General features: G+C 41.8%; 2 protein-coding genes across 2 annotated transcripts in view; one reads left to right on the forward strand and one right to left on the reverse strand.

The window, feature by feature from the left end:
- The first annotated feature begins 6,778 nt into the window (after nucleotides 1-6,778).
- On the forward strand, nucleotides 6,779-160,040 carry gfra4a (GDNF family receptor alpha 4a). Its single transcript, XM_079573325.1, has 8 exons — nucleotides 6,779-7,524; nucleotides 130,224-130,511; nucleotides 132,830-132,910; nucleotides 141,687-142,026; nucleotides 146,610-146,719; nucleotides 147,886-148,020; nucleotides 155,592-155,746; nucleotides 158,723-160,040. Exons 1-8 carry the CDS (start codon nucleotides 7,482-7,484, stop codon nucleotides 158,870-158,872), a joined length of 1,302 nt encoding a protein of 433 aa, XP_079429451.1. The 5' UTR covers nucleotides 6,779-7,481; the 3' UTR covers nucleotides 158,873-160,040.
- A 13,209-nt stretch (nucleotides 160,041-173,249) lies between these two features.
- The window catches only part of atrn (attractin), a 141,499-nt gene continuing 26,390 nt past the window's right edge, over nucleotides 173,250-288,358 (reverse strand). The window contains exons 6-29 of the mRNA XM_079573306.1: nucleotides 288,037-288,205; nucleotides 286,209-286,299; nucleotides 283,650-283,899; nucleotides 282,907-283,090; nucleotides 282,335-282,489; nucleotides 277,878-277,962; nucleotides 272,559-272,773; nucleotides 271,003-271,124; nucleotides 269,882-270,020; nucleotides 269,294-269,475; nucleotides 265,325-265,544; nucleotides 264,912-265,097; nucleotides 262,546-262,791; nucleotides 262,034-262,171; nucleotides 259,627-259,720; nucleotides 259,051-259,103; nucleotides 257,206-257,300; nucleotides 253,908-253,986; nucleotides 253,664-253,821; nucleotides 242,777-242,838; nucleotides 228,084-228,162; nucleotides 194,875-194,982; nucleotides 177,059-177,173; nucleotides 173,250-173,960 (exon numbers count right to left, since the gene is read on the reverse strand). Coding sequence (XP_079429432.1) covers nucleotides 173,836-173,960; nucleotides 177,059-177,173; nucleotides 194,875-194,982; nucleotides 228,084-228,162; nucleotides 242,777-242,838; nucleotides 253,664-253,821; nucleotides 253,908-253,986; nucleotides 257,206-257,300; nucleotides 259,051-259,103; nucleotides 259,627-259,720; nucleotides 262,034-262,171; nucleotides 262,546-262,791; nucleotides 264,912-265,097; nucleotides 265,325-265,544; nucleotides 269,294-269,475; nucleotides 269,882-270,020; nucleotides 271,003-271,124; nucleotides 272,559-272,773; nucleotides 277,878-277,962; nucleotides 282,335-282,489; nucleotides 282,907-283,090; nucleotides 283,650-283,899; nucleotides 286,209-286,299; nucleotides 288,037-288,205 — 3,350 coding nt within the window. The 3' untranslated portion in view covers nucleotides 173,250-173,835. The remainder of the gene's footprint in view (nucleotides 173,961-177,058; nucleotides 177,174-194,874; nucleotides 194,983-228,083; nucleotides 228,163-242,776; nucleotides 242,839-253,663; nucleotides 253,822-253,907; nucleotides 253,987-257,205; nucleotides 257,301-259,050; nucleotides 259,104-259,626; nucleotides 259,721-262,033; nucleotides 262,172-262,545; nucleotides 262,792-264,911; nucleotides 265,098-265,324; nucleotides 265,545-269,293; nucleotides 269,476-269,881; nucleotides 270,021-271,002; nucleotides 271,125-272,558; nucleotides 272,774-277,877; nucleotides 277,963-282,334; nucleotides 282,490-282,906; nucleotides 283,091-283,649; nucleotides 283,900-286,208; nucleotides 286,300-288,036; nucleotides 288,206-288,358) is intronic.

Raw genomic sequence — 288,358 nt, forward strand, 5'->3', positions numbered from 1 at the left:
CAGACTCGGAGGAGATGAGGTGAACGTGTCCTTTCTCCCACTCAGAATTTTCATTGCTTTGTTGAGCTCTGACTACGCTCACAACAGTTGGTGTTGCCATTTTGCAACAAGTTCACACGTTGAATAATACTTGACTTCCTATGGACAGAAGCAGTGATAAGGGCTTTGTCACTCTTTCTAACATAAAATAATTCAGTTTTGACAGGTATAACTGCCGTCTAAATCTCTCGAAGACTTACTTGGACCGTCACGATTCCCAAATGCCTTCAAGATATAGATACAGACGGCATCTCAGGGTTTTTAAGCCATTCCGCGGGTGAAAAAAACGGTCCGCGTTTTTTTGCCTTGCTGTCATCAATGTCAAATTGTCTATTTCTATCTTATTGTTGATGAAAATCACTATTTCGAAGGCAAATCCAAGGCTCTGTAAGCTGCTTTTTCAATAACTGAGGGAGGTAGGGGCGGTTTCTCATCATCGCAGGAGCACATGGGCTCTGTTCACTAGTAATCAATATTGAAAATTCCAGCTGCGCCGTATGTCCGCGGGTTTTCCGCGGTTTTCAGATATTTTTGGGCGGGTTTGGCTGCCCAGACCTGGCAAGGAGGCGTTTACGATTTAGAGTGTGATGTCATAATGTCAGGTGGAGGGCAGGGCCCTATGAGAGAAATACAGTTTTTGTAAGAAATCTTTAAAATGAAAATTGACAAATGTTTTTCCTCATCAGTATTTGATCATTATTGGATTCACAAACCTGTGATATTATTTTTATGTCTGAAAGTCCTTTCTATTGGACAACATCACACTCATGTTTTCTCATATTGTCACCACTCTTTGATGTTTTTCGGAGAAAATAATTGGACATTAGTTCATATGTGCTGACAGGAGAAAATGAACTTTGTGCCAGCTTTTGTTTCATTTCCTCCAGTAATGACTGAGATATGAGCCAAAAAACAAAGACATAAATATATGCATTTTGTCAGTTACTGCAGTTACCATAGTTACCGTCAGTTGTCCTCCACCTCAACTTTAATCTATAGGCTCTTTAGATTGTTGTGATGTCACGTGAACGCTACCTATTCCTTCGTTATGGCTCTGTCCAGAGCAATCTTTATCTTGGTGTGATAGTTGGTCCTGGAGTCGCTCGGGGATGGCTCCAGACCTGTAGAAACATCTGGACTGAAGGTCCTGACCAAAAACTGTGCGTTGGTGCACTTTAGCTTGGCTTCTAGGGCCTTGCGGAGCTCGGTCTCCTCTGAGTACATGCTCTTATATCTCTCCAGCTTCCTCTGCAGATCTGCCTCTCTTTTCTCTGCGTCCGTTTTCGGTGTAATCAATTTCTCCGCGTCCTGCGTAGCTGCATTCAACAGCTTGAGAGTTGAGTCCATCTCTTTCTCCAGCATTTCACGTGCTTTCTTCTCATTCTCCAAGCAGTTTGTCATGTGGCCCACTTCAGACTTAAGCGCCTCATTCTGCTGTCTCCAGTTAAAGGTGGTTTTGATGAGGGCATTACTGTTGGCCTTAGCTTCTCTCTAGATATATCTGAGTTGTTTTTTCAGAGCCTCGTTCTCTAAACGGTGGCCTTCAAGCTTGCTGTGGGACTGGAGGTGCTCCTGCTCTGCTCTCAGACTTCACATCTGTTCTTGTGGTGTGGATGTCAGCTGCAAGAGCTTGATGTTCTCCATCTCCTGATGCCTGTGGAACAGCTTGTCATGGAGCGCTCGTGTACTGTGCTCCTGAGGCAGCCGCTTGTGCAGTGCGCTGTGGTCCTTCTTCAACTGTATCTCCACCTAACGTTTCCAAGAAGTGAATTCCATCTGGTGATGGTGCTGTGCCGTTTTGAAGCAATGTTCCTCTTCAGGCTCGGAAGAGTCCCAGTCAGAGCCTTCGTTAATCTCCCCTGGGGACAGCTGAGGCCTAGAGTTTAACCTCAGTGGTGTTTTGTGGATTGGAACCAAAGTTTTAACATCTTCTGAAATTCTTTCTCATCGATAATTTCTTTTCTTTCAGACTTGGAGGAGATGAGGTGAACGTGTCCTTTCTCCCACTCAGAATTTTCATTGCTTTGTTGAGCTCTGACTACGCTCACAACAGTTGGTGTTGCCATTTTGCAACAAGTTCACACGTTGAATAATACTTGACTTCCTATGGACAGAAGCAGTGATAAAGGCTTTGTCACTCTTTCTAACGTAAAATAATTCAGTTTTGACCGTCACGATTCCCAAATGCCTTCAAGATATAGATACAGACGGCATCTCAGGGTTTTAAAGCCATTCCGCGGGTGAAAAAAACGGTCCGCGTTTTTTTGCCTTGCTGTCATCAATGTCAAATTGTCTATTTCTATCTTATTTTTGATGAAAATCACTATTTCGAAGGCAAATCCAAGGCTCTGTAAGCTGCTTTTTCAATAAGTGAGGGAGGTTTCTCATCATCGCAGAAGCACACAGGCTCTGTTAACTAGTAATCAATATTGAAAATTCCAGCTGCACCGTATGTGTTTTCAGATATTTTTGGGCGGGTTTGGCTGCCCAGACTTGGCAACCCTGCGGCATCTCGTCATAGAAGGGCCTCAAAACACATTTTGCACGTTAAGGAGACAAATCAGTTGTATTCCTATCTTATAATTATTATAGTGTTGCTTTAGAATGAACCATGAGGAGTTGTTGAGTCCAACACTACTCTACCCCGCTCCGTGGCAATATGAATACATACCGCTCGGCTCTGAGCTCGGCGTGCGGTGTGAAAGAGGCCTAGTGTCTGATGTAGGGGCCCAGTATTAAAAAAAAAAAAAAACGTTTAATGTTTGTTTGCGCATGGATAACGTCGGTAATTAGTTTGTGGCTTATGCTATGACTCACATTAATGCTGCAAGTAGCGCACTGTAGCCTGTAAGTAGCTTGTCTCGGGGCTCTTGTAGTTAATACAGTGGCTAACTATCCTTTTCGCACTGTAGCTAACTAGCCTCGGTGCACATGTTGCTAACACTGCAGTTAACTAGCCTCGGCGCACATGTTGCTAACACTGTAGCGAACTAGCCTCAGTGCACATGTTGTTAATGGTGTAAGTAGGTCATCTCAGGGCTCTTGTTGCTAATATCGTAGTTGGTTAGCCTCTGCGCACATGTTGTTAATGCTGTCAGTAGGTCGTCTCAGGGCTCTTGTTGCTAATATCGTAGTTGGTTAGCCTCTGCGCACATGTTGTTAATGCTGTCAGTAGGTCGTCTCAGGGCTCTTGTTGCTAATATTGTAGTTAGTTAGCCTCTGCGCACATGTTGTTAATGCTGTCAGTAGGTCATCTCAGGGCTCTTGTTGCTAATATCGTAGTTGGTTAGCCTCTGCGCACATGTTGTTAATGCTGTCAGTAGGTCGTCTCAGGGCTCTTGTTGCTAATATTGTAGCCTCTGCGCACATGGTAATGCTGTACGTAGCTAGTCTCAGGGCTCTTGTTGCTAATATCGTAGTTGGGTAGCCTCTGCTGTTGTAGATTTTGTTTAACATCAAAGAATGAGATACAATCTATATTCACTGAAGACCATCCTGGCTTAGTTTACCACTCCAAGGACATTCATACAGAACACATTGCAGCTTTAAAGGACAATCCAATGTTGGTTTTCACTTTTGGTGTTAACAAGTCATGCATGCTCAATACACTACAGTTTTTCCATAGCAGTGAAAACTATGCAGTGGATATTATACACGATCTCCTTGAAGGTGTTGTGCAGTACGAATTAAAACTGTTATTTCAATATTTAATCAGCAAAAAAAATCTTAACATTGGAAATATTGTCACAAAGAATTCAAAGGTTCAACTATGGATACAATGAGAGGAAAAATAGGCCAAGCAGTCTAAAAATGGATGAAGGAAGTAATGATCTTGGAATAAATGCCATTCAGGCATGGTGTCTAGTGAGATTTGGTGGAGTCTTCTGCTGTTATTGATTCAGATTGTGAACATTGTTTTTTCTCCAGTATTGACTCATGGTTTGACATTTTATTTGAAACACTTGATAGATGAACACCATCAGTTGTTTAAGTCATTGTTTCCACACAAAAGATTGATACCAAAACATCATTTTATGACACATTATCCTTGGTGCATTCGCAAAAAAGGTCCACTGCTTCACGTGTGGTGTATGAGTTTTGAAGCTAAACATAACTTTTTTAAAAGAGCTCTAAAAAACTTTAAAGGGGGGTATTATGCTTTTTTCAATCACATAGCACCAGTCACACTACAATGATGACAAAACCTTCTGTTGGTCTGTAAATGCAGTGCAGAATATGCAGAATAACTGCCTTGTATAAAATTGCTCTCTCAAAATGGCTGTAGCGAATGTCTTGAAATAGGCCTCTGTCTCTTTAAGAACCTCTGACCCTTTCCGACACGCCCCCTCCACACGCTGTCTGTGGCATCAGTGGGGAGGGGGTTCTGCTGAAGAGCAGTGGTTGGTTACTCGGCTGGGGACGAAAGGTCGGAGGCGTCTCCAGGAGGTGGGGGCGTTCCTAGGCGGACTCAGGCAAACCTATCCCTAAAATGGCTGCCATCAGAGTTTTTACAGATTACTCAAAAATATGTGAATGTGCCAAGGCAACACTTCAGGCATGTTTTTAATGAGGGAATGACATAATAACATGATGTAAAGCTTGAAAAAGTCGATTTTGCATAATACCCCCTCTTTAAGAATGTCACAAAATCATTAGTCAAACTACATCAAAAACAATTGGCTTACCATTGGGAAAATGTCAACTTTGAAAGATTTTTGGACCTCTAAAATCTTTTGAAATTAGCATGATTGAAGGAGGCGAAGCTTTGAGTTCTCTTTTAAATGTTGATGAGGTGTTAACCACAAACTGGGTGAAATACTATGGAACTGAATATCAGATTGGTTTGGTTGTTTGCACTGACATGGTTTTAGATACTCCGACGTTTAAAAAGATTAACTCCATAATTGTGAATAATGGTCAGGCATTTCTCATGACTTGTCAAGTACATGTTCAACACTTGAATGCATACTGTGTTGAGGATACAGAGGACTCCTTTTCTGTTATCGCTCTGGGAGAATTGTATTATTACAAACCTTTTGATATGCAATTTTCAAATGCACTAGATGACAATACATACCTCGTGCCCCATTGTCACACTGTTAGAATTGTCACACTGCTGTTGTATGGTGTGCCTGTTTAAAAATACAGTTTCACTTGAAATAAAGTGTTTGTTCCATTTTTTTCTGTTTAATGGGAGCATAAATTGGAATGGCATCAACTAACTTACTTGAATTGTAAAAGGAATACACTTGCATAGTGTAATATAAAGAGCACTGAACACTACTGAAACTTCATAAAACATGTCTATATAGTGTCGTTAGATTTGCACTGTACACCACTATAAAATCATCAACCCCTGAATATTGTAAAATTCTACAATCTATAGTGTTATCATGTCACTTTTCTAGTGTTAAGTGTTCAACATCTTCAAAAGTGTAGTTTTAACAATATCTGGTGTGGAGCCAGTTGTCATATATGACAACATATGTGTGTGAGTGTTAAAATGAACAATATGAGAGTTGAATTAACACTTGTGAATTTGTGTACCATTCTATCGTGACAGCTCATTTTTCCTCTTCTGCCTGGACACTTCAGCTTCCTAAAATTCCTTAACCTTAACAGTGGATCTCAAACTGTAGTAAGTGGTGGTGCTTCAGGTTTGCTTTGTGTAACCGAATGGAAAGGCGCTAGCAAGCAGCCATAACTTTGTGTAAACATCTTACTAGCAGGCAACACAGGTTTTCATCAGGCTCAATTATGACAGAGACATGGCATTTACATGTTACTTGATTTATTAATATATATATACATATTTCTCTTTCTGCAATGCACCTATCTTGAAGTGCTCCTCGCAGCTCTTCCGGTTCCTGACTGGTGGATGACGTCAGGGGTGACAGGTCATAGAGGCTTTTTGTAGGTGAGCCCGGGACTAGCGACCCCATACTGCTATACTGAGTTCTTGCTATATTGTTTACTTTCGCAAATATTGGTGAGTCTACAAACACACATGAGAATCCATCTTGAACCGCTCCCGCCTTCACCCGGAAATCCAAAAACCCAAAATCGGTTCTGGCGAAAAAGACGTGCGCCCTCTGCCCGAACGATTCAAGCCGGCGCGATCCTAGATAGATGTCTGTGAAAATATTTTGCCGCTGTATTATCAATCTGGCTCTTGCCGGGTTAACTTCAGGTGGTACACAGGTTCATCTGCAATTTTAGACAAACTTAGAATTGAAGTTAGAGATAGACATGTATGCTTTAGTAATGCATATGTAAGTTGGGTGTGTTATAGGTTTACACACAAGATCAAGATTTAGATCATTTAGGCTCTTTTACGACCCAGTTTAGTCTTGCATTTAATCTTGATCCAAGCCTGGTGCTTGGGAGGTCAAATATGTGTCATTCTATATTTTACTTGGTGGGAAAAGTTTATGAACAACTGTTGTATTGTAACTGTTGTGTTTATAACGTATTGTGAAATTTGTTGATGGTTGAGATATGGCACAGATAAAAATGGTCTGTGTTGTGCGTCTCTAGAAGTCTTTGGTGAACATTTCTGCCATTTCCTCTCCAGTATTTTTCGGTGAACCATTAAAAGAAACATGACACACGCAGCTCATGTCGATAGTGGAAGTCTTGTAGGTGAAGTGTTGCCCGAAAGTGCAGCCTGATCCAGTTCTCCCACTGAGCACAGACTCTGACTCAACCTGGATCTTTTTTCACTTTCGCGCTTTCGTCTCTAAAATCCCTCGCTGATATCAATCACCCTCTCAAACAACTTCTGTGCTGCAGTTTCCTTCATATCTTAGTACGGAAGAAACCCACTTTTGAGAGCGCAGTGGACACGGTGCACCCGTGCGCTCAAGCGGCACTATGCACCATTTTTACGCAGCTTTTATTGTTTCCATTTTATAGCGGTATGAAATAGGCTATCGATTCGACTTGTCCTATTCCAACTTTGGAGCGAGATTGGATTTCTGTAACGAGCCTGGGCTGCGGCTTGCTTGCTCGCGCGCGCACAGGGGTCGGAGTGCGCTCGTGTGATTCATCCGCAGTTGCAGACGCGGCGCGCAGGTGGAGGCGAGGAAGAGGAGAGGAAGCCGCGCGCACGGACGGACCGGAGTGTGGATGCTCAATACGCGCAACACTGACTCCGCGCGAGGACACCGGGGCTGATTTTGTCCCGCGCTCGTTTTTTCCAGGCTCGACCCAGAGTCCGGTTTCATCCGCGCCACCCAGAAACTTTTACCCCCTTCCAAAAAAAAAAAAAAAAAAAAATGATGCCGTGCTACGTTGTGGATTGGAGTGACCAGTCAGCACTTGAGAAATAGCTGCGATTCTTTGCATTTACAAGCGAGAGGACATTTGGTATTCCCTCTCATCAGCGCTATCACTGTCACATCTCACCGGATTCTTCTGCGTAACCCGAGCTGATTATAACAATGGACCTCTTCGGACTGTACTTTCTGCAGCTGGCTCTGATCGGTGAGTTCACGCGCACTTTTATTCTTGCGTAAATCACTGCGCTTTGGTTGTGAGAGCTGCATTTTTGTTAGTTCACTTAGACCGGTCTTCGTGTATAGTCGCTCTGCCTTGACAGTGAAAGATGCAGATTGGGAAGAGGTTTCGCGCTGCCCCGCTGGTGTCACGGTGATGGGGCTGTAGAGGAGTTTTTCCAGCCCCCGGTGTGAGAAACCTCTGAAGCTCTATACGGGACTCCTCCGAGCTGCTCCATCTGGAACAGCACGCATATCCCCCCCAAAAAAATCCCCCCCCCCCCCTCCCGAAACCAAAATGTGCAAGTGCTTATGAAGTAACCTGTGTATGCGCGCGTGGACTGGGAGGCTTTGCCATTTAACGCGCGTGGTCGAGAACGTGCGCACTTGCTTGATGCAGGTGATGGTCGCAGACGTGTGCGAGCAGGACAAGGTGCAGAGAGCGTGTGCGTGGCGTGCACGTGTCTCATCTGCGGTAAATAGAGCTGGGCAGGTGTGCAGCCCCGAACTCCGAATACACTGGATTTAAATAGGAAAAAAATCGGAAAGGGGAAGGAGACGGTGCGCACCTCTTCTCGGACAGTGCCACACATATGGAACTGTGTTTTTTTGTTTTTTTTCCCCCCAGATTGTCTTGTGTGTGTTTATAATGGACAAACATCAGACCCATTGATCACATGGCAGACTAGTTCAAATGGTTTATCCCTGGTTAAAGGCAGATATTTCTGGATTTATAAATATGTGTGTCTGTGTGTTTCCTGCTCTGGATGCATGTGCCCACATTGTTTCCAGAAGAAAAAAAAAGGGTGAAGCTGTGACAATATCATAATGAATGCCTTTGTAAAAAGCTGCGTTTACAACACTACATCCTTTCCCTCTTTTCTTTGAGATGCCTTTTGGATTTGTTCAGTGTTGTTTTTTTTGTTTTTTTTATGTCTGATTCATTAGAGGCTCACTTGCAGACCATCATCGGTTCCTTTTCTTGTCTGACACACAGACTTGCTGAAGCTGGTTGAGGCTGAACAATAGCCACTGGTGCAAATGACCGGACTCCAAAACCTGTCATGTTGTATCATTGTCACCATTTGTATTAGATACTCATTTTCGGAGAGCTGTGCAATTTCCTTCTCCCCCTTTGCCATTATTGTCCCTGTATCTATTTTGACATGCCACGTCCTTGCATGAAGCGTCTGCTGTGATATTTGTAATAAAAACGGATGAATGTCTTGACGAGCGTGTTCAAATCAGCAAGTCATTCGTAATTCCTTTTCAGTCTTCATTTCATGCTTGTTTCAACTTGCACACTGCACATATAGCCACATCCCGCATATCAACCTTGCTTTCACCCGTATACATATTCCTTTTTGAACAAATACCTTCAGACACATGAACTTGTACTGTGTTATGGATGTTGTATGACTAAGGATAAATGCACAGGAAGCAGGCGCAGTGTGGGAAGCGTTGGGGGGATTTGTGTTGCGCGGGAGATTTATCGCTGCCTCCACAATGACACTCCACATTTGAGACCACCATTTCCCCTGCGCTGCTGCTGCTGCTGCTGTGATTTCCGACATTTGCAGTGGAAAAAAGGTGACAGTCTGGTGCTTTGAAAAATCTGGCAGCCTTTTTTCTTTCTTTTTTTTCCCTTTCTTTCTTTTTTCAGAGTTTCTGACTTTTTTGGGGTCTGCGTTTGATCCGAACCAGAATATTTTCAAGAAGGGAACAGATGAGTTATTGATTGGGATAAAAGAAGAGACTTTGGGCTGGGCTGAACAAAAGGCAGGCTTGCTTTGTGTGATTGCTTTTGAAGTTACCATTTCTGATGAAAACAAAAATGATAGCAATTTTGTTTTGATGTTGTGCCTGTTCATTTGGGGATGCACAAGGCGAGTGGTTTGACATTTGGATTTTCCTGTGTAAACATGTGTGCACGTGAACACCAACATGCCAGTGTATGGGCTGCCTCCTGATGAGCGGTTTATTCTACAAATAGGTGCATGAGCAATAGCCAAAAACGGCAAGAAAGGATAAAAGAAATGAAACTTTCTTTTTCAAGATGGAGCGAGTCAGACACAGCCAAATGAGTGTGACGTGACGAGAATCCGAATGAGCTACTGACAGATAGAGACCTACATTGGTGGGATAGCAAGGCAGATCTGTCGGGGAAATGGGGCCTGCATACAATGGGAGAGGAGAAGGAGAGGCCTACGGTTTTGCTGCTGCGGTAGAGACTGGAGATCTAGCTCACACGAGGTGATGACACAACTTTCTTTTGGCTTAAAATTCCCTATTCACCGTTCCCAGCTCGGGCCCTCAGGGGACTGGGAGAGAAGGGCTTGTTTGTACATACTTACTTTCAAAATTACGAGTGGATTTCATTTCTATTTTATCTTCCAAGCCTCCTGATCACCGAAGGCTGGCAGAATATCAAGCTTGGCAGTTACAGCAGATGCAAAACTGTCAGGTGTAGCACATGCCAACTTGGAAACGACGGCGTTCTCTCAAAACGGCCGCATATTGACAAACTAAAAAGGGATCTCGCTTCAAAACATAACATCCTCCCTACTGTACGTATTCACAGTCCACCATATTGCTAAGGCGAATTTGTCTGTGGGAGATTTTTTTTTTGCGTGTGCAGAGGGCTGTCAATTGGGCGCCGGCGGCTTGGCATTTGAGTGAAAGCCTGATGCAAAGCGCGCGAGTCGGAGATGCGAAGGGATATTCTCACCTTGTCAACCCGCGATGTGTCAACGGAGGAGTCGCACACCATCGGCGCGTATGTAGCGTGCTGTGCGCGCGGCGGCGTGGAGGTCCACGGAGAGGGGGGTGGTGAGATCAAAGGAGCCGCAAAAAGCCTGAAGGTTAGACACGCAAAGTAGGGAAGGGAGTCATCGATTCAGACCCATGGGAGAGAGGAGGGAGGAGGTGATTTAAATGGCAGAAAATGGGCGCTAAACTGCTGTCAGAAATGTTCACAGCTTGGGTTATGAGGAGTTGGAACAGATATTGTATTGGACGGGCAGCTTCCATCCGTGGTTATGAATCATTGTGGTTTTTTGAATAAGAATACCAATGTTCTTACACATTTGATTTGACCCAAACCATTGGAAAAAGGTAACTTATAGTTTGCCTGTAGAAAGTAATAGACTCAGTCATAGTCATAGTCATAGTCATAGACTCATTAGACTCAAACAGACAAAAGCAGCGATTAGGAAGATTTATTGACATGTATTTGTTTTGGCGATCAGACCCTGGCGGAAGACATCGATGTATGGATGAACAGCTTGGAGTTAGGGATGTCTTCCCCGGAGCCTGGACACTGGTGGTGGTATAGGAGACCCGTGAAGGATGCAGCAGGGGGAAGCCATGGGAAGAAGAAGTGGAGATGGGGCGGAGGTGGGTCGCAGCACAGCTGGGAAGCGAATGACCCATGATGGCTGGGGCTTAAAAGCAAGATCGAATGCGATGATTGGCTGCTACGGAGGTGCAGCTCTTACGCTGATGGCTGAGGTGGAGGTGTGGCCCTCTCGGAAGCGATTATTGGAGGTATGTGATGCTGAAATGAGTCTACCAGGTTGAGTTATTGCCTTGGCTTCATTCAGTTTGTCCAATAGTTCATGCCTGAATTAATGTTTTATGCACGTCCGAGATGTCTGCAAATTCTCTGTAGACATGCCGTGTTCGTGTTGGTGCATTTCGAGTGAAGGCAGCCGTCAACACTGAGGTATCCTCCCGCGAATTTGAAGAAATGTTGTTTTTCCTCATTTGTCATTGGCCAAGTACAGCACTTAAGGCACTCGGGTCTTTACTAAAACATCAACTCTTTAAAAACACTCGCGCTAATGGGACCCACTTTTGTTCCGTCCAATTAGGAGCACTTGAATGTGTGACAAATAGCATTTACATCTAGAAATGGCTCCATCTCTTTCTTGTTTGGGAAGAGTCCTTGAGCTCACCCGGCGGCGCTCTCCACTGACTTCAACCTGCACTTGACAACAGGCCCCCGAAACTACAAGAGAATCTGCGCCTGTTTGGATGAATGCAAAAGTCTTCATCTTGAGCAGAACAGTTCAAAGTGTCATTTATCTAGAGAGGCGCTAAATAGCGAGCGTGTGGGCCCCAAATGTGATGTCAATTCTGCTGATCTACTTTTTTTTTAAATAAATGTTACAGTGAACCAACATGTCATAACGATTGTCCTCTATTGAAGCAGGATGCGTAAAGAGCGTTTACGCCACATTAGCCCGGTGTGTATTTTCTGTATAGCAGGTCAAACTCTTAAACAATATAAAGCTTCACCACAGATGTGAATTAGCATGAGTGTTGCGATGCTTCACTGATCATGTGCCCTCGCCGCTGTGAACATTTCGCAATCATTAGTGTAATTAGTTGACCAGGTTTATCTGCATATTATCATCTTCAAGCAACAAACAGATAATCCACAAAGGCTAGTACCACAACAAGACCTGGCTCAAAGCTCCAAATGTATCTTTTATATTTTTGCTCCAGCTCTAATTGGATAGACTTTAGAAATGGTTACAGTAAAGGTTTTTGCTTTTAGAGAAAGGTATCCTACTTTTCTCAGTATGAGGCAGTTTGGTAAATGTTGTTTTCTCAGGTAGTAATCACTGATGTTGGGTGTGAGTGTTGTTGCGGATATGGGAAAACAGCGGGGTCTAACAGTAATGCAAACCAGTAAAACGATATGCATCGAGGCGGGGAGCCCCATATAACCGCACACAAAGGAGATAAGTTGAAAGAAAAAACAAAACAAAACGGGCGGCTACTGCTGGTGTTATTATGTTGAGAATGATTAAATAAATCCTGAAATGCATCTTGGAAAAATGGCCTACTCTATAGGACAAGTAAGATTTGCACAAGGCTGAGCAACTATCTAAATCTACAACAAGAAGAAAAAACAAGATGTGCTTTATTTTTCACCAAAATCTATAAAAAAAAAACAATCCAAAGTATTTGACTATTAATACAGCACCACTGCGAGAGCTTTTGCTTTTCTTTTGATGGCCCCCATTAGCCATAAACTGGTGATAATCTCCTCCACCTGAAAGGTCACAATGTAACACTTGCTAAAATGGAAATTAAAAAATTGCTAATTTATCCAAGTCCCAAAACCCCCAAGTTAAAAGTCAGTTCCAAGATTTCTAGTCTTTAACCGCGAGCCTCCATTTCATGTTTTGAACACTTTGGAGCAAAGTTATTCAGAAGTAATTGCCCAGATTGAATAATACAGCCGGATAAAGGAGAGGGCTCATTACCATTCACCACCAACTAATTATTTACATATTAACTTCCAGCCTTGCACACGGGCCAGTATTATCTGCTAACAATGAAACCATAAAAGTTCAAATTTCAAACTGTTACAAAAAGGGGTGAAAAAACAGACTCTGGGCGAAATAAATCTTAGGGGTTTTTCCTTCCTCCTATATTATATTGAAGTGATTTCATTTGGTATACTTTCCAATGCATCTTTCTCTAATTTTTCAAAGGGCAACATGGTCAACTTTAACGTATACACAATAGACCACACACAAACTAACCTCAGATTAGCCCCTTGAGTCTTGTTGAGGAGCTGTGTTTTAGACCTTTTTACTGGGCTCAAACTTTACTACAGCGGAGGGACTTTTAAACCCACTCTGCACTAACTTCCCAAAATGGGTCCAATTAAAAACCTCCCAAACAGCTCTCTCTCTCTCTCTCTGGTTCAAACCTAACCACCACTCCCGTCCAGCTCATTGCTGTTTTATATAATCTTGCTCATTTGCATGTTTTCTAACCTTGAACACTGACAGCTAATATTATGGCTTTTTGCTTGTACATGGCCGATTTTATGCATTTATTCTGACAAATCCGAAATCACCCCACGGTACGCCCCCCCTCTTCTTCCTCCGTCCTACACTGACGCATGTATAATTTATATTCACCATGCAGCGCTCCCAAAGCTGGTACAGTCATCGCACTCTTGATTTCTCTTAAAGCCAGTGCCGCTATTGACTGAGTGGAGCAGCAGCAGAGGGGAAAAAAGGGAGAAAAAAAGGAAAGGGAAATATCAGGAACATTTACGGGGCAAACATATCTGGGGCAGAAACATGCTGTGAATAAGGAAAGTATAGCGAGGGGATTTTTCTAGGAAGACTTTAGCGACGTTATGGTGTTCGGACAGTCGGTCAAATGGAGACATATGGGTATTGCATTGAGTAATTAAGCCTTAGTGTAAATTCAACCCGGGAGACTAATTTCAGAATCGCCTACCTCCAGCCAATGATCGCGTCTGTGTGGGTCACGCCTCCACCTCAGCCTATCAGCGTAGAGCCAAACCTTTGTAGCAGCCAATCATCGCCCTCGGTTCTCCTTCCCAGCTGTGCTGCGACCCGCCTCCGCCTCTTCCGTCTACGGCTCTCCCGGCTGCATCCTTTACGGGTCGGGCACTGTCCCGACCAAATAAACCAATAAATAAATAATCTCCCATACCACCACCGGTGTCCACGCTCCGGTGGAAGACATGTCTAACTCTAACCTGCCCGTTCATACTAACTTTAATATATCAATGTCTACTGCCTGGGTCTGATTGCCAAAAATATATAGTCAGGTCCATAAATATTGGGACATCAACTCAATTCCTATATTTTTGGCTCTATAAACCACCACAATGGATTTCAAATGAATTAACAAAGATGTGCTTAAGCTGCAGACTTTCAGCTTTAATTTGAGGCTATTTACATCCAAATTGTTGCTATGTGTGCCTGCCACTTTTTACCTGACTGTACATGTGTCAATAAATCTTTCTAATCGCTGATTTTGTCTGCTTGAGTCTATCCAGGTTGAATTGTGAGTATTGGAGAGCGTGGAGGAGGCTACTTAGACAGTGTTTTGAGATCTTTCCATCTTTAAGCCTGAACTTGACTTGGTGTAGACGGGGCCTAAAGGTCTCGGGTTCAAACCCAGCTTGTACCTTCCTGAAAAACACATTTGGAGAGGGTAAAGAAAGTAGTGGCACTTCATTTCTGTGTCACCAAACAGCATTTGTTTGTCAGCCCTCTCCAGTCCAGTCAGAGGCGGTTTATGCACACTTGCCTCTCCCTCAAATCCTATATAGCAGCAGCTTGACTATCAGCACAAGACATCTCCTCCCTCTGACACTCACTCCATCTTGTGAGATTGATTTATTGATTCCATTCGTCAACTGCCACTCAGCGCAGATAATATTCTGGCATGAGGAAAGTTATTTTTGAAGGAAAGTGCATTTTCTATAGCGTTATGACTAAACAACAATATCGGTATTTGAGTCAGAGCTGTACCCTGATGGAAAAGTGTCTATGTGTTGTTCTGGCAATATTGAAGTTTTCCTTTTCTTTTTTTTGCTGACGAAGCCTTTTGGATGAGAGGCAAAAAGTTCGACACTTCAACTACATAGCACAGAAGATGACTGATCCTTTTTTTTTTTAGATACAGTATATAAGTTTGAAGCCCGTACAACATAATGCAGTAAAAATAACTGTTAAAAGGCAAGTAATGTTTGTTCAACTCTCTTCCACCTAATGTAAACAGAGCACATAGAGCACATTTGAAGAAGGACCTTTGACTGGTCCTTCTTCTGCTGTGTCCATAACTTCACCTTTTTTTTTATCTTGGGATGTAAGCGTCTGATGCAACTTGTTTGTGCTCCGCTCTATAATTCTTCAGTTTATTCTGCAATTCGTCAGTATTATTGATCCAGTGTCTTACATAAAGGCTTTTTGAGTTCATTTCTCAAGGACGTTTCGACCAAGTTGGATCAAAGCCGCCATCTCCACAATAGCAGGAACAGACAAGTACAGTGCAATCAAACCAAGCACCAATCAGGAAAAACAATTATCTTTTCATTGAAGCAGGTCTAGATTGCTGTAATTTTGTCACAGCAGGAACAACTGGCAAGAACAGTAACTGTCCATGTGACAAGGGCAAATTCTGCTATCCACACAAATACATAGATCTCGTCTGTCTATCTATTTTCCTTCTTCGTGTGGGCTTATATTGTCTTATACCTTCTCTGAGGACAAGCGATCAGTCACTGGCAAATGGTTCATCCGTGACTCGCTGACATTTGTGCTCATTCTTTTGACTTTTTTTGGTTTATGTCGTGGCGTTATCTTCGCCCGGCTGAGTGATGGTGTATGGAAACTGGGCAGATGGAAGCAATTACGGGCCTTTTGCTGGTGAAAGAAAAAACTACACTTTTAGATGAAGATAAACAGTCTTCAGCAGAACGGCAAATGTTCTGACTTTTCCGTGGGTTAAAACCTCTGTGACGAGAAAAAAACGTGTCATTTGCACTGGCTTTTGTCGAGTTTGAGATTATGCCACCAAGACAATTACCCTAGCTTTGCCTGCTGAAAAGGATACGACATTTAGCGGCAATGTATTCCTAAGCCAGACGTTTTAACACTGTGATAAAAAGAGCTCACAAAATGGCCCGCGTGATGTGATTGTTAGAAAAGCTTTAAAGGCCACAAATAATGAGAGGGAAAAGTTTAATCAATGAAGGGGAACGGGCACAAAAAAAAGAATGACAACGCGCTGTGGCACAAGAGACATACAGTAAGTCAAGTGTTTGCAGCACTACGTGGGATCAGATATGGGTTTAACAAGCCTATATCTTGCAAAATTGACTTTTTCTTTTTTATAATGTCATATCCTCAGTGGAGTGGTGTTTTCTTTGAGTTATCTTGCATATTCATCTCCCTCTCATGCACTCAAAATGCCATTTCACACCCTGAGACATATGTCAAACTGAGAAATCTACGAAGCTTCTAACACCTTCTCCGAACTCGAGCTCATCCACGGTCAGACCCTTTTCCCCTGCGCAGATGAGCATGTTTGCGGGTTATCTATCATTGTTTTTAGCTTCATTTTGAACTGTTGCCCCCTTTCACCGCAGCGGGCTTGAGCTCACTCGGATTTCAGCGGCGTAAAACTGAAATGCAGTCACGGTAAATGCCCGGGCGAAAGGTGTCCAAGAGACGGTTCAAAAGCCTGAATAACATTGCGGGACCTTCTCGGGGAGCCATTATCCATGATGCTGGCTATTATTTCACCATTTTTTCCCCGAGTGGTTTGAGCCTGACAGTGATATGGATTTGACAGAGATGAGGTGACGCAATATCTTGGGGAGAGTGCAAGGACGAGTGCGCAAGTGTTGTGGATGATGCGGAAAGTCACCGTTACTGATTATGTGAGATTGCAATGACGGGAGAGCAGAGAGAGGAACTTGGGGCTACAGACATTCATGTATTTTGTGAAGTAGTGACATAGGCTTACAAAAGCATCTACTGGGCAAAATGTATGGATACGCCTAATCTTTTAGTGTAGCTTTATGTTGGTTGATCATTGACTATGTCTATTTTGCAGATATAAATGGAAGGCAGGGCGATGGCAGGGCAGTCCAAAGAAAAGGCCACTGACACCACACTTGAACGCTTCAACTTGAACACGCCTCTTCGGATGGAAGCTGTTCTGGCATTTTCATTATTGAACCTGTTGTAATAGGTTCCCCCAAACTCTCCAGTGATGTTATGGAAGATAATTGTAAAGACAAATTGGGGCCGCAGTCATCCATCTCTGCCAACGGCATGTAGGTCAGGTCACATTAAGAGGCCCCCGCACTCGCCTTCTCCTCACTTCCCAAGAACTCCCCTCAAATGAGAGCAGGGCCCCAAATCCCAGTCTGGACCGCGAGCCAAATCAAGCTGACGTTGGACTGTCATACTGCGGCGGCTGTGGCTCCTGGCCCAAGGATCTGGGGAGCTAATTGGTTCCTAATCAGAGATGCTCTTTTTGCCTTGGACGGGGAACTGGGGGGGAAAGCAGAGTTTTTGGCTGCGTGAAGCGTCCACCAGCCGGGTCCGGTGGGAGACGCCGGTGGCGGCAGCGGAGGAGATTTGGAAGGAGATAAGAATGGGCCAAATAGCAGCAGGCGGGCCCCCTCAGCCTGTTCAGATAACGCTGATGAAAGCCGATGAGAGGGTCTTGTAATGTGCGTTGGGCTGCACACAATCAGCGGTTTATGGCATGTATCATGACATGACACGGACAGATGGAGACACGGCCCTGCAGGGAATGAACAATGGCCGAGAATTGGAAAATGCGATTTGGATCTCATCAATTTTGAGTAATCTTTGCCCTGTAGCCAACTCAATCTTGATAGTTTATTCTTTTTGGTTTTTCAGGATTGGAAGTATACATATTTTGGTTGTTTACAGTATCTGTTATCTTTACTTTGCATAATAGAGAGTGAACCTCTGAAACAGTTAACTTTAAAGCGAAATTCTGGTATCAGCAGAAAGAAGGAGAACCATTTTACTTTTGAACTTTCATTTCTGCAACATCAGCGATAACTCTTTCTCCTGTTTTGGCTGTAACGTTTTGTAAACTGTCAATACAGCCACCTCCTCCAGGCTTCAGTAGACCCCATGTGACTATCAGTGACTCTCTTTTAAGCTTTGAATAGGAGCGGGCCACCCCTTCCCTATCTGCGCTCGCCGGATCATCTCTCTAAGCTAATCCTGCCTTACAGTCTTTTCGTCCCATCCATCTAAATAAGGCATCTTTTTTCAGGTTTATTTCAAAGGGGATTGCTGGCTGTTGTGATTGACATGTAGCTCACAGTGTAATAAGGAATTAGCAGCTTTCACCCCCCCCTTTCCCAGCTTGTCTATGTACACATTTAACCACAGGGAACACATATCTGGGGCGCAACATCTCCCTTGTGAGCGCAGGGATGCATAAGTAGGTTTGTACTTTTGTGTTGGTTTACAGGCCAAGGGAAGGACTGAGCAAATGCTATTTTTTATCCCCACTATTTTTACACTGCGGATACTGTATTTTCAATTGTAGGCACTTTACTTTTGCACTAATGTAGCATATTCACAGCAGGTCTGGACTTCTTCCTGTTGTAGATGCCATTTTTAACTATTCAAAAGTTGGAGCAGCGATGCTTTGAAAAGTTTAGTTTGGCAGCTGTCCTAAATTTACATAGGGAGTACAATATTGTCATAAACCAGTGGTAACAGCATTATGCAATAACAGTTCAAAATGTAATAAAATTTTCACTGAAGTGTCGACTGGTTCAGATGCGTGGATGATACCTGGGTCAAAATAAAAAAGAAGGTAGTGGCACCTTTTACAGATCACGTCAATGCTGTGGACCCCAGCATTAAATTTACTCGGGCGCTAAGGAGAACCAGCTTTACTTTTTAGAGTGTAGTGTGATCATAGGGGAAAACAGACAACTCCAGACAGGTTTTCAGAAAGGCCACTCACACAGACCGACACTTCAACTACAGAGTACAGAAGAAGGCTGGAGAACCTTTACTTCACTAAAGAGGGACAACTCCTGTATGACTCCTACTGCTTTACTATCTGCTAACTGTGACGCCTGTGATGCATTTTCCCCAATAATGTTAAAGCAAAATCAAGTAACTCATGCCCCTAAAGGCCATAAGTGCCACTGCAGGTGCCACTGCAGGTGTATCATGTTGTGTTTTTTTTACTCATTAATTGTCCATGAGAGTAAATACTACGCTGACAGAAAAGACAGAGGGAGAGAGGGATATTGTACATCCAAGTACACAATGGAGATATTTTTTTCACTCTAACTTGGCTGTAAATACTGTGTAAGTGGCGCTAGCCCGCAGTTAGGTTTGCCCGTTACCCTGCTGCTTTGTGATTCCATTAGTGTGTATTGGTGGTTTTGACCCGGAGGCAGGAAAGTATCACTTGTATTGCCCCGATTTATTAAGGTAAACAAGTTACTTCGTTCAGTGGCAGTGAATCGCAAATAAACTTACTGGGGATTCTACTGAAGCAGTTTCATAAGGACTGTCCAACTGAAGATGGCTTTGGAGGACTTGTAGGTTTTGTGTATACAGCCAAAGTGCATAAATGTCCAGGCTTTTTTTTTTTTACTGGAACCTGGAAGTATGTAGCAAGAAATGATTTGTAATGAAGGCTATTTGAAAGCTGAAATTATCAGAATGGGACTTTAAAACACCACCTTTTGACATCAGTGTGTGGGGGCCAAGCGTTATAAATTCTTAAGATTGCTGACAATGAGATACCAAAACATAATAATTATTGTGATTGCATAACATCACTTTTGAATGAAATAAATAAATAAAATGAAATGAAAAAATGAAATGAACCCCCGATCTTGTTCACTTTAATAAATCCTTTCTGTAGTCCCTCTGGGGGTAATACAAGTGTTAATGGGATGATTGAGGGGTCTTTCTGGCCAGAGACACCTCCCCCTGGTGTCTCTGGCCAGAAAACCACACTTGCAACTTCGCTGCCCACGGGTCCGATGCCCCAATACACACTAATGGAATCACGACGAGGAAGCTAACAGGCTAACGGGCAAAGCTAACTGCGGGCTACCACCACTTAAACAGTATTTACAGCCAGGTCTGTGTGAAAAAAGTTATCTCCATTGTGTAATTGGATGTACAATATTCCTCTCTCCCTTTGTCTTTTCTGTCATCGTAGTATTTACTCTCACGGACAATTAATGAGTAAAAAACCCGCAACATGCTACAACACCTGCAGCAGCCCTTATGGCCTCTAGGGGCATGAGTTACTTAGTCCTGCTTTAAGGGAACAGCATTTATCATGGCGGAATGTTAAAAAATGATGGGCTCTTCCCGAGTAAATCAAATATTCCCAGAAACTTAGCAGACACAACATTAGCCTCCTCTTTCCAAAGACTTGCTATGACCGGCATGAGACTTCTTAGGTAACATCAAAATGCATGTAAATAGAATCTGGTGAAAAGAACAAAGTGCTCTAATTAAATCCCCCTCTATGTGAATTCAATTTCCACATCTCTCTGTGCGTCCTGTCAGTGACGGAGAGAGCTGCCACGGCTTTGTCTTGGTCTCAGCAAATTCCAATTAGGCCCGCTGCTGTATGCTGACGCGCCAGTCAATCACCGCGGCGGCCCTGTGTTTTAAATGTGATGACAGTGGCGGTGCGCGGACGGCTGGCCCCATTTCACGCCTCTTATTTGGAACAATGGAGGCTTTAGCAGAGATATTGATTTTTTCTTTATGCGCTCATTGTGAAGGGCAGCCAGCTCATTTAGAAATGGGCACGCTAGCACATATCGCTCCTCAGTTGTTTTCCTGGACAATATTGAAAACACTCACACCGCGCTCTTTGTGCTTTGGCCGCTTTGTCTCGCCACTTAACATCGACGCTAGAGGAATGTCAATCTCTTAAGCTTCATAGTATCTTGGTTATTACGTGGAAAGAATGTGATTGTTCGATGATGCGAGAAAAAACAGATATGAACATGCACCAGGATGAGAATGAAATCAGCAGACGATGTTGATTCACATTCAGTCGTTGTTGACTCAATGCTAGCTAATAACCATCGACAATGCTTTCTTTTAGCCAGATTAATGCTTAACTAGCACATTTATATAACCAAGGAAACACTCATTTGATCTCCCTCTGAAGTAATACCTTTGTGGTATCACAAAAAAAAAATCTCGTCTAATGATCTAATCTTCTAATGATACACCTTTTAAAAGAACAGGCCACCATGTTTCCATATTGAGATAATGTTCTTACCTTAGCTTAGACGAGTTGATGCGTAACTGTCTGGTCTTTGTGCGTGCGCTCAGTCACGCAAATGTTGCTTTTAGCCTCTCCCAGCAAAGGTATAGCTTCAAACTGGGGTGAAGCTAGAAGTTGTTCCACGTTTTCCTACCTATGCTGGGAGAGGCTAAATGCTAACAACATTTGTGTGACTGAGCGCACGGACGAATACCAGACAGGTATTATATATCTCAGTATGTTAAAACAGTGGCCTATTCCTTTAAGGTTTGGTCGGTCCTGAGGCAGCACTTTAGAAAGTCAGGGAGTCCCAGCACCTATAAAGGGTTAAAAAAAAGTACTGGTTATGCTCAAAGAAAGTATTTTGCGGAATTGAATGATTGGAAATTATATAGTCCGGTTTTCATTTTGACACACTCAGGTACTCCGGCCTAAAGATTCATATAACCATAGGCCTGAGGACACAATAATGCTGAAGGAGTGGGAATTGAGCTGTCAAACTTTAGGTTTCATTCTTACTGAGCCATCAAAGCCCTCAGCGGGCGACAGTGAGACGACTTTCACTCACCCGGCCTCGTGTTTGACTCCTGTTACAGTAGCTGTGTAAATAGTGTTACCGTTGCCTGTTGATGCAGCCAGTGTCGGGTTCGCTGCCTGCCATCACCTCTGTTTACCTCCACAAGTCCTCATTTACTTTGAGGGGACCCCCTGATGTGGAATGGAAGATCTAAACCAGTCTGCGCTCTGCCTGGAGCATAAGCATCAAACAGCGGCGCAGAGGGAGAGATGAGACTTTGTGGGGAGGAGACCAGGCCCATGTTGGAAGTCTCTCCCCGGAACGATCGGACCTGCCTTCTCCTCTGCAGCGCAATAGTCGCTCGGCATTAGGTCTCTGATCTGAGGTCAGCCAGCATCAGGAAGCTGACCTTTCCTAGATTTCAATTATTTGATAATCCACTGCGCTGCATGTTTGCCTCACTGCAGCTAAGGAAAGCACATAGTCTAAAAGTTAGTTTAGATACGATCGTGTTTTTTCCCCATGTTGATTATAAGTGTCTCATTAGGAATTATGGAAATCTTGTGTCTTTGTGTGTGTGGGTTAATTAGGGAAATTTGTATTGTTAAACAAACAAGTATCCAAACAAACTGTCCTGTGGGGTTAGAAGTCCTAAACCATTTAACAATATTTTAAATTGGAAAATGATTCAACAAAGAAAACTCATAGTATTAGAAGTGGTATACCGGTAAGCAATGGTGATTGAAAAGTATAGAAGATCTTTTATTCTTTTAAGGGCTGATTTTAGAGAGCAATTTTACGAAACACAAGAAGGTGTATTTTTAGCACCTCTGTCATTTATTATAGCTTTGAGAAAGACAGCAATTTAGCTCTTCCTTTATCAAAAGCATCAGTTACGTTCGTACTTTCCCTTTGATGGCCCTGCTGCTGTGGGGATGGATTATGGCTTGATAACCTCTTAGGTCAAAGCCACCAATAAGAGCAGATCCTATCAGTGTAAGGTAATGGACGCAGTCATCCTCAAAGAGAAAATAAGCTACTAACGCTCGCTCACTCTATCCTTCGAGACAAGGAGATAAAGAGAGAGCAGCCATCTTTCTTCTTCCGTGAGCCTGTCCGCAGGAGCAGACCAAATAGAGCAGGGCTACAATTTGCACGAGACGACTAATCCCGATAAGCAGCTGCGGCAAAGCTGAGAGTGGACCCTGAGTCAGGAGGTTGAGTGGACCCACTCCCATCAATAATATTTCAACTGTTATAACTGTCATAATGTCTCTTGAAGATGCCGGCTTGTGCTCAGTTTGATGTACAAGAAAGTTATCTTAAAATATGAGCATTCGGAGAGTGTAAACCCGCCAAAAACCCTGCCCCGATCCCGTAAAGGCAAAGCTACTTTTTAATCTGAAGAAGTTGTATACAGTGGGAGGGAAAAGTATGTGAACGCTTTGGAATTTCTCACATTTCTGGTCACTAAATGTGGTCTGATCTTCATCAAAATCATAAGAATGAACAAACAGTGTCTGCATAAACTAATACCACCCAAACATTTACATTTTATCATATTTTTATTGGCCATAACATGTAAACAGTCACAATACAGCGTGGAAAAAGCAAGTGAACCCCAGAAATCTCGCTGAACTGCTGCAGTTTTGTGAAGAGGAATGGTCTAAGTAATAATTGTTGCATTAGCCTCAGGTTTTCATAAACTTGTGAATAAATTCTTCTATTGATGATAGCACGTTGTAAAGGCCCTGAGGCAGCAAAACAGCAACCAAAACATTTTCTTTTTCCTGTACCGTACTTCACAGTGAGCATAGTGTAAAGATGATGATGTGCTGTCATTTTTTCCTCCTCACATGACGTTGTGTGTTCCTCCCCAACTATTCAACTTTGGTTTGCGAAATAGCACTCTGATGCTCCACAGCACTACTGGACAAATATTCAGTGGACTGTTGGACCCAAAGTTGAATAGTTTCACAACAGCATGGAATCCCTTGTATTAAATAGCTTTTCTGTAGTTGCAGATTAGACGCTCACAAGGATCAGGATTAATCTTAGACCATTCCTCTTTACTTTTTCCATGCTGTCCTGTGAACGTTTACATGTAATGGCCAACAAAAATATGATAAAATGTAAATGTTTGGGTGGTATTAGTTTAATCAGACACTGTTTAAACATTCTTATGATTTTGATGAAGATCAAACACATTTGGTGACCAATTTAGGCAGAAATGCGAGAAATTTCAGCGCGTTCACATATTTTTTCCTCCCACTGTACATGTGTCACATCCTTTTCCGCATTATCAGTGTCTCACACAAATCAATAAACATTTTGAGATAATGTGGTGGACAGGGACTGGCAGCATGTTGAAAAGTATACGCTGGATGTCTATTTATCTAAAACTCGATCTAATGTCTATTTGCAGTTGGAGTTTTAATTCCAAAGAGCTAATGGCTAATGGAAAATACATTTGAACTAAAGACAGGCCTTTTATATTTTTAGGCTCATTCAAATCTTGAGCATCTTTAGCCTTTCATATTTTATAATATGAAAGGCTAATAGTTTGTTTTTCCATTCCGCGAGACAGTGCTAATCCCTCATAGGAAAATAACTGGAGAGGATATTGACCGTTCCTTTTTTTTTTTCTCTTTTTCGTTACACCACATCAAAACTTCGGTACAGTCTTGTGTTCACCCCTATTTATGGAAATACAACAATTCCCAGAATGCACTGTAATACTCCCGGCCATACCCCGAGCCAAGAAAGTGCCACGTCCCAGGCCGTGATAGATGAAGGGGGCGGCGAAGGTTTTATTGGGGGCCATGGCTGCGTCTTGTCGGGAACCGTGTGAATGAATGCGATCCTTGGCATCTGCGGGCACCCGTAACTCCCCCAGCACCATTTTTATTATTACGTATTCTCTGTACAGCAATAATGGTGGTTACATTTCATCCAACATCAATTTGCAATGTTGGCTGTTATACGGTGAATTATGCAACCGTTGGATCGAGGACACAGGCAGGAGCCGCTCGTAACTCATCCACTGCCAACTTCAAGTGCCTCACCAAGACAGGAACATATGGAGGAATCTGAAGAGATACACGGATTGGCAAACATTTTGAGATAAATACATCATATTGGAAGAAAAAAAAAAAAAGGAGGAAGAAAGTAGACATATTGCGCCTCTCCAAAACATAAGTTGGCATTCTGACTCGGGCCGCAATCAAAGCAAAATTGAAATTTGAATGATCGTGATTAGTACGTCGCAGTGGTGTTTCAGCAGACGTGTGATAAAAAAGAGACTATGTGTAGCATCTGTGTCTGCTCGTCTACTATGAGTTGGGCACCTATAGGGTGTCAGCCATATTTGGGACAAGTCATGTGACACCTATCACTCGCACAACGATTGGTGTTTGATACAAAGTGGCGTGGGTGCGTCCCATAGGTCCCATTACAAGACCCCAATTATAACGTGGCATTACCCGGTATGGAATAAAAGTTAATGTATATATTAGTTAACCTCTTATCCCACCCTGAACCAAGCACATTATCTCCAGTTTGGCTTTACCCAAATCTATCTTGAAAAAAGTGTCAAAATAGCGACAAGAATTAGACGAAAACTAAGATAAAAAAGCAACAAAAACGCAAAAAAAAAAGTGACAAAAGAGCGGTTAAACTGAAATAAATGAAGCCTCAAAAGAGCGATTGAAAAGCAACAAAACAGTAGCGGAAAAAGTGACAAAAATGCAGCTTAGGCGGGTTGATACGTACCTGTCTGGTCTTTGTGCTTGTCTGTGGAAGAGCGTGGTAGCTTCCAGCTTCACCCCCGTTTGGAGCTAATATATGTACGGAATGGACCACAGCTAATTTAAAAAGTGAAAATCAAAAAGTTTTCGTTTTTTTGTTTAGAAAATGGTAGTATTAGAGGCCTCTGTATTTACTGGTTCTGATACAGGCCCTCGTGTGTTCAGTACTTTTACATGTTCCATCCGTGATTGTTTTGTTATCCATCCATTTTATTTTTTTGTGAAGTTGTTTTCTGGCTGAACTCCAGTTGCAAAAGGCTTTTTACCCAGAGCTGTGATGTATTATTTCCTAAGAGCTAATTTTGATAGACGGCCTGACAGAGCAGCTTGGCGTGATACGGATTGAATAGCAAATACTACTCCGTCTATAACTTGATGTGACATTTTTAAGAAGATCAAAACTGTATTATTCGGGCTAATTCTGTGATTGTAGACGTACTGTATGATAGTATTTACACTGCTGCCAAAAAGTCAAATCCCTATACAGTCACAAGCAGATGAGACATTTTTCTTTCTCCATTTTCATATTGAAGATTCAATTTGGTGTTTTATTGTTATTGCAAACAAGTCGATAATGGATGCAATTTGGAGGGTCTGACGAACAAGCAAGCAAGCAACAACAAAATGAGGATCTGGAAAGCAATTATTGGAAGTTCTGAGCAAGAGTTGGAACAAAAACTGAAGAGAATGGACTTGTACGAAAAAGAGCAGACAAATGAAATAAATTTGGACATGAGTCTATTGTCAGCCCTTCACTCATCACTGTGTCTTATCAATGCTACTGATATTCCTCCTCCCAATCCGGTGGCCCTGAGTCACATCAGCCCGCTCCTGTCCCTTGGTCTTTAGGATCCATTTGAGAAGATCCTGCATGTTCAGATACGCTCCACTTGACCTCTCCCATTTAGTCTCACCCCCCTGCCTCCTCTCCCCCCCTCTGTCTCCGTCTCCTCTCCCCTCTTCGGAGATGTGAGAGGCCTGCCTGTCGTCCCGTCTGCTCGCCGGTTGGAAGCCTTGTTACCGCGCCCGCTGATCCGTGCCCATAAGCCTGTGCAAAGGTGGAGAAGCATTAGCGGAGCGAGGGCTTTACACAGCTGTCCGCTCCGTGGCAAGCGGCCCGACATCTCCTTCAAACCGCGGACACAATCATTACCGCCACTTCAGCCGCTGCTACTGCGGCTAACACTGTGTCTGAATGGGTTACACTTCACTTCGGGAACAACTGACTTCCTGCCTTACGAAAAAGCGCTCGGTTTTTCTTGGAGACTTTGAAAAAAATGCTTTGTCGTCTCCCATGATGGCAGTAGATGATTTTACACTGAAGCGGAAGTGTATAGATGATGCAAACCTAATAGCATTGTCTGTGCTGGTTTGCATGTTTATGTAGCACTGGTCAGTTCTCGTGGTGTAGCAACTGGAGTGTTACACAGTGTGGTTTGGTTTTAAGTATGGCACACATGTTGACATTCATTGTTCATTCATTGACGATGTTCCGCTATCTGGCTGGATAAAAGTGCATGAGTAAGCTACATTTGTGATGTTAATGGACCAAGCCTCAAAGCAGATACAGTATATAAAGCTCATAGTTATAGACTGTGTTTGTAAAGGACACAACGCCTTTCAGGGCCTGCAATTGATTTTTATTTCTTCCGGCGCTTGGCTTGTAAGTGTTTGTCTATCTCTGTGCGTAACCTTTAACAGAAGCATTGTGTTTTTTTTACATGATGTGTAAAAAAAGAATGGGTATTAACATAAAAAATATGTTCAGTTGGGCACGCTGAAGGGTTTTCACTGAACTTACGACCACATTTGATTCCGTATCCGCCTCAGTGAGTGCAGAGTGGCCTTTTGACAGCTCCTATAATAGGATTTGTTGTAGAAAATAACTTAATTAATCTTGTCTTCTTTGCTTCACTACACTCAAAAAAATGATTCATTGGACTAACTCAATTTAATTGTGGGCAGAAGTTCCATCCAAAAAATATATTTCAACTCAACCTAAACTAAGTTTTTCTGTATATGTTAATATTGTTTAGTTTGTCCAGAACTATATTTCTTCATTTGGCTGACTAAAAGGAAAGGCTTTCAAGTAAAAAAAATAAAATGGGTTTGGGCAATACATTTTTAACAATTAATAGCTCAACTTAAAGGTTTTTATGTAAAGAAATATAAATGAGTTTGGTGAAGCCATTTTTAATAATTATATCTAAAGCTACTGTTATATTCTAAATGTATTATTATAATTTGTGGTTGTTCAACTCAAAAGTTTTCATTCTAAATAAAACATACAAATTTGATCCAGACAACAATATTTGTTGTAAAAGATTTATTTCTTTTAACAAGATAAAACTTTACTCTGAACAGTTTCTAAAAGTTGTTTTTCTTCCATAAAGTCAATTTTACACTTACACACTAGAAATATGATTTGCTAATCTAATACGAATTATCACCTTTTTCAGAATACAGTTTTAACAGTCAGCGTTAAATGGAGCGAGAATCCCATGAGGATGGCATTTTTATCAGGATAGCTCAGAACTAGTATGAATGCCCAAGTCACACTGTCAACCTCGGAGTTGTTATATATTTGACTGATAAATAACAACGTTGCTCATGTTCAAACCTATTAACAAGTTGGCTTGTTGCACAATGTGGCTATGCTGGTTCCTCTGAGCTGAGGTTGTGGGCGCTAGTATGACCCGTTAGAAACATCGTGTTTCCTAAAGATTCTGTGGTAGACAGTGAGTTCCTGGTAGATGATCACATACTGCAGGTTACCAAGTTGCTGTGTGAGACGTCTATGTTTATAAGGATCAGTGAGTTTGTCTTGAAGCTAAAGGCTAGCATTAATTTCATGCATTATACAATTTGAAATAGTATATAGCATGTTAGCCTTTAGCTTCAAGACAAACTATCAATCCTTTATGATCACAGGCGTCTCCTCTGAACTTGTTCCATCATGATTTGAGCACACAGTAAATGATCATCAACCGGGAACTCACTGCCCACAACATAATCTTCAGAAAATATGATTATTATTCCAGGAAAAGAATACAGACAGGAAGTACTGGCGCTCAGAGGAACTAGCATAGCCATACCATGCAACAAGCCTGCAGACCTCTAGTCACATGTTGGGATCCTGAAAAAAAAAGTCCCATTCTTTTCTTTTTTTTTGCTCTTCCAAAAATACTATCACAGAGTGGATTAGCCGGCGCTGTGCTTTTAGACTCTTAAACATTGGAATTTTTGAAAAAATTAAAGCAAAAATGAGAATCAGATGTTTTCTTTCTGGACCCCAGCATGTGACCAGAAGTGGGTGGGAATGTTGAGCTCTATAATCACTGTAAAATCCATTAGTAACAGGTAATGTTTTGAATGGTTATTAATGAATCACAATATCTTTTTCAAACAAAATATGTCGCCATCAACATGGGATCTTGTGTATAAAATCTTCTTAGCTTATATTCAAAATTTCCACAAATTGTAAACTCTCCCTTAAATGTTCACTGCTCTTGAACAAGTATAAAATGAGCATAATTAACAAAATATTTTAAAACAAATCATACAACAGATGGTTTGTGCATTTGAGATTTTGGAAGTAATTCACATCAACTCTAAATCAATCTAAGTACTCAGATTTTCAATCAAACTGATGGTATGTGTCATCAAAGAACGTCTAAACAAAGTATTAACAAAACACAAAGAGTGGACCTCCATTACTGGAACATCTTCATTTTGAGTTGCTGAATTTTGCTGTTCAGCCTGTGTCCATCCATGTGCATGATAACTGTCTGAACAAACTCAAATGTGTGTTTGAGATTGCCTGGGTAGCTTAGGGCATAGATCAGTCCAAAAAAGATGATGAATGCCAAGATGACACTTCCGGCCCGACTGATGACCTTGACACCTTCAACGATGATCCAGCCATCATCAGCAAACCCATGTTGGGCCCTTCTGAAGACAAAGATGCCCATCATGGTGGTCTCCACATCGTTTTCAGCGTCCTCCACCTCATCAATCTGAAATAAAACAAAAATATACATATTTACATCTCTCTCACCATAATTGATTGACTACAATCCGCTCTGCTCCCCAGCTCTGGAACTCTCTCCCCTCCGACCTCCGTACCATAGACACTCTTCAAATCCAAACTCGAAACTCACCTGCTCATCCATCAATCATGGAAACATTGGGTGGAGCAGCATGGTGTTGCTCTGCATGTGCAGAACTATTGTGTTATTGATTGGCGCGGTGGCTTATGGGATGGCACATAGCTCCTAATCACCAGTTAGTTAGGACCAGAGGTCCCTATGCTAAAGTAGCTATGATAGTTAGCATTGAGGCTCCTTTCCCTAACTCCTTCCTCACTGACAGACCAATTCAGAAGCTAGAGAGAGATATATAGAGATACAGATAGAGAGATATAGAGAGCATAGCGATAGAGAGCATAGCGATAGAGAGAGAGAGAGCAACGCGATAGAGAGAGATAGAGCATAGAGATAGATAGAGAGCATAGCGATAGGGAGATAGAGATAGATAGAGAGCATAGCGATAGAGAGATAGCGATACAGAGAGAGATAGAGAGCATAGCGATAGGGAGATAGAGATAGATAGAGAGCATAGCGATAGGGAGATAGAGATACAGAGAGAGATAGAGAGCATAGCGATAGGGAGATAGAGATAGATAGAGAGCATAGCGATAGGGAGATAGAGATACAGAGAGAGATAGAGAGCATAGCGATAGGGAGATAGATAGAGAGCATAGCGATAGGGAGATAGCGATACAGAGAGAGATAGAGAGCATAGCGATAGGGAGATAGAGATAGATAGAGAGCATAGCGATAGAGAGATAGAAATAGATAGAGAGCATAGCGATAGGGAGATAGAGATAGATAGAGAGCATAGCGATAGAGAGATAGAAATAGATAGAGAGCATAGCGATAGGGAGATAGAGATAGATAGAGAGCATAGCGATAGAGAGATAGCGATACAGAGAGAGATAGAGAGCATAGCGATAGGGAGATAGAGATAGATAGAGAGCATAGCGATAGAGAGATAGCGATACAGAGAGATAGAGAGCATAGCGATAGGGAGATAGAGATAGATAGAGAGCATAGCGATAGGGAGATAGAAATAGATAGAGAGCATAGCGATAGGGAGATAGAGATAGATAGAGAGCATAGCGATAGGGAGATAGAAATAGATAGAGAGCATAGCGATAGGGAGATAGAGATAGATAGAGAGCATAGCGATAGAGAGCATAGCGATAGGGAGATAGAGATAGATAGAGAGCATAGCGATAGAGAGCATAGCGATAGAGAGATAGCGATACAGATATTTCTACTACTGCCTATAGTTTACCTTCGAATGGTTAAAATAGCATGATATAGTCCCTTTAAATACATCGGTTATCACTTACCTCCTTAATTTGTTCTAGAAGTCGGCAGATTTTCAGACCTTTGGCTCCTCCCTTGGGCTTAAATATGCTGATGAGCTGCTTTGTCGTGATCCGTACAAATTCGTCATTTACCTTGAAAAAAGAGAGAAAGAAAAAAAAAGGAAATATTCAGTAATCACAGAAATGACGAAGGCACAAATGTAATAACACATTTGTAAAATGTGGAATTACCACACGTAACTAGTGACGGGAAACCATCCTTCAAACCATGAAAATGTTTAATCACATTGATTTTAACCCTTTTTTTTGTAAACAAATCTCAATTACTGGCTTGTTTCCTACAGAATTACACAGTGCATTTTGGCTATTATAGTCAAGCAATTAAACAGGTTCAGCACTTAAAAAAAAAAAAAACCTGGTTGAGTCATGGTTCAGCTGTCAGTTCTGCATTAGTTACTTTTTCATAGTATACTCATGTACTCACTCCATTTGGTGGAAACAATCCTTGGTTTTTGTTCCACAATCTCCAGGCGTCTATGCGAGAAGGTCTTCTCCATTTTTGCCTTGATGACACCTTCATGGTGATGGACCTGTACACGGCAGGAGATCTGCAAAACAAAAACCTTCTTTTAGCTCATGCAGCACATACAGAAAAAAGAAAATTAAATGTAGTTAACAGACATGCATAGTAAAAAAGGTGACACTTCACCTTAATTAACTCAACAATCCACTTTTTTGTAGTGCATATGATGGACGACTATATTAAGTAAACACGTTTCATTTTGTTTTAGAACTGTAGTTTTATTGACTATTTATAGGAATATAGGAATATAGCATACACTTCAGAATAAAATGGTATCAGTTTTTTATGGCTACAGTAGGCTACTAAAAGTTTACAAATGGTTTGGCATATAGTTGCAAGTCTTTCTAGACACGTTCAGTTTTGGTAAACTTGCCAACGTTAACATCTCTGATCAGCAGAAACATATCTGTGAGCCCCCAATGACCACACGGTCCACCTGAGGAGGTCAGCCCTCTCCTCGCTGACCACACGGTCCACCTGAGGAGGTCAGCCCTCTTCTCGCTGACCACAACCGCGCATCAAACGAGCGCAGAGCGCGCACAGAACCACGGGCACTTGCCCTGTCAATTTAGCCATAGGATTTAGCCTCACAGTAAATGTAGCTATCCGTTAGCTTTGCAGGTTTTAGCTTGTAGATCCTCTAATGTTTCACGCGGCTATTGTCAAATATGAAAACTACAGTCATCGCAAAACATGGATTAGTTTTGTGCAGAGTAGCGCACTGTGTGGGCGTAATTTTGTTGTACTGCTACATTAGCCGCTACCGTTAGCTACTAAGTGAAAAGCAGTAAAAGTGCCCATACAGCGGTATAACCTTCACCTCAGCCTCAGCGCGATGTCTCGTGCGGTTCATCGCCCTCAGTGGTGCGTCTGTTGGACTGGGGTTAGCGAGTAGACGAGCCTACAGTCAGCCGGCGGATGCGGGCGGCTGTCGCGCTGCCCAGGTGAAGTGAGCGAGCGCACGCGGGGCAGCGGGGCTCACGCAGCCTGGAGCTGGAGGCTCCTCCGGCTGCAGCCACGGGGAAATGGCATATTTGGCTCAACAGCACCAGTGAACTTTAACAAGCCTCAGCCAGTGTATAGTGGCGTTGCACGCCTTTCCCCTTATTTATTTTCTTATGACAAATCTTCACGATTCACGTGAATGGTATTTTCCAATTTCAAAAGGCGAATTTCTTTGACTGTGACTCACGTTACTGCGCGAGCTGCAGGCGAGAAACTTGAGTTTGAGCAAAGGCTGGCTAATGATTTTAGCTGAACACTAAAACAATGAGCAGCTAAAGCGTCGGTCCAAACGTGTGCCCTGATATACATCTTCAAGACGGACCTCGTCTTGCTTACATCCAAAATCTGGAATGATTAGCTTGACTTGCTTGTTTGAAAAGTTTAGTTTGTATCATGCAGCCTGAGGTAAATTATCAACAGAAAGCGTCTTACCGCGAGACATATTACTCTTGTATAACGACCTATATGAGTTTTCATAATGCTAAATACATTTGCATATTCGTTCATTAAAAAAAAGAAAACTTACCATTTGGACATCTAGCCTTGCCTGCCAACCGAGTCCAACGACGCACATGGTCAAAATGGCCGGTGATCTCCTGGAAGTGAAAATTCAAATCCCGCCCTCCTCGCCCAATCTTTTTTAAATGTGTTGGGGCATGTCCAAAGACTCACATATGAATGTATTTTAGGTTAGAATTATTTAATCTATTTAGGTTTTCATGAAAAGTATTTTATGTTTGTTAGGCAAACTATGTGTGAATGTGTTTAGCCTGATTGATAATGAACAACGTTTTGGTTACACGGATTAACACTATTTGGTTATTAACAAAATCATATGTTTTCTTTAAGCAAATTAATGATTAATGTGTTTGCATCTAAGAGGGGCTCATTTAATGAAAATATTTTAGGTTACATTGAATACACTTTTTCGGATGCTGCCAAAATAAATGTATATTCTTCAGGCAAATGAAATATAAATGTGTCACCTCAAAGATCGGTTGAACAAACAAGAACAATTTACTTTACAGTGAATAGTTCTTTTTAGGTTTGGGTTATACTTAATATAGTATTATCCAGTGAATTAATGTTTAATGTGTTCATTTTAAGAGTGGCCTGAGTCCGTTTTTTGAGTGTATCGTTCCTCTCACAGAGGAGAGTTTATAGTTGGGTTTCACCTTGTAATCTCACCTTCTCCCACAGACTGCTGACCATTTCTCACTTTATACCCTTCTCTTCACTCAGATGTTTCCTAAAATAACAACACTAATATCACTCAGGTCATGACCTCAACCCCGTATTTATTTTCTTATTTGACATTTTGACACAGGAACTAAAACCACCTCTCCCTCCGTGTTGCTGTAATTACTTTACTGTACTGAAATATCCAGATTGTTTTGTGATATTTTTCTTTACAAAATAAAACACCAAATATTCGATAAGATTCAAAGCACTATCTTTTTCATTCATTCAATTATGTAGCAAAGCAACTTTAAAAACGTAGCAGAATATGGACCAAACTGAGGCTAAAATGGAACTAAATAAGGAAAATCACGACTGAAACTGACCTCCACAAGCTACTATATGTATTGCATTAATTTGCGTTCAATCCCCTCCATTATTTTATGCGATTAGGACTTCTTGCTCCATTACGCAACAATTTCAGCAACACATCACGCGCAGCCCGAAATGCCACACGTTTGTGAAGGCTCTGATTCACTTAATGCCACACGCACTTCTATTTGTTAAAATATAATACTTACTTTTACTGTATGTTGCGTAACCATACACTGTTGTCTCCAAGAAAAAAATAAATGGCTGCTTTCAATGATGCCACTCTGAACCATAAATAGCTGACATTTCACTGCTTACGCACTTGGCTGTGTATGTACGAGTGAATAGGGTACATGATGGATGAGAGCCCATGGTACTCTCTGAATGAGATGTTTCAGGTCATAAACATGTTTTTTGCTCATTTAAAGGCTCATTAGATCTCCCTCCACACGGGCTGTCCTGACACATGTGTACTGTGCTCCCCCATTAGTAATTATTAATGTTGCGGGCTTGTGAAGTTCTCCCAGCGCGTCTCATGTATCTTCATCTCCTCCAGCGGATACAGTTTTAATGTTTTGTTGAGTAAATATCACCAACATAGCTGATTCCATAAGGAGTAATTACAGCCACCGCTGGGCACACAACGCGAGTGCAGGCAGATGAACCAGGAAGTTTTAGAGACGGTCTCACTTAATCATGTTTTCTATATTCAGAGGTTTAAGACACGGCATTTACGTTAACATTTTATCAGTGGCATAGGCGCTCAGAGTACCCCCATTCATTGTCAGGACTGCACATGATGAGGCTGTGTTTAAGTGATGCTTCTAACACATGAAACAGTCTTGTGTCTCGAGAGAAAGAGACAGCCTATGATCGGCCGTAAATGCAAACAAAACAAATGCACATGTCCACCCCTACTCCCTGACGACCTCTCTCCCGTGCCACTTCCTGGCCGCAGAGTCTGGTTGGAGGAAAAAGGTTCTTGTAGTGCATGTCTCAAAGTGCGCTCCAACTATGTGCAAAATGTTACGCTATAGTGTGCCTTTCGGGCCCACGATCCCCCCAGCATGTCCCTGGTCTTCCCGGGGGCTTCCTCAGGGGGTGGGACATGCCTGGAACACCTCCTGCTGAGGGAGGCGACCAGGACGCATCCGAAACAGATGCCTGAGTCACCTCAGCTGGCTCCTCTCGACGTGAAGGAGCAGCGGCTCTACTCTGTGCTCCTCCCAGGTGACTGAACTCACCCGATCTCAAAGGCCATCCTGCGGAGGAAACTCATTTTGGCCTCCTGTATCCACGATCTTGTCCTTTCGTGCATTACCCAAATCTCATGACCACAGGTGAGGGTGGGAACGTAGATGGATCGGTAAATCAAGAGCTTTGACCCTTGACTCAGCTCCCTCTTCACCACTACAGTCCGATACTGCACCGATCCGTCTGTGAATCTCACGCTCCACATGTCCCTCAGAATCCCGCGATGCTTGAACTCCACTTGATTTTAGGAAGTGATAAACAGTTTAGTGGGCTTATCTTTTCTTTTTTTATTGCTGTTTTAAGCTTGTGACGTCTCAGAATTGCTCATTTCCTTTCTAATTGTGCATCCCTGCACGGTGTGGGTGGATCTGCCTCATCCTATAAGTGTCAACTCACTGTTACCAAGGTTACGTTGCATCTATGCGCTGCCTGTCATCTTCAATCACAGCTTCGATCTTTAGTTTCTTGAAAACATTTGCAGAAATCTTTTAATGAGAGGTGAACATTTGAAGCAATAAAGCAACTGTGAACTTTGGTGCCTCACTAGCAAATGAAATAAATGTTACAGTTTTTCTTATTTCCTGTCCATCAGTGCTTCTCAAAGTCAGCTCTAAGTCGTATTGTCAATTTCACCAAGTGTTGTTGTACGCACAGAGTTTTGATTTGGCTCGCAGTGTAGCCATCTGTTGCAACTCCCTGTCCCACTCTGTCCAGGTTTGGGGCATAAAGAGCACACTAGATCCCTTGCGGCTCAGTTGCGAGGCAAACAAGCATCTTTCACATAGTCCTACTCTGTGTTCTTATGAGCTGCGCCCCATGAGAAAGGGAGAATCACAGAGAAGTGCTTTCTGTAATGAGCTGAGCCTTGGATCAGGTCTGAGCCAAAGAGCACAACAGCTGACCGCAGGGACGCTGAGGCGGGGTGGAGTTAAGGCGGTGTGGGGAGGGTCTGAAGAGGCCGGGTACCAGGAGACAGAGCTGAAACATTGATAAAGGAAAGATCCACCTCTTCAAGGTGAGGCTGAGCTGTGTGGAAGAGGAGGGACTGCTCTCCCTCCCCCCCTCATCTCCTGATCCATGTCTCCACTCCCCTCGCCTCGCCTCTCTCTTCACTCGGCTGCCCGGGGATGGAGGAGGAGATGATTCTCGGTGTAGTGAAGGCAGGAACTCTCAGGTTTAGCTGAAGTCTGTTTGCTTTCCCTGCTGGACTCCCTCTGTTAACGGTCTAACGCTTCCCCCGCTGCACTTTCTCAAACATTTAGCTCTCCATGGAAAATTCCCCGTGCCTATTCCTACAGCTGCCTTCTTTCCTCTGCTGCACCTGCTATACTTCAGTGCTGTGTGTAGATTCTTCAACATCTACTTACTGTATTTACACATTACTTTGACTGCTGCTACTACTACTACTACTACTACTATCCTTACTAATGCTGCTACAACAACAACTTCCACATCAGTTATAATCTACCAATACTTCAACTTCATCCAGATGAGTGTGATTGACAGGCATCGTCCGTCTGTCCTAAAACAAACACAGCGCGAGTATGAAGACATCATAAAGAACCTCAAAAATCATACAGAGGACGGACCACCGCAGAATCAACAGGCCAAACATTAAACTCTAGTTAGAGGTGAGAGAAGTGATATTGTTTGCTCTGAATGATTGATAACACAGGATTGAGAGGTTTTAAATTGGTATCTGTGATTGGTGTGTAAAAAAAATATATATATATATAGAATTTATAGTCAAGTCATTTTCCAAACGGTCCTGCTTTTGAATAGAAAGTCGAAGGCCAGACTGTGTGTAGACTATAGTGACCTATAGTGACTAATGCTGTAGCAATATCACCACATTTTGCCCTTACACCACTACTGTGTGATCTTCTCTAACCAAATATCTCCCCATGAAATATTGTATTTTCTAAATGGCTAATCCCCCTGTCTTGTCTTCGTTCACTTTTTTTGTTTCAAAGCCACAGCCCAGTTTAGGCTTTTTACACATTTTTAGATCTCCACGTGTAACGGTTTCATCAGAATCCACGACAATAACGCTGCTGGGCATTCATCTCCATTTTCTTTAATAGTACAGTCCGCGCTTTGATCATTCACATCTCTCTATCCGCTCTTGCTTCACGGCGGCAGATTCCTGCTTGGATTCACGTGAGGTTTTGATCCCGCCCATCAAAGTCTCTCTGACACTTTAAAAGGCTCTATCCCCAATGCTCCCCTCTGCAGCGGCGGGCTGTATCGTTAGCAAGAAGTGCTAATTGATTTGCCTCAATGAGTCAAGCGAGACCCCTGCAGCCCCACATAAAGTAACGCAATGTCGAATCACAAGGATGTGATGGATATCATCAAGTGTAACTGTATATTCACTGGCAGCAGAAGGATAAGGATTACGGTTTGGTTCAGACAGAGAAGGTGATGCTTTTTCCTTTCATTAATGGTCAGTGTCAAAAGAGCCAAGAAAGAAACAGCCTTCCACCATGTGCTGACAAGTTTGTTTTTTCAAAGCAGCTCTGGACACAAAAGTGAATGTGTCTTTACCCTCATGGCTTGAAGGTCAATCAGTGTAATCATGCTGAAATTATCCTTGACATCAAGGGCCATTGTTAGTGGTTTTCACTGTGGGTTAGTTTGAGAGTGGACTGTCCAATAGACCGTTTGATGTGCTTTTTCCACAAGGCACATTTCATACAAGACATAAGTGAGGTGTCCCTATAAAATCTGTTGTCTTAAACGTTTCTACCCTCGTCATGACAGCCATTGTACAAACATTCCTCATCTGTGTCATGCGTAATGTCACAACTTGATAATTTTCTAATGTGACCAAGAATAGCAACAATGAAAAATACAAAAATCCAACCTTCACATATTAGACCCTATTATTCTGATCAAGTTCACATTTCACTTGACAGCACTCTGTGGTTTTACATACCCTCAGGAGCGATCCGACCAACCATCCCTATCACTAGAAGCTCATTATAGGCAGAGGAGGCCGGCTGCTCGGTTAAAACAGGAATACATGTTCGTTAAAGGTAATTGGCAGCGCAGCATTTGCATTCTGTTCCATTGTGCTCCACCTCCACATCACTGGCCCCATTTACGGCAATTAAATCATCCATCAGCGAGGACACTGAACTGGAGCCCTATTCTTAAAATCACGTCTGGTTTACAACACCAAGGGCACGGGCTACAGACATCAAAGAAAATGAACCATGTATAGACGGTAATAAGCAGCATAAGCCTTTTTAGCCTCAAGCCCTGACGTTTGCGATGTCACTTTGTCACTTTGTCACTGTGTCACTGTACATGTGTGACGTGCTTTTCCAACCACTCTCTGCTTTCATGTTTTCAGGACCACATACACTATAATGTTTGTGTGTCAGCTGGGATGTTTGTTTTTAGACAGACATGTGTCATGGAGTGCTAATGGGTTTAAGTGAAGCTAACACTTACAGTAGGTCCACACAGTGCGGCAAAGTGGATCAGCCTTCAGTTTGCAAGACAGTGCAGTAGCATCTATAAATGTTGTTTTGGTAAAACCACTTGATTAATGTTGCCATTGGTCTTTTAAAGCTAGGCCTGTCTTGGTGGAGATAGCATTTGTACTCCAGGCTTTGTGTGCTCAGTGGATCTCCTAAACAGCGTGCTTCTCTTCATCAGGGCTGCACAATCAATCGAGCATTTTAAATACATATTAGAGATCCATTTTTACGCCTTAGCTTTTGGTGCACATGCAGGGCAAAGTATAGTGTGCTTGAACCCCCTCTCTAGCAATCTAGCACTATTATTATTTAAGGGGAGACACTACAGGCAAAACTCAATTTTTTCAGTTTTCAGGTTTTGGGCCAAATTGGTCTCTGAACATATAAGCTTTCACCCGGAAACAGAAAATATACCTAATCTTCACAATAACATGTTTAAATATTGCGCTGATTCAACGTTTCCCCATAGACTTATATGGGAGAATGCAATTTCAAGGGCCTTTTTCTCAAAACATTTTTTTTCTGTCATTGTGGCGACACTAAGTCCACGTCAGTAGGACCTAAAGACTTCAAATTTTCCAGCCTTGGACTGAGCAATATTTGGAAGATTTTTTCAGAGGGATTTTCTATTATTTAATCCCTAGCCCCATTTATTGAGTTTTGAATGTCAAAAAATAAGGCGAAAATTACATTTTTACTAATTTTTCCAACAAGAAATCCAAAATCCCCTCTGAAAAAGTCTTGGCAACTCATTCATCAATAAAATGAAACCATAAATTTGAATGTAGCTCTATCCATTATTCAGATTTCGTCGCCAAAAAGATGGGAAATTTGGGGCATTTTAGGCATAAAACACCTTGTTCTTATATGAAAAGATAAAATGACAGAAAACTTGCCATGTATTTTTTTCTCACATTTATGCCAGTGATCTACAGCAACAGTTTCAAATTGATATCTGTAAATATACATGTTTTCCCTATTCACCTGCAGTGTCTCGCCTTAAAAAAAAAAAAACTTTAAAAAGCCAAAAGTCCAAAGTCGAGCTAAGAAGGTAGATTGGAATTATTTCTCCAAAATTATTCATGGTGAAGTACAAAGACTTTCACTCTCTTTCACTCTCCTTTGATTAGAAATTTAAAACAAACAGTTGGCACCAAACCGCTGTTGGTTCAGACCTCTCCACACTGTGTTGATCAGCAGCGGGACACAGTTCACAGTGTTCCTGCTCAATCGCTCTTTCCTTTGTGACGTCTCCTCTGCCATTATGTTGTTATTTTCTAAAAATCAAAACACACACACACACACCTACACACACACACACACACACACACACACACACACACCCACACACACACACACACACACACACACACACCGCTGTTTGTAGTGATGGCATGATGCACATATTCAGATGCGAGGACAATGCTTCCTTTGATACAAACATGCATTTTCCTTTCATTTCATCTGAGAGCACAAAGGTCCTCCAGCTGCCGTCTTGTTGATTATGATGTTTTTCTATTGGCAGAGTCGGTCTGTGAGGCGCAAAATGTCACGGTGGGCCTGGAAATTTCACCGTACACCTCCACAGACTCACTCACCGAGCAAGGAGAGGAACTGCGAGGAAGAAAAAAAACACCTTTGTATTTGGCTGTATTTTTAGAATGCAGAAGAAATTTTACTATTAAAAGATGTGATGAGCAGCTTGTACAGTACGAGACGATGAAGACAACAAATCAACATCAAGACAGTGTTAGATAAAACATTGAAACTAAATCATGTTTACTTTGTGTTTCTCAAGGATGGTGGTACTCAGGGTCTTCTGCAGCTGTAGTCTTGTTTAATATAGAGAGAATTTTATTTCAATCAATCAGTCAGTCAATGGTTTTGTACAGCCCAATATCACAACAGGAGTTGCCTCACAGGGCTGCACCGAACATGAGGGGAATAAAACAGAACAGTAAATTTGACAATGTAAAGTTCAGGCGAATTAAGTGTCAAACACATGTCCAAATAAGTGTTGGCAGCCGGTGGCGACGAGAGGCGTGGGTATCCCCTGTCCTTAGACTCTCCAGCACGGCGAGGAAAAAGTCAAAAACCCAGTGGGAAAAACAAGAAACCTTGGGGAGAACCACAGAAGGAGAGATCCCCTCCCATGGACGGACAGGCTATAGGCCCAGGGCCAATGGGAGTCACTGAGCAGACGGGCCAAGATCGCAGACCGTCCAGTCCTTGGTGTCATATTCCAGTAGGCAGGGTTCCTCCGTTCAGCCGGGGGCCTCTGTTCGATCTGGACAGGCACTCCCGAGGGGGAGTGGGACAGGAGACCATGTGAATAGCAATGAACAGACTACAGATAAAAGAAATATTGTATCATAATAGACAAAGGTCTGCAGTAAGAAGAAGAGGATAGAGGATTATTTATGTGTTTCTTTTGGGGTGATTGATGAGAAAAGGTTGAGAGCTGTTGGTCTGTTTGACATTAGGCCAGGCTAAACCTGTTAAACCGATGTTTTAGAAACTAAATGAGTACGCGAATCACTCATTTGGTGAAGACCCTTAAAAATATCTTTGTTCATTATCATTATCGTCATTATTATTATTACACTTGCCTTAAAACTAAAATGGCTCATTTTTAAGCCCTCAAATGAATTTTTCACAGCCCAAACAAACGTTGGCTGTAGATGGAGTAAACAAACAGGCGGAAGTTACTGTGTGTCTTGAATGAATCACTGTTATTACAGAAAACGCAGTGTACGCCTGTGATTTGCAGCCTGTCTGTAATTCTTGTTCAAATGCTTATAAATTTAGTTTTTCAATTACCGTCTGAGTGTCAGAATGATTTAGCCTAATGATAATCAGTCGGCTTTGATTGCAGAAGCTGAATACTCCTCATTTAGCAGCAAACATGTCTGTGCTCACTACACATGATTATGTGGATAAAATACTTTGGGAGAATTAGCAGCAACTCTAATTCACTTTGCAAAAAGGGAAATTAATTGCTACAGACAACATATCAACACTTCTATGCAGTAGAGCTCTGAATAAAATGCTACTCACACCATAATGCAAGACCACAATGCAAGGCAGGTAAAAATGTGTTCAATATTTATGGGAGTTGACTCAAAGTTTGGACAGTCTTGGTGTGAAGGCCCATCTCTCTTCCTCCATAAAATACCTTTTTTTTTTTGTAAACTAACGAGATGACATGGAATGTGCGGTGACAGTTTTGTTACTTGATTCCTCGGCTGGTGTTGATGATTCTAACACCGATTCTAATACCATCTTACTGTCTAACCTTCTTATCCCATTGGAGCAGCAAGACCCCCTAAAAAATTGCTGGTCATGTGACTGTCAGATTGCCGGAGAGCGAATACATATTGAAATTTTGATAGAATTATATATTAAGTTACTTTTCAATATTTTTTGATTCACATTCAGAACATTTTAAACCTTTTCGATTCCAAGGCAAGTTACAGAAGCAACCGAGCACGAGACCATACTCTGTCGTGGCATTTCTTTGTGATTTCTAACGCTTACTCACTGTCCAACTCACGAATTACTGTGGACAAAAGCGACCAAATGTCATTTTCAAAAACTGATTTCCTCACGGGACAGCGCCGGTCTGAGTCATCCATCAGGGGTGGGGAGAGTTGTTCTGAGAGCTTACCGTCGACAATGCATATCACAATCTGGATGTACACAGACACACAGCGCACATTAATGCTTCTTCTGTACAGTGTTGCCATAAACAAATGATTTTTTTTATCATGGCTACATTGGGGGTGTTCATGTGAAGGTGCTTTTGAATGCACAATAACTTTAATCAAAAAAACATTGAACTGCTTTTCTAAATGTCTCCAGTCAAGTGCAGTGCTGTTGACTGTGCTCCGTCATTGCTGTGTATCAGAAAAACAAGGTCTACCCAAGGCCGTGCTGTCGCCTCGCGGCTGCTGTCCTCCAGCACAGTCTAAAACCTTGAGAAGAATCTCTGAGAAAACTGCTTTGGGCTGTTGCATGTATACAGATAGCTGAGACCGAGATGAGCTTATTAGATTTCAGATTGTTTTGTGTCAATCAAAAACCGTTTAAAGCAGAGCTAAATAACTTAACTTAAATTATTTTCGCAGTCCCTCAGGGGGTAATACAAGTGTTGATGGGATGATTGGGGGGTCTTTCATCTCCCCCTGGTGTCTCTGGCCAGAAAACCACAATTGCAACTTTACCTGCTACGACCCGGAGGCCCCAATACACACGAATGGAATCACGAAGAAGAAGCTAACAGGCTAATGGGCAAAGCTAACTGTGGGCTAGCACCACTTAAACAGTATTTACAGCCAAGTTTGAGTGCAAAAAAATTATCTCAATCGTGTAATTGGATGTGCAATATGCCTCTCTCCCTTTGTCTTTTCTGTCAGAGTAGTATTTACTCTCACGGACAATTAATGAGTAAAAAAAAACGTAACATTCTACGACACCTGCAGTGGCGCTTGTGGCCTCTAGGGGCATGAGTTACTTAGTACTTGTTTAAGTCACATTTGTTTTCCCAAAACGTATTATAAGGGCATGTTCACCTTATTTCCGTGCTGAGTTGAGTTGTTTTATATTTCAAAATAGGTATTGGCCATTGACGTGTGTGTCTCAGCTCCGTGCCATCTCTTCTCCCACCTTCACACACCTCTGCACCACCCGGGCCGAGTCATTTCCCTGCTTTCTCTCTGACCTCCATGTGTCCCACCCGTTCTTCTTCCCAAATCCCTTTTTCCTCTGTAGGAAACGCAGGGTTTATCGAACTGAATCGGACTGAGCTTTCTCTCATCCCCGTCAATGCTGCGCTGGCTTGTTTGCCCAAGTGAAATAAGGGTTTTGGTCAGTGGAGGTTTTGGGCCTGTATTTCTGGATGTTCATCATTACTTTGACCGGTCGCTGAAAGGCAGCGCAGATGAGAGGAGAGCATGCTGATTTATGGGTAATTTGGCCGTGCCGTCTTCTGTTCCGCCGGAGTTTGCGCTGCATTATTAAATATATTTAAATGGGTCGTTATCATTTCGACTCTGGTGCACAGCCGAGATTCCCCCCGGCTTTTCGCGGTGGTTCAGTCTGCATCAGTAAGGACACACGTCTGGTATGATGGGACAGGAATACAAATGTGGTCTAGTATGGGACTTGGACAGTTTTCTAAATTACTGACTAGTCACAAATTAAACACAAACCATTATGGTAGCCCTGCCTCTCCAGTTAAAGGCGATACTGTGGATGTACTGATAGCATCATTAAATATGGAAGGATAGAAGCTACAGATGAATGATTTGGTGAAAAGTGCAAACAGGCATTTACATTTACACTTCTTACTTCAACTTGTGTCATCCACCCACCCCTATAGAAAGTACAATATGAATTATAGAGTCTGACCAAGCTATAAATCTTACATGAGACAGCGGAATCCAGATGGAAGTCGCTTAACAGAACAGACAGGAGCAGAGAGGAGGAACAGAGGGAGGTCTGAGGGCAGAGGTCTTCTGCAGAGCATCCTGCTCCCACACAAGACACATGAATGATTGAACATGCTTCTGACACATGACACACACAAAAAAGGACATCACGTAGGATTTCTAAAGGTTTGGCCCTAAGATTTCGCAACATACAAAAAAATATGCCTTGTGTCGATGCAGGCTGGCCATACTCACACAAAAGATATAGTACGAGTGTTTTGTTTTGGTAGATAACCTGATTAAATGAAACTGTTTTCTCTTGACACATCATAAAGAAAGACGGGGATGAATTAGTAGTAAACTTAAATATTAATAGACTGCAACTTTTGGCTTTGGCTTTTGGATACGACACAAAACTTACTATAAAAACTTACCTCCACACTTGACTTTGCGACACACGTAACCCACTCGGGACGGCCTTATCTTGTACTTGTATTGCACTTGTTCAGTTTTGGCTCTGAAGTTTTATCTCAGTGGTCAGTATCATCACAGGCCAGCCGCCCCCTCTGACCCTCCTGTCATCCCGCTGCAGCCTCCAGCGCCACAGCGCGATCGATACACTCTCGCAACATTGTACTTTGTCACCATTTGTGTCCACATCACAGTAGTACCGAGGCTACTGTCTGATGCAATGTCGCCTCAAGTTTCAAATATGAGAACTCTGATAGTGTATGCACAATGTAGTATTGTTTTTTGGCTTTGCAGGTGCAGCCACTCGTCCCATTCGAAAGCTTAATGATTCTACACAGACCATTTTCTATCCGTTATTCGTTTCAGTGCAAGTTCAGCCTCTTTACTCTCATAATGGATTGTTGCGCCAACGAAGCAGAACATTATGACCACTAATACATTACTGTGTACTGAACAAACCCACATTTACTCGTGACAGTATTTTGCTGGTGTGAAAGGAGGGCAGTCACGTAGATTTGTGCTAGAGATTGCTTTTGGACAACACTGAGAAGGCCATAGGGTCGGAGCGTTTCTAAAATAACAGTCATGTCTAGTGTTTTCCAGTCTCACAGTCGATATCACTTGTTGAAGTACAAACAGAACTAAAGAAGTTTGGCATGGGTCAGCAGTTAGTGCTCTCCTCTTACGGCAGGGGTCTCTAAACTCTTTTCATCAAGGGCCGCAAATTGTGTGTGTAGCGTGGAGCTTCCACGGATCGATGTTCAGTGCTGTTAAACCTTGAACTGGGTGCATTTAAAGTTAAACCATTCGTCACACCTTTATTTAAGCTTGGAACCATCATGCCAGCTCTGTCTCACCATAAAAGGTTAATTTATGAGGTTTTAATCATGAAAAATAAATGATGAAACTTGCAGCAAAAGGTCCCATCTCTGGTGACTGCCTTGTTAATGAGAAGCCTGAGGGCCACCAATAATTGGGCAGAGGGCCCGCATTTTGCCTCCGGACCGCACTTTGGGCACCACTGTCTCACGTCTAGAAGGTCCCGGGTTCGATTACTGGAGGGGTGTGGCCTTTCTGTGTTGGAGTTTCTTTCCCTTTTACCACTACAACTGCTTAGTAGGGTAAAAACCCCAGCTAGGTAATCCCAGTCAATATCCTGGCTCAAGATCTGGACATGGCTCCCCTGGCGCTGCACTGCTTTCACACACTAATCCTGACAGGTTGCCTCCAGTACAAATTTTCCTACGGGGACAAAAAAAAAGTCTCCAAATCCAAAAAGTTTCAGAGTACTTATTGCAGTCTTTTGAGTACAGTATATCGCTGAGGGGATGCTTCGATCTTCCACTCAATGGTGATTAAAGAAAATTGAACTGAAATCGCGCTGATGGTTTTGTTTAAACCACAATAAATGAATAATAAACGTAAATTTGTGCGATCAAGATTTATTTATGTGCACAGCGCTCGTGCATAATCACACTCTTCATTATTGCATCATTTACATATCCGAATGTCAATAGCATATTAGCATCTTTTTCATGAGCTCTGCACAATTAATGAGATTGCCACAAGGCTTTAAATTGAAGAATGTATTTATCAGCTTGTTTTGCCGTCAGCTCTTCATCACCAGGTCTATTCAAATGACATGGCCCAGAATTTCTGTCTCTGTGAGCAGTGAGCCGCTGGATTGGATAATGGCTGGAGTGAGTCAGCTTGTAAGTGGACCTGGCGCAAACCTGGCAAGAGGAGAGGTCAGAAAATTGTGCTTTAGGAGTGATTGTAGGTGGACAACAAAAATTACAAATGGTAAATGCCGCCCTCAGACACCAATCACTTAGTTGACACAAGCAAGTGAGATAAAGCCCGAGGACACAACAACAAGTAACACACACAGTATTATACAAATTCATCCACAGTGCCAATGCCTTTATTTCTCTAACCTGGCTTTTTCGCCCCGCCTGGCACCTGTCCACTCGCGCAATCTTGTGGAGAGCGTGAACTAAAGGTGCCTCCACACCTAACCCTTCTATCAAACTCTGCACTGTTGCTGCTAAGCACGAAGAATCTTTGCTTGTACTTTGGTGACAGCATAGTTTCACCAGCCTTCCATTTCTCTGACACTTGAGGCAAATCTCGCCTCTCTCCTCCCTTCTCCCCCTCCTGATATTAATTCAATATGTGTGGGTTTGGAGTGTGCAGTACCTGTCTGTCCAGCGATCATGTCCTGATAAAATTGTAAAATGTTTTTTTAAAGCGTATATAAGTTTATTGAAGCGTATAAATCCTCTGATACAAATGCCTGGGCTCGGGAAAGGCATTTTAAACCACCGGTGCTGGTTGACATGAAGATTTCCTCATTTATGTTTTTATGATGTAGTAGAGGCGATTTTGTTGCTCCAAATTCAGATGAGCTATAAGTTGTTCTTGAATGTGTGTGTTTGCCTCCTCTTGCCGCTCTGAACAGCTGACGCTCTGACGTGGATTTTCTAAGCGGATAAAAAGGGGAGCTATGCTGTATTGCGCAATAATACCAGGAGTAGTTCGGCGTCCGCACAGTAAGGTGAAGCTATTAATGCACAGATGTCGAAGTACTCCTGGTATTATTACACCTTACAATATAGTTCCCCTTTTTTTTTCCGCTTAGAAAATCCACACTGTGTAACTATACTTTATCATGTAACACTTCATGTAACCATATTTAAATAGGGAAAACGTGGAAGAGCTTGGTAGCTTCTATCTTCACTTTGTTTGGAGCTATAGAGGAGAGGAGGAGAGGCCGTGTTGTGTTTACGTGACTGAGGGCACGCATGAAATGAACTTGTCTAAGCTCATGTAAGAACCTTTGTCAGTATGTAAAAACGGTGGCCCATTCCTTTAAGATTAGGCACCGGCCCACTATCCTTAAGGGTAGTGGCTCGGGCAGGGTCAGGGTTAAGCTGATTGATATATGTATGACGTTTCACTCTGATAACTTATGATTGGTTGACCAAATCACCTACAAAAAATATGTTTAAATCGCACCCAGGGAACATAGCACCCGGGGAACATAGGTGCGAACCCAAAGTGTGAAGGCACCTTAATGCAGAGGTATGTTGCATGTCACATGGTACCTCTCTGTTGCTGAAAGATGCACAAAACGGGATTATTGATTTTTTTCTTTCTTATTTCAGTACGTCAGTCATTATTTGATTACAGGGGGGAAAAAACTTGTGTGATCATATGAATGTCTCTCCACTTGTAAACAGTAATCCAGGCTACTTTCTGCACTCTGGTGAAATGCCTATAGGCCTGAAACAGCCCTGCTGTGAACGTCTGTTATTAATCCTTTTCTTCCCTGGCAGCTCTGAGGCCCACAGGGAAACGTCTCGACTCTCCTTGATTACTGTGCACACCACTGAGCCAGACTCCGCCCACCATCCATGCCGACTGTCAGACTTTGCATTGGAGGCGCACGACGTAAAGGGCAGTATTTAGTGATGACATTTACCTTTGACAAGAAGGCAGTTGGTACTTACGAGTACAAGAGCAGTTTCTTTCATCACCGGATTTAAAATGCAATCCACGTGAAATGCAAAGACATCAGTTTCGGCAACACCGACACCGACACCCAGAAAGTGGATGTGTATAACTTGAGCTGACACAAATCATGTTAACAGTTAACCATCAGGCGACAATAATTTGACCAGATTGAACCTGTTTATCAACTTGCTCGCGGGCAACTATTTTTACTAAACCTTGATTACTCCCCTCTTACTGTTCCCCCCGCTTAAGGCCCAAAGTTACACTCTCAGACTGAAGATTATAATGATGAAACGCATGTGAACTCCTCGGTACATGGGTCTCGGTAACTGGATTATCCCCATCACCCAAACAAATTGAGAGAAATAAATTTGTCGACACATTTTTGGCCACCCAGCTCCCTCGCTCACGTCTCACATTAGCGCTGGAGTGTGGCGTTTGATAAATGTTCCCCTTAAGTCTATTATCCGTGGAATTCTCGGGTGGCACCGAAAGCCGCTTTGAAGTTTTCCTCGGGCTCCTCGTGCCTTCCTGCTTATTCTTCATTCTCAAAACACGCTCAACACTCTGCTCCCCTCAAACACTCTTATGGGGAATTCATTTGTAAACCGCCACATCTGCATTCTGTGGCCTGTTTCCCTCTGCTGTAGAAGGAAACTCTGCAGTGGCTCGTGTGTACTCGCAGTATTGTTCAGCAGCGAGCGCTACATTTACAAGCTCTTAAAAAATATAGATGTACAGTATTAGTCCAAATGACAGTTTTTGTTTTTTAGCTTAAAGGGGCTAGACGCAAGTTAGCCATTTTATACTCACTACTGCCACCTCAGGTCATATCTGTAACTGCACCTTCTATATTAAGCTCGTGCATGACGGCAATTCGGACCCGAAGTAACACCGCTTTTAGTGACAGTGCAGGATTTTAGAGGCAGTTGTGGTGAACAGGTCTGAGCTCATTCAACACAATAGGACATTGTTGGAACATGTGGGGGGAGGAAAATACTTAATTTTAACATTTTTAAACTCCGTATAGTCCCTTTAAAAGTGGTAATCTTTCCTCCCTTTGACTAGTTTGAGCAAGTGAGGAGATTTTAGCCATACTCATTTACAGCGCATTTCAACATTTTGGCTTTACCCAACTCTAAAAGCTTCTTGAAAAATTGTCAAAATAGCAACAAAAATTAGGCAAAAACAAGGATGTTAACGCAACAAAAAATGCCACTCCACATTATCTAATAACTGTTCAAAATGTAACATCATCATTCTTTATTAAGACTCTAGGTCCATAGTATAAAAAGACATATATATATAGACAAGACTCACATAAACAACACATACAAGATTATAAAAGACAGCTATGTTTCCATAAAGGAGACTGGTACCGTGCAGCACAAGACCTGGGCTTCACCAGAGCCACCACCAAAGAGTTCACAGAGTCGTTGAGGCGACAAATTAATTTAAAATACAAAGTTCTCATTAGTGCCTGAAAGCTGTTGACACGAGCCCGGCAGAACAGCAGACTGGCACTACTGGACCTATAGGCTTTTTTTAGTAGCATCCTAAAAGCATCATTATATGCGACTTTGAGCTTCTGTAACGTGGCTTTTTTATATTTACACCACAGAGGAGCTGTGTGCAGAGGTGTGCGGAAACTTCTGAACAGATTGATTCTCACACTGTCAGAGCACATGTGAAATTTCCTGACAAGAATATTTGCTTGGGCATAAATTATACGACACTGCCGATTAATATCATCATCGTCTCAAAGGCGGTCTGTAATAAAGCGACCCAAGTCTTTTGTCCTGTTGCACACAGTAAGACTTTGCCCAGATAAGTAGAAATGTGGGAAACAGAGGTCCTTCTCTCCTTTAGTCCGGCATATCAGTACAGCGCTCTTTTTCGCATTGTATATGATGTCATGTTTGAGTCCATATTCCGAGCAAACATTCAGCAGTTGTTGAAAGCCAGCACTAGTGGGAGACACAATACAATAATAACATTTTAAATTCATTGTGTGAGGTCAGTGACAGGTCAGAAATGGTTAAGTTTAGGAAAGTGGTTTGAGGCGTGTTTATAATTGAGTGTAAACTTATTCATTGACTGAACGATAAAGGTGTCACTATTTAGCTGCTTATAAATGAGTAACAAATGATGAGGAAAGCTTTGGCAATGTTTTGGAAATGATCAAATTAGTATGTACTAATACTTTAATAGTGCACAGTCATCATAAAGTGTTACCACACATTTTCTGGCATTATATAATTGTTTATTGCAAAGAAAAAAAAAATGCGAACAAGTTTTTATTGAGTTGTGCATGTTATCAGGTTTACATACCAATTCCATATGCAGCACACATTTTTTCTATATTTTCCCCTCACCCTTTGTGATAATGGATCTTTTAGTATGAGCTGTTGCACAATACATTTTCATGTATAATTTAAGGAAATAAAAACACAGTAAGACAACACCACACATAGATACTACACGCTCACACACTCACTCACCCCCCCTTTGTCCCACCCCTACTGTCCAGGCATGGTTAAAAAAAAAAAGGAAAAGAAAAAAGAATTAATCAAACACTGGTAGACAAGACTGATAGACAGGAGACAGGTCAGACATATTTGCTAATTTCCTCCGTCAGTGACATCTACAGAAATAGCTGTGGATACATATTTACGTTTATTGCAAAATTTGAAAATAATTACAAAATGTGGCACATTATTACAAAACGCAGTTGAAATCAATTGTTAGTTAATAATGCAATGTTGTTACAAAATGCAGCTCTACAACGTGCTGCGGATCATATGTTGATGTCAGGAGAGAAAAAGAACCGAAAGTTGGCACAGAAAGAATTTTAGTTTTTTGATACCACCGCCGACCAGAGCTTTTCAGTCAGTACCAAGTCGGTACTGTTTATTGGTGCCCATCTCTTCAAAAGAACGATAAAAAAGTGACAAAAACAGGACGAAATAAACTACAAAAACATGACAAAAACACCTTTTCGTCACTTTTCTGTTGCTCTTTTTTGGCTTTATTGTTGCTGCATTCTCGTCACGTTTTGCTCACTTTTTGGTTGCATTTCATCCTCGTTTTCATCTAATTTTCGACACTTTTTTCAAGAAGCTTTTGGATTTGGGTAAAGCCGAACTGGAGAAGATGTGCTGGGTTCAGGTGGAGGTTGAGAAGGCTGTGCGTCACAATAACCTGACATCATTTAAGTGTGTGTGTCCAGATTTAGCTCGTCATTACCCTTTGTTATTTCCATCTTATTACCATACTATTACTGTGCTGTAAAGTAAAGTGCGACCAAAGCTGAAACACACTTTGGAAGATCTAAATGATTGTTTTTGTGCTGGCAGATCTGTATGTATGGAAACCAGTCCCAGTGTAACCTGGTGCTTAAACGTGGTTTCACTATGGAAACGCCTCACACATAAATGAAAATCACTACGCATCATTTTGTACGCTATATGTCCTCCGTTTTGTCCTTGTTATCCTATTATGTAAATCCTATTACAGCTGTATGGATTATGTACTGAGCAGACTTCTTTTCTATACATGATTTGTTGTATTGTGTTTAGTGGTGGACTCACTCAGCAAACAAAATGCTTATCCAACGCGTACATGTTCCCATATTGTAAATCACAAATAAGCACACTTTGTGATCCAGGGATTAGCCTTGATTGGAACTTACAAATGAAAAAAAAAGTGCTCTCCCATTTAAGGCTTGACTTTGACAATGCGATACAAACAGATGGATATTTCATGAAGGATAAAGCGGTTCCGTCAGCAGGCCTGGAGGAAGTGGAGATGGAGCCGATAGTTGGTGGAAGATCATTTCTGGTGTTTCCAGTCTTCCCAGTGTTAAGAGGCACATGCAGGTTTCCCAGACGCACGGACGAAAGCGCAGACAATGATCTGAGGGAGGTTTTGGAGCACATCGCAGCACGAGGAAACGCTTTAAACTTTAATACCACCCCCCTCCGAACACGTGCAGGAAGTGGGACGTTGCGCCGCTCAGAAAACATATTTGTCAATTTTGAATAATTAAAGCGGCGCTCTTGCTCGGAGAAGCTTTTGTTTTCTTGTATCTGACTCGGAGGCTGTGTGAAGCGCGCTGCATTAGGCAATCTCTCCCTCAGTGCTTTCGGGGAGAGGCCACCCATGCGTGCTGATGTCTTTATGCAGAGCTAGGCCTATGTGTGTGAGGGAGGGGGGGGGGGGGGGGGGGGGGGGACAGAGTATTTTAGGAGCAGAATCCATGTTTGGCTGGTCTTAGAATGTAAACACACACAGTTTGGTTGATTGTCCCAAGTTCCAAAGCGGTGGCTTCCCCAGAGCATGTTCAGCTATTGTGGAGAGTTCTTGGTTTGCCTGAACCTTATTTCACCTACACAAATCAAGTCAGGGGAAGTTTATTACATTATTCTCGCCCTGATGATGTGATGCAGAGACGCCATTTTGGAAGGCACCCAAACAAAGCATCTGGAGGGGTCACAGCGTGCGCTTTCAGGTCAGACCTGCCACTAAGTGCTTGTTTAGAGGACAATTTGATCTATTTAAAGTGACAAACAACCAGGAGTCGTGTCAAAAGAACAGTGTAACGTCGCTCTTTTTAATGGATTTCTTCTCAGCTCTTTATGTTTGAGTCACAATTCACAAACACTTTCGATCAGCAATGACAATTTCCACATGGTTGAATTGAGAAAGTGGATCCTGTGGATGATTTTACGTGACGTTTGAAGGTCATGTATAACCATTTTAAAGAAAAGTTAGTCTTTTCCACACTGATCTGACTGGGCGTTACTGTATGAACATAAAGTGGTTTCTATATGTGTCTAAGTGTGAATTGCAGTTAACGCCCTTCCTCCTACAAGACTCCCCGCAGTGTCGCCGTCCAATTTACCCTCCTGCTGCCATCACTGCGTCTATAAAAATATGTATATTGTTTTAAACTGGCCATCACGACCTAGCTTAACTTTTATTGCTATAAAAGCAGTGCAGGTGGAGCAAGCCCATAATCTATTCTGCACTCTGAAATAACGGGGGAGTCACCAAGGCACTGTGTTCTCTCCAAAGTGCCACTTGCTGGGCACATCTCCTGCACAGAGCAGTCCTTAGTATGAGCGGGAAAAGGACACAATCTGCATCTGATCTGAACAGGAATATCAGATCGTTTCTTTTGTTCTGTTGTAACTCCTAAACATGTAAAAAAAAAAAAAAAAAGAAGTGTGTTTCTGTGGCTTGTTATGATGATGAATTATAGCAGATTGTTGCAGTGTTATCGCTCAATCACACTTAAAGTTTCTCACTGATGAAACCAAAAAAAAAAATCCTCCATTGAACTTTATTTGCAAGTTGTTGAATAATATCTTTTCTTCCGAGTTCATACAGCAGGAGAAAATCAATGCGTTTGAAAATGTCAGTATTTGAATATCTGTAAACACAATATTTTCATCTAGTAATTTCTCAGCGAAGGAACTAATGCCATCCGCCCACAGGAGAGAGCATGGGAAAAGGTCTCAATTTATGTAACACTATTCCACCTACGATGACACTCACAGAGCTTTACGTCAAGGAACCACTCTCTCATTCGTACACCGATGTACACGGACGGTGGATGCAAGGTGGGTGAAGTGTCTTGCCCAAGAACACCACGCCATGAAACTTCGCACGAACAAGAACATATACCATCTACAGTACAATCTCTGTAACGGTCTAAAGGAAAAGTTAACCACCGTCCTCTAAGGGCTGCACTTCTGTTGTAGAAGCAAAAATGACTCCAATTCATTTTCTCGCTGTACAGTAAACATCTGTCGCTAATAGGCCTACACAATACTCTTAATGATTGTAGCTGCTATCTTATTGATGCAATATCCCTAGAAGGTACAATCCCAAAATCTGGTCTTTAACCCTTTATAGAGCACTCATTGAAATACTTTTGAATAAATCATTTCAACTTAAGAGTGTTATTGGGGGACATAACACAAGTTTAGTTCTGTTATAGCATTTTTTAAATTTTATTTCAAGATCATGCAGAAAATCAATCTGAGCGAAGTGACCATATTTGTTTCCTTGCCCTAAAGTGCGCAAAAAAAAAAAAAAAGGTGTAATATATATAAAGTATACAAAAAGTACTTGCAGATATCAAGAGGTGCTGGTACTCAGGAGACGTTGTGTTTTGTGATATTGATGTTGAATGATCACACCTTTGTAATGTGATTGTGCTTTACGTGCAGTGGGAGGAGTCAGTCACCTCTAGTGTTTGACCAAAAAGTTGGCTAAAATAAACTTTGGCAACATAAAAAACATATAGTCCTTGGGTTTATTGATTCTTTTGTCAAGAAAATACTGTAAGTATGACTAATAGGTGCGACGGGCGTGTCCAAATATGGACAAAACGGATTCACATTAGGTTTAAGTGATCAAATATGGTGCCTGCCTTTTTCATGCTGTCATTTCACTACGTCCTCCAAAAACCAACACATATCTCATCACTTAGCACAATTACTCACCAATAAAATGTGTGAGTTTCATCAACTCACCATGGTTAGTTTTCAATTCATGTAAAAAAAAACTAACCATGAATTTAGCCAGACTTGGGGTTCTTTTAGACTTCAGAGAAAACAGGAAGTTGAGAGCGCGACAGGTCTCTGCTCATTGGTCAAATGCCACAGTAGTGGGATCTGTGATGTTTGATGATCTCCTCTGATTGGCTGAGTGAGGACCACATGCTTCTTTACCTTAGTGATGTGCAGCAGTTAAAAAATGTGCAAAAAAAAAAAAAGGTTAAATTTCAGCTTTGATTGTCCTCTTTTGATACAAATTGCTCATCATTTTTGTCTTAATTTAACATAATCTGTTGAAATACGATATTAAAACGTTTTAAGACAGGCATGTGAAGGAGGTATAGCGCGAGAGCTAGGAACAATCTGGGTGGCAGCTGACTTTGCGCTCAACTAAAGCTGACTTGGGGGTTAAAAGTGTGTAGCGTGTGCTTCCCTCCATGATAAAGCGGTGACAGGCGTATTGGACATTGTGTCGACAGATGCAGCACACACAGGTGAACTTGAAGAAACCCCGAGAAGTCACACAGAGGACATGTCAGAGATTTTACAGCCCATGATTTTATTCAATGTGGCGTTTGCCCGGTTGCCTGTGCTGAATATGCCTATAATTCTCCATCAAAAACATGACAGGCCATCAAAAGTGGAACCTCAGGGGACCTCGGAGCGTCGGCGCTGTGAATATAGATGTAATAAATATCCCCCCCCGGTCTCAGAAGTGCGCGCTCGCGGGAGGCTTTTGAAGAAAACTACTCAGATCAGTCAGCAAAGAGTGCAAAATGCAGACATAATGCACGTCTTTGGGATTACTCGGAACGCATGGATGGACAACATGGACGTTTTTGATCATTTGTGTTCAGGGGACGGCAAAGGAGAAGCTAACAGAGTCAAATCAAATAGAACAAATTTTTTTTTTTAAAAAGGTCTCCTGGCATCACGATGTTTGTGTCCAAGCTTTTCTCAGTTGGACTAACCCAGATTGTTTCAAGTTTACACCGATGATTTACCCGTGAGGAGGGGAGCTAATTTTCAGGTGGATCAAGTGGACTGTACTGGATGGGTTTTCTGGCAATCTTTCCTTCCCCGTCATATGTTTGTAAATGTTTAATGCACTTTGAGCTGTGCATATCTGACTAGGCTTCAAAATCGAGCAAACAAACCCAAACAGACATGCAGATAAAGACTCAGATATTCATGCCTCAATAAGACAGGGCCAATATTTAAGATCTCTGCTCACCGCGCCTTCACTCAGACATCTCGACAGCTCTCGCGCCTCGGGGCTGAAGGGGGGAACTAACACAACAAACACAAGGTAAAAGAGCTTGATGGAGACAGACAGAGAGACAGGACAAGGACAGAAAGACGGAAACCCTGAGAGCGAAGGAGCCGGACTGACAAACTGCGAGAGTGACAGGGCTCAGTGGTAAATACTAAGAAACGGAAAAATGAAGAACAAAAAAGTAAAAAATAAAAAAAACAGTTCTGTGAGGCAAACAGCAAACATGATGGCCGCCTCATGCCTCTACACCTGCAGAGCTCCCTCGGTAGATTGAATATTTATCGTATCCGTCTTTGGATTGGGTTCAGACTGAGAGCAGAGCGGTGGTGAGATGGTCAGAGTCTGAGCTTTGAAAGAAAGAGACAATACGATAAGGGCTCCAGCGCGTGCAAATGTATAATGTGATATGATCCACATTTCACGCTATTAAACTTTCACCGTATACCAGAGGTGGGAGGAAGTCACTAAATGCAAGTCTCGAGTCAAGTCCAAGTCGTGAAGGTCCAAGTCCCAATAAAGTCCAAGTCAGGTCAAGTCTTGCTTTAGCCGGAAAGTCACCTCAAGTTGCAGTGCAAGTGTTCAGACTAACTTTCACTGTTGGACAATTCATTCTTCTTTTCAAAATGTGTTTATCATCATATCTAGCCTGGCTAACACCAGACTAAAATCACAAGTGATTCGAAATATTTCGAGCGCACACAACAGCCTGGCGTTAGCCAGGTTAATCTCTAACTGCTTTCTCAAGATTTAGTGATGTTGAAAATTTAGCGTCAAATTTTGTATTTGTATCAAACTTTTATTTGGATTTAAAGTTATTATATTAAATTATTATTCAATTGCCACAAAATTTAAAACATATATATATATTGAATGCTTCAGTCAATGCACAAAATTACAGAGACTACAGGGACTAGATCAGGGGTCTCCAACAGGCTCGTGAGATGGTGCAATTCGGCCCCTGAATATGTCAAAAATAAAAAGTAAGTCTCTAGCCCATTCCTGTGTGGAGTTATGAATTTTTAAAGAAATAACCAGAATGCTCAATCAGCCACTAAGGGTCAGCTTAAATAAAGAAATTACAGTTTTGTTCTAATAGTAGGACAGAAGGTTTAGTTTACCTGCTTTACTAGTTTCGATCACTACTGAATGCCAGGGTCATCCGCGCCAAAAGTATCAAGTACCACTGCTGGATCAGAGAAGCCATCGAGATCAGGAAGCGTGCACCAACATCTATGAACCAGGACGACGGAGCATACAGCTTATCTTGCACCTGGGATGCCGTCCTGGAGAAGGCGGCAGTCAGTAGGGGGCATGAGCTCTCCCTACTGACTGGAAAATCCATGTAAGCTGCCTGCGACACGTCACCTCCACCACCAGGTGACGCTTCTGAGGAAGATCAAAGGAAGTGATCGAAACTAGTAAAGCAGGTAAATTAAATTACTAAAAGAACAAAACTGTAATAGGCTTAACCTAAGAAGACAGTATGAACCTTTTACAAAGACTTTAAAGAAAGAAAGGAAAGAATTCCACACGTGTTCAGCTCTGAAAAAATGAAGCAGTCGTTTAAACATGAGTTGCTTTTCCATGCAATCTGAAAGATGTATCTGGAATAATATTTTTTATTTTTGTTAGTTTCTAGTTTTCTGTCAGTGGTTCCCCCTGTAATGCCCCAGCCCCTGTATACTCGGATTCGCCCCTGCTCAAAGTAGATTTTGCACAGCCTTCAGTCCTGCTGGCTCTGTGCGGCTGCGGAAAATAGCTTCTAAATGCTGTAACTTTTGTATTATGCTGTTTTAGTCAAAATGCTGTTTTTGACGAACCGGCCGCAAGATTTTTGTCAATTAATCCAGCTCTCACTGCCTTGTACGAGGCTGCCTGTCTGCACCGTAACTTCAGCCCATGGTTTCTAACTTTTCCTGTCCTTAATAAACGCCTATAAAGTCTGTTATCTTCACCTCTTCACTCACTGTAGAAACTTTTAATGCACCCAAAGAAACACACATTTCTTCCTGCCTTTTCACGCTGTATTGATTAGAAGCGCTGTGTCGGGAAACCGAACAAGCTTGTGGCTAATTACCATAATGTAAACATAGACGCGCTGGTTGTCCGCAATGAATCCTGTTGTCTTTCAACAGACAATACATGAATAATGAATATAATGTTGCAGCAAGTCATTGAAAGTCATTGGCCTCAAGTCCAAGTTAGTAATGCTCAAGTCAGAAACAGGCAAGTCTAAGTCAAGTCTTTTTGGAGCATTGGTCAAGTAAGTCTCATATACCCAGCCTACATGAATACAGAAAAACAACAAGTGCATAGAACCCTCATGCCGCCCTTATGTTAAACATAAGCAATATTAAAATAGTCAGATTTAGGCTCAGATTACATTTGTTTAGATTAACTTTTGGGAGCCTGTAGTAAATGTGGATGTCTAAAGCTAAAACCGGCTCTGCATTGTATAAATCATGAATTCTTCTTTTATGCCTTTGGAAATACATTCTTTGAAATAACGTTTAAATAACGTTTGGGTTCAGGTCCAAACCTAAAAAGCCGGAATTGGGGATATTCCACACACAGTTCACTTTGCCATTAAAATCAATGGTTCTGGTTGGCCAAGCTGTACTACAAAGGGACTTTTTCCACTATAACTTAACTTTGCCTGGGAGCAATGCAATTAAAACAGTAAATCACGCCGAGGCGAGGAAACAGAGGGAAGATGTATTTTTATAATTGCAAAGGGACATCTGCTGCTCGTATTTTGCTTTGCTATTGCTGCGCGTACAAAACCAGACGTGAGTTATCTTTCTGTTCCATACAGTGGACAGTCTACATCGCTGCTACTGCATCGAGAGAAGAAAATGTAAAGGTTTCGGGGAGTACGTTTAACCAGAACTAGTTTCTTTCTCTCATCAAGCACATTAGATCGACTGTTTTATCTGTTGAGGCAAACGTTAGGCCAAAAGAGCAGAATAAGAGGTGCCTTTGTGTGTTTTAAACCTCGTCAGCCCGAGCCCCGGTAACGAAGGCCGGTCAGCACTTGGCCCGCGGGCAAAACATTTCAGCCTGTACACAGCTGCGGGTCACTGTGGCAGACGCAGTGCCTTCCTGTCAGCTAGTCTAACAGCCGTCCTGCTGCTTGCTGACGAGTGTGGCAGTCAGAGTACGTGAGCAAGTAAAAACAAGGCCACGGCGCTTTACTTAACACAAATCTGAAATATTCATAATGAGACAGGTGTCAGACGCGGCTTTCAGTCTCACACTTGATGTATGTTTGTTGATAGCAGTGTCTGGATCTCGGGCTGGAGACATACTGTATGGCATGTTGCATCAGGACTACGCGGATGGAGTGACTGAGTAAAACTTGCTGCAGTTGTTGGCACAAGGAGTCTTTTGGAGAGTTACATCCAACTCAAAACATGTACTGCGTTATAAAAGGAAGAAGGTAACAGGCAATACATTTTCAATGAAAGAATGGGCCTCCGTTAAACATTTCTAGATTGTTTCACTGTGGTTTATAAACAGTGTTGGGGAGAAGTCTTTGAAATCGTATTTAGTTCCAGAATACTGAATATTTGCCTAAAAAAATATTTTGTAACGTATTCCATTACTTTGTCCAGTCAGAGTACTGTATGCTGCATACATAGTATACTTTCACATTGATTTGCAATATATCTATGCACAAATGTGGTGTATAGGCCTATATGATGAAAAAGGCAAGGCACGTTTATTTGTAAAGCATAATTCATAAACAAGGCAATTCAAAGTGCTTCACAGTTACATAAAATTACAAGAAAACAGATCAAATCAACATAAAAATGAATCAATGACAATAAAAGGCTAAAATACATTAGCATTTATATTTATGTATAAATACAGTTTGTACTTATAACGGCTGTTATGAATTTACTTGCCCAAGCAAAAAAAGCACTTTGCAATAGAACACTTTACCTCTCGATATCATGCAATATGAAGCTAAAGTAACAGTATTCACATGAAAGAGTAACTGTACCTGAACACAGTTACTCAAAGCAGTATTTCGAATACATATAGTAAATACATGTATTGCTACCCAACACTTATATCACATGTGTAATGTTAGTGCTTGGGTAAAGTGTCTCAATGCTTTAGACATTTTATTTCTTAAATGTTGCAGTTTTCTTTTGATTATTAAAAGATTCACTACAAAAAGTAAATATTAAGCATTAGCTTCAATGACTTGAATTGAAGAAATCTTTTTTTGAGCGGTTTTCACTAGTTAAGAATTTTTCCTAATCAGACCAAGAATACTTTGCTTGTTTGATGACAGTTCTGACTGATCCCACGATAATCTTGCTTGAAAGAAGAAAGTAAAACTGCCAATGGGATAAGACCAATTTTCTTACCTCACTGGCAAAGAAAATGAACTGAAAAAAGGATGAAATGTGTTGAAATGAGTCCGAAAACAACTCAGAACAAGGTGAATAATCTAGGTCAAAAACCCAACTAAAAACGACTAGAATTTGGATTATTATGCTCAAATTGAGATATTTAAACTAATCTAGTTTATTACTTTTTGCAGTCATTCCCTAAGACGCTCGTGCCGTCTTATGTGTTTACACATAGAGATAGTGAGCATGACATCGAAAGCCGTCGAAACTTTGCCTCTTTTGTCTCTTCGTGCTTGGATAAGTGTCTCATTGGTTCCACATTTCTTTCATATCACACCTTTCATTTTGCAGGGGGCTTAGGGGATCAAGATGCAACATTTCACAGCCATGCTTTTTATTGACATTTTAGCACCTGCTTTCTTTGATAACGTCCTTTGCCAAACATCAAAATCAAATGTTCACCAAGCGGTCCGCTGGAGTTTCAAATCAAATCGTACTCCGCTCAGGTGTGAACGCTTCGCCGCCCCCTTCAAAGGCTTTGCAAAGTAAGAAAACAGAAGTTTGTTTGCACTGCCAACTCCAGATGTGCACGTCTCCTTATGGGACTTGGCTCATCTCATGAAATATTGCTACAGTAAAGCGAAGGTGATATTTTTTCCAGTCATTTCTAACTGGAAGAAGAAGTAAAGCAATTAATGATCATCTGCAATTATAGACGTTATACATGTTAATGAGAGATCATTTTAGTACCGCATTCAAGACACAGTTTACAGCCAGTTTAGAGATAGAGAAAAATTGGGTTACGGCACTTTTTTTAAGCTTCCAACACAAGAACGCTGCTGTCCTGCATTTCTCATGTAACGATTTCTTGCCACAATCTGATCTAGACAAAGGTGTTTAGTGATCCATTTCTTGGTTGCGCAGATAAGCCAACGCTGCGGCTAACATCTCTGTAGCTCATCTGTACCCGAGAACCGTTTTTCACCTCTCGCTTCTTTCCCCGCGCGCAGTCCTCCGGGGCAGGCCCATGCTGCAGTGGTCAGCCAAATCAGCCCAATTAGAGGCGCTCACTGCGGGCTCAGGTAGTCTTCTGGGGAGGCCAATCCCTCTTAAACCCTCTCCATTCTTCTCTTCATGCTAATCTCCCACTGAGGTGAGCACATCCAGGACTGCCTTACTCCGTGGCTTTTTGCCGGCCGGTACCCGCAGGCTAAAGCTCCACTGGTTAGTGATCTGCAAGACTGGGCCAGCTCCCGTGTACTCGCATTATCCATCATTCTGTCAGCGCTTTTAATTCAGCGCATTGCACACGGCTGTAAGAGGACTTGACCTGAATAAGTTGTTGTTTGTATTGTGATGTAAAGGTCAGTGTGTTCGCTAATGGTGCATTGAGGGATTGCTGCAGCTGTAGCCCCGGCTGTCTGGAAGGGTCAGAGGTGAGAGCTGGCCCTGGCACTTTTCCCCTTTTCCAGCAGAGAGGGACCAGCAGTGCGTCAAACTGCAGCCGCTCAAGCACGCGCAGATGTAGCCTTAAAGTGCATATGACAGGTTTTAATGCATTTGAAAATATGACTTATTGAGAGGAATAACATGTATTGTAAGTATATAATTCTAATTTTATTTCACTGAAGCAGCAATTGACTCATAACAACGCCTTCCTGTTTCAATCCAGCACACCAAAATAAAGGCACCATCTTATTCATTAGTTCAGCAGTTCATTAGTTCAACTTTCTTTCTGCCAAACTATTAACAGACAAAACACTTCAAACGTGTCTATTTCATTATATTCTTGTCATGTTGCAAGTACCTGCTGAACTAATCAATGAGACGAGCTGCTGTGCTTTTATTTTGGCGCGCTGGATCGAAACAGGAAGTCACTTCTTGGGCGGCGTTGTTATGATCTGAAGTTATGCACATAGTCAGTTTAATGAAGACGTGTCATTATTTGTATTTAAAAAATATTAAGCGACTGGTTGGCACGGCAACCGTTTGAAATTGTTTGCCTTCATCTACGTCACTTCCTGTCAGTGTCCAATAAGGAAGTGAAACTATAAACATCACAAAAATGGTCAGACTGAAGAAAGCTGAATCAAATTTTCAGCAAAATCTTAAATATAATAATGTTGTCGATGTTTTAGCAAGAATTGTGCTTATTGTGTCATATGCCCTTTAAGTTAATCCACCTGAAATCCCTCAAACTGGAACATTTTCATGTGCAATACTTAAACATGTAACTGTAACATTTGGGACTTATTTAACTGCCAAAAAAGCAACTACAGACTTTTTCATGTTAGCCCATAGGTTATAATTTCACACATCATATCACTATAACAAATCATGAAGAAATATTGAATATGATATGATTGATACTGAGGCTTAGATAATGGACACTCAGGTTCCCAAACTAATCATTGTGTAAGTCTGTGCTTTTCTATGGGTTGGTATCATATACAGTACATGACATCCAGCGACTGCAGCGCTGGTTTGTGATAGCACAGCCAAAACAAGCTGCTTGCTAATAGCATTTACCGCTAACACGAGTTGTCTTTGGTCAGCATTTGTCATCGTCTAATTAGAGTTGCTGACGACCTCTGCTTTCATTATGTGCTGCCGCTAAACCCGTTGTTAAAGTTATTGAAGCTGAATCACTGACAGCACACACAGCGGTCAAGTTAACCATTTCATTAGCAGAACCTTTGTACATGATAATACTGAGGCTCACTTTATGTTACCCCTTCGTAAATGGCACGGCGATATATAAATGTTTCATTCAAACTCTCCACTGTGTCCCAATGCTTTTACCTCTCCAGTGACTTGATAGAGGACAGTCCCCTGATTACCTGGAAATGGAGTCAGTGTTACTTTTTGACTTCACTGGGGGAAAAAATCCATCTTATCCTAGATAAACTGCTTGAAATGTGCTTGAATTAAGACAATGCTGATTTTGAGTAGGATTCAGACAGTCATGAAAAAAACATTGCCAATGGAACGAGCATCAATGCGCTTAGAATATGAAACATTTACTTGAAATGAGACAAAAAAGTCAAGACAAGATGAATCATTCTTGTTCCATTGGCGATAATAAAGTCCAAACCTACTCAAAATCAGAACAAGTTCCGATAATTGAAGCACTTACAAGAGCATTTTTTCCAGGTCTCATAAGTGCCTAAAATGTACCAACCAGACCAAACTTAAATAGCAGATTTCTGTAAGTTCTACCAGAAGAAGCTTAAGTACCACAGTTTGAGTTGATAAATCCTACAAAGTACATATGGCCTGGAAGAGCTTTACATGCCAGTAGCGCCCCCTATATGATCCGACACTTAAATCACGTCTGTAAATGACCACAACATACATCCATCACTCATCTTGAACCCCCTATTATTAATATATGAGTACAACGCTGTACCGAACAGTGTGTGCATAGTACAATATGCAGTATGTATGAATACAGACACGCTGTACATGAGATCGTCAGTATGCCGTATGCGTGAGAACTGTCTTGCCATGAATATTTTATCGGCGAGCATGCGTGTGTAAGTAAAGAGTCCAAGGATTTGTGTGTTCTTGTGTGTAATCTCGGCCCGATGAGGCGATCTGAAGGGAGCGGTGTTACAACGGAGTAGCTTAGTTCGGTGGGATAACAAGGCCAGTGCTGCAGGCGGTGCACTATTGGGAAAGCTCAGGGAAAGTGGCACCTCAGCGGAATATCAAGACCGCACTCACTGTCCCGTTATAGGATGGTGACGGACATCAGTCTGACGGGCCGACAAAGTGAGAGCGGAGAGGCTTAGAGTAACGGAGTCTGGTATCAGGGAGCTACAAATGGCTGTCACTCTCTTGGGCTGGAGTAATACGGGGAAAGTCAAAGAAACTCACGAGTGTCTAGGCGCAGGTTTTCCAAAAGAACATGAAATAAAACAGGAAATGTCCGACTGAAGTGCCACCGCCATTATCCTTCGCTGGGCGTTACACACAGCAACATCTTTTGGTCATTTTGTGCCGTCGTCTATTATTCCCTGCTGGTATTTGTGTTGATTTCACTCGCACGTTGCCGATGGGGACGCACAAACTTCCCAGTGAGCCTTTGACTGACAGCGTTGCAGAAAAACACAGTATGGCCTCCCCAAGTTTCTGCCTCAGAGATAAACACGTAGATTTAAAACATCTGCTTCTCAATTAGAGCCGACAGCCCCAGTGACTACTATGTAATACGCCAACCAACAGCTGGTGTCTGGCACAGCAGCCCAAAATAATATGCAGGAAATAGGCTATAGCACAGAGATAGTTAGGGGTATTTATGTGGTGAGATAGGGTTGTGACAGAGCACATTATGTTAATGAGAATGTGGCCATACCTTGAGAGTAGCTTTTTGGCTGTGTTGGAGATAAAGTAATATTCAAGGGACCGGAGCTTCCATTAACAATTTCTCCCATTGTCAAAGAGTGTCGGAGGAAAGAAGCTTCTCACTTCTCGTGCATTTGAAAATAGTGTCTTTTCACCCGGCGACAAAACAATGACATACTAACAACAACTGATCGAGCGGTATGGATTTTTGGGGTCTGATATCGATATGAACGGGGTTGGCATGGTCGATTGCTGATATACAGGCAGATATTTAACTAACTTAATTTGATGTGTTTATATTTTATATCTCTCAAACATATGGTTAAACATTTATTAATATAGTAATGGTTTCAATCATAGAATTATATATAAATATGTCAAATAGAGGTCGACTGAAAACGTTTTTTTTCTCAGGCAGATACAGATTAATGGGGATTTTGATTGGTCAATACTGATATTTTTGGAAAATGTCCCGTCTATGATCCTCTGTATGATGATTCTAAACGTGATATTATATTATCGCTTTATATTCATACAGTAGGTACTTAAGAGGGAGCTTGTTTGAAAGACAAAAATCACTAGATTCCAAAACAAAAAAAAGGTTAGTCTCACCCCTTATGGTTCAGAAAGTACATGTAACATAAAATATATAAAATAGGTGCACAAACTTGTGACCGATTTTCACCGTGATGTGTCTGTGCTACCCTGAGGCCTAAGAAGTTATGGAAGGCCTCATTTTAAAGCTCTGACTGAGCTCTTTCCCAAACAAAAAGCGAATTTTGAAAAATACTGTACCTCATATTGGCCCGATATGAGGTAGGTCGGGTCCTACTAACACCTCGCAGCACACACACCTGGGGTCGGCAAGATCACTCGGTTGTGGGTCAATTATTGTCCTGATCAAAATATGGGGGGACACGCCTCCTCACAGTTTCCCCATAGACCAAAGGGGGGGTCCGGATGTCCTGGTATGTCAGGTATGTCTCTGAATGTGCAATAATATTACCTAAGAAACAAGAAAAAAGTAAAGTATGGAATTCTAAAACCTGCATACTGCTTGTACCCTTGCAAAAAAGAGTTCTGCTGGCGGCCATATTAATACGAAGGGTGAATCAAAGTTAAATTAAATATTAATCGTTTTTACTGGTAGTGTCTGGGATTAAGTAACAATATCTATTTAAAAACCTCGGTGCATCGATTCAAATTAAAAGATTGCTTTAGTATATATTTATATATGTTAGATAATGAATTATCTATCTCTTTGCTTAGAGAGAAACCTCAGACTCTTCTCACCATTAAATTAGTTTCATCAGGACACAGTGTTCACTAACTTTGTGTTTTTGTTCAATTCATCCGTCTTGCTCGAATGCATTTGTGGTTATTTTAACAAATCTAAGACAATTAACACGCTTTGGAGCCAGCTGTGTGATCCATGCGTGTTTGTTCTTCTTTTTTTTTTTTTTATCTCGGCGCGGCACTGCAGACCAGCGGGGATTAGCAACTCCCAGGCTTATTTAAAGGGTGTGATTACATTTTGAAGGGCGAAAATCGCATTAGGAGAAGTGAGTCAGGGAGACAGACTCTGGTCCCTGTCCCGCTGCTGTGCCCCGGCGTCCCTCTGTATCCACACATGTACACTGTCTTTTTTTTTTTTACTAACCGCATGTTAACAAATCTATGACACTTTGAATGCAGAGCAGCTCAGAGCACTTGCACAATACTGCGTGCTCCCTTTAAAGTGGCAAACCTTGTGCCAGTGTTTGAATATATCAGCACGTCCTCCCTGAGTCACAGTGGGATTTCTCAGTCAGAGGATTTGCGGTATCTCTGAGAGTGAAAAGCATGTTTTCTCTGCATCCGCCTGAGCTCACCTGCAGTGTACATGCTCCCTCTCTCTCATCCATCCCTGTTAGCTGCTCCTCTGATGGCCTGCCCGCTGTAATCAGCCCCCCTCAAAGGCAAACCACTCTCTTTTATCTGAATCAGACCGCTGCCCCCCGCCCCCCCATCGATACCGTCTCAGGACCTCCTCTGTCCCAGGCCTTGCTCCGTCTCGCAGTAACCAGGCTAAATTTAGAGCCTCCACCTCTGTGCCCAACAGCTTGTCTCGACTTTTCCCTTGTTCGACTGCTTTCCTTTGTGATATACCTCTCAAAGCGACATGGCATTTCAGCATCTGTGAAGCAAGTCCACATCAATTGCAGGCGTCTGGCCTCCCCGAAAAAGTGTGGAATTGTGTGTTAACATTAAAAGGAAAGGGGGCCAAAAACGGCAACACAGACGGCACTGAAACAAGTGTGTCTTTAAGTTTGCACTGTGCTGTATTGATTGGTTGATCTCTGAGTTCTGACTTTGAATGTCACCAGCACTTCTGTTGAGCCACATTACACATAAGGACACAAGCTCTCATCACAGCCTTAAGACAAGAATAACAAGAAAGAAGTCTCCCTTAGAACTTTACTTTGAGCTGGTTAAACATATTGATCTCAGAAAGAAACTAGGCCATCATTCTATTTTCTATTGGCAGAGTTATTTATACAAAAATCTTTTTATGCTCTCGTTTCCAAAATCGGCATAATGTTTGGAGGTCAATTAGGACTAGAGCAATAGCTCTAACCTGAGCAATGTGATTCTATTGATTTAAATCCCTTGTGCATTTGTCGCTGGGAAAAATCTTTGTTTTGTTTACGTGTTCCTGGGCTGACTGGGCAGGTCTCGCTGCCCAAATCAAGTACTGTATTTTCCGGACTATAAGTCGCTCCAGAGTATAAGTCGCACCAGCCTTTGCAACTATGGGCATGGAGGCAAAACTGCACCGTTGACAAGCGATCCCATTGTTCAAGCTCTCATTTGCAAACTCGTTTCTCTAGTTGTGGCCATCTAGCTTTTAGCTCGCGATTAGCTTTTTTTGTTTTCTTCATTGCAGTAAGAGCAACCTCCTCCTTTCGCCAGTCCCTCACAAGTTTCTCACTCATTCCAAACTTTCTTTCTGCTGTTCGATGACCGTTTTCTAAATCTTCAGTAGTACAGGAGTAGCAGATACTGGTACACAAGCCTAGAGTGTCCTCTAGCAGCTGTCAGTGTAAAAATCAAAATCAAATGGAAATATGTATTTTGATATATAAGTTGTACCTGAGTTTAAGTCGCACCCAAAGCCAAACCAGAAAAAAGTGTGTCTTATAGTCCGGAAAATAATGGTATATCATCACAAAATTGGACACTTTTCAAAGTTATAGGTGCCCTGTCTGCCAAGCTATAAGGCTTTTGTTTTTACAGTGGGATCTATGGAAAAAGATTCTTCTTGGCTCAAGGGGATTTTCAACTGCTGTAGCGCTCATGGGGCTACTAAATCAAATTGGTTACAGGGGGCAGTGCTCTCTGTACTATCTTTTATTTCATACATGAGTGACTGAAGTCAATTGTAAGCAGCAATAGTGCTATAGCAATAGCCACAGTGGCGCTTTCTTTCCTTTGGTTTTGATCTCTGTGTCTGTGTGACAAGGACAGCTGCGAGAACGTGTGCAGATAATTGGGACCTTTTTCAGGTGATTACCATTCGTGGTGCATTTGGATCAAAGTGTGGACATTTAGGGGCACCTTGAGACAGATAATAATAATGTCAAGCATTGTAACGTGTGCAGATAAAACACTCAAATTGTTAACTATACATGCAGGTTTATTCTCTCCCTGCTCTCTGCAAAGTGGAAGAAAACAAAGAAGCAGCGCATATAAGCAATGCAAAAAGTTCAATACACCTTTGTTTGGGAAAATATCTCCACTCAGGACCTTTTGACATTTGTGGTGCTAAAGATGAGGAGCCTGACACAGCATTATAGGTTTGTTCTTTAAGACTCGATTAAGATACATATTTTTCTGTACCCCCTACTAATGACTGTGTTTGTAAACTCGTAAAGCTCCATTGTAATGCCTGACCATGTTGAAAGACACAGCTCCCCATCTGCGGCCACATATGCCAGTGTGAACAGCGCACCCGGTCCCACTCTTTGTGTCCGCGTCCATTCTGCTGCCGCTGCTCATCCGCTCGCGTCCAGGGAGCAGGACACCGCTCTGAATATAAATCTTCCCACGTCTATAACTTTGTGCATCTCCTGCCTTTTGAATGGACCGCTGGCAGAACAAGGCGAGAGGTTATAGCATTATTCTCAGGAGCAAATAAAACAGCAGGAGAGGCGAGAGACACACAAACACACTTAACCCTGATCCGCTGCTCATGCTGCGTCTGTATAGTTCTGCCCGTATAAGCCACAGGAGCATACTAAGAACGGCAACCCCTTGGGCAGAGCTGTGTGCTGGGCGTAGCAGCAGAGAGAAGGGCTGAGCAGAGATTTGATGCAACATTCTCCTTGTTTTGGAAATAGATGAAGAATGGATGATCTTTAGTTTTACTGCTGTTTTAAAAAAAGGCTTCTTTGTTATTTTACTATGGTACATTACATGGTATAGTCTTAATAGCATATTAAAGACATTCTACTCTGACCTTTGAATATGATACGAGCCCTTTATGTGTCTATCAATGGGGTGTCGGTGACTCTGTTGATTGAGCATTTTCCTTAATGCTAGACGGTTGTTAGTGGTTTGACACTTCACCAGAAGCGTCACAGGAATAATAATGGCTGACACTTGTATTGCGGTTTTCTAGCCTGTGTTTCTCAAAGCACCACTCTGCAGTCATTATTCCTTCACGCCATATACTCGTTGGTGGTAAACTGCTATTGTAGCTATAGCCGCCCCGGGGTAGACTGACGGAAGCGATCACCACTGCGCCACGGTGTCGCCCATAATCTAATTATTTTCTTGCAGTAGAGGAAACGTCAACTCTGAGAAGTGCTTCAACTCAAATGAACAATCGGGATGTGCAGGAGGGTCTGTTAGAGCTGCCGCATAAATGCATTTGAGAGATTTTACTCAACTACCTACTGGCGTTGTCACGATACTGGAATTTCAAACTCGATTTCTACACTGAAAATAAAACTCGATTCTTGATAGCGATTTTGATGCCACAGTAAAAAAGCAAAAACATCATATTTGCTGTAGGAAACTCTTGTCTCTTTCCTTCTACATTGTATTGCCTACATTGCAGAATACTCAACATTATATTCGTTTATTCAGATTTACCATCTTTTTGAGACATTAAGTAATAAAGGGTCCAATTTGATCTTTCTCAATCTCTGTATTTGGCAATTTAACCTACAATATAAAGTGTTTAAAGACTGGATTTGGCCCTGGCCCATGACCATCAGGTTAAACACTGTCTGCTTCTGCCTTCATGAACAGTAACAGTCACTGCTGTCACATTTAGGAGCAGAACAGTGCATTATCATAATGTTCAAACTGACCTTTAAAATTCCTCTAAATATATTCATGAGTTAAGTACAGATAGGTAGCATGTAGCTATACAGTTGACATTGGTAAAACTTCATTTTGTTGAGATTTATTAGGAGATTAAACGGCTTAAAAGCCAATGTTAACTGATGTGACATGTAAACCAATGGATGCCGCTAAGCTAACATTAGCCACAATCGCAAATTCTACAGTTTCTATAAAAAACGCCTGCTCCTTTCAACCTGGTACTGCCCCAGTAATGACATTCTGCACTTCAACAATTGATGCATTTAGTTAAAGTATTTTATTCAGGGTACTTTTTAACTCTAATTTAAGTTTTGTTCGTAGCGCAGCAGGTTCCTTCCTGTGCTCTGGGAGCGAGCAGGAGGAGGAAGGGCGGCTCTGTGCTCTCTCAAATTAATATCTAGCTACGATACCACTTTTAGTATTGATTTAGTATCGAGGAATCTATATTTCTACGTACAAATTTCACGGCTTTGCAAAAGGGTTAAATCATGTATATATTTGATCATGTCCTGTTGCTCCTTGAACCATCTGAATCTCATTCTTAAAGCCACACTGCAAAACGAAACCGATGCAAAACTCACGACATGAACCTAATATGCCTGTCAATGGGGATGTGCTCTTATTGATTTATAAGCCAGTTCACAGTCTCCAAAAACCTATAAAAGACAAAGGTGATTTCAAGTAACGACCTCCATGGCAATACTAGCCTTATGAAATTAGATAAATATAGGCCGGTCTGTAACCTGAAACCGTCTATTGCTGGTACACTTTGCACTTGAGTGGAAAACAATTGGCAGGAGAGAGATGTGAGTTCGCCCGGCGCCTGCAGCCCCATGCAGCGTCATTGATTGGTCTGTTGTTTTGTCAGGGGTCTAAACTCGTGTCAGGACCTCTGCTCAGTCTTTATTGCACATGTCCGGATGCTATGTCAATGTGTTTTGGGGGGTTCAGCAGAGGTCTTCCCCCACTAGAGACATCTGTCAAAAAGTGCCAAGTTTGATCTATTGCTCTGAAGTCCTATGTGGAAAGAGGACTCCACTATGCCTTGTAACTATAGCTTTCTCTGCAGCATCTCCTCTCATACTTTCTGTCTCCTATGTCGTCTTCCACCACAAGCTTTCCATCCATGAGGTATTGGCGATCCTGTATATGTTTGTATAGTATTCCCTCATCCATACAGTGTGCTGTAAACCCGTCACGATGCAGTTGTCTCCTGTCCGTCAGCGCTGACAGTCTCCTCTGTGTGTGAATGATGTCTTCAACGCTGGTGTCCACTCTTATGCTTGGACGTATCACTCACGCTCCTGATTTATCGACTGCAGCCTCGGATCTGCTCTCATCAGCACCGGGCCGTTTCCCATAAGGCCGTTCCGCTCCGGTGTCCTGACCCTGAGACCTGCTCCGGAGCCCCGGGGTCCTGTGACGGCTCTGCATATGTCGCTGAGTCTGTGGTCTGAGACTGTGAAAGCTGGGCTGAGTCACCTCAGCAGCACTTGAAACAACAGCTCCACCGCCAATGAGAGAGATTATCGAGTTGCATTCTTCAATAAGGTGTAAAGAATTCCCTCCAGTGCTAATGTCCATCATACAATTGACTTCTCTGCATCTACCACCTACACATTTGTACACCAGAGCTTTTACAGAATGGATAAACTGTAGGATGATACCCCAGAAGGAGTTTTTTTTTATCACTAAGGGCTAACATGCAACGCTCTGACACACAGGCCAGGGAATAAAAGATGTTATTGAAGTGCATTCATCCTGCGGAGTCATTTATGGCGTCTGTGAGCCTCAGGCAGGTAAGATTTAGATTTAAAGGCCCTGTGACAGATTTGTTTGTTTTTTTTCGAAGTGGATTGCCGTTTATATTACCAGTATATTCTAAAGCAGACATTTGTGAGCTATGCATCTAATAAAGCTTAATTATTGATTGTGAATGAACAAATAAACTCATCCCAGGGAAGAAATGGGATGTTAGGAATCACTTATATGCTTACTTACTGTAAACAATGACCATCACAAACGCACATCTCCAGTCAGTCCGCACGGCTTTACAACTTCATTCAACTCGACAGCCCTGTGTTCTGTGCACACACTCGACTTGTGCCCATCACAAGCTGCTGTCTCCTCATCTGACCCGTCCGACTGTAAAGAAACACCAAATGCTGAGTGAATACCATCTGAATTGCAAAGAAGAGGCGAGCTCTTAATACCTATAGTGACAGCGACACCGACTGGGAACGGCTCGGGATACTGAAACATTTATGTTCGTAATTACAACCTCATTTTGCAATTTAAATTAGCCCCCCCACACCAATCACGCTGACATTAGGCCGCCATATTGTCCTTGTTTTGGGCCCCCGTCTGGGAGCTGTTGCTGCTGTTCGATACCACACAGTCTAATACAGCACTCTGAGCCCATACCTTGCGAGGAAGTTATTGATTTGTAGCAAACTACCTGAACAAATTGAAATAGACTTAGCGCCGGCTGCTCTATAGCGCTAATTCCACCTTTCGCTCATGTGACTCGGTGGGACTGTTGTGTGCTTTTTGAAACCAAGTGTTCATGTTCAGACTGTAATAGAAGTCAGGTGGGGTTGAAAGAAGTGAGGTGTGATAAAGAAGTGTGAAGAAGATTCTGGAGGCTAAACGAAAGTTGAAGAAACAGGTTTGGTTAAAAATAAATGTGGTTATTTGTTTTGATAAGGTTGGTGTTCAGGATTCATTCCGAGGGTATTGGTTGCAAAGTTAAATCACTTCGCCAATAGCATAGAAGGTGTGCTTAAAGGTTGCATTCATGTGTCATCACAATATTTAGCATTATCAGCATTAAGTTTCATATTGAGAGTGAGGGAAAAGTCTTCTCTATCTGTACAAATGAAATATGTATTTTTTCTACTGGAGTGTATTTACTTTAAACCTCAAAAGGTTTAAAGTATTTGTTGAGACTGATAAACATTCAAACTAGATTTGATTATTGGGGTCTTTTATATGTTTTGTTTATTCTGTCATAGTTACTAAAAATGTTTGTACAATAAACTGTACCCACGTTAACCCATAACCCCCGCCTGAACCCAGTGCTTTTTCTCATAGATATAATAAATAATAGACTCCGTCTCCGAACTCCTCCCCGTTTACCATAATAACTACGTTCGAGTGGGAAATCATGGTGGATTTACAGACTCCTCCTACTCTGCTGTGACGGAGCATGTTCCTAAAAAGGGCTTAAGGGCGGGATCTTCACTGTAGACTCGGCCCTCGCGTGATGTGCAGTTCGGTCGTAACCGCGCCGTTAGCTCTAATGCTAACGGCATACAATCAAAGTCCAAAAGTCCCTCAATAGTATATTAGATTTCTAACATGTACCTTACGAAAACCAGCCCGGTTTCTTTAATTGTAACTAACCCAGCGAGCAATATCTAGCTGTAGAAAGTTCCCAAAAAATAGTAACCAGGCTTTACAGTTGCTTAAACCGTGTGTAAAGCGCAATGCTATCTAATGCTATCTAAGAAACTCTGACTCACTACCAACCTTCAAATCAGTGCTCAAAACCCACCTGTTCAAACTAGCTTTTTCCTAAACCCCCTTTTTGTTTCCTTTTATCCCCCATGTAAAGCGTCTTTGAGTGTCCAAAAAAGCGCTATACAAGTTTGATGTATTATTATTATTATTATTATTATTAATGGAAAACTAGCTTGTTTTGCCGCCCAGATATGAATGTACTGCAGCAATGGCGGACAATGTCGGTCCTAAGCGTCGCGGTCGTAAAGCAGTGCAACCAGCGGCCATTGGTTCGGCTTTACCCAAATCTAAAAGCTTCTCAACTTGAGAGCAAGCCCTACAAAAGTGATCATCACTTTTTTGTCACGTTGTCGCCACATTTTTAGTTGTTTTTAGTCACATTTTTTAAGCGTTTCTTACATGTTTTCGTCTCTTTTTCGTCACATTTCTGTCACTTTTTGTGGCTTTTTTGTTGCTTTTTCATTGCTTTTTTTCCATTGCTTTTTTGTTGTGTTTTTCCTCACTTTTTTGTCACATTTTTGTTGCTTTCCCGGCATGTTTTTATTGTGTTCTTGTTGCTAGTTTGTCACATTTATTTATGTATTTATGTTTTTTTCATCCTTGCTTTGTCGCTGTTTGATGCTTTTTTGTGTTGTTGAAGCTTTTAGATTTGAGTAAATCCAAACAGGAAATGTGCTCGCTTCAGGTGGTTCAAGAGGTTAAACAGACACTGACTGATGCTTAGAACAAACTAATGATTCACCCAGTTTTGGACGGAAAGGAGTGTAATGCATGGCGTCCATGTTGCAATTCATCTTTGTTTGCACGAGGCGTCCTCCCCTCGCATCGACATGTGATGAGTGTGAGCTGACCTGCCTAATGCTCCGTCCTCCTCAGCTCTGAGGTTTATGATGATACATGTAAGTGAGCTTTTCTTATTCCACATCATTACTCCAGTCTCACTAGTGTCACTGAAAATGTATTGCCCAGTAAAGCAGGCGGCTTCGTAAGAACGTTGGATATTTGCATGGAGTGGGACTTTTAGACCCATTTGTGAAGGTCTTGTACTAAGCAATTTGAAAGAAGAAAAAAAGTCACGGATGAATGACAGAGATGGATAGTGGGGGTGTAGCTCCAATTGGAGTATCTACGGTGAGGTGGTATGGGCTGTGGGAGAAGTGTGGTGGAAGAAAATGGTTTCATGGCTAAGTTGTTTTGTGGTAGCTTGAAGCCTTGATGATTTCTAAATCAATACTGTGGCAAGGTCAAAATACTCTCTCTTTTCCTCTTTTGCACGCTACATCACTCCCTAGTAGGCGCTGCAGGAGCCGAAGTGTCATGGCCGCCTCCCTCGTGTGTGGATGACAGTTGTGTGATGGTCCGACTCCGGCTCCTGTCAGCAGCCGCAGTAGCCCCCTGTCCGCCCGGGCCTCGCGCTTCTGTCACCCTCCATCATGTCCTGCGGGCTGATGCGACGCAGCAGCCTTTTCCTTATACCACAGAAAGACTGGTGACCGGCTGCTGGGACGTTTTACCCGGGCGACAGGACATGTGTGTGGTGATGTGGTGACGTGTGGGCAAACAGTGGGACATAAATGACCCAGTTTTCAGACATGCATGAACAGCAAGATAGAAGGTCACTTTGTCACCTCTGCTGTGCACATAGTAAATGTGAGAGTCTGGTGTAGGCGCGGTGATGACGTCAGCTAAAGTGTGCGCTAAAGTGTGTGCTAACGTGTGTGCTAACGTGTGTGCTAAAATGTGTGCTAAAATGTTCACTAAAGTGTGTGCTAACGTGTGTGCTAAATGTGCGCTAAAATGTTCACTAAAGTGTGTCCTAAAATGTGAGCTAAAGTGTGCACTAAATTGTGCGCCAAAGTATGCACTAAAATGTGCGCTAAAATGTGAGGCTAAAGTGTGTGCTAAAACATGTGCTAAATTGTGCAAAAACGTGCACTAAAGTGTGTGCTAAATTGTGCACTAAATTGTGCGCTAAAGTGGGCCAAAATCCTGGGTCAGCACTTGAATTTACACTGTCTGAATTTTGTTTACGATCACATGCAAAAAAATAACAAATCTTATGCTTGAAATCTTGGACAAAATATTGTCATTAACAGATTAACATTGTGAACGTTAACTGCGGTACTTTCTATTTTAAAATCTTCATTGGTTTATTATATCATGTAATTTACACGTTTTCATAGAATACTCAAGCTTTAAAATATATTTCTTAGATATAAAACAAAATCTTGATTATTTACTTTGAAAATGTGTGTATTCACTGTATCAAGCTTTGTCTGAGGAAAATATAACAGAAGTGTGTTTATTCTGAGTGCTTACCTTGTCTTTTTTTGCACATTGAGACAGTTCTTTTAAAGCTGAACATTGCAAACTTTAATAATAAGCATTTTGAGAAAATATGTTCAATACAAATCCATGAAATTATCAACCACCGTATTGTGTCAAACTGAATGACTGTACAGTATCAAAAATACATTACTATGGTTATTTGAAGACCTGTAAAGGAATAAAAATCCTATGTAAATCTCCGACACATGAAAAACTACATTGTCATTCTCTCTGTCTGTTCTCTATTGAAAACAGTGACAGATCATTCTTCTAAAAAGACTTACATTACATTACATGAGTGTCCAGAGTCCTCCTGTTACTTCTGCTATACCTGTTAAAAGACCATAAGGAATGAATGAATGATTTCCATAGTGCCTTTCACAGACAGTCACGAGGTCACAGAAATGGCCATGACGTCAAGCGTGTCTTCAAAGTCCCCTGTGGAGTTTAGGCCATTCATTTAGGGCCATTACAGTCAACTAACCACTCTTTCAGTTGTTGGCCAGTAAAAGAATTGCGTGACTCAAGCCACGCTTACAACAACTAAATTACAGCCTGTCAATACACAACACTTTCTTCTTTTTTTTTCCAACTTTTTTCATAAAGGAAAATGCCCTGAATGTCTGCTCATAATTATAGGTTGTAAACACAGCAAACAACTTTAGGGCTCATTGTTAATGTACAAATAAATGAGAGAGCAAATCCACTTGAATTATTCATTGTAGAGTCAGACCAAATTAGCAACAAATATGCACAGAATTAAGTATGAGGGTGACTGTTGATATTTCTTTATTTGTATCAACTAAAAAGAAAAACTTAATACCTTAAACTAAGTACAGTTTCCTCTTTATATTGATGAAGGTCTGTCATGCCTTTTTAGACATTTTTAGATAACTAGGGACCATTCTATTTTAGTATTTGTGATACAGGCCGGATTCGCCCCCGGGCCTGACATTGCCTTCCCCTGGTTTATAGGCTTTATTAGCATTGTTTACAGTTCACACACAATAACCAAATTGTTTTTGTGAATTACAAATGCAGTTCCATCTGTGCTGCTCTTTCTGAGAGACAGAAAGGAAGGCGTTGAGTCTGCATCATCATAGGAGCGCTGTGGTTTTCAGACGCTTTGGGTTTGGCTGCTGAAGAGCCTGCTTTGAGTGCTAATTGGCAACTTAGCAGAGTGAAATGAGCATGTATCTCACAGTACATCTTGTGCACACACATACTCCTGTATGTGTTTAGAAGGAATTTATCAACGGCCTATTTTTGCATAGTCATTGTTTGCCAAACCTGCGGTGTTACGTGCAGTCTGCCAATTGTGAACTGGAGAGGAAGTCTGTGTGATGTGGCGAGAATGGGAGAAATACACAGGTTTTATTAATGACAGACTCACTGAGTGGAAAACATTGGTTTTATCGTTGGTTTTATCACCTGTAACTAACATAAGAACTTTTCATGTCAATAAGTTTGTTTGATTTTTATCCATGAATGATATACTGAAAGATTGCTGCACCTATTCTAATGGGGCAACACAAGCTTGTCCCAAAAAAGGTGATGATTTCTCTGCTTTTAGGTTGGTAAACTTTCAAACTATTTCCAAAGTAGGACAAATAAAAACCTTTAAATTGTTTATTTTGCTCAAGTTTAAAGTCATTTCCGGGACAAACATCATTTTGTCATCTGATTTCATGTTGTGTTCTCTGCAAGAGTGAAACTAAAGCGGCCTCAGTTGGATCGTATAATCATATTCAGATTGTATTCTCAACCAATTAATTGTGAGTCCTGTACACCTCGCTTCTATTATCCCATTGACCGCTCTATTCACTCACTCAACCTTATTGATATGTACACGGAAGCATTGACCTGCCCCCCTCCTCGGCGCCTCACCCTGTCGAGCGCTCAGACCGCTAACGCTTAAAATCGAAATCAATGTTGGACTTAATCATTCAAACTCCGTCTAATTTGTTTGTCACTATTGATTGGCCACGACCGAACCGCTGCCTTCTGCCCCTCAGTAGCCCGGTCTCCTCTCGTCAGTGAGCCCTCGTGGGAGTAACCGTGCAGGACGGGGCAGTGGGGTGCCGTGGGCGTTCTGACAGCTAATATTACGATCTAACAAATGCTTTGACCTTGGGGACATGAAGGCAACGATAGAAATATGATGATGTAATTCTAGTGAATGCTCATAAAAGGAGTGTTATGTAAATGAAGATGGATTCATCCACAGGTTATTTAGGTACAAATGACAAAATACGAGAGGGTGTGGCCAAGCCGAGGGGCAAGAAAACCATTTTCACTCTTTTTAGCCGTTTTCTGGCAGACTATAGACATATTTATCACACACAACTAAAGTCAAGCCACGCTATAACACATGGAAATCTGATCATATTTGGAGATGGTGTGGCAAGTTGAATTTAGGAACTGGAAATCTGTCAAAGAGAGGAATTGGCCTCGGCTGTTCTCACCTCTCTCGGACTGACAATAGGGCTCATTTACATCTCATTTGGCCATGCCGCTGTCGTGTCATGTGTGTGGGGTTTCAGTCCTCAGGCCTTGAGTTCACTCACACTCACGCACATAAACTGATCCACAGTGTATTAAACTGACTTTTTAGCGTGGCATTGCTTCACTAAAGGATGTGTCAAAGCAGCGGTGCCTCCTCCCCAAACAACAAAAGGAAACAGGAGACGAGCGAATTCTAACGTGGAAACAAGCGGATGTTTTGTTGACAGAGCGAGACATCAGAGATCAACTCAAACGCAAAATCCACCGTAATAAAAACATAAAAAACGTACTGTTTGGTGCTTGTGCGGGACGCTGAAGCTGTGTGGCCAACGTGCTGTCTGGAGAGCAAAGCAACGTCTCTGTCCCGCTGTCGCTGCTTTGCTCTCAAGGCTCTTCATGAGGAAGCGGCGCCACATGTCCCTGGTTCTAGTGACTGGGCAAATAATGTAGCATGAAGCTAACGTTAGCTTTCCGTTTTTTTTAACCTCTTAACCCCCACTTGAACCAAGCACATTTTCTCTAGTTTGGCATTACCCAAATCTAAAAGCTTAAAGAAAAGCGTCAAAATGGCAACAAAAACGAGGCAAAAACACAACATAAAAGTGATGAAAAAGCAACAAAAAAGCCACAAAAATGTGATGAAAACACAACAAAAAACATGACAATAAAGCAACAAGAAAGTGACACAAAAAGTGACAATAAAAATGCGAGAGAAAAACGCAAAAAAAAGCAATCAAAATGTAACAAAAAACATGAAAAAGAGACAATAACACGGCGACAATGTGACAACAAAGTTACAAACACTTTAGCATCACCACTGCTCTTCTCCATGTCTCTGTATCTTAGTATAAAAATATATTCATCATTCAGCATTTGTTAAAGTAATTGTGTAGAAATAAGAGAAAGTCATTATTTTTTTTCCTTTCTTTGTTTTTCCCCCTCTGGCAGCTTTGAACATGACCATATATGGGCAATTCCAAAGATGCCGTATCTGTATCTATTGTGGGACAGGTTGTAACTATGCCTTGGCCTCAAAGATCGGCTGCGACTGTGGTTTTCAGGGGATATTGAGTGGCCACATAACTGGAATGTTTGGATTGATGCCAGCCCTCAGATTTCTTATGGTCGTGGTATATATGTACATCTAAGGCATTATTAAGACTGCTAAACAGACTTTTCATGTGGACGATCCAGGTTTTGATTCCTTAATTATAGGTCTTTGTTGCAAATAGTTTTCATTTTGGCAAGATATTGCTTTCTGCGCAAAGCTTTTACTCTTCCCCCTTATGCTGCCTTTTGGATCTCTTACTAATTCCTTATGAGAAAGCGTTGAATGGCTGGCCGAGCTTCTACTTTTGCTCTTTACAGTTTTCATTACCCAGTTATAGCACTAACATTAGCCACAAAACTTTCATCTTGGACTGAGAATATGCCCCAGTAGATTATGCCAATTTATCTACCAGCATTAAAACCAAGCGGCAATCACACACACAGTTATAGTCCATTGTGGAAGTTACATCAAAGTTATTTCTCTGAGCATGTAATGTTATTTTGGACAATCCCATTACATAGAAAGCAGCTTACTTTCCCTAAGCCCCCTTTCTTAGTCGCGTTTTAGTACCAGGGCAAGCGTCTCGACAGACAGCGGGTGAAATAAATATGTTACAATGAGTTCTGCATTTTATTGACATGGCAGAGTCTTTCATCTGGAGTGGTTCCCATGTGAAAAAGCCTGTGTCAGCTATTGGGGGACCTCAGGCAGTAATTATAGTTCACATAAAGCCATGGAGTGAAACAACTCTTCTTTTCTTTTTTTTTTTTTAATACCCGGCGTAGTATGAAAGAGCTGCCCAGAGGAACAAGCGCTCGATTCGTATATGCCACACTCAGAGAAAAGATGTGTTCACTCAAACTCGGAGTCATCACTTATTAGTCCCTTTGAAACGAATTACAGAGAGAGGTTTTGCTAGAAAATACAGGTGGAAAGGTTTGTGTAATAAGTTTGATGCAGTGTCGGCCTTTTTGTTGTTTAAGAGACTACTTCATTATTTTGCGTTGGCGTGTTGGATGTGGCAGAAGACTTAGCCCAGAAAACACAGGCAGTACAAAGTAACATGTTTACCTTAAAAAAAAATCATTTTCGTAGTCTCTCTGGGGGTACTACAAGTGTTAATGGAATGATTGGGGGGGTCTTTCATCTCCCCCTGGTGTCTCTGGCCAGAAAACCACAATTGCAACTTCGCTGCCTACAGGTCAGAGGCCTCAATACACACTAATTAAATCACGAAGAAGAAGCTAACAGGCTAAGGGGCAAAGCTAACTACGTGCTAGCACCACTTAAACAGTATTTACAGCCATGTTTAAGTGACAACAAAATTCTCCATTGTGTAATTGGATGTACAATATCCCTCTCTCCCTTTTTCTTTTTTGTCAGCGTAGTATTTACTCTCACGGACAATTAATGAGTAAAAAAACGCAACATGCTACGACACCTGCAGTGGCGCTTATGACCTCTAGGGGCATGAGTTACTTAGTACTGCTTTAAGCTGGATACATCTTGCATGAAATACGATGTAGATTTAAATTTTAATGTCTGTAGTTACAAATTAAAACACATTTAAGCTTCATATAAATAAAAGCAAGTCATACAAAAGCCACAAGACTCTGCTTTGAGACTGGCACAGTTGGAAATTAAATGAAAAAACACAGTAAACATCTGATTACTCCACACAATAGTCCAATATGGATCACTCCTTCACTTTTTGAATAAAGCAACTACATTACTTTGACTTTCATGCACTACTATAATATATGCATGTGCACCTGTTACTGTTTCACACTACAGCAGTCGCATTGTTTATGGCGCTGCGCTTTCATGTGAGGAACAGTTAAAGGGAACACTGCCGCAGCCCATTTGTTTCTCTGACACAGCTGCCTGCAGAGAACTGAGCTTATGGTGTCAAATCAGAAACATATTGTCCCCAAACGTGATGAAAAATTCATGTTTCTTAAGCTCCTTTGATATATCTGTCTGTGCAATGCTTTGGCAGAGAGAGAAATGGCCTGTTCCCCCCACCACAGTGACTCACTGTGACACTTTGGTTAAGAACGTCATTATTCTCCAGGTTTTTATGCATCAGACTTTATTCCACAGCGGACAACTTCTATGTCTGGACACATAAAGCACTGGTTTTCAAATAATACTTCCAGTAACAGCGAATGTTTGGTTATCCAAGTACTGTATAGCTTTAATTGGATGAGGAAGGAGAGCTTAAGCCTTTGGGCACACACAGATTGCAGTAGGTCTTGGTGCCCAACAGCATAAAGCATCAGTCTCCTGGTCTGAACATTTTTACAACATTTCACAATGCAATGCACATTTAAGACTTCATTTCTCCGCGCCCAAATCCCCAAAGGCAGGATTGGGTGTGTTTGGATCCATAGTGCTCCTGCGACTGAACAGTAAACAGTACTACTGTATTACACACTTTTCAAAGGAGATAGGACATGTCTTTTTCCATTGAAAGATGCAATTTCTGCTTCCTTTTCTTCGTGGGAACAGTCTGTGAAACTAGCTGCTCTCATCAACTCTATACACTCCAGTACAGATGGGATATTGGCACATAAACTCCTGTGTGAGCTCCCAAACTGGCACTGGCTTCACTATGGGTTTTTTTTCAGACCGGTACTCTTTTGAAACAAGTTTGAGGGATGGTGAAAAAATCTGAAATCATTATTGGCGTCATTTGAAAGAAAAACCAAGGTGACTTAAACGTATTGCTTGTTCAAAAAGCCGTGTAATATTTCTTAAGATTTCTTATTATTTCATAAGCGCTGGAGAAGGACTTTACACGAATTTGACTTTATGTAATTCATCAAACATTATTATTTTTGCATGGCAGTCAAGGCGGTTCAGTGTTTATGCAATAGACCTTAAGTCAAGACTCTCACTGAGTAAAACGGGGTATTTGGTCGATATAATCAAAGGAACATTGTGGATGAAAGGCTCAGATATCTTTAATACTCTTTCACTTTGCAAACAAGGTGAAAAATCAGTGTTCACAGTGTTCACTCCACGTTCAGCTTTGGTATATTCCTGGATCAGTCCTAGTTAAGTCTTGGCTCGGCCCCGGTTTATTTTCTGAATTATAGAGCTTGTCCTTGTGTGCACCATCAGAATCGCCAAAAAAACATGTCCTGGATTTGCAGAGCCCAGAGCAGCAGGTGGGCCATTCAACATTATAGGTCAGCCCCAATGTAAAACAGCCATAATGTGCAGCTAATGAGGTGGAGCCTGCAGCCACCGTTGGGCTCTCAAGTTGTCCTTTATAACCCACCAGCTGGCCTTTATGTCAGGACGGCTAATATACTGAGCTAACAGAAAGGTATCATGTTAGATAATTGGAGAATGCTGCTGAATATTATTGTTGGCATTCTATACAACTGCATAACAATCCCATATCTGCAGGGAGTCAGAGTGCAGTGGCTCGGCTTCTTCTGTTGGATTGTCGAAAGTCATCATTTATAGCCGAGTGTGCTTTTACTGTAACCTGGGTTTGACTAGATTATCCTGAGAACAGGTCAGGTCAGTGATAGAGTGATACAGATAAGCACTCGTTGGTTCTCATGTCGATCTATCCGAAGGAAACTATAACTTGTCTTGACCATGATACATTGAACTAACTTTGCAGTGTGTATCAACATGTGCTTTGGTTTGGACGTCATTTTGTTTGGTGCTTTATGTACTACTGTGGCGTCTGAGGCTTCCATGAACTCTGCCTCAGATGTGTGTGTGGACTGAATCATTTGATGTGAATGTTCTATTGTCTTTTTCTGTGTGTCCCTGCCCTGGCTTGTCCAAGACAAATTTATCTGCAAGGAGGCAATAAAAATCTAATCTATTCTAATCTAATCAATCGGTTCCCCTTGTAAGCCCGGACTCCCCTGAAAAAAGAGTTTCTGAATGTCAGAGGGACTTTCCTGGCTAACCTAGCGTTGGTTCTGTGGATGGCAAACATTAAAAGGGTGACAAATTGGAGAAACAGCGCAGGGAGGCATATTTGATTGAAGTTGTGGAGTTTTGTCAATGTGACGGAGCTGCAGTTGTTGTCTTTGGGCCAAATCGATGGCTTGTACCTGTCAAAAGGAGATGAGAGAAAAGTGACCTCCCTGGGACTTTCTCCAATCACTCACTTGAGACAAGAGGACAGGGAGGCAGGACACACAGCTCAAAAGGTGATGGACAGATCAAATACAAGATTGATGCCTTCACAGGTGGAATCGGTCATACACAGACAACATTCCTATTTATTATTTATTCACTGTGTGGCTTTGTGTAACCCTGTGTCACACTGACCTATACCTTGTGGCAAACATGTGGCATTTACAAAGAATTGAAAAAGTGAGTGAAAATCTCATTAAAACGTTGAATGTCATTTACTCTATTTAAAAGATGTATTTCGTGGAATTATGACAAAGAATAGTTTTGGCTATTAAAAGATAAGAAGCCAGATTCTAAATGTTAAGTAGTGCTTCATTTTACCAGCTGCATTTGTTAGGGCTGGAAAGGGCACGAACCGTGAGAAATTAGTTTCAAGTAATTTTTTTCCAGCAAATCGAAACAAGACCAAAATAAGGCCAAAATGTAACTTCCATCCATCTTCTACTTAAAATAGAACTAAACAAGGAAAATTACAAGAAATTACACTGCCCGACCACAAACAAAAAGGTTGCTGCAACACTGTTTTTTTGTTTTGTTTTTTTTTTTTACATCGCAGAGGTTTATTGAAACAATGCCACAGCTAATGCATTCATTTTTAAAACCAACATCGTGTATTGATGATGGGAGAGTGTGACCACAAAAATTTGTGACAGTGGAGCAGATGGCAGGGCGGGTCGTCTCATGATCAGAAGGTCGGGGTTTCGAATCCCGGCTCTTGCAGGTGCACACTGTCATTGTGTCCTTGGGCAAGACACTTCGCCCACCTTGCCTCCAGTGTCTGCATATTGGTGAATGAATGGGCTGAGGTCCGGACTCTTTGGCGCGATTACTCCTCATCTTGGAATAAGCCCGTGCCATCAGGGAAGAAGAAATCCATTGATGGAATATTGGTTGGGCAGTGTAAAATATTCCATATTTATGAGCTCCATGCAATATTGGTTTTGGTTTAATGCTGATATGTCGATTTCAGTCACATAGATTATTTATTGTTTGCAAGACTGATATTACATTACCTTATATTGTGATATGATAGTTTTCCTGATATTTTGCCTTAGTTCTCATTCATGTTTTTTGCTTATATTTAATGAGCACACAGGAGAAGTGTCCAAGGCCACAATAAACTGGCGTCAAACCAACCTTTGGGTTTTTGTTTTAATGTTTAACACTGAGCCACTGATATTATGCTCTTCTCATTTACTTTACAAGTTGAAACCCTCCTTCCTTGCATAACTCTAATCGTGTTTTACCTCGTACACATGCTAAATACCCAATACTAGTTCTCTAATTGCCATTTGCCAGCAAGATTGCACTGCCCTGATCAGCCGTAATCTCCACAGACCAAGTGAATCGAACGGTGCATCTCTTGGTAATGGCACGCCTCAGTGCTCGCATGCCTTTCCATTTAAATGTAGAACTGGAGAGGGGACTCTGGTGGTAATTTGAACTGATGGTGAGAAGTGTTCAAACATGGCTAATGCAGGCTAAGCTCAATTTAAGCTAGCATCACACAGTCCCTGACCAGTTGGAGATTTACCAGGAGACGTAGGTGGAGGCGGGGGCGGTATTGGAGGCCATAGATCTGTTTGTTTGGGGATTAGACCAGGATTAGGGCACTAATTCCTTTCCTTTTCGTGTGCATAATTGAAAAATGTTTTTGCACTGCTCAAAGTGAGATGGGTAAGAAAGTCGGGGTAGGGAAAAAGAGAGCGGAGCAACTTTTAACAATGGGTTTGAACCAAAGTCTGGGATTGGGCTTTGTGCTGCAGAAGCCTGTCGCTCCATCTGTGCAACTGAGGGATGAGCAGTGAACCAACCCACTGTGCACCAGTGGCTTTTGCTAAAGAAATGGCTAACCATGGCTTCTGGTGCATTATACCCTTTTCATTTCAAGACAGATTTTAATTGTGTTTGGGCAAAAAGGTTTCAACGATAAATATTATTTTGGTACTTGGATATGAAAACAGTTACAAACAATAAAATGCCCCCTCTACTTTGAATTATGTAGTCATTATTAAAGCCAAGAGATGAGAGATTTGGCCTTTTAATATTACAGACAAACTGGCACTTTCTTTTCCTTGTTACTCTTTTGCTACTTCTACCAAAATAGAAAAGTATTAAATGAGATAGAGATGAGATATGAACCCAGAAATACATGCAACTCTTTACAGGCAACTTTATACCGCACATTTTGTACACAAGGCAACTCAATGCGCGTTACAAAAGCAGATACTTTGAAATTACAATCAGGTTAAGTTAAGGCAAAGCACATACCTGTACATAAAAACTTCAAGACATGGGAAATACAGAGTACACAAGGTCACGTGCAAAGGAAGGACGACCGGCCATTGATCGGGGTGTAGGACTGAGGAAACGTGTTGAGGCAGACGCAGAACGACGGGGGCGTGGTTAGGGAGGGGGTTTGTGTGTGCAGTTGTACAATCCTGAAAGTCAGTGTTATGCAAAAATATGACCCAGAGAGCTCAGTTTGTATCTGGTTTAGCTCCGTGGCTTGGCCTTGAAGGGAAAGTGCAGCTGCTTCAAATCTCTCTCTCAGGAGGAAGAGAATTATTCCAGTAATAGTTCATAAATTTATAATTAATTACTTGGTCTCAGCATTAGTTAACTTCTCCAGAGCAGGTTCCCTTTACAGTTCATCCCTTTTCTTCCCAAAATACAGTCCAACTATTAACTTCGTAATGTTCATTGTGTCTACTTGTGTTCTAGTATCACTTTTTAGGTTTGTTTTGCCAGACACTAAGGTTAGAGATGTTAAGTCTGTCGGACCTGTTGGGACCGTCAGACTGGTCACGCCTCGGAAGTAAGAACAGCTGATAAGTGACACGTCACCGCACGCCGGTGATACTTCTGATGACGGCCTGCAGATGGCAGCTGAAACATGTAAAGGTAAAAGATCTTTAACATCTCTAACCTTAGTGTCTGGCAAAACAAACCTAAAAAGTGATACAGTCCAACTATTGTCCGTCTCCACAGCGAGCTGCCAGGTCGAATACAACAGTCCATCGTTGTTGTGCTTTACTCAATCATCAGTCAATGCCATGTCAAATGATGGCAATTTAATTACACTGACAAGGTTTAACAGTACTTTTAAAGCTATTACAGTTTCATGGGGATGTAGCATTGGCACAAAAACGAAATACGGCTTTCAGACAATGTTGTGTCAGTGTTCAGCTGGGATAAAAGGAAAGTGTTGTGTCAGTAAATGGGCATCAAGATCAACTCCACTTCAGTACTTAAGAAAACAAAACAAAGGAATGCAGCACTTTTCTTTATCACCTGTTCACTCTGGGTTGAAAATATTAGTATAAATGTTCTATCTTTCCCAATTTTGCATTACCAGCACTCAAAATTGAGACATCTAAACCTTACAAAATACCGAGTCCACTTTGAGATGTGTCTGAAATCCCGCTATAATGTGCTCTGTATCCCGTCGCTCCTTGGCAGCGTCTGACACTGACAGATGACGGTGCAGGGCCGAAGATGAAACGTCCCTACAGCTCCTTCTATAAATCACCTCTGATAGTGCTGTGAGGCTGCCTGACACCTGCGCAGAACGGGGATTTTTTATTTGTCAAAAGCCGCATGTAAAGCTCCGCGCTATATGGCATTGAATGTAATACGCCGCCATAAATCTGGGCCCACTGTCCGGACCCGAGCGAGGACTGATGGCTTCATTCACCATTTCTCTCCGCGAGGTGGGCCCGGCGTCAAATGCATCCAGGGATTACTTCCGTCTTTTATCCGCGCTTTGGAGAATTGATGCGCCGTTGCTTTGATGAGACCAATCAAACTTGTCACTTCTGCTTCGGCTGCCGACGCGCCCTGATCCAGATCTCTGACAGGATTCAGCGCTCTGGCACTCGGCACAAAGTGTTTCTCATCTAAAGGCCACACGCACCTGTGCTTAGCCTGAAAGGTATCGATTCTACAAGTGACAATTATACTTTTTCAAATAGATTGTGAGTGTTGAAATGAAATACAGTTGCATTCGTTAAACATTTTCATACTTTGACGGTGTTAGACAGGGAAATGGTCATGAAAGAAAGTCATGTGAGAAACATCATTGTGGAAAACTCATTGTTAGTCAAAACCAATTCTCTCTCTTGGCAATGTATTCTACAGTTTAAACAAGAAACATCAAGCACTGCCTCTGTACAAGCTCTGAATCATGCAGGAGTTTTCCATCATAGAAAAGTTGTCAAAAAGTATAGTCTCATACATACTCGTATGTTTGGGGTTTTTAAGGAATTCTAAAATCCTGCTTTCTGATTTCTTTTGTTGTTGTTGTTGTTGTGGCATTATGCTGTGCACCATTGAGAATTTGGTTTTACCGGAAAGAAAGCCTGCCAGACGGGACCAGCTGATACTGGTCATGGAGGCTACTGTATGAGTGGAGTCCGATGAGATAAGCTGGCCCTTTTTTAATGCCATACCTTGGAGTTTTGTTCTGAGAGGAGAGGTGCCTGTGACATTCCAACTACACTGTCTTCAATAAGATATTGAAGGCTTCTGCCCACTTCACTCATTATTATTTCCTGTTGACCTTCTGTTGAGGTTGGTTTAAACATTTTAAATAAGGCAGTTCTGTCATTACGTACAGTTGTGCTCAAAAGTTTACATACACTGGACGATTATTTTTTTGTGTGTGATTATTTTTCAAAGAATATAAGTGAAGAAACAAAGTGTTTTACAGCAAGCAATACTGCCAATATGACAGATCACAGACATATAATACATTATAAATACAGTTCAGTTATAGTCATAAGTACAATGTTAACTTGACACCTTTCTGCATCAACACCAATATACCTCTTCAATTGTTCTTTAAAAACAGATTAGTGAGTGCCTGGACCTTATATTCTTATGCACATTTACCTTCTTGTTTATACTTTGGCATCTATTATTAATTATTAGAAAATGCTTCTGGCTGCAAGTTGATAAGTAACTTTACTTTAATGAATAAAGCCTTAGCTTTAAGAGCCTCAGATAACCTTTTTGCTCCTATTACCAGACACAGAGATAAATACCATAAAGGGTTGCTATGATTCGACGGCACAGTCAACCAGATAATCCCCTTGAAGCGTCCCTTTTTTGGAGAAGTATCTGGCTATCAGTGGTTCAGTTGTTAAGGAGTGCACTGAAGCTCAAAACTTTGTCTCGTTATAAAAGGATCAAAACATTTAGCATTGATTCGGGCTTAAACGGATTTGCAAAAGATCTTCTGACGCCACACAAGTATGGATTTGATCAGGTTCCAAAACGCGAGAGGGCGGAGATAAGGGCAATTTGGTCTCCCCTAAAGTTAATTATGAGTCGGACTGTTAATGCTGCACGGCTATTCACTCGGACCTAATTAATTACATGCATTGGTCCAGTGAACTGCGGCCGTTTCATTGAAATGCAGATGTGCAGAAAGTCAGTTTGTCTGGAAAGGTGCGGCGTGCGATTAGATAAGAGCCACAGATGACCTTTTTGGAGAAACACCTTCATTTATATTCATCCTCTAAGGCCACAAGGCTCCCAAGTCTCGCCCGGGACCTCGTGTTCCTATGAATGTGCGGAACGCTGCAATTGGCCAACAGGCACTTAGCCAGGCTTAATTTAAAGCCAGGGTTGTTCAATTAGGATTTATCACTTGCTCTGAGTTAAATGTGATAGTTTGCATTTTAAAACAGGGGAACTTAGAATGGGGGAAACTTGTTGAAAGGAAAGTGCGGCCCTGTTTGAGTCATGGTGCGTCTCCATGTTTTATGCATGCTCTATTTTTGTGAAGTTGCCTGATGTTTTTGCCCATTTATCAGCTGCTGGAGCAACACGGACTTAGCAGCTGTGTGTCTCGTCGTGTGACACAGCACCATGCAAGAAACTGAAACTAGAGCTGTCTGTCTGTTACAGGGTTGGTTCGTCAGTGTGTCTCTTCAACCTTAACCGAGCACAGCTTCTCCATTTCAGCTTTACCCAAATCTAAAAACGTCTTGATTGGCGCTTGCAGCCTTTAGCCCAGGGAAACACCTCATTGGAAAGCTAATACTTACAAAAATTGGCGAAGATTTTTCCTTGCATTGTCTTTTTTGTCGCTCTTGTGATGCTTTTTCTTTGCTCATTTACGTCTCATTTTTGTCGCTATTTTGTCTTTCTCTTTCAAGAAGCTTTTAGATTGGGCATGGTTGGAAAATGTGAAAAATGTGTTTGGTTAAGGCAGGGGTTAAGAGGTTAACTTGTTTGCAATGACTGCTACAAATAGGTCGCACTCGACCCCATCCACAGTCTATTCCTTAGAGAGATAATTGGTTTGAGATCCCCCTTCATGTAATTGAATAAGTTTTATCTTTTTGTCATGTGTCATGGAACTTGTCTCTGAAAGAAGAAAACAGCTTGAATGAAATGGTTAAATGGGCAATGGGCAGATTTCATTGATCAATTACACATTTTGTACTGCTTCTTTCAGATATTATGTCTTTTTTTGTTGTTGTCACTTTATGCCAGCTGGAACAAATAAAGTTAACCTTGAATCTTGAATAACTTTCTGTTTCATCCTGGCTTTTGACGCCCTATTGATGTGAGCAAACATCGTGCCATTCAGGGAGCTGCAAGTGTCTCCTCTGCACATCATTTTGAATGAACTGTACAGTAAACATACAGCTAGACTTGTCAAAATGAGCATCCTATTGGGCCCTGTCGAGCCGTGTCTCCCCTGGCTCCCTTTTTTCTCACGCTCAAATCTGCTGGATGACAACATGCACACTGCAGGATGGTGGCGCTGGGCTGGCGTGATTGGAAAAGACAAGGTCAAGTGCGCCACACTGACTGTTGAAGGAGCCGATTGAGTTTTTCTGCCAGCCTAACTATGACGCCTATAGGAGCTGACATCTGTGGGTATAGCGCTGAGCTTATGAAGCAGATGGACCTTAAGGAGGGGATGGAGGTTAAAACTCTGCTGCTCAAAGGACACTGTACATTTATGTTATCTATTAATCAACGACCATTTTATACATTATGTTTTATGAGCAGTCTGTCCAAAGTTTTGTACACTGGTTATGGTACATTTTATGGGCAATGGATGGTATGTAGTCCCAGAATAACCAAAATAATCAAACAGGTATCAAAAAGCTATAAAGACTGGACACTTCATGTTTGGATTGACCCTTATTGCAGCATCAGCAACATGCAAAAATATGGACAATCTCAAATTCAATATTCATTGTAGAAGCGTACAGCCGCAGGAACAAAAAAGCTCCTAACACTATCAGTAGAGCACCTCGGCATCACCATCCACTCACTGACTGAGCTTTTAAGTTCACTCAAAATACTATGCAGTGGATAATAATAATAATCATGCATCAGTTTTATATAGCGCTTTTCTGGACACTCAAAGACACTTTGCATTGCATTATTCATTCACTCCATACTTAGTGGTGGTAAGCTACTATTGTAGCCACAGCTGCCCTGGGGTAAACTGACGGAAGCGAGGCAGTCAATCTGCACCATTGGCCCCTCCGACCACCACCAACCACTCACTCACTACTTTCGCCAAGCTTCCTGGTGCTACCAAACGGTCTCCCATCCAAGTACCGATCAGGCCCTTCCCTGCTTAGCTTCCAAGGTCTGATGGGTTCGGGCACAGCAAAGGCGGTATGTCCTGGATGGGCAGAGCAGTTCGTAATTTGGTTTCTATCCTTTTGCCCATGATGTCCACAATGTCACGGAGCCAGCCTTTTTAATCAGTTGGTTCATCCTGTTCTTATCCTCCACATGCTCCCGCCCCAACACAGAACACCATAGCACAACACGCTGGCCACCATGCTTTGATAAAACACATTTAGGAGCCTCCTGCTCATGTCAAAAGATCTAAGCTTTCTCAAGAAAAATCAATCTGGACTGGGCTTTTTTAAACGTAGCATCGCAGTTCCACTTCCAGTGCATTTTGTTGATGTACACCAAGTACAAGTACTTGCATGTTTCCACAGTTTCAATTGGAAGATCATTGATAACCACTTGAGAGAATACATGATTAGCTCATGTGTTTTTCCCACATTAAGCTGTCGAAAACGTGAGTCATACTAACTAACAGCAGAGCCAATTTCATCTCTAAATGCTTTGTCGTCCCCCTGAAGAATGTCATCTGGAAATGTTTGCAGATGACAAGAAGCAAAACTGTGCCTGTAATGCAACCACCTTGAATTTTTGGTGTCATCTAGAGAAACCAAAAGTTTGTTCTTCTAAAATCAACTCAAAATACCCCCTTGGGTTCTGGGAGCATGACAGAATGATCCAGACATTATTGCAAGCATGTTCATTTTTAATGCGGGGCAGGAGTAGCTCAATATCAAAAGTATTTCCAATCAATCCCACTGGGTAAATAAATATGTTATTACCCACTTTGTTGCTACTTTTTCTATCCTTGTGGTTTCTTACTAAGGGCAAAAAAACAGTGTTAACGATTTTGATTCTGTTTAGGGAACTGTGCTTTTAAAAATGTAGACTCTCAAAAACATGGAGGAAAACACATATTTGTATTAAGACAGTAAGTGTAGGTGAACTGAGGTCAGGTATTTCGAGGTACAGCACTGCAGAGTTGGCAGATTCTCTAGCTTATGTAGCAGTATGCTGGGTGTTGTGTCGAAGAACTGAGATGATGACCTTGAGATGGAAACATAAGAGCAAACATTTCTACAGAGTCTACTGAAATTCCATTAGTTCATCTAAAGGCGCAGTCACAGATCGGAAGACTTTATGAAGCAGCACTTAATTACTGTATGAATGAACAACGTGTGCTATCAACCTGATAACATCCTTCCAGACAAATCAAATTCTGTTGATTATAAGGTTGAATATCTACAACAGCCAGTGCTTCTACTGCTATTGAAAAGGTATGCCTTGCAGATGACTCGGGAAGGCTGTTGTTTGCTAGGGAATACAACCTTAACCCCACATGAACCAAGCACATTTTCTCCAGTTTGGCTTTATCCAAATACTAAAACAAGAGTGACAGAAACGTGCTAGAAAAACAACAAAAAAGCCACAAAAAGGTGACAAAAACTAGATGAAAAAGAACGATAAAAAAAAAGCAGCGAAAAAACAACAACATGTGTGTGCTGTTGGCCAGTAGAAAGGCGTTTCTGACTCCGTTTCGGACGCCAGATTTGTCCAATCACTCCCACTCTGTTGTCTAGTTAAGTTACAAGAGTAATACTAAATAAAAAATCTTCAAAATCCATCCATCCATTTTCTTACGCTTTATCCGGGGCCGGGTCGCGGAGGAAGCAGTCTGAGCAGAGATGCCCAGACCTCCCAATCCACGCAGACCTCCTCCAGCTGTTCTGGGGGGACCCCGAGGCGACACCAGGCCAGCTCAGAGACATGGTCCCTCCAGTGTGTCCTGGGTCTTCCTCAAGGCCTCCTCCCAATAGGACATGCCTGGAACACCTCGACGTGAAGGAGCAGCGACTCTACTCCGAGGAAGCTCATTTTGGCCGCTTGTATCCGCGATCTTGTCCTTTCGGTCATTACTCAGATCTCATAACCATAGTTGAGGATGGGAACGTAGATCGATCGGTAAATCGAGAGCTTTGCCCCCGACTCAGCTCCTTCTTCACCACAACAGTCCAATACAGCGACCGCATCACTGCTGACGCTGCACGAATCCGTCTATCGATCTCACACTCCATCCGTCCCTCACCCGTGAACAAGACCCCGAGATACTTGAACTCCTCCACCGACCTGGAGAAGGGAAGCCACCTTTTTCCTGTGGAGAACCGTGGCCTCTGATTTGGAGGTGCTGATCCTCATCCAGACCGCTTCACACTCAGCTGCAAATGGCCCCAGTGTAGCTGGAGGTCCTGATTTGATGAGACCAACAGAAGAACATCATCTGCAAACAGCAGAGATGAGATCCTGAGGTTCCCAAACTGGACACCCTCCGGTCCCTGGCTGAGCCTAGAATCTTAAAAAATCTTATTGTTGAAAATAAATAATCATATTACTTTCTCTCAGCAGCTCATTGCTGCGTATTTTGCTATCAAAGTGAAAATTCCAAAATAATGATAATGTCGCCCACTCAAATGCAAATAACTACTTAATCAATGAGATATATTTGAGTGCTGTGGTAACTATTGGAGGAAAAATAAAAAGTTCAAAGGATTTAAGTTTATAGTCCATTTACTTGGAGACAAAGTTTACATGAGGCGCTATAAGATTGAATGTTTGTGCTTGTGTTATTAGTATGCAGTGCAGGGTGCAGTGACGCAGAGGCTTCATGAATATGCAGTCGACTGTGCTGTGGGGAGCCCCTGTTTATCTGGAAAGGCCTCCCGAGGAATAGCTCAAGTTTGGAAACTTTTCTGCTGGCAAGACCAAAAAACAAAGTGCTGCGTCCGGAATTTTTTTTTAGAGTGGACGCACACACGGAAAAAAGTCGGAAAATGTGAGAGGAAGTGACAGGCCAGAGATCAGAGAACATCATCATACAGAGATTGGCCCAGACACGAAAGTTTCCTAAGGTAACACTTTGACGGACTGTTTGGAAAGGCGTTCTTGTAAAACTCTCAAATTAATACATATTTATGCTTAGTGACTTCTAATTATTATTTATGCTATGATAAACAATCTAATGGATACACATAAGCTGTTTGAATATATATATTGCATATTTACTGCATGCATTGAATATCTGCAGTAATCTTGGACTTCAGACAATACTTACTTACTTCTTTACGTCTCCAAATCCTCCGCTGCATATATTTCTGCCGGCGAAGATTTGAGATTTCTCTTTTGTTTGTTTTTGTTGCTTTTGCTATTCTGATTTCCGCGGATTGTGACTCAGTGGATCAGGACTCTCAGAACACAATCTCCTCATTGTCCCGATGAAAATAGATGGGGAACCGGAATGAAACATGACAAGACATCAATGCGGCCTATTTTAGTTTAGCAAGTCTTTGTATAGGCCAGTATTAAGCCAAATTTATTGTACTTGGGATAGTGAAAAAAAAAGAGAAGTGCTTTCCTCTCTGGAGATTATGAATGAAGTGTGCATTTAAAAGAGCTTTTCTCCACTGGGAATCCGATATGCCTGTGTTTATTTAGAAGCTTGGGGTATTAAAAGTAATTATACCACTAAGAACAAAGAATTAGCTCAGCATGAAACTCTATTACTGTTCAGCTGTGCTATTATGTTGTCACCGTTTAGACCTAGCAATGAGATGGTTGTCGATTGTTCATGATCTTGATCAGCAAGGCTTGTGTTTGGCATGTCAAATTGTATTGTGTTAATTGTTTTCCACATGTACTTGACTAATTCCAATTTGGAAAACCTTACGCATTGGTTCTACTAAGATGCAAGCTGAACTTTGTTTTTCTTGCTTGGTAACCTATTAGCAGCACAAGTTAATCACAGTGCTTCGCCTGAGGATAGATTTTTAACTAGGATCTTGGTCAGGGAACATTGGTCTTACCGTATATAAAATCGAATAAGAACCTCATAGCCTACCACTTTCCTATTAGTCCTGGGTTTGCTGTTGGTGTCGTTTTCTCCAGAGCATGCTGCGAGTCACCATGTCATTGAAGTCAGGCTTCAATCATGGGAGCCACACCCTATGACTTTCCTGATATAGTCATTTGTGTCAGGTTTGTTGCCTCTGTCCGTTCACATAGTACTAATGACTTGCAGACACTTCAGCCATTTAAATTAATAAGGCTTTCCCATTGGCAGACACTACCCAGCCCAATGCCTGGTCAACCTGCTTTGGCGAGCTTTTCCATAGTGGGGGCCAGGGTCAAACCGGTTTGATCAGGTATTTTCTCGGTAGGTAAGTTCTCGGACAGATGATGACTGTGGCCAAAGCGTGCTGAATCATACCAACGTGATGTGAACAGACCGCTTGCATGTAGCTTACCTTCATAGTTGTATCTAGCGGTTTCTTTTCTGTTTTATTACAGCTTGGCACCTCTGAATGATTCCATAAACCCCAACAGAAGGCAGCATTTGTCTCATCGCGGCTTACAAAACTTTTAATGAAGATCTGTACAGCGTGCTCCTCTGTGGGGGCGCTTCCCACAACAAAGCAGGTGTGTGTGTGGTGGAAACAGAGGCGTGTGCGGGGTAGAGTCGATACATGCACATAGATCGTGGCGTACGCGGTCGAGTCGCGCTTTTGACTGCCGAGGCCAGTGCCAAACCGGTCTGACCAGATATAAGTTTTGCGACCGACCTCTGGCTGTGGCCAAAGCGCACTGAACAGTGGCTTATGTGACATGAACAGACTGTTGGCCTCTGATTGGCAAACTACGTAGAGCGGACAGCCCTCGCTATTAACATGCAGATCATACAGATTTAATATTTCACAACATCAAACCGCTGTTCTAAAAGGGGCAACTTTAGCTGGTGTTAGCATAACATTTGCATGTTGCTTACCTTCATAGTTCGTATTATAGCTGCTTTTTTCCTGTAGTATTAGCCTTGGAACCTCTCACTGATTCCATAACCCCCCCTAGAAGGCCACATTTTTCCACATTTGTTCTCATTACGGGTTAGACAACTTTTAATGCCGTTCTGTACAGCATGCTCATCTGTGCACAACCACTGCAGTTGTGTTGTGTTGTGTCGTGGAAACGCAAGCGTGTATTGGGTTGAGTCGATTTGTGACAATGCGACCACATAGACTGTGAGGTGCGCGGTAGAACCGTGTTCAGTAGAAAGACGGCTTTACTGTACCTGTGCTTTTACGTCAGGAAGGGCCGTCCCATCTGCTAAAAGGGTATGAGTCGAGGTATTCATTGTCTATGCACCACAACAAAACACAAACCTAATAGGCATAACAGGTCAGTGTGCCAGAGTTCTCTTGTGAACCTGTTTTAAAGTCACATTTTTCTTGGTGCAAACAGGGCCTAAAGCTAAAGCGTGCTCCATAAAAAACACTGACAGGAAGGCCATTTAGCTACATTATTTATTCCTCTGTGTTTTTATCCAAGTTTAGCGCCAACAAAAACAAACTCTTTAGCCCTGAGTCTTTGCTTGACCCTGAACGTGGCCTGGATTTCAAAGCGGCATCCTCACCGTTGGGACGCTGTCAATTAAACTTTCACATATAGTCGCAAAACATAATAGTGGCTTTCCAAAACTCTGGCAGCGACGGTGGAGGTGGTGAGTCAAGACAAAGCTATTTATGAAATGCTTTTAACGGGCCGTTTGCGACATGGTGCTCGGCAAAGAGGAGCAAAGTCATGAAGAGGCAGATGAGAGAGAGCATGCCAGGACACTTCCAGACGGAGACCCCAAACTGCGCTGGGAGTCGGGTGACGAAGGAAATGGAGAGCGTGGCACCTATAGAAATTTAAAAAAAAAAAGGTTTGCCGGTCTAAATCTGTACTATTTCAGGGCTACAAATAGAGCTGTCTATGAAACCTGTGTAAGATATTGTACAATTTTAAAGAGGGGGTATTATGCTTTTTTCAGCCACATAGCACCAGTCTATAGCACACTACAATGATGACCAAACCTTCTGTTGGTCTGTAAATGCAGTAAATTAGAATAACTGCCTTGTATAAAATTGCTCTTTCAAAATGGCGGAAGCAAATGACTTGAAATAGGCCCCTGTCTCTTTAAGAACCTCTGACCCTTTCCGACACGCCCCCTCCACACGCTGTCAACACTGCGCTCGTTGCGCTCGTTGTCTCAACAGTATTGAAACTACGATCGGTGCATTTTAATTTTTATTGTTGGAAAGGAGCTACTGTTTATCACTTTGTGAACAATGGCCACACAGGATATTATTTGGAGACGAACCTTCCACACCGGACGCTTGGAAGGGGCTCTTGCCTGAAAAATAACTGCTGTTTGGAGGCTTCTCTTTGCATCTGCCATGCCCTATGGATCTCTAACTATACCCCCATGGACGACACCAGGATCTGCAGGAGCCCATACGATTCAAAGACGGACATTATCTGTGCAGGTGGACAATGGTTTTTCGAGGTTACCCGTTAGCTTGTTATAATCGACTACAGCTCATTGTTGATGAAAAGTCTGCAATAAACCACAAATGTGTAAAGCCAGGCTCATTGTGTGATCATCGTAAAGGCTGCTTCGAGTAGTTGCTGCTTTATTGACGTTATTTGTGCATAATATGCTGCCTGTTTTCAATGAATGTTGTGAAGGTGAAGGTTGTTAGCTTGTCGCGGCTAATAGGGCCTTAGCTCCGGGAGAAACCACTCGGCTACGACACACTGCAGATGAAATGTGAGCAATAAACTACGAAATCAACAAGCCAGGCTCTGTGTGTGATCATCATAAAGGCTGCTTCAAGCAGTTGCCTGTTTTAGTGACGTTTTCAATGCATAATATGCTGCTTGTATTCAGTGAATTTTCCCGTTAGCTTGTCGCGGCTAGCTTGTTAGCTCCGGGAGAAAGCCACTCGTCTATGACTCATTGTAGATGAAATGTGAGCAATAAACTTCCAAATCAACAAGTCAGGCTCCGTGTGTGATCATTGTTAAACGGTTCTTTATGAGTGTGGTGGTTTTATTGACTTTATTTGTGCATATTTCTCGTTTTCACGTGATGACTCGAGGTTTAGCTTAGCATTAGCTTTCTCCGGAGGCTCTGTGCATCATCACGGCCCAGCGCAGAACCAGACACTGAAATAAGTGTTCTTGTCACCGGTTTTAATCCTGGGTGTTTAGGTAACAGAAACACTGATGTGTGTCTTTGTAAAAGTCTGCTGTGGCTCCGGTCCACAACACATGAAGCTAATCCTCCATGATGACTCTGTTTACATCTTAGGGCTAGACACTGCGGGGTGGGGGTTCTGCTGAGGAGCAGTGGTTGGTTACTCGGCTGGTGACGAAAGGTCGGAGGCGTATCCTGGAGGTCGAGGGCGTTTCCTGAAGGAATCAGGCGTTTTATCCCTAAAATGGCCGCCATCAGAGTTTTTACAGATTACTCGAAAATACGTGAATGTGCTAAGGCAACACTTCAGGCATGTTTTTAATGAGGGAATGACTTAATAACATGATGTAAAGCTTGAAAAAGTCGATTTTGCATAATACCCCCCCTTTAACTGAAAAGGCAGTAAATCAATCTAACTTTGGCTGAACAAAAAACACAAACTCACGGAAAGTGTCAGCAACACTGATCAGGACCAACCCATATCTACAGAATAAAAGGATTTATAGAGTGTCCAAATGATGGTCAAATCGGTATAAATCTGGACTGAACCAAGTCCTAATAAGGGACTAAACCAGGCCGATCTGAGTGTGTCATAGTTCTATACGGAAATCCCTGCTGTCTGTTGAGTAAGTACACCAAGAGGAGCCCTAACTTTGTCATTGCCTGCAGCTTTTGCACTCTTCTGTAGCAGCACTGTTTAACTGCAGAGACATATGGGAGCTCCATACACTACATTACTCACTGTGAAATATGAAATGCATTAGCTGCTAATAGTTTCTGAGGGTCTTTGCTTGACACACTTTCAACTAACATAGCGTTATTCCCAAAGCAGTACAAACTTTCAGCACACATTTCGTCAGGCGAGAGCATTAATAATATGTAGTGGGTAATGCATATTGTATGTGCTATGGATCTGTGCATTGTAATTATACACACCAAACTCTGGAGAGGTCAGGCTCCGAGTGCAAAACATGAAACAAAGTGCAGCGATTTAAAGGAGTCATAAATTTGAAACATTAATATGATATGATTATTGAAGTACTTTAGCATGAATAATAGCTCATTTTCATTGCAGCACAGCTCACAAGCGTTGAGATTAAAGGGGGAATATTGTGCAAAATCAACTTTTTGAGCCTTTCATGCATGTTGCAATGTTGTTTCACCATCCTCTCCTCGTTTGTCCCTTTTTTTGTTTCCCGTAGCTCCTCTTGTGAGGCCTCTACTCTGCTTCAAGTGTGGTGGGCTCTTGGTGCCTCTTAAGTGTATCAGAAGAAGAAATTTGTTGATGAAATGTCAATTGTCTTTAGCTCATAAGCTAGCTGATTGTTTACTTAAAGCAGTACTAAGTAACTCTTGTCCCTAGAGGCCATAAGCGCTTTTTCTCATTAATTGTCCGTGAGAGTAAATACTACGCTGACAGAAAAGGCGAAGGGAGAGAGGGATATTGTACATCCAATTACACAATGGAGATCGTTTTTTTTTCACTCAAACTTGGCTGTAAATACTGTTTAAGTGGTGCTAGCCCACAGTTAGCTTTGCCTGTTAGCCTGTTAGCTTCTTCTTTGTGATTCCATTAGTGTGTATTGGTGGCTCCAGTCCGGTGGCAGTCAAGTTGCAATTGTGGTTTTCTGTCCAGAGACATCAGGGGGAGATCATCCCATTAACACTTGTATTACCTCCAGACGGACTACGAAAATGATTTGTTAAGGTAAACAAGTTGCTTAGTATTGCTTTAAAAAAAATCAAAACAAAAAACAGCATGGCCTTCATGGCGAGTATAGACTCTCTTGAACAAATCTTGTACAAAAGTGCAAAAGAATGCTGCTGTACCAACAAAGAGGGCTGTTGCTGCTTGTTTACACGTCGCCATGCCTTCTTCGACCAAATAGACAAATGAATAAATGAAATACCACCAGCAGTAAAAGATAACAATACACTAAAGCTTCTCACGTCTACTACCAGCGACAATGTCAGACTGTCGATCTGCAAAACCGGAGAGGCAGTGGACTTTGTTTTGATGGGGAGCGATGGGAAAAGACTTGAGGGGACAAAGGTGATTTGCAGCAGATTAAACAGGAAACCAAGCCAAAAGGAAACTGAATAAACCTTTTCAGTTAAAAAAAGCGTTTTCTAACCAACAAAATGTAAGATTGTGATTCAGATAGTTACCAAATACCTGTAAAAAAAGATAATAATAGTATTCACGATTTAAAATGTAGAAAAGCAAGTGGCATCCTTAATTGGCAGTGCCTGAAAAGTATGTTTTGACACCTTATCTTATCAGTGTTTTGCTATGAAAGGTTTTTGCTCTTTCACAACTTATGTGAAGTTTGAGCAGATCTAGATCATCCTCAGAAAATGTGTGTAACTTTGTGCCGATTCAAATTTTTCATAACTTTGTTATAAAAGTTTCACTACAGCCTTGGAGCACAAATTCATGGATTTTCAAAGAAGTCAATGTCAAGTCCAAAATACAAGTTGTTTATGAGACCTGCGCTGAACTGCTATGTGCCCCGATGGCCACAGATGGGTAACACTAATGTTTGCCGAGTAGAGGAAATTAATAAAACAACAGACCTTTGTGAATGTGTTACAATACATTGGAATTGTGAGTAAAATAGTATTAGTTTAGTCTAAGTTCACAAAAGTGTGAAACCTCATATGATCTTTGGCTTGTAATGTTTTATGATTCCTGGAATTATTGCCAAAATAACCACTGCACAGGGGGTCACCACTGCAGTGCAAGTAAAATGTTATTAAACCAAAATGTTCTGGGCTTTAAGTGAAATAAAAAAGAAGTTTGTGAGTTATCCTGCGAAAAATAAAGTTGTAAAAAAGCCACTGGCTAAAGTCTAAACCCCATAGACCAAATAAACCTTGACTAAACCAAATCAGGGCATCAAGGATTGAACCAGGACTTAGCCAGGACTAGACAAGGGCTAAACAAAGACTAAACCAGGTTAAGTCTGGAATAACTCAGGGCTTAATTTGATTCCCCAATCACTTAAGTTATGAGGGTGAAGGATCCAGCAAATATCCTGATCAATTAGACCAAACAAGAGCTCAACCTATTCTACTCAATCTTGTAGTTTTGTCTTCCATTCCGATTTGTAATCCTCATTTCTTACCAAAAATATCTTCAGCCCTGCACACAACTTCAATCTTCCACGTCAGGTTTTCGTGCGATCACCTTCAAACTCACAGCTCCCTGGAGTTGCGTGTGCTGAGGTGGCAGTGGTGCTTTTCATTTGTCGACTGTGACTGTACATTCGCAGTGGAACAGTACAGCGGAGGGGAGGGGGGGGGGAGTGCGGTGTTGTCGGGCTGTTGCTGCCTCAGCCCGGTGTCAGTCTGCGTGTCAGTGTGATTAATGAGCTGTGAGCTGGCACCACTCGCTTCACAGGGACCGGCCAGATCAATGTACCCTCAACACGCAGGCTACAGACCCCAATTCACCAACGCAGGGCCAGGGCCGGTTCTGGCTTGGTCCGGGCTCCATGCTAGACGCCTATATATTACTGTAATGTATGTATTTTAGTGTCTAGAGGAGAACATTTCTGGCTTGATTTGAGCATTGTCGGAGTACATGAAAAGTTGTTTATGTGCACTCAGTAAGAATTTTAAAACAGTATGCAGGACTATACTTAACGGAATGGAACAAAGAATAGAATATAAATGTCCGCATAGAGAAAATGTTGACTTTTTATTTTATTTTTACTGGTGATATGAGCATTAGCTTGCACAGGCTATAAAAAAGAATAGTCCTCAATGCGGCTGCCAGCTCGAGAGTCATCAGCCGATAGAAGCTCTCGTCACACTAGTCTGTCGTCTATTATAGGAGCTGAGGTGTGTTAGAAGAAGTCCCAAGAGAGAGCGCGCTCAAAACTGAATAAAATCCTCTCACAAATAACACTTTTGGGAAAGATATACTGGAGAAGAACATGAAGTGCAACAGAACAGATTACCCACAATGTTTTGAAATTGGTTGGCACATTGGCTCAGCATTAGCGCCTCACAGCAAGAGGGTCCCATGTTTAGTCCCAGGCCGGTTGGGACATTCGTGTGTGAAGTTTGCATGTTCTCTCCATGTTTACATTCAAGCTTCTGTTTCCCTGAACGCTACAAACATGCACAACGGGCTCCCCTCTAGAGCCACATACAGCCATGAAATACGTTTTCTGTAAAGTAGCAAAAACAAAAAAAGACAGAACATAAAACAGCCAGCTTTAAAACAAATAAAGGTAAGCTTAACATATGCCATCAAAATATGTATAACATAATATATGCATAAATTCATGATTTTGTAAATTAATGAAGCAAAAATGTAATAAATGATAACACAAACAAAGTGCATTTCTCTCAGATTTTTCTATTATCAGAAGTTTTAGCGTTTGTGCGCACTTCGTTTTTGAGGTATTGATCATTGATTGGTAATTGATCAGAAATCAGACTGTGGAATCCTTCCGCAGTCAATAATTGGTTTTCATGTTCTTTATCTTTTATTAAACTTCCGTCTTTTTCCTGATTTTCAGCAGTTTTCAACTTTTCCAAGACCCGAACCATGACCCAGACTATAACCAAGACCCAGACCAGGATCCGAACCAAGACCCAGACTAAAACCAAGACCCAAACAAAGACAAAGACTAAAACCAAGACCCAGACCAGGATCCGAACCAAGACCCAGACTAAAACTTAGCAAAGACCAAGACCCGAAACAAGATCAGACCAAGACCCATACCAAGACCGGACCAAGACCACAACTAAGAAGCAGATCAAGACCCAAACCAAGACCAGACCAAGACCCGAACTAAGACCAGACCAAAACCCGAACCAAGACCCGAACAAAGATCAAGACAAAGAACCAAACCAAGACCAGGACCAAGACCTGAACAAAGATCAGACCAGTCAATGATCAATACCTCAAAAACGAAGTGCGCACAAACGGTAATTTTTATGTGCACAAACGTGCACAAACGTGCACAAACGTGCACAAACGAAGCACAAACGAATGACACCATTTTGACGCAAATCGGACACCATGGGGGGGCTAACTTCACACAAGTAGGAAGTACGACGTGTTTCTTTGGACGCATTAACCCCTTAACTCCTGGTCGAACCGATTCCCGTTTAACCCCTTAACTCCCGGTCGAACCGATTCCCGTTTAACCTCTTAACCCCCGGTCGACCCGATTCCCGTTTTCCCGGGGGTTAAGGGGTTAAACGGGAATCGGGTCGACCGGGGGTTAAGGTAAGATCCCGGTAATTTTGTACATAGACTGGAGCATTTAAAATATATGTATTTTGAATTTTGTGGCGATTAAATATTAATTAGACTTTAAATCCAAATCCATGACATTTTAAAAAGTTTGATTTTAGCCTAGATTCCAAATCGCTATATCTTGAGAAAGCACTTGTTATTTTCAAGATTAAACACATTTTGAAAAGTAGACACGCTGGCGTTTGTGACTTGAGGTGACTTGCCGGCTAAAGCAAGACTTGACTTGACTTGACAAAAGCTATGACTTGACTTGACTTGACTTGACCCCATGACCGATTGACTTGGACTTACTTAGGACTTGGACCTTTACGACTTGAACTTGACTCGAGACTTGCATTTAGTGACTAACTCCCACCTCTGCCTCAATGTCATCATGGGTTTCTTACATTTGCCTTCAAAACGTTGCAATCTTTCGAGTGTCGATTGCAGACATATTGCATACTGTATGTTCATTTGATTTTTGGGAGATTGAATAGTTATAAACCTATGATTCCTTCTTTCCCTTTCCCTCTATGAGGTTGTCTTTTGGTTTTTGATATCTGTCCGTCCAGCATATACAAAACGCCCCTGTCTGGCGGAGGTTATAATTGCTTTGGCAGATCACAGCAATCAGCCCGGGGCTCAGATTTGGGAGCTTAGGGTCGATAGCTTCAGATCGATGTTGCTTTATGTCGAGAGGAGAATGAGGAGGTGACGATGTCGGCATTCATGAGAAGAGGGATTTTAAATGCCGCAATGATTGTTGATATTGAACACAGTAGAGTCTAAATGGTGCTATTTTCCCAAAGCTGTTTCCCAGACACAAAATGGTCCGAGTTGACTGCCTGCTCGGGGTGAAAAGTTGTTTGGCTGCAGGCTGCGGTCAATGCATTCTCCCCATGCTATATTTAGGTACAAACCTATGTACATGCTGCTGTATATTTGTGTCAGTGGTGGAAAGTAAGTGTTTCACTTTGTTAAAGGGGCTAGATGCAAGTTAGCCATTTTATACTCACTACTGCCACCTCAGGTCATACATGTAACTGCAGCTTCTATATTAAGCGCGTGCATGACAGCACTTCGGACCCGAAGTGACACCTTTTGACAGTGCAGGATTTTAGAGGCAGTTGTGGTGAACAGGTCTGGGCTCAGTCTACTTATTAGGACATTGTTGGAACATTTAGGGGGAGGAAATTAGATAATTTTACCATTTTTAAACTCTGCATAGTCCCTTTAAGGTTTACTTTACTCTGCCCATGTGGAAATTTGTTTAGTTTTCGTCTTAGTCTATTGACTTTGTTTTAGTCAAGATTTAGTCGAAACAATTATTCTTTAGTTTTAATCAACTAAAATGGAATGTAAATGTAAGATTCATTCAGTCAACTTTGCATTTATAATATTTATTATAATCATATTTAATCGAGCTCCTCTGCTTCGTGGAGCTTCTCCCCCATAAGAACAAAGCACAGACTTGTTTCTTCAGCAGTGAATTTAAATGATATGAGGCTCTTTCAAACTGTCATTGGACGTTTTGATGATTTTAGCCTCTTCTTTTCCTTTTTTTTTTGTCAATGAAAATATCTGGACATTTTATTCATAGTGTTAGTCTCATGAACAACTTTTCAATTCGGTTTTAGTCTCATTTTAGTCAGCAATGAAATGACATTCAACCCTCTATGCCACAGCAAAAGCAGAAACAGTATTACAGTCGTATTACTCCATGGTTTTAATAAGAGAAGAATTACTTCCAACCCTTTACCTGAGACAAGAGGAGAAAACGATACGTCTTTGATATTGCAATGACAACATTATCATTATGATGTTTTACTTGGTGCTGCTTTTCTCAGATGATTTAACCTTATACAAAGTCTGATTTCATTTTTCCAGTTTTTTTGTGTCGACTGTGTTTCCGACTGCTTTGCATTCAGGGGCTCGTCTAGCCCTAACTCTGAAAACAAGACAAACCGAAGCGTGACGTGGTTATTTGTAGTGATCAAAAAGTGTCTGAAAATATCTGCTCCAAATATATTCTCTCATCACAGAGAAGTACGACTCTTGATTACTTTTCGGTCCTCATTTTTACGTCGCCGTTCGTGGGATTTCATGCACATCATATGAGGCATACCGAAGAGAGCGAGATGAAATAATATAAGTTAGTGTTCAACATTTGGTCAACGGGCAAAACAAATCAACCTTGTTTGACGGAGATTATGTTTGCACAATATTGTACAATATGTGGAATAATGCTGATCAATAAAGTATATTGTATCGTATATAGAAGAATAATGCAAGAATCACGAGGATTTCAGAACATGGATGGATTTGTTGTGTAATAGATTGAACTGTCATTGCATCATCTGTCCACTTTTATTCTTCCTTTGCTTCGAAGTGCAAATAACATTTTTGCTGACATGCTGTATATATTTTTTGTGATTGCTTTATCCTCCCAGTATATACCCCGCTGCTATTACACAAGTTGGGAAAAGCTGTTCGATATCTAAAAAAAATTCAATCATGCATTGTGACTATAGAAGCTGTTATTTTTTTTCTTCTTCAATGTGACTCACAGTGTACGAGCTGAGCAACAAAAGTTCACCAGTTTCTGCCAGACGTTAATGGCACTGCTGCTGTTTGTGAATGCAGTGATTTCGACACAAAGCGTTGGTGCACTGTGTTCCACCATCACCTCCGTCTGATATCAAAAGAATCCAAATAACCCTTTTGTCAGATAAACAGCAGTCCCTATAGGCAGAGAGAGAGAGAGAGAGAGAGAGAGAGAGAATGGACCAGTCATGTGGAACAGTCTTTGCCTTTGGGGACATAACCCTGATCCAAACACCTCCCACGACAATATTTCAGACGGATCTTATGCACTAAAAGCCCTGCCGCCGACACAATATATTAGCACTGGTTCCCCAGCTGTAAACTGCAGAGGGTAGACGATCTAAATATATGTACAGTATAGTAGTAAGAGAACTGCTACATCAAAATGTTTGGCGATATTGTACTTATAATAGTGATATCAGAAAGCTTGATTATGTTCTTAATACCTTTAGTACTTGCTACAACGATCATTATTCAGTTTATCAGCAACATTATGTCCCCAATAATGACTCCCTGAATATACTGAATGACCAGGTTATGCATGTTTTGTATCACGTGAGGACACATATTTGGATATAGCCAAAGCATACACTGGAGATAGAAGTCGTCTCAAAGGTAAGGCGTTTATTGCTGTCAAATACAGGGAAATAACATGCAAGAGCGGGGCAGAAATTTAGAAAAGGTTTTCTGGCTGTGTCTCCCACATCTGCAAATGTTTGGTCTGTCCAATTATGAGCATCGCCATGTCGTCTCGTCCAAGGCTAAGTTTCGGGAAAGAAAATTAACAATGAAAATGAACAATAGCAACAGCGATCCTGCAATTCTTCTCGGGAAGATATCCGGGTCACGGCACCAATTGTTAGGACCTTGTTAGGACCTGCTCTTCTCAAAGATAAGGTGTTTATTGCCGTTGTTCCTAGTTATAAAGAAGTATAACCAGCTGGTGACTTCAGAGAGAGAGAGTGTGAAGAAGTGAAGTTCCTCTTTATCCTAGTCTTGCACTCCTCTGCGCAGAAAGAGTGACTGCCTAGCAATGAGTCAGTAGTTTGTGGCTATGTGTTTGTACTTTATCTGTGCTTCAAGTTATGTGCAGAATGACTATGGTGATGATTGTCTATGAGCTTATCTCACTGACATGGTCTTTGTGTTCTGTAGTGTGCAAGCAAAGCATGAGTCAGAAGGTTTTTAAGATTGAATTCGATCCGGACATGCATCCGGGCATATTCCAAGGAGGCAATGAATGGCAGGATTCATCAGGCTCAAAAAGTGAAAGAGCGAGTCACACATCACAGAGTCCAGACGTTAGCCCCATTGAGAATCTTTGGGATGTGCTGGATAGCTTTGCACAGTGGCCCGATTCTCCCATCATCAACACAAGACCTAGATGAAAAAATAATGCAACATTGGATGTAAAAAATAAATATTGACACAAAGCGTATTCTTTATTTTTTCAGCCATGGCAATTTATGACTAATGCTTAACACTATTACCACAAAATGTAAAGATACTTGTGTTAAATAATTGTTAAACCACCATTAATCTTTAGTATATACCTCTGGTGAACGGTGTCTATAAACTTTTTGGGTTTTTTGTTGTTGTTTTTTGCATCAAAGTTTCCTCAGGTTTTCCATGTTTTATATAATCCCCCTGAGACTCTTCAGATGAGCCCATGGCACGGCCTCATAGAGAAACCATTAACTTTAGCCTGATCCAGGTCACTTCTCACAACATCCGCTCTCTCCAGACCAACACAATACATAAATATAGTAAACAGCGTAGGGATCAGTCAAGGGCTTATTTCAACACTTTTGGAGCACTTTAGTAAAACTTACATTGCTAACTTTTATAAGTAGCATCATATCACTGCATTGTAACAACAAGTGCAAACACCATCCATTCTTTTTGTTGGTAAGTTTGTTTAAAAGAAAGTTTACTTATCTCAGCACAAACAACAGAGATTATTTGTCATAGGCTTTAATGCATTATAGAGATTTACTTTCCAGCTTGTACAGTGGCACAGTGGGGCCGCAGAGCAGCAGAAAAACAACATTATATCTCTAATGTGAGTATGAGATAATAAATTAGATAGAAATTGGGTATTTTCTCAGCTCATTTGCATTGAGTAAATGCACTTTGCTGGCAATAAACAAGCACGTCTTTAGGAGGGCTCTTTAATAAATTGCACAGTGGAAAAATAAAATGTGGTTTGAATATTTAAACATGCAAAATACTCTGACAATTGGAACCAAACTTATAAATCCTACAAAGGGAAGCAGACGGTCATTTACATCATTGTAATTGTATTAATCAACTGGTGTTTTCTCTACAGACAAGTTCAAGTGCTTGTGTTGCAATGATCGTCGGCTTTGGGATAATCGAAAGACTGACTTAACTTTTTGATATAACTTCTGATTGAGCACATATACTATAAGCAGCCGGCATGTTTTCCAGTAAGTGTTCATTAGGAGCCGATGAACCGCTTCACTCTATTACAGTGCAGTCGATAAAACACTGTGTAAGCCGCGCTGAAGTCACGTGTGTCTTGTTTCATCAGTTATAGCAGTATGTTGACACTTTGCTGTAGGGTTTCTTTAGTCTTTTGACAGCCACCTTATGTCTGTTTTAGTGGGTTATTTAAAGAGATGTCACTGTATCTGATTCTGTATATAAGAAATGTGACCTTAGGTTGATGTGTCTCGCTGCATCTAAAAGCTGCTGCATGACTCATGAACTTACTGAAGTAGATTCCAAATGTTCGTTCCATATTGTCTCAAGAGCTGTGTCATCTTTTCTTTTCTTTTTTCTTCTGTGTAGTGGCTTTTACATTTTGTTATACCTTGCTTTGTTCAGGTTTAAAGGGGATAGATGCAAGTTAGCCATTGTATACTCACTACTGCCACCTCAGGTCATAGATGAAACTGCACCTGCCATATTAAACTTGTGCATGACAGCAATTCGGACCCGAAGTAACAACTTTTTGAGTGACAGTGCAGGATTTTAGAGGCAGTTGTGGTGAACAGGTCTGGGTTCCTTAGGACATGGCTGGAACATGTAGGGGGAGGAAAATACATTATTTTAACATGTTTAAACTCTGTATAGTCCCTTTAAACAACTACTTTATTCCCCAGAGCTGTAATGAGTTTAGTTCTATAACTTAATACAATGTGCCTTCAAAAAATATCCATTTGATGATATAATAGAAGGCAAAAAGAAAAACAAATCTTTCTTTTGCTTTTAGTTTTACGAGCCAACATTGAACTTGCAAGGTCTTCAATTGCAGCAGCTGCCTCAATACAGACGCTCCTATATGTTGTATTCACAAAATAATAAGTGGTTCAAGTTCATTCAATATTTTTTAGTTGTGTTCTTTCGTTTTGTGCAAACATCTGCTGTGCTTTTATTTAGGTGTATTTTTTTTGTTTTTTTTGTTTTTTGCCAACTCCAGACAGGTGGCTGCTGCTGAACAATGTGTTTTTTTAAATGTACAAGGCCATGGAGGCCAGGAATGGATGTACAAATGAAGTTGTTAAAAGTTAGAGATGTGTGGTTGTGTTGACTAAAGCTATATTGTGCAATTAAAAAAAATCTTCTCAAATTTTGACGGTATATCACGGCTGTCGTCCTAAAGCGAGGGTTGATAGTTCATATGGTCATGTGTCACTTTACTCTCCTTCCCTGTGTGGCCATGATATTATACGAGGTGTAATTGATCGTGGCCGTAAAGACTCAGGCACAGATTGGCAGGCTCATTGCTGGTGTGTTATTTAGAGGGACATATTACTTTGGTGTTCCATGTGCATTTTTTAATTAATGGTTCCCAACGAGAGGCTCATTAAAAAGCCAGTAAATAATAACAACATAATCTTAACAAAAAGCAGTCATCCTTAAACTCTATTTATGTGGAAATTGCTCCTAAAGTACATTTGTAATCCTGTCTCTGGTGTGGACAGTTCATATCCCCTGCTGCTCCCACCCAATTAAAGAGGTTATCTGATGTCAGTGTCACCCAGCCCCGCCGCACCTCTCCACTGCTAACCGCTAAACAAGCTCTAACCACCTTCACATTTCTACTAACAGACTCCGGAGTGCTCATCATCACCAGGCTTTAGGAACGGAATAGAAATGCACTCAAGCTCGAAGATCTGTCATTGCAGGTCAGTCAAAAACTATAGGCATGTTGAATTGAATTCTGTGCCTCCGGTTCACATTATTATTGTGTGTCTGCAAAGAAGTGAACGCAACTTTTGATGGCCTTAGGGTTTACCAAGTAAATGAAACTGGCTAATATTGCTTTTTGTTGTAGACAAAAGTGTTACAGCAATGCATAGGCTAAAAATATATTCATTCCAGTGGGTGGCTAGATAAACTGACCTCATTAGTCTGATTACTGTTCTTTTTTCTTTTCTTTTTGATAGATTTGTGATTTCTAAATGTGCTCCCTAGTTCTCCTCCCAATCCGTGATCTGCAAGACGTCCCCCTGACGGACAGATCCTATTGTGCAGGTGCATCTTTTCACTTCCTCTCCGTGCTTCACACAGTATTGTAGCGTAGACACTTCAAATTGCTCCTGACAGCACCCAGCCACTGAGCCCCTTTGTCGGGGTTCTCTCTCTCTCTCTCTCTCTCCTCGGGGCGGAGGATAGTTTCAGATGGGGAGTGTATCAGAGCAGAGCTGCTGGTGATGGGACAGTGGAGTTGTATGAGGTCAGCCTATACTCCTCCTGTCCCGTTGTGCCGTCCCCTCATTAAAAATAGCCCTCTGGCTCTCGGTTTGGGACAGGGAAGTGAAGAGGGCTCGCTGCACGGCACTGTCCTGGACACTTTGGCGAATCACCCAGTCTTACGCCAGCGAAAAATCAGACAAAATTAAAGAGAATATCAACGTCGACATTATATTTATTAGGTTACATCAAGTAACTTTAAAAACTACACATATATAAACAGTTGAAACAAAATACATATACAAGGACAGTGCCGTTTTGGTCACAGTGAGCAGACTTCTCTAAACAGTTTTGAGTTTGGATTTAAAGTGCACGAGTGAGTCGATGTTTGGACAATGTTCCTGAGCTTGGGAGCAGAGCGGCTAAAGGCTCTACGCCCCATGGGGACGAGGCGGGCAGGAGGGACAGTGAGCTGGAGAGAGGAGGTGGAACAGCGAGAGCAGCCAATTGTGGCGATGTGAAGGAAGTCAAGTATGGAGGGGAGAGATTATTGCTGAACTGGACCTCAAATTATATGTCTAAGCATTATAACTTCATGCAGCACCTGTCATTTCACACTTGCTCAACCAAAATATAAATCAAATGAAATTATTTTGGTCGTTGTCTGTCTTAAAAAACGAACAATTAACGCAACAGGAAACAAGGAAGGGAGGAGGTATCCGGGCAAGACTCAAAGCTAGCCACACATGCCTTCTGTAACTGCTATTGTTCTGGCTAATGGACTTGAGAATAAAACAAATTAGCTGCTAAGGTCTTCCTAGAAAGACTGTTGTGAAGCGGAGGAAGCTGCGTAGGAGAGAAAGAGGAAAGAGCTGACCGGTGCAGGACACCACGCTCTGAAACAGGGACAAGCCTAGGAGGCGGTGCACCGTTTTAGAAGAGCACTGAAGGGAGCCAGCCAGGTTTCCTAAAGTTGCTACGGTTTCTTCTACCTCCAGGTTGGCCCACAATGGCGGCCCACAATTTTGTGTAGGCAACTTACTACTTTTAATGAATATGACAGTCCCTGCTTAGGGGTCAAAACAAGAAAACATAGTGCTGTGAATAGCTATACAATACAATACTTTTTCAATGAACATATTAAGCCCTCTTCACGCGGGATTACAAAGCATGGGAATTAGAGTAAACGTTAAAATAAGTGTGCCTGTGTGTGTGTGTGAATCTGCCATGTCAGCAATTTGGAGGGAAAAATGTCACAAAATCTTTACCTTGGGTATTCCGCAAGAGCCTGAGGTGCTTTTAGTCCCACGCAAATTGCCATGTCAGTGTTTTTAACCTGTGTAATGAAGTCTAAATAAGGGCCATCCATTCAAAGTGTCTTTTTAACCTTACATTCACATAAGTCCGCATTCAAGCCAGAGCAATACTATTATGCCGTCAAAGCATTATTCCCAACCCAATGCAGTTTTTTATCCGTTTAAGAGAAACAAACTGTACAGACCTGACCTGGAGGAGTTACGCAACACATTTGGTGTAAAGTTCACACGGAGGAGGCTGTATTTGCATCAAGGGACTGAAAGAGAAAGATTTTTTCATGAGAAGGGCACAAATGCTCATAACACAAATGCCTGGAGGTGAATTCAGTTTAACCAATGTCTCGAGGTAATTCTAATCCAGTGCGAATAGGACTCTGGAACATAAGCAATATAATGTGGCTTTAAGAAGTGTAGCGCACACTTACTGGGTTCCTTTTCAGTGCACAATGAGGACAACAGTATAACGTTGCTTCCTATTGGCGCCTGTTGTTTTTCCTCCAGACGGAACAGCAGTAAATGGTCCAATTTTCAAAGAAGTGCAAAGCCCCAATTTAGTTTTTCTTTTCTCCGCGGGCTGCTGTAGCATTAGAACACATTCAGAGCAACAGATAAAGCCCTCCCTCATGGGCCAAAACACAAACTTATTACTTTAGGTGATACCGGGAGATTCAGTCAGATAACGCAGCCATGCAGAAGGATATTGTGGAGAAAGTGTGATGGATCATATCACACATCCACAGGAGACATGGCCAATGGCTATCAATGCACATCCTCCTTTTAGCCAAACTGTCATGCTGCCTAACCATGTAAGACCAAGCCAAAAACATGATTGTCTAATCCACAATCTTGCATAATGAAATTTGACTTTGTCTCAAATCAAGTGTTGCCGACCTCAGAGGTGCGCTATTCATATGATATCTTTTAATTATTGTTGATTGTAGGCATCGATATTAAACTATAGCAACAGTAAGACTTGACAAATTGATATCACCGTTTGGCGATTGTCAAAATTCTGCATTGGTCGACGTTGGGTTTTGCTGGTGGTAAAAGTTTCTCTTTTCTGCAGTAATTGTGCGCTGACCTCTGCCCTCAGTTCAAACACACATCAGGAGTGCGCTCTGTAAAACTTCTAATTGGACGGTCTGTGGTGTGTTCACTGCCTATACGAGCAATCAGCGTTTCCCCGGCTCGTCACCTCCTCTGACCCGGGCATGCGCATGGGGCAGCGGCGGACCCTGAACTCAACACCGGAGTGATTTAAAACATGAGAGATCTACTCTTTAGCCACACACGTCCACATATAACTATAGTCATTATTCTCATTAAAACAAAGGCCTGAGCCCGAGTTCAACCACTAAACCTTCCACTTATGAATTTTAATTCATTTCAGAGGATGTTTTTGACGGAAACTTTCGGGGTAAAATTATCTGGACTTTGGAGTTCAAAAATCTATTTTGGAGAGCCTGCATTAAAACAAAACACTGCTTTTTAGTGTATGATGTTCAGATTTTAATGTGACATGATGGATTTTCATTGGTTGGGTTTAAAATCTATTTTTTAGGGATTGTAGGATCCGGCTTGAAGGACCATTTTTTCAGGATTGTAGGACTGTATAATATATTGTAACCTCTTGTAAAGGAGCAAAGTCGGACACATAAAGGGCAGTTTAGAGGTCTAATGTGGCTTCAATGTGTTAAGAACATGAATTAGCTGACAAATAAATCCTTTTAACCACCTCTGTCACAGACGCAGACATTTGCAACTGCCTGTTAACTGACTGCTACACTGTTCATATGCTATACTAAACTATAATAGAGAATTTATAACACTAGTTTTATCACTTTAAACCACATACAGGCTCGTGCTAAACATGAAAAGGATTGTCCAAACATAGCATTTACTCCTTAACTAATGGGGAATGTTTAAGTGTCTATGCATATTGGGTTATTTACATTAAAAAGTTAATTTCCTGCTCTTCATGAAGTTTCCGAATGAGATTGCCCATTACATTGAACTCTTGGCTTTTACTTCTCGTGTACATAGAATGCCGAGGCTCTTTGTGACTCCATAAAGCCATTTCAAAGCCCAGTCTAAAGTGGTGTTAAATTGAGCACAAGCAAAGCAGCTCGTCCATTGTTCCAGATGCAAGAACCTCTGTCTCTAATGGAGGGAATGGAGCGGGCCCCGCACGTCTCATTGACCTTGAGGCGGAGCAACCGGTGCTGTTTAAGCTCTTTACCGACACGCTGACCTGACACTGGGAATAAATTGGCCGCAGTCACAGCAGGAGAAAGGGCTGAATCTGTACTACTTTGTTTCTTCTCCATTCACCCCGTCCTTTTGTCTCTGCTGCTGTACGGCCCACGCGGGATTAACTCACTACAGCAGGATTAATGTTCCCGTCAGAAAGCAGCCATTCCTACATATGTAACAAACAATTACTGCTATTGTGCCGCACAGCGAGTACAGGGTAAAGAACAATGTGCATGGAAACAGTGGAAGCAGCGTGTATGTATGTTGTTATTTGTCACACCAGTGGTAGATAGGAGGGTGATAGTTTTGCCCGTGCGAATATAGCGTATGAGTTATTTGGCTTTTTCTCATTATGTGGTTTGCATGTGTGAGTTCATCATTGATTAAGACAGTTAGTCGTCCACATTGACCTTTGTGGTTTGTGCTGTCGTCTGTATTTTGTTCAGTTTTGCGATGTGAGAGTGCGTGAAGAGCAGGGACACTTGTGGCGTGTTTACAGAGCTCTATAGGGAAGAGTCTGTACATATTTAGACAGCAGTGTGACTTTCACAGCCGCACTGATAGCAGGTGAAGAACAAAACCAGTGTATAAAAATATCTCTAAAGAAGCTTACAGCAGTAAAGTGATTATAGCCCGCAGTAATCTGAGGAGCAGGAGCAGTTGTTTAGTAAGAAAGCGCGTATAACACATCAGCAGGGGGCGCTGTGAGGGGATTTTTGTCAGTATTTTACCACAACCAGCCCCAGGGAGGAACCCTATACATCTTTTTTGTGGCAGGGGAAACCAGAGAACCCAGAGGAACCCTACTGAGACATGGGGAGAAGATGCCAACAACACTCAGAAAGGCACTTTTTTTCCAATTTTATTTACATAGTACATTCTGCAGACATCCAGCACTAGGCCAGAAGGTGTAAAAACATTTTGCATTTCTTTTTTTGTATATACTCAAGTAATTGTCAACAACATGAGCAAAAAACGTCCTGCCACTGGCCTGTCTTACTTAGTTCAGTGTTGTTGTCCTGGGATTACTTTTGGATGAGTGAGGTCAGACTGAAGTGCTTATGTGTCAACCATCTGAAGTGAACACTCCCTGATGGAAGGCTATAACCTTCTATCAAACATGTCTCGTCGATGGCACCTCTCTGCTGCAGCCCCTCTCTGTCCCTCAAGTATTTTTGTCATTTAAATGTGCTGTGATCCTCTGATCCTTCAGTCTGAGTCCCACAATCCCAGCATTACAAGCAATCAGCAACAAAGACCAGCGGCCAATCCACTGCTCAACAGCAGGTCAGGCCACACAAACCAGACATAGTTGCGACAAATAGACCTTGTTTCCACAGATTGTGCCCTAACTGAGAAAATGGTCTACAATTACCTCTGAAACGACGCAGTGTTATTCTATCAAGTCCTCAGACTTGTGGCACAACAGAAAGTATAGGCCTGACGAAAACATTGGCTTTTTCCAACTGCTTTTAAACGTGACGTGACATTTGGAGTGTGCTTTCAACTGTGGGGGTGACAATATCATGATCGCTTTTGTCTTGGAAATTGCAGGCCGAAAAGTGTGAGGTAATCATGGTATTTACAACCAAACAGGATGCAAACCCAATTTATATCATAAGAATGTGATTCATCATAACCCTCTTTCAATGAAGAACTTAATTTACCAGGAAAAATGGTTTGTATCTCAACACTGTGCTGTAAAGTGGAGTATAATCAAGAAAACTTAGAAATAAAGCCACATTTTAAACAACCTAATTTGGCAGGAATGACAACATGGAACAAAATGTGGTTAAAAAAAAAAAAAAAAATGCAATTCATTGTGTGTGCAAGCTCATGTGCTAAAAGAATATGCCAAATATTCAAAAGTTTATATGATCTGCTTCTGCTTTTTTTTTTATATCAACAACAGAGTGTGATTTGGTAATGACATCATAGTATTGAGGTGAATTTGCATAATTTTGGGGGCATCTGGGTGAATGAGTATAGATTTGTTTTTTTCTAAAGTTATGTGAGACAAAACAAATAAAAAAGCAGGATATTCATTCCACTTCGCCATTATATACGTCCAACACAAACGATCTCACCCCCAACAGCGGTTCCAACCTTCCACGACAGTCGCCTTATTGTGACCACATCAACGTCAGTGACTAACAATGGTCTATCAAGCTGACAGCCTGTACTTTGCCACCCCAGATCACTGGCATCTTGCAGGCCTCCTCTTTTCGGGGCGGGTGGAGGTGGTGGCTGGCACTGGGACAGGACGGTGCAGCTGGAGGGGTGGGTTCAGCTCCGATCTGCTCATAATGGAGTCTCGCGACAGGCAACAAGCTGACTGCTGAGGGAGACGGGGGGGGACACGCTCTTAAAACGGTTATATAAGGACCGGGGATTAAATATTTAACGTGTGGTCTGATTTATTTAGTGTGAATATGAATGGATGAGAGGAACTCCTAATATGAACCCTGGAATTAACTTTGAAGCGACTTGTAATGAGCCTGGAAATCGTTTTATTGCAGGATAAACTTGACAATGCTTTTTTTCCAGGAACCATCCACTGAGATTTAGTCGAGTTTTCGTCTTTCACAAGTCTCATATTTGGCTACAAGACTCCAAAGACTCTTCTAAACCATAGTATTGTCACACACAATGATCTCTGTTATAATGTAGTCATAGAACAGTGTGTTTCCTTGCTTCTGTACATTTTGATGCACCTCTTTTGTTGCCTGGCTGCCTGCTGACGGCTATAGATCCATAATTAGCAATGCACTTTGTTCCACACGACTAATGCAGCAGTTCTCTCATATATACAGTGTCAGGTTGCATGAATTGAAAAGTATCATCGCGCAGTCCCGTCCCCTCGGTGCCTCTGGTTGGCACCGCATCCTCTGTGGCCAGTCTGTTTTGACAGGGACAATATGAGTCATCTTAATGCTTATTCAGTCTGACTCTTCTGTGCCTGATGAACACTTGTTCTCGTATTTCTATTCCTAAAGGTTTCGAAGCCTCCACTACGCTAATGTCTTTCCCTCCATCAGAAACTCGAGACAGATTCAAACGAACTCACGGGTTCCTCATTGCGACATATGCTCGGCGCGTTAGATTTTGTCAATTCGACGCATTTCAGGATGAATTTTTCTATTTCTCCAGGAGCTGTTACGTGAAAACAAGCTGGGTGAATAAGTATGAAGAGGAAAACGGATATATTGTCTTTCATTGTGTTGAAATTTGACATTTTAGTATGGAAAGATTGTAAATGTCCAGGGTGTATCCAGATATTGCAGTTCTGAAATAAAAGTAGCCCATGATGAATCCAAAATGGGGGGACATTTCGCTATGGACACAGAACGTTGTTTACCTCTAGCTTTGGGCAAATTTCCTTGTAACCTGTCACCTGCAACCGTCCTTTGCGCGTTGTTGCGTCAGATGGCCATCAGCTGCACAAATCACAGCGCATTCCCTTCCCTAATCCCCTTTCGTACAAAAAGTCATTAGTTCTTAGCGCTGTGTTTACATGTATACACGTTTGGTCTGGAACAAGCGGCGTGTCCAATCCCAGAAGGACACCAACAACAAAACCTATTCTTGACTTTGATATTTTGGGACTAAATTGCTTCTTGTTGTTGCCTCTGTCGCTTCTCTATGTCGGACAAAAGAACGGTTTATTTATCTCCAACTTTCTTCCACCGGCTTTCGCTCACTGCCTCTTGTGTTACCGACTTGTTTGGACAAACTTTTGAGAGGTCAAAGCTGAAAAAGGCGTGACCCCTTTGAATGTTCAATTTCGTTGTTGTTTTGGGTGTTTTCTGAGGTCGTGTTGAAGGGTTTCTGTCCTTTCTGACTTCCAAACTTTGGCGTCTGTAAAGCACAGGTACAGGTACAAAATGATAGGTTTCAGGAGAGAAAGTTTGAACAGCTTTAGACATGTCTTTAAAAAAGTGAATATTTTGATGATGCTAAGACCGGTTTTATCGAGCAAAATGTTCACATCTGAGGCAGCCCAGTGATTCTTGAGGTAATATTTAAAAAAGGAGCGTCTTTGAAACTTCGTGGAAAAGTGTAAATAATTCTCTGAATGAAATATGACTCGATGACCTAAGGGTTTAGGCTGAAGCACATGTGGAAGACACTGTACCAGCCTCAGCCCCATGTGATTTTCTTGAGTTTGTTTTTTCTTGTGTTAAAGCAGCACTCAGCAACTTGTTTACCTTAATAAATCCTTTTCGTAGTCCCTCTGGGGGTAATACAAGTGCTGGTGGGATGATTGGGGGGGTCTTTCATCTCCCCTGGTGTCTCTGGCCAAAAAAACGTGCTTGCAACTTTCCCTGCTCCGACTTAGAGGCGCAATACACACTAATAAAATCCCGAAGAAGAAGCTAACAGGCTAACGGATCATGATAATGATCTCCATTGTGTAATTGGATGTACAGTATCCCTAGTGTAGTCTTTACTCTCACGGACAATTAATGAGTAAGAAAAACACAACATGCTATAACACCTGCAGTGATGCTTATAGCCTCTTGGGGCATGAGTTACTTAGTTCTGCTTTAAAGACTGTAAATGTGAGAAAGGTGGAATGGGTAAAGCTGAAATATTGGCTATGGATACATGGATAAAAATGCTATAAAAACCCTTACAGACCTTTTTTTAATATATAGTTTTGCACTGACATAAAGCTGGGGGCGTCAATCTTGAACAATAACTACACATTTCGTGTTACTTAGCCTGAACTCTTCTACTATTCAAAACTTGCAGGCAATCATAGAAATTATTATCCACTTCCTTTCTGAGGCCACCGTTCCTTGTGAACTACCCAGCTCTTGCGTACACCTCACTTCAGTCTGAAACGGGCAAAGAGAAATGGTCGAAATGCATTTCGCGCCTATTGTGAATCGGGAGGCCCGGCTATTGACTTTCCGTGCAATGGATTAGTCACTTAGGAATCCAACTGGGAAATCAGTATTCCACAACACGTCCGCGGCGCTCCGGCTGCTCTCGCTCCTCGTCTAAATTTCATCATGTTTTGCTGAATCGATGATACAAGACCAAAAGCAGCCCATTACAGCACAATTTGAAGGACCAATTATTGTCCAAAGAGATCTCGCCTTGCGACTAAATTCACTCCAAAGTCCTTCTAAGATTTTCCTTCACCCATTCTTTTATTCTTGCACCACACTGACACACACAAGTTATCATTTTACCCTGATGCATGTTTACACTTATTGAAAGAATATTGGTTTTCCGTATAGAAAGCTTCAAGACGGCTTTATTGTTATTAGCTTTGAGCAGAGGAGTGTTCCCAGTGGACACAGCAAGTTGTCTGGTTTAGATGCGTTTGGGGAACACTGTTTAGCTAATAAGAAACTGCGCTGTGCAATAACAAAGGCAAGGTCCCTTGGTGGTGATGTCAAAGATTTACTGAAGAATCCATAGCGCCTTATCTTGATCTGATCGTCTTCAAGTCATCACTCACACAGCTCTGAAGAAGAAGAATAAAAAGAACAGTGGATTGCGTACACAAAGGCACTGTGTAACTTTCCTTTGTGGGTCAGATCTTGGGTAGCTTATTCAGAATGTTGAAGTTGTAGAAGGAGCATTAGACTGTGGAGTCTGTTGATGTCTGTGGAAAGTCCTCTAGAGATCTTGCCATGTCGTGGCTATGTCTTTTTGTAATGTAATTCTACTCCCATATTCAAAGCTCCATTTTATCACTGTGCATTTTTGTAACTAATTTATGCTGGTAAAATGGCGAATTCCATAGTTGAGCTCTTGTACATGGAGAAAGTGCAATATGTTTTGTTTGGTTGATGGTGGTGCAGATGGTCGAGGGGTCGTCTCATGATCGGAAGGTCAGGGGTTTGAATCCCAGTTGATGAGTCCTTGGTTAAGACACTTCACCCACTTTGCCTCCAGTGTCTGCGTATGTGGTGTATGAAGAGTGTGATGGGTTCCTTACTGTAAAGGGCTTTGGGCCTGATAAAGGTAGACAAGCACTATATAAGTTGAGTCCATTTACCATATCTCAAAGAAAATGGCTTCTACTTTGCACTGGATCTCACCAAAGAAGACAAAGAATGCTGGAGTCAGCCCATCATAAAGAAGGCAATTGATGAAAGGAGTTCAAACCATGTACTATTTTGTTTTAAAGGAGTAAAGCAGAAACAAATCCATTAGTACATTGTCAAAACTCCTCAACTAATCACTGATTCAAATTCAAATACTTGAAAACAGACAAGTGGCTTATGTGCATACAGTCATCTTGTCCAAATGTTGTTTGTTGTTTGTCTCTTGAATGAACAACATCCAAAAGTACATTTGGTTAAGCTGAAATAAATACCTGCATCTATCAAACTGGCATTGAACAGAAGGAGTGTTTGATTCAAATGCCAGAGCTTTGTGTTGATACACTTTGATGGAGATTAATCACAAACAAAACAGCTATTGTTCACTCTTTGCAGCACATCGACTCGTATGAGGAAAAGCTGAGTCAAGCTCACACAGTGTTGATACATACTTCATATTTCATCAATATTATTGGCCCGCCGCTCATTTCCGCCATCATTCATTTTATGGAGCGCTCCGCAGACCCTGAATCTAAGTTATGGGGAATTAAAGCTTCTTCTCAGACGTGATGTAGCGGCACAGCCACACTTTCCCAGCTCTGCTATTTAATGGGTTTTAGAAGAGTTCTCCTCCTCTCTCATCCCTCTCTCTCTCTCCCCCCTCTTTCTCTCTCTCCGGTGCCGTTGGCTAAGTGCATCTGGCAGTGACGAATGCCCGGTGGCTGTAGAGCTTCAGGTGGGACGGGGTACGTGAGGAGCAGCCTGAGCAGTGCAGATGTCCCAGTCACAGCTTTACTCAACTTTAGGAAGTGGAGTCAAGTCATTTGGAGTTTGGCAGGACATTTGTTCAAGCCCTTTGCCACACAGAGGGTTAGACAAGTCGTATCCGCTTCTTCTGCTGGTCTATACAAGGTTAGACTGCACAGGTCATATAATATGCTTTGTTCAGGCTTTTAAAGGAACAGGCCACCATTTTTCCATGCTGAGATATGTTTTAACCTGAGCTTAGACGAGTTGATACGTACCTGTCTGGTCTTTGTGCGTCCGCGTGGAAGAGCGTGGTCGCTTCCAACTTCACCTCCGTTTGGAGCTATAGGAATATGCTGGGAGAGGCCAAATGTTAACAACATCTTTGGTCGTTCTGCAGGACTGAGGGCACGCACAAAGACCAGACAGGTACGTATGAACTCGTCTAAGCTCAGGTAAGAACATATCTCAGTATGGAAAGACGGTGGCCTGTTTCTTTAAAGGGTGGCACTCAAGGCAAAACTATTTTTTGTTAAGTTGTTTAGGCCTTTCATTTTGCTCTCTCAACATACTGTGTTTTCTTTTACCTGGAAACAAAGAAGCTCTACCGAATAAGGTGTTTTACTAATTCACTGAATCAACTTTCCTCCATTGATATGTGTCTGTCTATCTATCTATCTATCTATCTATCTATCTATCTATCTATCTATCTATCTATCTATCTATCTATCTATCTATCTATCTATCTATCTATCTATCTATCTATCTATCTATCTATCTATCTATCTATCTATCTATCTATCTATCTATCTATCTTATTTTATTCTGGGTTAAGTCCAGGTAAAGTCCTAGTTTGGACATGCTTTAGTTCATCAAGAGTCGATCCTTGTTTCAAGCTTTTAGTCCTGGTTTATCCCTGATTCAATCTGTATAGTAAACACGCATACAGATACGAAGTTCATATTTTGGGGAAGAATTGGCTCTTTAGTCCCAGAGGTTGTAAGTCAATCTCTCCACGCAAACACAAAAATCTATACGCTTTACATTCCCATCCTCCTTATCTTAGGGAAAGACAGTTTCGCTCTATTCACAAAGTAACACCGTTGAAGCCATACGAGGGACGCTCTGACCACAATGCGAAGCCGTCTAAATACAAACAACCTCACACTTCAAACAGATTTTTACATTTCATTAGACCGTCCTTTTATCTCGCGCAGGTTGAGGACAGAAAGACGCAGGCAGACTCCAAACAAGACACCGAGACAGCTCGGAGATTATTTACCTCAGTGGGATAAACATTTGGGCGTATGGGATGGAACCAATCTGAATGACAAGCCGACTGATTCTACCTAATTGGTTTTGACTGTGTGTCTTTGAACCGCCGCCGCTGTGTTCTCCGGCAAACGCTTATCTCCCGCTATCTTAATTTCATGAGACAAATATCAAAAACCTCCTCTACGCAATGGATTAGTCTCAATATAATGTGATTTTCAATGCCCTGGTTTTGATGTAAACTCTATCTATCAATTGCCTTGAAGTTTGAGGAACCTTTTTTTCTTACTTCAGTTGTTTTTTATTTTTTTTAAAGGAGGCACTGGCCACCCACATCCCGGTTTCACCTGCTCTCATCACTTACATAAGACGGGAAGCTTTTTTTGGAGATGTTTTGAGCAAAGCAGAGCGCCACAGGGTGAGATGGTGTCATGGATGCTGTACCCGATCTGCATTTTGAAAGGTTTTCTTGGAAGATTTGCTTTGTTCGCGGCGCAGACACACATCATCCAAGAAACTCATGAGTGGGGCCTATTTGCATTGGAAATGAATGACATTATCTCTACCTAGCGACGTCTCCTCTCTCTATTCCCTTTTACCTAAAACAAACCCTATTTTTAGAATCAATATTTAAATACCGAGCCGGGATAACATTTTCATCTTTTTTGGCATGTTAAGTGCAGCTTGTCAAGACCAAAGCCGAAAGGAGAGGCTCACTTGTCTGGTGGGGGATTAAGTCTGAATAGCCTTCAAAATGTGCTAAAACATTGCAACAAGATCATTGTCTCAAACATGGCTTAGTTTGAACAGTGTCATGTGAAATTAGCAAGTTTTACATGTCTTTTTTTTTTTTTTCATGGCAAATTCTTAGATATACAACTGAAAAGCTTTAGGGTAAGGTACTTTAAAGAACCTGAATGCGTTTACATGTGCTTGAGTATTCCGGTTATTAGCCATAATCCGGTTATGGCAGTTTTCGGGATATGGTGTATGTGACTGAGAAATGGGATCTCCAAATCCCCATTTTTATATGGTCATAAAAGGAATCTCGGTTTCTCGTATTGAGGCTACATCCGCACAGGCGCATTAATTATATTTTTGAGCACAATACGATGTAAATTGAAAAGCATATGTGGCGTATTGCGGGGCTTGTTCTTTTGAATGCCACTTTGGGCTGAATATTTTGCGAATCCACCACATCCTGAGCTATGGCAGACGACAGCATGTGGTAGATGGTGGGTAAATCGTTACCTTTAAAACGTCCTGGGTCTGTCTTTGCCATCAACGTGGACCAGGGAGCACTGGGGGAAGGTTTGAAGCCGGAACTGGAAGGAGAGAGTGGAGCTGATGGAGTTCACTGACAGCCTCTTGGTACTGTTTTTTTGTTTTTAAAGATAAGATGAGATAAGATGATACTTTATTGATCTCACAGATGGAGAAATTGCATTCGATGAGAGAGCATCCGGTTTTCCATCGCAAACGCACCTGTTCGACAGTGGTGGTGGTGGGAAGACCAGACACATTTCAACAATCGGCGACAGTTTTACGTAATCCACATGAAAAAGCAGTAATAAGTAACTTGTTTACCTTTATAAATCCTTTTCGTAGTCCCTCTGGGGGTAATACAAGTGTTAATGGGATGATTGGGGGGGGTCTTTCATCTTCCCCTGGTGTCTCTGGCCAGAAAACCACTCTTGCAACTTTCCCTGCACCAGGTCAGAGGCGCAATACACAATAATAGAATCACGAAGAAGAAGCTAACAGGCTAACGGGCAAAGCTAACTGTGGGCTAGCACCCCTTGAACAGTATTTACAGCCAAGTTTTTTTTCTTTAGATATATATTTTATCACATTTATTTTAACAAACAAAAACAGAACAAGAACAACAAACAGACAAGCAGGCCATTAATTTATACCCTTAATATTCATAAATGTTTCAATTTGTCCCAGTGCTCCAGAAGTGGATCCCAGGTGAAAATCATCGACCTTTCCTTTTAGTTCAAATTAGATTGTTTTCCAATTGGATATGTTTCATTACATCATGTAGTAAATTAATAAAGGTTGGAGGTTTTTTTTTATTCCAATTTAATAGGATCAGTCTTCTGTTCTAATAACAGTATTCTGCTTGTTAGAAAGATTAGCAGTTACTAGAGTTGATCCAAAAAGTGCAAGCACAGGGTCAGGGTCTAGCTGTGTTCCACAAACATCGGACAACAATTTGAACATTTTAGTCCAGTAAGCCGTTGTGTTAGGACAGTTCCAAAAAGTGTGAGCTCTTAAAGCCTGTTCCGCACCGGTCACAAGCTGTGTTCACCCCATGAAACAATTTGGAAAGCCGTACTTTGGAAAGATGCAGCCTGTGTAGAACTTTGAATTGGAGCAGTCCACGACGAGCACAGATTGAAGATGAGTGGACGCTAAACGATATGGACAAAATTTCATATCTCGATATTTATGCCAGATATCTCGATACAATACAATATAACTACGGGTTCAGTGAAAATCAAGTATTTTTCAGAAAAATAAAAGCATCATAGCACAAAAGAGTGCAGTATTGAATGTTCATATCTCGATATCGATACGATAACGATAAATCTTTCAGCCCTAGTGGACGTTGTCTTGAGCTTTAGTCCATTGAGATGCAGTGATGATTATTCCAATGTCCTTTTGTCAAGATTCCTTTAGGTGATCAAGTGAAGGTTTATATTCCATATCTGACAGTTCATTACACATTTTGGAAATTTCCTTCAACTGATTTTTTAAAAGCACAGTATTCATGTTTGAGCTGGGAGGCTGACTTTACAACCAGTTTTGAGTGAAAAAAAAAAGATCTCCATTGTGTGATTGGGTTGTGGTACAATGCACAATATCCCTCTCTCCCTTTGTCTTTTCTGTCAGCGTAGTATTTACTCTCATGGACAATTCGGGAGTAAAAAAATAACGCAACACGCTACGACACCTGCAGTGGCGCTTATGGCCTCTAGGGGCATGAGTTAGTTCGGCTTTACCGTAAGATGATTCTTTCCATCTAAAATACTTTTATGGTTAAAAGAAAAAACTCAATCTCCTCTTGACTCCAGAAATAGGATCACATCAGACAAGTCGCCGCCATGTTTGTTTATGATTAACAAAGCAAGCACAAGAAATAGGAAGTTAGATATACTGTATAACCGTGAAACAACATATACGTGCCGTTATGTGATATATGCCAGTTACTGATGGAGAATCCATGCCAGAGAAGCTAGATTTCTCATTACCATGAAACTGCTATTTTCAGGTTTCTATAATAACCACAAAGACAATATTAATAACTAGGAAACTCGAGTGCATGTAAACACTAATAGATAAGCTACAATCGCCCACTGCTTCTTGAAGACAAAGGTTTTCCATGTGCAGAAAGTGGTTGGTTTCCACTCAATTATTCAGTTTCACCTTTTCTTTGACAAATGATCATTAAGGTCATGGCTATCCCTGCAACTTTGTGCTGGCGGCGGGGAACAATGGCCTTGGTTAGTTCCAGCACCCTGATATTCTGATATAAAACCATTTTCTCTGTCATTTAGTTTCACAAATATTCATGTCTTGGCACAGTGGGAGGAAGTTCTTATCGGTCAATTGAGATGTTTTAAATATAAATCAAACTGTCATAAAATAATTGAATGAATTTAATCTCAAAACTAACTGCGGTCCGCAAAGAACGTCTCGCAGCGTTTTACTGAAATTGAGTTTGGCAGGAATTTGCGGGAGTCTGTCAAGCTACAGATAACTAATTATAGCCCTCCTTATACACTAATCCCAGGGTTTCTCTTTGTCCCAACTTTCAATTTAGCTGCATTAAAGTTACATTTTGGATTCCATTAAGCCGCAATTTGAGGAAGTCATATTCCATCAGTGTTTAAAGCTGTGTTAGTTCAACCAAAAAAAAATTATGTTCTAGACATCTGTATTCTATGAAAACGCTGTTGCGAGTTAGTGATTGTGTTTTCACATCCGGGGTGTCTCAGTGGAAAAAAGGTTGCACATTTGAATCTTTTTTTGTTCCTGTCACCACATTGAGCCGGGTGTGACACTACATGATAGAACATATTGTAGTGTCCGAGTTAAAGTGTGATAATGCTATATTGTGTTGGATAGTTACCAGTAGAGACACGGTACTATGCTTTTGTTTTGGCTAATGTGCTAATATATCAACCCAAAGAAATGCATACTTTGGCTACATTTGTTCCAGAACTCTTCTATATATGTATACTGTGTGGAAAGAATGAAATCTTGAAAAATGGAACAATACTGCAAACATAGAGATTCATGTTATTGCTCTAACCATGAATATGTTTAGACTCTGTAAGACAATGATCCTTAACCTTAACCAGACACAGCAAAGGTTTTATTCTTTTAACCTTTAATAGGGCAAGTGAGTATTTTTGTTAATTTCCGCACACTTTACATAGGGCCTCCCTGCTGCACATCAGTATAAGGTAAAGAAGCATGTAGTCCTCTCTCAGCCAATCAGAGGAGATCACCCTACATCACAGATCCCACTACGGTGGCATTTAGCCAATCAGCAGAGACCGGTCGCGCTTTCTGCTAAATTAACTAATTTCTTTACATAACTTGAAAACTAACCATGTTATGTTGATCAAACTCACACATTTTATTGGTGAATAATTGTGCTAAGTGATGATGTATGTGTTGGTTTTGGAGGATGTAGGGAAATGAGTGAGATTACAGCATGAAAAAAAAGGCAGGCACCATATTTGATCATACTTCACTTAAACTTAAAAAGTTCATTAGTTTGTCCATATTTGGACCTGCCCATTGCACCCATTATTCAAACTTACAGTTTTTTCTTGACAAAAGAACCAATATACCCTAGGACTATGTTTTTAATGTTGCCAAAGGTTATTTTTAATCAAGTTTTTAGGCAAACAATATTGGAGGTGACTGACCCCGCCCACTGCATGTAAAGCACAATCACATTACCAAAACTCTTGCCTATGATAGGTGTGATCATTCAAACATCAATATCACAAAACACAACGTCTCCAGAATGCCAGCACCCCCAAGACCTGAAAGTACTTTTTGTATATTTTATCTATAAACCTTTGTATTTTTTTTACCCCTTAAACTAAATATGGTAGTTTGTTTACAGTAATTATTTTAGTTTAGAGCAAGGAACCAAATATGGTTACTTCGCTCACATAGATTTTTTTGCAAGATAATGAAAAGTTTTGAAAAAATGTTACACAACATACGTAAACTTGTGTTAGGTCCCCTAATAACAAATGATTTAATTCAAAGTATTTCAGTGAGTTCCCTATAAAGGGTTAAAGGGGATGTATTTATAAATGATTAACAATGAGGAGTAAAGCCTTGTTAATGTTTGTAAAGAATCAACAAAGTTTTCACATTCGCTTTACAAATGCTGCAAATGCTTCATAGTGTAATTGTTATAGCGTTAACTATTATTTGTATGTCTCCAAATATAAACACTTGCTAAAAAACTAATGTCAAAACACATTTAAGGGTGAAAACGAGATGTTTACAGTTTTGCTCCATCCGATTATTAGAAATGCGTTGGTCTTACATGGATTAAATTTGCACATTGCTTGTCAGAAAGGATCCGACACGGCTAAATTTTGTCTTATATGCAAAAAAGGCTGCAGCGTTTTTTTTGGAATTACATTGAGGAAGCCACGGGGGTTGCTGTTTTATTCATAACTCCGTCCAGATGTCACGCGCAATCGATCTGACACCAGACAAACGCTGCTAAAGAAGAGGAAGAAATCAAACAAATAAATAATATAAATCTTCATCTGAGGGTGAATAACGTGCCAGTGATTTCTCTTTCGGGGGGCATGTTGTTTCGCTGCTGTCACAACTTTGCATTCAGAGCTAATCACATGCAAGTTTTCTCCCCCTAAAGGGCAGCGGCAAACAGTTTTGACTCCCAGCAGCGAGCGAGTGAGCAAAGCACCAAACAAAACGCACTTATGAATGATGTATGGGGCGCTGGAGTTTTTCAGTCCATTGGAAAGTCTATTTTTGGGAACAGTGCTGACCGTGTAACGACAAAAAAAAAAAAAAAAAAAAACATCAAGCTTTTTCCCTCACCAAAAAAAACAACCAAGAAGCTGCGTCTCATGCAGTGGAGACAGGGAAAACCAATAAGGCTGTTTATGTTACACCGGGCGCCCTGGACGAGAAGTGTTTTTGGCTTTTTCCAAACATGTAGCTCTGTGACATGACATTCTCATCCAATTACAAGGCTTTCCGCTGCTTCACCTTGAGGACTATAAATAATCTATAGGCTCGCTGAAAGTACGGCACTGTATTACTGCCAATAGAGGGGGAAAAATGATCAAGTTTTCACAAGATGCAGTATCATTTCTCGGATCGTTTCATGATAACGTGATCATTTTGTGATATATATTGGTCTTACTCTTACAATAATGGTATTAGTCATTATCATAAAAGCTTCCTTTGTAATATTTTTTTAACGGTGAACTTGATTTTCTTCTATTCCGTGCCACATTTAGGGTTGTGTTTCTTGTCGACTATAGTCTTCCCCCGCTGACTTACAGCTGACACGTGCTGATGGTTTGTGTTCTAATGGCATTGGATGGCATGCGTGCACAAAACTGAAGTCCCATTCTAAAAAACACTTCAAAGTCAATATGTTGTTGTGTCACTGAGTACCAGCCTTCACGAGGCGGCAGCGGGAGCTTATGGCCTCAGCAGCTTAACTCTAGTGCTTTCCACCACTCCGCTCAATAAGGCGCCAACTCAGGGAAGGGTCACATCTCTTCAGGTCCAGTGGTGCATGAGTCCCTCCTCTGTATAAACTGCACATTGTATACATTATTCACTGCTGATAGAGAAATGAGGAAAGGCAGATAATGTTGCTGGAGCTTGTTTTATTGAAGATCTAAAGTATTTAAAGCTCTGTAAACCACTTCAGTGTCTTGTAACGTTTAAAAATGAATGGGACTACAGCTCCATAAATGGGCGTAGGGTTCGATTTAATTCTGGCTTCGGGCTGTGCACAAAAATCTGCTTTGACTAAACTTTCCTCTCATACCGCCACACACTTACATCATACCTTAGGCAAGGGTAACATTTGAAACTTTAATTATTAATTTGAACCTTTACTGCAGTCATTTTACACCACACTGTCTCCTGTATTGTAAGTAATGCTATAATAATACTGTCTTACAATACAAGTGCAAGCCATTAGTAGTAGTAGTAGTAGCAGTAGCAGTGGACAGCCTAAAGTTTCTTAGAGTCACATGATCTAAACTGCTGACATGGACTAACAACACTGCACGAGTGAAAAAAGCACAGCAGAGTCTGTACTTCTCTTTTCTTTTCTTATTATTAAAATTCTGTTGCTGGTTGGTTTATTTGAGAACTCTTTTTCAATAACATGCGGTGATTTGGTCAGATAATCGATGGTGTCATGTGTGTGAAAACCACCTGACGTGACTTGTGTTTTGGTTTTGAGGCTTTGTTGCTTTTCCTTTGTTGAGGCTCAGGTTTTGGGCATATTAAATCGTTTTTTTTAAAGTGGGAACAAAAACACTGGTTTCAAACGTTGGACAGCTGGATGATGGTACCCTGTGCAGTGCTGCGTGTTGTCTGCAAAAGTGAAATATAATCCCATTTGTATACAATCTTAAACCAGTCTGTAACTTTCCCTTTTTGTCCCTGCCCCTACAGGAGGTCCCGCCGTGGTCCTGGGCTCCACCAGCTGGGACTGCCTTCGAGCCGGAGACACCTGCTCCAGCGATGACAGCTGCAGCCCGCGCCTGCGCACCCTCAGACAGTGTGTGGCGGGGGACGGCAGCGTCAAACTGGGCCCCGGGGCCAGGAGCCAGTGTGAGAATGCCATGACAGCTTTGCTGGCCACGCCCCTCCACGGCTGCCAGTGCAAACGAGGCATGAAGAAGGAGAAGAACTGCCTGAGCATCTACTGGAGTCTGCACCAGTCCGGGACCGTGCTGCATGGTAAGGCTGCCGAGTATGAAAATATCATATCTTCATCATAATTTCAACAATTTCACAATTAGTACCAGTGCACACAATTCCATCCTGCCTGTAAGAGGTAGCACCATCTGCTCCTTCTCCTTCTCCTCTGCCCTGTCTCTGGCCCTACCCTCCGCCAGCACCAGTGCCCAAACTCCGGGGGGAAGACAGGTCCTAAAGCTTGCCTGTCTTTGCTCATGCTCATCATTGCATAACAACTTCTGGCGGGATCTGAGTGCTAAAAGAATATATAATGCTTGTGCTTCTTCCTCCTTATTTCGGAGTCTCACAGAAATAAGTAACATCAGAAGTAATGACGGAGCAGAAGAAAGATTAACATTGGTATGCCTTAAAGCAGAAATAAGTAACTCATGCCCCTAGAGGCCATGAGCGCCACTGCAGGTGTCGTAGCATGTTGAGTTACTCATTAATTGTTCCTGAGAGTAAATACTACACTGACAGAAAAGACAAAGGGAGAGAGGGATTATTATCCAATTACACAATGGAGATATTTTTTGTCAGTCAAACTTGGCTGTAAGTACTGCTAAAGTGGCGCTAGCCTGCAGTTAGCTTTGCCTGTTAGCCTGTTAGCTTCTTCTTTGTGATTCCATTAGCGTGTTTTGGGTCTGCGTCAGGGAAAGTTGCAAACAACCAACCAAAGCGTATCAGCACGAATGCGATATTTTACTTTGAATGTTTTTGTTTGTTTGCTTTTCAATCATCTACAAGAAGAGAAGTGTTTTTTTTTTTTTTGTCTGCAACACGAGGCCTACTTTTAATTTAGTACACCTTGTAAGTACTTGTGTGTACTGGCATCCACAGTGGTGTTCCTCTGTTGCACATAAACAGCCTGTGCCTCCGGAGCGCTCCCAGCCTTCTGCAGTCTGTGAATAACAGACGCAGTAATGACACAAACAGGCACTTTGTCTCAGACTGTTTGGATCTGAGCTTTTTTTTTATTTATTTTTTTTAGTTTTGAAGTTTTCTGTGGTTCAATAACATCCTTAATTGCTCGGTCCTCATAATAACTTGTAGCTTTTCTTTTCTTTTCTTTTTTTTCATTTAAATTATGTCAACCGCAACAGACAATAGTAGCTTGACATGATGGATTTGTAGTATTTTTGCTCCTGTTGGTAGTAGTTCACGTTGTGTTTGATGCCACACCGTTTGAGAATCACCGCTTTAGACCAGACAACTCTTGCAGTATTATACCAACAACCAACTGTGCAACTTTTTATTTTTATTGTGAGTCTGTTTTATGATCAAGCCCCCCACATCTGTTCAACTCTGAATATTAAAAGCTTTCCCTCTGCTTCCAGTTTTATCGACAGATTTTGAGATGACTATTGGCCCGAGGGCTTTATAATTGAAGCACGTTTAACGGCAGTGTGCTGTGACATGGTTCTTAAATCATTTAAAGTTAGGAAAGCAGGTCTCCTTCACTCTCCTCACGCTGGAGACGGAATCTGCTGCTTTTAGGTACCATTTAATTGGATATCAATCTCTTTTAAATGAGCCTGTAATAAATGGGGCCGCATAGACAACATATGCGGTGCCTCTTACTGATATCGACATCCTTGGCAAACACGAGCAACCTCTTGCCCGCGTAGCTTTGGGACAAAACAACTGAAAACAAACTGAAAACAACCACATTCAAATGACTATTTTTTAAACTACAATTATGCCAGGTTCAGCTTGGAAGCAAATCCAATACGGTCAAGCTCGAGGCAAATGACCATATCACAAGGAATGACCCAATTAGATTTGAGAAAATGCCTTGAAAATGGCACAATGTTAGTGCGGCCAATGCTCAGAAATGGACTCAATGAAAATATATAATGAATATATGAGCACCTTGCCTTACAGTTGATGCCCTTCAGCTTCAAGAGATTTCACAAAATGCTTACAAATCGACTGAGGATAAACAAACTGATTCTTCGCATCAGATTAATACTAAGATTTTTCAATAGCTATAACAATATTCCGGGACGTTTGTCGACAAGCGGCGAGAAAAAGCCTCTGAGGATTGAAGCGAAACATCCGATGTTTAAATATGCACAACGAAGGGAAATTCACAAGAGGAACTGTGTAAAACTTGCTTCTTGAAATGCTCAAATAGACACTGGCATTTTGCAACTTGCTTTCTCAAATGAAAGCATTTGGGACCCACTGTATTTAGCCTAATATTGAGCTATTTTCAAAGCAGAGCAAGCGTTATCCCCAGGTCGACGAGTTGGCGATGCCCCGCTCAACAGCAAAGTGATGAGTCAGACTCACTGACACCATGTTTTGTGTTGCAGGTCTAAGCCTTGTGGAGGACTATCCGTATGAGCCGGAGGAGAGGGGCTCGGACTACGTGAGACTGGCCTCCATCGCTGCAGGTGATCCACACAAATCCACCGTCTTCTAGCACCATATCTGTGAACTGGGGGGAATTACAATGTCAGGAAGTCACTATGTTTGTGAGAGTCTTCATCTTCATGGTGGTGCTAATAACATCCAAGGAAACAAATATTCAGGGAGACTTCGGGCAAGGTCTTCATAAACTGAGTAATGAATTGGGTTATGGAATTTGGTTTGGAATTACCATGGAGATTGAGGAATTTAAATAATTTAGCAAAATAGTGGGGGACCAACAACAACAAGGTGTCAGGGATCGGTTAGGGGGAAATGGCTTGCAGTAAGTAAGTGAAAAAAAGCTTAACAATACCTCACTGTCAGAAATTTGACATAAGAAAAGGAAATTGAAAAACAAGTAAGTCCATTTGTATTTCGGCCTAAGAACATATCTCTCAATTATTCAAAACTCCTTGATTTCATTCGCAAAAACAGATAAAGGCTTTTAAAAATAACAAATCAACAAAGCCATGTGCAATAAAAAAAAATGATTATCTAGTGCAGTAACTAGAACAAATAACTAACTCTTCAACATGTTTGAGTTTGTTCCAACTTGTTGCTCCAGAAATGTGCTTGTAGAAGTCAAGTCTTTTTTAGCGCACTTACATAATATTGCACTCTTGACATTTGTACATAATAACACTTTATCCAAACATCCAAACATACATGCTGTTGGATTGGGTTTTGCATGTAAGTTGCTCTTGTTTGAAGGCCAGCGCTGTGTGAGCTGTCTGTGGAGTTTGCCGGTGGGCCAGCCTGAGGCCTCCTCCTCACTGCTGTTCCCCCAAAGGCACACATTAATTACCTATTTACTTTAATGCAGCCGAGAGCAACTGAGCTACGTGGCGTGTGTGAGGGGGGGAGCAATGAAAGGGAAGTGTCACGTCAAGAAATGCGATTTGTTGACGAAAAACTGCTATGTGTGATGGTGCAGGTCAAGAAACACACACGTGAGGAGATGGATTTGGTGAGAGCAATATGTAATGGCAAGGTGGGGGGGTCAGAGCATCTCCAAAGCCATAAAGGCTGATGCTTTTCTGTCGCACAGAATTTTCAAAAAGCAACAAAACAATGATACAATGTGTAAAATGTTCCAATGGGCACAACCAGTCTCGCCGCAGAAAAGTTTTGGTGGTGAACTCTTTGGCACCCCTCGTCTTCATTTGCATACACCGGTGACAACGGAGACGAGAAGACACTTTGTACTTATGAATGATGTGTGAGAAGCAAGTGTGACAAAGGTGAGACAACACTAGTTAAAAGTATTGTATAAAGATTCTCTCATTGTCAGGGTTTCTGAGCACACCAATAATGCTGCAATTCCTACTAAAGTGGAGTCGTGTTTTGTTTTGCTTATCTCGTCTTCACATAATGTGAGACTTAAAGGTCTGCAAAACACAGCGGAGCAAACTGAGTGATTAGAGAGAAATGCATTTGCGTCTGCCATAAGTGTAATGATAAACATCGGGATAAGAGGCGCTCAGTGAGAGCCAAGGCTTAATTAAATGTTATAATACACAGCTTTAAGGATTCAGCTATCATTTTAGGCAAACAGCAAGACTAACATCCAGCAGCTTTATACTAATTATGCTGCGGTAAAAAAATAAAATAAATAACTATTGCTACTACTTCTACTGCTTCATTGGAAGATTAAAGCAGTATTAAGTAACTCATGCCCCTAGAGGCCATAAGCACCACTGCAGGTGTCGTAGCATGTTAAGTTTTTTTCTCATTAATTATCTGTGAGTGTAAATACTACGCTGACACAAAGGACAAAGGAAGAGAGGGATATTGTACACTCAAACTTGGCTGTAAATACTGTTTAAGTGGCGCTAGCCCGCAGTTAGCTTTGCCCGTCAGCCTGTTAGCTACTTCTTCGTGATTCTATTAGTGTGTATTGGTGCCTCCGACCCGGTGGCAGCCAACTTGCAATTGTGGTTTTCTAGCCAGAGACACCAGGGGGAGATGAATGACCCCCCAATCATCCCATTAACACTTGTATTACCCCCAGAGGGACGACGAAAAGGATTTATTAAGGAAAACAAGTTACTCTGTACTGCTTTAACAGCCTCGTTCAAAGACTCTCGATGTTGTCTGTAAGATCCAACACTGTGGTCAGTCACTGCTCCTGCTCCTGATGATTAGAACTTTATGTTTACACGCCGTATATAAACCCCTGCAATGTGTCTCTCCTTCACGTGAGATACAGATATCCGAGATATCCCACTATACTAGCCTCCGTGTTACGTAAGGCAGATGATTAGGAGAGGCCTTCCCTGACCTGTATCAAACCATGTAGGAATATCCCATTTCCTCCCATTACCGCGGCAGCGTTTGAGCTTTGACAGTTTGCTCCTAATGTTTTTTCTCCAGGCGTTCGACTTGAGCATTCCACTCCACGGACGCATTTCAATGAGCTATTAACATTAAGAACGCTTCTGGGCAAAAACTAATGTCATTTTATTTAGAGGTAGCAATACCCAGTGCCAATAAATATGTGCAACCTCGTCGGCGTAAGGAGGGGAAGACGGGGAATTCTAATGGGTTTTTAAATGGTGAACTTAAACGTAACATACTTTTAATTATGAGTGCATTGAGACTAAGACAGGACTGTGACAAGTTGTGGGGTAATTTTTTGAATGAGCTCCCCAAGGCAGGAAGAGACATACAATCCAATACTCATATTATTTCCGACTAGAAATATTGTAAGTTCTAATGGCAGCGTCTCCAAGTCCTGCGCAATAATGACGTTGTCTGTCGTTAGACTTCTTATTTTAAGTTATAAAACATTAAATATCAATGCTGCGATGCCTTAAAGCAATTCTTAAATCGGCCACAATCATGAATTATATATTTGCTTTAAAAGCAACACGATAAGACAGGTCAGGTACTCATGCCGATTGATCTTCCACCAATCCTTTTCCCATTACTTGTGCATAAATGGATCACACGGAGAACTACCTCGCACTGAGTAGCCTAATTTAGAACCTGTATATCACTCCTGACCCCATCGCTAACCCTTATTAATATGACAGTGTTGTTTAAGTCTGCTTTGAATTACTGCCGCGCCTCGGCCCCGCTCTCACTGTACCTCCTCCTCGTAAATTTTCTGCCGGCGCGAGGTCAAAGTTGGAGTCCGCGCGGCGCATCTCGACGAGCCGAACTGCCAAAACAACAAAGGCGTGATTAATGGGTGTTTTTACGGCGCTCTAGCAGCTCTCGCTCACACCAGACGGATGACCCTTTTTCAAAGACGCGCCCCGCATCATCGGGGTTTAGGAGGACAGTATTCAAACTACAGGAGACTTCACTGACACATCAGTTAGAAAAGTTGAGAAGTCGTGACAGGTGCAAAATATGCTTATATGCTGATTCATTTGTTTACTCGGCACTATAATGTGTGAAAGAGTATTGACAATAAGTAACCTTCTAAAGAGCCTATAGTTTGATATGGAGGTGGAACAGCTGAAAAATCATATACTGGTTACTGTGGTAACTGAAAAAATGTAGATTTATTGTCTTAGTTTATTGCTAATTTCTCTGTAAGTCCAGAGCCAATTCATATGAAACTGTCAGAAAGTTCAAATTCTTATCTTTCAGCCCATATGAACAATGGACTCATTATTTCCTCATAAAAGGTATCCAAAATATTATATTCAAAAACATGTGCGTGATGTTGACAAGTAGAAAGGACTTTCAGCCATAAGATTAATATGATTAATATATTATTTGTGAATCCAATCACTATCAAATACTGATTAGGAAAAACATTTCTGTCAGAAACTGTTTCTCTCCCATAGAGTTGTATTGCCACTTGCCCTTCAACTGAAATAAAACTCTGTGACCTGAAAATAACCTATTGATTAAATGTGTAAATGTGAGAATTCTTGGATTTTTGTTAAAGCAGTACTAAGTAACTTGTTTACCTTAATAAATCCTTTCCTTAGTCCCTCTTGGGGTAATACAAGTGTTAATGGGATGATTGGGGCATCCTTCATCTCCCCCTGGTGTCTCTGGCCAGAAAACCACACTTGCAACTTTCCCTGCTTCGACCCGGAACACCAATACACACTAATGGAATCACATAGAAAAAGATAACAGGCTAACGGGCAAAGCTAACTGCGGGCTAGCGCCACTAAAACAGTATTTACAGCCAAGTTTAAGTGAAAAAAAATATCTCCATTGTGTAATTGGATGTGCAATATCCCTCTCTTCCTTTGTCTTTTCTGTCGGCGTAGTATTTACTCTCACGGACAATTAGTGAATAAATAAACACAACGTGCTACGACACCTGCAGTGGCGCTTATGGCCTCTGCTTTAATATACAGGGTGTTGTTTGCAACCTAAGGCCACAGTACGGTCTTTCTGCTTGGCACCTCAAATGGAAAAAAGTGACCGGGTTAGATTATGTGCATTCTTCAGGCTTTCGCTTTGGTGTTTAAAAGTAATCAATGACTGTGACTTTGCGAAATGTCTTGGTTGGGTTGAATAAGGTTTAAAACAGTATCAGAAGACAATTGACCCATAATAAACTGTGTTGACATCACACAATAAAGCAGTTGTTTGAAGCTGTTTTAATCTTCTCATTTGGGTTTGGCTTTACATGACAGGGTAAAAGTGGGCCAGTTGAGAACTATTGATTTAGGACAGTGGTGCCCATGGTGCGACCCGGGGGCCCAATGCAGCCTTCAGACCAATGTTTGGTGGTGCTCAGGCTTCTTGTTAACTATAGACACATATCCCCACATTTTTAATCATACAACATAATTAAAACATAAAAAACCTACATTTTATTGTGACACAGAGCTGGCTTTAAAGCAGTACTAAGTAACGTGTTTACCTTAATAAATCCTTTTCGTAGTCCCTGTGGGGGTAATACAAGTGTTTATGGGATGATTGGAGGGTCTTTCAACTCTCCCTGGTGTCTCTGGCCAGAAAACCATGTTTGCAACTTGACTGCCTCCGGTCCGGAGAAAGCAATACACACTAATAGAATCACGAAGAAGAAGCTAACATGCTAATGGACAAAGCTAACTGCGGGCTAACGTCACTTTAGACAGTATTTACAGCCAAGTTTGAGTGAAAAAAAATATTTCCATTGTATAATTGGATGCACAGTAACCCTCTCTCCCTTCGCCTTTCCTGTCAGCGTAGTATTTACTCTCCAAGACAATTAATAAGTTAAAAAAATCGTAACTTGCTACTACACCTGCTGTTGCGCGTATGGCCTCTAGGGGGAAGAGTTACTTAGTACTGCTTTAAGGCTCCAAGCTGAAATAAAGGTGTGGGGAACGTTTAAAACCACTCTTAAATGCATCCAGTTGAATGTTTGACTGCCCTGACCACCGATCTGTGGCCCTCCATACCCTATACACTTCAATATGCGGCTCCTGAGGAAAAAGGTTTGGACACCCCTGATTTAGGATGCTTTGACACAGTGCTACAACCCTTAACCATCTGTTGTTTGATTCGCATTCACCTCTTTGGAACGTTTTGCTCGTTTATATTCATTTTGAGCAAAGAATTTTTTGAGAGAAGCAAATGCTCGATTGCAAATGTCTGACTCGTAGCTCACCATCCATCATCTCTTCCCTCCGACAGATGCAGTCTCGCCTATGTCATTTTGTCATCAAATCAATAATGAATTCACTATCAATTGGAAAGCTGTGTTCTATTAGTACCACGCTGCCATTCTTTCATTAATTTTAATTGAATCAGTCTTTCACAGTTGGTTGGATTTATCTTCTTCTATTTGTTCATATATTTTGTTTGGAGTCGTGTTTTTTTGACAGAGTTAATTAACGTGATGCATTGATTAATCGGTACGAGCCCCGTTCAGTTGTAGTTGCAGTGCCTTTTTTTTTTTTTTAAGTCACATCTGGGAAAATAAAACTCGTGAGCTCGAATTCAGTCAATAACTTGTATGGGGAGCACTTTGCCATAAACTGTGTAAGCTGTTGAATCAAGTCTTCTGCCTAGTCGTGCACAAATTGCAGATGAAGACCTATATGTATATTTCTAATCGCAGGGAAGAGTCTGCTCCGGGCCATTTGTCATACCCAGCCCTCTGCCCCCCCCCCTTCTCTCTGCTGTTACAATGGGAATAACCCGTGCTTGGTGCTGCATTGTTAGCTGGCTCCTCCAAGGCCATCCATATTTGATTTGACAGCTTGTTGAGAGGCGAACTCACCGGGAGACACAACTACAGGCAGTTTACAAACTAATGAGCGGACTACAGTGCCAGAGCAGCGCGGCGTCATCATGGACATATTGACTGGGAGGGGCGTTGGGGAGAAAGTCCACGTGATGTAGAAATCGGTCCAGAAAAATAAAACTGCCGGAGAATGAGAATGCTGTTGCCTGGTGACTGGTACACGGCTGCCAACTTCATAATTCATATTCATTAGTGAGTCCCATGCATGCTAGCGTTTTGCTGTAGTGGGGATTGTAGGAGATTATTTGTAGTTAGTTGTATTTGAGAATCACCACAAAGGAAGAAATTGTGATATAAATTACATGTAAGTACTGCTGCTGTTATTTACTACAGCTGATACACTGCCTGGCCAAATAAAAAGTTGTGCCAAAAAAAAGGTCACACATGTTGGACCGTCTTTAGCTTTTATTACACCACACCACCACCCCAAGAAATTGCACTGATGATGAGAGAGTGGAGCCACCGTGCAAACCCTTCTTCAGCACCTCCCAAAGATTCTCAGTGGGGTTAAGATGGACTCTGTGGCCAATCCAGGTGTGAAAATTATGTCTCATGCTCCCTGAACCACTCTTTCACAATGTGAGCCGATGAAGCCCCGCCCTGGCATTGTCATCTTGGATTGTGCTTGTGCCATCAGGGAAGAAGTAGTCGATTAATGGAATAGTCTGGTTCACATTCAGGGTGTTCAGGTAATCAGTTGATCTCATTCTTTGGGCGCATAGTGTTGCTGAGCCTAAACCTGACCAACTCCATCAACCCCAGATCATAACGTAATAATAATGAAGATAATGAAGCTTCAGCGTAAATTCAACCTGGAAGATCTACCTGCAGCATTCATTCACTGTCTCATTACCGGCAGTGCTTCACCAATCATCCAATCTCAGTCCCATCTCAAGCGGGGCCATGCCATTAGTCCCCATATTTCCGAAAATTACCATTAGTCCTAAATGTTTAACCCAGTTGTGTTGTGGAGAGCCATATACAGCCATTGGCCCTAACCTTAAGGTCAGTGGACTGTTGCCTGAACCTAATTTTGGCAAGTACAATTTCAGTTTTACATATACATTTTCGGACAAATTAAACGTTGGACTAATGGGCCGACCCCTGCACATTCCTTCTTCAGCTGTTCATCTCCCAGGATCCCCTTCTTAAGCTCCCTTGTCCATCACGCGGCCGTCTCCCAGCTGTGCTGCAACCCTCCTCCGCTCATCCTCCAACTGGCCTCTCCTCGGCTCAGCTTGTCGTGAAATGACCATCTGAATCTCATCCTCTACCACCACCATTTTCCAGACTGTCAATCATTCATCATCGCCAACGTATTTCATATCGTTAATTCCATCTTCCACCGGGGTCTGAGCCCCAATTATGATTCATGTCCAATAAAACGTCCCTAACGCCACCCTGTTTCTGTGAGTCACTTCTATTGCGCCTTTCCTAGCCTGTGTTATGAGGCTACTGTTCTTGTATCCTCAGCTGCCCTTGGAGTAGACTGCATTGTACCTATGCAGGCACAGGGAAGAACATTCAAACGCCACACAGAAAAGCCCCAACCAGCCAGGGATCAAACCCAGGACCTTCTAGCTACAAAGCATGAGCGCTAACCACTGTGCCACCGTGCCACCCAACAGTGAATTAAATCCAAGTGGCAACTGTTGGGGGGTCAGGCAGTGTGCCTCTATGTGATTGTTATTGTGTGAGTGTGCATTGAGTTCGTCAATAGGCTCCACTGCAGAGTCAAAATACTGTAGCAAAGACTTGGACAAAAGTAGGATTCAGGACAGCACAGAGTCGGTGAGTGTCCTGTGGATAGATGGATGGATAGGAGTGCAGGGGATAAGGAGCGCGAGCAGTAATTACAGACAGTGTTGTGGTCTTGGGGAGATGGAGGAGAGGCTGCTCCGCTGCTGCCACTCCGCATTAACACGGCACAATGAAATATTCAGCCAGTGCCGGATCATCCAATATTAACACACAATCATGCTCTATTCCTCACACAATCACATTACATACAACCAGCTTCCACCATAGCCGAGATTGTTCTTCAAAACACATCCTTTTACATGTGTGGAAAGTCATTTGTAAACATTGGCTGGGATTTGACTTGCTCAGACCACGCAAGCAGGATTAAGTACTGCTGCGTCGGGTTTGTTACACCTCATTTTACAATTTGACAGGGACAGAGTGTTGTTATTGCAATGTCGACCAATTACACATGTAAATGAAGTGGACCAGAAAGTGTTAAAAGGTAACAAAGTCAATTTTCTAATGTAAAATAATTGTAGGACTTTTGTAGAAGTTTGAAATGTACTTGCTGCAGAGCTTTGTATCATCCTTTACCCTTGTGGCATAGCCTTGTTCAATGGGAAAATGTTTCTATTGTTATGTGCGAATCAGCTACACATAAAGTCCAAAACAGAAAACTTCCACATCTGTTTTGAATATACAGAACTCATGCATCTGTTGTTCACTTTTCTTCTTATTTCACCCGGAGTGATAGTCAATATTTTAGCGCATAACCGTTGTATTTTTTGGGTCTTCTCTCACAGAGTCAGAGGTGACGACAGTGAACCGCTGCCTGGACGCGGCTAAGGCTTGTAACATCGATGAGACCTGTCAGAAGATCCGCACGGAGTACGTGTCTGCGTGCATCCAGCCCTCAGCGCGCTCCGGGCCCTGTAACCGACCGCGCTGCAGCAAGGCGCTCAGGAAGTTCTTCGACCGCGTGCCGCCGGACTACACCCACGAGCTGCTGTTCTGCCCCTGCACTGACACCGCCTGTGCTGAGCGCCGCAGGCAGACCATAGTCCCCTCCTGCTCCTATGAGGATAAAGAAAAGCCCAACTGTCTGGCTCAGCTGCGTGTCTGTAAGGCTGACTACGTTTGCAGGTAAATACTCTCAAACTCTGACTTGTATTGGGGGATGTTGACCTGTGATTTTTTTAGACTTCTGTGTGGCAAGGTTTGAAAAATAACTGTTTTAACCATTTTTATTTGTCTTGAATGTTTACTTTATATACAGTATATCACTAGATACAGATCAAGTGGCTAGCTCCAATATTAATTTACAAAAGCATTTTTTATTTGTTTGCGATGAAAACAAACTCTTGCATGACATACATTTGTAAAGCCCAACCACTGCCAACTGTTTTGAGGTACGAGCCCAGGCAGAACAAAACAAATACTTGGCTGCAAGGCAAGGTACGGCAAGGTATTGGGTGCCATCCCGGCCCACATGGAGTCTTGTGCGCGGAGTTTGCATGTTCTCCTTGTGTTTTTGTAGGTTTCCTCAGGTTTCTCCAGCCACTAAAACATGTTTGTGTGGGAGTGTGGGAGAACGGATGAAAAACATGTGTGCATTCACTAAAGAGACTAGATACACCTTGGCCATTTTATGCTCATTAGTGCCACCTCAGGTCTTATGCGTAACTGCAGTCTCTATATTAAATGGGCTAGATGCAAGTTTGTGATTTTATACTCACTACTGCCACCTCAGGTCATATGTGTAACTGCAGCTTCTATATTAAGCACGTGCATTGACGGCACTTCGGACCCGAATTAACACCTTTCTGAGTGACAGTGCAGGATTTCAGAGGCAGTTGTGGTGAAGAGGTCTGGGCTCATTCTACACATTTATGACATTGCTGGAACATGTAGGGGGATGAAAATACTCAAAAAACATATTTTTAAATTCCTTATAGTCCCTTTAACCTCTTAACCCCCACCTGAACCAAACACATTTTCTTCAGTTTGGCTTTATCCAAATCTAAAAGCCTCTTGCAAAACCTTGTCAAAATAGCCACAAAAATTAGCTGAGAACGAGGATGAAAACGCAACAAAAGAGCGAAAAAACAAAACAAAACGTGATGACAAAGTGACAAAAAGGAACAAAAAAAAAAAGCAATGAAAACAAATGTCAAAACAGGTTGTGACAACACGGCAACAACACAAGGAAAAAGATCATTTTAGATGAGGTCTTAGCTTTCAAATGAGGATTTACACTGGCCTATAGGCTGTAACCTTTTAGATCTGGGAAAGCTGAACTGGAGAAATTGCCCTCAGTTCAGGTGGGGGTTAAGAGGTTAACAAGCCCTGTAGCAACCAAACAGATAAACAAATACCATCAACTTGCCTCTTCTGTAATTTTGCAAGGCCACATTTTCTGAAAAACATGAGCATTGATTTTATTTAGACCTCACTCAGACCACCACTACACTGGGACTGATAACCCTGAAGTCTTCTCTTTGAGAGCTAAATTGTTCCCAGTGCATTTACACAAGAGTCAACCTTCAATCTCAAACAACAGCAGGCTCCAGAGTTACTTCAAAACTCCATGAAAAGGAGGTAAGAGGAGCTTAGAAGCCAGACCTTAGATTAGCTATTGACCATTAGCTGCAGAAACAAGCCTCCACCTGAGCCCACTCCAGGCTCAGGTGGAGGCTTATTAGACACAAACTTTGCCGGTCTGTCCACGCTTTTGTTTAAAACCATGCTGTGTACCTGTGTAAAAGAATAAAGTACTGGCATTTATTTTACCATTGATGTTTTTATTGCATCTGTACTGTGAGCATGATATAAGCCTCAACATTACCTTTCACTAGAGCATACACATTTCACAACACTTTTCAATATGAATGGCTCAATATATACAGTATTTCTTCTATGGATTTGGTTTTCATGTGCAAAATATTGATTTAAGTTGGTTCGGAGACGGTGGCGTGTGCAGCCAGACGGACCGAAAAGACAAAGCGCAAAACCTTCAACTTCATAGTCAGCAAACTCATCTATTTCCATGACAACAGATCAAAATGAAGTTACGGCGCAGCTTGGGAAGACGAAGAGCGGCGCTATACATGTTTTGAAGCTTAGCCCTGACAACAATGATATATTCACTCACTTTAATTAGTCAACTGTCTTTAATTAATTCCATTGATAAACTCATTTAGTGTTTAATGAGTTTAATTAGATGTGTGTTCGTTTGCTGAGGGGAGGAATCGGGCGACGCGCCGCAGTAGTCATTATTGGAACAGCTATTATCTCCCGAGCTCCTGCCAATATTTACCAACGTGGAAGTGAAGTTCTCCCGGGGGTTAAAGACAGTTTGAACATGTTTAAGATGAGGATCAGGAAAGTATATTTAGACAGAGGAGTACAGCGATAATGGAGCGGACACTTTGGCCCGGCTTTAAACCCCACAGATTAACGAGAATCCGACGTTATACATCGAAGAGACCGGGACTGTACGCAGATGACCTCGAAGCAACCGTGTGAGAGAGGGAGAACTGAAGAATGCAGAGGTTACGACTAAAGACTGGCTGTAGTTGATCAAGATAGTGTGACAATATTGACCACCGCAGTCCACACAGAAAGGGGCCTTCTTGCTAACCGCTCGCCACCTCTCTCTATTAAAATGCATCAGCCGTATCTGCCTCTTTCACACAAGCCTCAAACCACTCCAGCGCAGACTCTCTCTGACTGCCACTGCATACTTCAACCACATTTAATCTAGTTCCTCTTCAAATGTCAGCTACACAAAGGCTCTCATCTGTCACGCCTATCGATCACTCTATACCCCACCGCCATCATCGCCGCGGCTGTCCCTTCCCCCTTGTAAGGACCCCCAGACTTGTATTTGCGCCCCGTAGTCCGCTGGCATTAACTCGGGCCGTCCCTGGATGACTTCTGTCGAGAGCACATCATTACCGAGACATGAGAAATGAGGGGGGAGAGAGAGGAAGGGGGGGGGGGGGGGGGGGGGGGGGGGAGCTAGAGAGTGAGAGAAAAGTTGTGGTGTCCTTAGGGCTTCAGACGCAAATGCCAGCCTGCAGGAGCTGATGTGCCGATATGATGGCCCTGATAGCCTTGCGCAGAGATGATGATGAGGTGGGATATGTGGATATGTGGCTGGCAGGAAAGGTGAAAATGGCACTATTTATATGAAAGATCCATATTTGTCTAATCTGTTCGCCGCTATAGGGCCTATAGACAGGTGTTTCGGAGCAGAGCCAAGGACTATCTCTGCCTCTCGCTCACAAGACTGGCTGCCGACCAGAGGAAGCCCGGGTGGGAAAGTTAAGAAGGATAAGTGACAAAAAAAAGATGACATAGAGGTCTAAGGAGCTGTGGAGAGGGAAAGTTTAGAAATGAAGTGAGTTCTATCAAAGGAATTTACAGAATGGATAGTTTCATTACTATATATGGTGATTATGTGGTAGTGGTACCTTTTTCCACCTCAAAAGAGACATAATGCATTTATTTGAGAGTCTAGCCAATGCTGTTCCCTCATCTTAAAACATGCAATACTGGGTCCCGGAGTAGTATTTAGTTTCATTCACACAGTTTTGGTTGTTAAGTTTTTCCTTGCCTGACAGTTTAGACATTACATTGGTTATTTTTGGTGCAGCCCTGTGAGGCAACTGCTGCTGTGTTATTGGGCTAGACAAAACAACGTGAACTCTCTTCTCCCTCACTGTAGGTGCTCCGATTTGTAATTCCTTGATTGATGAAACTGTCCTCCTCATTTGTAAAACCCGCAATCGACGCTTAATCTGTTCTGATGTTGTTCAAAGTGTGTTCATCGCCGGGTCATCAGTTTGCTAGCATCCCGTTAGCTAAAAGTGAAAGCTTGAATTGACTGTTCTATCACCATGTCATTCCCACTACTGCTTGAAGAGGATGCTCCAGGGCGATTTGAAACCATCATTGCTGTCTTTTCCATTCAAAGACATTATTTCAAATGATACAATATAAACAATTAATGTTAAAGTACCTTAATAAATCCTTTTCGCAGGCCCTCTGGGGTAATACAAGTGTTAATGGGATGATTGGTGGGTCTATCATTTTCCCCTGGTGTCTCTGGCCAGAAAGCCACAATTGCAGCTTTCCCTGCACCGGGTCGGAGGCGCAATACACACTAATAGAATCACGAAGAAGAAGCTAACAGGCTAACAGGCAAAGCTAACTGTGGGCTAGCACCACTTAAACAGTATTTGCAGCCAAGTTTGAGTGAAAAAAATGACCTCTATTGTGTAATTGGATGTACAATATCCCTCTCTGGCTTTGTCTTTTCTGTCAGAGTAGTATTTACTCTCACGGACAGTTAATGAGTAAAAAACGGAACATGCTACAACTCCTGCAGTGGTGCTTATGGCCTATAGAGGCATGAGTACTGAGCCTGATATGCCTACTTTGAATTACTTCTTCTGTTGCCACTTTTACTGCAGTCACTTATAACATTATATCAACAGTCAAATTGGCTTCACTACAAAGCATCTATCATTATAAGTGACATACTGCTCAAATCTGTGGCTGCTAGCAAGCCATTCCAAGCAAAAGGCCTTCAATTATGAGTGATACGTTTGCCTTGTAGTTCTTCGCTGCTATTGTTGAGCCGCAGCCGCCTAAACACACCACTGTATTTCACAACCGGTGATCTTGAGCCTGCCTAAAGTGATGAATGTCTGTGCCCACAGGTCTCGCTGGGCACAGTTCCAGTATGACTGCCAACCCTCAGACCTCAGCTCCAGCGGCTGCAAACAGGAGAACTATGGAGCCTGCCTCCTCGCATACACCGGGCTCATTGGTAAGCACTCTATCGTGATCATGTCTACCATACGTGATACAGCAATGCCAATGGTAACACACAAAGCTCGGTATACACTTCTTTCCAATGAATACAAAGAGAGCTCAAGTCAGTCTAGCCAAGCTGTTGGAAAACAACTTGAATTTGATTGTCTGGCACAGAGATTTAGGAGGCGGTGGAGAGAACGGTGGAAAGAAGGTGAGTGAGGTCCATTCAGATCAATAGAGTCTGATTAATGTGGCTGGAGCTCGTCTTGGCATCATAACAAGCACAATTACAGCTATTGACTGCTGTTTGGCCAGAATTATCCCTCACAAACAATGGAGAGGCCATAATGCAGGGTCCTTTACCTGAGATGAAACGCACTACCACATTAGTATTACTGATCAACGCTGTACGATGAAGTATAGGCTTGTTGGTAAGCCAGTGGCAAAGTGGTTTATCCACTGATCCAAAAGTGAGAGAACCTCAAGATTTTATAGGGCAGAATATGATTTATTTATTTGTTGTTCAAAGTTAAAACTGTTAAAACTTTAGTAAGTCCTTGAGTAAAGGTATCTGTCTAGTTACTTTCTACTCCTGGGGATGGAACCAAAAGAAAAAAGTAGACGCCTTTTTGTGGGACAGATAAAAGCAGGCAGTGATTGGCTATTCTCCTTTAGTCACCTCAAAGTGTGAATCCAGGTGCTGCTGCTGCCACCGCTGTTGTTTGGAAGTGTGGGGCGAAAATCGATGGAGGTAAATCACAACTTTTTCACTACCTCTCTGCCTCAAAGAGCAGCCATTTTATTTCCCAGCTCCTTTAAGAATACAAGGCTCACAAAGACGTATCACCCTTCCACAAGAATGACTTCCCCAAAACATTTCTAGCTGCAAAAGTCCACAGGCAAGAGGCATAAAGAGGAGGACGTCACAAAGGAGAGACGAGGCAGAGTAATGGGGGGCAGGTGTTTGGACTGGTAACAGGGGAGAACAACTAGTGTTTACCGATGGCTGTGGTTCTGGCAGGACTTATGTCATGCTAAATCAACTTTTAGGGGGTTTTAACCATGCTATAACATTAAAGCCTCATCTCAAAATTCAAGTGTGTTCCCTTTTCTCTGTAATTGTATCATTCTATCTTCATGAAGGCTCATTTGCTGTCATCTTCTGTCGTCCATTTACAGGAAGCACAGTCACTCCAAACTACCTGGATAACTCCACCTCCAATGTGGGCCCATGGTGCTCCTGTGTTGCCAGCGGTAACCACCGGGAGCAGTGCAACGACTTCCTGGAGTTCTTTCACGACAACGTTTGTCTCAGTGAGTAATGGACACACACAAACCCCCCCCTTGCATCGTATTGTACAGTATAGGCAAAAGCAGCCCACTGTCCACTACAGTGTTTCCCAGCCAGGGGTACGAGGGCCCCAGGGGGTACGCGAGGACATTGCAGGGGGTAACTAAAAACAAGGTAAAACTGAGTAGTATTTCAATATTATTCTAACCCCCACCTGAACCAAGCCCATTTTCTCTAGTTTGGCTTAACCCAAATCTTAAAGCGTCTTGAAAAAAGTGTCAGAATAGCAACAAAAATGCAACAAAAGAGCGGCAAAAGCATGCTGAAAATGCGATGAAAAAGTGAAAAAATTATGTGAAAAAAACACAACAAAAAGGCACAAAAGAACAACGAAAGAGTGACAGAAAAGTGACTGTCCTTCTTCTGTTCATCTTCTGTACTCTATAGTACTAAACATGGTGAAGCCTCATTTCCGTTCTATGCCTTCTAATCAAATCCAAAATACAGTTGAGCTGATGTAAAATTTGTGTTGTTTTAGAGATATACTGTACCGTAGTACCTTTAATGTCCATAGAGTGAAGGCATCATGACTTTTTATCAGATGATTATGTCATGGCATGAATATTCTCCATGCTACATCTGTGTGGGTTGCTATAGGTTCTCCGATTCACCCCTTCAACCCCCGAAAAAGTCAGCAAATCTTCCACCTACCTTACCAAGACCCAGGTGTAACATCTTGACATGGGTTCCAGGGCACTTGGGTCAAATCCAGAGGACAAATTTAAGTCTATTAATACTATAATAAAGAACTTCCTCTTCCCTGCCTGCGCCTGGTCCCCACTCGAAAACCGCCTTTTCACTAGTGTTCGATATTTAGATAATAGAAAAATAACAACCTTTTTATGCCCCCATGCTATCTTCACGACAGCACAACCGACTGTGAGCAGCGCAAATAAACTGCACATTACAGGTCTAAAATGGGGGCTTTCACAGTGGAGTTATATCTATTTCAGCTGTGTGATGGATGCTTGTTTTTCCTGTGTGCTGTTTACTATAAGCTCCTTAGAGACCGAGAAAACAAACCTTTAAAGCGTCCTCGTTTCGTGTTTGTGTCTGTGCACTCCGAGTCTCCCTGTCCAAACAGAATGGGAGATAATAGGGACGAACAGGTTTTTAATGGAGATGTGATTCGTGGAGCGCCCATGCATGTCCCCCTCTCTCCGTCTCTCTCTCTCTCTCTCTCCAGGCTGCAGATCAGTCAAAAAATAAACACGCTCGGACTCAACAAGAAATGATTAGGGAGAAATGGGCTGGAATTGTGCCAATAATTGAGAAAATGAAGCTTATTTGGGATATGCTGTTATAGTTGTTTACGTAATGTAATCCCTGTGTAAAAATAGCATTGAACAGAAAAGCTTCGGGGATGGCTCGAGGGCTGTTACGGCAATACCAAGAGTTCAGTTCAAATCTGTATTTAGAGTAAATAGGCTACGGATGTGTGCCAGTCCATAGTCGTATTCTGGCATAGACTTCTAATGCGATTGGTGAACAATAGGCAACTTTTGGTTACATCTGCTCGTGCTTCTTCTATTTCTTCTGTGCAAATTTGATACAAAGCAAGCAAATGTTCATGCCTTATGGTCCGATTTTATTTCGGGGTGAGCTGTTTTTGCTGCGCGCTGCAAACCGATTCAGAATAGTCAGTCGTCCAACACTTTCATTTTATTCCATGAAAAAAAAAAGTACGTCTTGTCACACAGAGTCCCCAAAACAACTACAAACCCCTCTGTCCTTTCTACCCATGTTGTTTGCAGGCCGTGCCCTGTCACTTAAATAAATCTGTCCGGTCTCTGTTGACATTTCATTTCATTCCGGCCCCCTACTTCAGCAGTATTTTGTGAGCGCGGCCCCGGTGCTGCTGCGCTGGGCTCCGCGTGCTGAGACAGGACTTCGGGAGGCCTTTGATGACTTTGTAATTGAGCATAATTTGGTTTGCTGCCTGCGAACTAATGAGGCGGGGCCCACTGAGAAGTGTCCAAGTAAAGCACTGTCCTTTGTGGAGCTGGAGAGGTGAAAACCGCGGGAGGAAAGAGAAACCCACGACGGGGTTCTCATGCTGTGGTGTAGGTCCTGCTGGTGGTACACAGGCTCGTCTTTAGTGCTATAGGTTCTCTCATGCCATGTTAAATCTATTTTTTGCAGGAACAGGCCACCGTTTTACTGAGATATGTTCTTTCCTGGGCTTCGACGAGTTGATGCGTACCTGTCTGGTCTTTGCGCGTGTGCTCAAAAAATACCAATGATGTTGTGAGCATTTAGCCTCTCCAAGCTCTTCCATGCTTTCCCTATTTACACAAAATTAAACATGGAGCACAACAGGAGCACTTCGACATCCGCACTGTAGTATCTTCAGAATTCTTTAGGAGTGAAGATATTACTGCGTGGACGTCGCTTCTTACTTCAGCCCTGTTTGGGTCCATAGAAATACGCTGGGAGAGGCTAAATGCTAGCAACATCTTTGGTCTTTTTGCATGACTGAGCACAAGCACAAAGACCAGACAGGTACGCTTGAACTTTATAAGGAAAGAACATGTCTCAATATGGAAAAACGGTGTTCCTTTAAAGCTTGTATAGGCACAGTTGGTTTTGACCTGATTTTGTTGAAACTTTTGAAACAATTTGCCCCTGGTTTAGTCCTAACTCGGAGATGTTTATCCGTGGTATGCCCTTAGTGCTTTCTTTTATTTGAAGCCTTCCGCACTCTAATAACTACATCACCATGCAAAAGAGCAACTCCCCACTTCCACGCAATCTCAGAGCCAGGCATATCAGACAAGATAAGAGGACGGACTGAGGTGAAGCTCATTTATTTCGGCAATTATTTAAATTTTAGCACAAAGGGAGGTGGGGTGGTGGGGGGGGGGGAAATAGTGTGAATTAAGCGAGGAAGAGAGAGAAAAGTTGTATTCAGGAAAAAAAAAGCCTGAAAAGGAAAAGGTCCACATCCAAACATTTACAAAGCAACTGTCACTACAGGTGAGAGAGCACTGTGCCTCTTCTCTTGCCTGATTGTTACATCAACTAAATTTCTTGGGTGGAGCAGGCAGGGAGTAAACCAATCGGTGAAGGGTGTTGTTGCAGTGTTATTACTGGTTCCCTGTTGATCTTTGAACAGGCTTATAAACCGCAAAACCCACCTGTCGATGTGTTTTTGGTCATTTAAAACTGATTGGAACAAACGCTCGGCTCCCTCGTGCGCCATCATGGATTTGTTATCGACTCTTACTGACTTGAGGCACAAAGTAAATACAAAGGGAAAACTTGTGTGCAGTGGAACCTTGTTGTAATGGGGGAACATTTCCTTGACTGTCACATTCTCGTTATATCATCATCATCACAATATCCGTCACAATATCCTGTGCTGAAGCCACAGGGTCAAATAAAATGTATTTCAGCAGTTGATGCAGAATCGTTCCGTCGCCTCACTGCAGACCTCAGTGCATCCTTTGCCTTTGATGGTCAGAGCTGGACATATGGAAGTCCCGCTCTTATCAGTGACCAGGGGACACTAACCCCGCCCCCCCCACTCTCTCACACACCTGTCCTACCGCTGCTAATGACCAAGGACACCATTCCCAACCACTCGGTCGCTCTCCCCACAAGATGCTGACAATCTGTTCTCCTCAGTATTGACTACAGCCGCTGTCCCGCTTCGCACACAGCCCCCTAATTGGCTGTAGAGTTGGCAAGAGATGCAGAGCTAGGGTCACTATCCCGCAACAGTCGCCCGATGGATAATGCTTCCCTACTGGACGGGATCGAGCCAAGGTTTACGCATTGATTGGCTGCAAAATTCTGTTTGCAAAAGGAGAAGCACCTCAGAGGATGGATCAATTTGTTATGATCCTTAGAGAAATCACTGTTTGTGTGTCACATCTCGATACGCAACTGCAAGCTCTGAAATCCCCATTACTAATAACTCCGACTTAGTGTCAGAAGAACTAAAGGCAGCATTTATCCACTTCTGGATAGTCAAGAGAGCTATTCTTTTGTGTCTTGAAACTGAGAAGCAGTTCACAAATTGTTGCACATTTATCTCTGTGTATCTTCGTCTTGTGCCATTGATCCTAAATGATTGTATGTTATGCCTATTGCCATTTGTGTCATGTATTTAAAGATTTCTTTAAATTATATTCCATATGAGTGCTATTAAATTAAAGGTGTGTACGGTGTGATGCAGAAATCTACACTCAAAATGTATTTATATATTATTATTAATATTTTACACATAATTAATTGCCAGTGAATACTAATGTCATGTGTCTATATAACATTTGCAATGCAAATGCAATATATTTGCAAATTGAAAAAAAAAATGCATTGTTGCTGAGCATAAATGTGGTAGTTAAGTGATCTCACAACTCATGCTCTGCTTGTCTTCATTTTTAGCATATTTTAATTGCAGTCTCTCTTATGTAAATGTTCTTGTCGGCAATGCGAGACACAGCACAGTGAGCACAAATGCTCATGGGATCAGTTCATTATCTGCTGTATTTGATAATGCTGTATTTGACGTCATGGTTTTCCTTTGGGCTGAACTAATGTCTCTAGGCAGTGAATAAACAGACCAGAGTGTAATAGTCCTGCTCTAAACCTGGTCTATGTTTGTGTGCTTCTGTGAACACTTTGTACACCACTGTGCTGCATATGTAGTCTTAATGATAACTGTATTTGCTCACTCCTACTTAACTTAAAATGGATCGGTCAATTTATCTTCACATTTCATTGGCTTATTCAGTTCAAGGCGCAAAAATGGTTAACACATAAAAGGCACAGCAGTTAGTGCTCTGCTTCATAGCAAAAGAGAGAGAGAGCCAGGATTGGCATTCAGGAAAGTGCATGTTGAGACCCCTCGGCCAGCAGGCAACACACAGTTTTATATTACCTTTAAGTTCATGCTTCTACTTGAACTTAAAAACAATGTTTTTTATTTAACATGGTTTCAAAAGACCCCTGTTTCTATACTTGTTATCAGCCACTTTGAAGAGTCAGACTTACGTAATGGCTCTTTACCCTCTTAAACTGCAAACACTATCTTGAAATTCTGCCTGTTTCACCCTTTCAATGCTATTACTTTCAAGGACTTTGCGTGACTTGGTTCAATAGAGACAAATGAAAGAGCGTGAGATGAAAACTGCTTTGATTTCAGATTAACAGACTCTAATGACGCCGCCGTCTTTAAACCTTTTCATGAAAACAGTATTAAACTGCCATAATGTCCTCTGAACTAATGGATGTTTATTGATTCGAGTCAGGAAATGTGAGTAAAAGCTGTGGTTGAAACACTATTATTTTGTCATGCCTTTTCTGTATTGATGTTGCATCTGTAAGAAAAGCCTTTGATTTGCTTTAATGGTTTTTGACCTTTGATTCACATCCTTCCTTTGAAGCAGACTAATTACATAAGCTTGATTTTATTGGAATCGTCCCTATTTTTGTACATTGAATGATCATGATTTAAAGAGAGCTGCTTTATTTATTTAATCTCATGCTTTCTTTATTGTTTTGGATGACTTTGTACTACTGGCCTTAAATCTTAAATTATGAGAAGCAGAATATACTCGCCATAATCCAAAATGAAAGTGTGTGCATAATATTGAGTTGAAGAGCCAAAGTATATTTGGACAGACCGAGTTAGTCCGCGTTGATATACTACCGTTCCGCTTTCTGTCTCACTCTCTCTCATCTCACCGGCCTGAGCGCGTGGCCTTGGCTTTTCGCTGAATGGAAATGAAAATATGAGAAGCATCTGCATAATTCACATAATTCTGACCTCACCTCCGAATCAATCACATCCATGAAAACAGATGCAGAGCAGGCGACTCACTAGTGGACTATAAATTACAGAGAATGTGAGCGTGAGATGCAGGAGGTGGGAGGGAGGAGGGAGTGTGGGGCAGAAATGACTGTCCTCTGTGGGAGCCAGGACCACCGCTGAGCCGGCTGAAGGCAGGACTGAAATGTAATACAAGTTCTGTTTTGTAGGATTTTTATCAATTATTTTCAAATATCTTACACCAGTGGTTCCCAACCTGGGGGACCTGGCACTCTCTGGTCACAGGGTTGGGTCAATGGTAGAAAAATCCTGACATGACTACAGTATGAAAGGACATGTGCAGAAAAAAACTTTTGTTTGAAATACTGTACATACACGCTTTTCAGTCATGTGACTTTTTTGAATACCGAAGTAGAATTATGCAGTACTACAACATGTAACAATATCTCTACTAAGACAGTGATATTTTTATGTACTCGTAGTCATTGCTCAAGAAGATAGCGGTAAAAACAAGGCCCCAGAGACGTATATTTATGTGACGAAACCAGTGAGTCAGTGTTTAAGATGTTAGCATGCTACCGGCTAGCATTTAACTTCAACAGCTCAGCTCTGACCTCTCCAAGAGAAAGCCCTGAACCACACTCCAAACCTTGGCTACAACAGGTGACAGAGATCAGAGCTGCCACACATAAGGTTATCGTGTTATTTGAATAAACTGTCAATGGTTGCTGTTGTTTGACAAACTGTAAAAATCACAGAGATTGGTTTTCTGGTTCCTCTTTGATGTGTTCATTTAGTCTGAAGAGTGAAGCAGATCTTTAGTAAATCCTGCTGTAGCTCGACAGACAGAGCTGCTCCGTCTGTGCCACATTAGTGGGCTATATCACATAAACGTGGGTCTCTGGGGCCGTGTTTTAACTGTTATCTTCTTGAGCAATGATTACGAGTACATAAAAATGCCACTGTCAATCAGTTGTCTTTCATTTTCATCCTGAGTAGAGATATTGTTATGTTGTTTGTTGTAGAACTGCATAATGCTACTTCGGTATTCAAAATGGCCACTGGAATTATGCATGATGTCATTGGAAAAAGATGTATTGGTAATTATTTAAATGTTTTAATGTATCTGAATTTTGGACTCTCCAACACACGCTTCTAGGAACAAAACATTTGGAACCGCTTGCCTTACACTATTTCCCCATATGAAGCAAACATGCTCAAATCTAGTTTGAAAAAAGTTTGAAACGACACACTTCCCAATCTATTCTGTATTTGTTGTAGACATGTACAATTATTTTATATCAAAGGCAGAATTTCAATTTTCTGTCTTCCTGTTTAGTGCTTGGTAAACTCGATTTCATTCGGCTCCCACCTGACAAAGAAGTTTAATCAGAGAGACCCAGACTGAGCTCATCCGCGATTCAATTACAACAGGATGTTGTGTTTACATTCACGCGTTGGATCAGCAGTGTCTCCTGTCTCTCTCATATAATGAATCACTGTAGATTATAATCTGCACACAGTGTTAGATTATGGCTGGGGAATTGGTTATTGTCTTGTCTTGTTAAAATGCATTATTAAAAAGCAAGAAAATGTACTGTGTCAATGGTAGTTGGCCACAAATATGTCAAGCTGTGAAATGAAATACAGAATAGTTAAAAGACATATCAGGAGTGACCAAAACCAAACAAGAAGGCAGCCATAGTGGGTAAAGCGTATTACTGTACAGTTGCCAATGTTTTCTTCTGTTTTGTGCAGAAAACTCCATCCTGGCCTTTGGTAACGGATCCGATGTGAAGTCCGGCTCCATTCCGCCCGCCCTCGGCAACCAGATCCCACACCTGGTAACACTCGCACCCGGAGTCTCCGTGGAAACAGAGCAGAGCATCCTCAGAGCACAGATACCTACTCAGGTGAGGCCCAAGCAAGAGGAGATGTGATGAAAGATTGAAAAAAAAATGATTGTATTGGACAGTTAGCTATGTTGAAGCTCTCTTTGGCAGTGGATAGGATGGATAGAATGAGTACAACAGAGACAGAAAATCAGATCAGTCCAGACTGAGCTACACATACTGCAACAGAGGCATGCTGGGAATTCAAAGCCTATATGTAGCCAGTATGATACCTCATTTGAAAGCCAAGACCTTCTAATTTCTAAAACTATGTGTAGGATCTGTGTGAGTGAAACACAACTTCCACCATATTCGCGAACCCTAATCATAACCCTAAGAAGTAACAGGTTAAAAAGTCGCTGCCTATGTAACTTATTACTTGCCGTCCCCCCTGATTAGGGCGAGGAACAGCAAATGTGATGTAGGTTGTGTTTCACTCACACACCCCTTACACATAGTTTTAGAAACTAGAAAGTCTTGGCTTCAAATGATGTATCACACTGTCAATACGCTTTGAGATTTGGATATGTATGATGATGATGCTAACCCTAAGCTGGCAGAAAACAGATCAACAAAATCAATTAACAATAACAATTTTTACATCTGCACCATGCATGAAGAAATCGTCCTCACAATAGTGGATGCCACAATAACTGTAGCTGTCCGTTTTTTACCAGCACCCTCTAAAACACAAATGCATAAAATAAAAAAAAATCAACCTTCATGTATCTGTGATCAGGGCCTGAGATGGTGTGGCCGTATACAGAGGACTGATAGAGAGCATATGGAGAGAGGGATGCGAAGGTTAGAGCTGCCAGACGGGAGGCCTAAGGAGCAACAGGGAAATTTATGGGTGTAGTAAAGAAGACATGAGTTAGTTGGCATGGGATAATGGAGGCAGATTAATTGCTTTAGCTCCATTTGAAATATTGATGTTACCGATAGTAAAGCCTACAATGCTAAAAAATCAATCACTAGCATAATGCCCTTTAGATAAATGCCGGTTGCACATCTTTAAATATGCAAAATCCCTCTTGATTACTGGCATTATCCATTATGCAAACCGTCTCAGTGAAGCCTGGACTAAAACAGCAAACAAGGCCCCACAGACGCTCATACATTAATGACTTTGGATTTATAAGCAAACAAACTCTTCATTCAACAAAAGTGGTCAGTGCATTAAGTATAATGCAAGACAACCGACCGTCCACTACAATCTGTACTCAATTTGAAAAAATAGGGGGAAAAATATGGAAAGATTCAACATTTTATGCAATTACGCAAAAGTTAACATTAATGAATGAATAAATAAAGCATATAGGATAAAAGTGTTGAAGTTAAAAATGAATGACTCTGGTATAAAATGCACCACCTGATTGCTGGCTCCAATAGAGTGGGCTAAGTGATTTTTCAGACAACAGGCAAAGTTAATTAAAGCAGTAAATTATGTGCGGACAGCTGCCTCCGAGCTTCAGCGTCTGACATACACTCCTCAACACACTGTCACTTCCACATTACTGTCTGATAAATCACCACAAATTAAATTAATAGAGAAAACGGCGTCGCATTCAAATAGGACCAGGCTGTCCTGCGTGTTTGGGAAGGAGAGTTATTTATGAAAGGACAAGAGCGGATGCTGCGGGGAGTTTACAAAAGGATGTATGGGTTCACTGATACAAATGATTCAACTTTGGCTAGATTACTTTTGCCTGATATATGGGGCTTTAATTGACTTTGTTAAAGCGACGTGCCTAACCAATGGTGTGGCAAGTCTTCAATATAACTTTTGTTGGCACACTCAGCCCTCGCTAAAAACGGGTAGTCATTTGTGCCACTATTAATGCTGCAATACTGATTTCTCTCTTCAGACGGTGTGAGCAGAGAGGGTGTATTATCGGTGGAATTTATCAAATGATTTAAACTTTTTGGAAATTGTCCATGAAGTCGTTTGGTGGTGTTTTTTGTATGTTGGACAATGTCTGGATTTGTTGTAGAGAATCTTGTCTTTGTGTATGTTTTAACTCACTGCAAATTAATTTACCCACGAGGACGATAAATTCATCTGCTGCTATATTAATCTTTTGATCAATCACACAGAGGTGCCTTGCCCATGGATACAATGACAGTATATTCAGTAGTTTCTCTCAGCTTTTTTTGTTCCGATTTAACAGCTAAACGTAAAACTTATTGCACAGTACTAGTCCTGCACATATAAAACACACTTTTCATGACTTTTGCTGGGTAGAAAACTTATTTCAAGAGATTAAAGGTTAAACGTCTTCTGACCATGTGGCGACTACTGACCATAAATTCCTTTCAGAAGATCAATCTGAAACATTCAAAGCAAAAATGTTTTAAGTGGTGTGTCATTTAGTTTTATCCTTTTTCAAGAATGTGTGGGTAAGTCAATGAAGATATTCGCAATCACTTTATTATCCATATTTACCACATTGCTCAATAGCCTGTGCAGTTACACTCTTAAAGCAGTACTAAGTCACTTGTTTGCCTTAATAAATCCTTTTCTTAGTCCCTCTGGGGGTAATACAAGTGTTAATGGGATGATTGGGGGGTCTTTCTTCTCCCCCTGGTGTCTCTGGCCAGAAAACCACACTTGCAGCTTTCCCTGCCACCGAGGCGGTAGCCCAATACACACTAATGGAATCACAAAGAAGAAGCTAGCAGGCTAACGGGCAAAGCTAACTGCGGGCTAGCACCACTTAAAGTGCAGCCAAGTCTGAGTGAGTATCTCCATTGTGTGATTGGATGTACAATATCCCTCTCTCCCTTTGTCTTAGCGTAGTATTTACTCTCACGGACAAGTAACACCTGCAGTGTCGCCTCTAGGGGCATGAGTTACTTAGTATTGCTTTAACATGTGAAAGTCTATTCTCAAGCTTCATTTAATCACAATTAAATACAATTAATTAAACAATGTCTAGAAAATATGTCTGAAAACATAGACTTGTCGCTGATGAACCCTTTGTTTCATGTCTTCAGGTAAACGAAAATGACAGATTGTGGGGCGATGAGGAGGACTCCACTCTCCCCTCTCCGGGACTGTCCGAGCACGGAGCAGCGCCCGTTCACATGGGCCCGGTGCTGGGCTGGCTCCTCCCCGTGCTACTGCTGCTACTGTCCCACCAATAAGAGCCCATCCCGCCGCCTCCACTGAACTGAACTGTGAACCAGGGGGAGGGAAGAGACTGAACTGGAGCCATTCGTACAAGCCGACTGCATCCCACCATCGCTGCCATGGCCCCCCCCCCACCCCATCGCCCCCCCTCCTCTGCACCACCATCACGTTATCCACGAACAGGACGCCAATCAGGGTGTCCCAGCCAATGACAATGCACATCATAAATACAAGGGAACTGTCCAGGAACTAACCGCCCAGCTCCTGCTGCATACCCGACTTTCTTCAACACAACTATGAACAAGTGGATTTATAACATGTACAGATAAGACACTGGGCAAGACAGTGCTGATGACTCTATCGATAAAAACAACAAAAAAAGCCACAAAAAAATGTTATTTTTTGTCCGCGAACATTCCTTGGTGTCAAAGAAACATTGTACACTGAAGACTGTGGTAAGGTGTCCCACGAGATTTAAAAACGTGTTTTTGTCCACATGCGGCTCACGGCTCTGTTCGTTTCTACGCTTTTTTCTCCCCATTTTCTTTTGTTCTTTACAAAAATCTTAAATGCACATGTTAGATGGAAGCACACAGTCTCCAATACTTTTCTGAGTGTATGTTGTGTTCTAAGTTGCAATGAAGAGTTCCTTTTTAAAAACCTATATATGAATGAATATGTTTAATTGAATACTAGCTCTCTCTAAATGTTGCTTTTATTTTGAAAAACTAGGACCTAATTTCCCTCAGTCTCTCCTTTCGGATACCTCGCTTCGCAGGGGGACTCTTCACGTATTCTTTGTTGAGCTTTAAGTGTGAGAGAGTGACCAGTTTGTTTAAAAAAAAAAATGTACAAAAAAGCGATGTGGTTTTTGGTGGCGATATAAAGACGAGTTTCTATTTTTTAACTATATGTGGATTACAGATAATCTATGGAAGGAAGCTAAGTTTGTGGCCAATCATGCTTTGCCATATTGAAGATGAGGTTGAACGGACGGACTTGGAGGAGACGGCCCACACTTGGGTTTACGGACAATGGATTATCACTATGTACTGTACAACGCAGCTCTGTTTTGTGAACCACGGGAATTATATATAAAGTGTTGAGATGGTTTAAGCTCCTATCTGGGAATGTGTCATCTTCAATACTGCCATTAAATTCAGTTGTCTAAAATAAAATAAAGAGTTCCGTTTTTGAAGCGTGGTTTCATGATGTAGTTGTGAATTTGACACATGTGATGCCCACAATTCTGAAATTGTGGTTAGAGAAGTAGCCAGGAATAATAGCCCACTTACTGATCACAAATGAACTCTTTTATTTGTGAATGTAGAAAGGCGCCGGTCTTCAATTTCAATCATTAGTTTAGCCAAAACTTGAAATCAAAAAGCTACAAGGCATATTGTCATTTGGCTTGCTGATGCAGAGTAGATCGAGCACAATTCTACGGAGCCCCTAAAGTTACCTAAAGAGAGGCGTAACTGCACCGTTGACAAGCCTCTCCCGGCAGCACGTTGTTCAAGCTCCCATTTGCGAACTTGTTCCTCTAGCTGTGGCCGTCTAGCTTTTAGCTCGCGATTCGCTTTTTTTTTGTTTTTCTCATTGCAGTAATTACGCTAGTCCCTCACAAGTTTCTCGCTCAGTCAAAACCTGGACACATATAGGTGCGTGTCAGTCGAATGGCTCTTTCACCCGCTTTGTCGAGCTTTTCCATAACAAAGGCCAGGTTTTGGGAACGACCTGTGACTGTGGCCAAAGCGAGCTAGTCCGTGTCTGATGTGACGAGAAGAGACTGCTGGCCTCTGATTGGCAACGAGAGAGTGGATAACCCTCACTAAAGGGGATTTTGTCGATATTAGCATTTAGCCGATGCTTGCGCAGCTTTAGCTGAAGTTAGCATAACATTTGCATGTAGCTTACCTTCATAGTTTGAATTTAGCTGTTTGTTTTCTGTTTTATTACAGCTTGGCACCTCTGAAGGATTCCATAACTCCCACCAGAAGGCAGCATTTGTCCACATTTGTTCTCATCGCGGCTTACAAAACTTTAATGACGATCTGTACAGCGTGCTCCTCCAGGGGGCGAAGCACACAACAAATGCAGGTGTGTGTGGTGGAAACAGAAGTGTGTGCGGGGTAGAGCCGATACGTGCAAGTAGATCGTGGCCGGGTCGCGTTATCTGGAATGAAGGCTTAAGTATGTGCCTGCTTTCTTTGTTATTGTACAACCGTACAGGAGTAGCAGATACTGGTACACAAGCCTAGAGCGCCATCTAGCGGCTGTTAGTGTGAAAATAACAAACGTGAAATTATATATTTTTTATATATATACGTCGCAGCTAAGTATAAGTCGCAACCCCAGCAAAAGTATGAAACAAGTGTGACTTATAGTCGGGAAAATACGGTTCATACAATCAGAATTCCTGATGTTTTTTGTGATAGTTCTGGTCAAGATAAATGGAGAACTTTGCTGCTGGCAGGACCTAGGCAACCGTGGTGCTTACATAGTGCGTAATCTTCTGAAGTGGATGCCAAACAGCATGTTTTAATCCATAATTGCTAATCCAACATATGGGGATTTTACTGCTAAAACTACAAGTCCCAGAATGCCGAGTTGCTGGGATTGGGTGGACATAAAGGTGGCTGGCACTAATATCACTTATTGTTCTGTTGTTATGTTGCTGTTACTGCTCATTTGCTTTCTCAAACCACAGCCTCCTCGCCACTAAAGACATGGCATTAGCTGTGTACAAGCATTTCCTACTGCCTCATTAAAAAGTGAACTCTCCTTTTTTTCGAACCTGCCAGCCTTATTCAAAGCAGCCTGGAAATGACACGTTCTGGCAGAAGCTGAAAAAGCTCATTCCTCTTAAACGTGTCATTGCAAAGCCGTGCGTTGAAACTGCCGCTCGAGTGTGTTGTTATTGCTTTTTTTAAATCACGTATTTTCTCTCAAACCTAAACATTTCTTGCTCTAATCATATCCACTCATGCAGTTTCTCTGTGAGTGGAAAGGAGAGGGAAGGAGCCTGTTGTGATGTTGACAAGTGGGGGCAGAACGCCTTTATTGGCTTGAGGGTGTTTTAGGACCACCAAAAAAACTTTGCATCCACTGAAACGATGTGCAGTAATAATACTCAACCGAAGACAAGACTAAATATTCAGCAAATCTCAGAGTCAATAACAATTTACATTAATCGTAAACATTGTATGGCAAAAAAAATCCCAGTAGTTGAATTACATGTGACAAGATAAAAGAGTATTTTGTGCTCTCCACTGACCAAAGTCTAAACTTCATCAAAAACGTAATATACTTTTAAAACCAGACCCAGCTCTGCCTGATATAGTGAATTAAGAAACTTTGGCTGATAAAACTCTTGGGACCATCTTCCATTTCATATTCCACTGAAGTCGTCCCAGCGCTGTGTTCCTCTGGCTTCACCCTGTGGATATTCAGACCTGCTGCATATCTCAGGCTCTGCTCATAAAGGGAACTTTCTGCATGACCAGATACCATTAGCACTCAGTTAGGAAATGTACTTTGCTTTCCCGGGGACCAGCTATCTCCTCAAATATGAAAAGGCTGGTGTTTTGGGGTCGATAAGGGAGTGTATTCGTGCCACTTCGGCCTCTCACAATGCAGCTGTCTGACCGAGTTATCAGTCAGCGAGAGGTGACCGCGGCAGCGTTGTCCTGAATTGCAGATGGGATGAAATAAGAGGTGAATTCACAATGGTTTGGTGTTTCTGTTGAGATGAGTGTCTTCATCTTGATGTTTTGTGGCAGCGCTTGGTGAATGAACATTTTGTGAAGGCAGTGGGTCAAACTGTGTCCAGTGTTAAAGGCTGATTTGCAGCATGTCTTTTACAGCCAACTATTCTCAGTAGGATTTGTGTCATAGAAAGCCTGATAGTGAAACATGGGTTTGGTTTTGACGTTGAATAAACTTCATTAGTTGACAGCCCATTGTCAACTAATGTGTGTCGCCCATTCACAGTTTCTTCTTTGTTGTACATTCTACATAACCAACAGGACACTTTGCTGTGGAAGTGGGTGAAGTGGGTGAAGAAGGAATTTTGCAAACTGTCGGGGCCTGGGCTTGAACTCCTGAGTCAGCTGTGGCTACAATAATACAATAATGCAATGCAAAGTGTCGGTGAGTGTCCAGAAAAGCCAATACATTATCTTTATTACTATTTCACTGTGGAAAACATTGGGACAGCGCTTTACGATGTAAAACCCTTGCGATCAGGCCTTGTGTTTTTCAGTAACACAAGAATGACGGTCTTGGGTCTCGGTCAAACTCATTAAGCCAATTTGTTGCGTAGCCACAGAATGTTTGCGTAAATGAACAGTTTTTATTCTCTGTAATGCTTGGTGGCTGAGAGGCCTGACAGAACACACATTAGGATGCAGCAGCTACAGGAGAGACTTTGGACTGGCTCGAAGAGACCACGAGAGGGTCTTGAGTTAACCTGACTGTGGATTCTAACCGGACTGCAAGGACCACCAGGACTAAGCCCGGGGTGAGGCCTGTTCTGGCCCATGGATCCATTTGGACATGTCAGGAGGAACTTAGTGAAGTGCAGGTGGGCACAGCTGTCGCGCAGTTGTGTAAGGCTTCGGCCAATGAGAAATTGGTGGATTTATTGAGTTTCTCATTTGGATTAACCTGTGGATTTAATTTCTGTTGGATTTAATGAACAGCCGCTTTGGGGATAAAGGCGTGGACATAACTCAACACCAGGTTTGACACTGAAAGTGAATAAAGCGCTGGTTTGGAAACGCTTCTGAGTTTGGCAGTTTGGCTGATTTATGTCAATTATGCTAAATGTCATAGACGCAGCCTCACTTCTATCCATAAGCCACACAAAGCAAGACAAATGTAGTGGGAGTGTTGGGACACACGTTTAGCTTTTATTCTCTGTTATTCTCTAACCATGACTTTAAAGCAAACAAATTGTGTGTGCCGTCTATTAGGCTATATTCTTACTTGGCTTCAAGTAATACAATTTCTCCAAAGTTTTCCCACCACAATCTCCGATGTTGACTTAAAAAAAAATCACATGCTTGATGTGAGAACTTCACAAGCACAAGCTCATACAACAAACCTGTGGTGTCAACAACTGGAGAAAATGTGTTTATTTAAATTTGCTTATCAGGCTGAGAGTGATCTGAGACGGCTGAAAATACAAACAGAATGAAAGACATGAAGTGTAGTTTCCAAGAAGTGAGTCAGCAAAAAGGAGAGCATAAGTTAAAGAACAACAAATAGAGCACGGACAGCCGGTTTGATGACATTCTGCTTCACTAACTACAACAAATTATACTGATCTAACATGGTGAGGTATTTTGATAACAGATAAAGATGGTCCTATTATCCACAAAACAGTCCTGAGAAATGTTATTTTGCAAAATAAATGGACAATCTTATAATATAAAACACCACTTTCTCCTTGTATAAAAAGCCCTTAGAGATAGATGCGCTCTCTAATTCAGCTGGAGAACATCATCTTTCATCACAGCGACAAAGCAGACGCAGCAGCACCACCTGGACGTGCGTATGGTCCCAGGACACTGTGGTTTTGGGTCAACAGATATTTGGGACACCCTCTGTCCCACATACTGAGCAGTCTGTGGCTCATATACAGGCGGGGCATTCAGCAGGACCACCAGGGATAGACCGCGAGGAGCGTCCCACCTGACATAATGATCACCCTGTGATGGATGGCCTTAGCCACCGCACACACAGGACGGTTAATGACTTTTATACAGAGGAGCAGTCATTAAAGGACAGAAGTGATACTGGGTTATATGAAAGACTGCCATGCAGTGGTGTAGTGACAGTTTGGTTTCCATTGTTGTTAGAGTTAAGTCCCAGGATCAATACTGTGTGGAGTCAGCATGTTCTGGGTCTGGGTAGATTTTCAACTCAAAACATGTACTCTTCATCTAGGTACTGATTAAGATCCAGACTAGATTTTGTATTCTGTGTTTAATTCCTATTTTGTTCATATGGCTTACATTTTAAAGGTAATGTTTGAAGGGCTCTCAGTGGTCCAGTATATTATGTCTATGGGTTTTGTTTAGGAGCTTTGGAGAACACAACTAGTTTCACTATATGTATGTGACCATGCCCTTCCTCCACAGATCTGTCCCTGAGCTTTAACTATAAAGGCTGCACAAACACTATTAGGACCTGGTTAGAGCTGAGGCAGGGACTGGGATTGTGGACATACTTACAAAAAACATTTTACTGTACTTACTTTAACTTGGTGTGGTACGGTAACTTGAACAATACCTTTTTGATTCTGAGTTGTAGATGTATTGAGTTGTATAATGTCCTTAAACAAACCCACCATGAAAATAGCTTTGCCTTCATCACTTAATTGCCTCATAAAAACCGTTGTGGGATAACAAGTGTTTTTCAATTTCAATCATACACACAAACTGCGAAAAGATAGTTTCTGGACTTCAGCAAATACAATATTGATTTAGTGCAGAGTTTGTATGAAAAGCCTGAGCAGAGAAAACAGTGAGCGTGAAGCAGCTCCTGTCTGACAGTTTGCAGCCGGCTAAAGTGTGGGAGGATGGATGGAAGCAGCTCTCCTGAGAAAAGCGCGCTAATTGTGGTAATGTGTCTAACGCTGTCAGACGAGACGAGGGAGAGGGACACATCAAAGCACAAATGCTGCGTTTTAAAAAAAATTAAATTAAAAATTGCATCTCGCCAAGTGACCTTTGTTCAGCACATTTGGGCGCAGTAATAACAAGGTCCAACCAAATGTTTTCTGGTAGTTCATGGCCTTTATATATGGGGAAGGTTAAGGGTTATAGCACCATGAAAGTGACCTCTGCAATGCTATTACCATCCAATAACCAATTGCCTTAATGGGCTACGTATAGCTTGTTCTTATATATTTTCAGTCTGGAAAAGAGGCTGCTCATTTGTTGGTATACAGTAGGTAATTAGGAAGGCTGCCAGGTTTAAAATGCACAGCCCAAGTTGAACCTCGAGGCAGCACAGAACAAGCGCTCGATCATTGTCGAAGGGAACTTGTGTGGTGACCTCCATCTGTCAGCCAAAACTAACTTTGTAATCAAACTTTTGGGATAAGAATGAAGTAGTACAGACGGGGGAAACCAAATTAACAGCACGGGCTGGATCGCGAATGGGGAAGCCTGTGTGCAGAGATGACAGAAACGGAATGGAGAGAGAGAGAGAGAGGCGTCAGACTGAGGAGATGAGAGAGAAAAACAATCATCCAAAGGATGAGGCTTACCAAAGATGAGGAGGAGCAGCAGCAGAGGTGCTTCAGAGCAAGAAAAATGACATCGCACTTAAAAACATACGGGGAATTAATGGAAGATTGTTGCCAAATTATACAGACCATTCAAGAGGAGACACTGCATGTAAAGTTACTTTCAAAAGTACTTTCCCAGATTTTCAGTCCGTTTGCTCATTTGGGAACAAAATCTCTGATCCGCACAAGCTCCTATTATTCCACTGAATCATCTTTCCCATAGATTACATGGAAACTTGTTAATTCAAAGGATGTATTCTGGGGACAACGCCCTCAAACGAGTACAGCCAATTTTGTCTTGAACTTTTGACTTTTTTCCCACCTTGGTTTGGATATAAGTTGATTCAAGGACAAAATAATCCAAAATTCCTGTAATTGTAAAACTAAACCAATTTTAAAATGTTCCCCCATCTTATCTGCAGTGTGAATTCTGTTACATATGTAGACACTAATTTTAGAATCCACCATTAGCATCCAGCCAAAAGTTGGTTCATAAACTGAAAGTTTAAACTGCAGACAGTGTCTCCCCTTAAACAAACCCAAGGAAATGACACAAGAACAAAGGATGTGGATTTTAACATTTAATAATAGACAAAAATGTCATTCTTTTCTGTACATCAGTAATTACAGCTCAAGTTTTTACTCGCAGTTTCATCAGCCTCTAGTGTGGTAATGCTTATTCCTCTTAACATAGAAAATCTACTAGGAGCAGGAGTCACATTTTCAAAAGCCCGGAGAAGTGTGTCTGCCATACAGGAGTTTGTTTTCAAAACCATTCAACAAATATCATTCACAATACTTTCTCAAATATTTACAAAAAAATTGCTAAATTATACATATCAAACTACTTCCTCAGTATACATAATGCCGCTATACAAAGAAATAGAAAGAATACCTGGGTTTACAATGGCCTCATGTTTAAATTAATTCAAGCTATATTAAGATACATATTAACGCTGCCAGTGTTGGACAAAGAGTATTGAGAGATTCCTATACATTCACTGTGAGTTATAGAGGAGAAACGGATGGGGGAAAAGGCCAGTGTAAAAGCTTTGAGGCTGGAGATGAAGGATCTCGACACAAAGCTATTTGAAGAGCAAACTTGTCAGCTGCACAGAAAATACTTCAGATATAGTCGTTTAAAAAGTACTGTATAGTGCACATAGAGAAAAGGATTTGAACATGTAGAAGACGGGGGGGAAAGGTTGTAGTGTCTAACTCAGCTGCAAGTGCTCTGTCCTAAGCCTGGATAAATAGTCAAGGGATTGAGTAAATTTGTTTGTCCCAGGAGGAAAGGACAAAGCGGTACTGTAGTGCTGTTAATGGACTGTACTGTTTACATACACCCCCCGGAAAACTTAATTACCACCTTATTCCTGTTTTAACTGGATTTCCAAAATGCGTGAGAACTGTACTGTAGAAGAAAAGGCATTTGCCAGTAGAGCTCCCTAAAGAATGCACATACAAAAGTAGTTATATTCATGATAAAGTTATGTTGTTTTAGGAACTCGCTCCAACACGGGGGGTACAACATTTCCCAATGCCACCGACTCCGTAGTTAAAATTTTAGTAGATGTTGCACTCCTGTAACCTGCTACAAACAGGTTTAATCAAGCTCAGAAATAATAAATACCAGCCCCCCCCCCTGAGCTTAGAGCCCGGGTGAAACGTCTTGATTAAAAAGTGCACAAAAACACACATTTCCCCTGATTTGCCTAATCGCTCCTGATGCTTGGAGGCCTCCGCTCTGCTCCGCTGTCTGCCGTGAATGTGGGTCAGACGCCGGTTGTGCTTATGGAAAGTGTTTGGAGCGAGAGGCTGGTCACAGAGGACTTGACAAACCAGCCCAAAGTTTAGCGTGATGAGAAAACTTAGGCCTGAGTAAGCCGTTTGACCAAAGTGATTAGGCTTTGAAGGTGTTGTTGATGATGGTGTTGCACAAATAATAGCGTTCTGCATTATTTTAATCCAGTACAGGGGTCATGAGGCCCTCCCCCATGGAGTTTCTCAAGGAACTGACAACTTTTTCCAGTATAGAGTATGTAGACGACTTTAGCAGGTACTTCGATCCCCTTTGTTAACCTTCAGAATACCGTACTTTCTGGACTTTTCTTTTTCCATAGTTTGGCTTGGAGTGCGACTTATACTCAGGTGCGACTTACACATCAAAATATATAGTCCCACAATGCTTGTTATTTTCACACTGACAGCCGCTAGAGGGCGCGCTAGGCTTGTGAACCAGTATCTGCTACTCCTGTACCACTGAAGATTAAAGAAAAAAAAGAAAAAATCGAGCAGCAGAAAGAAAGTTTGGAGTGAGCGAGAAACTTGTGGGGGGACTGGCGAAAAGTGAAGGTTACTCTTACGGCAATGGAGAAAACCAAAAAATCTAATCGTGAGCTAAAAGCTAGATGGCCACAGACAGAGGAACGAGTTCACAAATTGGTGAACAGGTCAACAGTGCAGATACGCCTCCATGCCCAGGTCGTTGTCAAGACTGGTGCGACTTATACTCCAGAGTGACTTATTTATTATATAAGTCACTCTGGAGTCTCACCAGCCAAACATATTATATTCATTTCTTCTTCATTTTGCATTTTTGGCTGGTGCGACTTATACTCCGAAGCGAATTGTAGTCCGGAAAATACGGAGAGCTAGATTTTGTCCCCAGGTCTAACTTTGTCTACCAATGAAATAAATTTGAATCAAGTAGGAAAGTATACAACAAAAGATATTATAAGCCGATATAATGACATGATGGAATTGCTGGATTGGAAGAGTGTTGTCATCATTACTAGAAGACCTAATGAACCTAATCAAATTCAAAAACAACTGTTCCGGTCTATGTGCGGAACCACTGAAACACATTATCCAATCTTCTTTTTGACTTTTGACCGAAGCCTGCTTTCATAATCCTCAGCGGGTCCAATTCCTGTCTAAATTTTGAGTCTTGACCTTTCCGGCAACATGCCTTTGGGCGAGAGATGATCGCACACAATACCGAGTTTACAGTGAAGCCAGTCTGTTCAAGTTATCGTCACACGCAAAAGCAACTGTTTTCTTCTCATATTTTTGACCAGGGTGGACACGAGCTGCGGTAAAGCCTGTACAAAGTCAACGTAATTGCAGAGCAAAAGAGGAAATGAAGAGTGTGCCACGCTGACCTGGAAGCAGTTTGTTATGTTCGGCGGAGTTGACCTCTGGGTATTTTTAACACCTCGGCTCTGTGGCCATAATGACACAAAAATGAAAATTCTGAGCAAGAAAAGAGCAAGACAGAAAGAAGGGGAAATTGCTAGCGTTGTCTTATGAAACATGCTGGTTAACTTGGCTGTTGCTGTGTTAGGATGTGTGACAGTAACCTTGCAACACATTTTTAAGTGGCATAGGCGGCACATTTTGGCAGCAAACTTTTAAGTAATGTTAAACGTGTGCCCTGTAAACAAGCCTCATTTAGTGAAAGTACTAAATTGAAAAGAATGTAGTACATAAACCAGCGGATTTTGGCTTAATGAGGACTTTCTATAATGTCTAGCTCCCATAAAATCTCTGCACATTGTTAGCCGGGGTCCAGATGTGTTGTGGACTGCATCAAAGACAGTTAAAACGAAAGGAAGCTGCTGAGGAGGAAGAATTTTATCTCAGAGAGGCTTTCTTAAACACTTCTGTCAGCACTTTCTCACACTGGTGATTTTAGGATCTGGCTCCACCGCCTCCTCACTACTGCTCCTGGGTCAACTCTGCCCCCGGAGAGAGACAGCTTTAGTGACGGCAGTGTGTTAAAGAGGAAGTAGAGAAAAAACATATTAACAGCTTGTCCAAAGAATGGTGAAAGACTGTAGCCATGAGGGGTTTACGAGCCAGTGTACAAGATGGAGCAGTCCGATGAGATACGGGGGTTCAGGGGCGGAAACCCAGATTATTAGAGCTGGTTCTATATGGAATATGTAAAAAACACCAGAATAAGGCTCATGGATATTGAGAGAAGCCAGATTTTGAGCCACTCCAAGGCTGGGAAAGTAAAGATTTATTAAAAAATGTGCTCCCAATCAATACAGCCCGCAAGAAGGGAAATATCCTGTCAAGCATATTCTCTCTGTAGTATCACATTTTTTTATTACAGAAAGGGAAATCATTGGGTTTTTAGATTCACAAAAACAACCAGCTGTTAAATGGCGTTGAGAACAATAAGATCTCCCACAAACTGAAAATGAGCAGCTTTGATTCAGATGGAAGTGGCGTCCTGTTGCTCTCGGTTGTACATTTCCGTTCCTCTGAGAATTACTGTGTGTCAACTTTGTTCATGCTTTTCGCGCTGACCTTTTCCCGTTCCTAAAAGTGTGGCCTTTTCGAGTGCTTTTGCAGCACTGAACACAAGAGAGCCGCGAGCAAAACGCACCTCTTTAGGACCAAAAGCCGCTTCAAAAAGCTCGGTTTCCTCTTGTGCGACTGTTAATAGGAAAAGGGAGGGTTTCCAGATTTAAGTTATTGGTATTCAAAAGTCTAACCTCTTTAGGGACTAAAGGGGCTCAAAGATGCAATATAGAGAGTATAATGCAGTCATTTACAAATGTATTACAATATTTCAGTAGCAACTTCGACAATTTGTATAAAGAGAAAACTTGGCCCAGACTATTGTTATTGCAATATTATGTGACGCTGTATCTACAATGCAAGAAGCCACAATATATCACAAAATCACTGAGGTCTCCCATCTGCAGCTAAAACATACACACAAGGTAACTGAAACTGTGCAAAAGCTGATCCTCATAATCATTTTCCATATGTAGCCCTGTTTTGGTCCTCATTTAGTATTTCTTTTAAATAGAATAAAACAATCTGACTGTAAATGTTTGCTTGAATTTAATGAAATCAAATACAGCAATTTCTTATATATTGTGCAGCCCTAGAGAACGCCGTTTAAAAAGGCATTGCTAGAAAGAAAATGAGGAAAGGAATTTTATTTGTAAAGTGGAATTAAGTTGGTTTGAAAAAGGGGGGGAATGGAGCGATGTCGCATAGCTTTCGTAATAATGATGCTTTACAATGATACTCTTGTACACAATCCACGGTGCAGGGAAAGAATTGGTAATGTTAACTTTCGCATCCCTCTGTATTGAGCTCAAACGCCACTTTCTCTGCGGCTAATTGGGGAGCTGTCCGATGCTTATAGGGACACTCAACGATCCCCATTGACCGAGAGGAGAGAGGTGACGCGCAGTGGCGTTCGGGGCATGGGAGCAGCAATTAGAGTCTATAGATTTGTCAGGAAACCAACGCGAGGGAGACTCTACTCAACGGGGCGGCTCGCACACGTCTAAGTAATCACTCGAGTCAATTGGGTTTCTCTATCGACACTTGGTCACATGAGGAGGAGCCGGCGTGCTGTCAAAGGGACAGTCATTATACAGCACTGCAATAGAATTAGAAGGTGAGCTATGCATACGGTAATCTAATTGGACAAAAAAAGTGGAAAGATTTGTAGCGAATGTAGTAGGCAGTAAAAATGCCGAAGAGGAGTTGCACATCTGCATTTGGTCGCTGGTTTCATTCCTGCATGGATTAGCAATGTTGGGAGGGGGGAAGGGAATCTTAATTTATTATAGCGCTTTCTTTTATTTCTGGATGACACAAATAACTCAAAGCACTTTTCAAGGAAGGTTGGGTGGTTCATCAAGTGAACCACTGATATTGAGGAGGCTGCTATTCATAAAAAAAGGGATATTTCAGGATTTTTAACATAGGGCCTCATTTCCTATTATCCAGAGTGTTGTTGATTTCTGGACATTTGTTTTTCTTTTTAATTCATGCAGTCCTTATATTTGAAGAGTTTAGTGGTGCTAGGCTAGTGCTAGGCTAGCACATGTATATGGTAACTAGTAGCCTGCATTAAAAACCTCGTCAAAATCATTGGGTAGTCCTCCAAACGTTCCCATATCTGATTTGTAGAAAGCTCCTTTGTGAATTCCACGTGTAGTAACGCCGGCCGCAGGTAAACAAACTACTGTAGATCCGGTAACCTCGTAGATCACTCACGCCGCTGCGTAGCTTACAACCAGGAAGCTGATGCTACTCAAATATAAGTTCTTTTAAATGCAAAATAGGGATATTTCATAAATTATTCAGTCAACACAGACATTTATATCGGTAGTCTGATGTTATAAGTGATTTGCCTCAGGTGCACTGTGCTTGGGTCAGACTGTTTTTAATGCAGGCTACTAGTTACCATAGACATGCACTAGCCTAGCACTCACCCATAGCACCACTAAACTCTTCAAATATGCATGAATAAAAATAAAAAAAATGTCCTGAAATCAACAACACACCGGATAACTAAATCCTGAAATATCCCTTTAAGCTTGGTAAGTGGCGTTTCTTTACTTTTTTTTAAAAAGTAATTTGAGCCCTGTTTCAAACATCACTACAACCATTTCCCTTGTGTCTTGTAAACCCATCGAGTCTCCTTTGTCCTCACCTGAGCACTAATCGTCTGGAGAGAATACAACACCACTGGCCAAAATCCAGCAGCAGCAGCAGCAGCAGACAGCGGGGGATGTTGCTTGGCCAAAAAACGCAGCAGAAACGGCCACCGACCAGATGGTGAGAGCGGAGAGAAAGAGAGGGGACAGACACAGAAAGGCCTATTAGAAATGTCAGTGTGTTCAGATGGGATATGGCCTCTTACAGTGAACCTCATTAAAGGAAGACTGTTAGCTTGTCCGCGCGGAGGCCAAACTGTACACGCCTGCAGTGACACCGGCCCTCAGTGCGCCGAGCCAACATGACAGCGGGCCACAATAGGCGACAAATGGGGCTGAGTTAGCCAGGGGAGGCAACAGAGCGCAACAGTGGAGGACCAGCTCTGGAAGCTCTTTCTACATTTTTATTTCCAATGACACTTTTAGTCTAAATCAAAACAACTTGGGAACAAATTTGATCTCAAAGCCTTGTTTTGAATTAATGGAGCATACTGTGTTGAAATGATTTAGTAAAATATTGTTATAGCATTATTCAAGACAGTTATTGGAATAGAAGTGTTTTTCTCTAAATGCAGCCCTAATTGAAAATAAAAAAAACATCTATAGTTTGAAAGAAACTTGTGAATCCATTGAATTAATTTGCCAAAGTATCAAAGGAGAAATGTGAAATCCGCTTCAGGAGTTAGCCGTCACTGTGGAACTCCCTCTGTGCAGCTTGACATAATCAGTTATACCTGCCTTTTAAAAACAAAACGATACAAAAACAACAATAATTTAGGTCAAAATAAAAATCACAAAGTCCGTTTTTTTTAAAAACTATGAGATGAGGATTTTTTTTTTTTCTAGCAGCAAGCCGTGAACGCCGCGGCTCCACGAGGCGGCGTCGGACAAATGTAAAATGTCAGTGTTTTCATTTTTTGTTTTTTTACGGAGGACACATGCCTCCCTTCTGCCCCACGCTGCCCCTCTAGTGTCCATTACAAAGGGAGCGCAGATTTCCCTTCAAAAAAACAACGCACGCCTCAGTCCCGAAAACAGTTCCGACTCCAGTGTCCCAGCATGCACTGCACCGACGGGCCGAGGCGTTGTGGCGCTTAAGGGGAGGGCGGGGCTTCCGTTAGAGTCTGGTGATCGTTTTTTTGTTCGCGGCGAGAGGGGGTGGGGGGTGTTTCCGTAGCGACGGGGAGGGGGGGCGTGGTCAGATGCAGGTCGCGGGTTGAGCGGAGGGTTGCTGCTTGCGGTTCCTCAGGCCTCCAGACTTCTCCTTGTAGCCCACGCACATCTGCTGAGAGACGTCGACCAGCGCGCTCGCCACCGCCAGGCCTGGGCACAGAGACAAAGGCAGTCAGAGACATTCACACGCTGTTCCCTAATTCAATACACAAAGACACTAACTTTCTCCCTCATGGTCTCAAAACAACAACCCAACAAAATGAGCATTACACATTGGCTTTTTGCTACTTGTGTTACATAAAACTTACTGATAAATAAAAAAACAAAAAAAAGCTGAAATGAAATGGCGGCAATTTATGATATTATTGCTACAAAAAATATATAATTAAGGGCTGCTGTTAAAGTATGTATTACATATTCGCAGGAGATTACTTTGGGAAATGCTGACTTACAATAACGACCTTCGAGGTCCTCATCACTCTTGAACTTTTCTTTTTAATCATGTTTTCGAAAAAATACCTTAACCTTACCTTAACTTAAAAACATATTGACTGATTCGAGCAAAATCCCATCACAGCAGCACAACAAAATCTGCATTAATCCAAGCATGTTGTGGAAATCACTACATTTGAGCAAGTGAGTGGTTGGTGGTCGGGGTGGCTGATGGCATACACTGGCTGCCTCTCTTACCACCACCAAGTATGCAGTGAATGAATAAGGTACACTTTATTCATCCCCGTAGGGAAATTCATTCTCTGCATTTGACCCATCCTCAATGGGGCGACCTGTAGGAGCAGGGAGCTGCCAGCATGGGCCGGCACTCGGGGATCCATCTCCATGATGTGCAGCCAGGCTGGTGGTCAAAATCACCTTGCTGGAGGGTTCACCTCTTGTACATGTTTTTAGTGGTAGGTGAAACCGAATTACCCGGAGGAAACCTACGCAGAGAACATGCAAACTCCACACAGAAAGGCCCCGTCCTGGTGGGAATCGAACCCGGACCTTCTAGCTGTGAAGCACGAGTGCTAACCGCTGTACTACTGTGCCGCCCTATATTAATAATGCAATATAAAGAATGTCCATTAATATAAAACTATATAAAACCAATGCATCATCATCATCATTATTGTTATTGTTACTATTATTATTATTATTTCCTATACTTTGATATTCTTCAGATACTATATCGTGACAGCAACAGCCTCAGTATGACCATCTAAATATCATTCGGTGAGTATTGTGTATCAGAATGCATAATACAGTGTTTTCAGCGATCTTTTGTTTATTGTCAATTATGAACAAAATAAACTTAAAACAATTTTTTTAATTAATACTTTCAAATGAAAACTTTTAACAGCAGTATCTAAACTAAACTAATTAGCCGATTATCCCATAATCCCATTAATACAAGGTATAATTTTACTATTTTTCTTTTCCCTCTTTGGAGTGATTTTGTATGTTCGTCAATTAATTAACGACAATTATTGACGTGCCTCAGTGCAGCACATTTCCCTGCAGACTTCAGCTCATTACTTCACTTTTCTGATATTTATTATGTGGGAGATTAACAGCTAATTTTCACTTTGACAAAGTACCTGTTTTGATTCACAATCAGAATGGAATTTATTGCCATTGTCAAACATGCAACATGAAACATAAAACTTGGAATAGAGATGATGATGATATTTCAAACGTTTAACAACACAAGAACAGAAAAAGATTAGCTCGTATAAATAAGAAGTCAAACATAACCGAGCGCCACTATAGCATGATATTAACTCCATTTTTCCATAGTGACTTTAAGAGCCGAATTTAAACCATAAACTGCCGACATTATAACAAGGAAAGAGCTCATTTCGAGGACGCTACATCCGCCGCTCCACACAGGCAGGTGCTGGGATCATACGCGCGCAGAAAAGCCAATCATTAACTTCTGCCACACTTCATTAACATTTATTAATACTCTGTGAGGCGTGAAATTCCAATATACTCCATTTATTGCCAATGATGGACGCGTTTAGCCCAATCAGGAAACATGGCCCACGGCAAAACAGGGACCTCAGGGGAAACAACTGGGTTTACGTCTCAAATTGACTATAGCAGCTGCTCAGAGCGTCTTCAACTCGCTGTGATTATATGTGGTCTGAATATAAATATCAACAGGTTTGGGGCGTACTCTGACAATGAAAATGATGTTTATAGTGGGTGCTCATGGGCTTTTGCACCATTCATGCACTTTTACACAAACATATGCAGCATAGTGATACTCTAGCATTACATCATCATCTAAATGCTGCAGAATATAATAAATACTTCTAATCCACCTCCTGTTGTGGCATTGTCTCCGGTCCTTGTTAGTGAGAAAGCAGCCAAATGACAAAAAGTGAAAAAGCTAAAAGTTTATTTGTGTCCTGTCTCGAAAAGATATGTAAATGCCGGACTCCAGGAGCACACAAGCCCTAGAGTGAAGTCGCAGACAAATGAATAAGTTCTGTTTTGTCCAAAGAATTGTGGTAATTAATAGGCCCGAGGCGTCCTCATGGTCCTGCACTGTGACTGTGGGGGGCATATAAAACACCAGACGCGGACTCCATGTGGATTTTGAAAAGACAAATCTTAAAAGTTTGAGACGAGACCGGTGCTCCGTCATGACTGCTTTGGAAAGAAACATAAGGGTATAAGATGAGAGATGAATGGGAATTTAAAACAGCAAGTGACAGAGCCGGGCATGAGAGGAGTAATGGTTTGAATACTCAATGCTAACACTGTCTGCGAAGAGAAATAAAAAGGTATGGAGCAGACGGAGTGGAAAAATGACAGAAATCTTCAATGAGGGAAAGGTGCGGGGAGATGGTGAGAATACTAATGGGAGATAAGGACAAGACAGACGGAGCAAAACTATCAAACAGTTTTTCTGATACAATGAGACTCTTGAGAGGTGCCTGTGCTGCAGTCTGATTCTATGTTTAAATTGTTCTGACAGAAGAGGCGGAGCTGATTCGGAAAGTTGCTACATTTTCAGTTTCAGATTTTCACAGACCTATTAGACAGAAACACTCACTCTCCATCACCTAAAAATTCAGTATATTGGTCCAATCAATCAAAAAAACAGCTTCTTCCTCAGGACTAGGTTGGTATTTAATTTGCAATGCCTTACAAAAATGCACAGTATTTAAGAAAAATGTTCCCCTATACAGTATTGCTTACGCTCTTCAGATTCTTGATTTAGTCCAATAATCACTCCTTACCTGACTGTCCTGGAGGAGGAATGCCGCCGGTTCCTCTGGGTAACCGCACAAATATAGACAGCACGGCCGCCTTGTTTCCAAAGCAGGGCTCTAGGGCGATGGGCTTTGGGATGGACTGCAAGAGACAGAAAAGTAAACAAAAAAACATCAGATATCAGCTGTATCGGAGAGAACACATGCCATTTTCAAAGCGTGGATAACTAGGGCTTTGCTGGTGCTGCTTTCGTTTGTGTCAGCAGCAGAATGAAAAAAGAAAAAAAAAAAACCTCTGCAAATACTGATCTGTGGGCACAAATTGGATCCCTTTTTCAAAATCCCCACAGTGCCCAATTCATGACAACACCGCCCGGCCTGCGACGGGATATCAAGTGGCTGCAACACCTTATGTAATACCAATGCTGTGTGTTTATCAGCTCTCATCCATATGTGCGGATGTGCAACCTGTAAACAGTGTCCTCCTGCAAAATTCATGTCTCCCCGAACATCGCTAGATAGGGATACGGACAGCACCGCCACCGCAGCATACTGATAGCTTCATATCGCTCGCTCTCACCGTCCCGATACATTTGAGATTCAGGGGAAAGTGGGCCATGGCTTGGTCTCACACACACACACAGTCCTGACACTTCCTCCTTAAGTAAAACATGAGGAGCACTTCTGAAGCCGCGCTGGCCCGGCTTTAGAGCTGCCCTCGTCGGGCCAGGCTCCCACAGTGTGGCCTGAATGTGTCATCAGATCTGATCTCTCCAAACACATTCAAGGCGTGGGCCATCATCATTTCACACAGAAGAACCAGCAACTGTTTTAGAGAACTTTCAACGATAGGCACCACTATATTCACGACACTTCTCGCTACTTCTGAATACAGAACAGAGCTTACAACTGACACAAAATAGTATAATGATAACACATGAGTCTTTTACTTAACATGCAGTTTACTATTACCGTATTTTCAGGATTATAAGTCGCTCCAGAGTATATGTCACGCCAGCCAAATAATGCATAATGAAGAAGAAAAAAACATATATAAGTCGCTCCGGAGTATAAGTCGCACCAGCCTTGGAAACTACCTGGGCACAGAGGCAACTGCACCGTTGACAAGCCTCCCCCGGAAGCATGTTGTTCAAGCACACATTTACAAACTCGTTCCTCCAGCTGTGGCCATGTAGCTTTTAGCTCACAATTAGCATTTTTGTTTTCTTCATTGTGGTAAGCGTAACCTCCGCTTTTCGCCAGTCCCTCACAAGTTCTCACTCACTCCACACTTTCTTTCTGCTGCTTGATGACCTTTTTTTTCCTTTTTTTTTCTCAGTGGTACAGGAGTAGCAGATACTGGTACACATGCCTAGAGCGTCCTCTAGCGGCTGTCAGTATGAAAATAAGAAACATGTGAAATTATATATATTGATATATAAGTCGCACCAAACTATAAATAAAAAGTGCAACTTATAGTCCGGAAAATACAGTATATGCTTGAATGCTGCACCATTTTGGTGAAAAAAGCCAATTGCAATTTAAAATCAAGATTCCACTCACAGAAATACTAAAATATGAACTGTGAAAGTGAAGGAGATCAAAATAAATCACATACAGTTTGTTTTTGTGTATGTTTTGTTTTGTATACTTTATTGTCCCCGTAGGGAATTTTTTCTGTTGATGGAGATGAACATTGTGCAACCAAAGACTATATTACAGTTTCACAATTTCTGTTCATGATTAATAGTGCGGCCCTAATATGGCATTGTTCCTTCGATCTCAATAATGGTGATAAACAGCATCTGTAGCTTGTGGGGAAGACAGCAACACAGTCACTACAACCAAGCATGAGAAGATACCAGAAGATATAATGTTGCCGACGAAGAACTCTTTAAGAATTTGTAAAATCTGCTAGGCAACATGATCTGAAATGCATGCAATTGTTATTCAGCATTTCTTATTCCAGTCTCCACTCAAATGCTAATACTTTTTCTCAGTGCAGCCGGTGCTCGAGTGGTTAAGGCTGTTGCCATGACTATAACTATTAAATCTATTACCCTCCAGGGTCATCCCCATTGTTCAATAACCCCAAACAAGTGTACTCAGACCAACAGCTGCACAGTCCCCAATTAGAAACCTCAGAACAATATGACTCTAGTTAAACATTTTGACCCTAAAGTCCCAACCTCTGTGTGATGTTAATGCCAGCTGTGACCACTGCAACTAGACCGAGGCCAGCGGTAAGTGGACGGTCTTGGAGCAGAGTGGAGTGTTCCTCTGAGGTCCCACTGGAGCAGAAAGAAAGTGGGCCATGGCACAGATTTGACTTCTCCCCGCTCCATGAACAAAACTAACCCCATACCAGTTGGTCTAGTTCTCACAGCGCCGGTCCGGCAAAGAGTTCAGGGGGAGGTCACGAAACACTTTTAGCGTGAATAATTATGTTAAACGCATAAACTGTTAGCACAAAGGTTTTTGTTCACGAATGTCAACTTGCTAATAAGTTAACAAGTTACCAGTCCAGTCAAATCCTTCAGTCCCTTCGGTCCCTCATGTTTTATTGTTTCCTGGGAGTTCAGATTATGGCCCCTTGAGTCTAGCACTAAAATAGCTGCCTCCAAGCTCCACACATTCATCACCGTTTTTCCCTCACAGTAAGTGCTCACGTGAGGAGGAGGTAGGAGGTAGGTACTAATGATATTCAGGCTTTGACCCATTTTAGGCATTTATTCAGCGCCTCTGTGTCTCTCCCAGGCTTACCTTTCATATAGCGGGATGCGGCGCTGTCGGGGAGGCGGCTTGGGACGTGGCACAGAGACCCGGCGCCTGCGGGGGTGTGTGTCAAAACCCGTGTGTTCTCGGCTCATTTCTACACAAGGGGAGAGGGCTGTTTGTTTACATCTGCGCAAATAAGTGTTTTACGCTTCCAGATGCACAGGTTTTATGCATGAGCGAGGCGAAAGCGACAGGCAGCCATGTTGGAATTCTGCAGAGCCCACTATAGTTGGAGAAGAATGTGTGCAAAGGACAGATGCAACACACAAAAGAAAAGTATAGAGACTAAATCGCAGGGACATGAAAAGGCCTCTCTTCAAATTTTGCATATCAAGTTTAGACTCTCCATTTTCAAAATTCTTCATCTTTTTCTTTCTTTGGTTTGCGCTCATATCTCCCATATTTGTCCTCATTTCTGGCCAGGTTTAATCCATCATGAGTATGTGGAGCAGAGAGAGACACTGTACAGCCCAAAGGATCTATGTCAAGGTCAAGGGCGGTGTTAAGAGGAACACGACAGGACTTAACCATGACTGCGCTTTTGTGCGGCAGCAAGAAGCGAGAGACCATCTTTAATGGCCACTCTACTTTTCTAGTTGGTTCTGAAAAATCCACAGCAGGACAACAATGGTTTTCTCCTCTAAAGACGCTGAACAGTTGGGTTTGTGAAATACTCTGGACCAAGCATAGTTGAAAATCCAGCAAAGACATTCATTGCAGCGCTATGTCAGTAATAACATCACAAAGTAAATTGGACAGACAAACACAGAAGTATGCAGTGGAAGTAGGGCTGCATCATCACAAACTACCCTAGATTTTTATGGTTGCAGTTAGAAAGTCATAAAGGCTGTAGTTATTGCAGTAATATTGTGTCTTCTGAAAACAAAACACAAAATTGGTTTCCATATTAAATCACAAGGCCTAATCTTCAGAACAGAATCTTTATTTTAAAACACAAAGCGCAAATCTTAACACAAAAATATATATTTTTTAAATTGTGCAGCAGCCCTTTTGGATGTCTTTGGATGTCATGTTTGTCCTGTTACCTGCCACCTTAGGGTTAGGGTTAGCAATTATGCATATCTAAATCTCAAAGCATGTTGACTGGAGAGCATACAGCCTATATGCCAATGTGATAACTCATCTAAAAGCCAAGACCATCTAGTTTCTAAAAATATCTTTGTGAGTGAAACACAACTTACATTACATTTGCTGGTCCTAACCATGATGATCACCCCAAACCTAACCCTAGCCCTAGCCCCAAACCTAACCCTAGCCCTAGCCCCAAACCTAACCCTAGCCCTAGCCCTAGCCCCAAACCTAACCCTAGCCCTAGCCCTCGCCCTCGCCCTCGCCCTCGCCCTCGCCCTCGCCCTCGCCCTCTGATCAGGGGGACGGTAGCAACAGGTTAAAAAGTGCAAGAATTCTTCACAATAAAACGAGAATAATCATCACAAAGGCCATGGTCCCAGACAAGTAACAGTGGGACAGTTATATTAACAAGACCTGGGACCTGGGTCTTTAGGTTCCCACATTCTTCCTGTTGCCTCATGATGTGCACAAATTCATATAGGTTTGTCCCAACAGGAGCAGTCTTTTTCAATAAATGTAACCTTAGTCCATACTTGAGAACAACTTTAATTGCTTTCTCTAGTTGCATCCATCTTGCTACATTTTCCACATGCGCCGGAGTCTTACCTGATGTATTGAAATTAAAATGACAACTTAATACCATTTAATTATACAAGTGAAATAATTATTGGCATAAACAAACAGGTCGGCGCTGGAGAAGATTGGCAGCTTGTAGCAGGCGGCCATTACACAACGTCTTTAAAAGATTGAGGAGGAAGTGACTGTTGTTTACTGGGGGGGAAAAATATAAGATTTATTCATGAGAAACTCTGCAGGTGTGAGAGGAAAACTAAACAAGACTAAGAGTGTTGCTTTAAGTGTTGTGTAAGCCGTGTTAGACTAATGTCTTGAATGCAGCAAGAGAGAGATTCACACTATTCATGAAAAAAGTGGTGTGAAAGTGCCACTTCTGCATGTTTGGAAATAAATAAAATAGTTATGTCTGACAAAGTTGTAATTGATTCATTATGGACAACAGTGTTTTGCAATGATTGAATTTGGGATGGAATGTTTTGAATGGAAAGTTACCAGAGAAATGCGCAATTTTAGCGATGTAGTAGCAAACACCATCCATAGACAAATATTTGTGAAAAAATATTCTTAAAGTAGAGAAAAGGGGCGTGGAACAACTCTGTTAGCTGCCGGGTCACTACTGGCAACTGCATCTCACACAGTGTAGTGCCCTAATGCTTGATTTTACAGTATAATCTCCATTGGTTTATTGCATGTTATGTACTTACTTAACCATTAGCCTGAACCGAGTGCATTTTTTCCAGTGTGGTATTACCCCAGTATTACTACAAGCTTCTCAACTGGAGAGCAACAGCATAATGCCTCATTCAAAATCTAAGACCTACAGAAGTGATTGTAACTTTTTTGCTATCTTTTAGTAACTACTCTCCTACTATGGTGATCCAGCGAACACTCTGCCTCTCCTCTTCTAATGATTGTAACTTTGTTCTCACATTGTCACCGTCATTGTGGCTTTTTTGTACGTTTTTTTTTTTTTTTTGCTTTTTCAATGCCTTTTTCATTGCATTTTGTCGTGTTTTCGCCTTGTTTTTGTTGCTATTTTGATGCTTTTTTTTAAAGCAGTACTAAGTAACTCATGCGCCTAGAGGCCACTGCAGGTGTCATAGCATGTCACGGTTTTTTACTCATTAATTGTCCGTGAGAGTAAATACTGCGCTGACAGAAAAGACAAAGGGAGAGACGGATATGGTACATCCAATTACACAATGGAGATCAATTTTTTTCGTAAATACCGTTTAAGTGGCGCTAGCCCACAGCTAGCTTGGCCCGTTCTCTTCTTCGTGATTCCATTATTGGTGGCGCCAACCCGATGGCAGAAAAGTTGAAATTGTAGTTTTCTGGCCAGAGACACCAGCGGGAGATGAAAGACCCCCCAATCATCCCATTAACACTTGCATTACCCCCAGAGGGACAACGAAAAGGATTTATTAATGTAAACAAGTTATTTAGTTCTTCTTTAAGCTTTAAGGTTATGGGTAAATCTAAACTGGAGAGAGTGTGCTCGGTTCAGATGGGGGTGAACACATTAAATCTCTTACCAGAGATGTTTGGAAATCTCAAATAGAGACGATATCTTAATACACTGTGGGCTTTTTAACACTGAAAACAGATGGCAGGCAATGAATCACCTAATTAAATGTGCTTTTCCTATAATAAGCTGAAATGTAAGAAACTGACAGATGCAAATAAACTTGTGATAATTGGCCAAAAGCCTTATGCTGTCTCGTCAAAATATTCTGAAAAACACACAAAAAACACACCAGGAATCGAAGTGAGACAACCACTTTGAAAGTCAGCTAATTAAATACACAAAACAGGAAAGAATTGGCATTTTATGTTTCTATTTGATTGCGCTGGGAGCCAATCTCACTCCTTGGGGCACTGAAACATTATCACCAGTTACTGCTTTGCGTGATCGATGTCTTGATAACTAGACAAGGCAAGAATACTGTAAGGATCATTTCTTTCAATTTTCAAAATCACATCTATGAAATGTGTGTTCAAACTCTGGCAACATCTCCAGCACGGCCTTAGTTTATGTAATATCACACTCGGATAGCTTTTCTCCTCTGTCTCTCAGTTGAAGGCAAGATGAGACCATTATTTTGACCAGGCGAGATGGAGACAGTTTGCTGCAGTCTGCTGGTCCGTTGGTGCCTCGGGCAACACGTATCCTCTTCGATCGGTAACAGGAATCTAAGCTCTACCAGCGATAACCAACAAATAAGAGCGTCTATAGAAGCAAACAGTGGATATACTGCGAATGAAAAATGACTGGCAAGATTTAATTTCTGCACTGGAGGCGGCTGCAAGACTCGTCCGACAAGTCTAATTTTCCCTCAAACGTCTGCGTGTTGCTTCGAGCGTCTTGATCGTTCGAGGGCTCATTTTTCTAGCGGAAGCATCTCATATTCAGAGCAGAAAGATGGAGAAATTCAGCGGTAAATATAAAGTAGGTCCAGTGGAGAAGTAGTCGAGGACTTGGAATAGTCAAGTTTTAACTCACTCGCTTTGGCCCAGGGGGGAATACGGTCTGAAAATAGTACCTTATCCGACATGCTAGGAAATGTTCGAAAGCAGAGTGAATGCAAGGTCCGACCGTGGAAACAAAGCATTACAAGTCTTGGTTTAGTCCTGTTGGACGAGCTTTGGTCCCGGTCAAATCCGGAGACAGTCTCCACTTAAATCTAAGGAGCCATTTACACAACAATAGTCTCAAAGAAAACTCAGCAAAAACGTCCTCTCTCCATTTGCTTTTCAAAATCATGAAGTGTGAAGAAAACTCTTTAGTCACGGCGAAAGTGCAATTCATGTATTTGTTCAGCAAACACGAGACAGAGGGAAACAGTTTCAGCTTCCTTAAGACACTGGGATATTGTGTTTTCTGTGTTGTGATTGTGAGCAGAGGCGTAGCTTGCCATTAGTTGAGGCAGGCAGCTGCTTGGGGCCCCCAGCAGTCAAGGGACCCATTATTTATAAACTTGCATTGAACTCTTATACTGTATATACAGAGTCTTCCTAATGACTTTGGTGCTGCAAGTATCCCACCTCTCCACCAACAGGGGCTAGTGCTATTTATCCCCCTCCTGCTGCTGCATTAGTGAGTCATATGCAAGTTGGCCATTTTATACTCACTACTGCCACCTCAGGTCATACGTGTAACAGCACTTTCTATATTAAGCTCGTGCATGACGGCAATTCAGACCCGAATTAACACCTTTTTGAGTGACAGTGCAGGATTTTAGAGGCAGTTGTGGTGAATACGTCTGGGCTTATTCTACACATTAAGGACATGACTGGAACATGTAGGGGGGAGTAAATACTTAATTTTAACCTTTAAAAAACTTTTTTTACTCAGACCCAGAGGGGCCCCTACCGACATTCTTGGGTTCTGAATGCGTTCTTGTTCTCGCCAGTTCAGTTCTCCAGCCCTTAATTTAGTTCTGTTTCGGTACGGATACAAAATGGGAATGGATTAAATTGATTGCTGCTCTATAGAGTTAAGAACTCAGTATCGTCTGCAAAATGTGGCTCTTTGGATTCTATAGCAAACCACTGATCTGTATATATATATATATATATATATATATATATATATATATATTAGTTTTCAACTGCAAATTTGGTACTGGGACAAATGAATCCTTGTCTAAATAAGTAATATGTAATTCAAGCTTCTACCTCAGCATCTGCTAAAAAAAAATGACAACATTAAGATACTAGCTCCTCCTAAACCCTCCCCCCTCACTATCTAAACTTGATATGGACCTTGCTGAAGGCCTCTTAGTACAAGTGTTAATAAAAGCCCCAAAATGCCATGGCTGTTTATTGTTTCACAAGTAATTCCAACCTAAGACAAAATTAGGAGACTTTCCTTAAAATACAACCACAAAATCGCACACTTGTGGTCCAGCGACATGATTTATGTACTCCAGCCGCATCAAGGCACAGCCAAAACAACCTCTTTGAAAATTCAATTAGCATCTGTTTCAGGCTGCGTTTTTGGCTGAGGTGCCTCTGTGAAGAGATGCATTCAGTGGCCCCCCTTGGCGGCAGGTTAATAGCATTTCCCACCAGACTGCATTGTTTTAGAGACTCAACCCCCTCTTCCTTTTCCTAAACTCTATCTCTTCCTCCCTCTGCCTCTCTCTCTCTCTCATCGTGTCACGCTCCGTCTCCCTGGGTCTCCCCACATGTGACTTATCTGGACCGGCCACAGGTTTGGTTCAGTTGGCTTCAGTAATTACCACAGTGACCTCACATACACTGTTACTGTTTTGCCCAAAGAAGAGACAATTATCTTTGTTCTGTTTTTCAGAAACAAGTTTTACCCCTGAGTTTACTTCTTTCATCGTTTAAAGTTTTTCTAATTTCTTTCTTGTAGATGTGCCATATGCAAATCCTGTTTTAGATGGCTCACTAGAGCAGGGGTTCCCAAAGGGATGGTCGAGCTTGTGAGACACCTTTTTGGGATGATTTCAAAATATTATCTTATAAAGTTATCGGCACTGCAGATAATATTACTATGAGAGAAAAACATTTTGTCAATTTAAGTTAAACAAGAAAATAAGCATTTCATCAACCTTGATTTTAAAAGCTTGGCTAATTAAAAAATATGACAAAAGGCACTTTTTATAGAGGGGATCGAAAGGTTTTGCTTTTAAAATGTGAGCGCAGACACTTGATAAAACTCAGCACATGGCCCGCAATATGTTACTGTGAATTTCTAATAAAACAAATGTTTGTCTAACACTGAACTGAGCTTATGACCCGCCGCGTCGCAATACGGTCCACCTCCAGCTCATTTGTGAATGAATAGAGACTTCATTAGTAAAACAAAAGCCAAGCCGCTTACACATAGTCACTCATTACTTTCTTTTGGAGCCAGTTAATTGGTTTACAGATCTTTGCTGCTTTTCAAAGTGTGTCGCTAATAGCTAATGCCATTTGGCCTTGCTGCGCAGTACAGAATGTGAACAATAAAGCAAATTCCAATCTAAGAGACTTGGCTGAATGTGATTAGGCCAATAAGTAAAACTCTTGAGCACCAGTCTACTCTGCAGCAATGGGAAAGGCCTGGTTTACATCCGTTGTACTTCTTTTAATTTAAAAAAAAATCCCCACTGTTCAGGCCTTTGACCGTAACCATCTTATCACTCATCATATGAAAGTGAATCTCATCATTTCAGAGATTATAGCCGTGGTAATTTAATGATAAGTCCAGTCACATGTAGCGCTGGTATCTACAAAAATATAAAAGCAGGAGTAATCATTTAGCCTGATGCTGGGACCTTAAGCTCCATTTGGCAGCAGCATATATCTCGTTGTAAGTTCGAAACGTCCCACTGGGGCCAACTTTAATGATGTGATGCCACCGCTGTATGGGTCGTAATGCACCACTGTAGCCTCCTGATAAAACGGCATCAAAACAAGGCAACAAACCTCGTCTGCTGGTTCCCTCAATCGGGCCAGATAGGGGGAACACACTTGCTTTTTAGCGCACAGAAAGCCAAGGAGAAGATCTAAATTGGATCTCTGCTCCTGCCCTGACAGAGAATAGGGAGAATAGCAGGTACGGCTGGAAGTGTAGACGAGGTGAGGTGGTGGGTGGGGGGGGGGAAGGAGGGGGGTTTGTGATTTTCTAAAGCAAAATACAGCTTTTTACCAAGTGGCAGAAAAGGAACGGCGCACACTCGATGTCCCGAAACAGCCAAGTGCACTAAACAGGGAGGACGTGGTTGATGCGAAATGCTTAAAGTTTGGGCGTGAGTCGATCTACCTCTAATATAGATCAAACCCTTTACACTCTCGCGCATGAAATTCAGTTGAACGGGCCCAGTCCAGATCATTGTTGTGCCAAAACACACAGTTATACACAGTGCACTGGCAAGAGCGTAGTTCAGCATGATATATAAGGCCCGCACGATGGCCTCTACTTAAAGGGAAAGGCGGCTTGTGTGGAAAAGCAACTGGTCTGACTTGGATATCTACATTGTTGGCTCTTTCCATTTTCACTTTTTAATGTGATATGTTGCATTTCCAGAAGCAAAAAGCCTCTCTGCAAATCACCTCCAGCTTTCAACTCAAATGCTGCTGCAGAGAATTAAAATCAAAAGCTCACCTTAAAACTTACTATCAGAAAATCTCTCATTAAAAAAAAAAAAAGAAAGTCCCCACTATTTTTGGCCACAAGCAACAATCTTATCAATAGTGATATTTGGTAGAAAAAAAAGTAAAGTGATATTATATATGGTGGTGTAGGCAGTAGAGGGCGTAATTTCCAGAATGATGATTTCTTATACACAGTGGCATCAGTCTGGGCCCCACGCCCTTGTTGGCTCAACAACTCAAAACAGTTCTGTGCAATCGGATTTATTTGCCATCGCCTGTTGCCTGCGAGCGCCAAGAGTTGTAGCAATTGCTGGCAAATGACCAAAAGCACCTCAACAGTAGGTGAGTTTTGTGATTTATAATCCTGTACAAATATTGGTGCAGAACCGCTAATAACAGCACAACAACGACACACGTCCGCCCTTCACTGATTGGTTACTCCGATACCATGGTCACCACACTCAGTCGCTGGTACAGCGATGAGTCTGGATTTCTAGGCCAGTGATTCCCACAGCAAAATACAGCTTTTACCCAGAGACAGAATAGGAGCAGCACACAGTCTATGTCCCAAAACAGCCAAGTGCGCTATACAGAAACACGCATCAATGTTTGTCTATCTTTAGGAGGACATGGATGAAATGGAACCAGATTTTGCTTACGAGTATCCTTTCTCATCAAGGATGCTTCTGAAAATCAGAAATTGCTTTGATCGAGTTTGCTGCCTCTCCATCTCCTCTTCACCGACACCAGTGTCTAGGGCCAACAAAACAAATCTATCATTCTCTCCCTCCATCGAAGCGCTGACATCTGTACCTGCCAGGGAGCCAAAGTTCATCTAATAAACTATTCATCGCACCTCAGTCATTTGTCTGCATGTGTTTGAGTCTCTCCTGGTTTCAGCTGTAAGTCACTGTGTGCTACATGTACATATATGGAATTGTTATATAAAGTCAAAGGGACAACGCATTCATTTTCATGTATTCTTGATAGTTAAAGGGAGTATTTCAATTACATGATTCATTGTTAGTTCAGTATGATACACAAACAAACAGTTGGTCAGGTCTAGGTTCAGCAACACTGTGTGCCCTGAATGACACAATTAATCGGGCTCACATCGTGAAAGAGTGGTTCAGGGGGCACGAGACATCATTTTAACACATGGACTGGCCGCCACAGAGTGTTGATCCTAACCTGATTGAAAATCTTTGGGATGTGCTGGACAAGGATTTGCGCAGTGCACTTCTCCCAACATCAATACAAGAAACATTGTCCCAAAATAACCATAGTGCAAGAAGCGTTTAGCAGTCCCCTCTATGTGACAAGAACAGGAACACACAGGGACAGGCGCAGACAGACGAGGGCTGTGTGAAGCTCCAGAGCCGATAGTGTCAGAGCAGGTCCGGAGATTAGAAACAGTCTACAGTAAAGCGGAGCAGGCGGACAAGAGCCATGACAACAAGCACACAGCGACCAGAGGATAAAACAAAGATGCTCCGACGGGGGAGAGATACAGGGCAACACAGGAGAAGAGGAGAGTTTATTAAATCTGGAGATAAAGCTTTGTGACCCTTCTAAGCCACCATACTCTCCCGTCTCCCACAGTGAAGCTTGGTTTTAAATGACAGTCCCCTACTACCACAGATAACCAATGTCGGGCTTCATTGAATTAACTATTTTCTGGACTATAAGTCGCACTTTTTTTCATAGTTTGGCCCGGGCGGTGCGTCTTTTTTAATATTTATTTTTTATTCAAATATATCATTTCACAGCGGGCAAATCGAGCAGCAGAAAGAAAGTTTGGAGGGTGAGAAACAATGAAGAAAACAAAACAAAGCTTATCATGGGATAAAAGCTAGATGGCCACAGATAGAGGAACGAGTTGAGAGCTTGAAATAAGTGCTGCAGGGAAAGGCTTGTCAAACGGTGCAGTTACACCGCCGTGCCCAGGTTGCCAAGGCGATTGTTCAGAAGTGACACAGAGGATGAAGATTTCAAAGGATTTAGTGATTTGGAGTGAGATGGAGAGTTTGGTACGTTCTTTATGCTATAGTTATCTGAACTGCTTATGTGACACAGCCCTCGTCTGTTATGTATATTAACATACCAGACACCTATTTAGCTTGTTTTTTATGCTTCATGTAGCTAACCATCCATGTGTTACATTAGCATATATTAGCATTATAGTCCGGAAAATACAGTCGAGACACTGCAGATGAAGATTTGCTGTGTATTATTGACATAAATATGGAGGAAAAAATGTATAACAAGTTTTCTTTCATTAAATGTTTTCATATCAAACTAAGGCATGTTATGTGAAAAAAATTGCCAAATTTGCTTATCAATCAATCAAATTTTATTTATAAAGCGCTTTTCATACCGAAAGGTATCACAAAGTGCTTTACAGATTACAACATTTAAAACAATACGCCTTGCACAACCTCCCATATATATATATATTTTATATATTAGGATTATAAATAGATTAGTCAGTTAAAAGCTAAGCTAAAAAGGTGGGTCTTGAGCCTGCTCTTAAAAACTTGAACGTTCTCTGCAGCCCTGAGCTCCTCCGGCAGGTCGTTCCAGAGGCGAGGGCCGTAATATTGGAAAGACGCCTCGCCGTGAGTCTTTTTGTTGACTTAGGAGACCCCTGCCGGAGGAGCGAAGGGGCCGTGAAGGTTCGCAAGGTAAAAGCAGTTCTGAAAGATAAGATTAAAATCGATCCTGAAACACACGGGGAGCCAATGCAGCGATTCTAAAACCGGTGTAATGTGGTCCCGCCTCCTGGTCTTCGTCAGGACACGAGCTGCTGAATTTTGTAAAAGTTGTAGACCTGAAATACTCTTTTTGGGAAGACCAGAAAGCAGGGCATTACAGTAGTCGATACGACTGGTGACAAAAGCATGCATTAGCGTCTCCGTGTTGGCCCGAGAGAGAATGGGGCGGACTCTGGCTATGTTCTTTAGATGGTAAAAACCTATCTGTGATATTCTTAATGTGTGGAATAAACGCCAGCTCAGAGTCAAAGATCACACCCAGGTTCTTCACCTGTGAGGAAGGATTAAAAGACAGTGTAGTTTGGGTAAAAGTCTCTCTCTCTGGGCCTCAGGGCCGATGATTAACATTTCAGTTTTGTCCTGGTTAAGCTGGAGAAAGTTTTCTGCCATTCAGAATTTGATATCTAAAATGCAGTTAAAAAGTGCATCTATTGGCCTGGTGTCATCAGGAGACATGGAGATGTATAACTGTGTATCATCTGCATAACTGTGAAAATTGACCCCGTGTCTCCTGATGACACCACCAAGCATATGCAGATTAAAAAGCACTGGGCCTAAAATTGAACCCTGGGGCACACCACATGTAATTCCGTGCACCTTAGAGGAGCAGGTATCCATTATATTTTTGACGACCAAATATCAATAATGGATAAGATAGGTTTATGGTTTTATTTTGTTGACATATTTGTTACACAGATTTAGGGGATAATGGATACCTTGCTTTGTTTTAAAATTAATACATTTAAAATACATGTAAAAATATATTTAAGAATATAATGAGATTTTAAAATTCCCATTTAACTATAGAATAAAACCCACTGAATCTGTGCAATAATTAGACACTAACTGTGAATATTAGGTGATTTCTATCCAGGTGAAAGTTTATATGAGAGCAAACTTGTCCGAAAACAGAAAATAGTTTTGCATGTGGTCTCCACTTAATATAATTGATATATTGGAGTAGCAAAGAAAATTAGGACAAGCAGGATTTTCAAAATAGGAAAAGATTAAAGTATGGAAGAACTTCACAGAACTTTTACAGATATAGTACGAAACAGCTGATAAGGAGAAGGTACGTGTACCACTTGGAGAGTGCGGTAAAGAGTATGTGAGGACAGTGCCGTAGTGGATAATCTGCTGCGGGTCCTGAGGCTGTAACCTGCTCCAGAGCCCGGGCCCCTCAGATACATGGCCCCTGTCACAGAGAGGGGCCCAAACCTCTGCACTCAAAGACCATAACTCTCCCCCATAACACCTCTCCTCTCTGCATTCAGCACCAATTCATCACAGAGGCAAAGGCACACTGCTGGCCTGCTACTCAGAGGCAGTTTAGCAAAATAAACCGCTGATTACAAACACAATTTAAAATGAATATAAGCATGGACAGTGGAGATGCAGGCAATTCAAGGTTTTAGTGTAGTTTAGTTCATTTTGCTGGAAGTGAAAGTGGCCACAGACGGTGGAAGAGACGCTGATCGCCAAGAGCCCAGTGGGAAGTCAAGCTTTTGGGACAAATATCAGACGGCACTGGGACAGCACAGATCTGGACCCAAGTGAAAAAATACAGTTTCACAATGAATGGAAGTTTCCAACTAACTCCAAAGTGAATCCAATCTGGAACCTCTTTCTGTAATTAAAAGTCACAGCAAGGCTTTGGTGGTTTATATCTGCATAAATAATCTAAAGTATTCTGTGCACTATACTCAGTCTGTCTTTCATGTACCGTCTTTTGAGTCTGAAATAAAGATTGATTGATAGATTGATTGACTATCAAAAGTGTATCTACCTCCCTTTTTAAGACTAACTTTGTTCTCAGTTAAACAGACCCGGGCCCTGTAGCAGAGAAATGCTCAAAGCAGCTGCAGGCGAAAATCAAAAGTTCAGTGCATCGTCGACTCAAGTCCGGTGTAAATCAGATTTTTCTCAGGGTCTGGCTGATACAGGTATTTTCTGACTGCAATGCAGCACATTTACTTTTCTTCAGCTGCGAGTTTTGGACTGTTCCGAGAGAAGAAACATAATGGGAACAGAATCACTTTATGAATTCTGAATAATGTTCAAAAGCAAACTCAAATCAAGGACTAACTTATTCAAAGCACAACACTTCAATATGAAATGTATGTTGTCGCAACTAACCCTGACACAAGACACAATACAGACATAAAATATATATACGAGAATAAAGGCCATTTGAATTGGCAACACAATATTTGAGTAAATAGGGAGACAGGGTTGGGGTTGACTTGAAAAGAAAGCTCTAAATCTTTTTATTAGAATGCGTCTGAATGTTGTTGGCAAATTTCTTTTTCAACAACTTTTAAAGATTAAACCACAGCAATTGTTGGGCCTTTTGACTGAAAAACTCATCAGCAGGTATTGTTCAAGGGGAACAAACATCACACAGAGCCCATTCTATGTTATATGAAGAAGTGTTTAGTTATCTCTCGGGAGTAGCACCACACCTCGTACCCCTTTCTATTATATAGCACCTGGTCCCACTTCTCCATAATCTTGTTTGTGCACCCCTCCCGTCGACCATTCTTTGACTACTTTCCCATCCTTTTTACATATAGAAGTGTGATGAAGGCCTCCTCCGAAGCTCCAAAACTGCCCTCCACCCTCACTCCGTCTGCTTATGATCGTTATCCTCCCCGATTATGAAAATTTGATCGGCCATAACATTATGACCAGCTCTAGACATGAACCTTATGATCACTTTTTTAAACATTAACAGCAACAATGTTTTTACAAGACACAGTGTAATTATTATTTCTGATGTTTATGCTTGTTTTCAACACAATAAAAGCCTATTGTTTGCTTCTAATCATAATAACCTGGCCTGTCAGAGTAAAATGACACTTGACAGCATTCATTATCCGGTTAACCATGACACACCCAGGACCCTTGTCAACATAATTCAACCTAAATTCATCAAGTATCCAACACAATGAGTAAATTCTTTTATCTGCTCAATGAAAAGTTTATCCATTCGCCCCTCTCTGCAGAGGCCAACCGTCCCAGGAATAGAAAACCACAGTCCTGCGAGTAGCCCTGTCTCATTAAGTGATTTCCAATTGCGGCATATCGACCAGCTTTGAGTTTCATCCATTTTATCGACAGCTGCCGCCGGTTTCTCTGTCAGCGTGTGTCAAGCAGATGGTTCAAAACAAAAACAAGCCAATATTTTGGGAAATGACTCATGTTCTTAATATTTTGCTTTTTGGATCTGTTGTAGTTTCATTCCAGCACTGCCTTCTTAAGAGTGGGTGGTTTGGTAATGCCGGCCAAATGAAGACAAACATCATCTCCTTGGATTTCAAAGAGTAGTGGTATAATCTATGGAGCCGCTCCCATCTGCATGTGTTTAACTCCTGGGTTAACTACATTCAGTCCCTATAGGAGTTTGCAAAGCATACACAATAAAGCTTGACTACTAGCATTAGCCTTTCAGACTACTTAGCTTTTTAAACAAGGCTTCACAATAATATGACCATGCTTATGTCAAATCTATATTGAGGAGACATATCAAATGTGTCGGCTCATACAACCCCTGGCAACGACTAACGATTGGGGTTGAGAAGGTTTAGGCCTGGTCAGCTAATTTAAGACTTTTGCAAACAAAGCATTACATGGGTCTGTAATGGATTGGAGCTTAGACATGGAGGAAACTGAAGTGAGTTGATCCAATAGGAGGTGTCACCATAAAGGCTTCACAAATGATCACAATATTATAATTTTCACAATATTAGGTGATGCAATAACCATATCAGAAGTATATACAATGTCTACTCACACTATGCATCTCCAATTGGTTAGTGTTCGAAATGTCCTGAGCTCCTTAAGTTCAAGGTTCTATCCTCACCACACATCATGAAAACTTCCGACATGAAATATCACACAAAAACATCAATATCAATCACATTGTTCAGCTAAAAGGGTCTTTTCGGCACGAAGTCTAAAACTCACAAATTCATGGCATGTACCGGGCGTTTTGAAGCCCTCATTAAGTATATCAGTCCTGCTCTGTTTCTCACAAAAAGCCCAATTTAGTCCAAAACTAATGGAATCACCTTAAAGACTCCGGAGTCACTATCTGTCTCTGAGGCGTGACTGTAATCAGAAAACCAAGAGCTGCTCCCACTACAGAAAAGCGTCATCATAATGCAGACAAAAAGCCGCTCTCCACGGCCATTTTATTAGGAACAGTTTATTATAAAGCAGAGACATGCTGAGGACTAACCGGTTGCAGTAACAAATAATGGGAACAGGGTTTATGAGACTTACACCAGTAGTTGGTTAAATTCAAGCTGTGATAAAGCAGTGAATGAGAGACTAACAAACCCAGCTCAAGTGTCAACAAAGGTTCAAAAAAAGCATTGGTTTTAGACCAAGACCAAAATCAGAAAACCATCCGGCTACAACAACCATGGGCCACTCGTTGAATTTCAGAGAAGCACCTTTAATAAACATGTCAAGAGCTGAAGGTTTTGGTTTGGAGAAAAAGGCGGAGCTCACCTTGACGTTTCCTCCGATGAGGTCAGGCGGCTCTTCGTCTGTCTCCAAGGCGACGTTGATGGTGGCGAAAGGGCGACTGGCCATCTGCTGCATCTCCCTCAGCAGTTGCTAAGAAAAGAGAGAAGAAAAGGGAAGGTTAGAGATTATGAACACATTCAGCGGTGTACAACTTCCTTTTGATTGTTGGGTTGTTGAACACATAATACGTCAAAATAGGGATGTCACGATAACCGGTGTAGCGGTAAACCCCGGTAAAAATTTTGACGGTGAAAATTACCGTCTTGTTTTGTGTTTTTATTATTATCTCGGTGAATAACCGCACCCGCGGTCTAGGCACGGTGAGCCTCACCAGCCACCGTCTCATCTGCTGCAGTTTCCGCGCATGCGCAATTTGTTGTTTGCAACCCAAACAAAACTTTCTCGAAGCTGGAATCATGTCCGACACGACAGTGCGCAGGATCTATCAGCCTCAGAGTTCAGTTTGCGGAGCGTGCAGGAAAAAGTGTCTCCAAATGCAGCAATACTTCGAACCTCTTGACTCACCTGCGTGACCGTCTCCCACAGCTCTATAGCAGTAAGTTAACGTTGGCGTTTTAGCTGAAATGCTGATGTGGGACTTTGGGTTGAGGGAGAATGTAACGAGTCGCCTCATAGTGCGGCTGCAGCGCCACCGCCAGTACATAAGCCGTGTCCGGATACCTCCGCACGATGGCCCAGTGCATTACGGGGCTCCCGGTGGCAGATTGCAATAGATTCACTCTCGCCGCAGTTTTATGAATTTAATAATGGCATTTTCCCAAATCTGCAAAGTGAAAGCTCACTGGAAGGACAACAACAATGTTCCTGATATAGACGGTTTATCTTCGTTTCTGACGCTATACAGTAGTACATGTAATACCCTCCAAACGATCAACAACACATCGTTATAGTTCCTTTGATGTGAAAAGGCTTTGCCTGTATTTTTTTTATGTAGCAAGCACTGTTAAACCTTTTTGAAACAATTTCAGTTTGTGTAGGACTATCAATGCTTTCTGAACATATTAACACACATTTAAAAAAAATACTGCGATAATACCGAAAACCGGGATAATTTTGGTCACAATAACCGTGAGGTAAAATTTTCATACCGTGACAGCCCTGTGTCATAATGCGGGCTATAATTGGAGAAATTATCTGCTCCAGCTTAGGCTATCTACGTTACTGTACTGTACTGTAAGAGCAGCTGTTTGTGTAGGTTTTTCAGCGATGGTAATAAACTATGATTCTAGGTGATCCTCCAATGAGCACACTGTCTCTCCTTTTCTGTTGCAGAATAGATTTTGCTCGGTGTGAAAGGTGTCAAACAAAACCGAGCAGACATTCAAGTCTAAATGTAATGGCATAGTATCTATTATTTTTCCTATTCTAAACATTGAGTGTAGCATTTACACTGTGAGGCCGATTTTCTCCCCATGTTTACCTCAATCTGCATAGAATAGAAAGTGGGCGGCAAATGCTACGTTGTCATACTGTCAAAGGAGCAATCTAACCGTTTCATCCATTTCTATTGAATGCATTTCACTTCTAACATATGTAAAAATATTGTACACATTTCCTTATGTGTGCTGCATTTCTCTGTCTGCTTATGACGGTATCTAAACGACATGGACATTCAACAAAGTCAGAAATAAAGATCTTCCAACTAAATATTCAAAGTTTCTAACACCGAGGCAACACATATGAATAAAAGTCTGAAATAATAACAAACAACTGCAAAGTCGATAACACTTTTATAACAGGAGAAAGTGTTTGTATTGTCCAGAGCTTGAATTCATTTGCAAGTTCACAGTAAGACCCACACGTTGCTTGATTTTCATATTATATATGAAAAACCTGCTGCCAAAGTCCCAAAGGCTATGTGTTAAAACAACCAAGAGCAAACTCCTGTCTACACACTTAACTAATACAGTGAGATCGCTGCACAATTCTGCCATTTTGTCACTTTTTAACCATTTCCAAAGGGTGGTTTAGCTGCGATGATTAGATAAATTACTATGACTTTATTTTGGGGAGCGTAAAGTGCGACGCTGCAGGGCATACGAGACATCATTTCAGTCTGATTTAGAGCAGGAGCATTGGCCAGACGAGAGGAGGAGTATTCAAGAGGGGTGCGAGAGCGGACATAAAAAAATGAGAAAAACAAGACGGTGGGAAAATATAAATTAGGGAAACAAATAACACTGAGATGGTGTATATCTGTATATGCATGTGAATATATTGCCACAGACACAAACTTACAAATATGTTGGTTCTCCTCTATTTCTCTTCAAGTATAAAGGTTTTTTGCAGAGCTGTAGACTCTGAATAATCCTAATAGATTAGCCTGGTGAGCCAGACACTCTTAACTTTCTTTTTAAACGCAGTCATCCTCACAGTGAATTTTTTCTCCTATAAGCTTAATGTTTAACAATTACTGTCGGGCTGCTATTACTGCTTGGGCCTGATAAAGGTAGAAAAGCGCTATATAAATTGAGTCTATTTACCATTTAAAGGGACTATAGGGAGCTTAAAAATGTAAAAATTATGTATTTTCCTCCCCCTACATACAGAATGAGCCCAGACCTGTTCACCACAACTGCCTCTAAAATCCTGCACTAAAAAAGGTGTTACTTCAGGTCCAAATTACCGTCATGCACGAGCTTAATAGAGAAGGGTGTGGTGGGGGGTGGCGTGGTGGCAGGCCGGTGACGTAGTGAGGTTGTTGTGCAAGGGGCGCTGTATCTTTCTACCACTAGGTTGATATGTTGCCACATGACGGAAAACAGAAGGAAAATTGAAGTGATTGGCACATTTGGTTGGAGAGCACAAGTTCAAGTATCATCCCTTTGGATGGTTGAAAACTACAAGTCAATGTGCATTACTTGAATAATGTTGTAAAGAAAGAAGGAAAAAACAATAACAGAAAAAAGAAAGAAAGAAGTAAAACCAAACTATAAACAAATCGAACTTCTCAGATTGGTCACACTGACTGAACGTGGCGTCCTGTCTCTTGTTGGAGGGAGATTTGTGTTTCACTGGCTCGGCGGCTTTGGTGCGTTGCTGGTGTGTCGTTGCGTTGTCGTCCTGCTGCAGCTGGGATTGGCTGGGATCATTGTGCTGACTGTTGCCATCAGGTTGTTGTGCATTGCCCTGCCACCGGCTCCAACAACATTAATGTAAATATGATATCAACAGGGGTGGGAATTTATAAGTTATACTTCCTCCCACTCCTTTTCGAGTTTATGTACAGCATTATGTATATATGTAAGTATATATGTCATGAATGCATGTTAAAATGCCGCAAAAGCTGCACATGTTAATGTAAAAAATGGTGTAAAAAATGTATATATATATTGTACATTGAACTCGGAATAAACAATAAACAAACAAACAAAGGTGCAGTTACACATATGCCCTGAGGTGGCAGTAGTGAGTATAAAATGGCCAACTTGCATCTAGCCCCTTTAGCACTTTTTTTTTTTTTTTAAAACAATGCAAAATACTTTCGTTGGACGCACACGTTTCTAAACTAATCCACTACCGGCCCCCTGCTGGCCAGCCCTCACACCTGCCCAAGCAAACCGAATGGCCCTATGACATCATCACATAGGTGTGTTTTTGACGAGGGAACAACACTTCAACACGACAGTCAATTTTGCATAACCTCCACCCACTTCTCGTGCTTCCCAGTGAAAAGTTTTGAAGAATGAATGAACTGCAGAACACAGCAGACACGTAAGCGGCATAAGGGTGAAAGAGCAGCTTCATTATGATAAGTGTCTTGACTTCGTGGAGTCAACTCGCCGTAGCGGCTGCGGTAAACAAGCCGCAAGAAATGAAAGGACGCCGGTGATTGTAGAGCTGCTGTTTAGAGGTGATTAGGCTTCCCGCTGTTCGAGGCATCACAGAGACGAAACTCGAATGTGCAGCTTTCAACCAGATGAGAGGGAGCGGTGTTTGTATACCTCACAATAGAGCCGAGCAGAGGCGCAGTGCTGGACTTAACAAGGAGGGGACAACAAGAGTCATTTCACGGCAACATCTGAGGTTGGGGCAAATGAGCTACTACCTGTATGGTGAAGTAAAGCACGTCTAAGACCATTACGTTTCATCATCATTTGAGAAAGAGGTTCGTTATTGAAAAGAACACATTATAGATGGCTCTTCATCTTTTGTACATTATCAGGTTTTATCAGGTCAAAGAAGGATTTGGATTACCGGACAAGGGGAGGGCTTTCGCCTTCAACCCAAAACATGCACAGAGTAAAGCAATCCTCTGTGCTCCTGAGCAACATTGTGTCGCACTCTAGATGTGCTCTCAAGTGCTCTATACATCTTTATTATATCCTGCGTAAAACTGTAATATTATGAAGGTGAAGGAGCTGCTGAAAACAGTGCTGTGTAATGATCACAACTTTTCAATGAACCAGAATGAACTGTATGTTGTCGTCTCTTGTACAAATATGCAGACAGTATTATACAGGAGCTTTGGAGTGTCCAAGGACAAGCAGCAAAACTGAATAGACACTGAATGGATGTGCTGAATAAAGGGAGCGTTTTTAGCAGAGTAGAGTGAGGCTCATCAGAGGGATAACGTTTGCGATGACGGCAGCTGCGCGGCCTCTACCAATGAAATAGGTAAAATTGTCCAAATGAAAAGCATGATTTTGACCTCTTTGAAAACATTGGGCAAAATGATGCCGTTCAAGAGCAGTTAACATTTCAGTGGTGGAGCTGTAGTTGAGGTGGAATAGTATTTTAATATTGTCTGGGCCATATACTGTGCACACGTATTTGAAAACCTCTATAAACTGTAATCATTTGGATTGTAAATGTTGGAGTTGCCATCATGTAAAGAACCACGAGTTTCATGGTAGAATTAACTCCCACTATGGCACATGGGGTTGTTTGTGTGTGACGTTGTGCATGTAAAAATCTGCATGCAGATGACTCGCCTTTTCATAAGCGCTGCTCCTTGAACAGCACAAAGCCGCTGAATTGATTTAGTGGAAAAGAAGCAGATGGGGAAGCATCTGAATGTAGCCGTAAACAAACTTTATGGATTCCCCGGTCGTCCATGTGAAAGCAGAGCAGTCTCCGGTGGATCACACAGGTACAACCTTTGTCTAACCGCACACGCTGATCTTCATATTTACAGTTCAGTGTCTGGGGCTTCTCATTGATGGGGACTGTGAATGTAGCCAGGTGTGGAGTAATCAAGGCTTGAATTTTAATATGTTCGCTCCAACTGCGCCCTCTGCAAGGAAATTTAGGTTTCACTCCTTACCATGCTTTTATTTCTTTTTTTAAAATGGATTATTCATTTGTTTCCATGTTTATTTGTTTATTCATATGGATGCGTAACATTTCAAAGTGGACAAAGGGGGTAAAGTGTATTCCACAGTGTCTGCAAAGGCGTGTAAAAACACTGAAGGTGAAGTTTGTGTTTCTATGGCACCATTGATTGTAACATCGGTTGGTTAAGCTGAGCATATTTTACCTGCCCACACATGGCAAGATTTTGGCACTGCCAGCTGTTATTAGTTTGAGCAATTAATTTCATGAAAAATTCCAATTTGGAGGATTACACTTCTCTCTATCCCACTCGCCTAAAGCAGCATTAATTGATTTTCTGGCAGCGTGCAGAGGAACCAAGCAAGCTGTAAATACAACATTTAAAATATTATCCATCAACTCGTTAAGCTGTAGTGCCAAAGCAAATGATTAAAACACAAACAGGCAGCAGACGGCACTACAAATAAGGGTTCCTCTGGCTACTTCACACAAAATTCAAGAGGATGCATAGATCTAGAGGTGCAGTGAGTCTATGACAGAATTCTCTTTACACAACATGTGGTGTGTAGGCAGTAAGAGTGTAGTAAACACTTGAATGACTGGACAAAACTAAAAACGTGTAAATGGAGAAGACAACTTGGTGTCTGGAAAACTTTTTTGGTTGTTGTCCCAATTTTAGAGTAAGTTATTAAATTATATGAAAATGGCAAGACATGAAAAAGATGGTTTTGAATGAGATTTTAAAAAAAAGGCTGTGTTTTTTCCTGGTCCAATGTGGATGGAGTGAATATTGGGAGCAGGCAGAGAGCACAGTGTTTCCAATTATGATGTAAGTGTCCTGTGCGAGCTGCAGATACCTGCACATGACCGGCCATGTGCGCTCATCAGCATTCCACAAAATATCCGCACGCTAGAATTAATTTGAATTTCCCACCCCAGCTTTGGAACGAATAATGCGCCTCAAGGTTGAAGTTAGGATGTTAGTATTTAAATGAATACACAAGGAGACACAGGCAATTAGAGCCAGATCCTTAACGTCACACACTAACGCCGCCATGAGGTTTCAGGGTCAAAGGTATGTTTTCATAAATATTACATAATGTGTTGTGTTGGAGTGATTCACCTGATATAGCCTCTGCGTATGGAAATGCAATGCAAGATGGTAAGACACATTTACATTTTTTTAGCATTTAATCTGTAAAATGTATGCAACATATACTACAACAGCGCCAATTATGCACAAATCGGACTAAAAGAAAAATTAAATCAGATCCATCCAGTGCTATAGTCATCAAACACCATGCCAGCACACATCCCACTACTTCACGGCCCAATGCTTCATTCAGGCTTTTACAACTACTTTAGATGCCTTAGCCTTACTGAGAATTTTGTGAAAACATCCTAGGTTTACACACAGCTGTTATAAAACCTATAGAGGGCCCACCACTTGTGTGTTCAGGAGACCAGAGCAGTGTCACGAAAGCAAAACTTAAATTAAAAAAGAGTTTAACCATAGGCAGGATCACCGCAGGTTTGGTCAAGGTGTCACACATTGAAATAAATGTTTGCGGACAGTTAGCAAGCAGGTTGGTCCGGGATACTAATCATAGTCCGCCAAACATCGCAAATTATGAACAATACAGATGTTTTCAGCTGTTGTTAACCCTTCAACCACATTTAGGTGAGGTCAAAATCTAGTTAGAAATCATTAATCAATTTACAGAACTGAAGATTTTACTTAAGATACAAATTAGTGTCTAAAAATGAGCTAAATGCTATCTCAAATTCAGTCAAGTTTCTACTTTCTGTGGGGTCAGATACACATCCAATGGCCACTAAACATAATTTTATGAAATACATGGATGATAAAGGAACCACAGAGATTATATAAATACCATGAAACGGACAAAACATACCTCCCCATATGTTTGAATTGCTCCGGTGCCCCCCTAATCATTTGTATGGGGATGGAACAATTTAAAGGCTCAGATAGTTAAAGGCATTTCTGTGATTTCTATGGTGTCAAGACTCATAGAAATGAATGGAAATCCCTGACGGACAGCTTTCAGTGCAGAAGAGGGAGACTGACTTAAACATGTGTGAAGGAAACAAAGCACCCCTCCGGGTAAAAAGCTAAAAAAAAAGTTGATATTGATTATTTCAAACTAAAGGTTGTGTTCCCAATCATAAAATAATTCTACTGATAAAGCTCAGATTGCCAACAAACATATGAAATAGACATTTTATTTATTGATGTGTCTATTTACAGACCATGTTGACCTGAGAGCTCTCAATCATCATTCCGCGCAAGAACAAGAGAATACGTAGCAGCAAAGTCGAGATGTAGGAGAAAGGAGGAGGAAGAGGCGTAATCTCGAGCGTTTCTTTAGGCGGCGGTGCAGTGGGCGGCAGAGGCACAGGCTGTGAATACTGAACAGGCAGAAAAGCTTTGATTCTCTCTATAGTACATACTGTATAAGTTTTGTCTTTTCGCATGGCTCCGGTTTCTATGCGCACCCCCATTCATCTTCTTTCCACTTGTGTTCATTCTGCTGTGGATCTACTGTACGCCTCGCTCCAACCACAATCGATACCTCATCACAGCAGAGGAAGAGGCCCAGAGAAACTAAAGCCAACATCACAATATTTTTAAACTAAAAGGAAAAAGGATGGATTCAGACAGGCTTTCGTTTTGTAAGAAGATTAAGATAACCATGCTAAAACGTTCCTGCGTCAAAAGCATTTCAGGACAAGTATTTCCTACTAGGGAAGTTTTGAGTAAACCTGTTGTTCACTCGCTGAAGTCCTCCAAACTGTATTTTTAGGATTTTGTATATCGGGCCAATATTTGGGGCTTTTACAATATCGGCTATTGGCCAATCTATTGGCGATAACAGCCGATATCTTCGGGACCGAAAATGATGGAAGCTTCCCATTCTTTGCATTAGCAAGAGCAAAGGCAGGGCTTTAAAACAAGTCATTCCACAACTTCTGAGGCCTCATGGGAACAGAAAAACATCGCCATGAAAATTGATTAGCAACAACAAGTCTGACGAAAATTTTGCAGCTAACATTGCGTGCAAAATGCCGTGTCTAGCAACAGTACGCTAATGCTAACGGCAACTAATCAAAGCTGGGACAGAAACTATGATTCAATCACCTTACGTAATAAAATAAAATTGGCCTCTGCTGAAGTGGGCAAGATTATAGACCAGACATTTGGAAAAATCGGCCAAAAATATCAGCCAAGCATATCGGCATCAACCATTAAAAATCCCCAAAAAACTAAATCAGCCTTAGAAAATCGGTCGACCTTCAATTTTGTAGCATCATAGAGGAAGCACAAAGCTTAATTTAACTCCAAATTCCATCAACGCTCTCATTTTGCATCACAGTGCCATTTGCTAGTATGCCGTTTGCTGAAAGCAAATGTTTTTGTCCACTACAGCCTGCAGAGGGCGCTCTAAGGCAATTCAAAATCCTGACCAGCCCAAACTCACACTATGTCCATAGATATTTAAAATTTTCAAACATTAATTATCAATGCTGAGGCACCAAACAGATGGATGTGTCCCCATTCAAAGTTTGGGAATGTGGTAGTTAAGACATGGTTTATGAAGTCATTAACTTTTTTAGGCGGGTTTTTCGATCAGAATTGGCACAGGTTTTGTCAGACTAGCCCTTGTGATACGTGGAAAGTCAAATGTTATTGGTAGAAAATACTGTACATGAAAAGTTTGCTGCAACCAAGAGAATGCAGTTTATAGCCCAATAATGCTTGGAGGCCTTTTGAAAGGTTGTGCAAGGTGTGGAGCTTTCACAATCCCTTCAATACTTTGTCTTTTTGATTATGCCACTTGTAAGTTACCAGCCTGCAAAGTACACCTAAAGAAATAATGTGCACAAGGCTCCAATTCAGCTGCATTTTCCCTTTGTGCGCCGGCCGCTTAAGGAACACTTGTGATGAGATGAACTGGAGTGAGGCGAGGAGAAACACAACGAGGGCCTGAAATAAAGCAATTACGGTGTGATTCTGTGGGAAGGCGTTTAACCTAATGACATGGGGCTGGCTCAATCCCGCCGCAAAGCATTCTGGGTTTTCTAGCTCTCAGTTTTAGCGCCGTTCTTGAAAGGGATCATTTGAACTGCAGCATCAAGGGGTCCCAAATGTCTGCGCGCTTTGTTGTGCCGGGATGAAAACAGAGGAAGAACATAGGAAGTCACCTCAAAAACTACGTCCCACAAGGAGCGGGCGGACGTCAGGATGGCAGAGCGGAATCTTCAGATGGGATATATACGTCTTGAAATGGGGTTTCTAGGGCACAGACGCAGGGGCTGAAATTTTGTTGGATGGTTTGACACTTGTAAGGAGGTTGAACTTTGTAGGGCAATGTTTGTTTGTTGATTTAGTTAACAAAGTACTCTATAATAATGGAATTGTTTAAGATCTTCAGATGGGGTTTATGTGCAGGTGTCATTAGGTTGATTGTTTATTTGATTGTACATTTGTAGTGATTGGCTCAGAAATTAAAGCTTGTATCATCATCACGATCAATCCCAATTCTCAAACTTTTCAAGCCACAATCTACAAAATGGCCGCATAAAGTTTACTGCAGCTTTTAAGAATTCCTAAAAGTAAAAAAAACAACAATCTGGTTTAACCTGGTTGAACCCCCACCTTAACCGAGCACATTGTCTCCAGTTCGGCTTTACCCAAATCTAAAAACTTCTCAACGTTTTTGTTGCTATATTGATTTTCCAAGAAGCTTTCAGATTTGGGTAATGCCAAACTGGGAAAAAATGTGTTCAGTTCAGGTGGGTGTTAAAGCAGAACTAAGTACCTCTTGCCCTAGAGGCGATAAGCGCCACTGCAGGTGTCATAGCATGTTGCAGTTTTTTACTCATTAATTATCCGTGAGAGTAAATACTACGCTGACAGAAAAGACAAAGGGAGAGAGGGATATTGTACGTCCAATTGCACAATGGAGATAATTTTTTTCACTCAAACTTGGTTGTAAATACTGTGTAAGTGGCACTAGCCCACAGTTAGCTTTGCCCGTTGGCCTGTTTCCTTGTGATTCCATTAGTGTGTATTGGTGCCTCTGACCCGGAGGCAGGAAAGTTGCATTGTGGTTTTCTGGCTGAGACACCAGAGGGAGTCGAAACACCCCTCAATCATCCCATTAACACTTGTATTACACCCATAGCGACTGTGAAAAGATTTATTAAGTTAAATAAGTTCATATTTATGACCTCAATCCCTATTATACCGTTACTGAATAGTGTGCCATTTATAGAAGTGTAATCCTGGGAACCACCGCGAAGTTCCTCACAACCCATGTTTTCGAACACCAATGTATCACAGCTACATGCATCTCCTGTAAAAAAATCTTTCTAATTTTTCAACCTGCTTCTAAATGCTGCATCTTAAAGCTGGTTTACACCTGGCCACACTCCAATCTGTCTCTGCTCTGGTCAAATCCAATATGTAAACAACGCCAGCAGCACAGTCCGTGACACCGTCTGCATGAATATTACTCCTATTTAATTTAAGTCAACACTTGGCTGTGCACCATATTTCACTCCTCAGTCTGACTGCGGGGCTTGGTTTAAATACAGCGCCGTACAAATTCATGGAGGTGATTTGTTTTTAGCTCAAGCTGAGGCATATTAATGTTTGTTTTGAACCCGTTCTCTATTGGCAAAGTGCGCAGTGAAATGTTGCCAGATTTCCCCATAAACATTTGATCTTCAGGAAATTGAATTTGAATGTGTGACAGGAAGATAACGCATTGCATCCGAATAAAATGGAGGCGTGAGCAGGCAAGTTTAACACGTGATTCATTCATCAAACTTCAAAGCAACAAATGCGCTGGATGGCTTTTACCAGATCCTGTGTATCTAAAACACATCTCTGTCATATCTCTCTGACCTTTTCACCTTCAATCCCTGTTTAACCTCTTATGAGCGCTTTTTCTGCAGTTCGGTTTCACCTAAATCTAAAAGCTTCTCGACAGGAGAGTCAGTGTAACACCTCATTTGAAAGCTAAGGCCTACAAAACTGATTGTAACATTTTTATTGTTATTGCCACTTTTTTGTCACATATTTGAAGCGTTTTTGTCACTCTTTTGTCATGTTATTGTTGCTTTTCTGGCATGTTTTTGTCACTCTTTTGTTGCTTCTTTGTTGTTGTATGTTGTCACTTTTTGTCAGACTTTTTGCGGCTTTTTAACATCACTTTCTTCATTGCTTTTTGTCATGTATTCGTCACTTTTTTGTTGCATTTTTGGCGCTTTTAACTTTTTGTTGCACTTTCATTTCTCATTTGTTGTTGTTTACTAATTATACCAAACCATCTGAAAAATACAAATCATGACAAGAGACATTTTCACAAATCAATATGACGCTCGAGTTCAAATCAACAACACTGACCGTCGCTCAAGTGGATGTTTCAAAATGTCCAAAGTCCCATTTACAGTTCATTATTATACGGCTACTGGGGCCCGGTCCTCCCACGACACAACACCATCAAAGAGCAAAATATCAACCATTTCGTTGGTGAAATAACAAATCAAAAGCAGACTTTGGGAATATTTGGGAACGAACTGCAGTTAGTCTGTGTTGAAAAAAAAAAACAGAAAATAATGGCTTCACAGTAGGTGAACGGGCCGACCATCTCTTAACTGCACAAGCTAATTATTTAGACCCAAATATCCCTGGGAGAGAGCTTCCTACTGCAGGTCAGCCACAGTGCAGCCGAGTTGGGAGCGATAGAGAAGCCTTGTACATATTCAACAACACAACACGGGCGCTGATCCAAGGTCTAATTATATGCACAATCTCAGAGGGGTTAAGATTAGCGTGGTTTAGAAATGCCAGGGGAAGTCGTGAGACAAAAAAGCAGCGTATTTTTGCGCACAGGGATTGTGAATGGCATAACGGTTTAAAAAAATGTGGAAAAGCCGCTCAAAAATGCAACCCCCCCCCCCTCCCCAATTCCCGTGAGGACTCTCATTCAGCCTCCACAAACACTGCTGTATTATTAGTATTCCCCATTTGTGTACCTGCTTGTGCTAGCCATTTATTATTTGCATGTTGTTTATTTCCTTTCAAAACCAAAGCTAATATTTACGGAGACAGAGGTGCCGCTGGCGGGAACGTGTCTTACAGAGGAATCCGGCTGTCAGCGCGGCAGATTATTTTTCATTGCGTTTTGATGAATTTGCTTCTCGTCGGGTCCCGAAAGTCAGCCGTTAGGTATACACACATCAGGCAAAATATTATGACTACCTGTTGAAACGTGCAGCCCCATTTTATCGGTAATGCACTTTCTATTCGAACATATTTTAATCTTAAAAAGCAAAAAATCTACTTTCCATTCCACCTGAGCAACTGTTTCGTCCTCCCTTTTCCAGCCTCATGGATGGTAATTGTGTCTCGGGGCTCTTTGAATCACTTACATCAATCTCAGACACCTGTGATGATTAGTTGTCAGGTTAAGTGGAAAACTACTGAAAAAGAATGTTCCACATTATTAAGCAGACCATCATTTTCAAGCAATATGGGAAAGAAAAAGGATCTCTTTGCTGATGAAGAGCGTGAAATAGTTGAATGCCTTGGTCTAGGTATGAAAACCTTCGATATTTCATGAAAGATTAAGCGTAATCATCGTACTGTTAAGAGATTTGTGGCTGATTCAGAGCACACATGGGTTTGTGCAGATAAAGGCACAATGAGGACGGTTTCTGCCAGACAAATACATCGGATTAATAGAACAGCTGCTGGTGTCTCTGGAGTCTCCCAAACATCAAGGTGTAGGACCCCTCAGAGGCTTGCAGTTGTGCATAAACCGTCTGTCCGGCCTCCCCTAAACTGTTAATTAAATGCTGACAAACAGAAACGGCTGCAGTGGGCCCAGAAATACATAAAGACTCATTTTCAAACACTGATGTGTGCCGTGTAACCCTGGATGGTCAGATGGATGGAGTAGTGGATGGTTGGTGAATGGCCACCATGTCCCAACAATGCTGTGACGTCAGCAAGGGGGGGGGGCGGAGTCATGGTACGTTCTGGAATCATGGGGAGAGAGCTGGTCGTCCCCTTTCGGCTCCCTGAAGGTGTGAAAATGACCTTTCAGGGTCTGACTGACCACTTTCTTCTATGGTACAATAAGAAGAGCCGTGCTTTCCCAAAGCATGAAGATGCATCTTTCAGTTCATTTTTCACTTAATTACAATCTATAAAATGCACTGAAACACTGAGTTGCATAATAATTTGGAACAGTAGATTTTGAGTTGTTTATTATATTCATTTTTTAACAAAATACTGTTACCACTGGGAGGTTTTTTCAATCACATTCATATTATCCTCTAACAGTTAAAGGCTTGAGAATTATGCTGACTGTCATTTGAGTTGATAATTTAGAAAATCTTAGAAAAATACAATTTGCATAATAATTTGGAACGCAGTGTAAGATACTATGCACCCTGGCCAGGAACACCAGAAAATATAAAGTTTCGTGCTTCTTGGACCCCAGTACAGACATTACACTCGTCAGACTAGCTTAAATAGACAGTAGGCAAGTGTTCTCTGTGCAGTGACAGGTCATCAAGACAAGTTACAAAGTGCGAAATATCCAAAAGTATAATCTGAAAAAACCTGAAAAGGGTAATCTAATGAAGAAGAAGATTCAGTTTACCTCTACGAACAGATGCCAACCTGAAGTGTTAACCCGTGTTCTTCACTTCACCCGCCTGTGGTCGTAATGTAATGCCTGGTTGGTTTAGGTTAACATTATGAGGCCTTACTGATCAAAGGCTGTGTGTTTGAGCTTCACGTGGAGGCAGTGACCTTGGCAGGAGCCCGCTGATCAGCACTGCCTCCCGTTGTGACGTCTGGAGCAGGATTGATCACCTCAGAAACAGGCCTTTTGTTCAGCGCCGTGTGGTGCAGCCAGCACTGACCTCAGGAGAGATGAGGCGGAAGACGGCTCCCTCTCTGAATCTTAACTCTCTGCTCTGGTTCAACTATGGGGGCTGCAGTGCTTTAAGGAACTGCACTACCGCTAACACTAGACTGACATGCCAAACAGGACACGTATGGACAGCAATAATGTTCATAAATAAAGCAATAAGGAGTTATGAAAGTTTATGCATGTCAAAAGCGTGGAAAATGCATAGAAGAACAATGCAACATGAATGACTAGCACTTCCCCTACACCTTTACCACCACCAGTACTAGCTACACAAAAGGGAACTTGTCATCTATGTAGCAAGTGCTTCAGTTTAGTGTTCCCAATTTGCTTTTCTTTTTTTTAGCACAGAGCCAAAGTCTCCTTCGGACTTGTCAAGACTTTGCGAGTTGTGAATGAATTACAGAAATTCAGAATCATGCCATTTCAGTGTATTTGTTATACTTCTTGGTGGGATGATACTACTGTTATTACCAAAATATTTCCTGCTAGTTTCGCAGTATTTCCCTCAATGTTTATACTTGTATATAACTAAATACTGCTCATCAAACTAGTCCATATCCACCCTTGTTGGAGGAAAACAAAATCAATCGTGTTCAGCGGGTGTAACTTTTCCCAAGTAAAGAATTGGGCTGCACTCTTTCTAGCTCATAAAGTATCTGCCATGTTCTGTCTATTTCAGGAGGTGCCGAGGAAAAACGCCGTGGACGACGTGCCCCCGTTTTGCGAGTCTCGGGCTGCACTCGTGCGGCAGCGCTTGACATATTGTCTCTAGATAAATGTGTTGTTTGTCTTGGATCAGTCAGCTGCTCCTCCCACTTGTCGAGCTCTGGTTACGTCCCACCAGCACCACCAGAAAAGGAAGGACAGAGGGAGGGGAGGCGTCGCCTTATCTTACCCACTACTGAGCACTATTACTGGGGTGTGTCACCGCTGGAGGGCCTGGAGATGGATGTCTGAAGGTGACTGTCTGTGACTAGGCCAAAAATCATTCCTCACACTTTTATCTAACCCTATGGCACAATGGATGGAGAAGCTATCATAGACCACCATGTTTGAATTCCCACAATGCTTTGGGTCTGGCTTGGCAGTATTATTACAAGTGAATTGACTTAACAGGTCGCAGACTCCAATGTTCAATCTTCCCCAAGTGGCACCACACGCAAAAAAAATATTCCCAACCCCTGCATTATGGATTGTCCTGGCTCTTTTTGTTCAATGAAAAATACATTTCTATATATTTGGAGTTGAACTATAACATTTGAAAAGCATACGGGAGTACATAACTACTCGAAACTCGTCCCACTGCAAGAAAACGTTTTCTTTTAACCAGTTAAGTTCGACTGTGATTCAGAATCTCTTCAACAGGGGAGTCCTGGTCCCAGATGTGAACCTATTGTACAATTTTTTAGAGGTAAGGGAAACCGAAGCAACTGAAAGAAACCTACGCAGTCACAAGGAGAACATGCAAACTCTACAGAGAAAGGCCCGACCTGGCCCCAGACTGAGCCTGTACTGCCACAGTGTTTATTTGTGTGTGCATGGCATTTTTACACCTAAAACAAAACCCTAATAGACTTTGCAAGATTAGAAAGCATGTGCTCCCCGTCTAGGTGAGCGTCTTGACAATAAAACTACATCAAAGTCGAATGTTAGCACAGCATTGTATCTCAAAAAAAAAAAAGTTCAAACTCAGAGTTGTACATGCTTCACTGTTATTGTTTTATCAGGTCATATATTTTCCAGATCAAATAATATTTCATTTCCTTTCATTTGGAGCTATTAAATTGCTCTCATTAATTTCCCATTTGCAGCCATTAAAGAGCGTGTGCTGTAATGATATGTGCATGTATTAATAGCCCTATAATGTGTGAATGGGTTATAAACCCTGCATGACCTACAGTGACTTCTGCCTGTAGACACGTTTCAATATTACATTTTACATGTGCATGAATATCAATTTAGTCACAGAATCTTGTGGGAAGAAAGTTACTTCAGGGCACCACAGTGGAAAAACATTTGCATTTGCCTTCTGTAAACATACAGCACTATCCACCACTTGGCCTTGATTTGTGGTTTTAGCTGCTGCTCATTTGCTGGACTAAACAATATAAAGTTTTGGTGCTGGGCAGATTGGGTCGTACACTGATCCCGTGACAAGTGAAAAATGGGGATCAACAACTCATCAACCAATCTTAGAAATACCAAATAGTTATAAAGTTTTTTTTTATACATTGACTGATAATAAACTTTCTTTGCAATAAAACCATTGATGATATTACTCTAATATGATAAGACTAATAATAATCTGAATACAAAATGTCATCTAAAACAATTTTCCCAAACAGCAAAAGGTTGGCGTACAATCATGCCCAGTTTTTCAGCTCTCGCTTCGACAAAACCAATTGGCCTGCAGTGAGCCCATATTTTCCAGGAGTACAGGCAGCCCCTTCTACTCTGAAGGCAGATTCATCATGTGAATACTTCGCACTACTTTCGGGGCCTTCGAAACTCCCCAGAAAGTCATAAAGCGTGATGTTGGAGTGCAGAGTCCGAGAGGTGGAGAGGAAGAGGTGACTGGGGAGAACTGCACTGCACTTTGCTCTGTAGCAGAACAGGGGAAAAAAAGAAGACATTTCCAACATTTAGGTGTCAATTCTACAAAAAACAGAGTGAGAATGACTTTAGACGAGGGTTGCCTGGAAACATGGGGTAAGCTATACGACAAAAAACACATCGGGATAGTTGGGTGCACTTGATATGTTGTTACAGATTACTCACAAAGCATTTTCCCTCTCATCCTATCCTTCTATCAATAAGCTCTCTGCGCTGTATTAGATGTGAAAAGTTTGAGACTCACTTTGCGTTTGCTTTACTCTGAGCAGCTTGTCTGTTTTCCGAGAACTTGTTATCCTCCAGATTTATCCAAACGCAATAAATATGCCGTTATTGTAGGATGCGCTTTATCAGCATCAACAGCTGAGTATCTCCTCCAAGTGTTCATTACTTAAAGTCTCGCACGCCGCTCCCCGTCTCTGCCTGCACTGCTCACCACACGCTCTGCAGCAGATGGCCCCGTGTGAGGACTCGCTAGAGTGGGAGAGATTGGCAGCGCTATTCTCCGAACCGGCAAAAGGCACAATGGAGATATCAAGAAAGCACGTAGGCCGCATCAGATTCGTCTCCAGAACCAAGCCATATAGAGATAAGAAGGTACCTATCCCCGCCCCATGCGCATAGGTCCCTAAAGCAGATGGCTGGAAGTGAATGGAGTTCACACATGAGCGGGAAAGAAAAGCAAAAAAGCAATCTTTTTACTTTGCACTTTGCAGCTGTTCCCTATGATGTTGAGGTAATGTATTTTAATTCAGGGGGATGCATCTGGTCCCTACTGCTGCTGCTTTCGCTTGCCCAGACAGTTAGTTGGACAACACAGACTTCGGAAGTGCCCCAAAGAGGAGCTTAATAAACAAGGATTGTGAGTGACTAATCTAACATGTGGCGGAGATAAAATCAGCCAAAAAGCCTGCGCCAACAAACAATTGCGCCCCATCATCGCTCACAGATTGTAAATGGACAGGGCAAAGCGTGAAAGGGAACAATAACAGGAGTCCAATGACGACGCGTTTCGGGAGATGTAATTAAGAAGTTCACAGCTCTGGTGAACTCTTTGACAGGGATGGGAGTCCACTCTTTTCCTTTGATTCCATTTTCCATCTTTATTTATATACCAGTACCTTCAGGATCTACTCATTTGGGGGAGCCCACAAGTTCAAGTCAAGACTCATGCTTTGAAGTCCTCGGTGATCAAACTCATTGCTTTTCCGTTGTTGTCCAAAGAGGGAGATTTTTACTCACATCAACCGCATTTTAAACACGGTCTGAAAATATTTTTATTCGGTTACGACTTGAACGTGTACAGGTTCAAAAGTTTACTGAAAATAAATAAATCTCCCAACTCGCACCAATCTTTCGAAGACTGCGCATAAATAGGCTTTTATCTGGCACCACGCCGAGCAAACGTATTTAAATTCCACAGCGCGATTCAGAAACACAGCTTGTCTCGCAGTCGCCTCATCGAAATCCACCCAGACACATCCTTTTACCATTTATTGCCTTGGTGCCCTGGCCAATAGCATGTTTTTGATGGTGAAATTGCTCTTGTTAGTGACACCAGCGTCTTCTGTATCGACAGCCGTATAGATCGGCCATTTTTCAAAATGGTTGTTTGCTGTTGCCCATTACAGTGAATATAACTTCAATTGGATTTCCAGGGCTTCCATTTAAGCGTATTTCATCTTTCCCCCTTGAGCATAATTGAACCTCTTACACACCCGTTTATTTCCAACGTGTAATGACGTCATTGGTTGTCATTTGCATCCGTCTCGACCCATCTAGCCGGTCCCGGGGTAGCCCTTTGCAAACATCAACTTGTGAAGGAATAGTTTGCTCTTGAACTCCGGTGGCAGCTGAGATTATCTGCTCATTTAGTGGAGTGAGGCGAGTACAGTAAGGCTCATTAGAGATGCCTTGATAAAGCACCATTAGTGGCGTGACTGCGATGCAAATGAGGCCACTTTTGGAGCGGCCACGAACACTGCGCTTTATGGCTCTCGCGGTGTGTGTGTGTGAGAGAGAGTGGGGGGGGTATGGTGAAGGCAGAGGTGGACGAGTGCTCCCGCCGCGTGCCCTTGTAGGTGGACTGAAGCATGCGCCGCTCTCAGTAAGAATAATTGTGCCCTTGAAAACGCACTATAAAGGCCGTAGTTTTGTTCTGGATCGGGAGTGTGCTGCCGTATAGTGTTGAGGGGTTGCTTTATGAAACACACAGACATTGACTTCTTACACAAGGCTACAACATGCCATGCAAATGTGTCATTCCAACAGCCATATTATCATATAAGGAAGAAAAAAAATTGCTTGAGTTTGACAAGGACCAAAGAAATACATCAAAGAAAGCATTGTACTGGTCTCGCCAACTGCTCCAGACAAATGCAGAAGACAAGTTTCCCCCTGAGGACAATAAAGTATAGCATACCTTCATCTTGCTTGTTCTTTCATATGTAAGGCTTGAACACCAAAGAGTTTTAGTCTTATGAGTAATCCCCATGCATCTTTAAGGTCCCGAATACAAACGCCAAACTTGAAGCCCTGTGTATTCTGAAATAGCAAGAACTGTTTTTCAGTATTTTGGCACAACAGCCATAGCTCCTCACATGCTTCACCTGTTAGTTCAACTTGGAATTTTATCAGATGGACTGAAGAGCAAGAAATAAAGGCAGTGCAAAGTTTACAGTGGCCAGGAGTATAAATGCTGGTGCACGAAGGACAGGCATGCAATACAATTTGAGAGGTAGGGGTCTCCAACCTTTTAGATTTGCTACTTGTCAAACACTTGTGCAACTTGGGTGGAGTTCACCTCATGAAGTAAGTAGCCAAGATAGTTCTCCTATACTCCTCGCATACCATTTTTACCTAAAGGTTTGCCACTTGAAGACGGCTGGAGAGCAACAGGTTGGAGAGGCACTTTGACTTTCAAAGATCAACCTTCGACTGTGTCCCAATATGCGTTCAGTCTTAGAAGAAACATCAAAGAGTTCAGTACTGCTGGACTAAAAGATGGAAAGAAATGCCTCGTGCCTTTGTTTTTATCATTGGTATATTTGGACAGATTCGGGTTGGACGACAAAGAATTATGAGGTGACATTTGGAGACGGGAGAACAAGGAGGGTCACTGTGGAGCAGAGAAGGTCGGCGGTGACAGGGGTGGAAGATCAAGCCGTTTTTCAGCTGTCAGAAAAGAAGAGTTTCGGCCGGGAAAGGAGTGAGTAAAGGGTAGGGACAGAGTGGGACAGGACACAGAAGGACACAGACCTCTGTCCCAACTCCAGGGTCAGCAGTTTGCGAAGGCCAGGACAAGGCACAAGGACACACATTTAAAAATACTCACTGCTTAGATAAGTTGTTATTGGGAGATTCTTTGCTAAGGAAAGGTGCATACAGTTTTGAAATATGAACCAGCATTGCAACATAATTAGTCAAAGTGGTTGGTGGTACTTTGACAGACAAATATTGTAGGCGGTACATGTGAAAAGCTTGAGACCCATTGAATATCAAGGTGTTAGTAAGGAGGTAATTTGCCAGTAGCTACAAAGCATGAGCCAATATGTACGGAGAATGCACCAGAATTTAATTTAAGAAAAGCAAAGATGCGAGTTATGTCATAATATAATTTGAAGAAGGCGTTGTGCTCCCCTGTTTACTGGCCTGGCCCTGCAGCTCAGGCTCCTCTCGGCTTGTCTAACCTCAGATCAAAAGGCTGTGTCTGGACTTCAGAGAGAGAGCCTGTTAAACCCTCAGATGTGGACTCTGATCTGCTCGTATTCAGTGCACTGTAAACCTGCACCAATCATCAAAGACTCAGCAAAGTGTGGCTGTCGGCGCTGAGGAATGTTATGTGCTTTTTTTGGGGGCTGGGCAGTCACTCTAATCTAATACTGTCCGTCAAATGTGTGCTCTGGGAAAATGGATTCAAAGGATTACGAAGCAAGACATGAAATGCAAGAGGTCAAATGCTACTACCACTCCAGCTGATGGATGATTTGATTTGGTAAAAGTAACAGAGGAACAAAGGGTTGGAGACTCCTGTGATGGGGAGTTTGATAAAGCCATATTTAAAACAAAATGCTGAAATGGATATGTAGGTCGACCGATAAATCGGGACAATATTGTGGATTTTACATTATTGGCTATCGGCCAAGCTAGCATCAAAAAAGCCGTTAACTCTAAGGACCGAGAGTGATAGAGACTTCCCACTTTTTGCATTGGAAAATTCTTGTCAGGGCTTTAAAATGAGTTCTCCCACAAACTCTCCCTCAGGGGAACAGAGAAACATCGCAATGAAAATTGGTTAGCTACATGTTTGTATTGCAATTAAAGGTGCACATGTAACTTTTTTATGTGGATAAAAAACCTCTTGATATTTGTGCATATTTGACCTTTTAGTGACTCAGTGGCGTTATGGGTGCAGCATGGCACCTTTACTTTCCCTCACAGTGGCCTTTATGATGCTCCAGAATCAATTGTTTTTGGGGTTTCTGGACCGTTTCTGGTACGAACCCCTAAAAACAATTGATCCTGTAGCATCATAAAGGCCACTGTGAGGGAAAGCAAAGGTGCCACGCTGCACTCATAACACCACTGAGTCACTGAAAGGTGAAATATGCACAAATATCAAGTTTTTTTTTCCACATAAAAAGTTGCATAGTGCACCTTTCACCTCAGTGAATATGGAAATGCTGTATGTCATTTTGAAGCTAAGCACCTAGAGAATTCAATCGCTGAGCTATTTTCAACCTCCACAATTGTATTTCTGATCGCTGTGCAAAATGCCGCGGCTAGTAACAGTATGCTAATGCTAACGGCAGTATGCTAATGCTAGCTGCAACTAATCAAAGCTGGGACAGAAACTATTACTGAATTAAATAAACAAATAAATTGGGCTCTACTGGAGTGGCCAAGTATTTATGTTTTTACAGGATTATAGACCGGACATTTGGGAAAATATCGGCATTGCCCAGTAAAAATCCCCCAAAATCGCCATCGACGTTAGAAAAGTCCATATCAGTTGACCTCTACATGTAACAGTCTTCTTATGACGAGGACATGAGAAGCACCTCCGCATAGCTCTATATCTAAACCAAGTAAGTGCCCGTGCAACATTTGACTTGGAAAGAATGTGGGTTTACACATCACAGGCCATTGAGCAGCTCTCCATTCATTTTATGACATAACGGCAGGTCTATCTGACGCGCCCGGGCCTTGACACCTCGGCTGATGTTCATATTTATGCTCTACAGAGACGGAGGTGGTTGGGACGTCCTGTGAGAGGAAAGGGCAGCCTAATGGTGTAATAAATAAGAGGCTATACACAGACTTTTATGCCGCTTCCTGTGCCTCCATGCTCCCAGCGTTCCGCCCCAGGACAAGTGTAAAACATCTACAGTAGTTAATCATTCGGGACGCCCATGATCAAAGACATTATGGGTTTTTTTTGTAATACCTCGGGGTGCTATACGTGGCCAATATATGTCGAGTTATGTGTGATGTATGTGTGCGTTAGGGCCACGATGGATGCTGATAAACAAGCAGGCTGTCACAGGGAGATATTAGCGATAATGGAGGAAGATATTAAAAGATAATACACAGGAGGAACAGGGGAACCAAAGGGCATTTACAGATGGAAACATCACAAGGGGAAGCCTCAAAATACACAGGATTTCAAAAGGTGCTTTGGGATTTGATAATCAGTTCTGGGGGGAAAAACTTTTAGCTTAAAACACAAACATCAAGTATGTGCAAACAGGGATAGTCATGGCTAAGTCAGGCTTTTCACAAAAATTAACAGTTGAGACAAAAGGAGAATTGATAATGAAAACCTTTTTTTTAATGTAAATGATAGACGTAACATTATTTGAAAAGTAGAAAAATGTTCTTCAGTTCGGCTTTACTCAAAGTTTAAAAGCTTCTTAACTGAAGCTTACAGCCTATAGGCCAGGGCAACGTCTCATTTAAAAGCTAAGACCTACACAACTAATCTAAGCTCTTTCATCATTTTTGTCGTCACGTTTTCGTCACGTCTTTATTGCATTTTAATCAGGTTTTTGTTGCTTTTTTTATATGTTTTGGTCCTATTTTGCGGCTTCATCACAGTTACATGACACTAAAAAACAAAATACGGCCAAAACTTAAGAAAAAAAGCAATGAATATGTGACAAAAATGCGACGAAAATGCAACAAAAATGACAAAAACTTGACAACAAAAAATAGGATAACGCTTATATGAGTTTTGTAGGTCTTTCAAATGAGGCACTACTCTGGCCTATAGGCTGTAAGCTCCAGTCAAGAAGCTTTTAGATTTGGGTAAAGCAGAACATGGAGAAAAAGAGCTCAGTTAAAGGCAGAAGAGAGGGGCATTTTAAGATCTTAAAATCTGAAGTATTAAACTGTCTCAAGCACATTGTTCCCAAAATTTCATAATGGCTTTTGTAAATTGATAAAAGAGTATGACTCAAGTCTTACAACAGCAAGTTTCAGAAAGTAGCTTCCCCAAACTCTGCTGGAGCCGGAGCGATGAGGTGGAGTGAAATTAGACGTCGTGTCCTCGGGCAAAGCAAGTAAAAGCATTGCTATTATTACAGTATTTTGCATCATGATGTATGGCCTCTTCCTGGATGCTTCTGCTCAGGCTCTGCTCTAATTAGCTCGCTTGCTCGTCTCAACAAAAAAAAAGAAATGGTGGTGTTAACATTTGTTTGGTTTGCAGGTTGAGGCAAAATGTGTTAAGAGAAAGCAATACTACTTGTGCTTTTGTTTGTCTAAAGAAAAGAACACAGTGGAAGGATAGCGTAAGATTAGTCTGATTTTGTGCAGTTACATCTAAACCTCTTACCCCCCTGAAGCCAGCGCCTTTTCTCCACTTTGTCCTCATCCAAATCTAAAAGCTTCAAAAAGAGGGGAAAAAAGCATAAAAATAGCGAAAACGAGGACGAAAACACAACAAAAGTGACAAAAAAGTGACAAAAACGTGACAAAAACATGACAAAAGAGAGATATAAAAACGTGACGAAAATGCAACAAAAAGAGTCAAAAGAGCATCAAAAATGTGCTGGAAAAAGCAACAAAAAAATGACAAAAACGTGGCAATTACATGATTAAAATGATTTAAAAGAAAAAATCAACAAAAACATGACAAAAAAAGAGACAAAAAAGAGACAATAAAGAGACGAAAACACGGCAATAGTGCATCAAAAATGTGACAAAAACATGGCAACAACTGTTATAATCACTTTTGTAAGGCTTAGCTTTCAAATGAAGCATTACACTGTTGCTCTCCAGTCGAGAAGCTTTTTAGATTTGGGTAAAGCTGAACTGAACAAAATGTGCTATGTTCAGGTGTGGGGGTATTTTAGAGTGGTTCCCAACTGTTTTTGTCCCACGTACCCCTTGAGGCATTCATCAATACTCAGAGTATCCCCTAACTCAAGGATCCTGCCAAAATGTAAACAACTAAACATAGATTATTCAGTGTGTAGTACAGTGTTATGTTCAAAGTATAGCTAAAATACTCAGAAGCAACTTTTCTTTGGAAAGTATTGAAATTCTACTCGGTTTCACCTTCTTATTATAATCTGAGGTAATGAGGTACTGTTGGCCAACCAGGCACACTTGGCAGGGGGTATTTGCCAACATGCTCTACCAGAATAACTAAAGTACCACAAACTGATCATTCATACGTTATCTGCGCGTGAAGCAAAACAACCAAAAAGTTAAGATAATATGAAATGTCCTTATTCTCTGCTCGCCCCATAATGACTAAGCTCCCTCCATGCTGCGCCCACATGTTCTCTAACCCAGCGTTGACAGTTGCAGAGGGGCTTTGTGAGTAAACGGCCACTGCTGCTGCTTAGGTCTGTGCCATCTGGATGTGCCCTCTCCTTCAAAGGAACCAGCGGCTTTGATTAACACCGTGCGCCGGCAAACACACCTCCAGCTCATATGCAGACAGATGCAGCGGACGCACAAGAGGGAGACCAGACAGCTTTAGAGCAGAACAGGTGGAGTGCATGGTATTTCCAAATGCCCCCGCACGGGCCGCGCGCAGAAATCTCACACAGGTCACGAGCATAAAACGATAGGGCATCCGAAGTTCAGGCTGAAAAGCTGCCAGGGGTGAAGCAAGGAAGTTCATAGGTCGACAGCTTCGGGAAAATTTATGAACATGCCACTGAGCAGACTAGGGAAACATTTTCACATTAAATTCACATATTTTATTTTCACCTGTGCCCAATGTGTGACGAGGCTTTTGTTACTCCATAAAGCAATAACAACTTTTGGCACACGCAGTGGGCGGGGGCAGTCACCTCGGCTATTATTTGACTAAAAATGTGACTAAAATTAACCTTTGGCAACATAAAAACATAGTCCTAAGGTTTATTGGTTCTTTTGTCAAGAAAATGCTGTGGACAAAACGAATGAAATTCAGGTTTAAGTGAACAGGGCATATGATCAAATATGGTGCCTGTCTTTTTCATGCTGTAATTTCACTCATTTCACTACATCCTCCAAAACCAACACATATATCATCACTTAGCACAATTATTCACAATAAAATGTGTGAGTTTCATCAACTTATGGTTAGTTTTCAAGTTATGTAAAGAAATGAACCATGAATTAAGCCAGACTTGGGTCTTTTTCGGGCTTCAGAGAAAACAGGAAGTTGAGAGCGCGACAGGTCTCTGCTCATTGGTCAAATGCCACAGTAGTGGGATCTGTGATGTAGGGTGATCTCTTCTGATTGGCTGAGAGAGGACCACATGCTTCTTTACCTTATACTGATGTGCAGCAGGGAGGCCATATGTAAAGTGTGCGAAAATTAACTAATGACTAATGACTCGGGTTAATACCGGGTCAGGGGCTTGTCCAGACATTTTTCACTGGGGGGACATCAAGGCTGGTTCATGTGATTGAGAGATTTAAATTGAAAAGATTTGAACATTTACATTCTCTGTACTACCTGGGTGGATTGATTGTTTTTGTTTATTTCTTTCTAATGGCCATTTCCCACACTTGTTATAGCTTAATCACATTACAAATCCAATGTAATCTCCTTCTGCCTCAGCCTCTTTGACTGGGGTGGCCAATCAGATTCCAAGGGTGGCCTGATCCTAGACACGCCCTGCCAGAGGAGGAATTAAAGCAGGATCGAAATGAATGCAAATGAGGGCTTGAAATCTGAGTAAAAATCCAGCACTGTACACCATCACTGGGACCTATAACACAGCGTGAGAACCATCACTTTGTTTTTCGCAGCTTCTACCATTTCTACTAAACTGGTTCCATAAATAACGTATATGAGCCTGTAAGCCTAGTCTCAAAACTTTCCAGATGTGAGGAAAAGGAGTGCAGCGGAGCGAGGTAATTGTGAAATCCACAGTTGATCCTACAACAGTAACAATGTAACATGAAGCAGGCCCGTCCCGCTGAGCAAACATTAAAAGAGCAATCCCCGGGGAACCATTTGGTATTCAGACTTTCATTATTTCACTTTGGTAACCTTAAGCCCTTCAACCGCAAAGTGATATTTTTGACAAAGTTTTAAGAATTTATAACACTGGAAGAAGAGCTTCTAAAAGTCAAGGCCTTTCGTTTTCCGCAGCTCGAGTATGAATCACTACAACCACTAACTCTGCTTGCAGAAGAATTATTTATAGTCTACTTTTTAAGAAACATTGCTTAAAGTTCAAATATTCAACATCTGTTTAGAACAAACTGAGAAAATAGTTTGAAATGTGAGAAATACAGTAGCAGACACTGTTCAAAGTTTACAAAAGCACCTTGCACAGAGGAAAATATCTTCATAATCACTGTGCCCCTGATTGCATCACAAATTCCTACATGTTTAAAGCATCTGCCACCTCGAAGCAGTCCCTCAGAATAAGATTTTTTTTTTTTTTCTTTTTACAAAATACCTGAATAAATTTGCATAAAGAACACAGCTAAAACATGTCTGATTTGTTGTGAAGAAAAGATGGAATAGAATTTCTTTGTTTATGAGATTGACTTGACAAAATGTGAATCACCTATGCAGCTATATCTTGGATTTTCTGCTGAATTAATTAATTTTCCGTTTTGAAGATGCTTTATTTTTAGCTTTTTAGGATCTTTTGTAGACTAACCAAAAATGGTGTATACATCTAGAAATAACATGCTGTTTCTGATACAAAAGCGGCATTAGAAGATGAAAGAGCTGAATCTGGTGCTTAAAGGGGGGTATTATGCAAAATCGACTTTTTCAAGCTTTACATCACGTTATTATGTCATTCCTTCATTAAAAACATGCCTGAAGTGTTGCCTTGGCACATTCACGTATTTTTGAGTAATCTGTAAAAACTCTGATGGCAGCCATTTTAGGTATAGGTTTGCCTGAGTCCTCCTAGGAACGCCCCCACCTCCTGGAGACGCCTCCGAGCTTTCGTCACCAGCCGAGTAACCAACCACTGCTCCTCAGCAGAACCCCCTCCCCACTGATGCCACAGACAGCGTGTGGAGGGGGCGTGTCTGAAAGAGTCAGAGGTTCTTAAAGAGCCAGAGGCCTATTTCAAGACATTCACTACAGCCATTTTGAGAGAGCAATTTTATACAAGGCAGTTATTTTAATTTACTGCATTTACAGACCAACCGAAGGTTTCATCATCATTGTAGTGTGATATAGACTGGTGCTATGTGATTGAAAAAAGCATAATACCCCCTCTTTAATATAACAAAACAGTTCTAAATCAACTCAACAAAGGTAAAACTGTGGAGGCAAACTGTGCAACAGAACAGATCAGAACACTTTTGGACCCAATTAAAGACTTATCAAAGCAAACCGACTAACAGCGTTTGAAAAAGGATGTTAAAGATCTTGAAAATATGCTCACATTCATCAGCGGCACATGGATTAAAATAACTTTTTTTCCCTCATTAGTTTAGACTTCACTTCAAGCGGACCAAGTGTGAACACACCCTAAATATGCAGGTTCAATAAAATGTGTCTCAATATGTTTTGAACAAAGAGAAAAAGAAAAACATTAATTCTCAGTGGACAGTTTGGTATTCTGTGCGTTTATGCAGTATCAATGTGTCCCGCCTAAAGCCCATAGCTGATGTGCTCAATTCCACCCACTAGAAACCTTGACAGAAAGAATCCCATAAAGTGGTTGAAACCCCGTCCCCCTGCCTTCATAAAGGACTTGGGGGACATTACCGTCTCACAATGCCTGTGTGACAGCTCAACCCTCTTAAACTCCCTCCTTAAACTCAGTTGACACGCAGGCGACAGAGCTCCGGGCTACGGCCTGAAATCCCGCGGCCCGACACTGACCGCGGCAAATGCAATGGCCCTCATTTGGTGTGCGGCGGCGGCGGCCCGGAGAAGGGGGGAGCGTGGGCCATAATGAGATGGAAATGTGTGTCACTGTACAGCTGATGCAAGGCCCCGGTAACGCACAGCCAACCGGAGCCGAGTGGGACGGGGGCCCTGGGGGAACGGAGCGGAGAGAGAGAGAGAACACGAAAGTCTGCAGCAAAGGGGAACGACCTCACTGAATTAGAAAAAAAAATTACATAAAATAACATAAAACGAGATTAGCTTTGTGTCGGAGGGAGATTATGCGCCACAGATTTCACACTGTTCAAAGAATGTGAATGCATGAGGCGCTATGTGCATGTGATTATGCATATTCTGCACGAGTGGGAGAAGGTATATTTAGACAAAGGTTTCTCGAAAGAATCTGAGGATAACTGCGGCTAAATGAAATTAAACTCCAAAGATTGGCAATGCTTAAAATGGCTTAAATGCGTCCATTATTTTAAATACATTAAAGTTTTTTTTGCAGATTTTATGGGATGAAAGTTGGTAAAAGTCTTCATCCAGACATCCAAAGGTCAGTGGTTAGAAACTGGATCCATCGAGTGCAAGCTTTGGCTGTGTCTTTACCTAAAGTACGTCACCCATTGCCCAAGTGAATGTGTTGTGTGAGTGAGCAGATGGCGCAGACTGGCAGTCGTGCTTCAGTCAGTCTACCCCAGGGCACAGACTATGGCGTGAATGAATAATGGCTACAGGGAAGCGCTGATGGTATAATCTTATTTAAATCAGATTATATACATATATGTTCATAATGAGAGCTAACTGAAGGTCCGACTGTGGCAGAGTAGAGTCATCCAGAGTGCATTGACACATGGTTTCAGATGAAAGGTAACCGTTTAGGTTTACAGACCAATAATTTGCAGATTTTACCCATATCGGTCCAATCACAGACCGAGAGGCGGGAGTTCATAGCACCAAAGAAAAAGACTGACGCACTGTCTTCTGAAAAGGCTTCCTGGTGCTTGCTCCTGCAACATATCCAGCGTTTCTCTAACTGGTCGATCCCGTCTGTCAGTCACGCTTGCTCCCAGGCTACATATCTTTGAAAAATCTTTGGAAAAGCATGTAGTTTGGCTGGCCAGGCGGCAATATTTGTTTTCCTAGGATTGGAAAGGCCAGTCGCTCCTTGATTGGCAACCAATGATAAATGGAGCTCCAACCATGACTTCACCTCAACAAAACGCTATCTTAAACCAATCCAAACTTACCATATACCTGACCCTAATCCTAACCTTAAGGATAGTGGTGTTCACAAAAGGTGTCAACTAGGGAGTCGATATGCAAATGTGGCCTTTCCCATCCTAGGACAAAAAAACTGCGGTCAGGCAAGCATCTCGCTATCTGTAATCTCACACTTCACCATAAGAGGCATGTCCCTGCTAAAGAACTAACCCCAACATTTCTGTATCTGACTATAACTACAAAACAAAGCCCTGATTACAAGCGCTTTGAGACACTTGTAAACTCAAGCTGGTAAAGTGTAATGTAAAAGTTGGCCCGTTATCATTTTTACTAACCACATTTATGTTGATGGCAGAAAAAGAACATCATTCTATGTATCTGAACATTGATCTTCCTTTCCCTATGTGACTTTCCAGCTCAATAAAATAATGCTCCATTACTGTACTTCCTAATAAACATAAATCAACATAAACTAAAACGCAACTTGGTTTGAGGTAAACAAGATTTAAATGCAGCTCAAGCTCAGCCATTAGCGGCTCATCATTACGCTCCAGGTTAAAATTAATTACTGTCATTTTCAGTGGGAACATTTGGGAGGAGATTAAGACGAGCGCATGAAGGTGAAATGAAAAGTTTGGAGGAGATGGACCCACAACATCCATCAACCGCAGCCCCGTTTCGGAAGTAGGAGGATCATGTATGCCATTCGTTCGAGCTTTGTTTTGTGGAACCTGGTTGGAGATTGCTGGGATTACAAAACCGATTTCAAAAGGGTAACATAGCTTTAAATCATTCTACAAGAAAACTAACAAGCGAGCCTGTTATAAAAAAGTTAGCAAAAAAACAACCTTTGAATTACATTTTTGATGTCAGGATGAGCCCCCGACTTTAATATTTTTAGTTCACTTTGTCCAAAAATCCTCTTGACAATAGCAAATGTTTAAAAAGTTAGACCTGGCTATTATGTGATGACATGGGGTCCACTAAAGCAGGTGTAGAGCCGGTCAAGAGGCGCCAAAAGTCGAGGGAACAAAGCACTCCAAACGGTCCACGCCAAAAGTCTTTCAGGTCCACAGAAAACACACTATATTTAAAACACCCATTCATCCAGGTCAGCCACATGTCACGAAATGATTTCTCTCTGAAGTTAAAATGTATTATTCAGCATGGAGAGAAAGACCATTCCCTTTCTGTCCCAAACTGTCCCTGCGGCGGTAAACAACTCAATCAGCTCTCAGCACTTCCATATCGCTCCTCTGTTTACTGCGGCGGCCCCATGCCTCACACAGAGCCAGGTTAAACACAGTCGCCCGCACAATCACTCCCAGAAATGAATAGGCCAAGACTGCAGCTGCCACCTCAGGAGCGATACAGCCCCTATACCAGAGCTACAGTGCCAAGACCTGGACGCAATCAGCTGTTAGGTTCGGGGTAAATGTAGCCACACAATCCACAATGGAGCAGAATCTACCAGAACGAACCACAACATCAATGCCTTAGTAATCAAAGGATTAGCAGAATCAAAATGAGACAAATTAGAACCTAAATGGGAAAAAGTCCATCCATCCATCCATCCATTTTCTTCCGCTACTGCTGCCCCCGGGTCGCGGGGGCAGCAGTCTCAGCAGAGATGCCCAAACTTCCCGATCCACACACACCTCCTCCAGCTGTTCTGGGGGGACCCCGAGGCGACACCAGGCCAGCTCGGAGACATAGTCCCACCACTGTGTCCTGGGTCTTCCACGAGGCCTCTTCCCACTAGGACATGCCTGGAACACCTCCCGCGGGAGGCGACCAGGAGCCATCCGAAATAGATGCCCTAGCCACCTCAGCTGGCTCCTTTCGACGTGAAGGAGCAGCGACTCTACTCCGAGCTCCTCCCGGGTAACTGAGCTCCTCACCCGATCTCGGAGGGTGCGCCCAGCCACCCTGCGAAGGAAACTCATTTCGGCCGCCTGTATTCGCGATCTTGTCCTTTCGGTCATGACCCAAATCTCATGACCATAGGTGAGGGTGGGAACGTAGATCGATCGTAAATCGAGAGCTTTGCCCCCCCGACCCATCACTGCTGACGCCGCACCGATCCGTCTGTCGATCTCACTCAAGTCATTTTCTGTAAATTTGAGGTAGAAAAAAAAAAGGGTAATTGTTGGCTTTGACAGGAAAGGAACTGTGTGAATCTTGTTGTATGTGTATGTTGTGCAGCCCGAATTAAAAATGGTGCAGAATGGTTTTTAAAGACCCCTTGATCAAATCGTAGTAAAGTTCATTCAGAAAAGTGACTTTTCAATTGCATCAAATTAAAGACATGAAAAGGGACTATATGGAGCTTAACATTTTTAAAACTAAGTATGTTCCTCCCCCTACATGTTCCAGCCATGTCCTAATGCGTAGAATGAGCTCAGACCTGTTCACCACAACTGCCTCTAAAATCCTGCACTGTCATTCAAAAAGTTGTCGCACGAGCTTAATATAGAAGCTGCAGTTACGTTTAAGCCTTGAAGTGGCAGTTGTGAATATAAAATGACCAATGACCTTTTAATGACTCTGTGGCATTATGGGTGCAGCATGCCACCTTTTCTTGTGGCCTCTATGACCCTCCAGGATCAATTGTTTACAGAGGTTTGTACAGAAACCAGACTCCCAAAAACAATTGATTCTGAAGCGTCATAAAGGCCACTGTGAGGGAAAGCAAAGGCGCCATGTTGAACCCATAACGACACTGAGGCACTAAATTGTCAAATACACACAAATATCAAGTCGTCCTTTTCACATAAAAAAGTTACAGAGTGCAACTTTAACTTTCACACTGCACTGAAAGTGTTGGGTATAGAAGTGTTGCAATACCTGGTGGCTGAACCACATGATCGTCAGGTCGTCAGGTATGTTGGAAAAAGCTGAAGATTTACCGCAGTGCAGCATGACACATACTGACACCAGCAACACCTCAGTCTAATTTAGACACTTGTCAATGTTTATTATATATATGCTTCACACCGATCTCCCTATAGATCTTGTTGTGAGTTCTCTCGTATGTTAATGTTATATCAACTCCAGACGCAGCTGAGGAAGACTCACGTGTCGCTGTGATCACACCTCCGCACTGTACGATGCACCACTTATTTCGACAGAGTTTATGTGGGCACTTTAGTCAATTGGCAAAGCAATCATCCGGAGATAAAAGCCTGCATTAGTCTGTCAGAACAATGGCCGCCTTCAAACCAGAGGCAAAAAGAACAAAATTCAAAGAGGACGGATGGTTTGTTACAAAGATCTTTAGCTAAATGCAGTCAGTGGCCGAGGCAGTAATTATAGCTCATCTCTCATGGATTTGATTCTTTCATGGGGAGCTTTCTCATTTGGGAGAAACTTAAAGCGGGGGATACCATGCATTTTGCATTTCAAACACATCTTGATCACCAGCTTACACTTATTTAGAAATGTCATACGACTAACTAAAACATTTCACTTGGTTTAAACTCAGGTTCAAATCACACCTGACACCCTTCTCCTGTCGCTGTGCATCGAAACAAACTCTGATGCCGCTAACAATACACTCAAACATGTAATGACGAATAACGAATGGATGAAATACTGTAAATTCCTACAGTTTTAGCAGCGGAAGGCCTTCCCCTGAAAAAATCAGAGTGAAACCAGCAGCTGAGCAAATCCACAGGAAACCATAACATACAAGGTGGTGTTGGCGTGTTTGTTCTGATGCCGGGTAAAAGCCGTGTGAAAGTGCTGTCTTTATGAACAAAGAGACTTACTTCTCTCCGCCGCGACGCCCAACAGCTCTGCTTGATTTTCCACACCACAGCAGCCACCAGCAGCAGAGACAGGAAGCAACTGGGGGGGAAAAAAAGAGCAGAACGGTTAGTAAAATGCCAATAGAGGGAAAAAGTACAATACAGCACAGAATGGCGGTACTATTTAAGCACTTCCTAATGACGCTCATTTGTTTTGAAGTGCCTGGGCTCGCGGCCTTTAACACAACTTAATAAAATATCTGGTTTAGCACAATTCCCTTATTGGGACACTTTTTACAGTTACTGATCCCTGCAGAAGGGGGAAAACTTGTAAGACTGCCCCAGTTATCCAGCCATCACAATACTGACCTAAAAAATCATTGTATATGGGAAAACAAACAAAGTGTTGTGAGGTATCTTTAATATACAACTTTCCAATAGGAAGTAGCATAAAAACAGCCTTTGGAAGTGGGATAAATCAGGATGGCGGAAGCAATTAAGAATAATGAGCTACAAATAGATGCATTTGCCGTTTTCTCAGCGTTCAACCAAAAGCAACTGAACACGCACAAGTTATGAGAATGAGCTACACTCTCAAGAAAACTTTCACACAATCACAATTGGGATTTTGCCTGGGTTCTGCTGTTTAATTTGTGCAACACTCATTAGAATGCATAAGTAAAATCTCTTAGCAGAAACAAGTGTAAGGTGTTATAATTTAAAGCCTTTGTCTCATGCCTTTGTCTGCGCCTCATGGTCACTTTACAATTTTCTACATTATTCATTCACACCAAAAAAAACAGGCCTTACCCTGCCTAGCTTCCATGATCTGACGGGATCGGGCATAGCAAAGGCGGTATGGACACATGGGACAAAAAATGAGTCAAACTGAAGAAGAACTGTTATAGCTTTTGCGCTGACTTGAAACCACACGGTTGTTACTTTGAATATGAGGATGAGGAGCTGTCACGGTAAAGCTCGTGGGACAGTTTTTCATAGTTGTTTTGGCGTTGCAGTGTCCAAGTAAAACAGATAAGGTTAACAAGTGGCACCAGCAAACCTTGCTTTAAACTAACCTGAAAACTTGAATTTTAGCATTCTGCTAAACATTATTTCTTAGGCTTACACTTTTTTGTATTCGTTCTCCATATTTGTTCAAGTGTGGCGTATTTTAAATTAAACTGGCTCCGATTGCACTGCCTCTTTTCAAAATGGCAACCACAGCAGCACGAACGGAAACCCGTGCTGCAACTCTGCCACCATGATGCAGCATAACACCAGGTGCTAAGACAACCAACCTTATGAAACACCTCATCTGATGCAGACGCCTTAATCGGTCTTTACATGTGTCCTTCTTGATGTATCCCAGAATGCTTCGAGTACATTCTCAGCACATTAACCTTGGCCTCTGGCGTCCAAATTATCAAGAGTGAAGGCCACACAGGTTTAAAAGCAGAAATATCTCACAGTATATTCAATTAAGTGATCTATTAAAATATATTCCATTGTTGCAGAGTCATTTATTGAGCAAGGATCCAGGTTAAAGTATGCACTCACTTCAACTTATCAAAATAAGTGTTTTACAAATGCCTTTTGGAAATCTAACCCACAGTGCATGCCTTTAATTTGACAACAAATGTCTCCGATTCATATCAATTGGGTAAATATGCCAATCAGTGCAGCATACAAACAACTTCATTACCACTTAAACATAAATCATCACCGTCGGAACTCCCCTAAGGGTCCGATTATGCATTATTCGCCTTAGTGAGTCATGCTGCCAGTTGTTGACAATAAAAAAAGACTTTAAACTATTTGCAATTGATCCCCTGGCAAAATGCAGTAAATTCAAAGTTAAAAATAAAAATTGTGTAAATCTGTTAATAAACCTGCAAGAGTGTGCCCCGAAAAGGCAATTATTGTTGGTTTTGTAGGTTCAGCCCCTAAGCTATTGTGACTGATACCTGTTTATAGATAACTTATGGATAACATATCTCATTATTGTTGCTTTGAGGGCAATCGAATACATACAAATGTCTTCCATCTTTGCCCCATCAACACTGCCATCTAACCACCTCATTATGGTGGATGAGACTTCTTGGATTCAAGTCTTAATTCATCTCTTGCGCATAGCCCCGGCCCGCCCTGTGTGGCACCATCCACAGAGAAAACCTCCTCATCTTCACAAGCTCTTAAAAGATCCAATGTGCCATTTTATTGATCGGGCTTCCTGCTCAGCTTAAGCACTGGCTGATGAATGACCTGTGTGAAAAGATATGAGCCGGCAATCAAAAGCCTGGAAGCAGCAGGGGACAGAGAACTTACAGACACAAAGCGCAGGGGGAGAGGGGCGAAGGCAAATTAAAATACAACAATGCACTCAATAGAGTCCATTTGAATTTCACATGGTGCAAGAGAAGTGACCAAGTCTGGCAGCTTCTTTAGCAATTGTGCCACACCTGTGCCTCGCTCTCACAGCCAATAGGAACCAGCACCGAGTCAGTGTCCAGTCTTCCATGGGCACCCACAGACACCAGACAGGTATGGAAGTATGTGTAACTCGTCTAAGCTCAGGTCAGAACATATCTCAGTATGGAAATATGGTGGCCTGTTCCTTTAACACAACATTTTATTATTTCTATCAGAACCAGCATCAACTTTAAAGGGACTAGATGGAAGTTGTCATTTTATACTCATTACTGCCACCTTGTGTTGGGCCGGTTATATATTCAGCTCGTACATGATGGTATTTCCGTCCGAAGTAACAACTTTTTGAGTGACAGTGCAGGATTTTAGAGGCAGTTGTTGTGAACACATTGGGCTTATTCTACATAATAGGACATTGCTGGAGCAAGTTGGGGGTAGAAAATTCATATTTTTAACATTTATCTAATCCTTTTAAGTAGTTGGACCTAATATAGTTTCAGTTAAATTGGCAGGATTGGTCTCAGCTCCTCACATGTATTAAACATTGGATTATTCTGAGCTCCGACTGACCACACTTAATGTCGGAAAACAGAAAAAAGGCTAATGGCATGTGGACCTCTTCCCCTTAGGTGGACTATATTCGACCAGTGCAACGTCAAATAAGAGAAAGCTTTTAAGATAAGAGGTGAAAAATCTTTAGCGAAAGAAAAACCTTGTCCAGATGACTACTTTTGCTACAGTGCCAAGATAAATTCAACAGAAATATTTTGCACTTCCGCAAAAAGAACTCTAATTTAATTTGATATCCTGCTGCAGAATCCTTTGGCATAGCTCACAATGATCATTATGGAGACCAGCGTGTTGTTTTACAGTGGTCTTGTGCCCATTTTGTTGCCACCAACTGTTCCCGTCTCTGCTTCGGACCAAAATGTCAGCCATATGCTCCCACTGTGCACGTGCTGGCACTGGACGCATGCAGCAGATTGAATATCCATTTAGCCACTGCTCCGCTCACTTTATGTACCTCCCCACTCTACACAATGACCACGCTGGGCCTTCTGGCGATCATCCACTCCTAGATGTCTTTACCAACATTGTAATGAAGCCGCACTCACGGATAATTAGGAAGCAGTCGCATAAACATTTATAGCACGACAAACAATCATTATTTCAGGGTTTTTTTTTCCAATAGATGCTAAATGGTTAGAAAACGATAGAAACAAAATGCTTTCAAACGTTATAGAGCGAATTCAAGGATCTTTGGGATATCTCTCATTGGCCGAAAAGGATTTCAAAACAAAAGAAGAAAAAACAGCATACAAGTAGAAGTAAAAGCGACCAGACTTCGTTTCAGACTCAAAAAATAAGAGAATATTTGTTTTATTTAAAGCCTACAATTTTTAATAGTTGTAAAGAGTTGTCAAGATAACAGGCACAGTAACACATGCTTCATAATCAACATCAAAGTCCTCTTGCAATGGCCAAATTACAGTATTTCCAGACTTATGTTCAATTCAGAGTCTGGCACCTGGTGAAACAGTATTGTTCTAACACGCATCGATCTTGTGCTGTGAGTAAAACGAATGCATATGTTGCATGTGGGCCTGTCTGAGAACAGCATGCTTCCTTGTGAACCTTTGTGACAGGATTAATTGCAACTCAGCTAAGAGGTGCCGGTTTCATTCCTTCCAAAATGATTGAAAAAGGCTTGTATAGCGCTGCCTCCATTCCCATTACAGTCCATACTCCGACGCTCCCACTTCCATGAAACGCAATAATTTAGCCTCAACTCCTTGATACATTCTGCAGCATGAGAGCAGTGGAGCAGAGGCCATAGGTGAGTGTGGCTGGGTGAGCTGACAGCAGTACAATAGCCCAGGGCACACAGCAGCTGAGTGCTCGCTGGTCTATGTCCGACTGAATACTAATCCGGCGGCATGTGGCTCCTGGCTGCTCCTCCGAGGCGCGGGAAATTAAAAGCACTCACCGTTCAACACCTTTTTATTTCTGTGGCGCTGATGGGTTTGTCCAGTGGAGCGCTCAGTACCAGCCAGAGGTCTCCTGCTGCTAAACCCCACATTTCTGCAGGCAGGAGGAAGGCAGGGGGTCAGCTCCCTGAGAGACTCACCTACAGCACCACTACATTGTTTTTGCTCTAAAACAGCCCTGCTCTGAAGTATTAGTCTGGAACTATGTTGTTGAAGGCACCAGGGTTTATGTGGCAAAGTTAAAACAACTCATCTTTATTTATTGAAATGCCACATTTGTGCATTTTCTCCAGGTAAACCCATGGGATTGGTATTTTTACTCTCAGTTTAATAAAAATGCTGTGATGTTTTTAGGCAACTCATAAAGTCAAGATGAGGTTTAATATATATTGTGCTTTTTATGAAAGGTGCATTATGGAACTTTTTATGCAAGAAATAAAGTTATTAGTGCGTATTTGACCTTTCCCAGTGGGGGTGGTTAGCATGGTGCCGTTGCTTTCCATCTGGCCTCTATGATGCTCCACTATCAACTTTATTTCAGATTTTAAGGGTTCTTGGTATGTTTTCTGGATGGAATATATGCATAACCATGGAGACAGTTCCATCAATGTGAAAACCTACCAGAAACCCTAAAAAACAATTGGTCCTAACCACCCATACATGTGCTGCTGGGCATACTTAATAGAAACCCGTTTCCACATTGGTGCATCACACCTCTTAAAGCTGCCCTAAGCAATGTCTTTATGAATTATTTTCGTCAGTAGGTGGAGTAGTGAACCTCCCCTCCCCTGGCTTTGGTTTGTGTTTACATGGTGCAGTGTGTTGAGGACGACGATGGCGCAGATGGGTTCGAATCTCACCTCCTGAAAGTGCACACTGTCGTTGTGTCCTTGGGCAAGACACTTCACCCACATTGCCCCCAGTGTCTGCGTACATTGGTGCACGAATGAGAGAGTATGAATGGGTGAGTGGATCCTTGCTGTAAAGCGGTTTGAGTGCCTAATGTAAGTGGAAAAGCGCTATATAAGTTGAGACCATTTACCATCAGAAAAATAGGCAGCAGTCTGGTTGTCTTATGCAGGAGATGTTTATTTACCATTGGTGCGAGACCCGGAGACATGAACTCGAGACCTTGCGCTAGTTCCATCATTCTGGTCTGTCTATGTTTCCACAGAAACGGGATAAATACCCTCTCAGAGCGTCAGACTGTTACGCAAACAAACGTTCAGAGGCTGAGAGTGGCGCCTGAGCAGCACAGTCAAGGCTATGACAGAGATAGTACGACTTTACAGCCTGACCCAGTATGATAAATTGCGATTTAATGTTATCCTCTAACAGGCATGTAGCTTAGAGTAGCTTTAAGTTTTGGGAGATAGAAATTAATAGTACTAAATGTGAATATTGCAATGTATTCCAATCAATTCTTTACCATTATGAAATATTTATTTACCCCTGAACAAGATGATCTTTTGCAAGTCTGTCCAAAACAGCAGTGCCTAATCTACAACTTCCACACATTACTGTAGGAGCCAGAGCCATTAAGTGTCTTTTACAAGCAGCAGCAGTGCAGATGCTAGAGGATGGGCTCAACTCCTCAGCACGAGTGTTCGTCGCACTCTGAAAACTCAGAGATGTTAATTAGTCATAGTTAATTAAATCTGCATTCAACAGTTATCACGCAGGCTTCAAAATGTGTAAAAGTATAATGAGTACACAAGCAATTTCACTTTTAATGCACATCCTATAGCTTTGACAAACATCTTTTTGCAGTAATTCTATCGACTTGCATGTTTGAAATCTAAGGAATTGAACGTAAAAATAATAATAAAATCAAGCAGAAACTGTCACAGCTATAATTGTGTGGCTAAACTTGGGAAACAGTGAATAACAATATGTTTCAAATCATTTGGATGGAAGCGCTTTTGGAACAACAACTGTAAAGTTATTAAAAGCATCCCCCATTTTGGAGTTGAAGCCTCACTCAGTGGCTCCGTTTCAGTCAAAATGTGTGTGCCGGCCGGGCTAATTGAAATATTCATAAATATATTAATAAATAACATAATGAAATAGAAAAGAGGTGAGGAGAGATTTCAAACTCTTACTCTTCTCACTTCCTCACTCAGATATTACAGTGTGAGCAGAGTTTTCCGTGTGACGTTTCAGCTGCAGCACAAGTTGCAATGATACTGTATTAAAAAAAGAAGCAAAGCAGTTGTCAATCATCATCATCAAGCACACGCTGCATCTTTAAATATAGAAACAGCTGGGAAATCGATCAATCAGAAACACTGAAAATTCAACACTCTCCTTTTGCAAAGCTTAGCTCCATTACAAAGCAGGCAAATAATGGACAGCTTTAACCAAAACGGCTATATAACTAGACCTATATGTGCACTATCCACTATAGGAGCAGAGTCTACAAAGGCCCGGCTGATCCCCTGAGACCCTAGTCCTCTCGGGACATCCCAGGACGCAGCACCTCATCAGCACAGGTGAGGGAGAGGAGTGTCCTGCTGGTTTATATATTATGGATGTGATGCAGAGCTCCAGCACTCAGGCAACATCTCCTCCATCTTTCATTGGGTTCAAAGCATGAACATTAATGACCCAAGGGCACAGTGAGACGGCAAAAGAGGAAATTAAGGGGTGTTCAAAAATGAATACATCTCCGCCTGCTGGATGATTACATGTAACACAATTTGAGCTCCAACTGTTCTTTCTTAAAAAAAAAAAATCACTGGATATGTTGAAGTCTTGTTTTCACAGAGCTGGATAAAAATGGAAAGACAAGGTTAGGTTTGGAGACGGGGTGAGAAAAGTGAGTGAAGTGGTTAAAGGAAGCCGACGCCTGGTTCAAACGCGCGCACACACACACAGAGGAGGGCAGTGCCGAGAGCAGGACTGTGGGCTGCCCCTGCTGAGAGCCCGAGGAGACCCCAGAGGACACGCAGCGGCAGTGTCCCAGCGCCCCTGCACTCCTACTGCTGCGGCGGCTGCGTCTCGGGGGGACACTACAGAGAGGGGGAGCTGTCAATCACACCGACACCGGCTACTGTCAGAACCAGAGTGCGGTTTATGCAGGCTGCTGACGCTCATGCACTAAAGTAAAGTACTGTCTTAGAACAATCGATATTTACAGTGGCACTGACAGAAAACAGGAATCGTTTCACCCAGAAACACACTCATACTGTGCATTCAGGAGGTGATTATGCAGAAAGTGCGAAACTATTAACTATTGTGGCTGTTTGCTGCTCACTTTCTCAAAACACGCCATCAAAATTATTCAAGATTAGGTGATAGATCTGGGACATATAAACAGCTCTAGCAGGCACCAACTTTTGACAGGAGGCTAATTGCTGTTGCTTTATGTATGTGTTTGTTGTATTTCGCTCCTCAAAAACATTCCTGGAGGGGTGTTTTGTTTCATCTGCACATATTTAGCAGCTTTCCTATTTAGCATATTCTAAACTGGTATAGTTTTTCAAGGAGTTTCCATATGAAGTTTCCATTCTTGACAAATAAATACATTACGTTTTACTTTATACTAGGGTAGGGCGATACTGCCTAAAATCTATGTCACAATACAAAACAGAAATATCATGATAACGATATATTTGATGATATAATTGACAGTGGCGTACCAATTTTCTCGCAAGTATATGGCCCACCCTGTGATACAACCAAAATACCTAGTCTAAGGTTTCAAAAGTGCGTTATAAAGATGGAATAAAGCATAGAGTCAAAGGCACTTTCGTCACAGAAAGCCGAATGATGGATCGGCGTCGGAGTCATGGCTCTATAATGAAGTCTGTCGGATGAAAACTCCTCGGGACATATCGGGGATAAAGTGTCATTAGTGAAGCTTCTGGTCTTTAATTTGACATTTACAATTGATCGTTCTGAACCCGGCCCCGTGTCTTGGGCTTTGGTTAGCCCTGGGTTTAAAATGTGCTTAGTTAAGATTAAACTTTTGCCTTTTAGTGAATCAATAGTGATTCTCAAGCTTCCTCCCAATATCCAAAACTTGCGTCGGGTCAATAGTTTTTAATCTTTTCTTCCTGCTTTTCTGTGTCACTAAAATAATAGTCTAGCTCCTAGCATACAGTACATTGAAATGCATTTTGAGTTGGCTGAGGTTTGACTGTTTGTTTGTATCCAACATTACAATTCCTTAATCATAATTTGGATATAGTCATCTAAAAAAAAAAAAAAAGTTCAACGTTTAATCTGATATTAAAACCTTGTCATAATGTTGGACAGCCACATGCAGACACATATTAAAGGAACAGACCACCAGTTTTACATACTGAGATATGTTCTTGCCTGAACTTAGAGGAGTTGATGTGTACCTGTCTGGTCTTTGTGTGTGCGCTCAGTCACGCAAAACAACAAACGATGTTGTTAGCATTTGGCCTCTCCTTATGTATTCCTATAGCTCCTCACGGGGGTGAAGTTGGAAGCTACCACGCTCTTCCACGGGCACGCACAAAGACCAGACAGGTACACATCAACTCGTCTAAGCTCAGGTAAGAACATCTCTCAGAATGGAAAAACGGTGGCCAGTTCCTTTCACTGCATAACATGGTTCCATGGGTTAACAACATTAATTATGATGCCTGACGCCGAGTAATGAGCGTAATCTACTATCTCATTTCATATTCTACCAACTAACCTAATGTTTTTTGTTTGTTTTTTTAATCATCTCCACATGGCTTCAGCAAAGAGTGTGTTTTGGGGTTTTTTGCCTTCAAAAACCGGTTGAGAAAAGGGTCAGATTGTGGATCAGAGGCCAGAGGAGTTAACGCAGGGCTGAACTATTCCCAGGATGATCTGATTCTGAGCACTTAAAAACCCAGAGCTTTACAAAGAAGAAAGTGCTCAGTGGCGTCACCTGTTGACTCTGAGACGAGAGCTGACTTTAGTGAAGACTCGAGCTTCAGAGGAAAAAGATAAAGTGGGTCTCACTCAGATGTACTGAGGATGGACTTTAGGTGAAAAAAATAAAATAAAAAAGATTTATTCAAAGGCGTCTCGCACAAAACGTAAACCATCTGACCAGCTCGGGTCAGCAGACCTGCGGGCGCCCCTTCTATACCCGGAAAAAACGTTCAGCTGCACTTTGGATAATATAGATCCAAGGCTGTATACATTAGAAGATACTGAAATGAAAGTGCTTTTTATGGAATGTATGAAAACTCAGACAAAAACAGAAAAAGTATGGTTCAGTTACAGGATCTGCACAGAGTGATTTAGGTCAAGTATTGTCCTTCTTAAAACTTCTTTCGGTCCTTTTCATTCATATGTTAAATGCTGTTGTAACAATAACATTAAATGAAGTACTGTCCTTCTCAGTGGATTTTCAGTTCTCAGTATATATGTTTCTTTCTAGTTCCTATACACATCATACTCATACCGAGTGCAAGCTAAAATGGAGACAGTATAGATACTCTTTCTTATGAGGCCAGTTGGTCTAAGAATATTCGATAAGCGCGTGTGGAGATGGGAGCGGCCACCACAAAGCTATTTTAACAGTAGCCTTTAAGCAGCCCAGATGTGTCAGGGAGGTAGCGGCGACTCTCGGGAGGGTGAGTTTTCTGGAGCATCCAGCTCGGCGCTCGACAGTACGGGGGGGTTAAGTTCAGGAAGTAGAGAATGGAGAGGGGTGAGGTGTGGTCAAACCAAAACAAAATATCAGGATCTTGTCACTTTGATGTCTCTGCTTGAAAGAAAAATAAAAGTGAACTTTGCTCTCAAAAAATCCACAGCAAACCGCAGAGGCAGAAGAGACTGACAGCTATATGTTTACTATGGGGGCTTCTTTCTCTGGCCTGAGAGAAAATACTGCCAAAGTCTAGGCGTGCAGCGCGATGGGAGTTACATGAGGTTATTCTACCATTCAACGCTATATAATGACGTGCTAATTGCAGAGCAGAATGTAACTGTATTGCATTTGAAATAAGTGTTTTTACTTTGCGATGAAGTGATTTCGCTTGGGAAAAAGGTGCTGGATAGATGCGACCTCAGGAAGACCTTTTTGGGAGCTTTTTGCAACACTGGTTCAGACATTTTTTTTTTTCCAAGGCTCATTACACACTGATGAATGCTTCTGTGACCCACTTTCACGTCCCAATCCAACAGTTGAAAACCACTTTCCAAGGTTATTGTTGACCCTCTTTATTAAGCCTACCTTGAAAGTGACACTGGTTCAGTGCAAGATTTAATTTGGAGACTTTTTGTGACCTTTATGCCTCAGTGACGACAAAATAAACTTCTTGTGTGTCCTTGTGGTGTTTCAAGTCTGACAATGTAAGCCACAGACACAGAAAAAAATTCACAAATAAGTCGTCCCGTTCAATTTTTTAAAAGTTTAATTTCATTTAAGCTCCTTCGGGCTCCCGCATTCAGCTGTTTGGGCTTATCGAGCCAAGAAATTTGTCATTCAGGTCAGCGTTACTTCAAAGGCTCCTTGTACGACAGTGGCCAAGTTTATAATGTAAAAATGTGACAGTTTGGGGGGGCAAAAGCTTTGAAAACATATTTCACTGCAGTATCACAAAATAAACGTTGGGTGTCAATACCCGGGGGTTTCCAGGTCGGCAGGAAAACATTCAATTTGCCAAATAACATCGGGAGTTGATTTATTTTTTGTAATTTACTAAAAGCTGAGATAGGAAATGGACAGTTGATGGACAGTTGGATGAGAATATATCTGTTTGTTGTTTACTGCATGTAGGTCTATAGCAGGAGGGGGACTGGCTGGCTTCATAGATAACGCTATGGCACCACCTTCATCTGTCCCCACAGGGAAAAGTGGCACCGAGCAGGAGCAACCAGCAGCGAGAGAGAGCGACTGAGTGAGCAAACAATTTCCACGTTAATTAGCATTCCTTCCTCCCACGCTACATAAACAAGCGCCAACAGAAACGCAGGCAAATGGGGACAAGGCGAGATGCTAACTTTAGAGCTAGTCTTCTGTTGCCTATTGCATCAGAGGGACAACAGAGAGAGGACAGAGACGAGGCAATGGTACGGGATACAGACTGCAGCGGTGAGTCACAACACTCAGACAGTGGACTGTAGCGTACTACAAAAGTGAACTAAATATTCCACTTATGGGAAAACAAGTCTCAGTCATGGCTGTAAATTGGTACATGCTCACACATTTGAGAAACGGCTGCAGTCCCGAAAGCTCTGCATGTTTCCTGTTTTACTTCAAAGACTCAATATGTTCAGCCGTTGAGCAACCAGCATACAACTGTTCTTTTCTCCAAACCACAAATATATTCACATGATTACTCATTTCTAACTTCATGACCACACACTCTGACAGAGTTGCAATTACTGTAATTGATTTAACCAACTATCGACTCTGCAAGTCTAACATTGGCTCAGACTTCCTGGAGGAGCAGTTGTACACTGTCCATGGAGCACAGTGTGATTTGGAAACAAGTTCATCACTGGCAGAACAGGACGTGTGCCTTTGCCGGATAATTGTTACAAAAATACATGATGCCATCATCACAAACTAATGGCTGACATTCCCTTTGTACCTTCATCACGACATCAAATGGTAGATGAATGTATAAAGCACCACTCATCACAGAGAAGGGTTGTTCAAAACGTTATCTGCTTGTTTAAATGACGAGTCTTCTGTACGACTAAATAATTTTGATCTGCTCAAGGACAGCAGCTTGCATTGTCAGTGTGGTCGGCAATTGCACAGCCACCTCTAGCAGGGTTTATACAGGCAGAAGCAAGTCAAATTGAATGCTTTTAAATGCCATTTTAATGCCTAAATACTATATTTCAATGCCACAAGCAGAGGAAAAATGTAGAGGCTAGAATTGAACAAAACAGCCAACTTTTGAGCAAAAAATATTTGATCTATCTCAGCCTAAGCAGCAACTGAATATGTTTTAGAACAAAACTTTGTAATTTCTATGACCTTTTACAGTGAAAGATGTTGAGCAAGCTCATAGTTTTCCAAGAAATTCAGATTAGATCATTTGAGGGCTTTTAATGGCCCGTGGAAACCCTGTCTTGAGTTTATGGCTGAATATGTCACGTTACCTGTAGTGCACAGTGAATTGCTTATAGGTTCTCAACACATCAGTTTAGCCAAACTTGCTCATTAATTTACTGCTTTTAACAATAGTTTTTAGTCCAAGTTTTGCTTTGGTAAACGTACGAGATCCACAACACTGAAGATGATGCCATGTCCATCTACATGCAGTCCATAAAAAGATATTGCTTTTGAGAGGACACACACATTGGAGCCAGAGCAAAGGCCAAAGTATGTTAAAGTGTTTGATATATTTGCCGGTACACGCAGCAAACGTGCGCTTCAAATGCTGACGCAGAGAGATGTAGATGCTGAGCGAGGCTATAAACACTAAAGCATCATGGGAGGGATTGCAGGGGGGCATCAGTATGCAGGAGATAGTGCTTCTAAAAGCCCTCCACACTCGAGATTCATCTGAAACGTTATCAAACATCGCTGTATATTGGAAAAGGGCTGGGTAGTGCTTGAAAAAGAAAAGTAAATAAAAGAGAAACCTTGAGATCAGCGCTATCAAATCTTCCCTGCCTTTACATTGCCGCACAATCAATAAAAACCAGCGTGGCGGCCATTTTTTTCTGAGCATTGTAGCGCGCACAGAGGTATGAGGATGCTCCGCCAGGGTTAGGTTCAAACAGCAGAATCAGCACATGCATCAAACACACCACTGGAAAGCATTGTGGGTCCCCTCTCATTTCTGAATCGATAAAACATTACCGCGGTTCCTGGGGAAAAAAAGAAAGAAATGGGGAGTAAAAAGCGTGGGGGATTCATCATGACAGGACGTCGCATGTTCACAGCACGCAGCGCAACCACAGGCACCGGGCTGCTCCACTAACTGTTCCCCAGGGGAGCGCCGCTCAGACGCAGGGGAAATCAAAGCGGCAACAGCAGCGCACTTTCGGGCAAAAACATGGGTGAGATGGGTCTGTGAAGGTGCAGACTTGTCAAGGTAACTGCTGTGGCACCGGCAAACTTACCAGAGTGTGTAAAATGGTCTCATGTAAAGCGCTTTGTGATGATGCCATGTCTGTACAAGTAAAGTCCTTTCCTTCCTTTCCTTATATCTTCAGCTTTAAATAAAGTGGATTAGACTGAGCCACAGTCTGCAGTACTTAACACACCTACTGTATATGGAGGCTCTTGTGTGCCTTTGAATTTCGGACACGTCAGGAGTGGTGGTGTTAAATTTAATAGAAGCAAGCAGTAAGTCTGTGCTTATTCAAGTGGATTATCTAATCAAATTCACATCAAGGCCAAGTGCCAATTTGTCTGTCTGCTGTGGAGTTCTCCTGCCCAGTAATGGGTATAAACGTCCCCTTGACTTTAGGGACCTGACGTTTTGGCAAGCTCCTGATAATCCTATTGTAGAACAGTACTTTTTTTTGTTTTGTTTTTTTTACTGTTCTCCTCCACCTCACCAACATTGCCCCAAGAATTTAATTTCATCCCCACATTCAAACGGTCCTCAAGGGGCAGCCAAAAAGTAAAGGCAGTTTCCATGTGACATTCATGGAGGTCAAAACACGACCAAAGCACCGTGGTGTCACTTCCTTGGAACCCTGCGCTCTCTGAAGCACCGATTACTCGAGTTAAAGTGAGGTCTCTGGGCTTTGTTTTTACATGTTCTCATCAGAATGAACCGAGTCCAAAATAACAAAGGAAGCGAGATGTTGATTTGCATAAACCGCAGCTAATTGTAGCTAGCGCCCGTCACACTGACCTTTTATGCTGAAACACCTAAAGTTCGTAGCAAATTCCATTCTGTATCTTTTCTGGAGCCGTCCAGCGTCTAAAAACGTATCGGCAATCTGTTAGGTGGCTATTATCCTCGCTGTTCATTACCACGCTCGCCCTCCAAGTGATCCGTTTCATATGCAAATGCTTCACTCGGCTGCATTGTGGCTCAATATTAGTTGATTTACTGTTTCCATAGACGGACTGCGATGAAACCACCATTTTCTCCATTTTCCTGAGAGAAACTGGCGAGAGACACGCTATAATGTGGCGGATCTGGCGGATAAGATGAAAGCCCGTGTGAGATCGTGCCCATACCGACAGCAATCCGGCCCTTATAAAACCAGTGGGCAGGGGCCGCAGTCTTTCACAGTAAATGGTCGGGTATGCCGCATTTGCTAATACATCACCCCCTCACCGCACGTCGCAGAAGAGTGTGTCCGTTTGAACGCTTTCCCCCCGACCGCGGCGTGAAGAAACAATTTGACGTTTTCTGCACTCACCTGAAGAAGGTGACGAAGAATTGCACCAGGTCCATGAAATTACTGTGCTGCGAGAAGGCAATCTGTGGAGACAAACACAAGCATGGAGTCAGTGTGAGCGAGAGAGTGGTGCCGTTTAATAGGAACAGACTTAAATAGAAGGGTCAGCGTTCTACAGCGGGCTTTCTGATCCGACTGACCTTCTCCGTTTGACAAAAGGCAAAGTAATGAGGAGCGCGGATAACGAGCCCTCACAAAGACACGCTGTATTTGCGCAATATACTGGATATATTTATAGACTCTGGATTATGCTACTGTAAGGCATTTCTGGCCATATTGCAGAGGGACGGAAATCAAATTGGACTTGTGGCAATTGTTTTTATGAGGGAACTGTGTGGGGTACACTGCTCCAATTCTCAACTGCTTTTGGAGACTGTTTTCCATAAAGGGTTGGCGTTGAGTTGTACAAAATATTGGCCTTCCTGATGAACCCTCGAACCTGGAGTTGAGACAAAGCTTTCACGATGCCAAATGACTCCCTATTTATTTAAATGGCATATGTCGCCCTGAAAAGATATTTACTTCCTTATTACTTAGCTTCTGCATTCATGGGTTGACTGGGCACTGTGTCCCTCATGCGAGTTCTGAAACATGTGCCACTGCTCGCACCACGTTATTGTTTCCAACCAGCAAGAGATTTGCCAGTTTACTTTCAAAACTTCATTTTATGAGCAAAACAAAGATTTCTAAGAGAGAAAAAGCACATGATGCTAAAAACAATATGAATCGCTTCAAAATCCAATCCTTTTTCAAAGTTATAGGCGCCCTGTCAGCCAACGATGAGCAGGTTGTTTTAACATTACGTTCTATTGAAGAAATCTTTTCTGGACTCAGAGGATTTTCTGCTGCAGTTTCAGAGTCGAAATGGCGACAGCTCTGAAGGTACTTCACTCGGTACTTTCACACATCCATGCTTAGGACAGTGGACAATTGTTCCTGTCATTACCATTTAGAGCCGAAACCCCCCAAAAACTACCAAAACGTTCTTTCTGTACAAATCATTTATTTCATTGTCAGTGAAAAGGTGAGTTTGAGTAAAAGGCCAACGTATGCATTATATACATTTTATAATTGCAATGTTGTTACACAGTCTGTGTTTATTTTGACATAGATGATCTTTCTATATGCTGTACATAGCCAACTCTTTTCACAGGGATTATTCTAACAGGTGGCTGCTGATAAATGATATTGTACACGGGGATGCGCATATGAATATTTATAACTTAAAACCTCTATAAATGTTCCATTTGTGCTCTTGGTGGTTTGCAAATCAAGTTAGAAGTTACCCAAGGTCTCGGCTACTTCACATAATGCTTCTTGGACCTAAATCAAAATTACTGCCCACTGCCTCATTCCCATACAGTCACTGTAATCACCACAAGAGCCTCACCGTGTTATCTTAATCAAGGTTTCCATAGTAACGTTAATAATGCAAGTCTACCCTCCCCTCTAGTCTTCCGCAAACTGATGCTCAAAAACCTCCAGTGGACTTGATATAAGCTTCACAAAGAGCCACGCGACACCACACTGCCCCTCTCTGGCCGTAGAAAGCCACTGCAGCTAATTTGAAAAAAAAAGAAGCAGAATTCCCTTCACATATTTGCTCTCTCAAGTGACACCTTCGCTTGGACCGTCGCCGCTTGTCTTATTATTCGAGGGATTTGCATACAATTACAGCATGCCAGAAGTGAGGGGAAAAAGCTGTAAAATCAACTTGAAGGCATGCCGTCAAAGCTTCTGAATACCTAATACGCGATCAGCACCGTCAATGTATGCACGGAGAGGGTAGGTGGGTCAGATGTGAAAGCCGTGACTTTATACAATAGCTTTCTGCATTAGCCATTGTGGTGTGAGGGTTTTGTAATGGAGCTGGGGCCTAATTTACTTGTGTAGTCAGCACCATCTGGTTTGGTAATGTGCTCCTGTTGATTACTGTTGAGGGCTGAGGCTGTAATAGGGGTAATTTTTCGCAGCACAGTTGAATACAGACAGCTCAAAAATGCCACGAAACAAAGCGTGTAATGTTAATAAGTCAGAAACATGCAGATTTATATAACTTTGGGGTTATGGAATGAGAAATAAAGTCCCTAGTCAATAAAAAGAATGGTTGTGGAACTGAACCCTCGTTTGTGGTGCTGAAAGTTGGATTGATTGATTGTTCAATATTTTAAATGTACAGCCAGATACTGTTTAAATACTCCCGCCATGATCAAATTCATCTCTAACTGTGTCTAAAGAGGGCACTGTAACATCGAAGTGAAGTTTAGGCAAGGTTTATTAATTTGCTCCACAAGTTTACTTTCAGAGTAAACACGTATTTGCATTTTGCTCCAAATTCCCATCACATTCCAATCCAACCATCGCATCCTTTTGTCTATCCTCTGCTCTTCAGCTCAAAGGGACTCAAAGGGAAGCCTCTAATGTATTTTAACACAGACACAAAAACAGAAATGTCTGAGCTTCAAACAAAGCAATTAAGAGCTGGTCTCACAGAGGATAGCGGCCGTTTGGTTGCATATTTAGAAACTTAACCAAAGCTAATGGGAAATTATGTGGCGTGCAGAGCTATTTAGTAAACAAGATGAGCGTCGTGTTTGTATCAAGTTTAAGTTAGGCAGACCATGGTTAAGTAGCTAAATAAGCCACGATAAGACAAAGAATTTCAACTATGCTGTGTGTTTATGGCTAGACAAATGACCTCCAAAGCTTGATGTAAAGTAGGGCCTTCTGCATTACACTGCTTTAAGATTAGCTTTGGAGACTAATGGCACAAAAGTCAATATGACTCAATCTACAAGTAGTTTCCTAAAGAAATTTCCTTCTGTCAAATAATGTATAACAGAGCTTCAGACATGTTCCTGGGCTTTGGGGTAAATGCTCTAGTGAGTCAGAAAATCTTTACATTATTAAATAAAAGAATAGATCAGTCATTTCAATGAATTCCTTTTCTAGAAGGCCAAACCCAGATATGTTTTAGGGCAGCTCAATATATAGTCATATTATTAGTGGTGGTGGTCAGAGGGGCCGATGGTGCAGACTGGTTGCCTCGCTTCCGTCAGTCTACCCCAGGGCAGCTGTGGCTACAATAGTAGCTTACCACCACAGAGTATGGAGTGAACGAATAGTGCAATGTAAAGCGTCTTTGAGTGTCCAGAAAAGCGCTATATAAAACCAATGCATTATTCATTTCATGTGGCCCTTTGGGGAGCATGAATTCCTGAGCATGTCAAAAAAAAAAAAAAAAAAAAGTTATGGATTTTTAACGAAATAACCAGTTTGCTCACTCCAGCCACTAGGGGGCAGTTTAAATTAAAAAAAGGAAAGAATTCCTCACGTGTCCAGCAGAGGGTGCTGACATCATAAGAGATCAGGATAAAAACACCTTATTATAGCCATGTGGTAACTGGTCAGTCTGCCCCGGGGCGGCTGTGGCTACAATAGTAACTTACTGCCATCGAGGGTGGAGTGAATGAATAATGACTTTATGTAGCACTTTGAGAAACATGTGGCACAGGCTGATGAAGTGCAATAAGTGTAAGATGTTGTTTTTTATGAGGCCAAAGTCCTTTATAATATATGCGGCCCGCGGCTGAATTTCGGCCCTCGACCCAAACGACTTCAACACCCCTGACATGAGCTATGGACCTTTGATTTTTAGTTCACCAATAGTCCAACACCACCATTAAAACTACACTTTTCAGTTTGATGTGCTTCCCTGCCACCACACTATTAAGACATGTGCTTTGATAGTGTGCGCGTGTCTTCCCCATGTTGGTCACAGAGACACAGGCAGAAGCGACGGGATGCTGCTGGGCTCGTTACGTGCCCAGTGGAGAGTGACTCTTTAGGGGGAGTGAACGATCTCCCAGCAGGCCCTGACAGCCTGCCTCCAGGCGTTAGAGCCGCACATATTCCCTCTTTAATGGTTTCTGACAGTATCGGACTATTGGAGGAAAGTGTTGTTATCCACGTGCAGGGGGGGAGCTCAACAGGTTTCACAAGAAGAGAAAGTCATGCGGGAGAACAATGGGAGAGAAAGCGGATTAAAAAAAAAAGAAAATACCAGAAACATGTTAGAAATTGTGCCTAACAGGGTGGACATTATCATTTGAGCCCACATGCAATAGTAACATAGAGGTTCATGCTTGAAAGTATTGAAAGTGTTTGGGCATACGACACAAAACAAGGAAACTAAACCATATGATTGCCTATAGCTAACACTCACTTCTATACCAATGTCCTTAAGTCGTCAGCCTAATATCTGATACTATTTGAGAATCACTCTCTTGTGTCACCTTTACTCTAATACCATTTCTTAAGGGTCATGAATGTCACTTCTTTTATATTGAACAAGACTTCTCCGAATGCAGTGGTATGCAACGTGGTGGAGTGATTTGCCCGAGGACACTGACAGAATTACATTAGAGCACGAATTGAACCACCAGTAATCCTGTAAGTGGTTTGCCACCTAAGCCACCTCCATTTTGCCCATGATCACATAGCACTGTAATACACACTGATATAACCATTAACATTCCCAACACTGCCGCCTGCCGAGACACTGCGCACACATTTGATTTGGGAGGCTGGGTTGGCACAATTACCCAAGCATAATGAGTTTTAAATCTGGCCTTTCATTTTGTAAAATCTCCTTTTTAAAAACTGGCTGCCGTCGTGCCATATATTTACATTATCATTCCCCCCCTTCGATAGCGGGTACTTTTCGAATCATTCTCCGCTAATTCACAGCTCCGGCGCGCGTTTGCCAACCTCCCCGTGATTAGCCTGGTGCCGTCCCATCAGGCAGCCATGCATGTCCTAGATACGCGCTACACCGGTCCACACAGCTGCTGCCTCTCACCGCGGGACAGCGTTCTGGAGTCTGTTCTAATCTCTACCATATCATGACATGTTCAGCGCTGCGCCGAGCACCCGATCACAGCTCTTTATAGCAATTAGTCTGGGATTTGTCTTTCATTACAAACATCATTAAATTCAGATCTATTCGTCATCAGGAGAGAGAAAGGAACGACTCGGGGAGGGGGAAACTTCTGAGTAATCTCGGCGCAATTGATCCGTCCTTTGATGATTCAGGTTTCGGTGACGCTGTTGGAGTCAGCGATAAAAACAGCGCAGCATTGGCAGTTGTGGTTGTATTTCATCATTGCTGCTTCCAACTGTTGCAGCGTGTTTTGTCTAGTTAAAACACAAGAAGCTGGAAAGGTGGAAATGATGATATTTTAGCAGAAAGGTTTGATTCTTGAATCTGAAGCCTTTCTGTGAGTTTTCTCCTTTTCTGGATAAGTTTCCTCCGAGTGCCCTGATTTAGGAGATCAACCCACAACATAAACAATAGGTAAAATCTTCCAGCTAGGCCCTCTCAACCATGAGCCTTGATCAAGATGTGAAGATGGGTGCCCTGGCGCAGCGTGCAGCCGCCCATCGTGCTTTACAGGTTCCAGCGGTAGATTTGAAGCATAGGTGCAGAAGACCCATTTTCCTCAATTCTTTAAGGAAGTTGTTCTTCCTTAGTGAAAAAAATGATCTCCATTGTGTAAATGGATGTACAATATCCCTCTTTGTCTTTTCTGTCGGTGTAGTATTTACTGTCGGACAATTAATGAGTAAAAAACCGCAGCATGCCACGACACCTGCAGTGGCGCTTATGGCCTCTAGGGGCATGAGTTACTTAGTTCTGCTTTAATGAAACTTCTTCTTAAAACATAAGTGAGCTATTTTTTGTGACAAGTGACGGTGTCAGTAGTAAAAACAGTATCAAGGAGTGATTTTCTTGCATGTAAAACTGTTGAGCATATAGACATACAATCATTCTTCTTCCTATGTGCCTGGTGCTTTTTCCTGCTACGTTAATCAGATAACATCTTGGACAGTAGCCAGATACTTACAGGGATCACCAATTACTTTTTTTACTGCATTTTAAATCAAGTTAACCAATCAGTTATGCATAGATCTTAAACACTTTCTCCACAACGGCTCCACACAACTTGTTGATGGAAGAGACCGTCTGTGATGGTGTGGCTGTAGTGTGTCTTTACTGTCATGGCCTCACTTTCTCCTGTCATCAGAACACATCGAGCCCGGTCTGCTTAACTGTCATTGCCCTTGGCCAGGACAGGGACATAAATCTGAGCTGTCCCAGGGCACTGTGCGCTCAGTGACCCCGTGGGACAGAGGGGAGATGGACAAACACAGCCTCCCGACAATAAAGGTCATCGACTACTGCACTTTGTGTGCATTATGTTGTACATATGACAATGTATCTTCAGGGGCGGACAGAGACTGAACAACTTTTTCCTCACTATTTGATGCTTTCCTTTTTAGCTTTTAGATTTGGGTAAAGCTCAGTGAAGGCGGGACCGGTGGCCCTAGAGCCAGTGGTCCTTCTGTGCTCTTCCAGAATGGACATATGGCCAGTCTGCCTTTGTGTATCTTGCATAAATGCAATGATTGAACAACATATCTCATTTTAACAGTTTTTATCAGTTCTTCTTTTGACAAAATATGTCGCACGGTTAGTATAGTAGATCAATCTATGTTAAAATTTGTTGATTTCAATATATTGTCCAAAGTTTGACACATTCAAATGGATGGATATTTTCCCCATTACAATCATAAAAGTATGCATTCATACAATAAACATTTTGTGATAAAGATAGACTTGTGATATATGCATTCTGAGAGTTATGTGTTACTTATGCACCAACAAACTTATCACAGAGTGAACTGAAACACGTCTAAATGAGAAGCAAGCGGCGGAGTCTCATAACAGATGGCGGCGAAGCAACAAGTGCAGGGATTACTAATGCAAGGAAAACAAACATGACGCTTCCCAGATGACACGCACAACACTTTGACAACACTTCTGACCACGTTAGAAACACGCAGAAGCCGGTCAGAGGCGCTTGGTGCACGGAGCAGGAGAGAGAGAAACGGTTCACTTCAGCTCAGACAGAGGGAGCTTAGGCAGCACACGGCCCACTCTCAATGCAGCATGTGTTTCATCTTAACATTCCACTTTGCCCTTGCTCTTTCTCAGCGGCTGTGCACGAACCGGCTCTCCGCTCTCTGACTGCCAACACTGCGGGGCCAGCCGCCTACAAGCGCACAGGCGAGCTCTCATCTGAATGAAACGGCGAGCCAACAGCAGGCAGGAAGCATAAAGGAGAGATAGATATGGAGACAAATAGAAAGTCTTTGAGAAAGCTCTTCCAAATGCTGGGCCAATTCGAGGATACTGTGCCAAGTCAGACTAGTTTGACGCCAGAAGCTCTTTATAATGAATCAGAAATGTAAGTCTCGTTGTAATTACATTGTCAAAATCAAAACATTATTTATTGAATTACTTTATGTTGCCAACACGCTGACCTTCAAGACAGAAGTACAACTAATATTTGAAGGTGTAAAAGTTAACAAAAATAAGCGAAGAGGAAGTTTTACCTTCTATCCAGGCTCCATAAATAGGACCCATGTGCTTTGGGGCAGAAGGGGGGAGGGGAGTTGTCCTACATGATCCCACCCAAAAACAGCATTTATACAGGTGAGGCCGCTAACACTCTTAAGCGATCAACTATGGACCTAACACTGCTTTGACAGAGCAGGTCATGGAGGACGGAGGCTGGATTTCTGCCCTTCAGGAGGAGTGTTAGAGGGAGGGATGGAGCTTTCATGGGGCAGCCACTCAAATCTGTGTCAGGGGGTGGCTTTCGAGAGGCATGGGGAAACTAAGAAACCAACGCTGTATATTGTTAGTAAACTGGTGCTTTGCGTTTTATTTACTGTGGACTTTGTTGATTGCAATATGCTGCACTGGTAACTGTGGAAGCTACTGTGTTCATAAAAACATAAATATGTCGAAATTGCATACATTAAGGTTTCAAATTGAACTACAGAACATTTACGTGACTTAAGTATTACTTATGTACAGAGAAAGGAAGTAATGGGCACATTAAGGAGCATAGCTGTATCGCTCTCCTCTGTGGCTAGCCTAAGCAGAGCACAGCGGGGCTCTGTATGGGACAGACCACTCTCCGCAGCTTCCACCAGCAGCGGACACGGAGCAGCAAAATCATACGTGCCAACAGACTTGAAGTCTCAACACTGGGCTCTATTCATGGCGGCTGCGAAAGAGCTACATCAGCACAAACTGAAGGGCAGGTAATGTCGTGTTCCTCATCCAACATTTCATTATGGAATCACACCTTTTAACACAAAGAGTTTGTGTTTGGTGGGACACACTCTGCATTAATTTGTACTCATAATACTGTTTGGTCATCATACTGACTAAGATGGGGAGTCTGGCGTCCTCCTATAGGACATTGCCAAGGCCTGAAACCACAGCTGGTAAGCTGACACGCACAACGCACAGTGATAACCATGTTCACTTCATAAAAAGACACATTTGCATTTTGTTCTCACTGTCAGACATGAAAGCAGAATTAACTTTTATTTTGTCTTAGGTCAATTAGAATTTTTAATTATTTCCACTTCAAATTATAGATAGAATTTTCTACACATTATTTTATTACTTTTTACAAAACCAAAAGTTTAGTTACAGTTCATTAATATTTGGTAATATTGCATCCATTCATCCAAACAGAACTGGTGTTCTGTGTTTGTAAGCCATCTTGCATGTACATGCCTTTTCAGCTCTGCCCATACACTTTAAACTGGATTGAGACCAGGACTTTGTGATGACATTCACTTTGTTATCCTTAAGCCAATTTGTAATCAGTTTGGTTTGAGAATTGTCCATTTGGAAGACCCATCTGCACCCAAGCTTTAACTTCCTAGCTTAAGTCTTGAGATGTTGCTCCAATATTTCCACATAGTCTTTTTTTCTTCATGATGTCATCTATTTTGTCAACTCCCTCCCCGCAGCAAAACAACCCAACAGCATGATGCTGCAACCCCCGTATTGTGTTGTCACAATATCTTGTTGTCACAATATTCCCATTTTTTCTTTTCTTCCTGGCAGAGTTCCCTCTCAGCCCATGTCGGTACCGTACTTGTTTCACTATTGATGATGCCAAACTCTTACCAGTTTCAGCATCTTCACCATGTGTTTTGCATTTGTTCTTGGATTAATATTCACATTTCAGACCACAGCACGTTCATCTCTGGGACACAGAACCCGCTTTTTTTCTGATAATTTCCATCATTGTTTGATCCAATGAACCTGGCACCTTCAAGTGTCTTGAAATTGCACCAGATGAATGAACCAGACTTGTGCTTCCAAGGTCATGACATCATCATCTGGACTTTTGTTTAAAAGTATAGTTACCTTAGTGTATGTACGTGACTAATAAAAAATCTATCTCTCCTTTTTCTGGAATCTGACAAATCTAAATATTTTTTTTGGTTGACCTAAAAAAAATATATAACGAATGCACTACATGTTCACCCTCATAACGTTCATCACAATACTAATAATGGTTCTAGCAGATAGGGCTTTTTTTTTTTTTTTAGGTTTTAGTAAGAAAAGAAAGATCTAGATCTAGAAGAAGTGTGTTTAATCACACACATAGCCAAAGTGCCAAGGCAAGTTTATTGGTAGAGCATAATTGAAACACAAGTAAAGTGCAAAGTGCCTCACAGTTTCATACAATTACAAGACGGCAGATATAATCAATCCATTAAACATGATTATATTAATTGATTAATTACAATAAAGAGTACAGATAAAATGCAGATTTCAATTGTCATATACTGGGGTAAGAAGACCTGTTTTCACTGCATCATTATCAAGTAGCTGCAGTATGATGATCATCAATCTTAAAAATTAACTAATGTGTTCATTCTCTGTAAAGAGACTTATATAAGAATCTTACGTTTTTAACCATTGTCAATTATGTGTGCAGGTTTGTTGTCTATTTCTCTATGGGAAATCGGACAGGCCTTCGTATGGTGCTAGATTAGTAGAAAGGGAAGAAACTTCCACATTCTGGCATAGCACAGTAACAATGATGCACAAGCTTCGATGAAAAGTAATGCAAGTTTGATGAGAAGGAAGCCCACGTACATAAAGCCGTGATGAGATTCAAGCGGTGCATACGAGAAGCGCTGACATCCGAAAAAACATACATTGCATTTTCAATTTGTCATGCAGCGATAATGCTCTTATACATAAACATCCAACATCGCCTCTCGCTGTACTGAATGTTATGAGGAACAATGCTGGTTTGGCGACTGTCTAACGGAGATACGACTGTGCTTCAAAGCCTGCAGTGGGTGAATTAACCAAAAGGTACCAGCAGTCATTATACATCCTGTTTAATCCCCACGGCTGCAATGACTGACTGGTTTATCTTGTCATTTTACTCCAAGGTTTCCAAGGCATCCTCACTCTCATGTTCTGCCACACTTTATGTCTATATGGGGACCGGGGAGCATCAGATCTCAATAAAAGATTAATTACTTCCCGCAGAAAGAGGTTAAATATGCGCGCAGTTATCGGGAGTGTTCGCAACACACAGTCGGAATTTAAATCCTAATCCATAAGGACATTAGTCTGATAATACTGAAATAACTGTCATGGACGACATTTAAAGACTCTCGAGGGAAAGGAATGGTGCCCAATTAAGATCAATTCAAGGCATTTGTTTTGTCTAAAGTGAAACATGAAGAATTTCGCTGACAAGGATATAACAGTATGAAAAAGCGTGCCCATATATAGTTAGAAAGTGAATAGTAAGCGCCACATCGACTGTATACTACATAGGCTACATAATGTTTTCAGTATTCTGCATGCAGTAGTGATGAGGAAGCAGTCAAGTGAAGTTAGCGAAGAAAGAAAGCCTCTCCGGGAGTGTCTTTCTGTCCAAAACTTACTTGAATTTTGATGGGCCATGTGAAGTTGCTGACGTAGACAAAGAAAGTAATGTTGGGGCTGTTGCGGAAATCAAAGTTCTCGTTGGAAAAACTGTCCTTAAACTCCTTGATGTTGCTCCGGGACACGATGGGGATCTCTTCGCCAGTCTGTGTACCGGCTACACATCAGAGAATAGACACAGTTGGATTAGAATTCACAATATGACTTATCGTATGCTGCAAAAGATCAGGAGTTGCTTCGTACCTGTGAAGCTGGTGGCCCATGTGATGTTCAGGTTGAAGTTCTTTGAAGCATTGATGAACATGTCCAGATCCCGGTTTGGCTACAACATAAAAGATTAATCCCCAAATTAATTATGTTCCACAATGAAGGTAGTTACGTATGCGTTTGCTCTTCTGGAAAAATGCAGAACTAAAAAGAAAAATACACAACTGCTGGTGTAAACAATGACTGCAATCCTTTCCTATTAAATGAAAGCTTGTTTGTCACTTTCCTTCAAAATGACGTGGATAAAACGATATGAAAGTGATTCCCCTTTTATCTCTTTGAAGATATAGTAATTTAGAAAGTAGTTATTTGAATGAACCACACTCAACCACTTTTTCAGTCCATCTTTTGTGAACTCAGAATAGAGAATATTTCCAGGTGTTTGCAGTGAAGGGTTTTCATCCATGTGTGACGCTAGGGACTTTCGGCGAGCTACACCCAGTCAGTCACTGTGACATACAAGTCGGCTCACTCTCAGGTCAATGACTATAGGCTACTTTAAAAGGAATATCCACCATTTTTCCATACTGAGATTATGTTCTTACCTGAGCTTAGACGAGTTCATGTGTTCCTGTCTGGTCTTTACACGTGCGCTCAGTCACGCAAAAATACCAAAGATGTTGTTAGCATTTAGCCTCTCCTCTATGGGGCAAAACGGGGCGAAGTTATAGCATATTACACGATCCAAGTACAGTTACACAAAATGAAACATGTCGATTTTCTAAGCGGATAAAAAGGGGTACTATATTGTAAGGCGTAGTAACACCATAGGAGCACTTCGACGTCCGCGCAGTAATATCTTCACTCCTTCTTCTATGCGTGGACGTCGAAGTGCTCCTATATAGTACCCCATTTTATCTGCTTAGAAAATCAACATTTCAATCCAATACTTGGATCATGTAACTACTCACATAACCGTATTTAAATAGAGAAAACATGGAAGAGCTTAGTCGCTTCTAACTACACCCCCATTTGGAGAGGAGGAGAGGCTAAATGCTAACAACATCTTTGGTCTTTCTGTGTGACTGAGCGCCAGACAGGAACACATCAACTCTTCTAAGCTCAGGTAAGAACATATCTCAGGATGGAATATCGGTGGCCTGTTCCTTTAAGATTCACAATATTTATTAATGGATGCTTTAGGACAGTGAATGACACTAATGTTAGGTAGTATTGTGCTAACTACTCAGCCACGTTGAGTGTACCTCTAATATTTGCATTTCATAAGTACAATATGTTCAGGGTTGATCAACTATTATAGACTGCTACCATAGTTGAAAGCCATTTTGGGTTATATCCTTTTGAATTAAATGGCCATGTTTTTTTTTTCTTTCTGTCAGACTGCTGTGAGAGTTTTGCTGAAACATATGACTGCTGGCTCATTAAACTTTACCTAAGATCAGCGTTTGGCATCGGCTCCCGACGGCTTTACACTCAGCAGATTTGCCTCATTTGATGCAAGGTGAATTTATAGAGGATATCCATCAAATAAGTGTTGCGCGGTGATTAAAAAGTCATTTCTGGTGCCTTTAAAAACACATTTGTGCACACCTCTAGCTGCCTTTGTTAGGTTTTGGCACAGGCGTTGTCGGTGGAGAGGTGCCATCTGGGATATTTAATCAGATCTTTATGTTTTTCGCTGCGCTCCAGATGCTGCAGCCGCGTAAACAGCAGCGGACAAGTGCGTCTCTGCAGAGGCAACATCTGTGAGACCGACTGGGAGATCAATGTGTTCTATGAGTCTCTATTACGGGGAGAATGCTGTTCATCACTATAGCTTTGTGAATGAGGGTAGCGCCTAAGCTGGAAACTGGGTTAAGGTTAAGGTATACTTTGTGGTCCCTACAGGAAGATTTGCCCTGTGCATTTTGACCAGTACTTCAATGAGGTGTAACCTGTCAGAAGCAGAGGGCAACCGTTGTGCACCGTGGGAACCCATCTCCAGATCTTAAGTTATTTTTGTTCAAGAGTATCTAGCTGGAGGACTAGCCTATTGAGCATGTTTTATTTGTATATTATGTGTACCGTAAATTCCGGACTATTGAGCGCACCTGTATATAAGCAGCATCAACTAAATCCAGAAAGAAAAAAGTACATATATTGGCCGCACTTGTCGATAAGCCGGAGGTGTCTGTTCATGTTGTAGCATTGCCGAGAGATAAGCGCAGTGCGGGACAGTTTACACGCACAGTGTACAAGCAGCACCATAGGCAAGTGTCCCTCCTCTGCCGTTTCATTCTTATCGCCTCTCTCATTCTTCACAAAAATTGCCCTGCATTTTCCATACTTCTACGCACTAAAATGGACACCAAACTATTTATCCAGCCCACTGTGAGTTGAAACTGTTCTGACCGAAAGAGTGTAACGCGATAGTCTCGGTGTAGTGCCAGTGTAAAAGTGCTGGCCGTGCCGTGCTTTAGAAACGTGACCGATACACACAAATACAGCTTGTAGCAGAGATTCACTATGACAACACTGGGTGTAGCCATTGGCCGCCATTGCTGTAGTACCGCCATATAGCCGCTAGTCTCCCATTAGAAAGCATTGCACTTTAGACACGTAAAAAAGCCTGGTTTCTAATTTTCCTAAACTTTCTACAGCTGGATATTGCTCCTTGATAACTCTGGGTTAGTTAAAATTAAAGAAACCAGACTGGTTTTCGTAAGGTTTTCAGAAATCTCGTTTACTAATGAGGGCCGGACTTTGATTGACAGGCTGTTGGCATTAGAGCTAATGGCGTTGGCGTGGCTACGACCGAACTATACGTCACGTGAGGGCAGAGTCTACAGTGAAAATCCCGCCTTTATGCCCTTTTTAGGAACATGCGCCGTCACAGCAGGGTAGGAGGAGTGGAGAAATTGAACGCTAAGCCGTTGAAAGCTTTAAGATATCTATACATATGCGAGAGTGTAATACGTATCCACCACCAACTTATTAAAGCAACTAAAACAAAGCCAAGGGGAAAACCTATGCAGTCAGACGTGTAATTTAAATTCAAATCATTATACCATTTAAAACACCATTTACATTTGGTGTACTGAGTCAGTGACCCTCGATTTGCCATTACAATATCCTAATGTCAGATGTAATTACTTCAGACAGAGCTATATTACCCACTATACTGCTTTATGCCCTATGTGGTGCCCTTGTAATCTTTATTCAAACTAGCCTCCAGTGTCCGTAGCGAGTACTGTGAAATTATACTTCTCCACTGGCGCTGACTTTGCAAAACGCTATAATCCTTAATGAAGGGGACAGGAGCTCAGGCACACACCTCCTCAGGCGTCGCCACAAAGTTGATGGCCGTGTAGTAGCGGTCGTCCTCCTGCGACAGGCTGAAGGTGAACTGGTAGTCGATTAGGAGCGTGTCTGTTTGGAGGGTCCGGCGACGCGGCATAGAGAGAGAAAAGAGAAACAAAACATGAATCAGAGTGGTTTTGAAAGTCACGCAAGAACTCTGCACAGTGGTGGTCGTCTAAAGGAAAGTCAGGGTAACTACAGGTTGTCACAGATGTAGATGTGGAGATGACATTTAGGCACCTTGGTATCAGCACAAAATATAAAGTATCTTCTGAAAGCTTAGAAGCCAAGAGATAGAACTGATTTTGTTCTGTGCTCCCAGAGGATAAGCTCAAAAAGTCGGTCGTATGAAGGTTGAATAGTTGGATTTTTTTTTTTTACCAGGCATGTCGAAAAAGTTGCTATGCAGTGATTTCATTAATGCAAAGATTTTGAGACTATTTCCAGAGACCTTGGTATACATTTCTAAATTCACGTGCGTAACCTTTCGCCTTGTATTTGAATTAAACATTTCTATCGGCTCCATTTGAAACTCAAACCAGAAGCGCATTAATTATTATCCAAGGCGTTCTGCAGAAACTGTAACAACTACCTGTCAGAGAGGTAAGCCTGGCGACGGCAATCTTTGTATCACCGCAGTTCACGGTACAAGCAAAAAAGTTCTGGTTTCATTTGAAGGTTTTCTAAAATAAAAGAGGATTCTGACACTTAAAAATTAATGAACTGAAAAACGTGAAGAAATTGCTCGAAAGTACAATAAATATGCTAATGACACTGTTCATTCCCAGTCTATCATAATCCCTTAGTCAGTGAAGTGGGCCATGTAGAAGTCTTTCTTTGGAGCAGGGAGTGACCGAGTGATGGAATTACACCGGAAAGTAAAGCACAAACGATGGACTGTTGTATTCGACCTGGCAGCTCGCTGTGGAGACGGAGAATAGGAGGACTATATTTTGGGAGGAAAAGGGATGAACTGTGGGGGAACTACCTGCTCTGGAGAAATGAACTAATGCTGAGACCAAGTAAAAGATAATTAATTATAAATGTATGAAGTATTACTGAAATATTTCTCTTTCTCCTGAGAGAGGAGGTTTGAAGAAGCTGGACCTTATCTCTCCTACGTCACTTTCCCTTCAAGGCCAAGCTATGAGGCTAAACCAGATACGGACTGAGCTCTCTGGGTCATAAATACAGAAATCAATCTAAAAAACTATGCGTTAGTTCAGATATTTCCCAGTTGTGAGGCCAACCTTCAGAATCAGTTCAGATGGGAAATGGAATGAGTGCTCCAATGAGGGTAGTACAGAGAGAATAAATAGCATGAAGCGGTGCATTTTAAAACAATCAGGATACAGTCCTAGCAGCAATGGAAAGGTACACAGCCCATGTCAAATTTCACCTTTAACATTTGATTTGACCCATTTCTCGATCCACGCAAGGTTCAGCCCGGACTAGTTTCATAAATAGCAGAAAAATAATTTGAAAACAGTAGCCGCAGTCTCAGCAGTGGCAGCAGAAGGAAGAACTTCCAGTTATATTCGAGATTCAAAACTTCGGTACTACAAAAATAACTAGCAGTCATTTCCTTGCTTTCATGGGCATGTGGCATGTGGATCTAAACCAGGGACTTCCTCTCAAAAACCTGCTTCTTTTCCAGCTTAAACATCAAACATGGTGACTTCCTTTGATTTGAGAGCTGTGTAAGTGTCTGAGCCACAGCCGGTACAAGGAACAGGAGTTGGGTCATTACTGTGGACCTCCGAAAACCCTATAGACGTCCCGCTTTCTACTGCCCTAATTGGGATCGGACTTGACTTACAGTAACATGTTCCTTTGAGCGGGTTGCCTTGGTAGCGATTCTCCACTTCACACCTACAACACAGAGAGGGGATGGATTAGACGGCACGAAATGGGGATGAAAAAGGTTACAGAAGAGAGGGGAAAGCAACGAGAAATTTAAAAAAAAAAAAGTGAAGGAAGGTTTAGAGGCTGATAAATCACAAGTACGGAGTTTTGACATTTAGGGAAGTCACAAATCAAGAGATGCAGAAATTGTGGACAGTTTAAACAAGTGTCAGTCATTGTATAAAGCTATGAGACTTCAATATCCATAAAAGAATAGTCTTCTCAAAGTGTTCTGAAGTATTCCCCATATTTAATATTCAGTAGCAGCTGTTTAGACATCCTCCAGGTATCATTTCTCTAAATCATCTTGGGGGTCGGAAGTTATTTGCAGACAATGGCCTGAAGTTACCTCAGTTGGTTTACAGACCGTGAAAATGAGCGTGTGAGAACCAAAGACGCCGGCGTGTTGCTTCACAGAGCCACAGACTAAGGACTCGGCGTGAAGAGAAAGTGTGAAGGAAAAGCGAGTGACAGACAGGTGTGAACTCACAGGTGGCAGCGGTCACCCTTGATGCCTTTGGTGGTGCAGAAACACTTGCCGCTGTTGGGGTTGCACATGCTGGCGTGGCCATTACACTTACAGGCTGAGGAGAGAGAAACGCAAAATATTGTGTCTTGGATGTTGCTTTGTGTAAGTTTTAACATGGTTACTTGTGAAACGTTTGAAAGTGATGCAAATTCAATAATCTGTAGGTCTTAACATGTGATATACTCAATTCTCTATTTATTTACTGCTAGTCTGCACAGTTTATTTCACAATTAAGATGAAATTACGCCTTTAAACATCAAACCAGGTACTCGGCTTCATCATGTCTCAGTTACTTATTCGATGAGTAATTGAAAACGACATGGAAAGGAAAAGACGGCAGACTTTTTCAAGCCTAGGTTTATTAAAAATGTTTTAAAAAAAGGGAGAAAATTAAATAAATCTGTAAATATACCTGTTTTGAGCCCTTTATTTTAATCCCAAACCCTCCTATTTTCAGATTTCAGTCCAAAAATGAGAAACATTATGCTTGGAATTAGAGTCTGATTAAAATGCGTCACGCCTCAAGAGCAGATAAAAGTGCTCCATCGCCCGTCATGGTTATCGCTGAGAGGTAACAGCTCCCTTTGAAGTCTGTCAGTGCAGCTTTAGGTAAAGGGAAAGTAATGAAGACGCATAAACAACGGCTATAGTCCTGGGAAACATATACGGCGGCTGAGGTATTGATCAACCGTCACTCATGCAGTAATTTTATGCATCCCCGTGGTTCAAACAAAAATTCACATCCCAAATTCAGAAAACACATGGGACAAGCAGGTGATGTATTGGAAAGGTAAATGAAGCCGTCCAACAACTGAATTGATTTGTTGCCCTAATGGCAGGCTGTCACTTAAAGCAGCGGTAAATCTTTATTATCCCCGGGGAGAGTTTTTTACAGAGCTGCGCAGACAGACAGGAAAATGGCTGACATAACCCGTACTGTAAAGCAACGACAAGGTAAATGAAGCCGGTTGACTGACTGGGTGATTTAGTGCGGTGGTTCTCAAACTGTGGGGCGTGTGTCACTGGTGTTAATCTTTAATTAACAAAGAAAATATTTATTCTAACTTAAAGCTGAAAAAACGTTCATGTTTATTTAGCCTGAGGTTGGGATGTCAGGATTCAAAATTTTAAAGTCACGATTATTGTGAGTATTGCGATTGCACCATTATTGACGATTAGCGAAATGAAGGAAATACAGACAATTTTTCGAATCCTTTATATTACTGTCTAAATGTTGACAAAACATTACATTAATTGTACATATTTATGTTTATTTAAGGATTTGCTTTAGATGAAAACTTATTGAGCATTCAGCCTCTGTTATCTTTTATTTTGCTTTCAACCTTATGTAAACCTTATGTATGCTGTACGTGAGACGATTATACATTCACTCCACACTTGATGGTGTTCAGTTTCCCCTGGGTGAGACACTGTCGCGACTGCACACATCCAACCACGCATTCACACACAAATCACTCATCAAGCCTTTTGCACATGTTTTAGTGGTAGAGGAAACCGGAGTACCCAGAGGATATGGGGAGAACATGCAAACTCTCGCTAACCACTGCGTCACCGTGCTGCCCAATAGACAATAGATGATTATTATTACCATATCTAGAGGAAGCAAATTGGGGTGAATGTTTTACACTATCATAACATGTTCCCTCTCTGATCTGTTGTCTCATGAATTTACTATTGTTGCAAAAAAGAGTGACCTAAACAAATGGACCGGCTGATGAACTTGTTCTCACACACTTTCACTTTAGTTTCTACCATGACATACCAAACACAGCTGCACACTTGAGGCTTTTCCCATGGCAACGTAATTCAATCATCATGTGAAAATGGATGCGATTTTCTCTCTGCACATTGGATTATTTAACCCGCTGCTACACCTTCATGTGTTTTGGGATGGATTGAACACTGGACATTGAAAATTGCAAAACCACTTAATCTTGACATCATTAGCCTACAGTTAAAACAGGATTTTTGTCTCACCTGAGTCATGTTTCAGTCCTGGCCTGAAAAATTGCAAGAACTGCAATTGTTAAGGCACAATGAACAATATACTGTATTCTTATTTTAGTCTTGTGCACAGTAAACTGAATCTTCACCATCAAACCTAAATTGCAAATCTAATCACAATCCTGTCACAAACATTCCTATATGATTTTTCCAACAGTGTACAGCCAGAGCCTTTAGTCCTGGTATGTTTTGGTTCTATATTAAGATTAATTATATTCTATCGTACTTTCATGTGTTGAAAATCATACTGAAAGATGGCGCATTTCTATTTTCTCAGGTTGTCTTTAATTTAAAACCTTTGATTCCCGTGTGTCTCATGAATAGTGCGAATGCGGATGCTCACGTTGACAGTTGCCTCCGTTGGTTGGGTCGCCGTAGAAACCGGAGATGCAGCTCTCACAGTGTCGTCCCGTGGTGAGGTCCTCGCACTTCTCGCACACGCTCTCGTTCACGCACTGACTGTGACCGTTGCACTGGCAGGCTGCAAACACAACACAGCACGACATTGAGTGTAGAAAGATGTGTGAAAGCCAGTTTGAAGTGGTGTGTTTGTAAACGCGGTGTCAGAGAAGCTGACGCATCAGACAAAGCTATAGTTACAACTTGCCATTATACATTTTCTGTACAAGACATACATAATTGTGCTGCATTAACACTTTTAATATCACAATTTAATGTATGTATGTGTATGTACATTAATTAAAGTATTTTCAGTATAATACTAGTAACTTCATTATACAACTATCAATCAATCTGAAAACCATGAAAACGCCTAAAAAGAGCATACTGTGGCTTTCAAAAGAAAAAACTTGAATGACACATGGGCCTTTGTGAATGTTGGTGTTGACAGTGTACCTGGGCAGTGTATGAAGGACCAGTTGTACTTGGCCTCGCTGGGACACATGCTGGCGTTGAGTGCGGGCTGTGGGCTGGGGGGTAAACCCGGCAGCGTGGAGGGGGCGGGCACAGAGGTTTGGAACGGGCCGCGGTACGAGCCCTCGATGCACTGGCCCTGTCCCGTGTTACTGGGGTCAGTGCACCACCCGCAGCCCGGCTGGTCCAGACACTGACCACACGTCCGGTACCCGGAGCAGTTCTCTGCTGTGGGGGAGGCAGGACACATGCTGGTTATCACAAAAGCATGATTGGGACACTTTTTGATGCCACTTTTTTTCATGACAATGCAGGTCAGGGTGAAAAATGTTAGAAAGACGTTCACAATCAGGTACAAACCGGAACCACGCGAAAAGATCCGCCGTCTGAAACTCTCTTTCTGTCCCCCCGCGTTACAATCTGAGAAAGTGAGTGAATGAAAGCGGCTATGGCACAGCGATGTCACAAGGACTTTATCTTTTCTCAGCGCAAAGTGTTTTCTCCATTATTGAATATCGTTGCAGTAAAAACACGATGTGCAGATGACGCGCTGTTAATAAACAACCTCGAAGCAATGATCAAAGGATGAGAAGAAAGACCGCTATATGGAAAAGTGCGAGCCCTGTTCACAATGCACGCCATTTCTGTCCATTATGTGTGTAATCTGTCTGTCACAAGCTCGATGCAACCTGTCAGCCTTGATGCCATTTTACAATTCAACGCATTGAATAACCAATGGTTGTCAATTAACGGAAAACATTATTTTCCAAGGTAATGCAAAATGCACGATTGCTATGCCTTGATACCCTGCCATTTCCATCCTATCACCATGGTATTACTGCGTTTTAAAGTAAAGTGCAAACAACAAGGGTCCAGCTCAAACCAGAAAAGCGTCTGATTTACACAGGATGTATACAGTTCTGTGGATACTTGACCTTGGATATGTTAATTTGGTGCATGACATCCTATTCCACGGTGTGTTTTCATCCCAAAGGGCAGTTCCAACAGTGAATGGATATTTGGACACTTAATTGACCAACTATGTTACCATGAATTGAAACTGTTCTCTGCTTTCCCACAGAGACACTAGAAACCATTCTGATAAAACAGGCTATTTTACAAATACTGTAGAGGCGTTCAAACCCACTGCTGCTGTGTGCTTTTAAGTCGAAAAATATGTTACTTGACTGAAAGCACGTTAAAAGCTGGAGAATTATGATGATGTGGGGCGACATTTCACGCAACTTTGATTTCCTTAATGATTTTTTAAATGAATCGCACCTTGTAAATTACACTTCAGTAGTTGTTGGGTATGTACGTGCCTGAATCTTGACTCCAAATACTTCACTGCACAATTTCCCGCAGCTGTCACTACATTTCTATACGGCACCGGGAGTGATCTATTTGGAAGCGAGTTGTGGGAATAAAAAAATGCAATGCTGAGATTTCCCCCCCATTAAAAAGCATACAGTTTATGTGTAATCAATGGGCTTTGGCTCGAGAGATGCTGAAGGCAGAATTGTTACGTCAGAATATTGTATCAACACCTCTTTTTCACTTGGGAGCAATGACTGAAGGTGCTGCTATTTAACTATCAATTAAGATGTCAGCGATGAGGAGTTTCTTTAGAGGTTTAAAAATGTAAATGTGATAATTGGAAACAAACTTTTTCCTCACTGTTTATAGTGAGAGCACTTCTCATTATAAATTAATCACACTTATCAATACATCACATTTCCTCTCGTTGTCCTTTGGGGTCGTTCGTAAAAATAGAAAAAAATCTCTGGATTCTTTTATCTTTTTCCTTCTTGTCGATTGAGACCGTCTTAAGACTTTGTGTGCAAAAGTTTCTTTTCAAACATATAAAAGGCATGTGCATAAAAACAGTAGTAATTTATTTTTACCCTTGTAGCAGAAAGCCATTGTCTATTATATTAAAATATAAATCACGACCATTGAATTCTCATCACTTTGCCTTTGGCACTACATAAAAAGGTCACACACACACAATCTTTCATTGAACCAGCTTTAGCTTTGTTTACAGGGCATATTCAGTGGCAAGATCTTGTATTGATGATGGGAGAGTCAGACCACTGTGTAAACCCTTCTCCAGCACATCCCAAAGATTCTCACTGGGGTCATGGGCTTAGAATACGCCTGTGCCATCTAGGAAGAACAGATCCATCCATCATTCAGTGGCCTATATTTATGTAGTCAACTGATCTGACCAACTTTCGCAACCCCTAGATCCAAATGGCGACTTGAGTGTTTGAGGCTGTGTAGAAAAATCTCTTTGATCAACAAACATGTCCCCATTGTCGCCGGATAGTGAGAGAGAGTGGACTTACGCGGACACGAGTTCATAGTGTACCACTCCATGCACTGTCCGAAAGGGAAGGAGGCCACGTAGGCGTTGGAGTCCACGCACTGCTTCATGTTGCTGCACCACATGCACTCGGAGCTGCCGCTGGTGCACTCGCTGCAGGTGGAGCGCATGGCACACGGCGTCCGGCACTGCTTGGCGCTGTGGTTCGCTGCGGATAACAAAAGAAATAAAACAACAAGGCAATATATTCAAGTTAATTAACATAGGAGCTTGTTTAGTGAAGCTACAGGGACAAACCATAACCAACAAAGCAATATTGTTTTTCATTCTGCAAGTAACTGTTCAATAAAAGTTTCAAGGGAATGCTTCCAACAAGTGAATAAAAAGCGGGGACTTGTATTAAACTTAATGTAACGGAACATATAGGAGACCCACCTGGCCTCTCACACAGGCTGCCGTTGACTGGGTTGATGCAGGTCTGGGCCTTGAGTCCACTGAAGGCAGGCTCAGCCAAGTATCCACAGAAGCCTGCGTCGCTGGGTTCCCCCGGCAACCACTGGAGAGACGTGTTAGTGAAGGGAGACATGTCCTCCCAGCACCAGTACGAGACGTTGATCTTCCTCAGTCCCACCCACGGAGTCATCATCGCCTTGTACTGGAAAACATATTTGACAATGGCAAAGGAATTGTTCATTGCAATTCAGTGCAATGCAGAACAAATGCACAAATTCAGGCTTCTTTCAATACGTGGGGGGCATGACTTGGATCCAACCATATGGGCAAGACACTACTCGTCATCTACACATTATTGTTCCTTGGACGTTTCAGAAATATTGATCACTTCGGACAAGAGCTATACATATTTATCACCTTTTGCCCATTTTAAGCTCCCATCTCTCCAGGTCCTGTTCACCTCCAGGACCCAGAGGCGTGTGGGTCGGATCTCTGCTGACCCTTCTCACCCTGGACACGAACTATTCACCTCTCTCCCCTCAGGCAGGAGGCTACGGTCTATCAAGACCCATAGATCCCGCCACTTGAACAGTTTTTTCCCCACCACCGTCAACGATAACAAGACCTAGTAACAGTATAGACTGTAATCTGCTCCATTGCACTATGTGGTAAGTCCGCACTTAGATCCGCTGCAATCACTTATCACTTTATCACAATATGGAAATCCAATCCCGATGTTGTTCGATGTCAATTGTCTTATTTTTTTTCTCTCATTTATTTTAATATTCTTTATGCATGCCCCATAGTGCTACCGTTTGAAGTTTTATAGCTTATTTTTTTTTATCTAAGCTCTGTGTTATGTTTTTATGTGTAATGTTGCACGTCTTCACAGAGAAATTATTAGTTTGTGAACCGGTTTACAAACAATGGTAATAAAAACTATTCCGATTCTGATTCTAAAGGCTCCAACAGAACAACTTTGAGAGCAAAATCAGCATGCTGTCTATTTTATTCATTTATTTAATGGTTCATTTGGTCGGGACAGTGCATGTTAATGAACATACATGGGTAGTAATAAGTGCTACTCACCCCAAAATTATGTGATGAAAGGGTCTTTTTCAACCTAATTATAAATACTGCACATATATATATGTATATTACAAAGTTGAAAGAAAACTATTCAAAAGTTACAAAAGTAAAGCAAGTAAGAAAAGCAATGATTGAATGTCCACAGCCAGCCATATAATATCACTATAATTTCAGACTGGCGACTGGTCTATATTTAGTTGGTAGAAGTCACAGTGCGATATAATCATCCAGACTTTCGCCTCCATCTCTAGGACCTGCAGTGATGAAGGCTTTACTGACGCCGTTAATGTACCTTAAAGAGCAGAGCAGCCTGACGGAGCCTCTGCTGAGCTCTGGGCCCTTTTGGGATTACGTAACGCTCAACAGTCAACTTAAAGTGTCAGCACATAATGAAATATTTAGACGGTTTACTTGTGATCAGGCCAGTGCTGCATATGATTTAGTCTCGAGTTATGTTGGGCTATACTGGTAACAGGATGAAAACATTAAAGAACATCTTAATTAGGGTTTGGAAATGCAGCTTCCCTTTATACATATTTTATACCCACACACAAGTCTAGAGTTCAGGGCAGGTTCAAAGACTCGTCCTCATTAAGGTATAGGTCTAGAAGATTCCATATGCAACTTCACACTGAGAAGAGGTTTGTTTTAAGTCAACCGTATGGCATTACAAAGTGTTGGAATTGCAACACTTTTTCAATCAAAAGTTTGGTTTTGACGACAAGCCTTTAATTTAGCCAATAATTCAAGGCAAGGTCAGTAACTAGCATGATTAAAAGTATGAGGCTATTTAATCTGTGATTCAGCACAAGGAAAGCGATGCTAATAACCCACTATATATGAACTGTAGATTCAAAGTCCCCCTGTACTGGAAGTTTCTGTGACTTTGAGCCATGAATGTTTGGGCAAGACTCATCAGAATCAAGTTCAATCACCATTTTATGCTAATTTAGTTGTTTACTTGGTTGGACCAGTTACTCATGTAAACACATCGAATTGTGGCCATAAGCTGATATCCATCCGTTGTCCTGCATCTTTATAGCTGGAGAAAAGTTTCAAGGGCTGCATCTGACTTCCTCAAATAATACCCCCTATGTCCTGGTCCTACCTCCTTACCCTTAACCTTTCATGGGGTCAACTGTTAGATCTCTATGCAGTTAGAACTAGAGCTTCGGCAGCATTTGCCCAATTTGACTGTCCTCCCCCAGGGTGGAAAACACAGGGGAAGTGACGTCGCCAATAGGTGTGACATGAAAAACTACATCACCCATATAGTATTGGACTCCAAAAACACTCCTACTGCAGCCGCTGACTTTAATTACTCAAACATGAACCGCAATAATAACATCAAGCCACACAGTAAACAGACAATGATAAAAAGCTGTTGCAGATTTACCTACCACAGCTCCAGCTTTATCGAAAAAAATGTAATTGCTTTGGACAAATATTCCACCAAATCCTGTCCTTTGATTCATCCTCAGACAAAGATGCCGCACAATGTATGCAAATTAGCCATGTGGATTAAGTTTCTGTTAAATGAAAGCAAAAGCACAAACTGCCTTAATTTAGGCCATTGCCTGAGGCGGCTCTTTAAAAACAATGACATGTGACCGTGCTGTGGTGACTCTAACATGTATTTTGCAACAGTGGCTTATGGGACGGCACATAGCTCCTAATCGCTGGTGAGGGAGAGGTCCCAATGCTAAAGGAGGTATGATAGTTAGCATTGAGGCTCCTTTCCCTAACTCCTTCCTAACTGACAGACTATTCGGAGGCTTCTTATCATGGCGGATGCTGACGCACTTCCGGTTTGGCGCTAGACCTCCAACCAATTTACTGGTTTCAGCTTCAGCCACAGACTTGGGAAGAACAAACAAACAAAGGCAACACTTAGCCCAGGGAGAGGCGACGGCACCAACAGCTGTGCCACAATGTTCCTGGAGTTTTCTTAGGCAATACATCACACTATAACGCACTAGGTAATGTTGCTATTTATACAATTCTACCATCTAAATGCCCTCTACACATAAACAGCTACAATTTATTCAAGTACACTTAACAGTTTGGTCTATATCAGCTCTAAACGGGAGTGAAATTGCAATATAGCATCTTACGTGCACCTGAAATAACCCCAGCTCCTCCATGTAAACACTGCAGATCCATATCTCTATATTATGTGCGTTATAGCCAGTGGCAGCAGTGAAATAGAGATAAGTAAAGCCGTTTGTCAGTCCGTCCTTCACACCTTCACCTTCATTTGCAGCCGCCCGACCTGCCTGGGATGATCTAGCCTCGCCCCGCGGAGGAGAGTCGATGGCCGGGGATAGATTTCTGGATGTTTGCTCTAACGGAGCGCGTAAGAGATGTCGGAGCTCAGAGGAACCGTTCTGTTAATGGGAGATTTGTTTCATGCTCAGTGGCCCAAGAAAACCACAGACAAAACATTCTACTGCAGCTCACCGATTGACAAGAGGAAAATCCAAAAAGTGAAAAGAAAAAATAGAGAAGTGCAAGGATTAGCTGGGAAGTTACAGGGAAGAGTTTGTTCTTCCAATCAAGCAGTTCAAAGATGGGAAAAAAAAAAAAATCAACATTTGCCTGCTATGGCTCTTATGAGTCACCATGTTGTCGTGGCTGGACTCTGTCATCACAGCAAGAGGGTCCTGGGTTCAACTTCCAGACCAAACAAGGCATTTCGGTATAGAGTCTGCATGTTCATGAGTAGTTGCTAGGCCGAACATGGTCTCATCGCTTCACCAAATGAACAGAAAGAGCTTTCTATTAGCAAAACTTAGCTATTGATGTATTTGTAACATCATAAAAAAGCGGAAGCAGCAGAGAAGTTTTTGGATAAGTCCTTACCACCACGCTCATGATCTGCAGCTCTTTCAGCACAAAGTCCACTTTCTTTTGAGTGGTGAGAGAGGCCAGGACGGCGTTGTGGCTCCGACAGGCCAGTTTAGCGTTGTCATACGAGTCTTTGGCTGTGATGAACTTAAGGCAGGAGTTTCCAACGAGATGCCAGCTCTCACCGCAAACGTTATCTGCAAAATATATAGAAAAGGTTAGAGGTGAGACAGTATTTTAAATGCAACTTAAAAAGAAGTCTTGATGTTGTAAAGTTGTATATTATCATTTGGATTTAATGGTGTACAATTTAATGCAAATCAATGGAAAATACATTTTTTATGATCAACTGTATTTGTTTGCATATAAAAAAAAAAGAAAAGTTTGATTCAATATCTGATTTAAATCAACCTGTAATATCATACCTCGCCTGTAAGGAATTGTGTAAAATGTGGTGTAATAAAAATAAAAAATAAACTTCTGTCTTGCAGTGCATCATTGGTCTGACATGTGCCAGATAAACAGACTGTGTTTTGGAGAGCTGATCCCCTGAACTGATGCATTATTTATAATGTGGGTCTGTCCAGCTTCTGTGTGCTGTACCGGGCAGAGAGATGCACTCCTGGTTCCTGGACTCCCACTGACAGTTCTGGTCCACGGCGCAGCTCTTACAACTCGTTTTCTTGTTGCAAACAGAAGAAGGATTGTCCTTAGGGCAGCCTTCAAACTCTGCAATCGCCCCCTAAAAATAGAACATAAAATCAGGACAATACACTGCTACAATTTTCCACTTTCTCATCTGTATAATCAGATTTCAAAATAAAATCAGCATTACTATGAAAGGAAATGCTATTGTTTTGAACAAATAGTAGATAATTTTAGATCACAAATCATCTAAATGAGACTAAGTTCTTGTATTTCACCCATGTGAAAAGATATAAAAATTTCTTTGGTGGTAATATTTTAATGTGTCATAAACAAACAGGTCTCCAACATCATGTACTTAAGGATTGTAGCACAGGCTAATTTTCAGCAAAATAGATAATAAAAATATATTAAGGCAGTCGTTTATTGCATGTTTCCTGAATTGAACAACTGAAATAATAAATGAATTTTCCTTGATATTCAAGAATTTTTATTCAGGATGAATCATTTTACTCAAGAAAGCCTGAGTTGTTGGCACTAAAAGCCATAGAAAACGCTACAAACATAAACCAGAGGAGACATACGAGCGCTCAGCGTGCGCCGCTCAGAATCTTAATGAGCCCAAATTTAATCTCAGTTGATAAATCAGATTTAGAGCCGGGATCAAGAACATGCTCCATCCGTCACTTATTTAAGCATAATTCAGAAACGCCGACATATTTCCATTTATAACAGTGAGGGAATTACAGGCTGTCAGTTATATCAATACATCTTGTTACGACATTTATTTATTGTTTTAATCAATGTTAAACAAGACATTGTTCACCATACAGGCAGAAACAAAAGCCCCAGAGCGCAACACCATTCTGCACTGGATTTAGAGTTTTCTCATTTAAAAACATTAAAGGCATGGGGTTTTTGAACACGCTCTGCCAGTACTAGATGTTTGACATAAATTATTACTGTAATTTCAGGCTGTGTGTTTAATTAACAGTGTAAAATATCAAAGCCGCACTCTGAAACATTCCAGGTTACATGTTGCCGTGTCACAACAGCAACTACAGATTTTTTTTTCTCACCAAGCCGGAGGTGCAGTTGCTTCCTATGGACACGCACTGCGAGGAGCACCACTGGCAGCCGTTGGTGTTGGCGGTGCAGCTGTAGCAGTCCGTGTACTGGTCACACCTCTCACTGTCAGCATCTGGAGAGGCATAAGACTGAATAATTACAGACTGAAGGGTACACAAATATGGCAGAGCAACCGTCATTTCTGGCCAAACAAAAATAATAAATACAGTACATAACAAGGTCACATTTGCATCAAAGAAATAGGGGACAACATGAACAATGACGCAATTGTATCCAGGAAGTACATGACAAAGTGCTGACACCGTAGAAGAAAGAACAGCTAAATTAAACAGGTTTACCCGAGGATTACTCAAAACTGTGTGAATGGAGTGAAATACTCAAGCTCAAAAAAGTTGATATTGCATGATCTCCTTTAATATTTGACCATAGATAGCGTGAGCACGATTGTATGACAAACCTCACAGCCCCAGAGCAATGATTAAAATGTACTGTGACCAATGCCATAAGTTTTGAAGCCAAGCGGTTTGTTGTCCAAATGGAGATGTTTGAAAGTGGGGCAGGGTGAGGCCAGCAGCGGCCGAGGCCTGACACTGTATTAACCGAGCGGGAGATTTGGGCTCCACAGCAGTTTCCCATCTGTTGACTCTGGCGGAGGGAGCTGCTCCGACTGAGAAATGGGGGCAGCATGTTGTGGAAATAGGAGCGTTTTTGTGACAAATGACAAACCGCAAACTGCAGTAAGAGAAATGTCAGTGGGGAGCAGCTGAGGAGGCTACACTGTCCCTGGTGATTACCTGCAGCAACGCGGAAGCAGGGGATCATGGGAAATGGGCACAATGAAAAGAGAGGTGACTTTGGGTGCCGAAGTATTTTTGTGTAGCATTTCTAAGGTTTTATTAGAACAGTTTCAAGTTTATTTGGCATTATCGCCACACAATTGATAAATCTACAGGCTAAAGAAAAAGGAAAAACTTTATTGAATCAGATCTGTACAAGAAAACCTTTACTTTTTCCTCCAATACAGCTGGTATTGCAAGAAAAAATAATCTTCCCTTTCTCTGCTCTTAATACTAAATGGTACACTAAAATAGAAATAAGCTTGATCTTTCAATGAGCTTTCAAAAGTAATCAAGGAATCATTGCTGCCCTACATATAATAATAATAATAGGACTCATTGCTGCCACAAATGCACTCTTCTGCTGGCCACGTTTCGTCTATTTTTCTCAGTCAGAGATTTGCATGGGCACTGGCAGTGTGTGACTAACAAGCAGCTCCTGACAGACAGTGCATCTCATTGGGCGCGAGCTGTGGAGCCTGGAGAACAGCCGACTAAGACGTGAATCCCCAATCACGTCCCATTACCTGAGACGGGCAGAGATGGTAACATTTACCTGAGTAGCGTTTTGAATTATTTATACTTAGATGTTAAAATGATGTCAATTTGATGATACAATACAAACGTTATGACCTAAAGTAATGGCCGAAGATGGGGTGGGATTGAAAGCACTGACCTATTATTACCTTCCCTGAGCAGTGGGCACTTACATGATCTGGTGGTGCAGGAGGGGGGCAGCTCGGGTGTTGTCTCGGCGCTCTCCCAGGGCAGGCAGGTCGACTGGGTGCTGTTCCACACGCACTGTATCCCGGGCCAGGCCTGGGCGCAGGAGGCGTCGGAGGAGAAGGCCGCGCAGCTGGGAGAGGTGTACAGGAGCACGTCGCTGAGGAGCAGGCTGTTGAAACCGCCGAAGACGTGCATCACCCTGGCGGAGAGGGGAGGAGAAGGAACTGTTTATTATTGGAAAATCAAATTAATGTGTGTGTGTAAGGAAAAGGCTTGTATATTGCTGGTATGATCATTTTTAGCATGCTAACAAATCAGATAGACGCAGGCCGGAAACACAGATCAGAGTGTTTCAGCAGTAGAAGACTAAATTACCAAAATATAAAAGGATTATTTGGCAGAAAAAAAACACTCATGAACAAAGTTGGCCTGTCCATTTCTGCTCCAAAGTCCATCCACTTTCCTGGCTAAATCTGGGTAGATCTGAGCAGCTTTGTCTATAAGGGGTGTCTCATCTTTCCGCGCTCATAAGTCTGTTTAAATCCCTGCCACGCGCCGGCTCTCTCTCCCCGCTGTCTGCCGCCTCCACCTCCCAGCGGACTCCCCTCCTCAGTCCAGGGCATTTCTGAACACTCCTGCCCCGCCGCTACGCTACAGGATCAGTCCCGGTGCAGCTCCGAGTGTGTGGCGGGGCGGGAGGGCACCGGGGACAATTTGCGCCGGTCTGATCAAAAGTCTCCACGGATCATAAAAGGGCACACTTCAAACTCTTGTTCTGGACGTCCTGCTGTGAGCTCAGATTAGAGAGAGGAGAACGAACGGGCCATACCTCCTTTTTCCTTTTTCATTTTTGGGACAGATGAGTCACGGGGGGAGGCAATGTCGGCAATTACATCAAAAATGTCTTTCAGATATGCTTTCAATTTGCTCTGAAGGCACCACATAAACTAATGGTGATAAGATAGAAATCCATGCATTGTAGGGCAAGTCATATCTTTTGATTGATAACCATAACACTTAATCATGTCCTTATACCAGGGTAGAGAAGAGGTTTTTATTTTTAAGATTTCATAACAATTACCCATTTGTGTCCCCACATATTAGGCAAATGGGATATAAAAGTTGCTAATGTTTGCATTGTGTTTTGCGTCTTAAGGAGGATTCACACCAACCCGACCCACTGTCACTGTTTGGGGGGGAAGCTCAGGTTTCCTCTCGTCTGACCCCGTCTCACCTGCTGAGAGCAACATCTCCACTGAAGCGAACTGAACCCCAGACCGAGCCTGATAGCTGCACAGTGCACGTGCACAAAATGTTTGTAGTGTACGTTTAGTACTAAAGTGTAAACAAATAGCCTCGGTCCCCGTTCAAATGCTGTGTAGTGATAGTCTCAGGCGAGTGAATTGTATTCTCAGATAGTCCCATCGACTTTTTATTTCATAGCTTATAGTTTGTATATTTTTCCAGCTGATAAAACATTAGTGCGAGGGAGACAAATTTAGAGAGTTTAGTTACTCAAAAACAAAGCTCTCATTCTAATATTCAGCTGACTTGCTGACCAGCCAGTAACACTCATCCAATCACAGCACTCCGAGCGCGGCGGCAGGGAGATGCCGAATTGACAAACGCAATCGACCAAAAAAGGCTTCACCGTCCCTCCACGGACCCGGCGTCAACGACCAACACATCCGTCCCGACATCCGTCAAAACCTACCTGACCCCTCCCAACTATCTATTAGATGAACACAGCATTTTTGAAACTTTTCAGTCTGGTTTTAAAAATCTTCACAGCACTGAGTCGGCACTTCTTCGTGTTTTTAATGACATTTTTATCTCAACTGATGCTGGCTACTCAGTTGTCCTGGTGCTGCTAGATCTGACGGCTGCATTTGATACAGTGGACCACGCGATTCTCCTCTCACGGCTTGAACACTGGGTGGGAATTCGTGGCTCAGCCTTGCAGTGGTTCCAGTCATATTTGACTGACAGATGCTTCCGTGTAAATTTTGGTGCATGCGTTTCCTCTCAGGCCCCTTTGTCATGTGGGGTACCACAAGGATCAATACTTGGCCCTTTATTGTTTTCCTTGTACATGCTCCCACTTGGTTCCATTCTGAGAAAACATGGCATGACTTTTCACTGTTATGCCGATGACAGTCAAATCTACCTGCCTTTAAAGAAGGGTGACCCACATGCTGCTAGGCCCCTTTTCGATTGCATCAGTGATATCAAAGCGTGGATGGCCCTTAACTTTTTATGCCTAAATCAGGACAAAACTGAAGTCATGGTTTTTGACCCTAGTGGCCCTAATTGCACCCCTCCTGACCTTGGCTTTTTGTCTGATTTCGTCAAGCCGGTTGTTTCCAATTTGGGCGTAAGAGTGGATCCCGAACTCAAATTTGAGAAACAAATCAACGCTGTCGTTAAGTCCAGTTTTTTCCACTTGAGAAAACTGGCGAAATTGAAGTCCATTTTATCAAGGCAGCATTTTGAGACTGTAATACATGCCTTTGTAACGACCAGGTTGGATTATTGTAACGGCCTTTATGCTGGTGTGAGCCAGAGGGCGCTCTCTCGACTGCAGCTCGTTCAGAACGCTGCAGCTCGGCTTTTAACAGGGACACGGAAACATGACCATATCTCACCGGTTTTAGCTTCTCTCCATTGGCTCCCAGTCAGATTTAGAGTTGATTTCAAAATTCTTCTCTTTACTTTTAAAAGTCTGAATGGCCTCGCCCCCACCTATCTGTCTGACCTGATTCAGCCTTACGCTCCCTCTCGTGCTCTCAGGTCAGCGGATCAGCTGCAACTGGTTGTCCCAAAAACCAAGCGCAAACTTCGGGGAGATCGGGCCTTCTCTGTTGCCGGCCCGCGGCTGTGGAACCAGCTGCCATTAGAGATTAGACAGGCCCAGTCCCTTCCTGTTTTTAAATCTCTCCTAAAAACGCACCTTTTTTCTCTGGCGTTTAATGCAAATTGAGATTGCTGCTGTTGTTGTACTCCTTACCTCATATTTTTTTACTGTAAATATTTGCATCTGTTTCTGTGTGCGGCACTTTGGCCAACTGTACAGTTTTTAAAGTGCTTTATAAATAAAGTTGGTATGGTATGGTATGGTATCGATTATCGCATTGGTGTGAAAGGTCCTTTAAAGGGGCTAGATGCAAGTTGGCCATTTGTTACTCACTACTGCCACCTCAGGTCATACGTGTACGTGTGCATCTTCTATGTTAAGCTCGTGCATGACGGCAATTCGGACCCGAAGTAACAACTTTTTGAGTGACAGTGCAGGATTTTAGAGGCAGTTGTGGTGAACAGGTCTGGGCTCATTCTACACCATAGGACATTGCTGGAACATGTAGGGGGAGGACATTTTTTTACATTTTTAAACTCCGTATAGTCCCTTAAAGCTCACACACTGTCATTTCTCTAACAAGAAATCCACAGAGCCCAATGGCTTGGGGTCCTAGATCTGATAACTAACACCAGTGGACAATAAACCTAACAAAGTGACAGCTTAAATCTTGCCTATTTTATTGTGCCATTTTTAAAACTGTAATTGTGCTACATACCCTATAGTTGAGTTACTTTCATTGACCAGTTCTGCAGAAACAAGCTTCTGAATTCATTTGAAATGACATTAAAAGTTTAATTCATTTATGAAAACTGTATGCAATCTACTCAATATTATTGTAGTGCTAGCTGTGATTCTAGTAGCAGGTGCAGTAGCAGTGTAGAAAATGGCACCATCAAGTTTTGGTTTATTTCATTTGCAAAAGCTGACAGTTGGAACTAAGTGTGGTTTGTTTTGTTTGTTTGTTTTTTAATGACTGACACTATATCAGGCGAGCCATTCACTCTCCTTCAGATAATGTTCTTTATATAGCCACTTCAGGTTCATCTGTGTGACTGTTTTATGAGCGCATTCTAAAGTCATTGTGTTTATCTAAATGAAGTCAAACAGCTTTAATATGCAACTCTGTCTTATAAATATGATTTAGCTCACTATTAACACAGCAGATTGTACACAGCGCAAATCTATAAAAAGGTTCTCCCAAAATTACCTCACTTTGGGAATATAGGTCTAGCTCTATAAAAATGACAAGGAAATACACTGGTTTCTCCCCATTAAATAAAATATGTATTTTTTATGGAGGGAACTGACGGTAATTTGATTTTAGGAAGACATTTTGTAATTTTAAAAGTCTATAGTCTGTAATATCCGCACACTGAAACGCACTGCTCTGCCAAAAACGGTTCCATTCGTATCTTCATACAGCCATTATAGGCATTACTGTCCAGGGAGCAATTTTCCAACAAATGGAGCTAACAGAGAGCTTCAAGTGAAAGATAGTCTAAGGAGAGAAACTATATTTCTTACGGGGGAAATGAAATGGTTTCATACATAGTCCCGTTCATAAATGGGAATACTGTCGATTCTCAAACATTAAACAGAGGATGAATAAAGATACAGTGGGGAAAAAAGTATTTGGCCAAAATCCAATACAATGTCTATGTGAAACTGACCAAATACTTTTTTTCCCCACTGTATTAGTGTTTTTCCAATACCATTTCTTCCCATCAGATACATGGGCTCAGGGTGGCTGCTGATGCCCGTCCAATACCACACAGTGTAAGACAAAAACAACAGCAAGGCCTGTTAAAAGACGCCAAGTCTTTTCTTTCTCTATGATTGAATTCTTAGATCTTGCAGAGCCTCCACAGCCAGTATTTGATTTAAGCAGCATTGACCAAGATGCAGCCAACGGTGCTGCCATCAATGGATTCTTATTTAGAGACACACATGGTATTGGTTTGGTGGTATTTTAGGTTCTCACCAAAACCAATACCTGTAGTGATATCAAAACAACCCTTAAAGACATAATGAGGAAATATAAATAAATGAAAGTGTAACAAAAGTGGTTTAAAAATAATGTCATAACAAATTGTCTGGCAATGAAGGCGTATTGTTTAGAAATGCAAAGCTATTATTACAATATAGTGCTTTTGCTTAAGCCCTGTCGCAGTGCTTTCTTAAACTGTGATGCAGCACATTGAGCACAGATAATACGTGGGCTGCTTCAGGTGGTTCAAGCTCCGCTGCAGTTGACTTCTTTGCCTAATTTAGAGTTTTGTTATTGAGTTAGTCTTTATTACGAATTCGTTTTCTGATGATTTAGCCTAATTTTAGCCATACCTAATTCAGCATACATTTGGTACTGACTTTATTGAGTGTTTTTCAAAAGAATTTCACGCTTTACCCCAAATACCACAGGTTTGAAGAAAAATAACATGAAACATACCCTTCACTGAAGACCGCCGAGTGTCCAAAGCGGTTGATGTCGTGGTGCAGATCAGGCCGAGGAAGGACCGTCCACTCGTCACACGCTGCACAGAAACAATTACGTAGAAGAAGTCAGGTCTCAACAGCTCATAGTCCAACATCAATCAACATAATGTGTGTCTTTCAGTCAGAAACACAGCCTCAATAAGATCTGCTGGACAACAACAATGATATTTTTGCAATATTTTTCACAATACAGCTTAAGTAAGAGGACCTAAAGTATTCAACCATCAATCACCCTTTAAAAAAAGTTACATTGTGGGAGCCTCAACACAAAAACGTGCTCCTAACTTTGGAGAGCTATAACTCAGTGGATTGATATTTTTTAAAAACGTTATTTTTTGTTCAGAGATCAGACCCTCCTCTAATACATGTAAAAATAATATTTCTTTATATAACATTTCTTTCTTCACAAAGTTACTGTAGTTTATAGTCCACTAAAAGCAAAAGGGTCATATCTGGTCTGGTTGATGCAGCCAGGTGTCTGTACGTAAGAGCAGGATGTGTTTATGTGGCAATTTCACATTAGCATTGTGCTCATAGAACTCCATTGAAATCACTATCAACCCGCTAATTAAAACAGACATTAAACATATATTTTCACATGTCTGCATATTCTTGGAACACCATGGACTTCATATCAATGCCCTGGTAATGTTTTTGTGCTTGGGTGAAAATGGGTTAAACCCTATGGCCACCAGCAATCAAAGCAAAGCAGCAACATCTCTTTGCTTCCATTCATTGTATTTTGTTGCTGTATATATATCATATTTCGGTTGTCAATAATAGAAAGCTTAATTTAAAATTGTCTTCATGTCCCTACTTCCCAACCCACCTGTTTGAAAATCATAGATCTAAAGCATTCTATGTAGAGCGTGAAATGAAACTTTACCCTCCAAAAGCCCATAGTGACCTGGATAGGAAGCAGCCACAAACAAATCTTTATTGCTTATAAAGTGTATAAACCATGCAACAGTTGTTATTTCATCACTTTCTGATACTAAGCATTTGTTTTGCTGCGACCGAAGGACAACCAAGTGACAAAGATGTGATGAACTGTTGGTACGACTTTATTTATTGCTTCGCTCCTTGTCGTCACATAGAAAAACAGGTTGAATGGAGTCAATCTGCATATGTATGATGGACAACTCTGTGGCAGCTCTGTACCATGTCTGGAGTGCTGACACTGAAATCATATACAGTAGATTTAAACAAGTGTGAGAATGGGATCCCCATCAGAGATTGTGACAAGCGCAACAAGACAGACAAAACGGCTAAACATACAGCACTGTGTGGGAAATATTTTAGATGGATCAAACGTTGCAGCCAATGCAGCCAGTTTTGTCGGCAAACAACTTCTATCTCACTACAGCATACATTAAGGGTTATTTGTGAATTATTTGACTCCAGTTTCAACTTCAACTACAGAAGCCCAAGGGAGTCAAAACATCAAGCTCAAACTTTGGAAAAAGTCAAATAGAGGATATCAAGGACAAAATATGCAATGTCATGCAAGGTCTATAGAAAGTTACTGAAAGGACTTGCATGGTTTGTTTGAAATTCGAAAGAGTTGGGAGAGACAATAAGCAAATTGTCTGAGCCGGGAGTGGATCTCAAAAAATGCCCAAATAGACTTTGAAGTCTTGGCCTCAGCTCTGGTCCCAGTGAAAACAAAGGACTTGGAGAGTTGAGTGTGAAAGTCAAAGCCCTTTGCAGCCGGCCCATTGCTGCAGTACATCACCTTCACATCCCACAATGCAGTGCAAGTCATCATTGTCTCCCACATCCAGTGGCATCAGCCAGCATTGAGGATACACGGGTGGACAGTGCCCCCTAGAGGCTCAAACAAGAACAGGAATAAACTGACTTGACACAAAGCTCATCCAGCAGTGTCAGGACAGCGGACAGCTCCTAAATTCACTGCTGTAATTGAGTTCGGCTTGTTAAGAAGGCGCAATTAGTTGCCTTTTTGCGGGGCAATCTTGGCTATAATTACCACACAATTACTGAGTTTTAGTGGATGGCAGGGCCTACAGCTGGAGAAGAGGAAATCCTGCACTCTCCAATTACAAGATGACACCGACTGGGGCTGAGCTGATGAGTCTGGCACTATAGTTATACTTTTCTATGCCCTTTAGAAAGAAAGGAAAGTCACGTTTTATGGCAAAGGGTGAAACAGGATTTCTCGGACATACCATCCTTCAGTTAAGACAAATACATCATGGAGTGTTGACACCAAACCACTTGTTACTGTTGATGGTTATTAAACAAGACACAGACTTTAATATGCAACTCCAACTTTCCAAATTTTAGCTTTCTTCAATCTGCCCTTTCAATATACATTTTCTTAGGATAAAATGTCATTGTTGCTGAATTGCTTCACAGTTTGGTCTAATCTCGATTTAGTTTATTTATTGCATTTTTAGACTTGGTTTAGTCCAGGTCTGGGCTTCATCTCACTCTGGTGAAAAGCCAAATACTTTATGAGGTGATATTTAAGATGAAAAGTTTGAGAACCACTGAGCTAGAGTATTTCTGTTACTTCACCTTCACCAAGACAGAACGGCAAGTGACCTCTTTTCCTGATCGTGTCAACGTGAAATGCTCACTTATTGAATAAATGAAATTAAATAAAAATCCAACCCACATAAGATTTTGTTGACACAGGAAAAATATATATTTTCTTTTAGCATTGGTCTTGGAAAATCTACTATCTTTGTGTACAAGCAGGATTAGTCTCATTATGCCAATTAAATGAGTGAATAGTGGGCACATAGATAAATGAGAATAGTGGGCACATAGATAAACCGAACAGGACATCGACTGAGGATTATATTAATGCCTTTGCTTGAGCTATCACCACATTATCCGCCTCCTCTTCGAGCTCGGATCTGCTTAAGACGGCCCTTTTGTTGAAGAAGCAGCTGTCACAACATGCAATTCTCATGTACAAAGGCAGTCGATTTGGTCCAGGCTGCGTGTGGCCCCCATTTCTCTGGCCGTCAATCATCTTTGGAACAGAAAACCGAATGGATTTGTGCGATAAACTGCAATGTGAAGTGAAGTCTCATTCCTACAAACTAAAGCCGCACGTGCTAATGAGGCTGAAATAGTCACAATATGGGATGTGAAAGAAACTAGTGACAATGCATTCTAAAACATACTGTAAAACCACATCATTATGCTCCGGGTCTCAGAGGCACTGCAGAGGTTAACCACACATCATTTATATATTAATGAATTAGTTTGAAATGAACTTTATGGGGATTTGTTGTATTTAGCCTGTAATCACTCTCATTTATCATTTGTTATGTAAAATTACGGGGGAAATAATAAGGAAAGATCTTCTGTCCAACTAAAAGAACCATCTTTAATAGTTTCAACTAAGAAGACAGTATGAACCTTTTCCAAAGAATGAGGAAAATCATTGCATATCCGTTGGAAAGTGAATGCATTATTGTTTAGGGGCCCTGTGGGATCTTTGGATCAATAAGGGGGTTGCGACGTGCTGGACTTTAGGAAGCGCTGCTCTATTCTGTGACTGAGTAGAGTTGAAATGCATGGGCTTTGTCTAAATTAGGCCTGAATGCATTTGTCAGCCTCCTAGTTAAACCGCCAAAGTCAAAGTATCTTCAGCTTCTTGGGAAAATAGAAACTTTGGCGTAACCTGTCTTCTGAATGGCTGAGTTTTATTCTTTGTGGACAAAAAGAGCTATATTTACCATTCATATTGGTTCAAATCGTTCCATAAAAATATGCCTCCTCCTTTTACTAAACCAATGCATCGTTAATCCTCTAGATGGAGCCATTTCTTACTTATTTCACAAGTGTGCTTGAAGCAACCATGGAAAGTGAAAGTCCTGAAATTCTGCATGTTTAGGCTCCTCCTTTTCCATTTTAACACTTCATCAGCACTTAGCAGGTCTGGAGATCTTTATGCATGAGGTGGGACAGTAGTTTACCTCCGGTGTAAAGACTCCTGACCTTCTGTCTAACAACACAACACAGACATCTCTGCTCCTGTGGCTTTGTGGCACCGTGTGAATGCAAAACACCCCGTGCTTAAAAGGACAAAGTGTGAGATCAGCAGATTCACAGAGAGGTGCTGATGCAGTGAATGTAAAACATTCAGGCCCAAGGAGAGAAGCAGCCAAATTTAAATTAACATTATGGAAAGATTTGTTGGGAAAGGTAGCGTACATTATGAGTTCAGTGACTGCCATGGTTTGTCTTTACCAATGCTTGAGAAGTGTAAAAGTAATCTTCTATTTGTCAAACATATGAAGCTGAGAACATTAGGAAATCACCGGTAACGCTTCCAGTCACAAAGCATTGGTTCTCTGTCAGATTAAACTGCATCCAGACTTGGGCGTCATGACGGATTAGTGGTGGATCTAAGTTGAGAGTCAAACATACCCAGGTTGTATGAGAGGAAGTCGGAGGAGAAGCACTTTGCTCCGTGGCTCATGGACGTGTCATTGTGAGTGTTTCCACCAAAAACCAGCATCGTCCCGCTCACGATCACCGCTGTGTGAAGGTACCGGAAGAAGCCGCTGTCTCTCAAGATGGTCCTATCAAACAAAAGAGCAAAACAAATAAACACACCAATCCACAAAAACAGCACATTGTACCATCATTTATAAGGTGATTGTTCTGCCTTCATACATTTATTTTAAAAATTACAGTATGCCATAGTGGACACTTCCAACAGAATGTGGCCTTTCTGAGCAGCACTGCCCCTAACCAGATGATGACCACACGAGTATGTTATCTAAAGTACAAGCGCACTATAAACTCATTTTCTACAGATGATGCAGTATGTTTAAGGCCAATAGAGGTATGGCACAGTATTTGAAATAAACATAACATTTCCCAAGTTTAATTGTTACAAATGCTAATGATAAAGAACAGTATGTGCCCATTTACAAAGCTTTACCTAATACGAATGAGACGAACAAAATGTGACCATACTAAAGTGTTTTTCTTACCACTTCCTCCTGTCCACATCGAACTTGTACAGGTCTCCCGCCAGGCCGTACTTGTTGGCGCTGAAGGCCTTGTACCCTCCGTGGATGTAGATGGCTCTGGTCCCGGGATCGAATACGGAGCTGTGCCCGTACCCGCCCTGCACCAGCGCCCCGTCTGTGGATACCACGCTCCAGGTGTTCGTCCCTAAGGAGAGACGACAAATAAAAGATTACAATAGTGCTCTGTGTGAGATCATGGGTTTTGCTTAGAGAAAATAAACACTGGCTAATATATCATAATAGCAAAATATCAACATAAATGAATGTGGAAGATGCTCCAGATATGATGACGGCTGTAAATATTGAGCTTTGACACAAACAGCAATAGTTCCTTTACTCAATTTGATGTCACTTCTTTCTTGTCATGTAATACTTATAGCTTGGATACTGCATGGTAATCTCTTCCTTGTTAATTCTATACATTTACATAGCATCTTGCCTGGTACTCACATTGGCTTGTTCCAGATTATTATAAATTACAAAAAGAACCTCTCAAACACTGGACATTTGGCATTTAGATAAAGCCTAAAACTAAAAGCGTTCTGCGTAGGCCTTATCCTGAAAATGAAGTATCAGCTTAAGTAATGACCTTATTCCAGATTCCATCTCATTAAATAAAATAGAAGGCAGTGGCTTTGGGGCACATTAAAAATGCACAGACACATTGTTCATAGTTTTGGGACACTCTCGTCTCGCTGACTCACCGATGTTATACTCCTGCACTTGGCTGATGTATCCATAAAGAGGACAGTGGCCGAACATGACGAGCATCACAGCATTGTCCCCTTCCTGGAGGGGGGGCACGATGTGGGCGGAGTGTCCCACCACGGCGTACTGGTCCTTGGCCCGAGGGCTGAGCAGGACCCAGGTCTGGTTCTGGATGTGGAAGACCCATAGCTGACTGGACACGTTCCCGGTGGAGTCAATCTTCCCTCCGTACATGTAGATCTTACCCTACGAGACAGAAAGTTTTAGACATAAAAGACTTTTTTATAAAATATTAAGCTCTAGATTTTATTTATTTTAATCAGCCTGTCAAGAAATGTGAACTAGCTACCGTGCTACCGATTTTTGATTGATCGGAATTAAGAAACATATTTGTTATTCTATCTGTTGTTTATTTGTAATGTTGAAAATGTAGAAGTTAAAAGAAAGAAAAACCCAGTGATCATAAAAACATAACTTATTCAGTTTGGATGCTCTTTATTTAAGTCTTCTTTCTAATAAGCTCATTGGTGCAAAAAATGCTTCTTTTTTTTTTTTACTCCCCAGACAAGGTTAACTGCTGACATTTCCTCTGGCACTGCTCCAGTCTGAGGAGCAGACCAAATAAGTGTCTGGCATTTTCCCTCCGAGGCCAACGCAGGATATGGGAATATATCTGACAGGGAGAGGCTGCGGCTGCTCTGGACTTGGGAGGTTTGGGTATTATTACAACATTGTCAAATTCGATTTAAATACTTTTATTTAACAGGAGAATGTAATCACCAAAAGGGCTGTAAGAGTAATCACAATCTAAAGTTACACAAGCAAATACTGCAATTTTGTAGAAACAAGAAAAATCACAATGAGATTTTTTCTAAATTGTTTGGCCATATTTACAATGTCTTAGCTGCATTCTCACAAATTATCTGCATCGTGTTACTTCATCATTTCCCTCTTCTGATGCTTGGATTTGACATGTTAAGACTATGACTGGAGCAAACTTCTCCCAAGTTCTTATCCAGTTGGCTCTATGAAGAAATAAACTAATAACAGCTGATTATATCTGTCCTTTCGAATAAAAAGCAACAGGAAAACACATTGCTATGCATGAGGAGGCCGCAGAGGTTTTATTGTCTCGCTGTCTCGCTTTTGAAACATGACATTTCCCATTTGGTGCAAGTTGCAAGACAAGACGTGCACGTCATCGCTCTGTCCGTTCTGCATCGCCTCTGATTAGGGATGAGCCACTTGTGATTTTTCTGACAAATGTTGCAAATCAGATCAGGGATTCATGCAGAAAAATCAACATTCAGTTCACTGCACTTTCAAACATGTCCAGACACAAACATTTGAGAGACGAACTGAAATATGAACCGTGGAAGACCTAAACTTGCAAGAACACTATTTTGCCAATATATTGTGCAGCCGAATATTTAACCCTACCTTTGGTTACATTTAGGATTGTATAAATAAGCCTTTGAACCTGGCACTGTCTCTCACACACTGATGTGATTTGTGCACTTCAAACCTCTGCAGCTCCGGCCACTGCGCTGACAGCCTTTCCTCTTCCTCATTTGTAATTCTATCGGGGAGCTTTTCACCACTCCACTGCAGCGAATCAAAAAGCCACACATTTCAAAACGAGACATCAGCCCGGGCTCCAGTAGAAGATACACAGAGCGCGGAGGAGTTTATAATGTTCGATCTTTCCCCATTGTCTTCCATAATAAACTAGAAGCTGCGAGGATGTGAGTGAAGGGGCTATAAATAGAGCGGCCACAGCAGCAAAGCGAGAGGAGTGTCCGGGATGCGCCGTTTGGGATGGGTGGGTTTCGGATGTATATTTGGGGGATGGATTAAGCGCTGTGTCCGAATGTCCACTCTAAACCTTAACCCCTCAATCACAAGAGAGCTGCACAAGAGTGAACTATAGAGCACTCATTCTGTTGATGATTTATTGATGGGATTCTGGCACACAAGTTCAAATGAAATTGGCTAAACTGCAAAAATGTATTCCTGCGATAAAGACCAACCAAATTATAGAGAACATTCGGTATTAATGAATAAGTACAAGTCAGATGTACTTTATTCAATACATGGCTGGATTTCTACTCAGGAGTCTTTGGGGGAGGCTATAAATCATCCAACAGCTCAAGCTAAAGTTAAGCAGCAAATGTGACTTTCCACCCAAACAGCTTAATCAAGACTTCATTCCAAAATCACGACACTACAGCCAATTAACCACTTACCCCCGCCTTAACCAAGTGCATTTTCTTGGGCTTTACCCAAATCTAAACGCTTGTAGCTGATAGCCCAGAGTAACGCCTCATTTGAAAGCTACACAATTGATCTAAACTGATCTTTTTCCTCGCATTGTTGCTGTGCTGTCGATTTTTAATAATCATCACTCTTCTGTCACTTTTTTGTTGTGCTTTCATCACATTTTTTAGTCCAGACGTTTTCCCCTCTCTGGTCTCGTCACTGGAACAACACCAAAACACTGACGTAACCAGTACATGGTGCGCTGTGTAGGGAACAGTGTGGACATTGGGACGTACCTCGTGCAGAGCCAGAGAGTGACCGTATCTAGGGGCGACGGTGTTCACAGAAGGGTCCAGGGTCAGCCACCGCCTGCTGCTCAGGTTATACCTACAACAGACGAGGAAATGAGTCGGTTAGAAAGATTCATCTTGTACTTAGGTAGTAAATGTTGTAGTATTTCACAAGTTCAGTACATACTTCCTGTCAAATAAATATATTCACAAATGACTATTACTTGAAGATATTTGACACACTCCTAGTCTAGTGTCCAGCATGCTTTATTTTAAGAACTGTAGCTTGCTATTAATGTTCCTTCCCCTCTAGTCAAGTAAAAAAAATCTACCTTTACCCAAATCTAAAAGCTTCTCAACTAGAGTTCACAGCCTATAGGCCACAGTAAGAAAAGTAATTTGAAAGCTAAGACCCACAAAACTCATTGTAACTTTTAAGTTTCGCTGTTACCGTTTTTTTTGGTCACATTTTTGAAGCAGCTTTGTTGTTTTTCAGTCACTTTTCTGTCTTGTTTTCATAGGGTTTTTTAGTCATCTTTTTGTCCTTTTCTGTTGCTTTCTTCATTACTTTTGACGCTTTTTTGTCGCGTTGTCATCACATTTTTTGTCATGCTTTTGTCGCTTTTTAAAATTGTGTTTTTGTGCATATTTGTTGCTCTTTTGTTGCTTCTTTGACACTTTTTTTTGTTTTTTCATCGCTTTTTAGTTGTGTTTCTGACACTTGTTAATGTGTTTTTATCGCTCTTTTGTCACCTTTTTTTGTTGCATTTTCATCCTCGTGAAAAATAGAAAATGTGCTCGGCTCAAGAGGTTAAAATAATATTGAAATCAAAGGTGGTCTCTTATTTTTAGTACAATGAGAGGTACTTCAAGAAAAATGTACTTATTTCTGGATTACTTTTTGCAGTGTGTCAATCACTTCTTGCCTTATCCTGTGTCCCTATTAAATGACACACGCATTACTTATATGCAACTAAAATTAAAATATCTTATAGCCTACAATTTGCCCTATTTATAAAGCTGATCATCAAGGAACACTCATTTTTGATAAACTATGTCAGTATGGAACCTGCCTGGACAACTAAGAGTTACAGCGGCTCTTTACAATACAGTGAATACACAACAGTATTGATCAAATTCTACAATTCATTTCTCTTTGGTGAATGCCTGAATTCTAAAGCAAAAAAACAATGTGTACACGGACCAGTTTGGACTAATCATACTTCAAAGTATAACATTTCCTGCGCATTTACATGAAATAAATTGGTGTTAGTAAGGTTTAACACCACCAAAAATGTCTCCTTGGTATGCGGAGGAAGACTAAAATGTTTAAATATTTAGTTTCCCTCGGTGAATTTAAGTACAGTTGTATCCACCGCGTACGAGCAGTGAATTTGGGATGAAAATACCGAGGCCTTGAACTGTCAGCGGCTTCATAAACACCGGGAGAGAGTGGATGTTCCTGGGAGGAGACGCTCGGCCCTGTCATTTTAGACTTTAATTACATATTTGACTTTGTGCAGGCTGTCTGAGAAAGTTCTTCACTGCTCATTTTATCAGAGCTACAGAAAGTTGCTCCTTTGATCATGAAGCTGAGTTAAAGTAATCAGGTTGTTTTCATGTCCAACCACCTCAAACATACAGCAGCATGAACAACATACATAGAGAGATAAAGGCGCAGTATCAGTGAGGACAGAATCTACTCATCCACTGAGACTTGGCCCGACAGAAATAAAGATAGTGTTGACAGAAAGGAATCAGTGACATCCTCCACTTTAGGAACCACTGGTCAGTTCTTCAGTTTGAGAGTGGACACAGATTCCAAAACACTCACGCTTTGACCATGTGGTACTCCGACGCATTGAAGACGTATCCCCCGATGACCCACATGACGCCCTGGTCCACCGCGGCTTTGTGGGCCGCCCTGCCCAGGCCCGGGTCCGAGTAGTCTTCTCGAGTCCAGAAGGACGAGTTAGCCGGGACAGATACCGAGCAGTCCGGACCTGGAGGGAACAGAAAACAAACCGTCTCAGTACTTACTTATCATCAACTTTTGGACAATAGGCAGAGTTTTAGTTTTTGGTTAATATCTCAGTCATCACTGAGAGAATCCACATGGATTAAAAACTCTCTCAAGGTTCATTGCACCTCTGTCA

This window comes from Gobius niger, assembly GCF_951799975.1.
Source record: "Gobius niger genome assembly, chromosome: 16".
NCBI lineage: Eukaryota > Metazoa > Chordata > Actinopteri > Gobiiformes > Gobiidae > Gobius > Gobius niger.

Bases quoted from the DNA above. Each gene is read 5' to 3' on its own strand.
- gfra4a (XM_079573325.1), top strand. From the start codon at position 7,482: ATGGACCTCTTCGGACTGTACTTTCTGCAGCTGGCTCTGATCG. The intron at 132,911-141,686 runs GTGATCCACACA...CTTCTCTCACAG, and splicing joins ACTGGCCTCCATCGCTGCAG to AGTCAGAGGTGACGACAGTG. The intron at 142,027-146,609 runs GTAAATACTCTC...CTGTGCCCACAG, and splicing joins AAGGCTGACTACGTTTGCAG to GTCTCGCTGGGCACAGTTCC.